Source organism: Loxodonta africana, chromosome 4 (assembly GCF_030014295.1).
Source record: "Loxodonta africana isolate mLoxAfr1 chromosome 4, mLoxAfr1.hap2, whole genome shotgun sequence".
Lineage (NCBI taxonomy): Eukaryota > Metazoa > Chordata > Mammalia > Proboscidea > Elephantidae > Loxodonta > Loxodonta africana.
The window spans coordinates 126,228,948-126,517,305 of NC_087345.1; the positions used below are offsets into that span (position 1 = coordinate 126,228,948).

The 288,358-nt window shown below is 40.1% G+C and overlaps 3 protein-coding genes and 1 long non-coding RNA gene across 8 annotated transcripts; 2 read left to right on the forward strand and 2 right to left on the reverse strand.

Annotated features, from left to right (window-relative positions):
* Nucleotides 1-1,848: 1,848 nt before the first annotated feature.
* Nucleotides 1,849-98,962, forward strand: DUSP16 (dual specificity phosphatase 16). Of its 3 annotated transcripts, XM_023554406.2 has the most exons (8): nucleotides 1,849-2,468; nucleotides 43,300-43,372; nucleotides 48,341-48,933; nucleotides 49,798-49,936; nucleotides 70,387-70,550; nucleotides 82,859-83,018; nucleotides 88,446-88,569; nucleotides 90,778-98,962. In XM_023554406.2, exons 3-8 carry the CDS (start codon nucleotides 48,706-48,708, stop codon nucleotides 91,952-91,954), a joined length of 1,992 nt encoding a protein of 663 aa, XP_023410174.1. In that variant the 5' UTR covers nucleotides 1,849-2,468; nucleotides 43,300-43,372; nucleotides 48,341-48,705; the 3' UTR covers nucleotides 91,955-98,962. The 3 variants fall into 3 exon arrangements, with proteins under 3 accessions (XP_023410174.1, XP_003405703.1, XP_023410181.1); XM_003405655.4 differs by lacking the exon at nucleotides 43,300-43,372; XM_023554413.2 differs by lacking the exons at nucleotides 1,849-2,468; nucleotides 43,300-43,372 and adding an exon at nucleotides 7,274-7,292.
* BORCS5 (BLOC-1 related complex subunit 5) lies at nucleotides 93,581-194,836 on the reverse strand. 2 transcript variants are annotated; one of them, XM_023554399.2, is made up of 4 exons: nucleotides 194,717-194,836; nucleotides 191,384-191,527; nucleotides 130,184-130,341; nucleotides 93,581-105,493 (listed from the first exon to the last, which is right to left on the reverse strand). In XM_023554399.2, coding segments are annotated over exons 1-4 (534 nt in total). In that variant the 5' UTR covers nucleotides 194,718-194,836; the 3' UTR covers nucleotides 93,581-105,262. The 2 variants fall into 2 exon arrangements, with proteins under 2 accessions (XP_023410167.1, XP_003405702.1); XM_003405654.4 differs by lacking the exon at nucleotides 194,717-194,836 and adding an exon at nucleotides 194,321-194,528.
* On the reverse strand, nucleotides 112,054-122,606 carry LOC135231232 (uncharacterized). Its single transcript, XR_010321891.1, has 2 exons — nucleotides 113,725-122,606; nucleotides 112,054-113,159 (listed from the first exon to the last, which is right to left on the reverse strand). It is a non-coding gene; the product is annotated as an uncharacterized LOC135231232 (long non-coding RNA).
* Nucleotides 194,837-201,210: 6,374 nt separating the features above from the next.
* Nucleotides 201,211-222,373, forward strand: MANSC1 (MANSC domain containing 1). Of its 2 annotated transcripts, none has more exons than XM_010594988.3 (4): nucleotides 201,211-201,324; nucleotides 210,712-211,034; nucleotides 214,075-214,215; nucleotides 221,059-222,373. In XM_010594988.3, the coding sequence occupies exons 2-4, from the start codon at nucleotides 210,812-210,814 to the stop codon at nucleotides 221,973-221,975; spliced, it is 1,281 nt and encodes a 426-aa protein (XP_010593290.1). In that variant the 5' UTR covers nucleotides 201,211-201,324; nucleotides 210,712-210,811; the 3' UTR covers nucleotides 221,976-222,373. The 2 variants fall into 2 exon arrangements, with proteins under 2 accessions (XP_010593290.1, XP_003405701.1); XM_003405653.4 differs by having other exon boundaries at nucleotides 201,214-201,324; nucleotides 210,716-211,034.
* The last annotated feature ends 65,985 nt before the right edge of the window (nucleotides 222,374-288,358 follow it).

The following is a 288,358-nucleotide window of genomic DNA, read 5'->3' on the forward strand; positions in this document are numbered from 1 at the left end:
CCGTATGGGGCAGTTCTACTCTGTCCTGTAAGATCACTATGAGTCGGAATCCACTGGAAGGCAGTGGGTTTGCTAACTCTAAGGAAGCTGCAGTAACATCTTCTGGCCACCAGAGGACAGGGAACAGCCGGAGAGATTGCTTTCCTTTGGGAGAAATCTAGAAGAGGTCAAAGGCAGAGGCTCAAAGTCGGCTTTGCATATGTGGCCTTCAGGCTTCTCTTAGTGCCGGGAAGTGCTCAGTTGTCTCTCATCTCCAGATAGGCTCCTATTCCTCCTCTAAGAGATGGCCGAAAGTTCCCAGGCGGCTGAAGTTACCCATAATAAAAACCCGTTGACTTCGAGTGGATTCCGACTCATAGCGACTTCTATACCAAAAAAACCAAACCCGTTGCCGTGGAGTCCATTCCAACTCCCAGCGACCCTTAAAGACGGAGTAGAACTGCCCCATAGAGTTTCCAAGGCTGTAATTTTTACAGAAGCAAACTACCCCATCTTTCACCCTAGGAGCAGCTGGTGGCTTTGAAGAACTGCTGACCTTTCGGTTAGCAGTGAAGGGCTTAACCAGTGCACCACCAGGCTCCTGCCATCCCATAATGCTAAGCTTAAATAATTACCAGTAATAATGAATGTACTTTAGTTGCAGGATTTAAAAACACAAAAGCAGAAACAGCGATGCCTTATCATTCTAACCTACTTAAAAACTGCCTCTTAATTTTTACCAATTAAAAAATAAAAAGTCCCTTTTAGGCAGTGCTTACATGGGTATCCCACAACGAAGATGTGTTTAGGGACCGATGTTCCTGCTCCAATACCTTGCTAAGGGAATAATTTCAGAGCTAGATCATTTCTTCGCACAAACTCTGGCTCATGGAGCAGTCCACTCGCAGTGTGCTTTTCCGTCATTAATCACATCTTTGTTATGTGATATCCACGTGAGTACTTCTCGGCAGAAGCGCTACATGCTCAAAGGCTCAAAGGACACTGCCATAAAGCTCCTATTGTCCTATTCAGTGATTCCAAGTCCTGGGTTGTCACCACCTCTGGTCTCTAGTTTTCCAAGGTGTGTAATGTCGTCTCAAAGCAAAGCTATTTTAATGAATTCAAGTTAAAAAATGCATTAGGTGTGTGGAATTAAATCAAAAGGGACTTTTCACCTCTTAAGAGGCAGTGAATCTTGGTCTCATTTAAAGGTGATTTTACGCTGCCAGATGTAGGAAACAGAAATTTAGGCTGCTCTACAGCATCAAACTTGGCAAAGTAAAATAATTTAGGAACACTCATGTGAGGGCTTTCAACGACAAACATACTGAGAGCTGAATGCCTAGCAACACTGGTGTGATTTCTTAAAGTACCTGTAACTTCTCTTTCGTGAGAGACAGGCAGAACACTGCATTTTGGATTCATCAGGCTATTTATTAAAGAGCGACTGTAATTCTCTCAAATCATTGTTTGCTTTTCTTTACGCTAGCAAGGCAGCTGGAAACAACCCAAGGAAGAGGAAAGGGCTCTGCGTATCCGTGGGGGAAAAACCCTTAAATACCTGTTGGGCGCAGCGCTGAAGGCGCACGCGGCCCGGGAGGAGACTGGGGGCCGGGGGTTCCGGGCCGCGAGCCCGGAGTGGGCGGCGGGCGCACCGGCGGGGAAGGCGGAGGAGGCCGCGGGGCCGCCTCCCCCGGCAGCCCCGGCTCCTCCCAGCGGCGCCTGCGGAACCTGCCTCGGAGTCGCCGAACTCTGGAAGGGAACGTGACCCGACCCCCTCCCCGAGCTGCCGAAATGAGGAGCGGAGCAGTGTTCTGGGCTTGGGCGGCCGCGGGATGGGCGGGCGGGCGCGCGGCTCCGCCCGGCGCCCACCGCCCAGCCCTCGCCTGTCTCCTCCTTTCCCCGGGGCTCCGCTGAGTTCATTCACTGGGATTGGTTTCAAGTGACGCCATCTCTTTATTTTTAAACCAATGACCTCATCCGCGCTTGAAGTTTCCTGACCAGCGACTCTTTCTCTTTTCCCCCAACCCCCCACCACACCCCCCGGCCTTTCCCCCTCTTTCTGTGTATCACTGTTCGGGGGGGTTTAATCAGTTTTTAAACGATTATTAACACCTCTCTCTCCCCCCTCATCTTTTCCCACTCGACCCTCCACCTTTACCTCCCCAAGTTCTTCATCCCTTTCGACTTTTTTTTTCAAGGCTGACGGGGGGGGAGGGTGGAAGAGAAAGAGTGAAGAAAAGTTGCAAACGTTTCCTCTCTTCCTAAGCCTCCCGCCCCCACCCACCCCTCCGAGAAGAAGAAGATAATATAGTGAAAAGAAGAGGACGAGGAGAGAGCGACGGGACGGGACGCGAGCGGGAGCGCAGCCGCCCTCCCGGCTCCGCGGCGGCGCCTCGCAAGTCCGGGAGGCGAGGGGGACCCGAGGGGAGACGTCGTGACAACTTTCGTTTCCCCCAGAGGGAGTCGGGAGGTCGGTGGCCCCAAAAGTAAGTGGCCTTCGGCCGGCTCGCAGGGTATGCAGGCGGGAGGGCGCGGGGCTCGGAGCGCCCGCCCGCACCGGCAGCATGGACACTCCGCGGCGCGCCGGGCTTTGGGGTACCTGGTGCAGTGCTCTCGCCCCGCCGGCTCTGCTTTTCCGGGAGTCCTGGCTACCCTTTCGGAAGGCGGGGTGGGGGGTGGCTGCGGCCCGCAGCCGCGCTAGCGTTTAAAGCGTGTGTGTGGGGGGGAGGATTAGGCCTTGCTGGGGGCCGGCCCGACTGGGAAGGGGGCGGGCGGCCGGAGCGCGGGGTCTGTCCGTGCGCCCCTGGCCGTGCAGCTGCGAGTGGGCTCGGCCCGGGCCCCGCCGAGAGGAGCTTCCGCGGGACGCGCTACCTTCGCGGGCGAAGCTGCTCACTTCCAGGCACGACTGTTACACAACACGCCTGCCAAGTGGGGCCCCGGCCTGACTGTTCCCATTATCCCAAATTCGCCTTTGGTATAAGCGGCGAGGCCACCTTGGTGGTGACGGTGCTGCTTTCTTATACCAAACCAACGGCCCTCGCCCCCCCCCCCAAAAAAAAAAAAACGCAACTCAGTTTTCATACTGGGGCCCCGGTCTTGGTGTTGTGGGGCCCGGTGCGCCAGTGACTTTATTTACACCAGCCATAAAACATGAGAAATAAAAAAGCCCAGGGAGACAACTGAGGGGCTTTTTAAAAATCATGTTTAGTTTAATGTAATAAAACTCCGGGAAAGGGGGATATTTATGCAGAACCTTAAGTTTTTGGATGTTGGGTTTATTTCCTAGAGAAAACCAGTAATTAACTTGATAGAAGTAGATCTAAAAAAAAAAAACAGCATTTAGGATTTCACCAGGATTAGCAAAATGAATGGATACTTTAAAATCATGTAGTTTATTAAACGTCAACTGCAAAGATCCTTGGTGTTTTGAAGCCTTGGGTGTCTCAAATTGTTTGGAGAAAACACACCTCTAAGCAGCCTGTAATGAATAATCAGGTGGAGAGGAAAAACCTGTTGCATAATCTCATTTGCTGTGGGCTTCGCTGTGTTGTCCCCTTGAACCGTGGGGAGGTGAGTTAAAACGTAGGATTTTTAAAACTAAGTTTTTATTTACCCAGTGCTCTGGCTGCCATTTGTGATTTAAAAGATTATAAGAGTAAATACTCTTACAAGTGAACGAAACCTATCAAACCTGTTTAGAAAATGACCAGGTATGTTTCTCTCTCTCTCTCTCTCTGTGACATTTACTACCCGTGACTATTATTTAGGGAACTTAGACTGTCAAAAAAAGTGCTTCTTTATGCCACTGACTGTGGGACTGACTGAGAGCACACTTAGGTGACAACTGTTTACTCAAAGGATTTATTCTATTTCATTTCCATCGAGAGAAGTTTTTATGATTTTAAAACTTAAGGTAAAATTTTAAAAGAAGAAATTTTTTGCCAATTGAGTTCTGAATTATAATTACTTTTTCTTGAGACTCATGTGTACTGATGGACACACAGCTTGGGAGGCCGTAATTAATTGAGGCTTATGGAGTTCTGTATTTGGTGAAGGCAGCCGCATGGAGAAGTAAATTGAAAACCTAAGAATTCATGGCTTTGTGTAGGTATTTTAGTCAAAATGTGACTAGGTACGATGGAAACTTTTTTTTTTTCTTTTTGAAGTGAAGTTGTGGAATTTATTGAGTTTGAGGACTGGGTGGGAGGGTGTATTAAACTTGTTTTTGGTTAGCATTTGTTAACATTTTATGTAAAAAATTGGGTTTAACTATACCAGCCCCAAAGTGGGGCTTTTAGGTAAAATAATTTGCACTTACCAAAGTTCCACATGGGGAAAATATTAGAAGTGAGTCCATTCTTAATTCTGCTGGCAATATGGTTAATAGTAGTGTATGCAAATAAATCAGTTCAAGTACTGTAAACTTATATTCATATGAAAAATGTATAAACTGTGGTAATGATACCTGAAAGAATTTTATTACCTCTGGTATGTCAGTAACTTAAAGTAAAATATATGATTTGGTTTAAAGTTGTATTTATTTTACTTGGGTGTTCCAATGAGACATTGTAGTTTTTTGGAATAGGCATAATTATGGAAGGGGCAGGGATTAGAAGTGCAGAATTCTTCAGTTTTGCTCCTTGAATTCGAGAAGTCCTTGTCCTTTGGTTCAGTTTGGTAAATGTACAATACTCATGTAAAATTGGGAATTGGGGGCCTCTGTTGCCAAGGGCTTAATGGTACTAACACTGAGAAGGCGGCAAGAGAGACAGTCCTGTTAACTCAGTTCTTTTCTCCTATACACTTAAAAATTATTTGAGGCATGGTTGGGAGTGGAGGTGAGGCTGAGATAGGTGCGGAATTTAGGCTGTCGCCAGGGTTGTTGATGTGTTTGTTTTGATGTTATTTTCTATAAATTCCTGTGATGGGAATTTAATAGAGTTTTATTTTGGAATATGGTATTATATACTGATCAAACTGACTTACATCGCTATCCAGTGTTAAGGTTTTTCTATTTTTCAGCCAATTCTTATTTCCTACTAAAAATACTTGGCTGGAATTACCAGTGTAATTTATCCTAAAAACCCAGGTTTTCCTGGAGTATCAGACAAAAATGAGGTTTTCTGTCCTGTTATCTGGACTGAAATTTCACTGGAGATTTAATGTTTTTTTAAAGTGCTTTGAGTTCTCAAGCAAAGATACTTTACATTGAAGAGATGAATTAATATATGGTGAGCTGATTTGGATCAGAATTCCAAGAAAAAGGAGAGAGAAATCAGGGGAAATAGAAACCAGATTCTATGGCAGGTTTTAACAGATTGAAGGAACCTAGTTGAAAAGGATTCGTCACCACAGTTGATGCTTGATTGGCTTCTTTTTAAATTAACTGCATCAAATTTTAAAACCGAGACACACATCCATCATCATAAATGAAAATCTTATGATGTTGGCTTAAACAAACCGTAATTAAGACAGTAAAACTTGCCCAAAGCCTCATGCTATATTCTAAAACCAAAACTCATTTTTTTATTCTTTCTGATTTTCTTGTGGATAATCTGATATTTTTATACATTTCATTAGTCCAGATGATCAAGATTTGGCTGTGTGCAGCCGTGAGGTTATAAAGTTTGGCTGGATTTAAAGAGGCAGGCTCAAGCTTTAAGAGGAGGAAATTGTCAAACACAAACTCATTGAGAAAGGGAGTTAGAAACTTAATCAAATGAATGATTGAAGGAAATAAATAGGAGTGGCTCAAAAACTAGGATCTAAGACAGATTAAAGAGGACAGGTACAAAGAAATAATAAAAGCTTGCCAGGGGTATGATCAGTAAAGGAGGAAGTGGGGTACATTTTGGTATGAAAGGAAAAAGGCATAAAGGGAAAAATATCCACAGGTACCTCAGCAACAAAAAGCTAATGAAACTTCACTTCCTTCCTTGATTGGGGCTAGAAGCCTAATTATAGATATCATGAAGAAGTCACAAGGATTTTTATGACATAAGAAATTTAATCTGGGGAAGGGGAAGAGAATAAATTAAATTACGAGCAGGAAATATAAAGCTTGAAATTGCCAGAGATAAATTTAAAATAGAGGGGAACCCGCTGCGCTTTCATGGCCTATTTTGTGAGGGATATGTAAATTGAAACGATTGAATTGATTTCTGGGTTAACTATATTTTATAAAAATCAAGCAAGCAAAACATTTATTAAAAGTATACAATGTATGTGTGGGTACCAATAATTGGGGACACTGATATATCCCCTTAAGGAGGGCAGGATTCTAAGAACTATATACATACGTAAAGATAAACGATTATCAGCTGCTAAGTGCCAGATTCCTGGCTTTTTTAAGTGCCAGATTCCTGGTATAAAAGAGAAAGATTGGAGGGTTAGGGGAGGTAATCTTCATAGATATAATGGAATTTGACCCTGGCCTTCAAGGATGCTTAACATTTGTATGGAGGAAGGGAAGTGGGGGAGGTTAAAGGGAGAAGTCATTCATTCATCCCTTCCATTCAGCAAATGTATATTTAGCTTGTACTAGACCCTCTTCAAAGCATTGGGCTTACAGTGGACAAATAAGATAGGTAAAGATTTTGCCCTTATGAAACCAATATTCCGGTGGGAGAAGAAGAAATGACAATAAACAAGTAAACAACACATGAAAAAGCTGATGTCAAGTAGTAACAAGACTCCTGAAGACAGTGATGATAAGAGTCAAGGAGATTGTAGAAGGCTAGTTACAGGCCCATTTATTCTGCGAATAACCTATGTTGCCTGTGATAATTCAGAGTAATAATGCTAATGATATAAGTTTTTAATAATTGCATAAGTCCAATTTGAATAGAATCCCTTATATTAATTTCATTTTTAACTGTTTTTTTTTTTTTAAAGAAATCTTTGTGATGTTTTTCTAGATTGAAGTATGAAAGCTTTGAGTTTTTAATTCCTGATTAACAATTTACCTGGAATTTTTTTTTTTTGCTGCCATTTGCTAAGAATTCCATGTTTTTACAGTGAGATTAATATCATAATACAGTTATTTAGGATTGTAATATATTGGGTTATATACTTAGGTTAATTCTCCATTAGGAACAATGATCACAGTAGTTCTGTAAAGGGAAGCAAGATTCTAAGGAGAGTTTGTTTTGATGGTATCATATGAGAGTATACAAAACAAATAATGTACAAACAGCATTAGGTAAACTATTTGGCCTTATTACCAGGTAGGTAAGATAGGGTTTGTTTTTTTTTTTAGGTAAGGATTGACACTTGTCCACATCTCACCCATGTGGTACAGGAACTGAACAGTGAGTTTAAATTACTTTCTGCTCTGTAAAGGTCCATGGGTGGTGCGGACAATTTGCATTCGACTGTTAACCTAAAGGTTGGCAAGTCAGATCTGCCCAGTGGCACCATGGAAGAAGGGCCTGGCGATCTACTTCTATAAAGATTAAAACCAAACCAAAAAACCCTATGGAGCAGTTCTACTCTGTAACACATGGGGTTGCAATGAGCCGGAATTGACTCTACAGCAGTGGGTTTGGTTTGCGCTCGGTATGCTTAATTATGTCTCCTTACAGTTTAGTAATGTCATTGGCAGTTCTGTTTTAAGCTTATAATTTTTAATATTTTATCTACTAATAGTAGAAATCTGAAGCAAAAGTGTCAGTTCTGAAATGAGGAAGACTAGATTCTTATTGTAGTCATCTGACTTCCTGGGTTTTTTTTGTTGTTGTTGGTATTTTGGATACGTTCTTTTATAATGTTAACTAAAAAAAATTATTAGTGAGTATTTCACATTTGGGAGTACATTTACAAAATGCTTGTCATACACTCTTTAAGAGCTATGTTCCTGCTCTTCTCCACTTTTCTTGCAGTTTTAAACTTAAAAAATTCATGGGTGAAACAGGTAAGAGTTTCCAACAAGGGCTTATATTGAGTATGTATGTCTATGAAACCGAACCTCTCAAATTTTTCTATATGAACCTCATATAGAAAAATTTTCATCTGCAATGTATATACTTGAGATAAAGCTGTGAAAAAGAAAAAAAAAATTCAAGAGGTAGGAAGTTCTTAAGTGTTCCTTGAGTTCCTCCTAAATGAAATACTCGGTTTAGAAAAGGATCGTAGATACAAATGCTAGGGGTCTGTGGTGTGTGTGCATAAAAGCTAAAATGACTTGTACTTTTGAAAACTACTTGGAAAAAATAGTAGATTTGTTTTAATATCTGTGTGAGAGGTGGGGCAAACTGCAGTTTATAGAATAGAAATGTACTGTATATTGTAATGATATATAAAAAACCAAACGCTTTGCAGCCCAGTGGATCCAACTCATAGCAACCTTATAGGACAGAGTAGACCTGGCCCATAGGGTTTCCAAGGCGCAGCTGGTCCATTTGAACTGCTGACCTTTTGGTTAGCAGCTGTAGTTCTTAACTACAGTGCCATAGGGCTCCATTTGTAGTGGTATGGCAAGGTAATTACTACTAAATATCTCTGTCCTCCTCCAAGGAGCCCTGGTGATGCAGTGGTTAAGTGCTGCACTGCTAATGGAAAGGTCAGTGGTTTGGAACTCATTATCTGCTCCTCGGGAGAAAGGTGTGGCAGTCTGCTTCCAAAAAGACTATAGCCTTGGAAACCCTCTGGGGCAGTTCTGCTCTGTCCCACAGGGTCACTGTGAGTCAGAATCAACTAGATGACAACAGGTTCTGGTTTTGGTTTGGTTTTATCCTCCCCCTTAAAAGGAGCCCTTGTGGTGCAATGGTTAAAGTGCCCTGCTAACTGAAAGCTTGTCTTTTGGAACCCACCATCTTGCTCTGTGGGAGAAAAGACCTGTCCATCTGTCCTTATAAGGATTACAGCCCAGGAAACCCTATGGGGCAGTTTTACTCTGTCATAGAGTTACTGAGTTGAATTGACTCAGCGACCCACAACAGCAGCAACATTCTCCCCCGTAAAATTAATAGGGAAAGTGGTATAAAGAAATGAATGCTATCTGCTGTTTGTATTGTATAAAAAATTTTTAAATACACAACTCATATCTTAGGATAGTACGTGATAGAGTTGGCTTTTATTAAATGTTTGCTGAAAAAATTGAATTCCCACACCGTTAGTTTTTATTGTGGTTCCATTGTATTTCTAGCATCTTTTCGCTCTAGTTTAGAGCAGTTTTTTGAGCCTTGAATTCAAAGCCTTACCATCTTGAGTGCCTGGCTCTTCTTTGTGCTCACATAAGAACCCGTCCCTGACCTCACCTCTAGTTTGCCTGACCCTGTGACTGACTCTGACCTCATTCTTTCCGAAATGGCAGGTGGTTATTTCCTGTTAACTCCGTCTGGGCACAGTCTAACAGCTGAGCTGTGTCCTTGTCTGGTAACTTCTCAGAATACTGACATGCAAATGTCAGCCTTTCTGGCCTATTTTGTAGTGGTTTGTTGTTATTTGTTGGTTTTTTTTGGTTGGGGGAGAAGCACATTTCTCAAAAAAACAGTTTGAGTTTGTTTTCTCAACTATACATGGTATATAAAGCATGGAATTATTTCCTTTTCATTCCTAGCTTTAGTTAAAAATCTTGTGTTCACTTGAAAATGAATTGGTAAGAATGATATTTTGATATAGAAATCAACTAAAAACTAAAAAAGATTCTTTTGAGACAATCAGGGAATTTGAACATGGAATATTTATATTAGATGATATTAAAAAATCATAACCTTAAAGTTTTTAGTTATAATAATGGTGTTATGGTTGTGTTAAATTCTCATCTATTAAAGATACGTATGGAAGTATTTATAGGGAAATGAGATGATGCCTTGTATTTGTTTTAAAATAGACACAGAAATACACAGTAGGATAAATAAAACAACACTGGCAAAGTTTCGATAATTGTTGAAGCTGAATGATGGGTACATTGGGGTTTGTTGTTATTTTTATTTGTGTGTATTTGGAAATGTCCATAATAATGAGTTAAACTATTAATTGTACCTTTGGAGGAAGGAATTTAATACAGTAAAACTATGTGGCCTGACATTGCAGTTAATTGGCTAATCAGAAATCTCCACTTTGCATTTTCATTAAGTTCTCTTTTTAGCAATGAATTTTTAAGAATAGGGAACATTTTGCAGAAACGTGATCACAAGAAATACAACTCTTAATTTTGAGATTGTGTAATAATATACTTTGTAGTTTAGAAATTGCTTTGACATATTTTGCCTCTTTTAAGCTCAGAACAAGCATGAGTTATTATAGATGAGAGAGGAAACTAAGGCCTGGAGAGACTATTTATCCAGATCCCAGAGCCATTAGGATGTGGTGCTAGAACTGGAACCAAGATCTGTTCTTATTCAGTTGTCTATGCTCTTGTATACGTATAAGTCATCTTTTTATGGTAGTGTAAACTAACAGTTTTTAGAATTTTGGTCTGGTATAAAAAAAAAAAGAAAAGGAAAAAAATTTTTTTTTCTTTTTTTTTATACCTTTACGCCCTTAAAGAATTTGAGAACCCTAAGGATCTTTGTTTATGTGGTCTATACCTATCAATATTTAACATTAAAAATTAGAACTGAGAAATGTTTAAAATATTCGTTAAAAAAACCCAGCAGACTCATTAAATGTTAATACATATATATTTATATATATATTTTCGGTTTTAAAATACTTTTTTCATCAAAGTATGTTATATATTATTTCAAAACAAAAAAAAATTGGTGGGAAAAGTGGCACTGTTTTATATTTTTGCTACTCTTTAATGTATTGCTTAGTGCCCTGGTGGTGCCGTGGTTAAGTGCTTGTCTACTAGCCAAAAGGTTGGCAGTTCGAATCCACCAATGCTCCTTGGAAACACTATGGGGCAGTTCTGCTCTGTCCTATAGGGTTGCTGTGAGTTGGAATTGACTTGACCGCTTTTTTTTTTTAAATGGTAATGTATTGCTTAATAGAAGACAGCTGGATTTTCATGACTGCTTCTATATTCAGTCTTGTTATATGTTGTCCTGGTTGATGTATATGAAGAAAATCCAGCTATACACAGATAAGTAGTTGAAAAAGGGAAGAGTATTTAAAGTCTTTTCATGTAATTCTGGTTTTTCTTTGTTACACAAAGTTTAACAAACAGTAGATTCTTAAAGAGGTTAGTTTTAAAGTTGAATCTTAAACCATGTCAGTGAATTTTTGTGCTCTGTAACATTAAAATATATTGGCTGGTCTATCTTGTGCTTTGAATAGATGTTTGACCTTTGAGTGATTTTGTAACACCATACATTAGTCATTAAAAAATAGTAGTTTACTGAATTCGGCAGCTCTTCCAAATGTTGACACGTTTGATTACACAATCAAATATTACATTAATAATACCATCAGCCTTATCAGAAAAATCTGTAAGAATTGGGAACTGGTCAAGATCATGGTAAATACAGGTTTTCAAAATTTTTAATATTCTCTTGAAAGCTCAAATTTTATCAGTGGTAGCAGATAGTGTCATTTCTTTTCCTTGAAGTGACAGGCTTACCTCACTCATTTTAGAGAAAAGGTCTTCCAGATACCTAAGTCTGCATAATCTTAAGTATAAGAATTGTACTTTTAAGCAAAAATGGTATTTCATGAAAAAAGCAGTTAGTTTAGCTCCCAACTCAGTTGCATAAATGCTTTTCCTCAAGGCAGCCATTATACTTAGTTATACAGCAGAAGTACTTTATTTGTACTGTTCATTTCATCACATGGAATATTAAAAAGACATTTTCTCAAGAGTTGAGATTTAGTAAGGTTAATACCTTTTATTGATGTATCAAGGACATTGTTAAGTGAAACTGAATTTTTAAAAAAAATGACTTATTGCCAGTGAAGAAGAATTACTGAGTTCAGTTTAGTGTTGCTGCCTTGATTCCTGCTAAAGTGCCAGCAATTTTACCCACCCATTGCTTTTGTACCATCACAGCTGATACCAGTACAATTGGTTCAGGTTAAATCATGAGATTCAAAAGAGTCATTGGAAAAGGATATCTTCAATGATTAATTGGTGTGGATACTGGAATAATACAATCAAAGTAGCAAGTCTAGCCACGTCTATAGATTTATTCACTTGGAAAGCAAAATTAAATTCTTAAGGCGAGATACTTACTCGGACTTCATGCTTGCAGCCAGGTACTAAATTTGAAGAGTTACTCATCATTGCCATGATTTCTTTTACTTTTCACCAGTAGGCATTCTGCAGTGTCAACTGTACAAAGCTTTATTAGTTTCTCAGCTATTGTGTGTACTGCTCTGATTAGTGCAATATGATAATCTACCCTGTGTGATGCTTTACTGGCTTTTTCATTTCTAATTTGAAAACAAATTTTTTTTTTTGTGTGTGTGTTTATAGAGTATATCATGTCAGCGTTTAAGACATTCAGTTTCTTTTTCTGTAAACTCAGTGAAGTCATTGAATAATGAGGTTATGGAGATTATAGAAGATTTAACCAAAGATCACTAGTAGGAGCATAGCAGATATACGGAGAACACACTGAGTTAATTTCTGAAAACATGCATATTTATACCATTAACTTGCTAACCTAGAAAATTCTGGAAAATACAATATACATGTACATGTTTCATTAGCTGTCAGAGTAATACGTCATCATCACACAACATGTATCGTCTGGAATCATTATACAGTCATGAGAGAATGAGAGTAGAAAAGGCAAATAAGATCTTAATATGATTAAAAACAGTTTTGACCTTGTGAGTCCCCTGATAGGGTGTCATGGACCTCCCAGAGGTCTCTGGACCACATTGAAAACTGGCGGTATAAATTAGTGCTGTGTCCTAGCATCTTTTTAGAGCAACCTTGACACACATCTATTAATATTTCCATCTTAACTGATTGATTTGTCAGGAAGAAGTGAATATTTTAGTATGTGGTATGAACCATGTGACCCAGAAACCATCATGGGTAGAAGGTCATATAATAACAGAGAGACTAGTGGATAAAGGGTAGACAGAAGAGTGGTTGTTAGCTGCTGTGGAGTTGGCTCTGACTCACAGGGACCTTATGTATAACAGTGAAAAGTTTACTGGTCCTGTGCCATCTTCATGATCAAGGCAGAAGGGAGAAGTGGGTAGAGGCACTTTACAATTTATTAAAAATGAGCAGTTGCTCCTCCTGTCAAGGAAGGATCGAAGTCTATAAAGAACAAACATGATTCTAGTTGTTTTTCTGTATTGATGACATTTATTTTAATAAGTGACGGTAAAGTAATTAAATTGGTCTCTATAGAAGAAAGTAGCCCTGTCACTTTTTAGTTACGTGTAGTATGAGCAGATTGTGAACTTGTAATGGGAATAAGAACAAGCAGGAAAATCATAGCATGTCACAGAAACTTTTTTGAAAATTCAGGACTGCTTTCAGCTATAGTTAAAAGAAAGCCACCAGCAGAGGCTTAAACCATAAACTATGTGTTATTTACTGAAGTAGTTGAAAGAATTTCTGAGGTGTCGGTCCAAGGATTGGTACATCCACTCAGCAATGTCATCAAGGCGCCAGGTTCTTTCCAGCCTTTGACTCTGCTGTCTTTTGCATCTTCACTTATTGTCCTCATGCATATTTCCTCCCTGTCATAAAATGACTGTCCAGCTTCAGGCTACACATCCCTTCAAGGCAGAAGAAGGAAGGGGACAGAGCAAGCAATCCATTCCCTGTCCCTGCCTAACAGAAAACAAAATCTTAAAGTCTTATTTGCTTGTACTGTTTCACAAGACTGCCCCAACTCATAGGAGAGACTGGGGAGATGAATGACTGGCTAAGGGGAATGGGATTACCATGGTTCGTTTAGCATGCATCATGGGTCAGCCTTTAGGGTTAGGCATGTTGCTGCCTAGGACAAAACTGGGATTCTATTAGCAAGTTAGAGGGGAAGAAATGTCTGTTGGGTAACTAGCTAGCTGTGTGTCTGTCACAGGTATGCAGAAAATGAAGCACAAAGAGTGTTCAGTAACTCGTTAAAATAATTTCTGACCATTTCACATTTTATTGGTCAGAAGACAGAAAAAAAAAAAAATTTTAGAACTGGAAATTACCTCAGAGATTATCTAATCTAAAATTCTTGTTTTACAATTGAGGAAACTGAAACCTAATTGCTTCTAAATTATCTCTACAACTAATTGGAACAGAGGTCCATATAATCTTCCCCTAAAATAACAAAGAAAAACGGACATGGCCACGTTTGAGGGGACCATTTAAACAGTCCCTGGACTAAAGGGCAATTATTTTAACAAGTTACTTAACACATTTTATTATCATCTTTATCAAAATGGATTTTGATAGGATTAGAGAGAAGGTAAGAAAACGTATGGTGTTTTAGTCACTTTGACGGCTGGGTAATATCTAATAAAGATCTTGATGGTAAAGAAAGTTAAAGGTAAAATTAGGTTTTGGCTTTTCAGCAGCTACTCACATACTGCTTCTGCCCCAAATTTCCATTGAAGATGGAAAAGTAATCGCATTTTTAATTTAATAGGGAAAGATACACATATGTGTATAATCTATAACCCAGATACCCTCAGGACAATGCTCTAAGAAAATGCTCTCTGTCCCAACAGAGGAAAGCATTTTAGGCACTATTGTTAAAAACCTGGTAGAACATCCCAAGTTAACCTAAAAAGTATTAATTTTATTCTGAACAAAATCTTAAATAACTGTCCCACTGCATTTTACTTATGGATCAGTGTGGGGAGATCTAGAGATAAAAGCTGTCAACTGTAACATTCGAGGGGCCAAAAGACAGCTGCAGTTTGGAGTATATTTTTAAGAATAAAGTCTGTGTATACGTAGGTATTTAACAGCTGCTTTAAATGGCCCTGGTGGTGCAGTGGTTAAGCGCTCAGCTACTAACCGAAAGGTCCGCGGTTCGAACCCACCAGCAGCAGGAGAAAGATGTGGCAGTTTGCTTCCGTAAAGATTAAAAAAACAAACCTGTTGCCGTTGAGTGGATTCTGACTCATAGGAGCCCTGCCTGGAAACCTTATGAGGCAGTTTTACTCTGTCCTATAGAGTTGCTATGAATCGGAATTTACTCGATGGCAGTGAGTTTTGTTTGGTTTTGGTTTTAAACAGTTTAGGGAGCAGTTTGTAATTTCATTGCCACAGAATATCCATGTATCAGTTGGAAACTTTTTCCTTCTACTGAAAGCCTTTTAAGTATGTAATTAGAGCAATTATTTTCATTTTTTATTCCATGAATGACTAAGAGCCTTGTTAATATAAATATTCAGGAAGCTTGACTTTATGACTCTTTGGTTTTATACCCAACAATAAAAACTGTGTACAGTGGAAAACCCCTTTTCCCTTGTCTACCAACAGTCCCAACTGAAAAGACAAAACCCCAAGTGGTTTTTGTTGACAAGTAAATGACTCTGTGGCATGATCTTAGGTGCTGCCGGTGGCCATGTCGTCATAGAAGGTAATTAACATGGTGGTAGTTTAAGGAGACAGTATATTTTGGGGAAATTTCCAAGTGCCAAGTGTTAGGCAGTATGGGATCCACTCGCCAGGAAAAAGTTTTATGGAAGTCCTTAATAAAAATTACTGTGAAATTGATTTTTATTATAGAAATGATCTTCATTCATTCATTAAAATAAACTTCTGAGTCTGATGGGCATTTTTCTGGACAGAAGGTCCAGTCTTTGGGCCAATGGTGTTATTGTTATCAGCACGAACAAGTATTTATTGAGTGACTTCTATGAGTGAGGTACTGGAAAGGATGCAAAGAAGAATAGCATGTGGCCTTGGTTGTCAATGAACTTACTCTTGGTGCTAGCATCTCTTTATTGATGATCTTCTCTTCATGGCTTAAACAAAACACCAGAACAAACTTCTTAGTCTTTTCCGTAGAGGTTCTTCAGTGTGGGGTTCCCACACACCAGCCTTCACTTTCCTAGGCTGAGAGATAAGTCAAGATGAGAAGTGGAGGACAGTCCACCTGAGGGCCCCTCCTGGCCATTCCTCTTCTTTCCTGAGATTACAGCCCTGCTCTGTTTACTAAGAGCGGTGTGCTGGATGGCTGCCTCTGCAGGATGGTTTGGGAGAAGGAACTCAATGTCCTGCAACAGTCGTTGGTACCCTTAGGTTATGAAACCATGAGCGGCTCCGTGGGATAAAGACAGTCTGTTTCCATAGAGATTTATAGCCTTGGATACCATATGGGGTCTCTGTGAGTCGGAATTGACTCGATGGCAGTTGGTTTGGTTTTGGTTTTTAGGTTATGAAAGGTTGAGATTATGAAAAACTAAGGGATCTGTTGCTATTTTCTTTTTAAATATGAATCAGTAGCTTAGAACTATTCATAGATCAGATATGATACAGTGCAGGTATCACTCACCATTACCAATACCTGTTAACCAATTGCCATCAAGTTGATTCCGACTCAGGGCAACTGCATGTGTCTCAGAGCAGAACTGTGCTTCATAGGGTTTTCATTGGCTGCTTTTTTAAGAAGTAGATCACCAGGCCTTTCTTTTGAGGTGCCTCTGGGTAGACTCAAACCTCCAAGCTTTCAGTTAGCAGCCGAGCATGGTAACTGTGTGCACCACCCAGGGACTCCTGTTACCAATGCAGCTTGCCTAACTGGGGCTTTGTACTCCAAAGAGGATTAGGAGGCCTCAGATTTATTCTCTCTTCCTCCTGCTCATTCTCTGTTAAGCCAGGGGAATAGACTAGACGATAACCGAGGTTCCTCCAGCTCTGGAATTCTGAGTTTTGAGAGCATAGGTAGTCCCCCACTTATGATGCTTCAGAATTATGACGGACGAACTGCACTTACCACCATCCATTTTTTTTTTTTTTGTACATTTTATCCTTAGTAATAACTTACTACGTACAGTGTTGTAGCATGTACTTTGCTGAAGCTATCTTTCTTAGATGTAATGTTTCAGCCCCCAAAGACAAATAACGATTGGATTTATAAAGATACTGATAAAAAAGGCAATAATGAAAACTAAAAAAAAAACCAAAAAACAAATTGACTTATATCGGAATGATTTATGATGGATTAGTCTTTGGAACAGAACCTCGTTGTAAGTTGGGGACTACCTGTATTGTCTTTTACCAGCTGACCCCTAGCATCTAAAATTTCCTTGCATCCTTGGTAAGACTGATTTCTAAGGCTGAGAAATCTTTGTTGCCAGCTGATGGCAACTAGGTGGCACTTCACTCAAAGTTCTGTTGGATCTTTGGTTTTTTAACTTTTAATCTTACTCACTTTGATGCTTAGAGTACCGTAACCAGTTAACCAGTTGCTGTCGAGCCGATTTTAATTCATGACACCCCATGTGTGTCATAGTAGAACGGTGCTCCGTAGGGTTTTTTCAGTGGCTGATTCTTTAGAAATAGATAACCAGGCCTTTTTTCCAAGGTGCCTCTGGGTGAACCTCTAGCCTTTTGGTTAGCATCTGAGTGCGTCAACCATTTGCACCACTTCGTAACTATAATATGGTATCACCTCCAAATCCTCCAGGAGGTGATACCTAAAGGTCAGTTCTTTAACTGTTGCTGCATTCAAGTCCTAGTCCTATGGTGGGTATGTCATAGAGTGATATAGCTTGTACTTTGCCCTGGAGATATAGGGCACTTTTTTTTTTTTTTTTTTAAGTCTACTCACAGAGTCATGAAGACATAGAAGCCAAAGTTCATTGGGTGGTGTGTTTGTTGTTTTAAATTCACAGAGCAAACAGAGCAACCAGTCCAAATTGGGTGAGTTTTTATTTCTGTAAGACTAACTATGTTTTTAAGTGTTAAATACCATTTTAAAAAATATTACCAAACTGATTTATATATTCCTCGTCCATGGCTCTCATGTCAGAAGTGATATCGTGATAGTAATTAAAAGAAAAAGTGATATGGATTGTGGTGGTTGAGGTCGAAGGGTACTGTGGACTCTGCTATGATATGCTTAAATTTACTTTTAGATTTCAGGTACTTGATATATTTTTTTGCATGTTATAATTTTAAAATACTTTGTGGATACTATCTGACAAACCGTTGTTAGGGAGCTTATCTTAGTGATATGGAGATACATGTTATCACCATATGGTGCTATGAGATAAAATACTTTAATGTTAACAGTACCCTGTGAGGTAATAAAGTAAACAAACAAAATCCAGTAAACCAAGTATGATTGGGTGAGGAGTATATGTGGTGTCTCACAGTGAGCGAATTGTTAGTAGTGCTTGCAATACTAGTTGCCCTTGAGTCGGTTCTGACTCATGGCCACCCCATGTGTTTCAGAGTAGAACTGCACACCGTAGGATTTTCAGTGGTTGAGTTTTTTGGAAGTAGATCACCAGGTCTTTCTTCTGAGATGCCTCTGGGTAGATAGGAACACCAACCTTTCATTTAGTAGCTGAGTGCGTAACTGCTTGTGCCAATTAGGAACTTCAGTTGAGCCCAAGATACCTTCTACAGCATTGTGTTTATGCTCAGCTATCCAACTCATCCATATCACTTTCTGGCATGCTGTCAGGTCATATGGGACATCCCCAGTCCCTTTTTTTGCCAAAATACTAAATACAGGTAGGTGTGTAAATAGGGGAGGTGATGCAGGGGACCGAGGCAACTTTGGAGAGCTATATTGTGGGAAGCTGCCAAGATGTTCAGACATTTTAGATCATTCTTAACCTAGATTATAGAGTCAACTCAGGGGTTGATAATGCATTTGGTAACATTATGACAATTTCATTGCAAAAGATTATCTAGGCCTTTGGGGTTGCTCCTCATCATCCCTCCGATCATTGGTTGGTCCTTTCATTCTGCAAGAACGCAACCACTAGAACACAGGTAAAGTAAAAAGATAAAGCTAGCCTACACATGGTAGTTTGTAGACCAGAACTCATTAGTGTAATCCTTATTGAAAAGGTATAAGATTTCTCTTCCAAATGATGGCATTTCATAAACATAATATATGGAACTATCAGATGTTTACCTGATATATCCATTTGTTCATTTTGTGGGAAATATAATTTGTTTCTATACTGTAATTTCATTTCTGGTTTCAAAAAAAATGTTATTTTTATTAAGTTTATAATATCAATACTGTTTGCAGTAGAAGTTCTTTTTCCTTTTGGTTGTTTCGGAATCCACATATTAAACATTGGAGCAGTACATGTGGCTCTAGAATTATGATTTGACCACTTTTTCTCTGATCTGCTTTGTATTTGGTAGATTTGCCAGGAAATATGACTGAAACTGTCATACAATTTGGTAGCTTTTAGAATATCATTAGGCGTTATTTATCCATGTCCCCTTTTATGCAATATTGCAGTAACTTAAGATTTGATCATGGTTTGTATAATAATAATTAAGTATGCTCTTCTGCGTAATCGGGGATAGATATATAATTATGAAAAAAGTAGAAACTGTGCAAAGGTAGGAAAATTATATGGCTGTCTCAGTAGATGCAGACAAAGGATTGCTAAAATCTAATACTGTTCATGATAAAAATTCTCAGCAAACAAAGAAACTATAAAAATCATATGGCAAAAGCATACCTGCTAATGAAATATTGAAAGCTTTCCCATTGAAATTGGGAACATGATAAGGATGCCTACCATCACTTCTGTTTGTGATGGTTAAATTTGTGTGTCAGCTTGACAGGGCCATGATTCTCAGTGTTTATATGCGATCACACCCATGATGGGATCTGCTGTGAGTAGCCAGTCAGTCGAAAGGGAGTTTCTTTGGGTGTGTAGCCTGGATCTGAATATAAGTGGATGTTCTGGCTTTGCCCGCTCTGGATCCTGCAGCTGCCTCCCGTTTGTCTGACCTCTGGTTCTTGGGACTTGAGCTAGCACCTTACCTGCTGATTTTGGGATTCATCGATCTTCATAGCCTGTGAGCAAGAGTCCTGCTCTTCAACTTTATGATCTTGGGTTCACCAACCCCTGCAGCTGTGTGAATCAGGAGAATCCTTGTGGTCTTGCCTACTGATCTTGGGGTTTGTTGATCTTACACAGCCTGTGAGTAAGAGCCCTGCTCTCTGACCTGCCAATCTTGGGTTTGCCAGCCCCTGCAGCTCTGTGGATCAGAAGAAGCCTCTATACTGATCCACTGACTTGGGACGTTCCAGCCTCTACAGTTGAGTGAGCTGTTTCCTTGATATTAATCTCTCCATCTGTATGTGTGTGTATACACACACACACACACACACACATTTTAGTGGTTTTGCTTCTCTAGAGAACCCAGCCTAAGACACTACTCAACATTATATTGGAGGTTCTAGCTAGTACAGTAAGGCGATAAAAGTAATACAAGGTAAAGGGATTGGACAGGAAGAAAAAACTGTCCGACATGTTGTGTGACCAAAAGAATCTACAAATAAACTATTTGAATTAAAAAGTAAATTTAGTGGCGAAAGACTGAATGCCTTCCCCCTGAGTTCAGGAACAAGAGAACGGATATCCACTTTCATTACTCCTATCAACATTGTACTGGAGGTTCTAGTCAGTGCAGTAAGGTGAGAAAAAGAAATAAAAGACTTAAGGTTGTAAAGGAAGAAATAAAACAGTCTGTATTTATTGTGACATGTTGTCTACAAAGAACATCCTGAGGAATCTACAAAACAGTTCTAAAACTAAGTGAGTTTAGCAAGCTTGCAGGATACTAGGTTATTATACAAAAAGCAGTTGTATATCTATGTACTAGCAATGGACAATTGAAATAATTAAAAAACAAAAAAAGTAACAATTATAATCACCAAAAAGTCACAAAATATTTCAGAATAAACCTTAACAAAATATATGTAGGATCCTTATACCAAAAACTATAAAACACTGATGAAATCTGAGGTCTTAAAAGCCTGTGAGTGGCCATCGAAGATACACTGCTGGCCTCACCTCATCGGGGCAAGGGAAAATGAAGAAAACTAAAAACACGAGGGAAAGATTAGTCCAAAGGCCCAATGGACCACAACTACCACAGCCTCTACCAGACTGAGTCCAGAACAACTAGATGGTGCCCGGCTACCACCACCGACTACTCTGACAGGGATCATAATCAAGGGTCCTGGACAGAGCTGGAGAAAAATGCAGAATAAAGTTATAACTCAAAAAAGAAAAAAAAAAAAAAAAAGACTGGCCTGACGGAGACTGGAGAAACCCTAGGAGTAAGGCCCCCACACACCCTTTTAGCTCAGTAATGAAGTCACTCCTGAGGTTCACCCTTCAGGCAAAGATTAGATTGGCTTATAAAACAAAGCGAGACTAAAGGGGCCCACCAGCCCAGGGGCAAGGAGTAAAAGGCAGAAGGTGACAGAAAAGCTGGTGATAGGGAACCCAAGGTAGAGAAGGGGAGAGTGTTGACATGTTGTGGGGTTGGTAACCAGTGTCATAAAACAATATGTGTATTAGCTGTTTAATGAGAAGCTAGTTTGTTCTGTAAACCTTCATCTAAAGTACAATAATAGAAAAATAAAACAGAAAAACACTGTTGAAAGACATGGAAGAAAAATAAATAAGTGGAGAGATATATTTATGGATTGGAACACTTAACTATTGTTAGGTCACTTCTTCCCAAACTGATGTGTAGATTCAACACATTCCTAATCCAAAATCCAGCAGAAATCCACAGATTGATCCTAAAACTTTATATGGAAAAGCGAAGGAACTGAAATCACCAAAACAATTCTGAAAAAGATCAAAGTTGGAGGACTCACAAATACCTGATTTAAAAACTTACAGTATAGATTAATGGAACAGAATAGAGGGTCCAGATACAGACCTACAAAAATACGTAAAAGTAATTCAGTGGAGAAAGAACAGTCTTTCTTAAATAGTGCTGAAACGAGTGGACATCCATATGCAAAAAAATGAACCTCAACCCATACCTTTCACTTTATACAAAAATTAACTGAAAATGGAGTATAGATGTAAATGTAAAACATAAGACTATAAAACTTTTAGAAGAAAAATTCTAGTAACTTGGGTTAAGCACAGAGTTCTCAAATGCGACACCAACAGCATGATCCATAAAAGAAAAAAAAAAAGATAAATTGGACTTCATCAAAATGAACAAGTTTTCCTTTGGGAAGGTACTGTTATTAGACTAAAAAGACAAGCCACAGGCTGGGAGAAAATATTTGTAAATCACATATGTAACAAAGGCCTTGTATCCAGATTTTGTAAAGTAGCCATAAAAACTCAACAGTAAGAATGCAAGCTATCCAATAATAATTAAGGACAAAGGATTTGAAGACATTTCACCAAGAATATATAGAGACCAAAAAACAAACAAAAAAAACGCATGAAATGATGCTCATGTCATTAAGGAAATACAAATTTAAACACGATGAGGTACAACTAGACGCATATTTGGATGTCAGAAGAAAAACAGGAAAAACTTAAAGCCCTGATAATACCAAATTCTTGTGGGAAAACAATAAATTGAACTTGCATTCATTGCTGGTGGGGCTGCAAAATGGTACAGTTACTTTGGAAAACAGTTTAGCAGTTTCTTATAAAGTTAAACATACACTTAGCAATCTTGTTGGGTGGCATTGAGTCGATTCCAACTCATAGTGAGTCTGTGTGACAGTAGAAGTTCCCTGTAGGGTTTTTGTAGTCTATAATCTTTACAGAAGCAGATCACCAGGCCTTTCTTCCACAGAGGTGCTAGGTGGGCTCAAACCACCAGCCTTTCAGTTAGCAACCAAGCACTTAACTCTTGTGCCACTATGGCTTCTTATATTTACCATATGACTCATCAGTTCCACTCCTGGGTATTTAAGAGAAATGAAAAATTTATGTTCACACAAATACCTGTATGCAAATGTTTATGCAGCTTTGTACTTAACAACCAAAATCTAGAAACAACTCAAATGTCCTTCAGCTGGTGAATTGATATACAAACTGTGGTACATCTTTATAATGAAATATTACTCAGCAATAAAAAGAAACAAACTATTGATGCATGCACCAACATGGATGAATCTCAAAAGCTATATGCTGAGTGAAAAAAACCCAAAACCCATTGCAGTTGAGTCGATTCCAACTAATAGCAACCCTATAGGACAGAGTAGAACTGTTCCCATAGGGTTTTCAAGGCTGTAAATCTTTACGGAAGTAGACTGCTGCATCTTTCACCTGCCGTATGGTTCTCCTGAGAAGTGGCTAGTGGGTTTGAACCGGTGACCTTTTGGTTGGTAGCTGAGCACTTAATAATCACAGTGCTACCAGGTTTCTTGAGTGAAAGAAGCCACTCCCAAAACGTTACGTACTGTATAATTCCATTTAAGACACATCCTGGAAGAGGCAAAACTGTAAGAATGGTGAACAGATCAATGGTTGCCAGGAGTTGAGGGTGGGGAGAAGGTGTTCATTATAAAGGAGTGTCCTGGAGTAGTATTTTGGGGTGATGAAACTGTTCTGTATCTTGATTGTGGTGATGGTTGCACCATTCCATGCATTTGGTTAAAACTCATAGAACTACACTAAGAAGGGTGAACTTTATGTAAATTAAAAGTAATTAAAAAAAAAAGTAAATTTAGTAAGATTACTATAATTCAAGGTCAGTGTACAAAAATTGATATTTATGCATAACAGTAATAATCACTTAAAAAAATTAGAACATGAAATTTTAAGAAAAGTGACATTTATAATAGTATCAAAAAATATCAGTTGCCTAGGAATAAATATAATGAAAGATGTCCAAGACCTTTACACAAGCTGATTCTAAAATTTAGATGGAGATGCAAACAGCGAGAATAGTCAAGATAATTTTGAAGTAGAACAAAGCTGGAGGATTCATACTACTGGAATGCAGTGTGGAATAAACAGTTCAATGAAATACAGTAGAGCCCAGAAACATATATATAGAGAGTGATCAAAATGCCCCTACACAGCAACAGCAGTGGGGGTAAGAAAGATCTTTTCAATAAATGGTCCTGAGCCAATTGGATATCCTGGTTGAAAAATTTTAATTTTGACCCCTACCTCACATCATCCACAGAAATGAATTTCCGGGTGAATTCTAGATCTAAATGTGAAAGGTTAAAAAAAAAAAAGCAACCACATTAGTCATCAGAGAATGCTGGAAAAAAAATTCCAGTAAAGTATTAATGCTGAAAAGAATAACAAGAAGAAAAAAAAGCCAAACCCGAAAATACCAAGTGCTGGCGAGGTTACACAGCAACTAGAACTCTGATGCACTGATGGTGGGACTGCAAATTGGTACAACTGCCTTGGAAAACTGGTAGTATCTGTTATACTAAAACTATATGTACTCATCATGCCTCTGACCTGGTAAATCTACTCTTGGTGTATACCCAAAAATGTTTACTAAAAACATGCATAAGAAAGTTTATAGCAACACAATTCATAGTAATTTCAAAGTGGAAACAACTCAAATGTCTATCAGTAGAAAAATGGATAAATACATAGTTTTATATTCAGTGGGATACTACATAGAAGTGAACAGGAAGAAACTGTTGCTTTTTTACAACTTGGGCTCAAATATAATGTTGAGCAGAAGTGCCCAGACACAAAAAGTTAAAAAACAGGCAAAACTAATCTATGGTGTAAGAAGTCAGGATAGTGTTTACCTTTGGGGAGGGAGTTTAATGACTGGGAAAGGACATGAGGCCGACTTCTGGGGTGCTGGTGAGTTTCTTTTTCTTGATCAGGATGGTGGTTACATGAGGCTGTTAACTTTGTGAAAATTCTTTGAACTGTGCATTCATGATTTGTATGCTTTTTGATATGTATGTGTCTTAGTCATCTAGTGCTGCTATAACAAAAATACCACAAGTGTTTATTCTCTCACAGTCTAGTAGGTTACAAGTCCAAATTCAGAGGATCAGCTCCAGAGGAAGACTTTCTATGTCTGTTGGCCCTGGAGAAAGGCCCTCGTCATCAGTCTTCCACTGGTATGGGAGCATCTCAGCACGGGAACCTCAGGTCCAAAGAACATGCTGTGCTCCTGGTGCTACTTTCTTGGTGGTATGAGGTCCCCGTCTCTCTCTGCTCGCTTCTTTCTTTTATATCTCAAAAGAGATTGGCTTAAGACACCACCTGATCTTATAAAGACCTCCTTGGTATAATTGCCTCTAACCCATCTTAGTGACAGGATTTACAACATATAGGGAAATCACATCAGAAGATAAAATGGTAGACAATTATACAGATATTTTGGGGGACACAGCCCAATCCATGACAGTATGTTATACTTGAATAAAAAAGTTTATTTTTAAAAGTGTTTTGATTTAACCATAGAAGTGATTGACATCCAGCATTGTACTTTTTCATTAGCAAAGTTTATATTTTCCATGTCATAAGGGAGAAAATTCTTCGTGTATCAACAAATGCAAATAGCTAACTTCAAAATAAACATTGAGAATACGCTTAGGTTCTTTCCTAACTAAATCCTAGGCTTCTTGAGTTTTTTTTTTTTTTTTTGCTTTTGTTGTTTGAAAAAAACCCATTCTTCTTGCATTTCCCTTCCCCCCTTTTTTTCCTTCACAAAGGAATGTATTTTTGAAAATCATTTTATGTCAATATATATAGATGGACATCTGTAGACAGCCATATGGTATAAAACTGCATTGATACAATATTTAGCCAGTTTATCATTCATTCATATTGAGGTTTTTCTTTTTACAATTACGAATATGTCCGTAAACAATATTTCACATATAATATACTTGGGAAAGTATTTCTCTAGAACAAAGTATTGGAAGTAGAATTTTTGGATCTTAGAGTATGGTATTTTATTTTTAACCTTTTGAGAATAATTTTAAACTTAAAAAAGATGAAAGAACAGCATCTCCTATTAACAGTTTGCTTATTTGCATTATCACTTGGTCTCACTTCATGTAAATCAAAACCAAAAGCCAAACCCATTACTGTCGAGTCAATTCTGACTCATAGTGACCCTATAGGACAGAGTAGAACTGCCCCATCGGGTTTCAAGGAGTGGCTGATGGATTTGAACTGCTGACCTTTTGTTTAGCAGCTGAGCTCTTTAACCACTGTGCCACCAGGGTCTCTTCGTATATACAGATGATTTTTTTTTCCGAACCATTTGAGAATAAGTAACACACATCATGGCTCTCCATCCCCCAGGCACTTTTCAGCAGGTCTACAAAGAACAAATACTTCTCCTATTCACAGCATCTCATTTTTATATTTCTATCTAGTCCACCATTTATATTCCAGTTCAGTCAGCTGGCCCAATGATATTATTCGTAGCGTATCCCTCCTCCAATGCAGGACCCAGTTGAGGATCACATATTGAATTTATTTGTCAGTTTTCATTTTAGTTTCTTTTGATCTAGAATAATTCTTGACCTTTGTCTTTTTTTAAAATATATAACTTTTATTTAGATACCATTAACACACTATAAAATTCACCTTTAAAAATAGGATATTCACTTTGAAATGTGACGTCTGGGGTCTTAAATGCTAACAAGCGGCCATCTAAGATGCATCAATTGGTCTCAACCCACCTGGAGCAAAGGAGAATGAAGAACACCAAGGTCACATGATAACTATGAGCCCAAGAGACAGAAAGGGCCACATGAACCAGAGACCTACATCATCCTGAGACCAGAAGAGCTAGTTGGTGCCCGGCCACAATCGATGACTGTGCTGACAGGGAGCACAACAGAGAACCCCTGAGGGAGCAGGAGATCAGTGGGATGCAGACCCCAAATTCTCATGAAAAGACCATACTTAGTGGTCTGACTGAGACTAGAGGAATCCCGGCGGTCATGGTCCCCAAACCTTCTGTTGGCCCAGGACAGGAACCATTCCCGAAGACAACTCATCAGACATGAAAGGGACTGGACAGTGGGTAGGAGAGAGATGCTGATGAAGAGTGAGCTAATTATTAATTATCAGGTGGACACTTGAGACTGTGTTGGCATCTCCTGTCTGGAGCGGGGATGGGAGGATAGAGTGAGTTGGAAGCTGGTAAAATTGTCACGAAAGGAGAGACTGGAAGGGCTGACTCATTAGGGGGAGAGCAAGTGGGAGTACGGAGTAAGATGTATATAAACTTACATGTGACAGTCTGACTTGATTTGTAAACGTTCACTTGAACCTCAATAAAAGTTAATAAAAAAAGGGGATATAACTCAGCCATAAAGTTCATCTTTTTAAAGTATGTTGTCCGTGGTTTTTAATATATTCACTGAATTGTGCTACTGTCACCTAGGTCTAATCCCAGAACATTTTCACCACCCCAAGGAGAATCCCCATACCCAATAACAGCTATTCTGTATGCTCCTCTTCTTCCGGTTCCTTGGCAACCACTAATTTACTATGCATTTGCTTATTTTGGAGCTCTGGTGGTACAGTGGTTAAGCATTTGGCAGCTAAGCAAAAGGTCAGCAGTTTGAATCCACCAGCCACTCCTGGAAACCCTACGGGGCAATTCTGCTCTGTCCTATAGGGTTACTATGAGTTGGAATCGACTTGACAACAGGTTTTTGCTTATTTTGGGCATTTCGTATAAAGAAAATCAAACCAGTTTCTGTTGCGTGGCTTCTGACTCGTGGTGATCCCGTGTATTTCACAGTACAACTGTGCTCCATGGGGTTTTCAACGGCTGTGACTTTTTGGAAGTAGACTGCAGGGTTTTTTTCTGAGGCGCCCCCAAATGGACTTCAACCTCCGATTTTTAGTTAGGAGCTGCGCATGTTAACCATTTGTACCACCCAGGACTCACTGAATTCCAATTTCGGCTTCATAGCTCACGGTAGTACTCTCCAGATATTTCTTTACCATCATTTCTCTCTAGGGTTTGTAGTGGATCACATGTATGCAGAGAAACAGTTGTTAGGAAGAGGTAGACCAGACAGTATTGCCACTCTGAAGTGGCCTATACACTGAAAATCCTTGAGGACGATGTGTCTAGACAGCTAACGTCTCTCTGCCTAGAATGTAATAGATGGACAAACTCTTGAGAATTTATGCCTTTTGCCTACCTTACTGAAACTTCCAGTGAAATGGACTAATTTTAATAATACTTCTTTTACTTTTCCTGCTTACACTTCGTGGGAGGTATTGTTGGGCAGAAATAACATTGGTGTCATCTTGTCAGATAAATACCAGTTTTGTCAGGCCTGTTGTGTGCCATGGAGTCAATTCCAACTCATAGCGACCCTGTAGGACAGAGTAGAACTGCCCCATAGGGTTTCCTGGGCTGTAATCTTTTTAGAAAAGGTGTAAATCAGTGTTGTATCCTGTCACCATACTTATTCAATCTGTATGCTGAGGAAATAATGCGAGAAGCTGGACTATATTAAGAAGAATGCCGCATCAGGATTGAAGGAAGACTCATTAACAACCTGCGATATGCAGATGACACAACTTTGCTTGCTGAAAGTGAAGCAGACTTGAAGCACTTACCAATGAAGATCAAAGACTACAGCCTTCAGTATGGCTTGCACCTCAACATAAAGAAAACAAAAATTCTCACAACTGGACCAACGAGCAACATCACGATACACGGAGAAGATGTTGGAGTTGTAAAGGATTTCATTTTACTTGGATCCACAATCAATACCCATGGAAGCAACAGTCAAGAAATCAAATGACGTATTGCATAGTCATATCTGCTACAAAAGACGTTTTCAAAGTGTTAAAAAGCAAAGATGGCACTAAGGTGAGCCTCACCCAAGCCATAGTCCTTTCAGTTGCCTCATGCATGTGACAGCTGGACAATGAATAAGGAGGACCAAAGAAGAATTGGTGACATTTGAATTATGGTGTTGGTGAAGAACACTGACTCTACCATGGACTGCCAGAAGAATGAACAAATCTGTCTTGGAAGAAGTGCAGCCAGAATGCTCCTCAGAAGTGAGGATGGCGAGACTTCGTCTCATGTACTTTGGACATGTTATCAGGAGGGAGCAGTCCCTGGAGAAGGAAACATACTTGGTAAAGTAGAGGGTCAGCGAAAAAGAGGAAAATCCTCAGTGAGATGGATTGGCACAGTGGCTGCAACAGTGAGGATGGCACAGGACTGGGCAATGTTTTGTTCTTTGTGCGTAGGGTCCGTATGAGTCAGAGCCGACCCTAGAGCACCTAACAACAACGATCTTTACAGGAGCGTATAGCCTTTTTTTCTGTGGAGCCCTGACGGGCTTTAATCACTGACCTTTTGGTTAGCAGCTGGGCACTTACCCTTTGCACCACCAGGGCCTGTTACCTCCCTTTTATTTCTGTTCCCTTTATGTTTGTATTTGTGTTGGGAAGAGGGGCCTGTGTGATATCTGGGTCTGAAGGAAGATGAACTTTGTTCTTCCTCCCTTCCTTCTGCTAAGTCAGTGCCACTTTGAGAATTAGCAGCCAGTTTGCCTTCTGAAGGTGAGTCTGTGCTAAGTGACTGCTAGTAGGAAGCACCCAGCCTTCAAGGACTGGCTGAAAGGAAGTTGCCTCCAAAATTAGAATAATATGGGGCAGTGGTGGTTCAGAGGTAGAATTCTCCCCTTCCGTGCAGGAGGCCCAGATTGAGTTCTTGGTTAATGCGCCTCAGGTGCGGCCACCGTCTGTCTGTTGCTGGAGCCTTGTGTGTTGCCCTGATGCTGAACAGGTTTCAGTGGAGCTTCCAGACGAAGATGGAGTAGGAAAATAGGCCTCGTGGTCTACCATGGAAAAATCAGCCAGTGAGAACTCTATGGACCACAGTGGTCTGATCTGCAGCTGATCATGGGGGCGATGCTGGTCCAGGCAGCATTTTGTTGCATTGTGCGTGGGGTCACCCTGAGCAGGGGCCAGCTTGATGGCAACTAACAACAGCATGCTGGCTTGTGATGTCACCACTCCCTCTGCACTTGCCTTTGCCAGAGGTTACTTGTGACTACAAAGAGGTTGGGTAGCCCCTACTGAGCGGCGGGAGAACATCCCATAAATATGTGTTGATGAGGTTTATCACCTCCTCCTTGTTGACTTTTAGACTTCACCACCAGAAATTCTGTCCTTCCTCCCACTCTTGCAGCACTCATATCACACTGAGCCTTGTCTATATCTGTGTATAAATTTTATCTCCCTTAATGATATTGTCTTGCGTCCTCCAAAGGTCCCTGAGCGAGAGCTTTGAATGAAGGAATGCTCCAGAAATGTTGTATAAGCAAATGGATTATAGGTTAAACCCATGCAGTGAAGCCAGCTGAATGAGCATTTTCTATGTTGAGTGTTCCTTCTGTTATAAATAAAAACTCCTGACCCTGGTTCAATACCCTTTTTTTTTTTTTTTTTAAATAATTACTGGCACAACCTTGAGAAGGGTGGGGAATGTCCTTTGTTTAATGTAATGTAGGAGGCCCAATCTTGGTTTCTGTCATCAGTTTACTTAAATGACGTTTTATGGGATTGGATTAGAGGGAAGAATTCCGAAGGAGTGTATGTAGGGTCGCTGTCAGTCAGAGTTGATTCGTGGCAATAGGTTTTTTTTTGTTTTTTTGGTATGCCCTTGTAATGGTGATTTGCCCTTAGTAATGAGAAATCCCTGGATAAAGATACCTAGTTAAGTTGTACTTACACACAGCTGAACATTGAGCTGTATCTCGTCTTCTCCCAATCTTTTAAAATCTTTTCTTCATACAACTAGGTCTTGAAAACAGGTGAAGAAAGATTGGAAACTAGATTGCTTCAACCATGAGCTCTTTTTTTTTTTTTTACCATAGTGGAGTTCTGTGCCCTGGCATGTCCTTGTGTTATGTTGAGTGTCATAATTGAATTGCTGTTTTTTTTTATTCTTACTGGGATTATAGAAGCTGTAATGTTGAGAACTTGATCTATTACCTGATACTGTATTCAGAACCTCAGATTCGCAGCAGATATTATAAAATACACAGCTCAAATAATAGGTCATTATTGTGTGGGTCACCAAATTTCTTCTTTGCTTCCTCTTAAACTCTCCCTCTTGTATTTTCCAAGTGGCCTGTCCTTTTTGAGCCTTGCTTGAGAGGAGGCGAAGAACCATTTCTACCTGTTTGTGTAAAATATACTGATCCTGGGCCCTACTCCCCAGAGATTCTGATTTGCTTGGTCTGGGGTACATCAAGGGGGCCCTGGTGGTGCAGTGGTTAAGGTGGTCGGCTACTAATCGAAAGGTCAGCAATTTGAAACCACCAGTGGCTCTGCAGGGGAAGATAACGGCAGTCTGCTTTCTGTAGAGATTTACGGTCTTAGAAACTGTTTGGAGTCGCTGTGAGTTGGAAATAACTCGATGGCAGTGGGTTTGGTTTAGGTACATCAGGACAGCCAAAAATTTCCTAAATAATTCTAATGTACAGCCAAGGTTCAGAGCTTCCTCATTAGCCAAAATGCTGCTCCATTAATACTGTACTATGTTATTCCTTTTTTAAGGATGGTTAGTTTCTCAAAGTACTATACTTTTACATACTTTGATTATCCTATTGTGTTTTCACAGTGACCCAGCAGTGACCTGCTTCCAGGGTTCCTCATTCTTCACCAGTTTTCTGGGAAGGCTGTTGCTTAACCATTTTGTTCCCCACTTCATCTGACTATTTCACCTGTAACTTCACAGCAGGTCGGCAATTTGGTGTGGCCACCTCTCTTCAAAGAGATACACATCAAGTGATAAAAAGAGTGCATTATTTCTAATCTTTGCGAATCAGTTGTTTCAGGAGCCTATTAAAAGCCAAAACCAAACCCTTTGCTGTCGAGTTGATTCTGACTCATAGTGACCCTACAGGACAGGGTAGAACTCCTCCATAGGGTTTCCAAGGAGTGGCTGGTGGATTCAAACTGCCAACCTTTTTGTTAGCAGCAGAACGCTTAATCACCATGCCACCAGGACTCTCAGGAACCTGTTAGAATTTGCAGGCATCTGCTAGAATTTGTGAAAACATTTGGTAAGCCCTATAGGGTTGTGGAAAGAACTCTTTCACCACTGACAATTGTGCGGCTTTGGGCAAGTACTTAACATTTTATATTAACCTACCAGCAGGCATTTGCTAGACTAGGTGAAGTCCTACTTCAGCTATAAGATTTGGGTTTTCTCTGGCTAACTTCCCATTCCTCATCTTGCCACTATATTCAGTTGAAATACAGCTTTTGCCATCTTATGTCCCCCAGGGTCAAGACTGAAAAGCAGAGTTAAATGTGACAACTATTTAAATGTGAACATGGAGAGAGGGGTCAAAGGTATCTTGAGGACAGTGTTTTTCAGCCTTGCTTGATTCTAAGAACCTCTTGGAACGTTTGTGAAAAAATAAAAATTCATAGTCCTCACTCAAGATGCATAGAATCAACTGCAGGGGTGGGAACTGGATGGGCCTTTTTATCGAGTTTCCAAGTGATTTTTATGATCAGACAGAAGTAGAGAGTGCTGTAGGAAACTGAACATAGTAGGTACTCAGTAAAGAAACAGATGTCTCTTCTGTGAATCCATTTAATTTTTCTTCCTGGAGTTTTACAAAGTAGCTAGAGTCCACAAGCCCAGAACCCAGAAGAACAAACACTATTTGCAAGAGAAAAAACTGTACATTTACTGCGTTGTACTTAGTTGGCCTTTCAGTCTATTAGTGCTTTGTGATGCATAAATGTGTTGATAGCAAATGATGATAGATTTCTTTTGCATCTCTTTGAGAATCTGTGCAGCAGGGGCTTAAACAGTGGAGCTTTGTGAACATTATTTTGGGGTCTGTGCCATAGACTACATTTTGATAAGATGGCAAAATTAGATATTTTGCTACTTAATCATTGAATTTCTTAATGGACAATCCTATGGTCTGTTTTAGACTAAATTTCACTCATGTCAAGTTTATTGTATTTGTAATGATTTTGTTTTTATATTTGAATTTGTGGTCTTTGGTATTGAAGGTTACATTTAGAATGGGAGCATTGCTCTATACTGAACCATATACAGGATGTGTATGAACGTCCCAAACCTCGTAGCATGGCTGTTACTGGGATATGTAAGTACATTTTTAAAATTTCTTTGATGATTTTTTCACACTGCTACATCACTGTTGGGTGAATCCCATGATACGGTATTCAAACTCATTTTGGTTATGGAGTCATACAAAATAACTAAAGCTAATGCAGCTTCGGTACTTAGGCTTCGACATCTTTCTTCCTCTGAACAGCATGAACATAAGATTTATGACTGATTTAAAAAAAAAACAACAAAAAACTTTAGTGTTCAGTGTTTGTTGCAAACATTTGTACACACACACACACACACATAGACTTAATAGAAAATTTGGACATTACAGAAAAATATAGAGAAGAAAATCACCCGTAATGCCAACATCAGAGCCCACCTCTGTCTACATTCTTTCTCTACTTTGTTCTAGCCTTTCAATATGCTTAATTCTTCTGGTTTGTAAATAGTGACCTGATGAGTAAAACTTGGGCTTGTACTTACTGCTCATTTTGCTTGATATTGGTTCATCTGAAGCAGGGACAGAATAGGGTTTTGAGATATTTTCTGATGTTATCATGGTGCTATCATTTAATAGTTATTTTCATGGTCACTTTCAGTCAGGAAGTCAATTATTTAATGAATATATTTTGTTCCAAGTACACTGTCTTAGATTTAGACCATAGCTAGTCTCTTGGGTCTTTCTTTTCGGGTCAGACTGTATAGTCACTATTCTGGGCTCAGACTAAAGCTGTATGGGCTATAGCTACTCCATCTCCTACTTTCGCCTCATTTCAATCCATGCTACACACAGTTACCAGAGTAAAATTTCTCCAGTAGCTTTCTCATGTTATTTTCAAAAAACTCACAGTGGTTTACATGGCTTTAGGCTTTCAGGATACTTTACCAACTTGTCCCTTCTACCTCACCCACTTTTTTTGTTTTTCAGTGATACAAGCTGTGCTCTAGTCGGGAAACTACACACAACTTCCTTAGCCCTGTGCTGTTGCTCATGAATTCTCTTCATCTGGAATTCTCTTCCATCTTCTCTCTGGCAGTTCATGTCCCTGTTTTCCTTCAAAACCCTCCTTGAAATTTATATTTTCCAGGAAACCTTCCTCTTTCACTTGCTCTACATTACACTAGCATGTGACCTTTTTATGTTTGTCCAGAGGTTATTTTTCAAATGTTTCTAAGCCTTTTTAATCAGCTAATTAATATCAGGGACTTGCCATCTATTTTGTTTTCCCCACAGTGCCCTGTACTGGTTTTAGAAACCTAAATCAGTTTTACTTAACTCAGTACGGACATCGCTATTTTGTTTGTTGCTCATGCGGCATACCCAAACCTGACTGACATGATACATACCCCGAGTTTACAGAGGGGGCAAAGTATAGTACTACCCAAAGATGACAGAATAACCTCTTAAAAAAGAAAGGAACAACAAATTGAAACAATCCTTAAACTTTCATTACAGAGCAAGCGTTTTGTGGGAAATCGTTCTTTTAAAAAAAGTAACCAGTAGTGTTGTGCTGTAAGCTGAAACACAGGGTTTGTAATTATTTAAAGCACCACCCATGTGTCACTTTTTCGTATTGCTGTGGCTTGCGTGTTTCTGTGATGCTGGAAGCTTTGCTGGTATTTTAAAAATACCAGCAGGGTCACCATGGTAGACAGGTTTCAGCGGAGCTTCCTGACTGACAGACTAGGAAGAAAGGCCTAATGATATACTTGCAAAAATTAGCCGATGAAAACTCTGTGGATCGCAACAGAAAATTGTTTGATACAGTTCTGGAAGATGAGCCCCTCCGGGGTTGGAAGGCACTCGTAAATACGCAGTGGCTGCAAGGATGGACTTGAGCATACCAATGATTGTGAAGATGGCGGAGGACCTCCAACATTTTGTTGAGTCATGGCTGACTTGATGGCAACTAATGACAACAATAATAGTTCAAAGTTTTCCACTCTGCCTTTTCGTATTTCTGTTTGACAGTCCCTCTAGATTGGGTTTGTGTTCAAGTGCGAGATAACTAGCAGCTCGCCTGAGGCTGGTGGTGGGCAGAAGGGCAGGACTGAGGCAGCTAAGCCACTGGACTCAGCTTTGGCACCGGCGTCAATTGTAACTTTCTAGTCAGATATTTGAAGAAGATAATCTTATCCATACCAACGGAGCTTGCTTTCTACTTTAAGAATCTGAACATTGTTATAAAATAGTTCAGATCCTCTTAGTTTTCTGAATTAGTGTGAAAACATTGAGAATTTGTGTCTTCCTCTAAGGTTTAGATAGAGGTTTAACCCTTAGTATCTAGATCATCAGGGCAGGGCTAATGAAAATGTGAGGTACTGAATTAATAATCTCTACACAGTATAGTCGTATATGAAATACTAAAGTGGAAAAAATATATATATTTTTTACAGTATATTATAATCAAAAGCTTTTAAAGGTTGATAAAACACCTGAATCCATGGTGACTGTCTCAAAACAGTCTGGAGCAGTTATGATTACTTGTAATACCAACACATCAAAAGCCCCAGCAGTTCCTCCCCCCAAAACAGGAAATTAATAAATGATAAGACCTTAGCCTTAGAAGGGAAGAGACTTGATTATAATCACAAAGAGGGAAATTAAGATGAATATAAAGAGAGAGATGGAGAGAAAGGAAGCCTCTAGGAACAGAGAAGGGCACGGAAACTGCCATTGGATGATATGATGGAGCCAAATTACAGGGAAAAGATAGAATGTGGAAAGGGCAATGTGGAAAAAGCAACCATGGGGTGAGGACGGGGAACCTTCTGACTCCACCTCTGCTGCTCTGCCAGCCTCTGGTCTCCTTACTCTCCTGTGGCGCGGTGATTCTTCGGACCAGGTCCTGATGGTTGCCCCGTGGTACTTTGCTCTGTCCTGGAGCTTTCTGATACCATTAACTCCCAGGGCCCTGAGAGGGGATATGTATGAAGACAGGTGCAGCAACTTATGCTAGCACAGCCTAGGATCCTGGAGTGAGCAGTGATATATCTCCTTTGCCTCCTGGTCCCTGTCTCTTTCCTCTTTCCTTCTTCCTTACCTGGTAAGTAGTGAGGGGGTTCCTGCACACAATGAGGCTGAAGAGAGAAGTAGAAATAATTTACTCAGAGCAGCCCTTGGAAATCCCCAATACAAAAGAAATTTTCTATAACAGTTGCCTTGTTGGTTGTAGAGCCATCATTCAGGCTTTGGTGGTGGTACGTGTCGGGTTGGTTTCAACTCAGTGACCCTATGTACAGGAGAAGGAAACACTACTGGCCCTGCACCATCCTCACAATCCTTGCTATGTTTGAGCCCATTGTTGTAGCCACTGTGTCAGTCCATCTCCTTGAGGGTCTTCCTCTCTATTGCTGACCCTCTACTTTACCAGCATGATGTCCTCCTGGGACTGGTACTTGTTTTGTGTGTTGTGGGATTTAACCTCCTTAATGATCAAATCAGCCCTGGTACTCTGTCCTTGTTAGGGCACTTTACAAAGACCTAAGATATCTTTGGGGGCCGTGGTAGCACAGTGGTTAAGAGCTTGGCTGCTAACCAAAAGGTCAGCAGTTCGAATCTACTAGCCATTCCTTGGAAATCCTGTGGGGCAGCTCTACCCTGTCCTGTAAGGTCCTTGTAAGTCGGAATAGACTCGATGGCAGTGGGTTTGGTTTTTTGATAGGATATCTTTACAGCGATATCTTCATATTCTTAATGAAATAATCCTTAGACTTTCGTCATTATTGAATCTCTCATTTTACAGGTGAGGAAAAAAGAGGCTTGGGGGATGTCAAGTGACTGTTGTTAACACATTTTAGCATCTTAGTAGAGGAGCTGAGATTAGGAACAAGGTCTCTAGAGTTTTTTTTAATACACCATAAAACCTCAGTGGTGGGTTTTGGGTTTGTTTCTAATATCCTAGGATTGGCTTTGGCCTCAAGGGGCAAAGAAACTGAGCAGGCCTAGGATGCAAGTGATTGGTACACAGAGACTGAGAGGAAGAAGCCTGTGGTGGAGTTTTTTGTGATTGTAGAGTTTTTTTTTTTTTAGAGTTTTGTAGCTCTTGCTTTTTCAGTTAGTGGAGCTGAGCAAGGGGCCTGCAGCTACCGCTGGGCCTGGCTGGTGTCCCATTTTTGAGGCCCCAGAGTTATTTTTAGCTCCAGGGCCTTGGAAGCAGGTGTGGTCCGGGCTTGAAGGCCACGCCTGGAATGTGTTCAAGCCTTGTTGTGCGGGTCTGCTTAGGAGCTGAGAATAGTGACAAGGCCCTACATATACTTTGTTAGAGGAATTTCTACTTTTTCAGTGTGGGGAATAAAAAGCCATTCTGTGTTTCATTTACAATGCTTTAAGCAGGTTTATTTTGGAAACTTCATAAATTGAAACATTTTAAGAGTGTCAGGGAATATAATAATAATAATAATAAACTAGCTATAAATCCTTTGTGTACAGAAGAAACCTTTTGTATTTGAGTCATACCCCAACTTACCTATTTTAAAAGTCCAAACTTAGAGTCACAAATGTGTGATTTAAAATTTAATTTTGGTCGTAGTTCTTTTTATCCCCCTGTCATTGTTATCTAGTGCTGCTATAACAGAAATACTACAAGTGATGGTTTTAGCGAAGAGAAATTTAGTCTCTCACAGTTTAGTAGGCTAGAAGTCCAAATTCAGGCCACCAGTTCCAGGGGAAATCTTTCTCTGTCTGTCGGCTCTGGAGGAAGGTCCTTGTCATCAATCTTCTGCTGGTCTAGGAGCTTCTCCACTGAGGGACCCCAGGTCCAAAGGACATGCTATTCTCCTGGCTCTTGTTTGTTGGTGATATGAGGTCCCCATGTCTCTCTGCTTGCCTCTCTCTTTTATATATCAAAAGAGATTGATTTAAAACACAACCTATTCTTGTAGATTGAGTCCTCCCTCATTAACATAACGCCCTCTACTTCTGCCTCATTAACATTATAGAGGTAGGATATATATAACACAGGAAAATGACATCAGATGACACAATGGTGGACAATCACACAATACTGGGAATCATAGCCTGGTCAAGTTGATACATATTTTTGGAGGACACAATTTAAACCATAATACCCCCCTCCAAACATTATAGCTATTTTAAAGAATTCTTTGTAAGTCCTTTTATGAGGCAGAAATTCAGCTCTTACATTGAAGGGTAAATGTAAGTTTTTATGTATTTGTTTATCTTCTTACCCTGCATGCCCGTGCATGCACACAGCAACACAAACACTTTCACTCTTCTATTGATAACCAGGCTGTGTGGCTGGACTGTGGTAGCCATTAGTACCTGGCTCTCTGTGGCTCTTAGTGTATCTCCTGCCATGTTTTTTCCACACTTTCACACTTTCTCCGTGGAAAAAGAAGATAACAAAAATTACTTTTCGTTTAATTACCAAGATAAAACTGTTACTACGTTTTTAATACATCCACTCCGTGTGCTGGTGTGTGTGCATATGCATATGCTTGTTTGAAGCTCTACTTTTTGTGTTGTTTTGTGAGTTGGTTTTATTCTTCTAATATATCATGACCATATTTTGTTGTCCAGAGGTATACTTTTACACTATCATTTTTAGATATTGCATGATATGGTGTTGCAAGATTTATCCTAATTTATAAATTACTCAGCCATTTCTCTTTGCACATTTAGAGCTTTTCCAGTATTTTTCATGCATATGTTTTCACTGAAAGGTGAAGCAATTTCTTGTAAGCCATTTGGAAATTATCTTCAGAAAAATGTGGCTTGGCATTCTAGATTTACTTATTTTAGTGTTAATGGATTTAAAAATAGATAAAATTCCAGAATATTAATAGTATAAGCATGGCCTCAAGTGAAGGTGGTGGGAGGTTCTGTGTTGGTGATTTCTAATTATATTCCATTGCCTGTTCCTAGAACCTTTTGGTACCCTTTGGAAAAATTAAATTATGACACCTCCCCCATCGCATTAGACAGAATTCCAAATTGTCCAGATGTTTACTTTGGTCTTAATGCCTTTGTCAGGAGAGTATACTGTATCTTTCATAAAGTAGAATTTTGTTGTTTTGGGATGGGGTAGGCTAAGAGTGGTACATGGATAAAGATTATAAACTTTCTTTAGTGTTACTATCCTCTCTGATAACGGTAACCTGATTTACAAAGTCTTTGTAAACTATTTACTATACCTTCTAACAAGGAGAGAGCCTTAAAAGTATTTTTTTTTTTTATTTTACTGTAAAGCTCCTTTAAACTACTTCTTTGTTACATAAATCTATTCAAGCGTACATCTTGTTTAACACTGTCTATGATATTTTACTACATTACTGTAAAACCAAGTCTCTCTGATTAGGTACAACCCATTTGTGGGGCTGGAAGAATTGTATTACATTAACATTAAAAGTAATCTTTTCTTGTTGTGATATTTCTTTTCATTTCCACGCCAAGAAATGTGCTAATATAGGAACCACGGTTCTTCCTTTATAGTTTTAAGGAGAAACTGTATTGTTGTATATATTTTTTTCACACTGAAGTTAAAAGTTCAATTGCCTGGCAATCCATCGTTTCTAACAGACACAACCAGAATGAACACCTGCTACGTCTTTTATTGGCATTTTCCCAATTCAACTTTACTCCAGCCAATAGATTCATTGGCCTCAAGCCTTTGACATAGAGAGCTACAGTCTCTTGAGCATCCACATAGCTCACTCTCACCTCCCACAAGACCTTTACTTAAATAATACCGACTCAGGGAGGCCTTCCCTGGCCACCCTATTTAAAATTTTAACCAGCCCCCTGCCCCAACTCATCTTCCTGCCCTGCTTTATTATTATTTTTTTTTCCATAGCTCTCACTACCATCTATCATACAATTTTTTTTTTTCATTTTGATTTTGTTGCTGCTGTTTATTTCGTGTTTCCCATAACTAAATTAGAAGCTCCAAGAAGGCAGGGGGTTTTGCATCTTCACAACAGTGCCTGGTGTGTGGTAGGTAACTATTTGTTAGCTGATTGAATGAGTTATCGTAGACTCTGAGCAAATTAGTTGAGAGTCTGATTAGTCCCTATCTGATCTCTGGTTGGTTGGTTCTGAATCTCTCTTCTGAATGCTTTAATCAGTGTAGAGTTACTTAAGTCAGAGGCTGAGGTATTCTACTCTTCTCCTGCCCCCAGCCCATCTTTATCCTAAATACCCTTCTAAAACATTTTTTCCATCAGCTCTCAGATTAAACCAACCCTTGGCCACATTTTCTCTTGTCCAGTGATTCCATCCAAGGATCCTTCCAAGATCACCTCCATACCCTAGCCCCGTTTCTAGCAGGTAGGGTCCTTAGTTTTCAGAAGCATTAAATATAGAGGAGTAGGGAAGGAAGACTGGGAGAGGGAGAAGTCTAGGATAGGTACATGGTGTTGGAGAGGCAAGGAGAAGGTAGGGAAGGAAGTAGGAGGAGAGCTGAAGTGGATTTGGGAAGGTGAAGCTGATGAAACAGGTGAGTGTAAATAGGAACCAGTATTAAGGAAGGTGGAAACTCTAAATGAGCCAGTACCGAGGATACAGTAGTAGCTCCTAGCAGAAACTGGTGAGTGGTTTTCACAGATAAATGCTTCACTGGAAGTAACGGCGTTATATTTAATCTTGGAAGAACGGCTGCTATTCCAGGCTGTATCTGTGGATCCTTGAGATGTGTGTAAACAGCCTCAACTTCTGATAGGAGTGGGTGCTTTCATTGTTGTCTGTTGGTGACAGGTGGCTGGGCTTTACAGTGCTGATAAGTGTTGCCACCCCCCCCCCCATGTCTAGTACTATCTAGGCAGTTTGGTTTTCAAGCAGTTTATTCCATTATTGTGAGTCCCTTCGTGGTCTAAATGGTTAACACACTCAGCTGCTAACCGAAAGGTTAGAGATTTAAGTCCACCCAAAGGCACCTTGGAAGAAATGACTGGCAATCTGCTTCTGAAAAATCAGCCATTGAAAACCCTATGGAGCCTCCTTTGCCATGAGACCAGAAGAACTGGATGGTGCCCAGCTACCAGTATTGAAAATTTTGATCAAAGATTCTATAGAAGAATCGTGACCAAAAGGGGAAAAATGCAGAACAGAATTTCAAATTGTCATGGAATCCAGAGAATCCACCATGAAGGTCGGACAAACCCCTGAAAATATTACTCAGAGATAATCTTTAAACCTTAAGCCAAAAATATCCCTTGAAGTCTTAAAACGAAATAATAGTGTAGCTTAACTAGTAAAAAATGTCTGCCTTGACCATTAGGCCCTTTTAAGAACTATCTATATGAGATCAAATTGATAGCAGCAACTAGAAAGATTAGATAGGAACCTTAGGGGGCAGTGAATTTATGTTAATGGGAGAGGAACAACTCAGAAAAGAAGGGTGAGAATGATTGTACAACTTGAAAAATGTAATCAGTGTCACTAAATGGTACATGTAGAAACGAATTGGTGTATGTTTTGCTGTGTATATTTTCAACAACAACAAAGAAAACACTATCGAGCATAGATCTGCTGTGACACACATGGGGTCACCATGAGTCTGAATTAACTTGATAGCAACTGGCTTATCTCATAATTACCATCTCATCAGAATATGTGTCCTCAATTTTGAGGTAAGAAAACATGATCAAGAAAGACATTAATAGACAACTAAAGAAACACATTATGCTCATATAGTCTTCATAGCTTTAGTTAGGGCATTTTTTTTGTTTGTTTGTTTTTTTAATTGAAAAACAAAAACACAGACCTCAGAATTTCTCTCAGTATTAACCCATGGCACAGGAGACCGGATTGCTTTAATGACTAGAGTTAAGACGGTCAAAGGCTGAGGTGTTCTGGCTTGCTTCCAGTCATCAGTAGCCTACTTTTTTTCTGTTTGATTTGTTCATGTTTTCTTAGTCATTGAAAATGTATGTTTAAGGCTTTGCTGAAAGACTGTTTGCTGTATCTTGTTGCCTACTTCTTCATTTTTATTTGAGGAAAAAATTTAAGATTGGCTCATAGTTTAATAAAAAGTAAACTTCTCACCTGATTATATCCTTTCTGTAAACTCTCTGAGAATCTGAACTTGTGCTCAAGCCCAACCAAATAAGGCTCAATTGCTCTCCTCACTGAGCAGGACTTTAAAAAAACACCCCATAGCCATAGGATCCTTTCCCTTCCGCTGAGAATTTCTCTTCGTAAAAGGGAAGTGTTTAAAATTGAACCATGCCTTCCCGAGGGATAGCACTTGCCTCATGGAAACTACTTTTCAGACCTGCAGGTGTGTTCATAGAACCTTATCCCTTACCCTGCCTGCTATAAGCTTGGTGGAGTGGGTATTTTAGGGCAGCAGTGCTGATAGTGAATGGACTGTTGCTGTTGGCAGAAAATAACCCGTGTATAAATTTTTTTTTTTTTTATAGAAGGGGGAAAAACTGTGTGTGAGAAAAGTGCTCACCTTTCTTCAGAGTGGGATATATCTAGTGTCAGTATGACTGACCTAAAAGCCAGAATTGTGTTTGCGAAGTTGAACATAACGCCTTTCATCTCAGAAGAGGAAGGAGATGCTTAACAATTATTTAAAAATAACCTTAATTTTTCTTTTTTAATTTTCTAGTTGGACACTAGCATTAAAGGTGAAAAATACTGAAAAAAAATTTTTTTTCCTATTAGCTAATTATTCCAATGGCTAATATTGGTTTTTAGATAGTTGGAATTTATATTGTTACTTTAATTAAAACAGACCCGACTTGTTCATCTTATCGTTAAAATAGTCTTAGACTTACGCTCCTGAGATGTAACTAATTCAGTAGTATACCTTACTCCACTGATACACTGTATTCTTAAAACTAAAACATTGGAGGTAAAGTGACCCTCATAAATAAAACCCTGCTAATTTCTGTTACAAAGTCTTAGATGCATCTCCATATGTAGCTGAATGGAATCTAAAACATAGCACAAATTACATATGAAAACACTAAAACTTAAACTTTGTGAACTACATTATGCCAACTGACTGAGTTGTGCGCTGAGACTAAGCTTTCAAACCTGGAAAACCAGTCTCGGAACATGTTTATGTCTGAGGAGTATCTGTAGTTGTGTCTTCAATGAATATATGTGCCCGCACACACATCTATATTTACACGTACATATAAAAAAAAAAAAATTTTTTTTATAGATACTTCTAGCTAGTCTTACGTATGTATACACTTGTACCTACCTGTATACCTACATTCTGTACCCTTTCATATGTGATCATACATTTGTTTTAAAAACCTTTATTTCTGAATGTGGGGAACTTTGCAGTTATTTGTTTAGTGGCCCTGGTTATGGTTACTAGTCTTCAGTATGGTAAACACTGGCCCACTGACTTTAGGGTATTCTTAAAAAGCTAACTCCCATAATTCTATGAATGTGTGCTGTCACATTTTTAAATCTTTTTTAAGCCATAGTAGTGCATAGTTGATTCTCTCTCTCTCATTAGGATGCCATAAAACCGTTTGCTGGCCTTTCGAGCTCATGATTATGAATTACTCTTCAGTTCTTTGGACACTGAGGTAAACAGCTGGAGTAGTGCTGGGGAAAGGGGGAAGTTGTCGTTTACACTATTTCTACACATTTTATTTAGATGACCAAAAATGCATATGTAGAAGACACGTGTATGTGGATTGAATCACATTCAAATTAAATATTTAAAATATCAAATTGGATTGGAAAAAAAATCAAGATGCAAAAGAGTTTATGTCCTGTGGAACCATTTGAACAAAAAAAGGAGAAAAAAAAATATGTATTTGTATTTCATTCAGTATTCATTTTAAAAAATCTTGGGAAGAAATCAGAAGAAACTATTAACAGTTTGGGGTGGGAGGAGGCTTCTCACGGTATTCATTTTTTTCTTTAAATGTGTTTCTTGGAGTTTCAATATCATGGCAATTTGTAGCAGCTCTGTGGAGGATTGACAATAAACGACAAATTCATAGTGTATACATTTTTTACTTTTAATTTTTAATGATAAAATTTGTTTTAATTTTAAATTAAAATTTATTGTTTTTGATGAAAGTTTACACATCAAAGTAGGTTCCCATGTAACCATTTCTATACGTATTGTTTATTGACATTGGTTACATTTTTTACAATGTGTCAACGCTCTCATTTGTATTCTAGTTGTTCCATTTTCCTTAATCTAGCTTCCCTGTCCCTTCCCTGTTACCTTCTCATCTTTTAATTTTTTTGAACCATGTGAATATATTACCTATTCAAAATTAAAGAAACAGATTAAAACTAAAAATTGCTTAAGTAAATACATAAATAGCAAAGTTAGCCTGTCCTGGGTCTTGCTGTATATTCTTGGGCCTCTGTGGTTCAGCCTAAGAGTTTTTGACTTTATGTGGAAATTTTTGGTAAGGTTAGGTCTGTGGTTTTGTCAACAATAAAATATTATCATCTTTTAAATGCTACTAGACACAAATATTTTAAAAACAAACTGTTACAGACATGTCCTTGATCTCAGGATATTGACATTCTTCTGAACAACAAACGAACAGTGAATGCAGAGACTATTTTAAAATTAGGATTGTGGCCCAGGATGGGGATTTACAGAAATCTCTCCTGTAAATAACGAGGTTTAAGGTCATTGTTACCCCATCTTCTGTGCCCCCTTGGCTGGGCACTGCCTCTCACATAAGCTATTTGGGACTACAGAAGACCAGACCCTGGGCATAAAGGTGTAACAGGAGGGCTCAGGCTGGCCTGGGTACAACACTGAAAGAGGCTGTAACTTTATCCTCATTTCAGTGTCACCCCTTTGCTTCCATTACATCCTCATATTTGAGTCAATTTGACCAGACCTTTTTTTGGTCAGAGAAAGGGGCTTTTTTGTAATCACAATTGGGAGTCTCTGGTGTACTGGATAAGAATGACTATTTTCTGGCCTGTAGAACTGTTTACCATACCCTGTCTTTGGTTTCAGTGATGTGGGCTAATGAGATTTGGCTGAAGAGAAGCAAAGATGAGAACTTTCTAATTCAACTTTTGCATGTTTGCCTTCTTCTCCCTCCCTTTGTCCCTTCATCTGCTAACCCAGATAACTGCTTTGTCCTGTCCCGATTTTATCATTTGAGAGGAGCCAATCAGACTCAGAGACTCAGTGCCATTGTTGGAATCAACTCACTCTTGTTCTTGAATTTCCACTTTCTGTGCCACTCAGGCACCCTCACGGACAAGTCACGTCATTCTTTCTCAGTCCAATTCCATTATGGGAACAGGTTCTTAGGGAAAACACTGTAACACAGTAGTAGGAGCCCTGGTTTGAGAATCATACAATCTGAGTACAGGACCTTAAATTGCTGTAAACTGTGTCACTGAGCAGTCAGGACTTAATCAGTGCTATATCCTTGATGGGTATTTTGCAAAGTTTATTTGTTGATTGACTGGAACAAATTCTCTGTTCCAGTTTCTACAATTGAAAACAGAGATGATTTTGTACCTCATTGCCATAAAGCAATTAAAGGCTTTAATGTAGTGAAGCTCTTTCAGTTTCTTGGAAGACAAGAAATGGATAATGTATTAAATGAGGCCATTTTCTGATTTGTAAAATGCAAGGGGTGGATGAGAGGATTTCTTGGGTGCTTTCTAGCTCTGAAGTGTACCTGGCTCAGTGAGAAAGGAAACAGATTGGTTGCAGCTGGACTATAAACCATTCATCGTCTGGTCAAATCTGAGTCACAGTGACCCCCATGTGTGTCAGAATAAACTGCTCCATAGGGTTTTCAATGACTGATTTTTGGAAGTAAATTATCAGGCCTTTCTTCTGAGGCATCTTTTGGTGGACTCAAGCTTCCGACCTTTGAGTTAGCAGCTGAAAAATAAACCAAAACCAAACCCAAACCTGTTGCTGTCAAGTTGATTCTGACTCATAGTGACCCTATAGGACAGAGTAAAACTACCCCAAAGGATTTCCAAGGAGTGGCCGGTGGATTTGAACTGCCAAACTTTTGGTTAGCAGCCAAGCCCTTAACCACTGCACCATCAGAGCTCCAGCTGGACTATAAACAAACAATCAAACCCATTGCCGCCAAGTTGTTTCTGATCCATAGTGACCCTATAGGACAGAGTAGAACTGACCCCATAGAGTTTCCAAAGAGCGCCTGGCAGATTTGAACTGCCAGCCTTTGGGTTAGCCGCTGTAGCACTTAACCACTACGCCACCAGAGTTTCCAGCTGGACTATAAAACCAAAACCAGACCCGCTGCCGACGAGTCAATTCCGACTCATAGCGACCCTATAGGACAGAGTAGAACTGCCCCATAGAGTTTCCAAGGAGCGCCTGGTGGATTTCAACTGAGGGTTTCCATCTGGACTACAGGAGGATGGAATTGCTCCTGTATTTATCTGCTTGTCGTAGAGATTGCAGATGGAAACCAGCTCTGGTCACCACTGGCATCTTTAGAGAATTTTTCCTCCTTTCTCTATGTGATGTGTAGTAGCTTTTTTACCTAATACAGTTTAGAAAATTTAGATAATTTCGTCCTCACAACAAACTTAGTGAGGAGACAAGGCCAATATTATATTCACATTTTATAGATGAGGAAACGGTGGTTCAGGTTATATGATTTGTCAAAAGTTATATAACAAGTAAATGGCAAAGCCACTTCTCTTTTTATCTTGTTCTCTCTTCTCCAGGCTTCACTTTCTCATTTGTAAGCATAAATTAGGAAGCTGGACCCAGCGATTTTTGAGAGCCCTACCATTCTGATCTAAAGTCAGTTAATCAAATTTTAGAATCTTAAGTTGTTTTTGGGACAAGGAGGATTTTAGTTACTGAAATAGTGTAAAGTGAGTATCTTATGTGTAAATCCCTGAGAGGTAAGAAATACAGTGTAGAACCTCTTGTATCAAATAGCTTACCTTCTAAAAGTTGAATGCAGATAGTGGACATTGACTTTTGTGTAGTAGAGGATTTCATATAGGCAGAGATGGGTCAGGGGGTGATAGGAATCTGAGAGTATTGAAGATGGGAGATGAGATCCAAACTCTGGGCACAAAGCTCCAACCAAGGTTAATTAATTAGGAAATGGTCATCACGAGAGTTTGGCAAGAACAGTGGAGCACTGGGTCCAGTATTAAGGTTTCTATATGTCTGGGTCCCTGGGTGGTGCAAACAGTTAATGTGCACACCTGCTAACCAAAAGGTTGGAGATTTGAGCCAAACCAGATGTACCTCAGAAGAAAAAACCAAGCCAAACCCAATGCCGTCAAGTTGATTCCGACTCATAGTGACCCTATAGGACAGAGTAGAATTGCCCCATAGAGTTTCCAAGGAGCATCTGGCGGATTCGAATTGCTGACCCTTGGGTTAGCAGCCGTAGTACTTAACCACTATGCTGCCAGGGTTTCCACCTCAAAAGAAAGGCCTGGCAATCTACTTCCAAAAAATCAGCCATTGAAAACCCTATCGAGTACAGTTCTACTCTGACGTACATACATGGATTCATTATGAGTTGGAGTTGACTCGAGGACATCTGGTTTTTTTTTTTTTTTTTTTCTTTTAAATGCCTGGGTTGCCAGTCTGGAGTCCCAGGTTAATGTGAGGTTTTCTAAGATTGGAAGTGATTCTCTTAAGAATGAGGCATAAGAAAGTGAGAGGTAAGCAAGGATCATAGCTATGAGACTGTTTTGGTGGAGACTGGCCACAGCAGAAGTCCTCGGCAATTGGCTCGGAAGTTGCTCTCAGTCGTTTCTGCCTCTCCTTCCTTAACCCAAAAAACCCACTGCCATTGAGTCGATTATTCTGGCTCATAGCTACCCCATAGGGTTTCCAAGGCAGTAAATCTTGATGGAAGCAGACTGCCATATCTTTCTCCTGTGGAGCAGCTTGTGGGTTTGAACTGCTGACCTTGTGGTTAGCAGCCGAGCACTTTAACCACTGTACCATCAGAGTTCCTTGCTTCTTCCTTAAAAGGAAGCTGGAATTTATAGAACCCCTGTTTTCTGCCTCTCCTGTCTTCCTTGAGGGCGATTTAAAGGGGATGCTGTTTGTGCCCAGATCCGTATGCGTGAGCGTACTTGGCTGGTCACAGCTATTCTCAAGCCATCAGAAAATATTTTTGTCATTTTAACACAGATTGTTTACCTGGTCTTAGGCTGCTGTTTATGCTATATACAAGAAATAAGCAAATAAAATGGAGGAAAACCACTTGGGATAATAATATTTCAAGCAGCTTTTGACAGCCCTTTTAAATTTTATTCTGCAGTCATTTAGTGCTGGGCCCAGGTGATTATGATTCACAAATATGCCTTGTTTTGTTGTCTTTGAGTGTTTACTTTTTGAGATAAAATCGAATTATCGCTAGCACATTTTTCTGAAGTCATACCTATTTGTCCATTTTGTTTGTTCGAATGAAAGAGTGCATCAAGTATGGAATTAGATTAATGGAGTAAATATTATGAATTATACGTGCTCTCTAATCTGATGCTCTTTCTTCTTTTTTTGACCCTGTGTTTTCTGTCTTTCTCTCTTCGTGTAGGCTTTCAGTCCAGCATAAAGCTGTTGGAGTGAGAGAGCAAAGGTAAAGAATGATGTAATGCAGTGGCAGCCCCAAAGGATCTTTTGTTGTGGAATGGTTATTTCAGTCATCTCTTCATGAATCAAATGTGAGGGGCTGCTTTGTGGAAGGAGTCCTTTGCGAGAGCCCATCAACAGGAAAGTGAAAGAGACATTCACTTGGAGGGTTCTTGCTGAAAATGGGTTTAACTCTCCTTTTGCCAGTCACTATCAGCCTGACCTCATACATTTTTAGTACAATGGAGTGGCTGAGTCTTTGAGCATACCACCATTACATCATCGTGGCAAATTAAAGAAGGAGGTGGGAAAAGAGGACTTATTGTTGTCATGGCCCATGAGATGATTGGGACTCAAATTGTTACTGAGAGGTTGGTGGCTCTGCTGGAAAGTGGAACGGAAAAAGTGCTGCTAATTGATAGCCGGCCTTTTGTGGAATACAATACATCCCACATTTTGGAAGCCATTAATATCAACTGCTCCAAGCTTATGAAGCGCAGGTTGCAACAGGACAAAGTGTTAATTACAGAACTCATCCAGCATTCAGCAAAATATAAGGTAAATGCTTTCTTTTTTTTCTTTTTAAAATAAATGGACACACTGAATGGGAAATGATTTTAAGTAAAACTTCATTTGAGGAAGTTTCAGTTGCTTTTTAAATTTTGGTTCCTCACAGTACCTCAAAATAATTTACTAACTATTTTCACATTTAAGAATATTTCTAAACTATACAGAAGGTTATCTTGCTTTAATTTGTGTAAGAACTATGTTTTCCTATTAAAGCCTTGCCAAAATTGTTTTAATTTACACATTATTTTGTATTATCTGTAAATTTACTGAAAGGCACACAGTTCTTTGCAGGTGCTTTAGAAAGCAAGTAGGAAGTAATTAAATTGTATTAGAGGTGCTTTCTGTGTGTGGGAAACCATTGGTCAAGACTTAAGGATATTATCTTCACGGAGAGTTACTTCTAGGATATCAGAATGTCATCCTCATGATAGATAAGGCTCTTTGTCTGAATAAAAATGAACTCATGTTTTAATTTTATTTATATAGGAAACATTTTTACAGTGTTTTAGTTCAAGGTTTACTATGTTTATCTTGCATATTATTATTATTTTATGGATTTACCATCTTATATCATAAGGATTTAAAACCAAGGAGCTTTGAACCACATTTACACAGAAATAGCATCAGTTTTGTCTTTTAAAAGTTGATTTTTGCAAGTGTCTAAACAGTTCGTTTGCTAGGTTTTTTTAATAAGTTGACCTCATTCTCATTCTTATCCAAATTTTTAACTGACAACAGGAAACAATTATTTACTTCAGCATCAGTAAATGAGTGATCCAGCTCAACCAGTGGTTTATGGGATTATTTTTCTCACCTTCTTTTCTTCCTAACAGTCTCATGTTTGCATTTCAGGTCGATATTGATTGCAGCCAGAAGGTTGTAGTTTACGATCAAAGCTCCCAAGATGTTGCCTCTCTATCTGCAGATTGTTTTCTCACTGTACTTCTGGGTAAACTGGAGAAGAGCTTCAACTCTGTTCACCTGCTTGCAGGTGAGGCTTGTGGTAGAATCCCACTGCGCTATATGTTGTATGAGTAAGGAGCACTTCGCAATGAGCACCAAGTATGAAAGATCATCACTAATCTGTGTTTACTATGTAAAATGATTTATTCTCTAGTTTTTGATTGACATAACTGTTCTATTTAACTTGAGTACTATCATTCTCCCACATTTTTCAGTGTATTTTTGACTTAGGTCAAATGCCTGTTCACTTAGCTACCTACCGTATTTATTAGCTAGAGGTGCCACAGTCCCCATATAGATAGCTCAGGGCCAGTCCTTCTGTCTGGGTCTTTGCCATTCACCTCTGATCTAACAGCACTAATAAATGCCCTATGTTTCAGCTCCTGCTGTTAGTTCCCACCCCCTGTAGCAAGAACCAGACCAGTGTCAAAGCTCTTATTAAACATTTATCATTAAAGTGGACTCCAGAGATAAGGTCACCATTCTTGGATGTTATGAACAATAAAATAAAGACAGAGAATGTGTAGAATGTTTCTCCTAAAATAATCAGGGGGACTATTTAAAAACTTATTCTCTTGAGTATTTTTGTTTATTTTTACAATAAAAAAATTAACTTCTCAACTTGCAGGTGTTAAGCAGCTAAATTATTTTATAAAGTACATGGAAAGTACTAAATATTTTATATTTACCCTTAAGGGCCGGAGAGTGTTGTGGGAGTTCCATCTCATGGAACTCCAGAGTGGAGTTTTCATCCTTTGCTTCTCCCTGTTTTGCAGGCGTTACTAAAGTTCTTTCACTTACAGTGGCTCACAGAGCAGTGAACACAGTTTGACAACGCAGAGTGACCTTTAACACAAAGCTCCTGTGTGAGGCAGATTCTGCTGGAGTGATGGACGAGAGTGCTTTTCGAAGTGCAATCCTAAGAAAAGCAAACCATTGATGGATATTGTCATTTTGACACCTTTAATAATTTGTTTCAAGGATGGTGCAGTGAACAAGATTGGCAGTTCATTGTGAGAAGTGTGAGCATTTCATGTGTAAGAGACTAGAATTAGCCCTATGTTGGTATGTTAACACCTTAAACTGCAAGCTTAGATAAGATCTCCACTGTCTCCTGTTGTCTCATCAGTTTTGTTCCCATTCTATAAGAAGATGATGGTCTCCAGCTACTTTCACGTCATCTATAGCCACAGCAGTGTTTCTTTCTGTGTGATGTTTTCATCAGTATCCTTACGAGACGACTGCTCATCTTGGAATGTAGTTTTTAGAATTCCATAACTGAGAATTATAATAATAGGTTCTGTCTCTGCTGATACTGAGTTATGAAGGCACATTATTTTACTGAGAGTATAACTGCACTAAATATAACACCCGTTGCTGTTAGAGGTCCACTAACCTAATTGAATGAGTTTAGAAGCTTACTTCATACTTGTAACCACTGTGAGGCGCTTTACCTTGGAATCCTATTACTGAGATCAGGGTTCTCATTAAACAAAGTACACCGAGATGTGCTTCCTAGCAAAGTGGTTATCCCACCCCACTCTTGTTTGAGATGCTTTTTCCCTATGCGGCTGTGACTTAACAGCTTAGGCAAGCAGGAATCCTCTTGGAGGAATGAGCTGATTTGAAGTTTCTAGCAGAGATGTTTTAACTACTGGTGGTGCAATGGCTAAGCGCTCAGCTGTTAACTGAAAGGGCAGTGGTCTGAACCCACCTGTGGGCTCCACAGGAGAAAAACCTGGTGATCTACCCCCATAAAGATTATAGCCTAGGAAACCCTACGGGGCAGTTCTCCTACGTCTTAAAGGGTCACTGTGAGTAGGAATCAACGCAACAGCAGCATACCTCCTTTATAAGAGAGCGCTCCTTTGTCAGCTGGGGAAGTTCTTATCAATCATGTAGCCTTGAGAGGGGGCTACTCATTGGGCAGTAAGAACAAACAGGACTCAAACTTATTCTGATCAGCTGGATCAACCCCTAGGGATACTGGGTTTGACACACAAAACCAGAATACTCTGACATCCCCACTTCAGAGAAATGTTTCCTGGGCCTAAATGAAAGTCCACTGCAGCAGCACCACGTGCTACAGTAAATGTATAGATGGCACCATGTCCCTATCCATATCATTAGAATCCTATGTTTCTTTTAGCTTAGGTTCTGGCCCCAGGGTCTGGATTGACTTGTTTGGGAGTTTCTGAGCAGCCAGAGCTCTTTCTGAGATCTAAGACAGTTCTCTCTGGCTGAAAGCCTCCCCTACCATCTGAAAGCCTCTGACCAATAGGAAATTCCATTGGTCAGTGAGTCTGTTCCTCAAAGTAGACAGAAAATTGGGCTAAGTGCTGGGGAAGGTAAGTTGTAGGTAGCCTGCTTCTTTGCCAAGGTCCAGATACTCAGAGGACATGTCAGGGATGTGGGATAGAAGGATGTTTTGACATATGTTTCTTAAGTATATTGCTTGCAGGGAAATGACTGACCCATGGAAAAGCACACTAGCTTCTCACAGGTGTTACAGGAAATTACAAGGTCATTGGAGACTATTTTCAGTACAGACTGCCCGTCTTGTTTTCTGCAGTTAGAGATGTTTGTCAGCCTTGTTGGGATGTTGGGATATGCTGATACGATACTAGAAAGGCAATAATGTGGTTTCTTGGAGTAATTTCTGCTTCATTCTAGCTCTTTCAGCTACCCTGACATTTTTTCAGGAAGAAAGCATCAGGTAGTTTTTAGGGTCATTAGATATGGACGTGAAGAACTATGGCCCAAATTCCACCCACATTCTCCCTGAGAATAATGTTGAAAAAGGGAAACAAGAGAACCCCTCCCCAGAAGCTGATAGCAGCCTCCTAGTAAGCTATTTTCCTTCTCACAAGAGAGACCCAAACTTATATGGAAGACCTAGTTATAAGGACATAAAAATGAAGGATTATTCAAGGAAGGGGATAGGATTTGAGAAAGCCATATTGAAATGCAAAGGCATTTCACTGTGTGGATCATAACAAATTAACGGATAACATTGCAAAGAACGGGAATTCCAGAACATTTAATTGTGTTCATGAAGACCAAATGGCAGTCGTTTGAACAGAACAGAGGGATACTGCCTGGTTTAAAATCAGGAAGGATGTGCATCAGTGTTTTATCATTTCAGCATACATATTCAATGTGTATGCTAAGCAGATAAACTGAGAAGCTGCACAATATGAAGAAGAATGCTGTATCAGGATTGGAGGAAGACTCGTTAACAACCTGTAATATGCGGAAGATAAAACCTTGCTTGCGGATGGTGAAGAGGACTTGAAACACTTACTGATGAAGATAAAGACTTCAGTATGTATTGCATCTCAATATAAAACAAAAATCCTCATAGCTGAATCAATAAATAACATGATAAACGGAGAAAAGATTGAAGTTGTCAAGGATTTCATTTTACTTGAATTCACAATTAACGCCCATGGAGGCAACAGTCAAGAAATCAAACAACATATAATATTGGGAAAATCTGCTGCAAAAGACATCTTTAAAGTGTTAAAAAGCAAAGATGTCACTTGGAGGACTAAGGTTTGCCTGACCCAAGCCATGGTATTTTCAGTTGCCACATATGTATGCAAAAGCTGGACTATGAATAAGGAAGAATGAAAAATTGAGGCCATTGAATTACAGTGTTGGTAAAGACTGTGGAATTTACTGGGGACTGCCAGAAGAACAAACAAATCTGTCTTGGAAGAAGTACAGCCAGATTGCTTCTTAGAAGGGAGGATGGCGAGACTTCATCTTAGGTACTTTGGACATGTTATCAGGAGGGAGAAGTCTCTGGAGAAGGACATCATACTTGGTGATGCAGAGGGTCTTCAAAAAAGATGAAGACCCTCAATGAGATGGATTAACACAGTGGCTTCAACAGTGGGCTCAAGCATAGCAAGGATTGTGAATATGGCACAGGACTGGGCGGTGTTCCATTCTGTTGTAGGTGGCGTTGCTATGAGTACTTGGTAGTACCTAACAACCACAACATATTGGAATGCAGTGGGCTTATTTCTTTAATATGGAACAGTCCTTCTTTGGAATGGGGCTAGCCAGTAAACTTCAGGTTCTACCAAATGAAGAGGATTCTTTCTCTTTACTTTGACTTCAGATGATCAGTGAGACCTGATTCTCAGCCTTCCGACCCTGCAATGGACTCTGCCTTTGCTGGCCACATCTGTGGGCTGACTCGCCAGCAACCTTGACCCCTGTCTGACAAACCTTTCCTTTTTCTAAGCCCAGTCAGTATTCTTAAGAAAATGATTACTTTAATAGTCATCTGCTATTCTGTTACAGGTCTTTCATTACTATCTTAAAATCTTATTTAAATGTTATATTATTATTTGTCTTTTTCATTTGTTGGCCTTAACTGCCCTATTGGATTCTCTTCTTCAAGGCTGAACACTGTGTCTTGTTTATCTTTGTGTTCTTTCTTCACAAGGCTTACTACTTCTTAAGTTTTCAATAAATATATGTAGATTAGTTTACATGTAGGTTTTATACCATTTATATGTCATAGAATTTCTTTTATTAATTTAGAATATAAATGAATTGTATTAAACAGTGATGAGATAACCTGAAAGTGTAGAGAAAATTTGGGAATGTGTTAAAATAAGTGCTTCGCAAAGTTTATTTGTGCAGATAGAGCAAACATAGCTACGGTTGCAAAAGTATTAAATATCAAAATGTTTGCATCCATTTAAATAGATTTAAACATGATACTAAAATCTAATAAAAATACTGCTTCAATTAAACAATGCTAATTTAGCGTGGTCTTTAAATATAGAACTTTGATAAAGAAAAGCTGAAAGCTCTAGAAACCCAGCTCCACTCATAGGAAGATACAAATCCTTGGATCCATGTGAATTGAGGTCATTTCAGGCGGGCTTTTGTAAGAGAGAAATGCTGTAATTCCTTTTTCGCTGGAAAAGAGTATGGATTGTTAATAATTTGAATTGAATCCAACTGTATTGAAATTTTTTCAGAGACGTGTTTGTCATTATTTTAAATACATAAAAAGAATTAAAATTATAGAAAAATATGAACAAAGAGAATAAATTGTATTTTGAACTTCCAGTAGAAAGCCACAAATGTGGAGTGGTAATGAACAATAAATACATAATCTAGAATAGAAATTACAGGAGAAGACTAGAGCAAGAGAGAGGTAGCAGCCCTGCCCTGTACCATGGCTAGGGTTTGTCCCTGCTCTTTGCCCTACAGAAGTAAAATTTAAGACTGAGTGGTAGGGGAGAGTAGGGGATTGGGAGAACCCAAAATTAGAACCATTTTTAGGGTTTGATAATACTGTTGGATGCTATTGCTAAACTTGAAGTAATGGAAGAATTAAAAAAAGGGGGGGGGCAGGGGGGAAGAAAAGGATTAGAAAAGAGAGCTGTTGTTATTGGGTACTATTGAGTTAATTTTTATCTCATAGCCACCCCATGTGACAGAGTAAAACTGCCCCATAGAGTTTTGTTGGCTATAGTCTTTATAGAGGCAGATTGCCAGGCCTTTTTCCCACAGAGCCACTGGATGGGTGTGAACTGCCAACCTCCTGATGAGTAGTCAAGTGCTTAACCATTGTACCACCAGATAAGAGAGCAGGAGGGAAAACTAGCTAGGTTCAAGTGTTAAAGAATGCCCTCAACGCAGGATCCGTGTTCTTCGGAGCTTTCAGCGGCATGTCAGTGCCATCCCGGGCACCCATTCCTTAGGTGGTCTATCATCTGCATTGAGGCAGTCATCAGGTTAAGCTGGAAAGAACAGTGGACTAGAATCCAAAACTGTAGCCTATGTTTTGTGTCTCACTCACTGGCTGGGTGACTTTGGATAAGTCACTTAACCTGAATTACCTTAGTTTTCTTCAGCTCTTAAAAAAGGATAATAATAACTCTTGCTGAGTTGTAAGGGTCATATTGGATAATGCATGTGGAATCTCTATACCAGTAGTCCTTTTTTTTTTTTTTTTAAAGTATTATCATTATGAGGAGCCCTGGCGGTGCAGTGGTTAAGTGCTCAACTGCCAACTGAAAGGTCGGTAGTTCGAACCACCCAGCTGCTCCGCAGGAGAAAGATGTGGCCAGTCTACTTCCATAGAGATTACAGCCTTAGAAACGCTATGAGGCAGTTCCACTCTGTCCTATAGGATTGCTATGAGTTGAAACCAACTCTATCGCAATGGCTTTGGTTTGGTTGGGCTGTTATTATGAATTAACAAGCTAGCCAGTTGGTAACATTGACTTATGGATCAACTTTTTTTGGTCTTCTTAACCTTCAGAAAACTAGATCTCTTTAAAAAATAAACTTGTTTCTTGGCCTTTACTTATTCACTGTGTATCACTTCATTCTACTTGCCCTTGTCTATTATATTTCTAAGAGTGCCAGATTGGAAATAAATAATAGGGTGAAACATTACTGAATTTGGACTTTCATGTCTATGTACAGAAAAGAGAATAAATTGGTTTGTTTCGTGGAAATAAAGATCAACTGACAGATGAAAAATACTGTTTCATTATTTCTTTCTTTATTCCCATTATTACAGTTCTGAGTAAAAGCAAAAGGGATCTACAATAGTTTATTAGTTCTGTAGCACTCATTTCTATGCTGTGATGAGGCACAGGATAACCCTACAGCAAAGAGCCATAAATGAATCATAGAGTTCAGTCCTTTCATTTACAAAGTAGCAGTTGAGTGACTCCTCCAAGTTCTCAGTGTTCTACCGGGAACACTTAGCCCAAGGCCCACATCACAAGAATTTCCAGAGTCTTCTGGAATTTCTTCAGGAGTCCGGATTGGGAATCAAGGGTACTCATTTCAAATCAGGTTTATTCTGAAAGCTTTCTCAGTCTCTTTGTGGATATCAGAGTCATAGTCTTACTTCATATTTTAGGGAATGAAGCAGCCTATAAAACTATAAACTTGTTGTCATAAAGTCAATTCCAACTCACAGTGACCCTATAGGACAGAGTGGAACTACCCATACATAGGGTTTCCAAGGTTGTAAATCCACAGAAGCAAAATACCACATCTTTCTCCGGCAGAACTGCTGGTTGGTTCAGATCGCCAATATTTGGTTAGCAGCTGAGTGCTTAACTACTGTGCCATCACTGCTGCTTTATAAAAATACAGCATATATAAAAAAATTAAAAGCATTAAATGATTATATCGGGGATCGTCAGGTAAAAAGTCTTACTACTCTGTTCTATGCTGAGGTACACCTCTGGATAATGATAAAAAAAAAAAAGGTAGCAGTTATTAAGCACATATTATGTTCTAGGTGCTTTGCTAAGGGCTTTTATAAACATTGGAACCCTGGTGCTCCAGTGGTTAAGAGCTCGGCTGCTAACCAAAAGGTCAACAGTTTGAATCCGCCAGCCACTCCTTGGAAAACCTGTGGGGCAGTTCTTCTCTGTTCTATAGGGTTGCTATGGAGTCGAAATTGACTCGAGTACAACGGGTTTGGTTTCTTTGGTTTTTAATGAAAGTGTAGTAGAACCTTGATCTTCCTGGTTGCAGTTTTTGCTGCCTGTAATATTGTTGTTATCAGTTCTGTTATCCAGCTTGGCATTTCTGCTATTCTTTTGTCTAAAGAAGGGAAATCTTCAATCATCCCATTTAAAATCCTGTAGTATTGGGTAAAAGAGATGAAAACTAATGGATTTCAGTAAAGTATTACAGTTACTCCAGGCGCATTGGGTATTCTTTTGTCTAAAAAGCTATCGTCACTGAAAATAGACTAAAAATAGGTACTGTTTTACCCCCTGGTTGCCATGTATTTGGTGGCTGGGCTTCCAAGCCTCAGTTGGTATGAGATTATCCAAACTGGATCATCTTTTCTCCAGTTGCTGCCTCCCAACGTGGTAAGCCGGTTTATGTCACTTCCCATCACCCAGTGCCTAAGATACGATGCCTGAGGCTATGTCTTTTTTAAAACTTGGGCAGACTAAAGGTAGTCCCTCAGTTCTTGATCCTGATAGTCTATACAAGCCAAACAAGAGCACCATAGATGACAGCGGTGACATCAGTCTTCCCTTACCCCATTTGTGTCTTCTGGAGAAATGCCAGGTCCAGGTGAATTCTTCAGCTTTTTCAGTCAGCCTCTCAGTGTGTAATGGGCACTTCCGTGCTTGGGCCCTGGGCTGGGCTCTGGCCGGCTGGGGGTACTCTAAAAGTATAAGTTGGCCCTGCCCTTGAGAACCTTAAAGTTACATGCCTATAGTGGATGAAACAAGGAGAAGCACATGATATGTGCTAAACTCTGTGATACAGTGATAAGGGATGACTCAGTATAGCCTAGAGAAGTTACAGAAGACTTGAATACAGAAATGGAATTTTAAGGAAACCTTGAAGGATGAGTAAGATTTGAGTGGGGAGGGTCGTTGGCAGTCTAACTAGGAGAAGAAATGTGAATAAAAATGACAGAAATGAACATAGATTTTGGGGGCAGTGAGGAGACCAGACTGGATTTTTTTTGTGTGTGAATGAAGGGAATTAGGAATGGGAAATAAGAGCCGAGAGGGAATGAGATCAAATTGTGCAAGTCGTTTAAACCAGAAAGATGAATTTGACCTTGACTGTGGTGGCTATTGTGAGCCATTGGAGATCTGGCTGCAATGCCAGTCATCCCTCAATTACCAGGTCTTTCTCCTGGCCTCTCAGATTTGTCTGTTCTTCTCTTCTGCTACCAGCTAAATCAAGCATTGTCATCTCTCCCTCAGATGGGTCCAGCAGCCTTTAGCTGATCTCAGATCCTCTCTCATGCTATCCTCCAATTCATTGCTCACACTGTAGCCACAGTTATATTTTTTAATGTAATCCAGATTATATCACTCCCTAGTTTAAAGTGCGTCAGTGCTCTTAGGATAAATTCCAAACTCCTTAACTGACTCACGAGGCCCTGCAGTGACTGGCTCCTGCCCACCTCTCTAACTTCATCTAGTGCCATTTTAAGAATTTCAGCTCTTTCGGCCTTATCTCAGTTCCCCAAAACCTACAGTGTCATGCTCTCTTGGCCTCCAGGGGGACTTTGTCCTCTGCCTTGGGGTCCCCTCTTCTTCCCTTCTCACCTGGGTGTCCTCCTGCTGAATTCGATGCAGTTGTTAAGCCTTCCCTAGCTACCAGGCTTAGTTGGTTTTCTCTCTAATACGCACTTGTATAGCACCCACCTCTTCTTTGACCACCTACTGCAATTAGTTAATTATTTGTCTAATTATTTGGTTAAAGTTTGTCCCATAAAAATGTCAACTCCATGCAGACAGGGCCTCTGTCCTGTCACCATGTGTTCCCATTACCTGGCACTGTGTCCAGCTCACAGTAGATGTTCTTTAAATGTTATTTTTTGAATGAACGTGAATTCCAGTAGTCTCTAGTATTGTTTGGTTGACTGAACAGGTATGTCTTTCTTCCTCACTACTCCATGAAGTCTCTTTGGCCAAAGAGGAGGACTGTTAATACAGTGGACTATACAAAGGTGGTCTTGTGGGAGAGCCAGCTACAGGATAGAGTAAAAAGCTTTGAGCTTCACATAGAAAGGCCTGAGAAATGTGTGGTGATTCACAGACAGTTTACAAATGACTCACATCTGATTCTTAATAGTCATTCTCCAGAAACCAAACTTGGGTTACATTTTCCTCCTGACTCAGGGTTACCAACGATTGATAATCCCATTTTGTTGTGCCCTTTGATGATCACTATAGACACACCTGGCAGTTACTTTATCCTGATTGGGCTATGTGATGGTTAAGATTGGCTGGGCCGTGATTCTCAGTGTTTTGGCAGTCGTATAATATTGTGATCACTTCCCCGTTGAGATCTGATATGTGATCACCCCCATGATGGGATCTGCTGTGAGTAGCCAGTCAGTTGAAAGGGAGTTTCCTTGGGCGTGTGACCTGCATTGAATATAAGCAGACATTCTGGCAAGGCTTGGGGGCTTTTTGCTCGTGCTGGCTCCTGCAGCTGGCTGCTTTTCTCCTGACCCCCTAGTTCTTGGGACTTGAGTTAGCAGCTTACCTGTGGTCTTCCCTGCCGATCTTGGGATTCATTGATCTCTGCAGCCTGTGAGCAAGAGCCCTGCTCTCTGACCTGCCGACCTTGCGTTTGCCAGCCCCTGCAGCTATGTGAACCAGGAGAAACCTCTATTGTGACCCACAGACTTGAGACATTCCAGCCTCTGTAACCGTGTGAGCCATTTATTTCCTTGATATAAATACGTCTCTATATATATTTATATGCTTTACTGGTTTTGCTTCTCTGGAGAACTCAGCCTAAGACAGGGTTTAATATAGTAGGTGTCTAATTGGTTTCCTAACGAATGTGCCCCTGATTCCCTGAGCTATGGAGGTGTTAACTGGACTCTCCAGACCGTGTATGGGTATCAGAGAAGTTGTTTTCTCCTCCTCTCGTGTAAACTCCCTTGGGTATGGCAGAAGCACAGTGAGGATTTAGTGCTGCTCTTGGATGACCAGGCGGTATTCACCAAGTCTACCTTTCTTCTTTTAATAGCAGGAAAATGTTTTCTTGCCCTGTGCCTCCTCTTTCACCCTGAAAATCTTCTGGGGCATTGTGGTCTAGGAATAGGAAGCTGGCATGTGCCCCCACCCATACCAACATAACTTTTGGCTTTGCATGGATTCAGGAAATCCTTTTGAACTCCAAAAATATACAAGACTTATGTCCATCAACACTCTTCATTGTAACAAGGAAGGATTTAATAAACATTTATTGAATTCAAATTACGTGCCAGGCACTGTGCTAAACGCTGAGAGGGATTACAAAGGAATAAAAGACATAATTCTTATCCACCATCAGTTCACGGTGTGTTATAGCTGGAGAAATAAGACTGCCACAGCACATGCACACAAAGATAATCTACAGTTATCAAGGCAATGGTAGATGCTTACTGCCAAAGGATCGGTGTTTTATAGAAGTTCTAAGTTGGTAAGACCATATCTAGTTATGCTGGTCAGGGAAGGTTTTTTTTTTCAATGCAGCAGAATAGAACTGAATCCACCAGAGAGCATCTCACATATTGTGAAACTTCTGTTTCAGTGGTATGTGTAGGTATTCAGAGGGTTTTGCTATAAAATGTATTTTGTTGGTCATGGTCAAAAAATTTTGGAATATACACTGCTGTAGAAGAAGTGTAACTTGTGTTTGCGGTTTGGAAGGAAATGTGAAATAGTTTGGAAGGACTCAAGTAAGTAGTAAAGGCCCAGAGGTGGGAAAGTACAAGGTGTGTTAGAAAAACAATAAGAAGACCAATATGCTTGAGTACCGGTAGGGTGGTAGGTAGGGGAAATTAGGTTGGACAGCAGGTTAGGACTGAATTGTGAAGAGTCTTAACTGTCGAAGAACTTCAGGAGACAGAAAAAAAAAGAACTTGGGGAGGCATTGCATGCGAGAGACCTGGGTTTGATTCCTGGCCAGTACACCTCATGCACAGCCACTACCTGTCTGTCAGAGGAGACCTGTGTGTTGCAATGATGCTGAACAGGTTCCAGTGGCGCTTCTGGATTAAGACGGATTAAGAAGAAAGGCCTGACGATCTATTTCTGAAAACTGGCCATTGGAAATCCTGTGGATCACAATAGTCTGATCTGCAACCAATTGTGGGGATGGCACAGGACCAGGCAGTGTTTTGTTCCATTGTGCGTGGGGTCACCATGAGTTGGGATAGACTGAAGGCCAACTAACAACAACAGCAAAGAACTTTGGATTTTATTTGGTGGATATTTGGGAGCAGAGAATGACATCAAAAACTTTTTTTGAGAATGCTTAATCTGGCAGCAGGGTGGAAAAGGGATGGAAAAAAGGACAAATGGGCCAGAGAGAGCTGTTACTGAATTTATTTAAGCATGAGCTGCAGAGGTCCTGCACTAGGGTGGTGGCAGGAGAATGGAAAGGCTGGGTCAAATAGAAGAGACATGATGGAGGAAAAACCATTGTGGTAGTGTATCAACTGAACGTTGTTGAGATGACCCGGAGGATGCTGCTAATGTGAACAGGGATGCCAGTGAAAAACAAGGAGATTTTGGCTTTGAATGTATTTTAAAACTGTCAATAGGTCTTTCAAGTGAAAATGGCCAAAAGGGGGTTGAAAATATTAAATTGGAGTTTGGGACATCAAGCTTAAAAATACAGGCTTGGAAATCTTTCGTTGTCAGCTGAAAAGGAGCAAATGAGATCTCTTTAATAACTTCTTTTCATGTTGATGGAAGTTGAGTCCTTCTAAATCTTTCCTTCTCAGGAAGTCCCAGGATACTGTTTGCTTGACAATTGTCTTCATATCTCAGAGTCACCAGTGGGCCAGTCAGGGTTGCCTCTCTGAATCTGGCTACCACTCACAGAGCTTGTTAATTTTACTCAGCCGGCTGGTAGATTCGGGCCATATTCCTTTTGGTTATTATGGTTGCATTCTTTAGAACAATGTTTGTTTGAGGACACTTACTAAGAGTCCTGACTGTGTGTGTGTTTTAAGAGGAGGAGTTTCTGGGTATGGTTATGTATTGCCAGTTTGAAAGATTGGTAAAAGTAAAATAGCTGTCACCCTACATCTTCTGAGAGCTCTTTCTTAAATACTACTTCTGGATTTTGCCAATTGAATTGATCTAGATAATGTTAACCTGAGGAATAATAAGGTAATTAGAGTAATAATGTAATAACACATACTGAATCGAAGAAATTAAATTACCATTTGCATTATTTTAGTATTTAGTGATTTGTATCCTAGTACTTTGAAAGTTCTTAATTCATTTGCACACGTGATCATTGTGTTAATCCCAGAATTAGATTAGATAGAACTTCCTACTTCCTGACTGTGCCAGGTGATACAGTTGTTTTATATAGAGCGAGCTTTTTTTGGAGACTTAGGAAACAAGATAATTTATAAGACAAGTTTTATGAGATGTAGGTCACTTGCAGGCTTCCTGAAGGGTCTCCAAAGAAAAATCCCTATCTGTTCACTTCCTCTTGGCCTATGCTTATGCTGCAACCCAGTCACTTCAGACTAAAGCATAAAAGAATTATCCTCAAGAGCAATTAAAATACTTTATTGTGAAATACATGTTTTGAGTACTTTCAATTTTTAACATTTAGGCTGTCTCCTTTGTGTAAGAGTAAAGCAACAGATTTTATTTTCAATATGGAGAATAAGGGAACTGTTCTTTATAGGTACAGGTATACTCAAATCCTTTATATACATTTTTAAGTAAATGAAGGGGTTGCATTATATCACAAAAAGTCTTGTTTTACAAAAGGATTAAACTACATGAGAACTATATTAAAAAACTGTATGAACTACATGAAACTATATAAACTATGTGTAAGTGATTTAATTTATCAAACCTAAATTTACACGTTACCTTTTAGAAGAAAATGCCTTCCATAAATTAGGGCTTTGTATCAATATCGTTTCTGTAGATAGCCATGGACTTCATTCACAATATGGGCAGAGTAGGGAGAGTTGTCTTTAATTCTACCTTCCCACTTTAGGCAGCTCTGTCAGTTGATAAATCTCTAATGACTTCCTATCTATTTGATCTGACTCCTAAGTGGAAAAGTCCTCTGTCTGTCTTTGTGGGGAACCATCTTTAAAGTAATGGAATTAGCATTTATCTGTAGTTTGACTAAAAGATAAGTATCCATTTTTAGAATTTGGACTTAAAAAAAATTTAAGAATGTCATTTAAGTTGTAGTGAAGTACTGCTTTTATTATGTAAATATCCTATTATTTTAAGAAAGAACACTGTGATAAATAACTGGTTGCAAGTTATTCCTAGGAAGAGAAATGAATGACTAATTGGAATTGGTTAGTAGAGTTGTGTCAGGGATTGGATTGTATTCCTTAAAAATACATGTGAACTTTGCTGGTCCATGCTTCCTAGTTAGCCAAAAAATCAAAAATTCATTGCCGTCAAGTCAATTCTGACTCATAGTGACCCTACAGGACAGAGTAGAAATGCACCATATGGTTTCCAAGGAGCAGCTGATGGATTTGGACTGCTGACCTTTTTGGTTAGCAGCCGTAGCTCTTAAGCACTGTGCCGCCAGGGTGTGTAACTGTCCTCCATTTTGCGATCTGATGTAATTATCCTCCATTTTGTGATATGTAACTATCCTCCAGAAATCCTCACAACTGAACCAATAAGCAACACTGTGATAAATGGAGAAAATATTCAGTTGTCAAGGATTTCATTTTACTTGGATCCACAATCAGCACCCATGGAAATAGTAATAAATCAAATGATGTATTGCATTGGGCAGATCTGCTGCAAAAGACCTCTTTAAAGTGTTGAAAAACAAAGATGTCACTTTGAGGACTAAGGTGCACCTGGTGCAAGGCATGATATTTTCAATCACCTCATATGCATGTGAAAGCTGGACTATGAATAAGGAAGACCAAAGAAGAATTGACTTATTTAAATTATGGTGCTGGTGAAAAATACTGAATATATACCACGAACTGCCAGAAGAATGAGTAAGTCTGTCTTCGAAAAAGTACAGCCAGAGTGCTCCATGGAAGCCAGGATGCCGAGACTTCATCTTACATACTTCAAACATGTTATCAGAAGGGACCAGTCTCTGGAGAGGGACATCACGCTTGGTAAGGTAGAGAGTCAGCAAAAAAGAGGAAGACACTTAACGAGATGGATTGGCACAGTGGCGCCAACAGTGGACTCCAGCATAGCAACGATTGTGAGGATAGTGCAGGACCAGGCAGTGTTTCATTGTGTTGTACATAGGGTCGCTATGAATTGGAACCAACTCCACAGCACCTAACAACAACAACAATCCTTCGTTTTATGAGTTGTGAATCTTAAAACCTCTGTGAGGTGGGATTATGGCGGGGTGTATCTTGAGTCGTACCACTCCCTTACTCAAGTTGCATCCTTACTCAAGTAACACCCTTGCTTGAGTCACACCTTTTGTCTTACAAGAGATAAAGGAGAGAGAAGTAAACAAAGAGGAGAAGGACGTCATACCACCAAGAAAGAGGAGCCAGGAGTAGAGTGCTTCCTTTGGACTCATGCTGAGAACCCCCTAGACCCAGGGGAAGGTTGATGCCAAGACTCATGGAGATCGCCAAGGAACGCTGGGCCCACAGATGTTGAAAGGAGACAAGGACTTTCCCCTAGAGCCGACAGAAAAAGCCTTCCCCTAGAGCTGGTGTCCTGAATTTGGACTTCCAGCCTTCTAAACTGAGAATAAGTTTCTGTTTGTTAAAGCCATCCCCTTGTGGTATTTCTGTGACAGCAGCATTAGATAACTAAGGCAAGTTGTTAAACAATATTTTATTTTACTTGACAGATATTTCCCCCCAGAAATGGAATGGTGGCTCACATTGGCTTTTATAGAAAATGGATTTATGATTGGAATTGTAAAGGAGGTGCTCTTAAAGGAAGAAGTATTTCTTGACAGAATTAGAATAAAGTGATATATAAATTTTAAATGCCTTTGAAGCTATACTGCATGTTTTCTCTATCTAAAGTGATATATATGTTTTTATGTATAAACATGCATTCTTTGGTTGGATTTGTGGAAGACTAACAAACAGAAACATGGATTTTAGCACTGCAGTCTGCCAGTCTGTCCATCCAACTTCTGTAGGGGTTAAAGGTTCAAGGTATGTGTCAGCCTGCCTGCTCCCCATTCCCTTTTTTCTACAGGCCAGTTGACTCCGTATGTGTGTCTTTTTCCTAAACAGAAATACTTTTCCTGTAAGGGGGAATAACTGATACAACTGTTCTTAGATTCAGGTCTATGTTAGGGAAGCACACGTAGGTTACTACTACTTTCTATTTTCTGCATTTCCATAATCAGCATAAAATCGAGGGATAGAAGAAACTTAGCAAGGTTGGACGGTGAGTCAAATCCTTGAACAACTTTAAAAAATTTCTTTTAAACTTTTTGAAAAAGCTTATCGGTTTTTCAGTACTGCTTTTCACAGTAAACAAAGGATAATGAACTGATTGTTATGTCTTCTTGTAATGGGCTCTAACTTGGAGTCTGTGAAACAACAGAGTTATGACAAGGGCAGATAAGATTATTCTTTATCTTGCATAAATGAATTGTACTTTTCTCACGTAGCTCCATTTTGTAAGAGATCCCAGCAAAGGAAGAGGGACATTAAAGACGTATTTCGAAACTGAGTTGCTGGTGAGGCCACACATAGTTTTTAAAGGGTTCAGGGAAGCAGGCAGTGTCTCATCTGTTATTAATTAAAGAAATGAGACTGGGGTCACTAGAGTACAACAATGAATGAAAGGTCATTGAATGGAAAAACTGTCAATGAAGGAGGATGTCAACAGAGTGAAACATTGTCATAGATAAAGATCAGGGAAAATGTACTCTTTGGCTGTGGTAGTGATTTCTGGAAGTGTCGGGAGCCATATTTTGGGACATTTTAAGCCAGACTGAGCACAGAAATGAATGCTGTCATTTCAGCCAAACTTGTTAGATATTTTAAAGCTGTTCTGGCTTTGTGCTGGGTATTAGTTGAACAGATTTCTAAAAAACGGTTTCATTTTGTTTTATTATGTGTCATTGTTTTGTGTTTTTTCTTTGCTTCCTTTTTGTTTTGATGGTAAACAGTGGTCTGTCTCATTTATTTCTGTTCTCTGTCTTAGAATTTTCTAGTGCCACATTTGCACTTTTGAGGTCCACTGAAGTTAAGTGATTTAGGATCACTGTTCTTATTAATGATAGAGCTGGACCTTGAGTAGCACAGGCTGACTGGCCAGTTTATGATCATAGAATCAGAATTGTATTCCCTCTGACAGTTTTCCTGTGGAGAATGGCATGAGAGTCCTCAAGGCTTAGCTTCAGCTTCACTATCAATGTGTGATCAATGAACAAAGCAGTGGCCATATTTACATTTCAGTTAGTTCATCTGTAAAGTTGGCTGTTGGATTCATGCGAAGTGCATTTAAAGAGCCTCTTATATATCTGGTTATGTCACCCCTTCCCTTTCCTCACCCTCATTGAAGCTTTTGAACCATAAATCTTGGGGGAAGCAAGTCTTTTCCATCAGTTTGGGGGAAGGCCATGGCATTTTTGGCCTGATATTGAGACCTGGCAGGGCACAGCTGGTGAGGTTAGGACCCCATAGATATCAGCAAGGCTGTGCCTGCATCCAAGGGTGAGTTGACGTTAACTCCATAGTATTTACAGAAGGGGTGTAGCACAACATTGAGAACAGTCTCTGGAGCCGGACTGCCTGGACTCACATCCTGGCTCTGCCAGTTATTATACTATGTATCTCTGAGCCTCCATTTTCTTTTCTGTAAAATGGGAATAATAATAGTTCCTCTCACTGAATAGTTGAGAAGGTTGACTAAATACCTGTAAAGTGCTTAAGAGTAATACTTCGCACATAGTAAATGTTCAGTACCTCCTAGTTATGATTACTTATAAACTTAAAATGGAATTCAAGTGGAGTTCTTTTGGATTGTCTGTTTTGTGTTCTCTGAGTACGTTTACTAGAGCATTATTTTATTGTATTTAAATGAGAAACCGTCCTGTGAACTGTTTTGGAGCCAGAATAGAAAAAACATGAAAATGGTTCTTCAGAGAAACACCAGAACCAAGAAAGATTTAAAAGCAAACAAAAACCCAAACCTTTGGCTGTCGAGTCAATTCTGACTCATGCTGACCCCATATATTACAGAGTAGAGCTGCTCCATAGGGTTTTCTTGGATGTAATCGCCAGGACTTTATTCCATGGTGCTGCTGGATGGGATTGAACTGCCAACCTTTAGATTAACAGTTGAGTGTAAACTGTTTACACCACACAGATAAACTCATACAATTAAATTATAAGCAAAATAGTGCCTGTTGATTGTTATGTTGCATTGGTATAAGATAGACAAACAATGATGAGACTCTAACATTTATTGCTCCAAGAACTATCTTGAGAAAACCTCACCCTAAGTAATTATGTTTTATAATTAGATTGAAAAGGAACAAATCACTAATAGAAAACAGAATGATAAATCCCGAAGGGTGGTATTCACTCATATACGTAACACATATTCCAATATTGGCTGGCCCCTTTTTTGGAGATTGTTTCAGAGTTTTGGGATTGTCTCAGAGTTTCAGGAATTCTAATCAACCCCATTTCAGTCGTTGCGATGGCACTAGTATAGGATTTCCTTAGACATGAGCTACACAAGCTATCGATAAACTTCCATGGTCAAATAAGTTTAGAAAACTTAATTGAATTAAATTAAACCAATTTTTTTGGAGGTACTTTTCAGAGCCTTTAATATTACCAATCTTGCTCCAGGGAGGTATGCTACGTAATATTTTTCTTAGTTTTTGGACCCATATCTCATCTGTCAAATTCTCGCAGAACATGAGTGCTCTGGAGTACACTTTGGGAAATGATACCTTAGAAGCATTGCTTTTTTCACTTTGTGTTTCTGGTGAATCCTAATGAGGTGTCACTAAACAGTTAGCTACAATCAAGGGTGAAGGAAGACCTCACAGATAGGGCTGAGTCTTGAATGTATGATCACTATAATAATTGCTGATACCTACTGAGTGCTTACTGTGTGCTAGGCACAGAGTACTTTTAATTTAAATTAGCTAGTTTAATTCTTCCAACAACTCTATAAGGCAGGTGCAATCATTATCCTCATTTTATAGATGAGGAAACTCAGAGGCAGAGGGATTAAATAACTTGCTCAAGATCAGAAAACTAGAAAGTGGTGGACCCAGAATATGAACTCAAGTACAAGAGCCTATGCTCTTAATTTCTCTGCTATACATTCAGGGGGCTTTTTTGTGTGTGTAATGTATGCTGTAGTATGTATGCGTGCATGCATGGAGGTCATGTTTGGAAATGGTAAGAATGGTAAGAAATAAAACCATGTACAGGCTCAGGTACGGATCCTGGGGGGCTTCATCTGTCTCACCAAGGAATTTGGGATTTATACAGTTAAGACCACCTATTCTGTCAGATTGCGTTAAGAGCTTTAGTAAGCATACAATGCTTATGAGTGAAAATAGTGTAGACACTTACAGAGTCAGGTTGGAGGCTAGGAATACATTTTGCAGGTAGCACAGTTGTCACCCACTTCCTGTCATCATAGCTTGCTATGTAGTGGAACCTGTACTGAGCAGAGATAGTAGGAGTCCAGCTGAATTACACTTGAGATGAACCTAATACAGGAGATGTGTAAAGGATGACTCCCCTCTCTTTTCTCCCTTCACTTCTGCAGTTTTTGTGAGTGTATTTTACGTGCTTCTTTATAAGTTGGGCAGAAAGCTGAGAGAATGTAATTGAAGGAGATAGAGATAAATACTTTATGAATATTAGGGTCTTGTTTAAGGTGTAATTAAAGAGGTATAAATGGGGCTACAGTGTCTTCCAGGAAGACTTAACCTGTTAATTGTGTGTGTGTTTTTTTATATGTGTGTTTTAATTTAATGGTAGTAAAAATACACAAATATTCCCTATAATTCAAATCTCTTTGGTTCCTGAGTTTGGATTTAGTGAGCAGTGAGAGTTTGGATAACAAGGGATTTATCTGAAAAATTATCAGAATGTATTCCATTCTTGAGTTTGGATTTGGATAGCAAGGAATACTTGGATTGGAAAACCTGTTTTTTCTTTTCTCAAACAAGTTGAAAATGCCTGTGTGGCTAGATAGATTTCTCTTCAGTAAGTGGTGGCAAGACTGTGACTTTATGAAGGTCATAGAACAGATCATCATAAGGACGAGGAAGAAATGAGTTCTTCCAATTCTGATTCTTGCCACAAGGCCTTCATGTACCCTAAGCAGTTGGGGTCTGTCAGTACTTCCCAGGAATCAGCACTAATTTTGGGAACCTTGGCTAACTGCCCCAGGGAGTCCCAAGGAACTTGATACGGAGAATATTTGTGAGAGTGGGGGTATACCTTTGAGGGGGAGGAGGGGAGGAACAAACTTGTATAGGAGGAAGATTTAAAGTTAATTCTAGAAAGAATTTTTACCTTGGTCAATTTTACTTCATCTGCTCCCGGGTCACATTTTTTATATTGCCATTTTACTTCTGTGAATAATTGTCTCACCTTGATTACTTGCTACTGACTCTACTGATATTAAATCCTCTTTATGTTTCCTCTTGGCTCCAAAAAAAAAAAAGTCAGACAAGGAATGGGAGATGGGGAGCAGGGAGCAATGTTATAGGATACATGAAGACAAAGAGAGTGTTTGATAAAGAGAAGAATCATTTTAAGTGCCTTCATACCCCGGTTGTAGTCCTGCAAGCCAAGGCTCAGTGCTGGATTACACATTAGACTTTGCAGTCAGCAGCTGTAAACAGGTACACACAAGCAGTGGTATCCACTTGCATCTGTGGGATTTAGTTTTTCTTTTTTAAACAGTTCTGAGTTGAGTGGTTCACAGAAGGCAGATTTTATCTTTGTGCGTGGCCTAATTTTATAGTATATTTGATGACTCCAATGTTTATTCTTAGGTGGGTTTGCTGAGTTCTCCCGTTGTTTCCCTGGCCTCTGTGAAGGAAAATCCACTCTAGTCCCCACCTGCATTTCTCAGCCCTGCCTACCTGTTGCCAACATTGGGCCAACCCGAATTCTTCCCAATCTTTATCTTGGCTGCCAGCGAGATGTCCTCAACAAGGTGGGTGCTTTGAAAATATCCTTCTTTGCAGGGTTTATTGTTAGCAGCTGGAGAAACCGCTGTTGCCCATTAACTGTCACTTCAGACACAGCCCAGCCCCAGAAAGGAAGTACACCCTCTCAGTGTGACTCCGCAGTTAACAGTTGCATCATATTTGGGAGTGTTATTTTGTTTGATGTTATTTATTGCTCACAGGAAACCTATTGTCATATTTGCTCAGTCCTCATGGGTCCAGAAGACCTGGAATAGGACCAGGATTTCTCATGAGTTTAGCCTTATTTTCTTACAGTACTAATTGTTCTAATAATTGGGTACACTCAAGAAGCATGTATACTTTTCTAGGGTAATACTTCCTGAATTATTTCATATTTTAAAAAATGTGTTTATTTGCTGCAGCTCATTAGAAAGACCTGTGAAGAAGGTCCTCCTGATGACTTCAGGGTTGGAGGAGGCAGTAAAGAGATGACGAGGACAAGGGCTAAAGTTAGGAACTGCAGGCCTCCCTTCTCTAAAGCTAGTTGGAGCAGTTTAGTTGAGGAAGAGGGAAGCGCATGGATTTTGCTGGAAAGGACGTGGGTCATACTGAACAAGGTGTGCCTGAAAAGCCAAGGAACACAGTAGATTCAGGCATATAATAGTACAAGCGTAACAACGGTAGTAGAGCCAAGATTGGTCTGACTCCACAGCTTATATACCTTAGCCAGCAGCGCTGTAAAACAGTGCTCTTGTTGCCTGAAAAAGGGAAGTTTCTCTAAAAACATTTAATTTACATCACCGTTGACTGAAAAAAGAATCCAAGATCTGAAGTCAAGTCTTGGTGATCTACTAGTGCTGCTTTTCTGTATGAAGGGCAGGACCTTAATGGTTTCTTGTTGAGCAACTTCTTTCCTGGAAAAATTGGGCTGACTGTAAACTAAGCTTCCAGATTGGCTTTCAGGATGTGGAAAGCAAGGCTTTCCAGGAGGAAAAAAATACCCTATCACTGGGCAGCAATGAGCCATTCTTTTTTTCCTTTTTGGTCCTTAAAACTCCTGCCTCTTCAAAATTTTACCTCAGCACTACGTTCTTAATATGTCTGCTCTTACTGTGAGCTCCGCCTGTTTGAGATTTGGTAGCTGATGCTTCTACTGAGCCTTTCTGGCAGGGTCACAATGCCTTTGAGCATGTGATTATTATTAATTTTCTTTTAGAGATAAGCAAACTGTGTCACAGAAGGCAAAATTAATTTCCTAAAGTCACATGCATCCCTGAGGCAGAGCTGGAGTTGCTTTATTTAATCCCCAGATGGGGGATTGAGGGGAAAAAAAATCCTAGTTAAGGATCTTGCTCCGAATTACTCCAGGAAAATATAAGCAGTCAGTCAGCAGGTGACTCTACAAGTAACAGATCGCTTCTGTTACTGTCAACATGAAATAAATGGCTGCATTCATTTTGCCATATACCTTCTCCAGTTTCAACAAAAATGTTAGTTAACAAATATAGAAGAGCCCACGAAGTGACAGCAGGTAAACCACAACCTGGAGTTGAGGATGGGAAAAAAGGGTTGCTGTCTATTTTGAATTGACTCTGAAACTAAAAGGACATGGTATGTACACAGATGCGCTGAGAGGAAACGTCGGCAGGGCGCAGAATGGGTCAGTGGAGGCGCGTGGGAAACAGCCCTTGGGCAGGAGCTCAGGGAGTGGTCACAGAAGACTCAGAAAGCTGCTTCGGAACAGATGTGCAGACTAGGGGATGGTGAGAAAGCAGAGTGCACTGATAGGCTGGACAGCTTTGCAAGTGGTGAACAGAAATTTATATTTGGCCTCTAGATTCGTTGTTGGCAAGAGCCTCAGTGCTGAAGGGGATTTTAGAGATCATTTAGTCGGCCTCCTTCATTTGATAAATAAGGAAGCCAATATTCCAGGAATGTTAAATGACTTCCCCAAGGTTACCCAGCTGATGAGTTTTAGAGCCAGATTTGCCTCTTACTTCGTAGATTGTATAAACTGACTGACCTTCCTGCTCAACTCCCTGATTTAAACTTTCCAGGGGAAATAATAGGCTTGAAGATACCCAGATATCCAAAGATGAAGATTCTGTACTCTGCCTAATAGTATATTTCTTTTCATTAAAATCCAGAAGCTGAAGTCTTTAAAAACAGCAACCACAAAACTGCTACTTTATTAGTCTTTTTTTTTTTTTTTTTCCTACAGAAGGTGCCACCAAAATAATGTTAAATGCATGTGTCACAGAAATGTCACAGGATCAAATCTTATTTAAAATGCTTGCTATAATCTTTACAGGAGCAGATCGCTGGGTCTTTTCTCCCGTGGAGCCACTGGATGGGTTCAAACCGCTGACCTTTTGATAAGCAGCCGAGTGCTTAACCATTGCGCCACTGGGGCTCCTTATTTAAATGCTAGGCTCTCTATATTATTGTATTTAATCCCCATAATAGAATTAGGAGGTAGGTTGGTGCTGAGATGGTAAGTTACTTACTGAAGATTATATAGCTAGGAAGTCCTTGACTTCATAGCTGGTCAGAGGCAGAGCTCTTACTCAAACCCAAGCTGCTCTGACTTCATGTCCTGTGTTTATATAACACAGGAAATACCCATCTTCTGGAAAATGGAACTCTTTAAAGCAGACAGTTATTAAACACTGACAAATCCAAACATCTATTGGATCACAACTGAATTTTCTTCCCTTGTTCTTTCACAGTATGTTCTATACCAGCACTGTCCAATAGAATTATAGTGTAAGCCACATACATAAAAATTTCCAGTAGCATTATTAAAAAAGTAAAAAGAAACAGGTAACATTAATTTGAAAAACATTTAACACAATAGATCTAAAATATTATCATGTCAACATGTAATCAAATATAAAAAAGTATTGAGATATTTTATAGTCTTTTTTTTTTTTTTGCACTAAATCTTTGGAATACTGTGTGTACTTTAGACTTTTGTACATCTCAGTTTAGCCTGGCACATTTTACAGGCTCAGTAGCCACATGTGGCTTGTGGCTACCATGTTGTACAGTGTAGGTCAGTGTTCTCAGCATGTATGAATTTGTACTTATGTTTTAAAGACGTGGTTCTTCTGTAAAACACCATCCATAGTAGGTCATTGGTAGCAAAAAGAATGCTTTTATTTTCCTTTTTCCTAAAAATTCTACTTTTGTTTTTCACAGTCTGTTCTCTCATCCTCTAGTCTTTGTACCAGACTTGGAACAGGAACAGTTTATTGTATGAAAAATAGTTTGCTCATGCCCCATTCACATCTGAACTGAGTGGGATTTGAGCAAGAATCTCTAGTTACTATGTGAAAAGACAAAAGTTCTTGATTGTTTTTCTCTCTTTTCACTTAAAATTTCTAATAGGGGCTTCTCTATTGTTTCCCACTTAAATTCACAGATGTTTGATGGGATTACCTATTGGGAGTAGTTACTAAGCCAGAACTGTATCTGAGGTGAACCAGTTCCATGTCTTCACTAAAGCAGTTCTCCCGCTGCCCCCTCCTTTCTCACTTCAACCCTTTCATGAACCAGGGCGTATATGTATGCCCGTGTTACATTTTTCTGCCCTTGGAGAAGTTTATTGACAGGCATTTAAGCTACTTTAATACGGTCTGGCGTCATGGCAGATACTGTTGCAACTGCCTAAAAAACAAGGAAGTTGGTCTGCACCACATTTCAGTGTTGAGAGCCATTCATATGAGGGGATGCTTCCTGGAGGAGTGATTATGTGAAACTTTTTTTTTTTTTTTAATTGTGCCTTAGGTGAAAGTTTATAGCTCAAGTTAATTTCTCATACAAAAATTTATAAACATACTGTTTTGTGACATAAGTTACAATCCTACCCTGGGTTCCCTGTGCCCATTCAACCAGTTCCTGTCCCTTCCTGCCTTTTCATCCTGTCTCTGGACAGGAGTCACTCATTTGGTATCATGTATCTGATTGAGCTAAGAAGTACACTTCTCACGTGCATTATTTTTTTGTTTTATAGTCCTGTCTATTCTTTGTCCAAAGAGTGGGCTTCAGGAATAGTTTCACTTCTGGGTTAACAGAGCATCTGGGGACCATAGTTTCAGGGGTTCTTCTAGTCTTCTGTGAGACCATTAAGTCTGGTCTTTTTACGTGAATTTGAGTCCTACTCAGTACTTTTCTCCTGCTCTGTCCGGGACTGTCTGTTGTGTTCCCTGTCAGGATGGTCACTGGTGCTAGCTGGGCACTATCTAGTTCTTCTGGTCTCAGGCTGGTAGAGTGTCTGGTTTATGTGCACCTTCAGTGTGTGAAACTTTTGTGTCTTTTTTTTGGTTTCTGTTCAGTGAGATTAGGCTTGCAGGTATACTTACACTATTTCTTTTGTGTTGTTGGAGAGGTACAGTTACTGATAGAAGGAAATATTCAAGTAAATGAGTTATTGTTTGGGTGGAAACAGTTTGTGATGCTCTTTTCTGGGCCATGGTACCAGTATGGACCACGAGTGTGATGTGCTTCATGGAATATGGTACCAATATGGCCCACTCTAAATCAAACTGGTAACAATTACGTACAGCAAGTGCAATGTTTATTTAGTATTTTGTGTGTAGTTTTGGAAAGTTGAGTAAGATATTTTATGGTTCGAGTATAATCAGGAAGTGTGATACGCCATGTGACTGATAGGTCCCTTTTGTGTGATGTGTTTCATGGAACGTGGGACTGATATGTCTCACTTGTAATTGGCATCCCATTTTTTCAAATAATAAACTACCAACAAACAATGATTCAGCATCCATTCCATTAGTGAAATAACATGGCATTTCACACACAAAAAAAAAAAACCATGAAAGGGTTAACAGTCTGCTGTCAACATTCTTTGTATAGCTTCCTGATTTTAGTCATCTTATGGACAATGATTTATTCATTTATTCATTCAACAAATTACTTACTGAGCCTATACTGTTTGCCAGGCACTGTTGAGGTGCTGGGGCAACATCAGTAATCCAGAGAAAAATTTCTGCCTTCATGAGTTTACATTCTAGAGGGAAAAAACTGACAATAAACACAATACACAGGCAAATTACGTAGGCTAGGTTTAGTAGGTGGTAGTAAGTGCTATAAAAAAATACATAGGGTAAAAGGGGAAAGGAGTACCTGTGGGGGTGTGGATTATAATTAAATAGAGTGATCAAGGTCAGCTTCACTGAGATGAAAACATTTGAACAAACCCTTGAAGGAAGTCAAAGAGTGGGCCCAAAGAGTGAGCCATTTGGCTATCTGGGAGAAGAGTAGTATAGGCAGAAGAAACAGCCAATACAAAGATGAGAGAGAGTGTCTGGTATGAAAAAGGAATAGCCAGGAGACCCTGTGGCAGGAGCATGAGGGAGTATGGAAGGAGAGGAGTCAAAAAGCCAACACGAGCAGATATGTAGACTTTGTAGGCCTTGTAAGAATGTAAGCTTTTACTGTGAGAGAAATGTGAAGCCAGTGAGAAGGTTCTGAGCAGAGGAGTGACATGATCTGACTTACATTTTATTAGGACCACTTTGGCTCTTGCGTTGAGAATAGACAGAACTCCCTTTAGGATGGAAACAAGGAGGCCAGTTAGGATGTTACATGATGGTGAAATGGAATCAAGGTAGTGACAGTGGTAAGAGTGGCTGGATTCTGGCTGTATTTTAAAGGCATAGCCGGTAGGATTTTCTGATGGATTATATGGTGAGGGTGTGTGAAAAAGAGAGACATCAAGGATCCTGGAATATGAAGTTACCATTAACTGACACAGGAAAGCAGGAATTTAATTTTCGACATGTTAAGCTTGAAACATCTGTTGTACATCCAAGTGGAGATGTGGAGTATACAAATGGAATTCAGGGTGAGGTCCCTGAAGGAGGAGGTGTAACTGTGGGAGTCACTAGCATACAGATTGTGTTTTATATTGTAAGAATGAATAAAATTATTTAAGAGGAGAACATAGATGGAGAAAAGAACCAGGGACTGAGCCTTAGGTACTCCCAACATTGAAAGGCTGGAGATTTAGAAGTAATACTGAAGAAAGAGGGAGTGTGGTATCCCAGGAGGCAGTGAACAAAGTGTTTTCCAGGAGAAAGGAGTAATCGAGTGTGCCAGATGCTGCTGTCCATTCAAGTAAGATGAGGGCTAAAAAGTGGCCCTTGGATTAGCAATGTGGGTATCATTGGTGATCTCTGAGCAGTTTTGGTAGAGTTGTGGGGTGAAAGCCTGAGTGGGAAGGTTCAGGAGATAACAGGAGGAGAGGAACTAGGGCTGGCAAGTATAGGCAGCTCTTTCAAGGAATTTGGCACAAAAAGGAACAAAGAAATGGGGTGATAGCTGAATGGAAAAATGGGGGGCAAGAGAAGATATTTTAAAGATGGGAGAGGTAATGGTTTATTTGATTTCTGATGGGAGGAATGATCTAGTAGAGTGGAAAATTGATTGGGGGCATGGAGTGGGGACTGCTAGAGCCATATCCTTGAGTGAATGAGAGGGGATGGGATTTATGTACAAGTAGAAGGATTGGTTTTAGGAGCATGGACAGTTTATCCATAGCAACAGGAGGGAAGTATATATAAGTACATGGGCTGGTAGAAGGGCGAATGTGGTGGTGGAAGTTTATCAACATTTGCTTCTGATTGTTTCAGTTTTCTCAGTGATGTAGAAAACAAGATCATTCATGAGCTGAGAGGGAAGATGTGTAGGGAGTTTGAAGAGAAAGGGGAATGGGTGAAATGGCATCTAGGAGAGAGGGAGAGTGAGTTGACTAGAGAAATAGAATGGTTGCTGAGTAGAATGAATTGAAAGTGAGATTAGGCAGCAGCGCTCTGTGTTTTTGTCTCGCCATGCTCAGCTCCACGGGTACAAATGTGGAGCAAGCGGAGCATTAGCTTTAACTTGCGTTGTGATCCTTCCCAGTGAGTGTAAGGAAGCGATAGTTGGGCAGAGAACTGAGGATGCAGTAGGGGAGTGATTGCAATGATTGACACAGAATCTAAGTTGGGCAGGGGGGGAAGGCAGACATCCTGGCGATGAGGGGCAGAGGAGAAGGGGGTAGGATCGATGGATTGTAGGTCCTGGAAGGGCTGAAGCATTTCAGGAGTAGTGGTAAAAGAGAGTGAGTTGGAAAGAGAGGAAGAGGGATCCAAGAGTAGGTTTCATGAAAATTGAGATTATGGAGGGGTTGTGGTTACCTGTAATGACAGAGACCAAGCTAGGACCATGGGAGTGAGTGGCCGAGGTGAGGAGGAAGATAGGATCATTGGACGGAAGGAGTACAATGAGCTGAGAGGCCAAGGCATTGGACAGACACTTGAAGGCCAGAGAAGAAAGGTTATTTCATGAGTAGAAAGGATTTATTAACAGACTGAGCACAAAGTTGAGCTAAATATTAAACAGCCTAAGGTGACTGCTCTCTAGAAGTTTAAAGATTATGATATTTAATGATGGGACAGAGTAAATATTCAGTTGTATATGTTCACACAACATGCTGAAACAAAACTGAACAAATAACATAAATGTCTCTTTATAACATACTAAGAAGTCATTGACCTCCATCTCTGTGAATAAGAACAAACATTATTTTATAAAACAGCCAGACCCATTCTTCGTAATTGTGGTTCCATCCCAGTTGCAATGTCAAAAAAAAACTTGACGTAAAATGCCCTCTTGGCCACGTGTTTCAAAAAATTTCAAGAAAAAATAAGAAAGCAAGTTAATAGAATAGTTATATGAAACTTCAGTAGAAACCTTTTTAACAAATTTAAGGGATTCCCTGACATTCACCTGTCCCAGCAGGTAAATGCCTGCCTCGTGGCCAGCAGCAGGCAATTCGCTTAGTACTTCTGCTTTCTCCATTTGAACTGTGTGCTTACCAAGCCTCAGCTGGGTTTGTTCTAAAACCTGTTTAGGCCAGTGTAGTCTTTATTATAATTATGTACATTAACTGTTCCATACACTGATGAAATAGGAGTGAGGGAAGAGAATTGTTTTTCTGTGACCTAAGTGAAATGTTTTGGAAAGATTCAGGAAAGACAAATTGCTTTAATTTTTTTTCCTGCAAATTAGGTGGGAGTAAGGCATAATCATAATTGGGGAACAGTCATAATCTGAAAGGATTCTGTACGGACAGTGCTTCCTTCCTGAGTTCTTGCTCTTCTTTAAAGAAATGGATACTGTAAGTGGTAGATGATGCAGTGGGATGTGATTTGTTTAAAACTTTGATCAGTTAACTTACAGTAGCCATGGTCCTGCCTCTGAAGTTAGTGAATGAATGTACGTGATTCTGTTTTAAGTTAAAATGTTTTAAGTATATATTATGTGTCACTTTTAATGATTTCCCCCTTTAACTGACTTTTTTCCATTGGCCCAGTAACTGCTAACCCAGGTGAGGGGGCACTTAAGTATGGCATTTCGTTCAGAAGCCGTATTATATTTAAATTTTACGTGGTGACATTTTTAGGGTTTTTTTTGTTTGCTTTTTTGTTTTTTAACATTAGCCATGTTCTATCAAGTCCCATCTTATTTCAAAAATAATTTCAGATAGCAGTAGATAAGAAATTTAACCAACAATAGGTTTTTTAAGTAAAATTTTTATAAATCATGTTTACTATTAAGGTTATCTAATTTTTCCTCATTTTGTACTTAAAATGTTTTATTCTACAAATAATGAATAGTATCATTCAATTTCAACACATTCATATCTATTTTTTTCTCCTCTTTTTATCAGTTATCTGAAACAAAGCAAATATTTAAATGAATCTTTTAAGGTACTTTGTTTTTTAAGTGAGGAATACTTCTGCAATACAAACATGCTGCACTGTGAGCCTGGGTTTTTGGTGTTTCTTAGACCAGGTCACAATTGCCTCTTTCTCATATTTCCTGCCTGGCCAGTCACAGCCGTGTGGCTGGGGTTTGGTGCATGGCAGGAGGCAGCCTGAGGGCAGAGACGTGCCTGTGGGCAGCCGATCCTCAGGGTAGGTACTGATACGGACATGGCAGAAAGACAAGCATTCGGATGCCTGCGACTGCAGTTGAGGTGACAATAAGGGAAAAAAAGAGAACAAAATATACAACTTGGATACATTTCCTCAAACAACCATCTAGGGCCTCAGTCACTCCCAGAGTCTCCTCAGAGAAATCCTTGAGCAGAGTGGTGCTCTTCTGCTTTCTAATTTGTTGTAGTTAAAAAGGGCCAAAGAGGATGAAATTAAAACTTTACACTCAAATACTTCATTTAGTGGGGAAGGAAAAAGGATATGCATGGGCCAGTGACTTTATTGTTCCATCTGATTGTGTAATAAAGCTCTTTTTAAGTTTAGCAGAATATGGCGATTAAGAGGGCAGACACTGGAGATGGTATACGTGGATATGAATTGTGATGCTGGACCACGTGGCCGCTTTGTGACTATATTAACCTCTCTCAGCCTAAGTTTCCTCATTTGTAAAATGGGGGTAATAATAGCACCCCTGTAAAAGGGCAGCTTGAGGGTTAAATGAGACAGTCTATTTAAATGTTTAAAACAGAACCTGGCATATAAACCCATTGTCGTTGAGTCGATTCCGACTCATAGCGACCCTCTAGTTAATTACACTCTAGATATTAGTATTTTATTATGTTCCATGATATTATTATATTACTAATAGACCGTTATGAGAGGTGCTCAACAAATATTTTTGAGTCAAGTTGATTAAATAAGTGGTCATTTCTACAAAATGTAGGTTATCAAGCTCCTTGTCAGAAGTATACATTGTTACATTCTTTCTATTGGGAAATTGAATTTGACAGTCATCATTTTGACTTGGAACATACTTTGTCCTTAGAACTGCCTGCTGTCTTTTGATTGTCTGCAGTAGATAACACTGTTAGTGCTTGCCCTTTCATCCAGAAACCTTCATGATATCTTCATTATTGAATTGGCTGGAAAGGGATTTACTGCTTCCCTTTACTTTTAATTTAATGAATCTTTGTAGTACTCCTTGTGGAAAGGAAAAGGGGAAGTGGTATATGAAGGAGAAATAAAACGGTTCCTGTCTCCAAGGACTGTTAGTGAGAAAGCCTTGAAAAAAACTGTCTTAACTCCAGTGTCCACCTCTGTTCTTTTTTTTTTTTTAATTTTTATTGTGCTTTAAGTGAAAGTTTATAAATCAAGTCAGTCTCCACCTCTGTTCTTACATGTGAAATACAGAATGCATTTCTATACCCTGTGGCTGGTCAGATGGCACTCAGTGTAGCTTTGGTTCACCCACAGAAAAACAGATGTGACCTTTGCTATGTGTACAAAAGTTTAAAGGTTGTAGTAAACACCTCTGAGATCTTCATAGCCTGATTATTAACTAAACAGAAGCTTATGAGACCATCAGCAGACTTGGGCTGTGGCACAACTGATGAGTGTTGGTCAACCTAAGAAGCCTACCTAGCTCCCAAAGCTGTTTCTTGACTCACCTCAGAGTCATCTCAGAGATGGGAGAGGGTTCCATATACATCCAGATTTTTGTATCCATCTTTATAAAAAACAAAGTGTATTTATTGTGCCAAATGCATTTTGGAGGTGGTGAATGAAGAAATTAGGGTATTGGCCTGTTCCTTAAAGTAGGAAGAAAATTACCAACTGTCTTTCAAGTAATTGGAGAAGATGTGTTGAGATAGTAGCATTCTAAAAAAAGGAATACGTGACCAAGGCTGCTTAGAAGAAGAGAATTACTGTAGGCTTAGAACAGTTCCTGAGAGGCAGCACAGCAATAACTAAATGAAGTGGGTTGTGTAGGCATGCCTGGTAAATGGTGAGTGAGGGTCAGTTGAACAGACAAGTAGTGGGTGCAACTGTGTACCTGGTGCTGGAGGTAGAAAAAAACAAACGAGACCTAGTCCAAGATCTCATTTACTACTTCACTGCCTAATAGGGGAGCCAAGAATGATCAGCTAGTTAAAACACTACAGTAGGTGCCTTCCTCATGGCTTGAACAGAGTACTTTGGAAGGACAGAGAATGGAACGGTTAACTTGTACCAGTTCATAAAAAAAAAAAAGTAGTTAAGGTTAATTTAAATGAAATGAGGAAAGTGAGAAGAAAGTCATCACAAAGAGAAACAGGAACGTTCTAAGCACGGGAAGTGTGTGCACGAAAGCACGTGAGGGCTGGGTATACATGTGAGATTGCAGGATTTAGTGGTTGTATGCATGGGACAGGAGCAGCAAACGAGATATGGTGAAATTAGAAGACTGAATGTGGATAAAGCACTTAGCCCATGTTTTATGTTAAGAAAGATAACTTTAGGAGTTGCTAAGAATATGGTTTGGAGAGAGAAAGACTGCAAATGTCGAGAGTTCCCCAGTTGAGTAGTGACTGGGAATAGAGAGAAGAGGAAGAAGTCAAACCAAAAGGATTTGGCAGCCATTTGGGAAGGGGTCATGAGGAAGAGAAAGGAGACAGTGATCCTGTTTTTAGTTCGAATAGCTGGATGGATGTTGTTACCGTAAGCCAATTCTGGGATTACAGAGAGGAAATGGGAGTTTGGGGCAGAGACGGGAGAAAGGGATTGTGTTTGGTTTCTGATGTTTTGAGTTGGAAGGGCCTGTGGGTCACCCAAATAGAGATATTCAGTAGGTAATTCAAAATATGGGATGTGAATTTAAGAGGATATGTATGTAGGTATATATATGAATGTATATTATTTCAATTTAAGCGTTATCAGCATATAGAGCTGATAATTAAAGCTATGGAAATAGAGTCAGCCTTCAAATAGTATTTGGAGTGAGAAGAATGCCTAGCACTGCGTCTTAGAGAACAACCACCATGTTCTGTGTGGGAAGAAAATGTTTTATTGTGTGTGTATATATTCTGAAGTCATATTGTCATGGTTTTATTTTATATTGTTTGTTTCACTTTTCTAATAGTGAAGATAATGGAGAGTTGACTGTATTAATGAATGATATGTGATCTTCAAGCATACCATTTTAAATAACCTTTTTTGTCCTTAAAAAAATTCTGCTTTACACTTAAGCCTCTAAATGGTATTTTGCTGATTGAATGAACTCTGATTATTTCAAGGAATTTGGTGATTTTTATCATTATGTTAAGTTTTACTCTTTCAAGATGATCATGTTAGTATATTATTAACCAAAAATAAAAAAACACCAAAAAACCATTGCCATCAAGTCAATTCCAACTCATTGTGCCCCTGTAGGACAGAGTAGAACTGCCACATAGAGTTTCCAAGGTGGATTCAAACTGCAGACCTTTTGGTTAGCAGCTGGAGCACTTAACCACTACGCCACCAGGGTTTCCCCGTATATTATTAGTCACTTTAATTGCTCTTTTCCTCCATAGGAGCTGATGCAGCAGAATGGGATTGGTTATGTGTTAAATGCCAGCAATACCTGTCCAAAGCCTGACTTTATCCCCGAGTCTCATTTCCTGCGAGTGCCTGTGAATGATAGCTTTTGTGAGAAAATTTTACCATGGTTGGACAAATCAGTAGATTTCATTGGTAAGTAGCTTAAGTAATATTACAAGTCCTTGGGGTTATAGTCTCATGTATAAGTAAGTGCCTATCTTCCTTTTTATCTTTAGAGAAAAAGAATCCATTAAAGAGATTCCAGAAGCCTGAAAAAAAAAAAAACAAAAAACTGTTGCTTATCTCACTTAGTAGTCAAAGGTGTGTGCCATGTCATCCCTAAGGGACTGGCCTAAAAAACAATCCACCCCACTTTTTCAAATCTCATGAAAGACTTAAAGAAACTTTGGTGGTATTCCTTAGTTTTTGCCTTGCTACTATTCTTTCTCCAGAGACAAGTCAAATTCTATGAAAACAAATTCCATTACATTTAAAGTCTTCATATCACAAGATTTCTAAACCTCAGTCCATGTGCCAGTAACTTCAAGCAGTTTTGGAATTGGATCTAATAAAATACAAAACTCACACACATTTGCTCGTTTCTTTAATGTTGGCTGTGACAGGATCTGATCTGTACCATAAATTGTTCTGTTTACTGGGCCTGTTCAGTTCTGGAGCTTCCCTGACTCCAAGCTACAGTTGCTCTTCTGACATTTGAGGGTTGTAGGATTATGTCTGCTGGTAGTAAATTGGCGAGATTTTTATTGGAATTGTGGCTTTAGCAGAGAGTGGCTGAACAGATGAGGACTCTTGCTAAACCTTGTAATAACAAGCATCATAAGGTGTGACTCCTTTCTTGTTTTTTCCCTAGTCACACAAGTTTGAACACTTTAATCCATATTAAATACTCTGAATTGGTTATTGTAATCTTTTAAAAATAGGAATCAGTACTTTTAAAAAGGTGAGATTATGTAAATTCGCTCCCCACAGTATTTTTCATCTGTGAGAGGAATTTTCTAGATACCGAAGTTGGAACTCTGGTAGTTCAAAAACAGTTCCCTTTTTTCAAGATTTCCAGATTGCTAGGGGTTTCCATCTTAAATTAGGACTCATTCTGTGAAACATCTGAAGATGAATGACTGAGACAATTCACATTAAAATAATTACCAAAAAAATCTCCAAAATGAATACCCCCTACATTGCCCTTCTAGAAAGTAGTCAACATCCATTCAGCTTTTGCCTCTTTAAAAGATAGTAATTATGGTTAATAATTATCTGGTTAATTATGAAAAGGAAGTAATAACTAATAACTCTTGGTTATTAATTAAAAAATTACATGGTTAATAATTACACACTTCCCATTGTGTGTCACATTGTTGCAGAGAACCTCTGGCTCTAATTTCAGCCAAAACTACAATTTCAGAATCTTATTAGAAGAGAAAGTGATTCCTTCAAGTCATAATAATGATTAAGCTTTAGAAGAGTTAGTATAAAAGAGATAATATGAATAACTTTGTCCCCAATTTGTTTCCTTCTTTCATGGGAGATATCATTCTACCATTTTTAATTCATACAAAAGGAACTTCACCGTGTACCAAGTTGGTTAAATACATACACAGACACACATGTCATAATTTATTTGTAATGTCTACAAGTATTTTTATTTATTTAGTAGTATTTTACTTGCCTTGACTGGATTTACAAGGCCACCGCCCGTATCTCATTCAGGCCAAAATATCCAGCCCACTTTTTTTTTTTAAACGGTAAAACTTTACTTAAATTTGTCAACATTTTATATCTTACTTGTTCTCTCTGGGCTGCTTTTTGTCTTGCTCAAGAACATTCTTTAATAGTTCTTTCAGTAAGGAACTGTGGATGATAAACTTCCAGGCCATTCTTTGAATCCAGCCCATATTCACTATAATTGCTAATCTTCTACATGGCATTTTAAGCCAGGTTAGTCATGGCAGAGTGAATATATAAATTTGAAGATGTACCGTTATACCAAGACTTAATGACTTACAGGCTCATAGGTATTTTTTCCTTTCGTTATTTAGATGAAATTTCAATAGCTCTCTGAGTTTGTTGGTAGGTCTCAGGTTTTCATAGTTTTATCTTTATTTTTAGTTAACGTTGGCAGCAGTAGGCAAAGTTTGCCTCTTTGTGTCATGGGACACTCATGAAGTGTCCCCAACCCCAGCTGGCTGGTTATACAGGCTCTTGCTCCCTCCTCGGCCCCTGCCCCACGTCACCCACACCAAACTTCCGACTTTGCTTATAGGCAGTATAGGGCAGTGATTAGGAACATGGACTTTGGAGGTAAACCATCTATATTTGACTCCTGCCTCCCTTGGTTATTAGCCAAGTGATCTGGGGCAAGTTACTTAAAAATTCTCTGTGTCTCAATTTCCTGATGTGGAAACTAAAGTTAATGTACCTACCTACCTTATAGGGATAGCATGAGGATTAAAACAGACAATATATGTAGGCCAACTTGCAAAGTGCCTCACAGTTGGCTCTTTATAATAAATAGTAGCTATTTAAAAAATTATTATCTGGGAAGCCCCTCTTTTTTTTTTTTCTTAGAGCTGTATTCTCTGCCTTCACTTAGGTATAATTTCCTTTTTTTAGCCTTTGCAGCTTCTCATCCTTACTGGCTCCCTTATCCTTTGAAGGGTTGCTATCTTCTTTCCCTTTTTTTAAACCTAGACTTTATCCCTGAATTTCTGTAGTGGCAACCTTCTTTTTTTAATTCCAGTTTTTCACCACCATCTTCTTCTCGTTGTGCCCCTATTCAGGAATCTGCAGTGACTCTTAATTGCCTACATACAAAATGTAGTCCTTGGCCTAACACTCCCAAGACCCTCCAACTCCTGCTCCCCAGCTTTGAAGCCTTCTCCCAAGCAGCTCGAGTGTCCCAGCCACGGCAGGGCGTTCCCTGCGCAGCACGTTCAGTCCCACCAAAGGGCTTTCTGCACACGTTTCCACTCCCCTCTCTGCCAGGGCTGTGTGTGTTAATTCCCTTGCTTTGAGATTCAGTTTAATGATCACTTCTGCCAAGAAATCTGTTCTAATGAACCCCACTCCAATCTAATCACTTTCATTTTGATTTTTAAAATACATCATCGAAAGATTTTAATTGTAAAAACAGTGAAATCACAATGCAGAACATTTGAAAAGCAGAGAAAAGGAAACCTATAATCTCAGCATCCTAACATCTGTTGTCATCATTGTGTTTTATTTCCTTACAACTTTTTTCATATTTTTACGTAGATTGCTTTTTAAAAATAGGTATCAGTCAGCCAGCCAGTATTCACTGGGTGCATATTAAGTGCTCAGTATTAGATTCTTTGGGGGAATGTTAAGAGTCGGTACTGCCTTTCTAGGTTCTTATAGTTTAATTATCTCAATAAAAATGAGAGAATATTACCAACATTTATTTTTCTAAAATTTAAACCCAGCCTACATCAAATAAGGATTTGAAACAGCTTCTAGTAAGAGATTGGATTCAGAGGAAATGCACAGTCACACACATACATATACTCACTAAAATGGGATAAAAGAGTAAGAACCAACTAATGTGGGACTAGGAAAAGTACCATAAGTATGCCAGAAAATCCGAATCGCAGTTACCTTTTGAAATAGAGCAATAGCCTTAGCTTTGAGCTTTTCAGCAGCCAGTGCTAAAGGGGAAACACTGACACCAGCAGAGTCTAAATGCTGTATAAAGAGAACTATGTAGGCACAGAAAGGCATAGGTTTATACGGTATTATCTCGTACCAAACCTGTTGCTATCGAGTGGATTCTGACTCATAGCCACCTTACAGGACAGAGTAGAAATGCCCCATAGGGTTTCCAAGGAGCATCTGGTGAACTTGAACTGCCGACCTTCTGGTTACCAGCCGTAGTTCTTAATCACTACGCCACCAGGGTTTCCTTTACAGTACTTTTTTGTTTGTTTGTTTCAATATTACTTTATATTCATTTTTTCACTGTTTTATTGTTTAGATTCCCTATCTAGAAGGAAAGCTCCTTGATTGTATAATATCCAAAACCCCTGTGGTATTTTGTACATAATGATTGAATTATCTTATACACTAGAAATTTGTAATAACACTGGTGGTGAGGTTGGAGTTGGTTTTAGCCTTATTTTATTTAGCTGCCAGAGCAAGTTCCTGGGTATCTGTTAATTAATTACAAGAATTTTAACATAAGGGGTTTGGTAAATATCTCTTTCCACCATCTGTAATAAGAATGAAAAGGGAAGAATTTAGTCCATAGCAAGAGCTATGGCGAAGCACACATGTGTTTCCAGTTAATGTAGTCCTCAAAACCAAACCCGTTGCTGTCAAGTCAATTCTGTCTCATGGCAACCCCTTGTGTTACATAGTGGAACTGTGCTCGGTAGGCTTTTCAAGGCTGTGATCTTTCAGAATTAGGTCACCAGGCCTTTCTTCTGAGGTGTCTCTGGGTGGATTCGAATCACCAACCTTTTGGTTAGTAGTCAAGTGCTTAACTGTTTGCACCACCCAGGGAACCAAAGTAGTCATAGTACTGGTTAAAATGTTAGCTGCTTCTGAGCTTTGTGGGATAACTTCATCTATACCTACATGTAAGCTTTTTAAGCCCACCAACAGTGAAAAATGTCAGCACTTTTGGATTGAATTTCCTGGGCTCTTTGATTCATACAAAATGTCCATGAATCCTTGAACCATGTTATAGAGAATTAAGTAAGACAGTAACTTCTGGGTATTATGGAAAGGAGAAAGGTTCCTTTGCCCACTAAAGTAACCTGGTAGTCCTGATTCACAGTATACATGGTTTTCTTCTTAAATTTAGCAGATAAAACTGAGCTACTTTGACACTTTATCTCTAAAGAAAAACAGGGAAACTAACATGAATATAGGCTTTATGACTTTTATCGTTTTAAAAGTAGCTTGATCTGGCAACTTTTCAAGTTGCAATATGTTGACATTGTGATTCTTTCTCTTTCCCTCTCCCCTACCTGCCTCCTTTTTAAATAGTAATATGTGTCAAGTGTGTTTAAAATGAAACTAGATGTTTTAAAATGTAATAGTATCTCTTACATAATTAGAAAAAAGTTGAAGTGTCAAACAACAGGAGTAAACAAAGTATTATTAGCTATTATCTTAGGGATGGGATTTTGTATGGTTTTAATTTTCTTTATATTTTTCTGTATTTCTGAAAGCTACTACACTAAGCAGGTAGTATCAGATATCCACAATGAGGGATTTATAGCTAGGAAAAGTTTTTAGGGTAATAAATAATGTAAAAGACAAAAAAAAAAAAACCAACATGGTATAAAGTACTGAAATGGGAGTTAGGGACAACTTGATTATTGACACATTTGGGCCTCAGTTGTCCTATATGTAAATGGAAAGGAAACAATCTTCCCTGCCTCCTCAAAAGAATATTGAAAGAATAAATGTGATATAAGTAGACGAGATTTGTTTTGAGCTTTTCAGCTGAAGGACACTGAGTTAAGTAAATGGAAACAGGATCTCACTGCTGAGCGAAGTTGTCCTTAAATGTGACCCTTCTTGGTTTGACTCCCACAGAGAAAGCAAAAGCCTCCAATGGATGTGTGCTAGTGCACTGTCTGGCTGGGATCTCTCGCTCCGCCACTATTGCCATTGCCTACATCATGAAGAGGATGGATATGTCCTTAGATGAAGCTTACAGGTGAGGACAGGCGCATGTCTTGTGCGGGTTGGCTTTTTCTTTGACCTGAAGCATGAAGGGATAGGAGGGTTGGTAGCCAGGTTACAGCAGGTTGAGATTATACCCTTTATAGGTTATATCCTTTATAGGTTACTGTGGATTTTTTAAATGGCCTTTCAAAGATTAGAGAAGAATGCATGTTTATTATTTAGCATTAATTCTGCCTTAACATCTGCCAAGTTCATCCTCAGCTACTTTTTTAAGTTTAAGGAACAAACAAATCCAGGCAGAGGTCTCTGTCCCATTAGGTGAGCTTAGTCCTTCCCTTAATTGGGGAATGTCATTTGCTTTAATTTACAGATGAGAAAATGCTTGGCTTGTTATATAATCTTTACTTCAAGCCTTGTACCTCTTTCACCGTAAGGAAAAAAATCTAATAATGCAAGTGTAAAGCCAAATGATTATCATACTCCATTCACTAAGTAAAATTTCCCGTATTCTAGAGTTGCCCAGATTTTGCAGTTACTGGCAGTGTATGCAGGAGCTCTGATGGCACAGTGGGGTTAAGTGCTCGGCTGCTAACTGAAAGGTTGGCAGTCTGAACCCACCAGCTGCTCTGTGGGAGAAAGATGTGCCAGTCTGCATCTTAGAAACCCTAAGGGGCAGTTCTACTCTGTCCTCTTGGGTCACTTTCAGTTGGAATCGACTTGACGGCATTGGTTTTTTGTTTTGTTTTGTTTTGGGCAGTGTATGATTTTTTGTCTCCAAGTTCCCTGCATGTCCTGTGGGGTAGATGTACTTAGTTTCCGTGTAACTAAAGGACAGATAAAAAATATAAACACATGGAGCAGGACTGTAATAGCAGTTTGACTTTTTTCTCAAATTGGTTAATTTGAAAGGAGCCTGGAGGAAATGGCACCTCTGTTGTCTGCATGAGCTCCCCGCCCTCAATGCAGGCTCTTCTCCCTGGTGTCCTCCTGTGCCATGTACAGACCAGAAGAAAACGCACCCTTAGATTATGTTAGTAAGTCTTATTATGAGGGACTTAAATTTATATTTGTTGAAGTTGAGCCAGTTATTTCTGGGTTTGTTAATTTGCCGTAGCTTACCTGATTTCCAAAGAGTTTTATTTTTTTATCTCTTTCTTTATTGAAGTGTAAATTTTCAATGTAGTTTCACTCCTGCACCATCTTCTGAAGAGCGTCAGTACATTTTATTGTTGTTGTTCGGTGCCATCCAGTTGGTTCCAATTCATAGCGACCCCATAGGACAGAGTAGAATTGCCCTGTACGGTTTCCAAGGAGCAGCTGGTAGATTTGAACTGCCAACCTTTTGGTTAGCAGCTGAGCTCTTAACCACTACGCCACCACGGTTCCGTCAGTAAGGTTTAGGGACCATTAAGAATTTGTCTACTGTCTCAAGGAAACATATTAGCTATCTGTTGTGTCCTCAATGAAACATATTAGCTATCTATTATTGGTTTTGATCTCTTGATGAATCTTTTTAAATATGGTAGTAACAAAAATGGACCCAGACAGTAGACACCAGGTTTAAATCCTAGCCCCATCATTTAGTACCTGTGTGGTTTTGGGCAAGTCACTTAAGACTCTTTTTATGGATCTGTATGATGGGGATAATTACACCCACCTGACAGGGTAGCTGTGCCGATAGTTGAGATAATATTTAAAGCATTATCAGAGTGCAGTACACAGAGACTGCGGTAGCTGGTTATCCTGTCACCTTGAGTTCAGAGAGAAGAACTCAGAAGTGGCTGCTTTGGAACTCTGACCATATGATATCCTCTATTTTTTTCATTAATTACAAGTGTGAAATATCTTGAGGATATGACTGTGGGGACTTGGAAAGGGCATGATATTGGAAAATTGAAGTTGGAGAGTGGCTATTATGATGGACTCCTGATGGTGGAATCATCTCTTCTCAATTGCAGTGGAAGCTTTGGATTCTTGAAAATGAGGAGGCTAGAGCTAGAGCTTTTGGGGCCTGGCCCCCCTTCTCTAGCATGCTGCAGGGACATTTTTTAAAGCCATCCCAATGTTGAGGCCCTTTGTATTCAACCTTGAGGCATCTCCCTGAACTTCCGAACCAAATATCTTCCAAAGGTATTTGGGAGGGTCTTCCTAGTAATTCCTGATCTCATTTATTCTCAGTATTCTTCAGATAAAGTGTAGTTTGAAAATTCAAGTTTTTGTTTTTTTCTTCTCTTCATAGATTTGTGAAAGAAAAAAGACCTACTATATCTCCAAACTTCAATTTTCTGGGCCAACTCCTGGACTATGAGAAGAAGATTAAGAACCAGACTGGAGCCTCAGGGCCAAAGAGCAAACTCAAGCTGTTGCACCTGGAGAAGCCAAGTGAACCTGCCCCTGCAGTCTCAGAGGGTGGACAGAAAAGCGAGACGTCCCTCAGTCCACCCTGTGCCCACTCTGCTACCTCAGAGGCAGCAGGGCAAAGGCCTGTGCATCCTGCCAGTCTGCCCAGCATACAGCCAGCACTGCTGGAGGACAGTCCACTGGTACAGGCGCTCAACGGGCTCCATCTGTCCTCAGACAAGCTGGAAGACAGCAATAAGCTCAAACGTTCCTTCTCTCTGGATATCAAATCAGTTTCTTACTCAGCTAGTATGGCAGCGTCCTTGCATGGCTTCTCCTCATCAGAGGATGCTTTAGAATACTACAAACCTTCCAGTGCTTTGGATGGGACCAACAAGCTATGCCAGTTCTCCCCAGTTCAGGAAGTATCAGAGCAGACTCCAGAAACCAGCCCAGATAAGGAAGAAGCCAACATCCCCAAGAAGCCCCAGGCGACCAGGCCTTCAGACAGCCAGAGCAAGCGATTGCACTCAGTAAGAACCAGCAATAGTGGTGCCACCCAAAGGTCTGTCTTATCTCCACTGCATCGGAGTGGGAGTGTGGAGGACAACTATCACACCAACTTCCTTTTTGGGCTTTCTACCAGCCAGCAACACCTTGCAAAGTCTGCTGCTGGGCTGGGCCTCAAGGGCTGGCACTCAGATATCTTGGCTCCCCAGACCTCTACTCCTTCCTTGACCAATAGCTGGTATTTTGCCACAGAGTCCTCTCACTTCTACTCTGCCTCAGCCATCTATGGAGGTAATGCCAGTTATTCTGCCTACAGCTGTAGCCAGCTGCCCACTTGCAGTGACCAAGTCTATTCTGTGCGCAGACGGCAGAAGCCAAGTGACAGAGCTGACTCACGGCGGAGCTGGCATGAAGAGAGCCCCTTTGAAAAGCAATTTAAACGCAGAAGCTGCCAGATGGAATTTGGAGAGGGCATCATGTCGGAGAACAGGTCGCGGGAAGAACTAGGGAAAGTGGGCAGTCAGTCTAGCTTTTCAGGCAGTATGGAAATCATTGAAGTTTCCTGAGAAAAAAGACACTTGTGACTTCTATTGACTGATTTTTTTTTTCTCTTCACAAAAAAATATTCCCTGTAAATCTGAAATATATATATGTATATACATATATATTTTTGGAAAATGGAGCTATGGTGTAAAAACAAAAGATGGATCAACACAGTTGTTCCCGCGTAACATCTGCATTTGGGAGATCAGCTAACATTTCTCTCAACAACAGTGGAAGGGCAGATGCTAGATTCCCCCTAGACAGATGAAGAGCAGTTTCATGCAGTGAATTGCATATCCTCTTATAGGAGCAAGTTTTACTTGGTGTTAGAGGACAAAATCCCCTGCCATTTTTGTGTTGTGCTACAAAGAGATCTCAGATACTAGTCTTTGCCCGGTCCCTTCCATAGTGCACCTTAGCGCTGAGACTGAGCCAGCTTGTGGGTCGGGTGGGTAGACCCCGTTAGGGACAGAAACCTATTGGTAAATCCAAAAGAAATGATTGCATCAGAAGCTGATCCACAAATCCCAGCTGACCTGACAGCTGAGTGACACATGCATCATTCTCTGGACAGACCATTAGGGGACTTGCCAAGATCTGCTTTAGAGCAAACCCAGTACCTCAGACAGTCAAGATGGGGCTTTCACCACTACCCATGTCTGGGAGCCCGTTTTTAAGCATTGTGAATAGGTAGGTAGCTAGTCACACTCTTCAGACCAATTCAAACTGTACATGCACAAATTGCCAGTTGGGCCTGGATGGAGGTAATTAAAATGTCTGTTCTCAGCTTTACGAAGAAAGAGAAGGGAAACCATCTAGGATTCAATTTAACAGCCAGGAATCTGGCAACCTAATGATTTAAGTTGAAGTTGGGAGGCTAAATAAGTCTACCTCCCTCTTTATAAATCAAAGGATTATTTAAAATGGGATTGTTAATCCCTTAAATAAATTTGGTTTCAAGCCAAATGTGAATTTGGGTTGGTAGCAGAACAGCAGCACCTTTGAGTTCTCAGCCAAAGTAGATGTTTTCCATTTCTGTTCCATTGCATGGATGCATCTTGTAAAAATGTTAACAATAAGGTGGAATCTTATAGAAAACTACCAAGAGGGAGAAAAACTGTGGGAAGATTAAGGAAGGTAAAGCTGCTGAGGAAACTTACTGAGGAAAGTAAGCAGGACACTGTTACATTCTCAGTGTTGGCTTGTTTTTTCCTCTCCCCTTGGCATGTGATGAGGGTGGTATTTCTATAATTTTCTCAGACTTGCCAATTTACTAATAGGGCTGAGCGAGGGTTCAATAAGCAGGAAATGTTGAGAATAAAACAGCTGGTATAGGAAGGTGACAAGAAGGCTGTTAAATTTTGTTTAGTTGATGGTACAGTGGAAAGCCACAGACAAGCTGTTCTCAAAAACTATCCCCAGCATGTTTTAAGTAGAAGGAGCGTATCCAAATGGAGCAAGACCAAGGTGGTCTCTCAGTCCTTGAGCTACAATCACTGTATGGAATCAATCCTGGCAGCTGGAAATACAAGGTGATTGGAACAAGTAAACAGTGATAGTGTATATCTGCTTTTAAACTTCCTGGCTTGAGTTTTGTCAACTACAATATGGTCCTCTTTTGAAGCCTTAATTTACGTCAGCAGCTGTGTTTTGTTTTTTTTTTTGGGGGGGGGAGTGGTCGTTGTCATTATTTCCTTTACTGTAAGTGTAGCTAGTTGCTGACTCATATCTCAGGTTTTTTGATGTTTGAGAAATGGACAGTCCTTTGACTAGGATGTGACTTAATGTTTCCTGTGGTGACGGCTAAAACCAGCATGGAATGACCTGATTTAAAACTGACTAACTTGATCATGAGAATTACGCGCTTCACAGACATAACTGGCTACGCACAAATAATGTGCTATGATATGGGCATAAAATGAAGGTAGAAAACTGCACAGGGAGTACATTTTTAACACATTGAAAAAATTCTGTTAAATCATCTGAGTTAGTTTTTATATATACATGTGCTAAAATTTTAAATATTTGATGTAATCAGACATTCTCATGGTTTCACACAGTCATTTTTGATGCGTTATTTATACAACACACCAAATGTGTAACAGCTCACTGCTTCCAGAGTCTGGTCACACCTGTCAAACTTTTTAAAGAAATGAAAGCAATAGCTCCAATGTTATGTTTCAGGAGGGTTGGCGGACTTGGTTTCGACAAGAGATCTATCAGCAGGAATCTACCTTTCATCATTTGGGGTTTCTCTTGGCCAAGGTCCCCTTCCTACCTATAACTGTGATGTAGTCGTACACTACGACCTTTAGTTCTTGATTGCTAATGTCAAATAATCAATTCTTGGAATCAAGACTACCCTGCCAAAGGGGCAGCCTCGGGGGCAAGCCTTGATGCTGCTTGGGTGTCAGCGGGCAGCATGGTGGCTGGCCCTCCTCAGCATGCAATCACAGGGGAAGCCCTGGAGTCTACTAGGATGATACAGATGGTGATTTTAAAGAGCAAAACTAGACTTCTATGTGAGAAATGCTGGAAAACAGTGTAGGAGATTTGTAAAGTTAGGTGGAAGGACTGTATAAATGTTTAAGATGAAAATAGTGTTCTTTTGGTGTAAGGCAAGCTGTTGAATGGTAAATTGTGCATTTCTCATTTTGATGTGTCATGTATGTTAATATGATGAAATAAAATCAAAACTGGTACCTGTTTATACATAAATATGAGAAAGGACCTCTCTTTGCAGTTAGAAACTTGGGAACAGTAATGTCCAAGTTGCCAAAGGAGGCAGTCGTGGAACCTGTTCCCCTAGTCTCATGTAAATGAGGATTTAGCCCAAAATAAAGTGGTGGTGTCATCAAATATGTGCCCTATCTCGTTCACATGAAACACTGGAGCATTAGTCAACAGTTTAGTGTCAGCTTCATTCTTAAATTCTATACTGAATGACCGCTACAGGGTAGAAATTTAAAGCACTTCGTAAATATTTTATGACCCCGGAGCACGTAAGTACAGGGTAGAAAGAAAGATCAGATATGCACTCGCACTCTCTAATGTAATATGTAAATGACCTGGCAATCCTGGTAGGAAGAACTAAGGAGGAATAGTTAACCATCCTTGCCATGTACATCCTAATGACCTCTCTGCTTATAAATGACACTGGACATGATGACTTATGTTGATACGTGTGGGCTTTACCTCAGAGAAGCTTAATTTCATCAGTTCATTAATAAAGAATTATGTATTAAAGGAATGAAGTATTTACCTTCAGTGCAAGCAAATGCAGTAATGAATATAAAGAGTATCACAGTTGACTTCATTTAAGTTGGCTGTGAAAGGCTTCTGACTTGAAGTTAGATGTATGAAAATTTAAAAGCAAGAAGGATTGGACTGGGCAAGCTAGTACTAGGAGACAGCCATCTTGGCGCAAGGATCCTGCAGAAGAACAGAGGTGGGAGTGGGACAGAACAGGTGATGTGTTTCAGTGGGAGGCTTTGGATGAGGTGCACAGTGTGGGTTTCAGGAAGGCCTGGGGGTCAAGATAGTTAGCTACTTAAAAGTAGACAAATTTTGGAGCCCTTAAAGACCAGCCTGAGTAGGCTGACTTTAGAAGACTAGATCAGACCAAGGCTTGGACTAGGGAAATAAGGGAAGGTGTGGATTTTTGAGATGTGAAAGAAAGTCAGGCAAAATTGGAGTGCACCCTGGATGTCCAAAGAAAGATACGTGAAGCATATGGCCTGTATGCTGGGAGTAAAAATCCAAAAACTTTCTACCTCAAACCCTTCACTGTTATTTTAAATACTGGTTTTGTTTTTTTATGGCACTAAGCCGGGATGTTTTAAAATTTGTCTAGGTGCTTTTTTCTGAGTATCACCTTCCCTTTTCTATCTGTAAGTGGAAGAGGGAAGTAAGCTATTTCTAGCTTTTGGAATCTCATTCATCCTTGAACAGCATAATTATACTTGGTTGTATCTTTAAAGTATTGTGAAACCAACCGAAAAACTACAGCACAGTCTTAAAGATGTTCACAAGTTGATCGTATTGTTGCAGTTTATATGCATAGACATCAAGTTGCATTTATGTAAAAACAGAAGTTTCACTCCTTTAGTTTCAGCTAGAACCCTAGGATCAGCTGAACGTCCCACAGCAAACACAGAACGTGACCTTGTAGAAGCAGCGTTGCAGGCAAACAAAGATAACTTGGAGAGGGTTGGTTCAACTGTGGTCTTGGTTCTTTCTGGTCAGGGAATTAATCACAGTTTCAAAGACTGGATTAAAAGTACCCCGTTCACAAAAGCTTTTAGCATAAGTCATGTCTTACTAAGTAGCAGTAAGAAGGGACCTTGATTGATGAAGAAAAATTGAGTCATCAGTAAATTCCATCAGGTTTTTGACAACGGTGACCCTGAAAAAAGTCCTAAGAGCAATGGATGCACACCTACACACCACACTGGATACTGGTTATTCTAGTAAGCAACTAAATCTACACATTTCAGGTTTTGATGGAAGCATGTGAATGACGCAGTGATCTGGTTTCCATTCCCCTCTGTAACCATGACATCTGAATGCAAAGTACCTGCCTTGTGTTGTCAGAAGCCTAAGAACTTATTATAAATTAATTTTATACTGCCTGGGTAGAACTAAGGGACTTAAAACCAATTACCCATTTTCTCTTTTTTCCACCATCATGGAGGATATCATAAGGGAAAGTTCACTACTGAGTAAAGCCTTAACAGGCAAGATGGCAGAAGTTTAATCAAAGCATAAGCCAAGAATAAGTTTTTAGGCTTAAGATTTCCTGAGCTGTATGTGCCAAAGATTATGGGATGGACAGGATACAGTCACCAGTCTTCGGATGTCAGAGAATTCCACATTCGTGGAGGTAGCTTTGTCCTTTCAGCTTTTTGATACAGGCAGTAGCTGGCCTTCCGCTCTATAAACTATTGCCTTCTTGGATCGAAGGCGGTATGATTAGGACCAACACTTGCTCCATTTGTTGAAGGTCAAGTAGCAAAATTGTTCGGCAGGATAGAAGGAAACCTGCCTTTCACCCTACTAAATGATAACAGTCCTATTGTGCCATTAATACTACTACCTGGATTTAGTGCTTACGAGCATATAGGATCCCAGTTGAGCCTTACGTCAACTCAAGAGCAGACAGGTAAGGACGGTGCATGGAGACGCCCATCCGCACAGACTTAACGCCAACTCTTCTATTCCCTCCCAGGAGTGGACCTTGGCATCACCTTGGACCCCCAGATCCAAGGGAGTAGAGGTGTGCAAAGGGAGATTTGTCAAGAGATGGGCTTAAAGAATAAAGCAAGCCCTCTTCCTCAGCAACAGTGATTAGGATGACATGTTTGCTGCAAGCTTGCTCACACTCCTTTCTGTGGGTGAAGATCATGCTCTTGATATTTGAGTCTCACTGGAAAAATAAGAATTTTAGTTTAAAGAAAAGGAAACTTACATTGAGTATATACTGTTCCTACACCTCTGTCAGATGCAGCTGTGTCTTTCTAATCTGGTGAGCAGGGACTTCCTCCTCTGAGTGTGTTTGTCTATGGAATGGAGGAAAATGGAGTCTCACACTTCAGGATCCAAGCGGAGCTCCTTTACTCAGGAGTGTCCATGCCACCAGGCATCCTTTCCAAATTAGAACAGTCACTTGTATCCCCATAAAGTATAATTTTACAAGATAGAAGCTACACTTAATATCTTCGCACCATGAACTAATCTTGATATAAGCCATCCTCTAGATCTGGGCATTTTCCATTCTTGAACATTGAATGATTCTATCACATCTTCATCCAAACATTTCCCAAACACCATTTCATAAATCTTGACACTATCCTTCAGAAACACAATAATACAACAGGGAAACTTAATTAGGTCCAATAGGGACAGGCAGTCTAATTATAGCATATTTTAAAACAATCAGTTTTATTCTATGTAAGTGCATACCACAATTTGAAGTGTTGTCTGGGCCAAACAGCTAGGGACCTCTTTGCTGAGTAGATAATAGTTTAAATGAAGAGTGTTGAGTAATACCATACCTCTGGTTCTCTCTCTGACCCAACTTAAAACAGCATCTGGCACGGCTTCAGAGCACATCAAATCCAGCAAGAGATCTTGGCACTGCCACAGACTTCAAGCTGAGGTGTGCAGAGATGGGTAGGCACTGAGACCAGCATTTTATACCAGCCCAGGGACAAGCTGACAGGACCAGAGCATCATGAAAGCTTGGGAATGGGACAAAAACAGATTTCAAGAAGCAAAATGAAACCTACAGTTAACAGAAGCTCTCTGATCACAGGAAGGAGCCTGATCCAGCAGGGGTCAGGGCCACCACACTGGCACCACGAACCGACAGGAAGTTCAGACAAGGCCTGAGCTATGAAGGTCATGGAGGTTACCTCCAAAAGCAGAGGCTGTTTGTGAACAACACGGCTACCTCCTCTGGGCCCTCTGTAGTCCTTAGAGGAATGAAGGTCAGGGTGAGGGAAGGGGAAGCAAAATCGTTCTCTCAAGAAAAGTTTACCCTAGAAAGTCCACAGGACAAAAAATGCTCACTTCTCACTCTCCCACCCCCATCTTTGGTATCAACATTTTGTACATACAGTACTACTGAGTACTATATATTTGAGTCCGGCTGAGGTGAAAACAAATCAGAAAGACAGTTTCCAATTACACTTGAATTTTAATACATGTTTGCTCACAGCTGTCATTTCTGAAGGTTCTTGGTTCTGTCTTGAGCCTTACTAGGGGAAATGGTAAAGCTAAATAAATTCTACCAATCAACACAAAAGAAAAATGGCACATATCAGCTCCCCAGGACCATTAGTCAGTGGAAACAATGTGGTTGTAACACCTATAATGTACGGGTAACAAAGTTACCCTGTGTCTAAGGAAAAAGCAAAGAATGCCCAGAAATTACTACACCAAAAAAGGTATTCATTTCTTTAGTGCACTCCTGTATCTCAGGTCAGAGTATTAAAAAAAAAAAAAAAAAAACTGTTGCCATCGATTCTGACTCATAGCAACCCCACAGTACAGAGTAGAACTGCTCTACAGGGTTTACAAGGAGAAGCCAGTGGATTCAAACGGCTGACCTTTTGATTAGCAGCCTGAGCTCTTAACCACTGCGCCACCAGAGCTCCATCTCAGAATATGTTGTTGTTGTTGTTAGGTGCCGTCTAGTGGGTTCCGACTCATAGCGACCCTATGCACAACAGAACGAAACACTGCCTGGCTCTGTGCCATCCTTACAATCGTTACGCTTGAGCTCACTGTTGCAGCCACTGTGTCAATCCACCTCTTTGAGGGTCTTCCTCTTTTCTGCTGACCCTGTAATCTGCCAAGTATGATGTCCTTCTCCAGGAACAGATCCCTCCTCACAACATGTCCAAAGTATGTAAGACACAGTCTCACCATCCTTGCTTCTAAGGAGCATTCTGGCTGTACTTCTTCTAAGACAGATTTGTTCGTTCTTTTGGCAGTCCATGGTATATTCAATATTCTTTGCCACCACAATTCAAAGGCGTCAATTCTTCTTGGGTCTTCCTTATTCATTGTCCAGCTTTCACATGCATACGATGCGACTGAAAATACCACGACTTGGGTCAGGTGCACCTTAGTCTTCAAGGTGACATCTTTGCTCTTCCACACTTTAAAGAGGTCCTTTGCAGCAGATTTACCCAAAGCAATGCGTCTTTTGATTTCTTGACTGCTGCTCCCATGGCTATTGATTGTGGATTCAAGTAAAATGAAATCCTTGTCAACTTCAATCTTTTCTCCGTTTATCGTGATGTTGCTCATTGGTCCAGTCGTGAGGATTTCTGTTTTCTTTACGTTGAGGTGCAATCCATACTGAAGGCTGTGGTCTTTGATCTTCATTAGTAAGTGCTTCAGGTCCTCTTCACTTTCAGCAAGCAAGGTTGTGTCATCTACAATAACGCAGGTTGTTAATGAGTTTTTCTTCAATCCTGATGCCCCGTTCTTCTTCATATAGTCCAGCTTCTCGTATTATTTGCTCAGCATACAGCCTGGATAGGTATGGTGAAAGAATACAACCCTGACGCACGCCTTTCCTGACTTTAAACAAACCAGTATCCCCTTGTTCTGTCCAAACAACTGCCTCTTGATCTATGTAAAGGTTCCTCATGAGCACAATTACGTGTTCTGGAATTCCCATTCTTTGCAATGTTATCCATAATTTGTTATGATCCACACAGTTGAATGCCTTTGCATAGTCAATAAAACACAGGTAAACATCCTTCTGGTATTCTCTGCCTTCAGCCAGGATCCATCTGACATCAGCAATGGTATCCCTTGTTCCACGTCTTCTTCTGAATCTGGCCTGAATTTCTGGAAGTTCCTTGTCGATATACTGCCACAGCCGTTTTTGAATGATCTTCAGCAAAATTTTGCTTCCGTGTGATATTGATGATATTGTTCTATAATTTCCACATTCGGTTGGATCGCCTTTCTTGAGCATAGGCATAAATATGGATCTCTTCCAGTCAGTTGGCCAGGAAGCTGTCTGCCATATTTCTTGGCATAGACGAGTGAGCACCTCCAGCGCTGCATCCATTTGTTGAAACATCTCAATTGATATTCCGCCAATTCCTGGAGCCTTGTGTTTTGCCAAGGCCTTCAGAGCATTTTTTTTTTTTTTTCAGAGCAGCTTGGACTTCTTCCTTCAGTACCATCGGTTCCTGATCATACGCTACCTCTTGAAATGGTTGAACATTGACTAATTCTTTTTGGTATAATGACTGTGTATTTCTTCCAACTTCTTTTGATGCTTCCTGTGTTGTTTAGTATTTTCCCCACAGAATCCTTCACTATTCCAACTCCAGACTTGAATTTTTTCTTCAGTTCTTTCAGCTTGAGAAACACCGAGCGTGTTCTTCCCTTTTGGTTTTCCATCTCAGAATATGGAGTTGTCAAAACAGATTTCATCAGATATTTGCTCGTGCAGTGAACACTGGGTAGGTACCTAGCTTCAAAGTAAAATTTCATATTCTGAGGAGTTTATCAACTGAGAAGCTGGAGAGACACTATGTATAAAAGTTACCAACAGATAAAACTTTGAGGGAAACAAGACATGGAATCTATAAATTATAAAGGCACTCATGAAATCTATATCTTGCTCTTAACCCCCACAATTTTTTATTGTAAATTTATATGCACATAATACAAGAGGTGAAGTCCAGCTTCTAGCAACCTTCCACTTCAGCTAGTAAAACAAGGATACTGCAGGATGCAGGATAGGGATCTATTTGAGTGTTCATAAATATAGGTTGATAGATTGATAGGCTGATAAACAGAACAGGTTCTTCAGGGGCGGAAGCCACTGGACACCTGTGAAATTTATAAGAAACAAAAAGAACAAAGCTCTCTCAGGAGCTCAGAATTTAAAGTCACAACCAAGACCTAGAGCCACCGCTGTGAGACAACAGGTAAAGATGCTCCTTGTGGTTGCTGAGGAATCCAGTATCAGAATCGCAGAATGAGATCGAGAGCCCATCCAGACCAGCCCTCGCATTCACCAAAGATCATGAGTAGAAATGTCCAGCCAGGGCTCTTTGTCTGCCCCTTACACCCCTTATAGTTCATCTGGTACTAACCAACAAAGAGATGCAGCATAACTCTCTCCTGATATATCCAATCACTCAGATTCTGTCAGGAAGACGTAAAATATTGACGTGGGAAAGGACTGGTAACACTGTTACCAGGCAGGGTTCCATCAGAGCAGAACCACTAGGAAAGATGTAGAATAAGTGCTTAAAGGAATTTGACCTTAAGCGATTTTATATACCAGTACCAGAATGAACCAGTTCGAAGTCCTGAGTCACAGTGCAGGCAGCTGGGAAGGAGTGTGGATATGCAATAGGGGAGGGCAAGGACACCAGAACCTGTAGGCAACAAGCTGGTACCTGCATCTGTTCTTCACCAGAACCCATATTGGCCTGTCCTCATGTCTAAGCCTTCATCCTTGCTCACATAGATGACCTGAAGGAGAAGCTAGTACCCGTAACTGGCCTGGGATTTGGAGAAGCTGAAGGAAGAGATCCGTAGGAGCTGTGGGCCCAGCTGCTGCCCAGGCCAAAGGTGCAGCAGGTGCGTGAAAACCTGTGTGATGCAAGAGGGTCTGACCTACATGACTTTCAGTGAATAAGCATGGTTACTGCTTTACTTCCACTTCCAAATCTCATGCAAATTTCTCTTGTGGCCATCCCTAACCAGAAACAAACAGGGAAGGGAATTCTGGGAAGTACAGTTCAGCTTAGCCAAGCTGACATATTGCAAAACCTCCACACATCACAGACATTAACTAGAATTCTTTCTGAAAGTACTGAATTTGTCTATTGTTCTTACTTCTCTGCTTCTATCTACTTAGGACACAAATCTAAGTTAATACCATGTTTTGTCCAAATTCTTTACACAAAGAAAAAGGGTTGGATGGAGAGCTAGCTGGCTGAGAATTTTTTTAATGCCATGCTTGGTCTACTTTCCTACCATACTCAGACCATTAACTGTTGAAACCCAGTGAGAAAGCCCAGCCCATGTAGTCTTAGTTTGCAGCCCACTGTGTGGTTTTATTTGTAAACCATATTAAGTGCAGTGAAGATAATAGCATCTGAGTCCTGGGCTATTTTTATGGTTCTACAATCAGTCCTTTGTTCTTTGAAGGCTACTGAGATGTTCCTGTGTTCAGGGCTGGGTCCTGATACTCCAGGAACTCAAAACAGGACAATGATGGGGATGCTTAAAAATGCCACTTCCTAAAGGAATACAAATATTCATTGTATTAGTCTTTCAATGTTTTTTGCCAGTTTGAAATAAAAAAGGAAAAAAATAGTAATGATGGTAGGGGGACCTAATCTAGCCATATCAGATATTAAAATGCACTGTGAGATTATAATACTAAAAGCTATTTTTAAAAAGCAGTATGAAATAGCATGGAGAGAACGTTCAGTGGATTAGAATATGATCCAGAACTAGATCCTCAATTACATGGAAATTTAATTGATTTAAGTGATTGAAAAACCAAACCAAACCAAGCCAAACCCAGTGGCGTTGAGCTGATTCCAACTCCTAGCGACCCTATAGGACAGAGTAGAACTGCCCCATAGAGTTTCCAAGGAGCACCTGGCGGATTCAAGCTGCTGACCCTTTGGTTAGCAGCCGTAGCACTTAACCACTACGCCACCAGGGTTTCCAAGTGATTGAAGGGGTATTGCAAATTAGCAGGGGAATGATGTATTCAGTAAATGGTACAGCTTCCCCTCCCGTGACATTTCCTAGAACAACCTCAGCTATGTAATAGGTTTCTAGGTTACAGGACATTTTTCTTGATGTACATTCTCTAATGAATTGCTCTAGAAATGGTTTAAAGCCCAATAAAATCTTGACCATCAGAAGGCATTATAAAGACTTCTTTCACCTATGTGGCCCAATATAGGTTCAAGGCACAGCTCCCCAAGCCCACCTCATTGCTTCTGACCTTTCCCTGGCTCCCTCTGACCACCTGGATCTCCTCAGGCTGGATGACTCTCTCTACCCCCACCTTCCTCCTGCAACCTAAAAGGAAAGGGATCAATTCCCAGAAAAAGGCAGAGATGGGCTCTGAAGGTCACCCTCTGAAAAGGGCAGATGCTCCCTTGGGCCTCTTTCCTTGGCTCTGGTGTCCAACTTGTCTTTCTAGCTCAGAAGGAATGAACAATCTTGACTGTTTTGGTCTTTACAAAGTCCTGTAAGCTGCTGCTAATTTTTCTATATCTGAATTTAAAAAAAATTTTCCATTTAGCTTGGAATGTTCACGCTGCTTCTGTCATCCAGCTATTGCATGTCATACATTTTATTCTAAGAACCCTCCGAGAGTATCTGATGAAAATCCAAGGTTGGAATCAGATAGAGTTTAGTCGAGATATGCTAAATTACACGGGATCAGTTTTAACCTTATGAACACACTGAAGGCTGCTTTTGACGTCTACAAAACATCTGAGTTTTGGAGGAATAAAGGCAGCAAGGCAGCGGCCTATATATCTTGGCCTCAGCAACCTCCCTTCATCCCAGCTCTCAGTCTCAATTCACCTCCCTAGATCAGTTCCCTACATTCCATTTTTTTTTTTTTGGCGTCCAGTCCAATCTTCCTTTAGAGCATCTATGATGTGAAAAGTACTGCACTGAGTGCTTGTGTAGTCACTCAAATTGCTTCATTTCCTAAACTCCCACAGCAATCCAGCAGCGTTTTGAGTGTTTGCTCTTCAGAAAAGAAGGCGGGGGCTATACAGCTATGTTTGTATCTCCAGCACAATGCCTGGCACATCAAATGGCACAATACATGTCTGCTGAATGAGTGCTCTCTCTCTATGGTCAGCTGTCAAAGCCTAAATGTATCACACATTTACTAGACTCCCAACCCAGGGCCGTCGATTCTGACTCATAGCGACCCTATAGGACAGAGTAGAACTGCCCCATAGGGTTTCCAGGGAGCACCTGGCAGATTCGAAATGCCGACCCTTTGTTTAGCAGCCACAGCACTTAACCACTACGCCACCAAAAAAACAAATGCTGGTTAAAAGCTTGCTACAAAAATTGGAGTCCTGCCGGTGTTGATGTAATAAGAAGAAACCTAAAGCTATGTCTGCATTGAGGAATGCAGTTACCCTGGGAGATGAACCAGCTGAGGGAGTGGAAAGAAGTCTTCAGTCTCCTGATGACAACATACAAGGGACACCATCACCTGGCACACAAACGTATTTTTCATCAGGGCAGGAAGCGGGTGCCCTGGATAAAGACCTGCTGTGATGTAACTAGTCAAGGGTGGAATAGTAACAACACACATACTAGGTTAAATTAGTTCTTTATGTTTATTACCTATAGCTGGAGAGGCTAGTGAGTAAAATTTCATGAAGGCATCAAGGCTACACAGAGCTTCTTAAAATAATTCTCCCCTTCTGTCCATGTTTTCTTTCAGCTAGCTAGACTAGATTATACGCTCTCAATTAAAAAAAAAAAAAATTCCCAGTGCTGAGTTCGTAAAGAATTCCTAATGATTCAAATGTTCCAACTTCGGTTATCAGTGAGAATTAGCTTAGTTCATTTCACATAAGGAAAATACATCAAGGAAATTGGTAGGACAAAGTCTGATTTCCAGGCCAGCAGACTGCTTCACGTCCACTTCAGGGAGTACCAAAACCTCCAACCAGCTTCAAATCCTGGTCATATCTCATGACTTTGGTTCCAAATATCCTCAAGGTAGTGGTGATGGTGCCAGGCTTTGTCCCACAGAACAGCAGCCTGGCAGGATGGCAGAAGCAGCTCTATAGCTTGAGCTCTCGGTCTGGTTTCATGCTAAAGGGCTCCAGCCTCTCACTCTCGGGCAGCATGCTGTTGAGCCTTTCCATCAGGGGCACAGTCTGGTCAATGCCCATCTGTATGCGGCGGAGGATGGCAGACATCTCGTTGACCTTCTGGATCTGCTCCGCATATTTGGCATATCTTTTCTGGCGCTCCTGCATGAAGCTAAAGAGGGTTTCTACAAACAGATCCATCTGTAGAAGGGAAAGAAGTGAAATACATTAAATGGAGTTTCATCAAGTCCTCTTGAGAAGATCAGGTGCAGAGCAGGATGTGTTCTTCATTCCCTCCCTCTCCTTCCTGCATGGCTGCAGTCTGACACTCACTCAGGGGGAAAACTGCAGGACAAGGGATGACTCTCCCTGCCAGGGTCAAAAATGCCAACCAAGGTTCAAGTCCACAAAGTGAAACAATGATTGTGAGTCAAATTGTTAGGACTGCTTCCTGTACCCTTTCTTCCCCCATTAAACAAATGTTGGGTGCTGGGCTCCCCTTTTGTGGCCCCTTGGATAAAAACAGGGAGGGAACCTCCAGCTTCTAAGAACCTCCCCCCTCCCTCTGCATGAGTCCCACATCAGTCCCATCCCCCTCTGCTTCCTTGCCAGACCAGGTGAAAAATACAGGCAACTACCAAGACTACCATTTCTATTTCAAAGTTTGTCACGCTACTCCAGCCTTTGCTATAGGTCTTTCCTCCAGGAGCACACTCTTGCCCACCCCAGCATCATGCAAAGTGCTGCTTAGTACACATCACCACAGAACCTCTGAAAATGGTTTTGACAAAAGAGAGAGAGAGAGGGAGAACAAAACCTGCCCCAAGAAAAAATACCCTGTTCTATTTTAATGTTGCGTGAGAGGGATGAGGAGGAGGGGAGGTGTCAGGAAGAACACTAGCACTTGTCTTTCTGTTCTTTCTTCCCTCACTTGTTCTGATGTGCCTAGAGGGGAAAAAAGAGCAGCTGGTGGGAGGCAGGCACGGGGAGGGGGAAAAAAAAATCCATCTGGACGGGAAACTCCAAATAATGTGGAAATAATTTATACCTTCAGAAGGTTCTCTGCAACCCTGTTCGGTCATTCAGCACTCTGGAGGCGGTGAGCCAGTAAATGGCAGTGTTCCCTAACAGTCAGTCCACCATTAAGTCTTTTCAGGATAGGAAATTCAATTCAGCACCTACAGATGCGCCACCTCCTGAGAGACAGTGGGGCGATGCAGGAGCCAGTTGGAATCCTCTGAGAATCAGCACAGCTCATTGAACAGCCTGCTCCAGGATTCAGAGCCTTCTGGGTGATTATGTTTCATTTGGGAAGGGCGTTCCCAGCTCCCACCACTTACTCTACCCCAGGCTAGACAGACACTTGAGGAGTTTATCTGAAATGGCTTCCAAGGCTCTAACTTATCATGTCTAATGCCCTAGGTAATCAATCCATCCCCTGCTCTATCAGTACAGTTTTTACAACCATCTTCGTGAGGTATTCAAATGGCATACACTTCCCTACATGCTTCCGCCTGCTGGGGCGCATGTTTAATGTACCCAGAGCATTTCTGTCCAAAGCCACTTTATGTTTATTGTGCTTATTCCGTATCTTTCAAGAAGTAATTCCATTACAGTCCATGAAAGAAAAAACACCACACAAGAGAAAACTTGAGGTTACATGACCTCCGAGGTCTGATGGCAACAGAACCAGGACTAGAGCCCAGGATCTCCTAAGTCCAGCACCTTCCTATTTGTGTACTTCCTAAGTGAGAGACGTGCACCATTGGTGGTACGTGGTGTGGCACTAAACAACGCAGAATCACACGATGGGAAGTTACTGCTTTTTAAATCTTTTTCTGTCCTTTCTGACTGCTACAAACAAAATCTCAGTGTGGTGCAAGTAAGACTTTAACACTTGAAAAAGTATAATAAAGCTGGGGATGCTTCTTTCTGGTGTCCCTGCCCTTTGTGCCCTAGAGGCAGCACTGCCCCTGACTTCAGTAGCTAATGCAATCCCGAAATCAGGACCTGACTTTTTTGACATTCTGGAACACATCCTTATTCACCTTTCCTATTTCTAGCCATGAAGATTTGAACAGGGAAGCATTTGTATTGCTAAACAGAGGCGTTGTGACATGATCTAAGGTTCCCTTGCTGAATACTTCATAGCCATTCAAAAAGATATACCTTAAAACAGGGTAACCTAGCCTCTTAAGCTGTAGCTAAAGGGCAATGATGAAGCTATTTGTGAAATATTTTTAAAGTTTTTGCTCACTGCTGTCATCCACCTATTCATCTGCCAAAAAAAAACAATGGTTAAGGCTGTGGGCTCTGGAGTCAGATTGCCTAGGTTGAAAAGCCATCCTCTACCTATGCAATTTTAGAAAATTAATTAGAATGGTCTACAAGGGCAAGGATTTTGATATGTTTTACATCCTGCTATATCCCCAGTAAGGAGTCCTGGTCGTACAATGGTTAAGTGCTCTGCTATTAATCAAAAGGTTGCCAATTCCAGAACACGTAATTGTGCTCATGAGGAACCTTTACATAGATCAAGAGGCAGTTGTTCGGACAGAACAAGGGGATACTGATTGGTTTAAAGTCAGGAAAGGTGTGAGTCACAGTTGTATCCTTTCACCATAGCTACTCAATCTGTATGCTGAATCTAAGAAGCTGGACTATATGAAGAAGAACGGGGCATCAGGATTGCAGAAAGACTCATTAACAACCTGTGTTATGCAGATGACACAACCTTGCCTGTTGAAAGTGAAAAGGGCTTGAAGCACTTACTAATGAAGATCAAAGACCACAGCCTTCAGTATGGATTGCACCCCAACATTAAAGAAAACAAAAATCCTCACAACTGGACCAATGAGCAACATCATGATAAACAGAGAGAAGACTGAAGTTGTCAAGGATTTCATTTTACTTGGATCCACAATCAACAGCCATGGGAGCAGCAGTCAAGAAATCAAATGACGTACTGCATTGGGCAAATCTGCTGCAAAGCGCCTCTTTAAAGTGTTGGAAAGCAAAGAGGTCACCTCAAAGACTAAGGTGCACCTGACCCAAGCCATGTTTTTTTCAGTTGCATCATATGCATGTAAAAGCTGAACAATGAGTAAGGAAGACCGAAGAAGAATTGACACCTTTGAATTGTGATGTTGCCGAAGAATACTGAATATACCATGGACTGCCAAAAGAATGAACAAACCTGTCTTAGAAGTACAACCAGAATGTTCCTTAGAAGCAAGGATGGCGAGACTGCGTCTTACATACTTTGGACATGTTGTTAGGAGGGATCAGTCCCTGGAGTAGGATATCATGCTTGGTAAAGTACAGGGTCAGCGGAAAAGAGGAAGACTCTCAAAGAGGTGGACTGACACAGTGGCTGCAATAATGGGCTCAAGCATAGCAACAGTTGTGAGGATGGCAGAACCCGGCAGTGTTCTGTTGTACAGAGGGTCACTATGAGTCGGGACCGACTCAATGGAACCCAACAACAACAATTATCTTTGTGACCTTGAACCAGTTATTCAACCTCTTTGAGCTTCAGCTTCTTCACTCCAAATTGGAGATAATGGTAGTACCTATCTCACAGGGGTGAAGATTAAACAAGACAACGAGTACAAAATACGTAGCACAGCCTCCAGAAAAGAAGAGCTCCATAAATGATAAAATATATGTCAACTGAAATAAAGTGTGTCTCGGGTACTGTGTCTCTTTACATGCAGACTGGAAATGTAGCAAATGAGGGCAAGAAACATGACAACATTTTGAGTATCCAGACACCACGTATCTTTGTTGTAAAGGTGGGAAGCTTATGGTTATACCTCATTGTTACTACATGTAACTATTCTTAAAACTTACACAATCACTTAGGTGACAATTTACCATTGTTTTTTGTTGACCTGTTTTATTTTTGTTCTTAACTTCCACTACTAAAAATCTTACAACAGAGTTACATTATTCATCTCAAAGTTTGCTGACAGAAACATTTCACATCACGTAATAACTGAGTCATTATTTGCCTACAAGTCCTTCTTATGTGTTTTTGATCTATATGTTCAGCCATGAGAATGAGTAACTATCACCACGGTTTGGCACTATCCAAAGTGGTAAGCTATAAACATATAAATGTACATATAGGTGTATATACATATATACATACATACTTAAACATTTTGAAAGCAATCACAAGAGCTTTAATAAATTATATCTTCTCAACAAGACTACGTGGCTTCAAAAATTTTGTTATGTAAAACTTCCTGATAAAATAAGTATTTTAAAATCTTCCAACTATAGACAACTTTGATACTGGGTTGGGTGAATTATCCTACAAAATATGGCACCATACTTAATGTAATATAAAGATAAATTTTTCAAAGAAGTGAGACATACTACAAGGATTTACAGTTTTATGTTAGAAACAATTTATGAAATAACAAATAAGAGCTTTGTAAAGATATTGCACATGGTGAATTTTGAAAACTTAAGTTGTAGATATGTACAGAACAGTCCAAAGCAAGTTTAATAACTTTATCTTGGGTCAAAAGAAAAACGAGTAGGTAAACTGTGTTCCACAGATAACAAAACTCAAGTCTATATGATCAACAAGAAAAAAGACAAGTGCTTACTGTTGCCTTTGCTATTCCTAAGCTACTTAAGTTTAAAAGAAATGTTAAAAAGAAAAAAGATTCTTTAAAGACTTGATCAAGACTGTGTACAAAAAAAAGTTGCTCATTTCTCCCTTTATGAAATAATGTTCAGCTTTTATTGTAGTATCTCTCAGTTGACTTAAGTCTCAAGGTTGATTTTATTTGGTTTCAATAGATGGTTCCTAGACAATGAAGAAAACCAAACAAGGGAAGGATCAGTCCAAAGGATTAATGGACCACAACTACCACAGCCTTCACCAGCCTGAGTCTATCACAACTAGATGGTGTCCGGCTACCACCAACAATAGCTCCAACAGGATCGCAGTAAAGGGTCCTGGACAAGGGTAGAGAAAAATGTAGGACAAAATTCAAACTCTCTCACACACAAAAAAAACAGATTTACTGGTCTGACAGGACTGGAGAAACCCCAAGAACATGGCCCCCAGACACCCTTTTAACTCAGTACTGATGTCACTCTGAGGTTCATCCTTTAGCCAAAGATTAGACAGGCCTATAAAACAAACAGTAACACATGAAGTTCAACCATGTATACGAGACTAAATGGGCACACCAGCCCAGAAGCAAGGAAGAGAAGGCAGGAGGGGACAGGAAAATGGGGAACCCAAGGTTGAGAAGGTGAGAATGTTGACACATTGTGGGTTCAAAAGGAAAAAAAAAAGATACTTTCCTTTCTCTGCATTCGTCCTACATTTAAATTCCTGTTTCCCACAGAAGTCAGTTTAGGAATATGGAGTGGGGAGGAGGCTACGATGGGAAGAGGCACCTAACTAAGAGCTGCCCTGATTCCCTTCTCATAGTTCCAAACTCTCCCCCAGAGCCTTGTTCTACCTTTGGACGGACATCCATCAGTGCCCTAAATGTCATCAACCCATAGTGATATATTATAATTCTGCTCTTCTATTATAAGGTTATTCTTTCATTACTAGCTAAAGAGGAGAATGAATATGACCATTCATCCTGTTTTTAGTTATCCAGATAACGAATTCTGAGGTCAATAACAATCTTCTGAGACTTGACCATGCCCTGAGATGAACGAACATCTGAAGACAGGCATATTACTGATTTTTAGCAGTGCAGGCCCACTCCCCAAATCCTTGACATGGATAATAATTCATAACCATATAAAAGACAGAAGTCAGACAGCTTGAATTTAAATCCTACTAGTTTTGTGACCTTGCACTAATTGCAAACTGAGTTTCAACATCTACTTACTAAAAATGGGGAGAATAACACCTGTCCATCACATTTCACACAGTGCTATGAAGATTATAAATGAGATGAAATTTAAGAGTGATTTAAAAAGTGAACAAAGCTATAAAAATGTAAGACTATACTATTATAACAAATTTCACTGAATGGCCAAATATGCTTGAAGATTCCCCCCCTGCCCCGCCCTGGTACTAAAATAAAACTAAGAAATTCCCAAATTATATGATCACATTCAAACAAAACTGCTGCAATGTTTTACATAAAGCTTTAATAGCCACCCTTCTCATAAGTTTTTGGAGCTTAGAATTACCAATTTTCCTAACTAGAGAGCAGTTAGCTATATAAATTAGTATTGTCCCAAGGGCAAAATCTGCCATTGCAAATGGAGCTCATGTCATTTGTCCAAAGATGATATACGAATGGCCAACAAGCACATGAAAAAATATGTTCAACATCATTAGTCGCTAAAACCCACTGCCGCTGAGTCAATTGGGAAATGCGAATCAAAACCACAGTTAAGATACTATTTCACACTCACTGGGATGACTAACATCAACAGACAGACAGTAAAAAGTGTTGGTGAGGATGTGGGGAAACTTGAGTTCTCACATATTCCTGATACGTAAAATGGCACAGCCACTGTGGAAGACAGTTCGGCAGTTCCTCAAAATATTAAACCGAGTATTTTAGTTATCTAGGGCTGCTCTAACAGAAATACCGTAAGTGGACGACTTTAACAAACAGAAATTTATTTTCTCACAGTTTGGGAGGCTAGAAGTCCAAATTCAGGGTGCCAGATCTAGGGGAAGGCTTTCTCTCTCTGCCGGCTCTAGAGAAAGGTCCTTGTCTCTTTTGAGCTTCTGCTCCTGGGCAATCTTCACGTGGCTTGCCATCTCTCTTCCCCCATCTCTGCTTTTCTGCTTGCTTATTTAATTGCTTTTATATCTCAAAAGAGATTGACTCAAAACACACCCTACACTAATTCTGTCTCATTAACATAACAGAGACAACTCATTCCCAAATGGTATTAAAACCACAGTCCTACCCTGTTGTCCTTGAGTCGGACTCACAGTGACCCTATAGGGCGGAGCAGAACTGACCCACAGGGTTTCCAAGGAGCGGCTGGTAGATGTGAGCTGTCGACCTTTTGTTAGCAGTTGAGCTCTTTAACCACTGCATCACCAGGGCTCCACCACAGGCACAGAGGTTAGGATTTACAACACATATTTCTGGGGGACACAATTCAATGCATAACAGCCCTTGGGTATATACCCAAGAGAACTGAAAACATATGTACACACAAAAATGACGTGCATATCATTTCTATATGATGTTCACAGCCAGAAGTGAAAACAATCCCAATGCCAATCAACTGAAGAATGGATAAACAAAATGTGGTATTATTCATACAACAGAATATCACTGAGCCATAAAAATGAAGTATTGATAAATGCTACAACCTAGATGAACCCTGAAAACATTATGCTAAGTGAAAGAAGTCAGACATAAAAGGTTACATACATATTGTAATTCCATATATATGAGATGTCCAGAATAGGCCAATCAATCCAAAGAGACAAAAAATAGGTAGAAGCTGGAGGAAGGAGAGAGTGGGGAGTGACTGTTAATGAGTAAGGGGTTTCTTTTTTGCGGTAATGAAAATATTCTAGAATTGGATGCTGGTGGTGGTTGTACAACCTTGTGAATGTACTAAAATCCACTGAATTGTAAACTTTAAAGGGGTAGTTTTATGGTATGTGAATTATACCTCAGTTTCCAAAAATAATTAAATAACTAAATATACTCAATTACTTTTACTTCCTTCCTCCACACCTGTGACAGATATCAGAACCCATCATGGCTGCTGCATAAGCCCAACTTGGTCTCGGAACTCTTCTTGACACCGGAGGAATAGTCCAAGGTAAAAAGCTGTGTTCATTCCAATCCTGAATCTTTACATTAGCAACATCATGCATCCAAATAACTTAAACGGCAAGCTGTGGATATGTCAAAACAGTGTTCTCAGTAATCACTTGGAACATTCCTTATTTGTTCTTAAACTGACCCCATATTGGCCACACTCTTAACCTTACTTCCGACTGTAGCATCTTCTTCTGTAAGATTTTTCTTCCACTCTAAGAACGAGGTGCTTCTGTTTAGTTGCCCTAGCTTTCATACATTAGCTACCTCCTGATTTTGTCTTTGACTCATTATTAGCTGTCTCCACTTCAGGGAGTAGAATGCCCTTTTACCACCAATTAAAATTAGGCACATTCTAACCCACCCTCCATCTTCTATCCCTACCATACCTTCATCAGTTGACCCCAAGTAGGAATTCAGATAGTTTATAAAGGTTGGGGTGTGCTAGGCTACTACAAACTATACTCAGGGTCAACTATGAGTTATCTAGCTCCCTGGCCCCCACCAGACCACTATTCCCACAGAGGATTTGGGGGTTCTCTGTGGGAATCTTCTCTCTGTGGGACGCCTCTCTCGTACAATGGACAAATAACGGTCAGATGTTTTCATTAATTACACCGCATGGCACCGATTATCACATACTAGACATTTTGAAGTGACCCCGTTTCTGAAGGCAATAGCTTCCAATGGCAGTTTATAAGAATAAACTCTCATCCGTTATTTTCATATGCACACCTCTGATCTGTAAATCAGACAAAAAGCAAATCTCAGTCCACATGCTCTACCAAAAAGAAAATATGAACTCCATACCAGTGAGACTATTTCTTTTGGTAACCTATGCCCATCATATTAGGATGATTACGTGGGTAGAACACAGTATATAATATTCAGTAATTCCCTAGTGATTTTAATGTGCAGTTATAACTAATATCTACTGAGTATCTATTAAACATCAGGCATTGTACTACGCACTTGACATAAAAAAAAATATGTCATCTTTATTCCTCACAACAATCCTATAAAGGAAAACATTATCATTCTCATACTAGAGATGAAGAATTGGGGATTCAGAGATCACAAATCATGCCCAGGATCATACAACTACAGCAATCAAGCCAGAATTCAAGCCCATGTCTGCTGGACTCCAAATCCATGCTTTTTTTGCCTAAATCTTGGTGTATCTTTTCTAGAGAGCTACTCAAATTCAAATGTCAATTCATTTCGGTTAAATACAGACCATGTGGAGCAATGTGCTCAATAGCTTTTCTAAATCCTTAACAGATTAATTTAAATGGTAACTTTTAGTTTTCAAAAGGAATAGAACACTTATGTTTCTAATTTAACCACCAATATTGATTTTGCTAATAGTGAAAACAGTAACAAATTACCTGACAAAACATGGACATTTACAAAACAAAACTGAGAGGAGTCTAAAGGAATAAATTATTTGTCAGCAGATGAATCTATTTTCACTGGCAAAGTCTGTTTGTATACTTTGTACTCTGACATTTTACCTGAACAAGCATTTCACAATCCTTGACATCATCGGGTGCTTAGAACATAGAATTGTTCCACTGACAGAGTCCTGAGAGATCTTTTAATCTCACTCCCCTCATTTTACAGATGAAGACTGGTCAGAAAGGTAGAGCAGTCTGCCTAGGCTCACAAAGCTGGTACTGACAGAGCCAGAACTGGAACCCAGATCTCCTGGTTCCAAGGTCCACCACACCATGTTACTGTCAGCTGTCTGAATCAACTCTTTCCTGATGATAACAGTTCCTTTTCCATCATTAGTTCTACCTTATCCAACAAATTATAATTGTTGCTGAGAACTGTGACTGAAAACAGTTTTTCAAGACACAATTTCTGTTTATAAGGAAAACAGAAATCTACCGTTACCTGACGTTGCCAAAACCAAATGACAAAATCAAATCAAACAAATATCTCCATACCCATTAGGAACAGGAATCTGCCCAGGTGAGCCTAGATCTGCAGTTAGAAGGTTATCGTCAAAACTGTATGCACTTCTTACTTCCCTCTGGAGTTACGTGAACCTTCACCAGCGCATTATTAGTCTGCCATTTCCTGTTGTGCAATGGACACACAATGGGCAGACTCTTGCCAATGTTTTCATTAATTACACCACAGGCTGAATGGCATCGATTACCACATCTTGGACATTTTGAAGAGATCCTTTCCTTTGTTCAAACGACGTATCTAAATGTCTCAGTAAAGAAACAAATTTTATTTGAGTCATCAAGAGAATCCAGAGACACCAGGGCCTCAGAAATTTGAATTGCATCACTTTGTTTTTATGACTTGCTCAACTTCCCCTTATGCCTTCTTACCCATAATCGTATGTCTAGGCAGGAAGGCAGGGAAGAGATCCCCAAACTTTTAAGCAGTTCCAAAAACATAAACACGTTAAGCCCCTCAAAAATCCAAACCCATTGCGGTCAAGCTGGTTCCAACCCTACAAGACAGAGTAGAACTGCACCATAGGGTTTCCAAGGCTATAATCTTTATGGACATAGACTGCCACATCTTTCTCCCACAGAGTGGCTGGTGGCTTAAAACTGCCAACTTTTTGGTTAGCAGCTGAGTGCTTAGCCACTGCGCCACAGGGCTCCTTAAACACGTTAAAATCGGGCAGATCACCCTTCCTGGCCCCTGGCCCTTGGCCCCAAAAAGGGCTGGAAAGTGGCACTGGAAGGCAGCAAACAGGAAAAGAAAAGATGACCAGAGATAAAAAACACAAGTCTGAGGGAAGAAACCCTAACTCCTCCTTCTTCCTTGAGAGAGTTTCCCTAGACTCCATGGAAGGCAACAGTTTAGGGCACGTAAACATCTTAGAAGACCTTTAGCCTCCTCCTCGAAATGTCTCTGTTCTGCAACAGGCCCAGCATCCAGCTCTTCTCACAGACTGATTAAAGACACCTCTGGGCACGGGGGTGAGGGACGGGGAAGGAGTGGCAGGGAGGAGTGGGGGGTGTACAAAGCCCCTCAGCACTAGTCCCCACTTTGGCCTTCCTGACTATGCCCCTTTGTCAACCTTAATTGCTACTACAGTCCTCTGACACACCAGTAAAAAGCTCTTTTTTCAAAAAAGTGATCAGGAGTGTGGAAAAGATGCCCTGGAAGTTGGCAGAGTTATCACTTTAAAGATGTAAATGTGGGGTCTTCAGGGTTATATTTTTTTAAGTGGCACTGCATGCTATAAGGATTGCTTCTGAAATGTAAAAGTGTACTTGTGAAGCTATTAAAGGAATATTCTAAAGGAATACTGGGTCAGGGAAAGTGACTTTAGTCCAAGGACAGGAACCGGGAAGTAAAATGTTTTTAGATAAAGAATTGAAGGGAAAGCAAAAAGAACAGGAGAAAAAGCATGGGCTCTGGAGTCTGAGTACGGGTTACAGATCTGGGTTTGTGTCCCAGCTCTACCATTACAACACCTCTGAACCTTTAAACAAATTACCTTTTAGGGTCTCACCCCTTTGGGAGCAAGGGAGAACAAAGAAAACTAAAGATATAAGGGAAAGATTAGTCCAAAGGACCTACGTATCACAACTACGATGGCATTCCACCAGACTGGGTCTAGTACAACTAGATGGTGCCCAGCTACCACCACTGACTGCTCTGACAGGAATCACAATAAAGGGTTCCGGACAAAGCTGGAGAAAAATGTAGAACAAAATTCTAACTCAGAAAAAAAGACCAGACTCACTGGCCTGACAGACTGGAGAAACCCCGAAGAGTATGGCCCCCAGAAACCCTTTCTGCTCAGTAATGAAGTCACTCCTGAGTTTATCCTTCAGCCAAAGATTAGACAGGCCCATAAAACAAAACGAGACCAAAGGGGCACACCAGCCCAGGGGCAGGGACTAGGAGGCAGGAGGGAACAGGAGAGCTGGTAATACAGAACCCAAGGTCGAGAAGGGGGTGTTGACGTGTCGTGGGGTTGTTAACCAATGTCATAAAACAATATGTGTACTAAATGTTTAAGGAGAAGCTAGTTTGTTCTGTAAACCTTCATCTAAAGTACAATAAAAAAAAAAAAGGACTGTAATAATGTAAAACAATATTTCCCTATGCTGATCAGAGAATCTTCTGCTAACTGCTTTGCTGTCTGAAGACAATCTATTTTGCAGAAACTTGAATCTTCCAGATCAAGTATTCTATTTATAAGGTTCATCACTTAAGGTAAATTATTAAGCTGACATAATTATAAATTAGTCTCTGGTGAGTCTTTTAAATATCAGCACGCTATCCAGGGCTAGATAATCCTGATTTGGGAATTCTGTTCTTGGAGCAGAAGTACTAACACTGAATTTTCAAACCTTCTGAAAAATGATGTAGAGGGCTTAAAGAACATGGACTTTACGGAAGAACAAATGGTGCCCGGCTACCACCACCGACTGCTCTAACAGATCACAATAGAGGGTCCAAGACAGAGCTGGAGAAAAATGTAGAACAAAACTCAAATTAACAACAACAAAAAAAACCCCCAAGCTTTCTGGTCTGACAGAGACTGGAAGAACCCCCGAGACTATGGCCCTCGGACACCCTGCTAACTCAGAACTGAAGCTGCTCCCCAAGTCCACCTTTCAGCCAAAGATTAGACGGGCCTATAAAACAATAGCACACGTGAGAAACATGTTCCTTAGCTCAATCAAGTACACAAGACCAAATTGGTAACACCTGCCCAAAAGCAAAGACGAGAAGGCAGGAAGGGACAGGAAAACTGGATGAATGGACACGGGGAACTTGGGGTGGAAATGGGGAGAGTGCTGACACATCGTGAGAATTGCAACCAATGTCACAAAATAGTGTGTGTATAAATTTTTGAATGAGAAATTAATTTGTATTGTAAACTTTCCCCTAAAGCACAATAAAATAAAAAAAGAAAATTACCTTCCAGGTCTTTGAACCTCAGTTTCTTTATCTGTCATATGTCAATGATAATGTATGTGAAATGCCTATTCTAGACCTGGTACATGGTAAACATGTAAAAAAAGACAGCTAAAATGCTATTTCTACTACATTAGGGGAGGAGTTGAAGAAGCCATGTCAGTAGGTGGAGTGAATGGAGGCTGAAGAAAATCTGGGAGCCATGCCAGTAATCTGGACCTTTCTTTCCACTACCTAGGATTAAAAGGAAGTAAAGTAAGTGTGACTTAAGTGACATACTGAGTACTTTGAAACCTGGGCTAAGGTGACTAAACAATGTGGAACCGGGGTAAGTACGCACTCTATAATAATCACCTTTATGCAACCAAACTATCCATGAACACAACTTTTTTTTTTGACACGAAGCAGAAAACAGACCTTGAAGGTTGTGTGGAAGTGTTACTTTACAGCTAAAATCCTCCACCCTTGTCTGAAGACAGAAACCATAGGTACCGAACATGGGACGATGATGGATGATAATGTTGATGGCAGCAAGGATAACGATGGTAACGTAACAATTTGCTAGATCTAGCAGTTGATGCCAGAGCCTGGGCTCCTAAACGCAATGCTGGACAACCTCTCCTGACACGTGAGAACCTGTTTCACAGTCAAGAGGCCCATATCACTACGCATGTGGAGAAATGAGGTGACAACTCAATAAATACATCCAGTAAACATTTACTGAGAACCAGGGAGAAGTGAGGAGGGAGATTCCTCCGACCGAGGGAACTGGGAATACTTTATCTATAAAGGCTGTTGGCCTTTGAGCTGTGCTTCAATGGGACTAGAGCAGTCATCAGGCAAAGTTGGGATGACATCTAGCAAGAAGGAGCACTGCCAGAGACACAGAGTATGAGTAGGGACCACAGAGCAGTCTGAGGTTAGTGGATTTTCGAGAACACAACTATGACTAGTATAAGCAGAAAATGCAGGTGAGTGGCTGATTACAGAGAATCTAAGTCTCAGCAAGGTGAAAAAAAGAAGTCTTAAACTTCCAGATGAGGAGGGAAAGAGGCTGAGGTACTTTGGAATACAGGAAAAAAACCATTACTGAAACTATGCTGTAACTATGCTGCTCAAGTTCCTACTTGTATAGAACGCATGATAGCCTGCATTGCCTTCCTGTTGGTCTTGCTGCCTTTGAAATACATGATTTTTACTCCAAAAAATAATCCTTTCATTTGCACAGCTCCTTATAGCCCTGCAGAGCACTTCCCACTCATTATCCCACCTGCTCTGGGCTGCAGATTGGCTGTCCCCTTAACTTTCTACACGGGCAATTTCTAGTAATGGTTCAAGATGGCCTTAGGCAACTGATGAGTGCTCATGTGCACAATGAGAACTGTGGACTGATGCCATGGTGTTGGTTAAGTCTTAAGATATCATAGTTTGTCCGTATGGGCAGGAGAAAGTTAACGGTTGCCTCAAAATTAAGGGACACATCCTGGAGAAATCCTTTGGGAATCCTTGAGACCTAAGAAAATTAGAGATGTTTTTAAAGGGAGTATAGACTTGCAAGTGTTCTCCCAACTAACAACACAGATAGCAAATAAGACTCCAGTTCAGAGTGTCCAGATAAGTATGACAATGAGCAGATTGTTAAAAATGAATAGTTAATTCATTACTAACTATGTTAACATAGTAACACAGTAACTATGGTATTGTGATAGTTATTGGCCAAAAAAATTGATAAATGTTAGGCACAGAGTTATGAGGAGGAGTCTCCTGGCTAGTTCTGTACTAGCCAGGAGATCATTAAATAAGAAGTTCCTTTCTCAGTAAGGCCTTCAAGATTTCCACCCAATGACATTTCATATCCCCTTTCTTGCTTTATTTTTCATCCTTGGCACTTATCACCATCTTACATGCTATATATTTTACTTTTTACCTAATTTATTGCATTTCCTCAGTGGAACATAAGGGCCATGAAGGAGGGATTTTTCTCTGTTTTGTTCAGTGATATATCCTTAACATTTAGAACAGAGCCTGGCACAGAGCTGAGTAAGTTAATAAATGAAGTGGACATGTAGATGCATATGGCTACGAAGTTCTGAAGGGCATACTCTTATCTCAGTGGTTAAAAAAAAATCTACAGGCAGGGACAGAACCTTTATAAGGCTCATGTATTGTGAAGAAAAAAAAAAAAAACAGTATCTCCAATTTGGAAGAAGAAAGAAAATACACGTTCCAGTTATAATAATCTCATCTCTAAAGGGCAAGCACAATTGTCATATTGTTTCCTTCTAATCATTTTTAAGGGTATTTAATATAGTTGAGATCATACTAAATAATACTGTAGTTTTTTCACTCAACATTAGCAGCATGTCTTTTCCTAATATCACTTTGTTTTTCATTGATAGGAGGACTTAAACGAAGTGAAATTTACTACGGAACCTTGCACCAACCCTTCGGAATTTCACAAGAGGCTACAGATGCATTTGAATAATTTAAGTTCAAAGATGACACGGGTGTTCAAAATGTTGCTCAAAATTTAGTACAAACTAGGGCACACATATAGACTACATTTCCCATCCCCCTTTGGAGTTAGTTGTGTCAATATGGCTGAGTTCTAGCCAAAGTGATGTGTGACACTTATAGGTTTGGTCCATAAGAACCTTCCATATGAGCTATTCCATCCTCTTTCCCTTTCAGCCAACTGGATGTTATCATTGATGAGGATTTTGGGTCTGACAGAACCACGAGATGGGAGAAGCTGAATCCCTGAATCACTTGATGGAGAAGAGTCACCTGCTAAAAAGAAACATCCACCTTGAACATGAGCAAGAAATAAACTTCTGTTGTATTTGAGTCATTGCACATTTTTTAGTCTATATATAGCTACAGTCTAGCTTATCATACCTAATACAACTCTCATAGTCTTTATTCTCTCCAGTAAAATGAGAAAGCTTGTCCGTCACTAGGACAAAGATACTGAAATAACCAAAGAATATAATCAGTTGTTCATTTAACAAACATTTATTAAATGCCTGCTGTGTGTCAGGCATTGTTCTAGGCATTGCAGCAATGCTCAAATTTGCTAAAATATCTTGGTTTTCTTCACTGAAAGAGATGTAGGATATGGAATATCCTTTCCCAGCCCTAGTTGCCATTCTATAACCCATGTGTCCTTAATACTGCCTATCTGTTAGCTTATAGGTTGTAGTTACTCTGGCATTCCTCACAAGAGAGGAGGCTACCTGGGCCTCTAACACTGCTCACTCTGGTAGACTGGAAGTGAGCTGGGGAAGGGAGAAGGACAGGGACTCTCACGCTTGGCATATGCAACCAGTCCTAGGAAAGCTGGCAGGGCCAGCTACTCAGGAGCACTTCTAGGGCAGGCAAACTGGGGGGAAATGAAGCTGCTGTTCACACATGCACATGTATCAGTGTCCAGAGTATAAATGGAGCTAAACTTCGGAGCAGTCAAATAACTGGGCTTTGCTTGTGCCTCGCCAAAAAACACAACCATACATTTCCAACAGGCAAGTAATAAACTAGATTCGGCCCTCCTCCAGGGTTTCCGTCTTTTGGCAGGACAGTGTTGGTGTAAAGGAAGTGTGGGGCCAGGCATAAGGAAGCGCTGTACAGCATACCTTACAGCTAGACAAACCCGAATAAGCTCAATCTCCCATCTGTATTTCCTGACAGCCAAGGGACCAGTTGTATTTCTTACTGCAAAGAAAGGTTACCCAAAGGACAAGAAAGGGGAAAACTGTAATTATATTGTAAGATCTCAACCTGAAATTTACAGCAGAGTAACTTGTACGATAGAAAGGAAACACAAAGCTTTCTTGAAATGCCTTGCCTCAGTATGTCAGCAAAAAGAAGCCTAACATCTCAATGCCCTTGTAGTTTTAAAATAAGCACTCCCAACCTATTTTATAATTTGAGGTCAGAAAACAGCAACTGATGCCAGAATGTGTTTAAAAGCAGAACAGGAATCTAACAATTTTGTCATTTAAAGGAGAGTAAGGGAAACCATATCCATTGCTGGTGGGAATGAAAAATGGTACAGCCGTTGTAGAAAACAGTGTGGCGGTTCCTCAAAAAACCAAAACACTACAAGTAGACCCAACAAGGTATGTACCCAAAAGACCTGAAAGCAGAGACTCAAAAAGAGACTTGTACACCAATGTTCATTGCAGCACAACAGCCAAAAGGTGAAACACCTAAATGTCCATCAATAGATGAATGGATAAACAAAATAGGGTACACATATACGATGGGATACTACTCTGCCAGTAGGAGAAATGAAGTCATGATACATGCTACATTACGGATGGAGCCTCAAGACATTATGCTGTGCGAAATAAGCCAATCACAAAAGGACAAATATTGTATGACTTCACTTATATAACAAGACAAGAAAAGCCAAATGTATAGAGACCAAAGTTTATTAGTGGTTATCAGGGGTGGGAAGGAGGAGAAAAAGGGAAGTTAATGGTGATGGAAAAATTGCTTTGATTAAGGGTAGGGCTGAACATCCAATTATTTTAATTGCTGTCAACAAGTTGTACACCTGTAAAAAGTTAAATTGGCAAAAGTTGTGTGATAGATATACTTACAACAATGACAAAAAAAAAAAAAAGAAAACAACTAAACACCTCATGGGATTTGGTTCCTTGATCTGAAAGTGTAGGGTCATGGTTTCATGGAACATCCCAGTAAATTGTCCTAATAAGGTGTTTGGTGCTTCTATCTGCCTCCTAGTTTGTTGTGTAGTGCCTGGGTCTTAAAAGTTTTCAAGCAGCCATCCAAGGCATATCAATTAGTCTCTAGTCACCTGGAGCAACAGAGGAAGAAGGAGAGTCAGGGATAAGACGAGGATGTGGAATGTGTGGCTAATTGCCTCCATAAACAACTGCTTCCTTTGCCATGAGACAAGAAGAACTGGATGGTGCCCGGCTACCATTATGGAATATTTTGATCAAAGATTCTATAGAAGAATCTTGATCAAAAGGGGGAAAATGCAGAACAAAATTTACAATTCTCATGGGCTCTAGGCTTCCTGGAGTCATGGAGGGTGGAGGAACCCCTGTAACTATTGCCCTGAGATAATCTTTAAACCTTAAACCAAAAATATCCCCTGAAATCATCTTAAAACTGAGTAACAGTTTAGCTTAACTAGTAAAACAGTTCTGTCTTGAGCATTATGCTCCTTTAAGAACTATCTATATGGAATCAAATTGACAACAGCAAGTAGAAAGTTCAGATAGGAACCTTAGGGGGCAGAGAGTTTATTAATAAGGGAGGAACAACTCAGAAAAGGAGGATGAGAATGGTTGTACAACTTGAAGATTGTAATCAGTGTCAATAAATTGTATATGTAGAAACTTTTAAATTGGTATATGTTTTGCTGTGTATATTCTCAACAACACCAACATAAAGAAAATTTAGAAAAAGAAAACCAAACAAAAAGGGAGTCGGTTCAGGTGGCAGGCACAAGGTAACAGTCTCACCAGGCCAAAAGTTCATGTTAACCAGGCTTCTGAAGGTGCTCGAGTGAATGCTGATTCCAGTTCAGACACTGATTCTCTGTGCAGCACTATGAGCAAATCATTTAACCCCAACCAGCCTTTCTCTTGTCCTCACGGGAAGAAACACAGCACAGGAAGTCAGGTCAAACACTTGGAAAATGGCCCCAGCTAGGTCTTACACATTACAGTATTGTCGACAAACTCCTGCCCAGCTCTGGGTGCAGGCCCAGGAATGGTGGCTCTCGTGCATTCCTTCAAACACTGACCGAGCGTCTACTGTGTACAAAAGGAATAATTAACAATGAAATGAATGATTTCAAAGAAGTAGATCTTAAATAGCATGGTAACGGGGAAAAGAGGACTGGCAATCAGGAAGACTCATCTCCTAGTACCATTCTAGTCATTAGCAGATTGACCCTGGGCAAGTTCCAGATAAACTCAAATGACCTTGGCTTCCTTATTTGTGCAATGAAACGGCTGAATTAGATAACGCTAGGGTCTCTTTACAAACCTGTGTCATCACATGGCTTTCTAAGGATTACAGTTCTGTTCATCTGAACCTCCCTTCAATGCTTCGTGTTGGATTATGCTAAAACAGCATGCTTATCAACGCATCAAAGAATGAAAAGCACATGGACTACCAGAATCATATCATGAACTGAGACTTAAGGCCTTTATACAAGCACGTAATAACTACAACAAAATAAACCTAGTGGTTCTATCTTCTGAACATATTTACCCACAGACAGCAACTAGAGTGAGGAGGAAACACGATTCCCCTCAAGCAGTGATCCAGGTCAGTGACTAGGGAACCTCCAAAGTCTCAATTCTAACTTCCTGGGGTTGTGTATTTGCCACCTGCCTTCCTCCCTCTCCTCATTCCTCAGGCCCCGGCGAAAGCACACATGTGGGGAGGAAGCCTGTTCCCTTCTGCTCTGCCTGTCTGTGAACCCGAATTTTAATGATAGATGTGACCTACAACTGCCAACTTGAGTCCTTAACTAGAAATGATGAGATATCACAGAAAATCACAGAAATGACAAGTGATGTATTTACAGCCTAGAAGCCAAAGACTATCATTTGCCACCATCAAGTTTTACATTTCTCAAGAATTCCCCAGGCACTAGTTTGCTATCTATCAAGTAGAATAAACAGTTAAATTAAGTACAAAAATTTAAAAAATCACTTATTTCTGGCATGAAAGAAATCATGCAGAGTTTGAAGGAAACTAGAGTGGGCTTAAAACATTAATTCTTTATCATTCTTGGGTTATGAAGAGCAGAGCTTAAAATGAGCCATTATTTAAGCTGCTACTGATACCAAGAAATTTCCTTTGGACCAATTCATTGCAATAAAAGTAGGCTTTCTCCTTTAGTCATTATCTATATTTAAAACAATAACAAAAGCTAACACTAAAAAAAAAAAAAACACTATAGGGCTTACTAAATGACAGGCAGGGTCCTAGGTACCTTACATACAGTAACTCAATTAATCCTCACAAAAACCTTTCTGAGGTGGATACTCTTCTAATCTCTATTTAATAGAAGAGGAAAGTGAGGCTCAGAAGGATTAAGTAACTTGCCCAAGCTCACACAGCTAGTTAGAGGCAGTGCCAGGATTTGAACCCAGGCAATGTGACTCTGGAGTTTGTGTTCAGAACCAACCATTCACAAATACAAGTTTTCCTACCTCAGCTGCACCTTTTTATGACACATAACACTTAAAACTGTAGTACTACCCAATTACCAAAGCCACTCTCAACAAATGATCTTCCCTCTTCTTCACAGAGAATACAGTTCCCTCAGGTGTGACAGATCAGGGGCCTATCCTCTTATAAACGTGCCTGCACCCCCTTTCTCTCCAAACGAATCCCACACTCTCTCCTTCTCAGAAACCTCACTCTAAGAATCCTCTTTTTTTCCTTTATCTTCTATCTCTTCTCTCCTGGCCCTTCCCCCCCAACCTGTAAACATGTTCGAATGTGCCACCTGCAAAAAAAAAAAAAACTACTTTGATCTTTATCTACTTTTAAAACCATAATTCCAGACACTATCTTACTTTGTGACCCTGGGCAAATCACTTACTCTCTCTACAAGGCTTCATTTCTTGCATCTAGATTAATGAGGGCACTGGACCAGAGTTTCTAAGAGCCTTCCAACTCCAACATTCATTCTGTGGTTCCTCATACAGAGAAGACTGCTTGGAACAAGTTTACTAGAAGTCAAGCTAGTGTCCTCATTGTGTCTGGAAGCCCCAATGTTAATTTTCTTCCAAGACTGCTTGTCAAGCTGATCCTTAACCAGCAATGCTTCCCTCTTTCCTGCCGTTCATTTTCCAGATCTTGGTCTTCCTTTAAGATTGAGCTTAAACCTCACCTGTTCCAGGGTATCCCAATCTTTAATTCTTACAGAACTACAGTTATAAAACCACAATTGGGTACTCTCCATCTATACTGCCTATACTGTATCTTCGTTCCTTCATCTAGATTAAACTCTCAGAGAGCAGCTGTGTCATTTTTCTCTGTAACCCCCAAAGGACCTCACACCAAGTAGGTCTTCAATAGTTGCTCAGCAATGCTGGATGGTTGACTGAGGGGTCATCCTATATCCACTAAGGAAACTCATGGTCAATGCATATTATAAGACACTCTGATTATGAAGGAAGCTATCTACATTCTTCTTCTCTCCTTTGACATACACAAATTTGTAAAACATAAACTTTTCATTCAAGACCATCATCCAAATTTAACAACAGGAAAGCTTAGCTAACTCCTTGATCTTATCTGAGCCAGAAATGGGTATAGCCATTTCCCTTTGATCAAACTTAAGTGATCACTCAGAAAACTCACTCGAAGTGATCACAGGCACTGTAATTTTACGGGCTTTTGATTTATCCATTTCTATGCTTCCATTAATACATACCCTCCATGGTTAAGTTCCCCTACTTTTCAACACATATACCATTATGTTACTTCCTCACACTTTTAACCAAATTTCCAGGAAACATCTGGAATAATATCAGAGAGTTTGTGTTTGATCAAAACTACATCCTCTGATTTATTCATTTGGAAGTGACTAATTCCAACCCTGAGGTTTGAAGTGAACATAGATGGATGTGTATGTTTCAGGAGTTTGCTAACATTTAACAACAGAAGCATTAATTCACCAATGAAAACCCTAGAACAGTGTTCACCTCCTCTGACCTAAGAAAGCTACCAAGGTGTTGCTCAGAACTGTGGGCACTGTTCTCTGTTTTGCAACAATCCTGAACAACTACTGACTATTCAAAGAGAATCTCAGAGTTCCTGAAACAGGATTTTAGAATCTGTTGAATTTTTTTTAAATGAATGCTCCTGAACATCAGTTCTCAGCCCTGGCTACATATTAGACTCACCTAGGACATTTTCATAAATACCTGGGCCCAGCTTCCACCACCCTCTTCTCACCCCTCTTTGAGGATTTTGATCCAATTGGTTTGGAGTGAGACCTAGGCATCAGCATTTTCTTAAAAGTATCTCAGCTGTACTTAATGACGTATCATTGCTAAATATTTTAAGTATGATAACAGCATTGTGGTTGTGTTTAGTGGAAAAGCTGATGAAATTCAAACAAGGTCTTAGTTTAGAGTACTGTACCAATGTTAATTTCCTGGTTTTGATCATTGTTCTAAGGTTATGTAAGCTGTTAACTTTAGGTGAAGCTGGATGAGGGGTGTGATGGTCAAGGTTGTGTGTCAACTTGGCTGGACCATGACTCTCAGTGGTTTGGCAGTTATGATATAATTTGGCAGTTACATAATGATGTGATCAACCCCATGATGAGATCTGTTATGAGCAGCCAATCAGTTGAAAGACAGCTCTTTGGGGGTGTGGCCTGCTCCAGTATATAAATGCGTGTTCCGGCCAGGTGCTCACTCCGGATCCTGCATTCAGCTCATCATCATCTGACCTCTGGTACTTGGGACTTGAGCCAGCAGCCTGCCGTCTTACCTGCAATTTGGGATTCGTTAGCCCCTGCAGCCCATGAGCCAGTGGTCTGCCGTCTGACCTATCTTTGGTACATCAGCCCTCGCAGCTACGTGAGTCAGGAGAAGCCTCCAGCCTGATGCCTAACCCACAGACTTGGGACTTGCCAGCCTCTACAACTATGTGAGCCATTTCCTTGAGATAAATCTCTCTCTATATAAATATATATACACTTCACTGGTTTTGCTTCTCTAAAGAACCCAGCCTCAGACAGTGGATATACAGGAACTCTCTATTATTTTTGTAATTTTTCCCTAAATTTAAAATTAATTCAAATTAAAACTTTTTTCTAAAAGAGTCCTTTACTTACAAAATCACCTGCTAAAATATTTATGACTGAAGTGCTATGTCTAGAATTTACTAAAATTAAATCAGTTGGGGGGGCAGCAGGGAGTGAGCAGAGTGGTATGAATGAAACAAGAGCGTTCACAAGTTGACTATAGCAGCTAAGCAATGAGTACATGAAGATTCACTGTATTTGTCTCCTACTTCAGTGTACATGTGAAATAGTGGAGGAAGAAATGTCCAAGGTGATTCTAACATGAAACCAAGGTCAAGAGCCACTTCTCTGGAGTTTGAAAATGTGCTATATGAGGAGCTCTGTCTGGTATTACCAGCTACAAAACACTTTACCTAGCTCTTTAACACTGAGCTAGTCACTTAAATCTTTTTATACCACATTTTCCTAAATTACAAGACATATAGATTAGAGGTCGTTCTAAAAAGACAAGAAGCATCAAAAAGTCATTTACTCTAAAATTGGCTGAGTTAATGTCACAGTTGCATTCTAGCACTGTAGTAAAAAATGGTGCAGTCTTATGCCTACAACAGCATTTCCCAAAGAACATTATAAAAAATACTACTTCCATGAGATGTTTATAGGTGTTACCTAAGGTAAAGGATTTGAGGTCAAATAAGTTTGAAAAGTGCTGCTTTTCTTTACCATAAATTCCTCAGAAATTTTACAGTGACAATGTGTATTGGGACTTTCCAAGCGGTAATGGAATATGCATAAGTTTGACCTTCTTTGTTTTTTACATACGACTAGTTTCATAGACAAGAGCCCTGGTGGCGCCAATGGTTACACCGTTAAGCTTTTCTGACTGCTATGCTAACTGAAAGGATAGAGGTTTGAACTCACCCAGCAGCTCTGGGGAGAAAGATCTGACAATCTGCTTCTGTAAAGATTACAGCCAAAAAAGCCCTATGGGGCAGTTCTACTCTCACATAGGTTCGCCAGGAGTCAAAATCGACTTAATGGTACCCAACAACAACAAGTTTTGTAGAATTTATTTTGGAAAATAGTGCTTTTAGATGAGTGGTTTATAAATCCTAGTTGATGGAAGGTGATATCAGTATCATTTGGTGAGCTTATTAAAATAATGATTCACAAACCACATCCTGGACATGCTGGGAGAAGAGCAGGATGCTGTATTTAAACAAACAAAAGCCCAAGTGTTTCTGACGCAGTCATGTTTGGGAATTAAAGCTCCATAGAGCTGTGATTAAATGTATAAAATTAACACATAAAATCAATGTATAATTACTATAATAAAATACATTTATAAGAGTAGAAAAGCCATGTCAGTGCCAAGCAATATGAAAACTCATATTTAACAGTCTTCCAAATAATAGTATTTAATCCATGAGAGAAGAGCATATGCATACAATACTTTGTAAAAGATAAATACTAAAATGTTGGAGGTGTCAGTAGATTTAAATTGTCAATATAACTGACGAGTACTTTGTACTGTCTACTACCAACTGATCACGAATTTGCAATGATTCTCAGTCCATTACTTGTGTGTTTCCTCATCTCCATTTTCTTCTCTCACTTGAGTCAATGACCAGGGTGGGGCCATGTTGTTAAACAACTCCAGGGGGTGCCAGTCACATAGAACACAATGTGGAGGGTGCCTTGGGAACTGTGCCATGTAGTAGCCCCATTCAATAGTACATTTAAATGCTTATTATTGTGCTATATTCTATAGTTTACTAAGTACTTTCTTTTCTCACAAAAAAGTCCTTCACAAAGTGCATCTTTCCTCACAAAAACTTTGCATGGCAGGTAAACATAATCAATCCCATCCGATCAATAAGAATCACTGAGCCTTTCATGTGCGAACAACAGTGAAGAATATAATAGAGGGAGACATTAAGGCTCCCACTCTCAAAGCATTGCTAACCTAACTGGAGAACAAAATATAAATTATATACAGACACAGCTAAAGCCAATTCTAAGACACAACATTAGCTAGAGCAAATTAGTATGGCAGGACTTTACACATACTAGTAATAGCTCACATTTAGTGAGCGATTTAATCTTCACTCAACCTATTATTAGCCCCATTTTTCAGGTGAGGAAACTAAGACAAAGAGAAATTAAGTAACTTGCCCAAGCAAATAAGTGGTGAATCAGGACTTAAACTTCAGATTAGTGTAGCTCTAGGAACCACTCTTCTCACCATTACATTTTACTGCTAAGAAAGAAAATCTTCCCAAAACAATGAACACACATATCAAGTCTTAGTTAAAAAACGACTACTTCCCATAAAGCTGGGATCGCTGGCTGTACTGCCCAGGAGAAAACAGACTCAGGAGGCACAGGGAATCACAATAATGAGTCAGCAAGGTTACATCCCCCCAGTGTTACCTCTTTGATTCGTTTAACCAAAGCATTCTGATCAAAAGCAACAGCCTCCGCACACTGATGCAGGTGGTCTTGGTATCGCAAGCAGAGCTGCAACACCTGCTGAGAATCCAATTTCTCCAATTTGGTATTTGTTGGGGAAGTCTGACCACTCAACAGCCCTTTAAAGCAGAAAAGAGAAAAAAAAAAAAAAAGAAATCAAATGAAATGGAAATTACTGCTCATAAACTTGTAAATCAAGGAGTAGTTTAATAAGTTCGCTTTTGTTATATGTTAATGACAATCATAGCAATGATCATTTATGGAACATCTATTAAGTGCAAAGCACTTGGCGGAGTCCTTCCTGTACACTACTTGCCATACTCACAGCTGCCCTGGAAAGTAAGGTATTATTAGCCCCATTTTAGAAACGAGGAAGCCACGACACAGGGAGGCTAAGTAGCTTTCCCAAAGTCACATAGCTAGTAACTAGTTTCACCAAGATAGCATTCCTGACTCATCTTTTATGTGACACTATTTAAAGGTATCTGGAATATAAATCTCTCCTAGATTAAAAACTTTGGAAGAGGTATTTACTTAATTTCTTTTAATAAAATGGTCACCTTAAAAAGTAAGAAAAAAGTAATAAACTGTACAAGGAAATTGCTAGGAAGATATGCTGAAATGAAAAAATTTAAAAAGTAAACAGAACATCAGCTAACAAACCAGCAACTCTCATTCTCTACATTTTCTTTCAACATCAGTTTAGTTGTATAACTATTAAACTCCCTTATATTTGCATAAGACATTATATTTTCAAGTCCTTTCACATAAAATTATCTTTTCTTTAAGGTGTGTAGAATAGGATAATTATTGGTATTTACAAAGGAAGGAGTCAAGTAAAGAGGCTAAATGACTTGCCTGAGGTCTCACAGCAAAACCTTGACTAAAACTCAAGCTTTCTGACTTTTGGTCAGGTGCCTTCTGCCAAGCCAATGGTTCTCAAACTCATGTCAGGACCCCTTTACACTTTCAAAAATTATTGAGGATACCCCCTCCCCCCAAGAGCTTTTGTTCATGTAGTTTTATCTATCATTATTCACTTATTAGAAATTACTTGAGACATTTTTAAAACATGCAGTAAATCTTTAAAAATAATAATAAACCCTTTATATGTTTGCATAAAAATATATTTTAAAGAAAATGGAGGTATTTTCTAAGACAAAAAAATGAAAAGAGTGGCATTTGTTTACATTTTTTGGTAAGTTTTCTTAATATCTGGCTTAACAGAAAATAGGTGGATTCTCGTATCTGCTTCTGCATTTAATCTGTGGCTATTTCACATGTCATCTGACCTCTGGAAAACGCCACTGTACACTTGTAAAACGTGAGTATTTGAAAATAATGTCTAAGTATTACTATGGAAACAGTTTTGACCTCAGAGACTCCCTAGCAGGAGACTCCACCAACACACTGTGGGAACCACTATGTTAGGCCATGCTCTGTCTCATACCAGAGCCAATGATACAACACAAGCTGCATGGAAATGAGTATGACAATGGGGCACTTTCTGAGCATAATCAGGATGGACCCACCCACGTGAAAACTGTTCTTCCCACTCCTGTTCCCCAACCACCTCTGTCAGCCTCTCACTGGTTCTGATACGGGGACTAGAACTTAAACCAGCGCTTTTTCTCCCCAAAACAGGCTGTGTGATGAACTAGCCAGTTGGGCTGTCCCACGGAATCCTTGGAAATGCTGGCCAGTGCGCTCAGGTCTCCATCTGGCTGACAGAGAAGAATGCAGGGCTGGAACGTGAGGCACTGCTCTGTTCTCCCACATTGCACTGCCACCACTATGTCCCTCAGCTGTTCCACTGCTGATCCCAATGCAGGAGAGCACCAGTTACTTCAACCACACCTGCCTCCAACAGTATCTTTTGGAGAGTCTGGTATTCGCAGAAATGGGGATTTTTTTTAATTGAAATTTTTATTAAGATCACGTAGATTAACATGCAATCCTAAGAAACGATTTACCCAGTTCCCTGCAATTGGTAATATCTTGCAAAAACTACAGTACAATATCACAACCAGGATATTGACACTGATACAATCCACTGATCTCACTTAGATTTCCTAGTTTACTTGCACTTGAGTATGTGTGTATGCGTGTATGTATTTAGTTCTACGCAATATTTTCACACGTAGATTCACACATCTACCCCATGGTCTGATACTGGAAGTTCCATCACCACAAAGATCTCTTGGTTGCTCTTTTATAAGCACACCTCCCTCCCTCCCATGCCCTTCCCCATTCCTAACCTCTGGCAACCACTAATTTATTTGTCATTTCTAAAATTTGGTTATTTCAAAAATCTTATATAAATGGAATCATACCATATGTAACCTTTCAGGACTGTTTTTTTTCACCCAACATAATACCCTAGAGAGTCATCTAAGTTGTAGCATGTATCAACAGTCTGGTTCCTTTTTATTTGAGTAGTATTCTATGTATCTACGTACTGCAGTTTAACCATTCACCTGTTGGAGGACATCTGTTTTTTTTTTTTTTTTTCCAATTTTTGGCTATTACAGAGTTGCTATGAACAGTCATATATAAGCTTTTGTGTAAACATGTTTTCATTTCTCTGTGATAAATGCCCAAGAGTACAATTGCTGGGTCACATAAGGTAACTGCATGTTTAGATTTATAAGGAACTGCCAAACTGTTTTCCAGAGTGCCTGTACCAAAAAAAAAAAAATGTGGATTTTTCAGGCCACTAAAATCTCCTAACACAATTGTTTGTCAAAGGCAGCTCTACCACTGACAAGGAATACAGTCCCAGGGATGCAGACCTGGAGGAACGTACCAAAAACTTTTTCGGTTGTCATGCAAAGACTGAAGAAGGAAAAGAGGAAGGAGGCACCATGGAAAGATAAATGAATGATTTTGTGCCACCAATAGTGGGCCAGGATGAAACAACAGCCAAAAGTCATAAAAGAAACAAAATATTGATAAATTCAATAACATAAAAATCAGGAATCCTCATGGCAAAATACACCGTAAGTTAAAAAAAAAAACCAAAAAGAGAAAGAGAAGAAAAAAGCCAGGAAAAATATTTGCAGCTCAAATCGCAAAGGGAAAGCTTCTTAATATATAAAGAGCTCCTAGAAGTTATAAAGTAAAAAATGAGTAAGAGAAAGAAAGGATATGAAAAGGCATTTCACATTAAAGGAAATACCAAGGCCTCAATCATAAGAGAAGATGCAGAAACTCACACAAAATAAGAAAAACGGAAATGAAAACTTCACTGCAACCCCATTTTTCATTTACCAAAAAGGTAAAAATCCAGAAGTATGATAAAAATTCTATCGGTGGTGCTGTGAGGGAACAGGCATTGCTGATTAATGGGTAAGTCATTAATAACTCCCTAGAGGGTAATTTGGCATAGTTTTTTTGTTTTTTTTTTGGTATCAAAATTACAAATACATGTATCCTCTGATGCAACAATTTCACCACCAGGAATTTACCAATACATTTAGCACACATGCTAAATAGTGCAGAATGCCTATACGAGATTATTTAATGCAGCACGGGCTGTAATAGCATCAGGCCTGGTCTCAGACTGAATCTGCTACAGGGCCATCCCAAGCTGGCAGAGGACTGAAGCAGAAGGTTCAGAACTCAACCTCAGCTCACAAAACAAAATCCTTAATTTTCCTCTTTAAAAAAAAAAAAGTGGGAGAATTTCAATAAAGCTCACAGGTCTAGAAGGCATACTAAGGTGTTCAAATTAAGTTGCCCAGGCACCTCCAAAGTGAAAGGACTTGGCATTTTAAGTCATCCTTGTAAGGCAAAACCGCCCCCTCCCTGCTAGTTCTCTAAAAACAAAGCCCAGGTACTAGGTCTAACATCAAAATGTGCTTCCTAAATGGTAACACCAGCACCAAATGGATTAGAATGACAACACAGTGTGAAAAATGCAACCAATATCACTGAATAATCTGTATAGAAATTGTTAAATGGGAACCTAATTTTCTGTGTAAACTTTCACCTTAAATACAATATTACTTTTAAAAATTTTAAAAAGTTGCAGGAAAAATAAAAAAGAATGTGCTTCCTTGACTCACAGGAATCTCTGAAAATCTGTCACAAATCCTGTCCCAGACCACAGAATGAGCAAGACAGGGCAGGGAGAGAACAACAAAAAAAAGAAGCTGGGCCACTTTTTCTACTACTGAAGCAACAAAGTTGTCGTATCCTAGGCAAACTCCAGAGGCAGCGAATACAAATTTTTTCCATTACTCTCAGGTGTCAGGAACCCATCTCCCTCATACTGATGGCTGAATTGCACCTGTTGTTGTTAGGTGCCATCGAGTCGATTTCCGACTCATAGCGAACCTATGTACAACAGAACGAAACACTGCCTCATCCTGCACTATTCTCATGATTGTTGTTATGCCTGAGCCCATTCAGCCACTGTGTCAATCCATCTCATCGAAGGTCTTCCTCTTTTTCGATGACCCTCTTCTTTACCAAGCATAGATGGCCTTCTCCGGGAACTGGTCCCTCCTGATAACACGTCTAAATTATGTGAGACAAAAGTCTTGCCATCCTCATTTTAATGAGCATTCTGGCTGTACTTCTTCCAAGACAGCTGTATTCGTTCTTCTGGCAGTCCATGGTTATATTCAATACTCTTTGCCAGCACCATAATTCAAAGGTATCAACTGAATCACACCTAGTCTTCTAATAAACGGGGGTGAGAAGGCAGAAAGCTGGATTCATACAGGGGTGGTGAATTTTTTCATTTTTTGGAGACATAAACTGCCAGCCCACGGCCAAACCCAACCTTTAGAAGAGTTTTATTCTGAACGCACACTGGTTAAGGTTTTTTTCTTTTCTTTTTTTTTTTAATTTTGAGGGCTTTAAATGAGGTGTGTACTCTCCTGCTGTCTGTCGCCACACGGTCTACTCCTCCTGTCCTATGCCCAGCCAGCTTCACTCACTCACATTACCAGCCTGGCCTCTGAGAGCTTCTGCATTTGCACTTGTTTCATTCTTACCTATCAACTTTAATAATTACCTGAACCTTTGAGAACAAAAAAATATATGACCCTTGAAATTACTTTTTGTATAGTTTTGTAAGTGTTCTCTATGGTTAATTTTTCTTGTGAAAAATTTCAAACATTTATAAAAGTAAGAAAAAAATAGGGCAACAAATGTTCCACATACCATCAGATTTACCAACTAACACTGTGTCACGTCTGCTTCGTCTTTCTCTGTATTTTTTCTTTCACTGAGCCATTAAAATTTTGTAGCTATCATGAACTTCATCACTCCTGATACTGTATAATGAAGGACATCCTTCCACATATTTATGGTTTGTTCTCATAATAAATAAAAGAAGTTTATAAATTATGTCTTCCTTACTATTTCTAGGGAACAGGGTCACCGTCTTCAGTTTCCTAGTTCTTTTTTAGCTATGATGCACATGAAGTAGATGTTTACTGAGTTAAAAACCTGACCTAATAGATTCCATATATTAAGGGTTCGGTTTGCAAATGGTAAATACTGCAGATGTTTCCTAAGACCCTGTTGAAACCACTTTGTTTATACAGGTATGGGGAGTGGACTCCAGGGAATGGGTGAGGACCAAGACCGAATATTCTACAAATCCACCAAACTGCCGTCTGTACCTACCTCTTGGTGTAAAGTGTTGAGTGGGAAAATCATCAGGGTTAGAAATTTGGAAACTATTTTGCTGAGCAATCTTCTTCCTTCTGAAATGTCAGGTAGAAAAAAAAAAATAATAAAGACTTTCTAAAAGCACAGTATAGAGCCATATGGGCACTGACCTGGGCTATTACCAAGCTGAATTTTTTTCTTTAAAAGCACAGTATAGAGCCATATGGGCACTGACCTGGGCTATTACCAAGCTGAATTCCTTCACTAAGAGGCTTAGCCATTTCCAGGGCTAGAAATGAATATTAAGAGTAGAGCCCATATATTTAGAAACAGTATAACAAGCCCTATTTCCTGCTACAGAGTCCAGAAAGTAGAATCTATGCAACTTTGACAGAACTTGGTGTGAAGGTAAATTAAGCAGCAGAGTATAAATAAAAGAAATGTCCCCCCGCCCCCCGCAAAAGCTAGTAAGGGATACATATATATATTTTTTTTTACTCTATTGGTCTCAATATGTTTCAAAGACTAAAAAATCACAGAAGCCATGTGTCTCTTTTACTTACTTAAGATAAACTCTAGATCTCAAAAACACTGCCTATTCCTTCCCTTAAAGGAGGATAGGACAGGACTTTATGATTTTTGTCAGTGACCAAGTCCTTCAGGCTATTTAGAAAAAGAGTACTCTCCATGGCTGGCTCCCTTAGGAACTTTTATCCCCAATCTCCCCAGAGCTCCAGTATCATGCAGGAGGAGCCACCTAGAATGGCTATCATCACTGTTATGGTTAAGGAATGTGGTAGAAGAGACTCTCCAAATGCAGACAGGTCCAATGTACCGTGCCAACCCACCACAATGCTTGGTGTGGATAAAAACACTGCTCCCAGCATCTTCCTTCCAACAGTTTCCAATACCTACCATAGGACCAAGAAAGACGGGCCGTTTCATTAAGGCAGCATGGAAAAAGGTGAATTCAGCCTCATAATTTATTAACTGTTTGATTTTGGACAATTTACCTTATGTTTGTGAACCTCAGTTTTCGCACATGTAATGGGGACAACAGCCATCTCCTTCCTAGGGGCTGCCTAGCATAAACATCTTGATAAATATCTGTTCCATTTACTCTTAGAGAGGCAAAAGGGCATTCAAGGCTCCAAGGAAATTGGTGGTAGGTTACGGAAAACACTTCGTCCATCTTGGTTCAGGCACCCATTTGTCCATGGCCAGTGAGCCCAGTTAATGTGCCCAAGAAACAAGAACTGAGGATGTCACAACCAAAAGTAGATACAGCTCTTCCAAAGGTGATCATTACCTACCAATGATCCACCTCAGGGTCTTCAGGGAATCCTGTCCTCTGTTAGGAACTTAGCTTTTCATAATTGCCTCTATTTTTCCAGCCCAAAGAACCATGTAAAATATTCAACTGCTTATTTCCCCTGAACAGCTTCCAGACTCACCGGCTTGTTCTCCAGCTGAACTTACCAGGCCAGGGAATAGATGCAGTGTAGTTAAAATGATAATATAAAAAAAAGGTAGCCTGTGAAGTCAGTTAGACCTAGGGGTTTGAATCCAAGGATTGCCACTTACTATCTGTGCGGTGCTGGGCTAGTCATTTAACGTCCCTGAACACAAATCCCTCATCCATAAAATAGATAATACCTACACTAAAGGAATACTATGAGAATTATATGAGGTTATACCTAGCACAGTATCTGACACAGAGTAGATACTCAATTCATGTTAATTTCCTCAATGTCCCCAAGACGACCAACTGTTACAGCAGCTAAATAAGCAAGGTTTCAAAATCTGGCTGTGTGACTGGCCTACCCTTCAATGCTATGAATATTTGCTAGGCACATACTACTACATACTAATACTATAACCATAAAAACCAAACTCTTTGCCGTCGAGTTGATTCCAACTCATAGCAACCCTACACGACAGAGTAGAACTGCCACATGGGGTTTCCAAGGAGCAGCTGGTAAATTCAAACTGCTGACCGTTTGGTTAACCGCCGTAGCTCTTAACCATGGCACCACCAGAGCTCCACTAGTACTACAGGAAATAACAAGACACGATCCCACCCCTCAAGTAGATTACCAGAAGAAGCAAGAGTTAAATACAAGGCAGGGAGATGTGAATAGGAGCTAAAATAAAAATTCAGGTAGATTGATTTTAATTTTTGCCTAAGCAAAAAGATTCTACCCTATCTTTCTCTAATAAGGAGGCCATGAAAAAAATGTGAGCAATAGGGAGTAAGATGGGGACTAGGAAAGGATAAACCAAGATAAAAATAAGTCTCATTTCCTTTTCTGAGAACTAAGAGAGTTGAATCAGGTCTTCTTCCAAGTTTAAACTTTGAAAATTCCATGTTTCTCAAGGGAGGGGGATGAAGTGTTATTCTATACTGCTATACCATGTTTCTTTTAACACAGGATAAGGACTAATTTAAAAATACTTGCAGAAAGGAACATATTTAAATTATAAGACCCTCATTCTAAATATGAAAATAAAAAAATGTGGTTTAGTTTATTGCAAACATTCACAATTTGGATGAGATGACCTTTCAACAGCTCTTGCTGGATAAAGGCTGAAGGCCCACTTCCTCACTTGTCTGGAAGAATGAATGCCATCCTCTAAGTATAGGGCACTGGGATCCTCCCTGCAACTTGGCAAGCCAGTGTTCACTAAATCCAAATGTTCTCCTCTTGTTGAAACACTGATGCCCCAAAAACCTTAGCTTCCTAGAGAAACTGAGGATGGTTGTTCGGAGCACCAAAAGATTCTTCCCTTTCTGAAAGAGTCTGTTTTAAGGAACTGAATGTGTCCCTTTAAAAATCGGCATTTAACATGCATCTCTACTTACAGTATTTTAAAGTATACACAATTTTTTAGAAATACAGCCTTGGCAAGGCACGCTAAGATTGCTTGAAAGAGAGGTGAGGCTATCTTTAGAGTCAATAGCAATCACATTAGGGACCTGATATTTTCTTTTTGAGGTTTTCAGCAACATGACTCACAGATCCACTTTAAATAAAAACAAATGAAGTACTAAGAAAAACACGCGCAAAAAAAAAAAAAAAAATCCTAAATGCTAATGCTAAGGCTTCTCTGGCTCAGAAGAGTCACCCTTCTTGCAGGTGCTAACTCACAGCTTCCTTGAAACTGCACACTTCAAAGGATAATGGGAAACATAGGTTTGTTTACATTGGAGAAAATACCCTGATCAGATACACAGTTCTCTCTTATTTATAGTTTAAAATACTGACAAGAGATGTAGCTTAAAAACAGATGAACATCAGTTAAATTTGGAAGGTTCAGCTATTCTTGTTGTTGTTGTTGTTGTTAGGTGCCATCGAGTCAGTTTCGACTCATAGCGACCCTATGCACAACAGAACGAAACACTGTCTGGTCCTGAGCCATCCTTACAATTGTTATGCTTGAGCTCATTGTTGCAGCCACTGTGTCAATCGACCTCGCTGAGGGTCTTCCTCTTTTCTGCTGACCCTATACTCTGCCAAGCATGATGTCCTTCTCCAGGGACTGATCCCTCCTGACAATATGCCCAAGATATATAAGACACAGTCTCGCCATCCTTGCCTCTAAGGAGCATTCTGGCCACACTTCTTCCAAGAGGTGGCACATGATCAGGAACCGATGGTACTGAAGGAAGAAGTCCAAGCTGCTCTGAAGGCATTGGCAAAAAACAAGGCTCCAGGAATCGATGGAATATCAATTGAGATGTTTCAACAAACAGCTGCAGCGCTGGAGGTGCTCACTCGTCTATGCCAAGAAATATGGCAGACAGCTTCCTGGCCAACTGACTGGAAGAGATCCATATTTATGCCTATTCCCAAGAAAGATGATCCAACCGTATGTGGAAATTATAGAACAATATCATTAATATCACACGCAAGCAAAATTTTGCTGAAGATCATTCAAAAACGGCTGTAGCAGTATATCAACAGGGAACTGCCAGAAATTCAGGCCAGTTTCAGAAGAGGACGTGGAACCAGGGATACCATTGCTGATATCAGATGGATCCTGGCTGAAAGCAGAGAATACCAGAAGGATGTTTACCTGTGTTTTATTGACTATGCAAAGACATTCGACTGTGTGGATCAGCTATTCTAAGAGATGCCAATTTTTAAGAGTTCACAGAAAACTTTCCAGAGTTCAGAGATGCACAGAATTTAGAGCTAGAAATTTGAGAGATCTTCTGGCTTCACTCTTATTTAGTAGAGGAAGGAAACTGAGGCCCATGGAGAGTAACTAACAAAACAAAGGTCACATAGTTACTGAGTAGCCACACTAGAATTACTTCAAACACTAAGACAACACTGTTAATTTATAACAGCTAATTTCTAATAACGAGATTGATTTTATAAAAAACTGATTAATCTATACATGAAGTCTACTAATAAGAAAAACAACCTCAATTTATATTCAGCTTATATGCCATTAAAAGGAAATATAAATAAAGTATTCCTCCTATAAAGGGAATGTTAATACTCAAGGAGTTGGCAATAAGGCAAACTTGAATTGAGAGAGCCTATTATACCCAGAAGCTGAAGAACCAACAGTCTCTTTTTTTCTACCTGTTCTGCAGCTAGGATACAAACAAGCATGTGACAGAAGTTCCACAAATCTACACACCTACCCTAGACTCTAAATAGGGAGGCAATGTTGCAAAACAGGGACCTTCCATGAGGTACATCCTTGGCAACAGCAGTTTCTGGAAGGCAGTGTTTCGGGGGTAACAGGAGAGGCAGAACCATTGGCAGAGTCCAGTCTCCATGGCCAGCCAGCACTGTTGGTACAGGTGTGTTTAGTGCTTAGTGGTGGCAGTAGCAGTGACCTCAGTGGGTCAGCTGTGACATGATTTTGGGCAATATGCATGGCTAGGTACCCCTATAAGGGGTTCTACAGCTTTTCTAGCAATTCTGTGAGCAATCCACATCCTTTTAGTGAATTGTTTTTTCTGCTTAAATCTGCCAGAGAATGTGACTAATATACTTAACTTCAGTCTCTTTATCAGTAAAAGAGGGGTAATATTATCTACCTTGAAGGTGGTTGAGAGGATTAAATAAGAGATGGAGAAGCTGTTTGTAAACAATAAATCACATATTACTATAATTTACTAAAAATTCAACCATACGGCAGGCACTCTATCAAGCATTTTACATTTCAGGAATAATAAAAACAATAATTAACATTACTGATGCCACTCTTCTTAGCCAAGCACTGTGCTAAGGATGTTATATATTTTATCTCATTTACTGTATTTCTACACGAATAACGTGCACCTTCTACATTTGTTTGCCAACCCCACCCCTTCCCCGAGGTATTTTCCTAAGCGCTGCTATGCCAATTTTTTTCTTACATGTTGCCATAAAAACAAAATAGCATAGTATGCTTACAAAAACACCTTGAGGACAGAGGGCGTGGTTGGCAAACAAACGTAGAAGGTGCGCACTACTGGCATAAAAATACGGTAATAGTCAGGACAACCTTAGGAGGCAGATTCTATCATCCCCCACACAAAGGTAAAGTAATAATAACAACAGCAAATCACAGTGACAGAAATAAGTGCTGGAATTAATAGAAAAAGTGTTATAAATTAATGACTTTTGGTGACAGAAATATTACAGCAATTTGAGGGAGATAAATACAGTAGCCAAACTATGATAGCATTGGGGCTGCCAGTTCCTGAAATCTTAGTGTCCATGATTTGGCAACTTACTTGAATAATTAATTTAGAATATCCTATTTCTCTTAATTTATGCTTTAGACAGCTTTGTTTACTTAAGATTTGGTTATACTTTCGAATCAAAATGTTTTCAATAGCAACATAGCACATTTATAACTAAATCTTTCTCTTTATAGGTTGTATCTCTGAACACGCTCGGGTTAGGGTTCACTTCTAGTTCACTATTTACCACAGTGACCTTTTTGTGTCTTATTATTGACATTCCTGCTCTCTCTCCACTTACCTGGTTAGGTCCTTGAGTGCCTTCTAGGCTTATACAAAGTAGTTCTCCAAAAATGTGTGCCGTTTCATATACTGGGAATGCTCATAGCTGGCTTAAGTTCTGCAAACACAAATGGTGTTCCTTGGGCCTTAGCTAAAGATCCCTAACTTCTAAGGGAAAGGATCAAGTGCCCAGTTACTCCATTCTGTTTCTCCAAAGTTCTGAATTTATATTTCCTACCCAGAGTAAAGATACACATTCTGTTCCTATCTCTCCAAAGAAATGAACTCATGCCTTTCTCTGAAGTAAACTTACGTCACCCATATTTGAAGATATGGGCTCTTCTTGTGCAAGTACTTAATGAGGCCTTATCTGTATATCACTTGACTGCAGCCTTTTGAAAATTCAGCAAGGGCAGTTACACGGAACTACAAGATAAAAGTGATACCAAGGGTCAACAAAGCCAAGGATTAAACTTTGTTCCTTCCCCCTAGCAACTGTAAAAACACACATACAACATATATTCCGTCATCGCTAAGTCAAAATTTGATTGATCTAGGGTAATTAAATCTTATATTCAGCTAGTCCACTATTTGGTTCTCTGACCTCTGGCTTCAAGTTCACTGAGATAACATATCTGAATCCCAACATGATCGTAAACACAAAGATTCCTATTACACAGCTAAGAGAATGGGTTTTCATGTTCCAAGTCCATCAAGCATGTGCGTCACTGACTTTGTCGTGGAAGATACCCAAGTTGTAAAAATTCACACTTTTCTTACTATCCCTAAAGCACACAGCTGTGAAAACATGCTCCTTTATGGAACATGCTTACTGATAATATTCAGAAAAAAAATTACGTAATTATTTGTTAGCCTTTTCTCATTTTGTGTTTCAGTTTCCCCGGAAACAGGATGGTACCCCATAGGGGACTAGAGAGAGATGAGTTATCACAGGAAGGAAACCTTTGCTGTGCCCAGGCCAAAAGGATAGAGTGTCTAAGATTACTAAGGAAAGGCAGGCAATATACCTCCCAACAGAGACACACCCACTACCAACAAGATACACTAACAGAGTAACTCAAAACACAGTTTGAACAAAAACACAACTGATTTTATGATGGATTTAACATCACAGAGTTAGAGAGGTAGACTTGCAGACTGGCAAAATGTAAAGGTTTTCAAATTACACCTGGGTTTACATCCTGGCTCTGCTCTTAACAGCTGTGTGACCTTAGGTAAGACCTTTAACCTCTTCAACCCCATTTATGAGGAAAATATCCATCCTAAAAGGCTGTGCAAGAATTAAGTATGTAAAAAAGGGTGTTATTACTACTATTAATGGAAAAGAATTGTACATACCAAAACTACTACTTATGTACAACTTATAAGAAATAATAAAATATGTAATACCTACTTTTTTTTTTTTTTTACTTACACTTTGGAATTTTTCTCCTCACCAAGTATAAAAATATATGGAAAATTTTTCTACCCTATGTTCATATATATAATTTTTACCATAAAGACTGGATAAAGCTAAACATACCTTGGAAGGAAACAAAGACTTTAATAGTAGGTCAAACACATGATTGTTTTCATGTTAATTATAGTAGAAGCGAATAGATAGATATATGAAGTTAAAATATTGCCAAAATTATTTTTAGGGATCCTTTCATTAAAAAAATTAAAAGATAAGTAAAAGTTGTAGGGATGCAAATAGGTACCCAACACATGAGCAGATTGCCTTGTACGGTAATTGGTGACCTGTTTGAGATTAGCTGTTGCTCAAGTCAAGGCCAGAAGTTTACGTCTATGAGATATTCTGCAAAAGACACTCAATTCAGGAATTCTCTAGGAAGTAGAAGATTGGATAATATAACTTAAAAGTTCCCTCCAACTCTAAGGTTCTATAATCCTTGAACACAATCAGCTCTCTGATGTCTACATTAGGGTAGTGTCTCCCTCTGATATTATCCCTAATGAGAGAAGGGTCTCCAAATTCAAGAGACAGATTTACCACTAACTAAAATATAAGGATGAATTAATGGATTTCGTGATCCTTGTAAGCATGTTTTGCTTTCTTAATGTTTTTTCTCCCTGGATGCTCTACTTATAATCTATTCAATCTAACTCCATATTTACTGACCTCTTCTAGAAATCTATCCCAAAGAAACAAACTGAAAGTTAGATAAAAGATTTATGTACCAAGATTCTTTACTGGAGTATTTATTATTAAAAAATTATTTATTTTTAAATAATATTTTATTGTGTTTTAGGTGAAGGTTTGCACAGCAGTTTAGGTGTCCATTCAACAATTTCTACACAAATTGTTCAGTGACATTGGTTATATTCTTCACAACATGTGAGCACTCTCATCATCTTCCATTGTGGCTGTTCCATTTCCATTAATCTAATTTCACTGTCTCCTAACATTCTCACCTTTGTTTTAAAGTAATTGTTGACTATTTGGTCTCACATAGGTGATTTTTAAAAGAAGCATGGTATTTACGGATGATGTTCACTATTCTGTGAGCCAGTATGTTATTTAGCTAAAAGGTGACCTCAGGGGTTAGTTTCAGTTCAATGCAGTATTATTTTTAATACCAAAAAATGCCCTCCGGTAGGAGAATGCTTCAACTATAACATACTTATACAGGTAAATGTTATGCAGCTATCAAAATGGTGTTTTCAAATAACATTTGACGTTATGGGAAATGTCACTAAATAATTTTTATGTGAAATTGTGATTCTAATTTTGTAACATAAATGTATACCATATATGTACATACTAGAAGGAAGACACAGCAAAATGTTAATGACTAGAGGGTGGAATTAAAATTTTTCTTTTTTGTAACTCTTCCAAATTTTTCTAAAATAATGATATATTCACTTTATGATCAGAAAAAAATAAACATCATTTTAAAAAATAAACATAGGCAAAAAAAATAAATAAAACAACTATGGTATACTTATCTTGGATTTGTAACTCAGAAAGTAAAACAACTCCTTTAAAAGGAGGAAGCCTGGTATAAAAAAATCAAGTTTCCATCTGACCCTACCTTTGAGTTGGTTGCTAAGCACACTGCGGGCTTTAAATTAATCAGTAAACAAGGAACAGCTGGGACAATATCCAATTTTATTGAGGATGTGAAAACAGGAACTCTCACATGTAGCTGGTGAGGACATAAATCAGTAGGATCACTTTGAACAGCAATTTGACAATGTCTAGAAAAGCTGAAGATGCTTGTGCCCTACCAGACAGCAACTTTGTTCTTAGCTACACACCCTAGAGAAAACTCTCATACGTGAGCACAAGAAGACATACACAAGGATGTCCACTGCCAAACTGTTTAACAGTGAAAAAAATTGAAATAACTCAAACATTCGTTAACAAGACAATAGATAAACTGTGAAACATTTATTCAATGAAATACTACATAGTCGTGAAAATAAATGAGGCATATACCAACACAGATAAATCTCAAAAAAAGTCAATAAAAAGGAATGTTACAGAAGTAGATGAAGCATACATATCCACCCGCTGCTGTTGAGTTGATTCCGACTTACAGCAGCCCTATACAGTAAGATGTAAATTACATAAAGTCAAAGCATGTAAAATAATATATTATTTTGAGATACATAAATATGTAGTAAAACCATGAAAAAAAATGCATGAGTATGATGAACACCAAAGTCAGACTAACGATTCCCTGTAGAGAAGGAGGAAGAAGGACTATTATGGAGGGTTACAAAGGGTGCAGAAGAAGCTCGAAGTTCATGTGAAATGTTCTTCTGGGAGAAAAAAAGATCGCAAGCAAATATGGCAAAATATTAAAATCTGGCAAAGTCAGTTAATGAATACACGGATGTTTGTTATATTATTCTTTATATGTTTTCCTGTGTGCTGAGATGTTCCAAATGGAAAAGAAATTTTAGGTAGCAGCCGGCAATCTTAAAATCTTGGCAATTTTAAGTTAGGTTTCAAAACTAACTTTAAAGGCTTGGGAAGCATTAAAAGAAATACTTATATACAATTAAGCTCTGGTGTAAAACCAAGTTTAAGTTAAGCAATGAATGGTAACAAAGGTTTGTGAAATTTGTTTGTGTTTCTCAAAACTTTCCATATGCATATCTTACTTAATGACACTTCATTTGGCTGACTTTTATGCCAACATTAGTTACTGTTTATGCTTACCTTTCACAGTAAAGTTCTGTATTATTTTCAGACGCTACAGATGAATGGAAAAGTAAGACACTTTCAGTCATGACTCAGTGAAGTCTAAGGGAAACTGGCTGTTCAGATCAGGAGCCATAACGAAACTACCAGATAACAGTGCACCTAAACTGCTAAGTACCTAGGAGGACACAGACTCTTTTGAAGGATAGGCTTGAACACTGGAACCTACAAAGGGATAGTAAACACCATACACATAGTTCCTGGCTTACGGCGGCATTCCGTCCCAATGACTTCATTCATCTTAAGTCAGTTTTGACGTAAGTCGAACACCTCATTTTTTTTTAGTTTTCATTATTATTACCTTTTATCATGAGTATCTTCATACATCCGATCTTTGTCTTCGGGGGTTGGAAACACCACATATAAACTTACAGGTATATATACAATACACATATACAACGTACATACAGAAAAAAGTATACCAATCATAAAAATTTATTCTGATGGTGAAGAAGAGTTGCACGATGCTGGCATTTTGTCAGTTGTGATAGAAACTCCACTTGTGGAATGTTTTGGATCATTCGGATTATCCCAGGGAATGGGGATGGTGTTTCAAGTCGAAATATTAGTGAGAATTGTCTGTATGGTCCTTTTGTTTTTTTTCTTCATATATTTCGCAGTTAACACCTCACTGCTTCCCAAACCTGCCTGTTGACTTTAGCAAATCAGTGTTTAGGACCATGTTTTCAAGCAACTGAAGTCCCTGATTTAGTGTGGAAAAAACTCTAGCTAATCCTTTCACTGTAAAATTTTTTGATAACTTCTCTCCCTCTTCTTCCTCATTATTTCTTTCTGCGTCAGCAATTCCTTCCCCTTCAAAATCCCCCGTGTCCCTCTGTTCTCTCATTTCCCCCTACCATACCTCCAAACCTCACTTCCACTCCTGGGCTACAGGCTGGCTGCCTCAGAAAAAGAAGAACCGCCCACAGAACTAGAGATCTAATGCAGATGTGGGGGAACAACTATGGGGTAGGTAAGAAGCCATTTTCCACCTTACCCATTCTTTCTTGGCAATGTCCTTCCCTGCCATTCATTTTTTTTTTTTTTTGCTATACAGTTTTTAAGAAATCCATTCTTAATGAAACTTATACTACATTATAAATGCAAAATTTACCATGGCTTTCCAAGATTTTTATTCAAACAAACAACAACAAAATGAGTGTTGCTTAATAATAATGTAAAGCACATACTGTTCTCAGTTTTGTCCCCCTAGGGGGAGTTTGGAAGAATGAGAGAGCCTTTCTGGCAATCATGGAGACTCGGGGTTCAAGCTGTATGGTCACCTCCCCCCCACCCTTGTTATAAAACACTGGACTATGAACATTCATTTAGCTAGATAACCCCCGTTAATTTCAACAAACAGTTAGCAAATCCTGACATTTCCTGGTTTTTAGCCTTGACCTATATAAAATCAGCCATCAGGTGGCCCAAATTCCCAATACTGCATAGAATTCTCAGATGGGGGAGGCAGGCTATGGCACATATTCCAGACAGTCTGCAGTATTACCTTTTGGTGTTTGGAAATTCTAACTAAAATGTTTAAGTTTGATATCACTATGTTTTAGAGACTTGCTTCGCTCATACTTAATGCAGCACCATACTGAGCCAAAACAGCTACAGGGGCCATTCTTCCTGAAAATGAGTCAAGGCGGTTACACAACCCTCTACAGGGATCAGCGCAGGACAGCCCTCTGAGGCAGTGTGGGAGGAGCACAGTAAACATCTCTCCCCTTCATCAGCTCATGTTCTAACTCAGATTCCTCCTGACAAAACAAACATGGCTTTTATATCATATTAATCCTTTCTGTTGCAAGCAACTCATTCTCACATTCCTTCTCTAGCCTATTTTTCCCCCATAATTCCTTACCCTTTGCCCGTGATCCCTCCTCCCCAACATGTTGTACTATTTGTATGGAAAAAAAAAATTTAAGAGTTGCTTCTTGCCAAGTGTGACATCAGCTCATTCTTATTTCGTGATGTCCAGCAAGAACTTGCTCTCCCAAAACGTTTGCTCAGTTTTGAAGCAACAAGATTACTAACTGCATTTTGTTTTCCCCATCACTTGTTTTTGATGTTATTGGTGTATTTTCTGAAATGAATGACATAACACCTCATTTCTATGGCCCAAGGCACTATACATGTATACAAATATCTTTTTAAACAGCTTCAGGTAAGCAAAGCATTACCTCTAAGTTACGAAGAAGGAAAAATATAACATGAGTTCACTTGATAATTTTAACCTCCCAGAAAAAGGTAACTTTGCTTTCAATAACAAGAAACAGCAATCGATATTAATGAAAATGCAAGCCCTATTGTAGGTAAAGAATTTTTGTTAGTTACAGGAAGAAATGAGTGACCCGTAAAATATTACACCATAATTGACAGACATTACTCTGCTTCATGTTTAACAAGGCACTACTTAAAGAATAATTTGGGAAAGCCAACAATTTTATTTTACACATAAACTAAAATTCAGAATTATTTCCAGTTAGCTTATTGGAAAAACTGCTGCTGGTGTTCGTAAAATGTGTCCAATTATGATAGAACTACTAAATTATGTCAGGTACTAATCCTCTCTCATGAAAGTCTTCTTTAAAACACTTTGCATTCCGTTCCTCTGCTAATTAAAAGGCACAATGGGAAATACTATTATTGCCTAGTTCTCCTTCAGGGAACAACACAGCAGCAAACCTAACTTAATTACCATAACGCAGAAGGTAATTCCAAGTGTGCGTTGTTCCTGGCTGTGAGCGCCAATTCCGTTACATTCCAGTATCTGCCGACCCAGGGGGGCACCAAGGAATCTAATCCACATGCAAGAGGCTAACATTTTCCTGGTTCATTCTCTTGGCTGCTTTGACATTTTGGGGCTTCCAGAGCCATCCCACAAAAGTCAGTTTAGATCCAAAGCACCTAGAAATACTTTAAGAGAGGCGGTTCAAGGCTCAGAAGTCTTAAGGCAGACAACTAACTCTGTTTGGGGGATTCCAAAGTCCTCAGAGACACAGAGTTTCAAAAAAACTAAGAAAGGAACAAGAAAACACATACCTTCCTGGGGAACTGCAAGTATTTAACAAAAACAAGTCCACAAAGTCTATAGAGAAAAAGAAGAAAATCATAGGTTTGACTTTTTTCTTTTTTTTTTTTTAAAACTTAGCTTGAAAAAGACAAAGGAAAGGGCCTTGAAAGTTGTAATTATAGAAAATTGCTCAGGTGACTTCATCCCACCCACATGCTCTTGATTTTCAAAAAGTATGATGAGGGCTTTTTAAGTTAGTGCTCCAGAAAGGCTGCAGCTGTTTCGCACAGATTTCACATGCTCAGTTAACAACGTTATTTTATCAATGTAAAGGTTAATGGCTTCTAAATGAGGGTGGCAATTTCCAACACGAGTACCATAAATTCACATTAGCATTTACTCTCTGTTTAAAGATACAGACCCAGAAGGATGACTTGGTCCTTGGCATTAACAGTAAAATAATAATAAGAGATTTATAATGCTCCCACTCCCACTCAAGACTTTTAGGTTGTCCTTAATCACACCTTACAACTGTGGGGAAAAAAAACTTACATCTGCGGTAAGCACAACAGCACAGACTGCATTCAATGCACCCAGGGCAAAATCAAGTCAGGAAAACAAACTCTAAAAGACACCTGGCTCCTCCCATTTCCTACAACACTCCCCACCCCACCCATAGCACCACCTTCTTCAATATGTCTTCTCCATGGCCAGAAAGAGTGCTATAAGGGTAGAAGGTCAGGAAGTGTTCCCTGGGCAGCACAGAACTGACTCCTACCAGCTGTGGTTCTGCAAGACCAGCTGAAAAAATTAATCTTCCTCTCCAGTTCTGCCATTACTCTGCTCCCCTGGGCAAGCGGCTCTATGGCTATTTTCCCTTTCCTTTATGCCCTATGCCCAATCTGTCAAACCTTGTCCTTTCTTCCTTGAAATCTGCTCTTCCTTCCATTGTCCCTACACGAGTCCAGACTTTCAGCAGCTCATCCCTAGAAAACTACATCAGCCTCCTAACTGGTTTCTCCATCTCTGGTCACTGTCATATCAACCATCCAAAAAGGCTTTCAACATGTTAATACCCTGCTCCTCACTGCAATAAAAAAAACTATAATAGCTTCCTTATGGCATCACCTCCAAATCCCTTTCCCTAGCCTTTAAGTGCCTCCACGATGTGGCCCCAATCTAGTATTCTGATCTTATGCCTTACTTCTCCCCAAGAGGCACCCTTCTCTTTGGTCAAGCAATTATCTCACTGTCCTCATCCCTCCTCACCAACTGTAGCACACTCTGGCCCACAGTACTCATACAGTCGGCCCTTTGTACCTGTGGGTTCTGCATCCACAGATTCAACCAATCATGGATCAAAAATATTCAGGGATGGGGAGAGAGTCCCAAAAAGCAAAACTTCAATTTGCTGCATGCTGAGCACCACACTGAACCCACGTGAAGGAAGTGATGAGTAGGCGTACCCTGCTGTAGCCTCCTGTCATCTCACAGATCCTCAGTCTCTCCCCAGCGCTCGCTGTTTGAGCATTGTTAACGTCGTGTCTCATTCCTTCACTACTTGTGTGCACCCTTTGTTTTTATGAAAAAATGGCCCCTAAAAAGCAATAAAGTAGTCATGGCAATCCCTCAAAGGCTAAGTGTGAGGGATTGAGGAGAGCAGAGGAAGGAGCTGAAGGCTCATAAGGGACAGCTGGCTAGCAATGGAAAGCGCTACAGCCTCAAGAACTTGAAGATCATAGGAGAATTGGCACCGGCTGATGCCCAGGCAGCATCAGCGTCCCCAGAAGACCTCTGGAAACTCATAGAAAAGAAAGGCTACCTTCCAGAGCAAGTCTTCAATTGTGATGAAACAACTATTTATGTAACATTTACATTGTATTTGGAGCCCTGGTGGCGCAGTGGTTAAGAGCTCAGCTGCTAACTAGAGGCTGGCAGTTCAAATCCACCAGTTGCATCGCGGAAACCCTATGGGGAAGTTCTACTCTGTCATACAGAGTTGCTGTGAGTCGGAATCAACTTGATGGCAATGGGTTTTACATTGTATTACGTATTACAAGTAACCTAGAGATGATTTAAAGTGTATGGGAGGATGTGCATAGGTTATATGCAAATACTAGCCATTTTATATAAGGGACTTGAGCATCCGTGGACTTTAGTGTCCGCAAGGGTCCTGGAACCAATCCCCCTCGAATACCAAGGATGACTGTACTGTCTTTCCAGCCTATGAACTCCTTCTGTTAGCCCTCCCAACCCCAGGAAACACATCCCATCAAAATCCTGCCTAGCCTTTTAGATTCAGCTCACTTACTAATTCCTCTCTGCGGTTATTTTCTAAGAGTGTGGCTCACCTCTTCAAGTGTGTAGAAAATAATTTGATCTGTAGAATCTGACAGATCTGAATTTAAATCTAACTCTGTGGAACCTGAGCAAGTTCTCCAACCTCTCTGGGGCTCAGCATTCTAATCAACAAATTGGGGGGGAAGTAGTAACTCTACCTTCACAGGATTCTTTTGGAAACTGAAAAAGATCCCTAGGAGTGCTATAATTCTAAAACCCCAGGCTTTAAGTCAATCATGATGTTCTGTCTTCTCTACTACATTATAAAACTCCTCATGGCCAAGAATTGGGGCACATCCAGGTGCATCTCACTTCTTTAATAGTTTCTTGGCTCCCTGTATAGCCAAGAGAGAGGGAAAAACAAAACAACCTACCAAAACCAAAAACCCACTGCCATCGAGTCGATTCCGACTCATAGCGACCCCACAGGACAGAGTAGAACTGTCCCATAGAGTTTCCAAGGAGCGCCTGGTGGATTTGAACTGCTGACCTTTTGGATAGCAGCCGTAGCACTCAACCACTACACCACCAGGGTTTCCAAAACAACCTAAGGGTCAGCCAAAAAAAAAAATAGTTATTATAAATTTATATATGAATGCCTATGTATTTTAGTAATAGGAAACCCTGCAGACCACCCATAAAGGCCTACTGATATTTATTTTGGTTTCCAAGAAGACAGCAAATTAAAAGGAAGTGGCTGCTACTTGCTTACAGTAAGGGAGATGACAAAAGAACTGTATAAAAGTAAGCATACACATCTGTTATGTATAAAATTATAAACAAAATCAAGTCTAACAACCAAAGCTTCTGTTCTAATTCATGTATTAGGTATTATTTCAGAGATAAAGGAGCCATAATTAAAAAAAAAAATAGACATATGAAGTTAAAATGATGGTATCTAAGTCCAGTTACCATACTTGCTATGGTTAGAAGGATTTTCCGCATAATTACAGCAATTATTTGTTGAACCCGTAATACATATCAAATACATACTGCCCACATAAATAAGCATAAGCCATGCTGCCCACATAAATTCATTCTCCCAATAACTGTGTGAGGCAGGTATCAGTGTCCTTATTTTAAAGATGAGGAAAATGGGGTTCATTTGCCCAGTATCACATGGCCAAAGTGCGACATTTTCCATCCCTGAACAAACTCCAAAGTCTGTGCTCTTTTCCATTATGACACGTTGTACTTCCACACTCAGGTGAATTGCAGGAATTGATTCTAAATCATGAAGGACGATCCTTCCAGTTGTGCATAACCATTTCTAGTAATACAGAGGTCACCACTTTGCACGACAGTTTAGTGGTTACGAGCAGACTTTTGAGACCAGTCAGACCTTGGTTAAGGACAGATGTACAGCCACTTTCTATCCGTGCAACATTGGACAAATCAGTCTCTCTGAACAACAGTTTCCTTATTTATAAGAAGGGACTGAAAGTACTGATGTGACAAGGCTGCTGTGAGGATTAAATGTGTGATGCTGCATGGAAAGTGCTTAGCTCATTGTTTGGCATATAGTAGGTGCTCAATAAACACCACCTTTTAAATTACTAGAGTCTGTTTTAGTAATCTGGCACTGCTATAACAGGAATATCACAAGTGGATGGCCTTAACAAAGAGAAATGTATTCTCTCACAGTCTGGGAGGCTAGAAGTCTGAATTCAGAGCACTGGCTCTAGGAGAAGGCTTTCAATGTCGACTCTGGCGGAAGGTCCTTCTCTCTTACGAGCTTCTGCTCCTAGGCAATCTTCATGTGGCTTGACATCTCTCTTACCCCATCTCCGCTTCTCTCACCTGCTTGTTTAATCTCTTTTATATCTCAAAAGAGATTAACGCAAAACATACCCTACACTAACCCTGCCTCATTAACATAACAAAGACAATGCATTCCCAAAATGAGATTATAATCACAGGCATAGAGGTTAGGACTTATAACACATTTTGGGGGGACACAATTCAATCCATAACAGTCTACGGGTGATACAGCAGTTAACGCACCAGGCTGCTAAGAGAAAGGTTGGCAGCTTCAGCCCACCAAGAAGCACCTTGGGAGAAAGTCCTGGTGACCTACTGTCGGAAATTCAGCCACTGAAAACCCTGTGGAGCACACTTCGACTCGGACACACACAGGGTCGTCATGAGTCGGAGTCGATTCACAGACAACTGGTTTGGTTTTTGTTTTTTAATTATTATCATAGAAAGTCTGTTATATCAAACCGAACACTACCTCTCAATACCTTCTCTGTCTTGGCCTCAGTTTTGATCACTAGGACTTCACAAAATAGACCTAATCCTGCATCTATCTGTCAGCCATTTCATATCAAAACAGTTGTGTTTCTTAAATCATTTCTTCTCCAAACTAAAAACTCATACCTGTTTCAAGTCTTCTTTATATGACAAGGTTTCCAGACAATGATCTTCCGGCCATCCTATTTAGGATATACTCTAGTTTATTTTCTTAAACATGACATCCCAAATACTCTCCCAGGTATGGAGTGTCCAGTCACAAGTACTGTGCCTAAGGCTACTGTTGTTTCCACCTTCTGAACCTGAGATCAATAAAAGCCCCCAATGAATTGCTATTGAGCCAGTTCTCCCACATCTTGTCCTTCCACAACTGACTGTTTTTAATCTAAACGTAGGATTTTACATTTTTGCTTTTAAATGCCATTGTGGTTTCAGCCCATCTTTCCAGTCTGTTGAGATCATTTTGAACCTTGGTTCTGTCATCCAATATGTTAGATAGTCTTTCCAACATTTTATCATTTGAAAATTTGGTTAATATATCTCTACCTCTTTACTTAAGTTCAATCAATAAATCTTAATGAGTATCTAGTATGCCCAGGGTCCTTTGCTAAGTGTGATAGGACCCAAGTCAATTAATACAATGTTGAATAAGGTAGAGGTCAAGGTCAGGACCTTACCATATTTCTTTGGCTTATTTGAAAAACTTAAGTTTGTAAGGAAGAGGCTGGTGGGGGGCACAGTAGTAGTCTATAAATATTTGAAAAGGGAGCAAGCTCTGTAGGTACAAAGGGTTGCAACCAATCAATGGAATGTTAGTGATGCACATTTTGGAATCAACTCCTTTCTTTCAATTGCCCCTCCCTACACCCACTACCTTTTAATGGGACTACCTTTTTCTATCTCAAAGCTTCTGGCACCTCTCCTGTTATTCACAATTCATTAAAGATCACTAGTGATGAGTGCCCTGGACTGGAGGGGCAGATAAAGGAGGGTGGGGAGATGACACTGAGAGGAGGTGGGGGAGGTGGGAGTGAGGGGTGGGAGTAGGGAGTGGACAAAAGTGGGGTAGGGGAGACAAACACCACAAAACAGAATGCGTTTAGATCAGCTACCTGTACTTCCAATCTTTTGATATGGGGTTTTAGCTACTCCTTTGTTCTATCATTTCCAGTTATCCTTCTCCTTGACAGAAAATATGTAAGCAAAAGAGGTATTAAACAGTGCTGCCCTGTCACACATTAAACACAACATCAGCTGGGCCAAGAAGCCCAGTACACCATCTCACTGCTGCTTTTGCTCTGAATATAACTTTTCATATTTCTAGTAAGCCTACACGGCCCTCACCTCAGAAGCCTTACCCTAGCTTTGTATTTCCTGACACTATTTGTTCAAATCCGTGTTATTCTTTTATATCTATCTTTGGTAACATGTTCTCCTTTCTACATTGAGGACATATACTTTTTAAAAAATTCTCTGCCCAGTAACAGCAGTCGTTTCAAATGTTTTACCCTTTTCTTTCTCATCATCATGATTTGTGTAAAGATATATCATATCAATTTAGGGACAGTCACAAAATATAAGATGGTTTGAGATAAACTTATATTCCTGTAGGGTGGACTTATAGAATGTAAACTCTATGAGGACAGAGACTGTATGTTTTCCTATAGGCCTACCTCCTAAACAGTGCCTAGTACATAGTATAAATACTTGCTGAAAAATAAACAATCAAAATCTTAAATTTTAAGAGTTTAGCAGGTTGCAATGAGGGCAACTTTCTGGTCAAATAGAACAAACAGAAGTGGTAAATCAAGGAAGCAATGCCACTAGGCCTAGAGCTCAAGACACATATAAGTCAGAGGAGATGCAGATACAAAGACTGCTAGAGACCTTAATGTCAAGCTGACGAGTTCATACCAGTATCTGGCAGGCAGTTTGGAGCAACCAAACATCTCAGCAGGAATCATAATCTGAGGTAAGCTTAACAAAGATTCTGTGTCGGCCTTGATCATTTTGCTTTTTTAAAGAACTATCTATACGGGATCGTGCTGACAACAGCAACTTGAAAGGTTAGGTACAAACCTTAGTGGAGAAACAATTTGGAAAAGGAGGATGAGAATGGCTGTACAACTTGAAGAATACACTGAAGTTGTACTGAATTGTACTTGTAGAAGTTGTTCAGTTGGTATATGTTCTGCTGTGTATATTTTTAGCGACACAAACAAAAATAATTAAAAAAAGATTCTGGCAGAGACGTGTAATATTAATCAGAATTATAAATGTGCATTAAAAACGTACTTGTATGGGCACAGGAAAAAACTCTGGCCAGGGATAGTTACTTTCTATTTGGATCCATAGCATGTGCCTCAACAGCCTGTGTCCCGTCCCCATGCTGGGATGAGTGAGAGACAGTAAGCGTTACCAAAGCAAAAAATAAATAAATAAGCAGGGATAAAACAAGGGCAAAATAAATAGGCCCCAGAACTGTAGTTTCTTGGCAGAATTTATAGCAAGCTGGAGGAGGACTGGCTTCAAGTTGCTAAAAGAATGGTTTGGCTGTCTAACCAAAGCGAGTTATGCTCATATCTGGGAACACTTTTTTCATTCCCACCTAAAGCTTTTAATGTGTGGGACTGCCTTGATATTATTTCAATCTCTTTCAGTCTATTGGCAGGAAGTGGGAAGTACAGGGGAAAGATAAAGCTTATCTGGCCACAATGTTAACGTTAGCCTTCCCTGGTCCTTGGAAAAGACTCTCAAGTGGCTCTTACCTGTTCTTCTATGTGCTTCCTTATGAGTCCAGTATCCTTTCCTTAATTATGGGCACCTTGTCCTATTTCTCCTTATTGTATTTTTATGGCACATTACCCAATACAGTGGTTTTACTAATATTCTTATCTGCTACTACTCAATGGCCACATCCAAAAAAAAAAAAAAAAACCAGCGGATATCATGATGAGCTTTATTTTCTTCTTTATTTACAGATATTTCTTTACTTCCAGATATTAAGTATCCCCGGCCAGCAGTTCTTTGCTGATTTCATGCACTTTAAATTAGTAGCAGCCATGACACTACCACCCTATCTAGGGTTTGGGACATGTCTTAAAATAGAATTTTTACACCCTCTTCAATGGTTTGATTTTTATCTCTCTGGTCACTGCCACTATACGTTTGAGAAGTGCTATTGACAATATGGTTTAAAGTCTCAGGAAAAAACACCTTGTCTTTTTTTAATAAACGCTGTACCCACTGCCGTCAAGTCAATTTTTAGTCATAGTGACCCTACACGACAGAAGAGAATGACCCCACAGGGTTTCCAGGGCTTTACGGAAACAGACTGCCACATTTTTCTCTTGTGGAACGGCTAGTGGATTCGAACCACTAACCTTTCAGTTAGTAGCTGAATGCTTTAACCACTGTCACCAGGCTCCTTATTAATGCTGTACTAATAATAAATATCCTGCACGTGTCTGTCAGTTTGTCGTACTGTAGAGGCTTGTGTGTTGCTCTGATGCTGGAAGCTATGCCACCAGTGTTCAGATACCAGCAAGGTCACCCATGGAGGACAGGTTTCAGCTGAGCTTCCAGACTAAGACAGACTACAAAGAAGGACCCTGCAGTCTACTTCTAAAAAGAATTAGCCAGTGAAACCCTTATGAATAGCAGCAGAACACTGTCTGATATAGTGCTGGAAGATGACCCCCCCAGGTTGGAAGGCACTCAAAAGATGACTGGGGAAGAGCTGCCTCCTCAAAGTGGAGTAGACCTTAATGAAGTGGATGGAGTAAACCTTTCAGGACCTTCATTTGCTGATGTGGCACGACTCAAAATGAGAAGAAACAGCTGCAAACATCCGTTAATAACTAGAACCTGGAATGTATGAAGTATGAATCTAGGAAAATTGGAAATTGTCAAAAATGAAATGGAATGCATAAACATTGATACCCTAGGCATTATTGAGTATAAACGACTGGTATTGGCCATTTTGAATCAGACCATCGTATAGTCTACTATGCTGGGAATGACAACTTGAAGAGGAATGGTATGCATTCATCGTCGAAAAGAACATTTCAAGATCTATCCTGAAGTACAACGCTGTCAGTGATAGGATAATATCCATATGCCTACAAGGAAGACCAGTTAATACGACTATTATTCAAATTTACGCACCAACCACTAAGGCCAAAGATGAAGAAACTGAAGATTTTTATCAGCTTCTGCAGTCTGAAATTGATCGAACATGCAATCAAGATGCATTGATAATTACTGGCAATTGGAATGTGAAAGTTGGAAACAAAGAAGATGATTGGTAGTTGGAAAATATAGCTTTGGTGATAGAAACAATGCTGGAGATCGAATGACAGAATTTTGCAAGACCAACGACTTCTTCATTGCAAATACCTCTTTTTACCCATATAAACGGCGACTATACACATGGACCTTGCCAGATGGAACACACAGAAATCAAATTGACTACATCTATGGAAACAGACGATGGAAAAGCTCAATATCATCAGTCAGAACAAGGCCAGCGGCCGACTGTGAAACAGACCATCAATTGCTCATATGCAAGTTCAAGCTGAAACTGAAGAAGATCAGAGCAAGTCCATAAGAGCCAAAATACGACCTTGAGTATATTCCACCTGAATTTAGAGACCATCTCAAGAACAGATTAGACATGTTGAACACTAATGACTGAAGATCAGACGAACTGTGGAATGACATCACACATGAAAAAAGCAAGAGGTCATTGAAAAGACAGGAAAGAAAGGAAAGACCAAGATGGATGTCAGAGGAGACTCTGAAACTTGTTCTTGAACTTCGAGCAGCTAAAGCAAAAGAAAGAAATGATGAAGTAAAAGAACTCAACAGAAGATTTCAGAGGATGGCTCAAGAACACAAGGTAAAGTATTATAATGACATGTGCAAAGAGGTGGAGATAGAAAACCAAAGAGGAAGAACATACTCGGTGTTTCTCAAGCAGAGAGAACTGAAGAAAAAATTCAAGCCTCTAGTTGCAACAGTGAAGGATTCTATAGGGAAAATATTAAATGACGCAGGAAGCATCAAAGGAAGGTGAAAAGAATACACAGAGTCATTATACCAAAAAGAATTAGTCAACATTTAACCATCTCAAGCGGTAGCATATGATCAGGAACCGATGCTACTGAAGGAAGAAGTCCAAGTTGCACTGGAGGCACTGGCGAAAAACAAGGCTCCAGGAATTGACAGAATATCAATTGAGAGGTTTCAGCAAACAGATGCAGCACTGGAGGTGTTCACTCACCTATGCCAAGAAATTTGGAAGACAGCTACCTGGCCAACTGACTGGAAGAGATCCACATTTATGCCTATTCCCAAGAAAGGTGATCCAACCGAATGTCGAAATTATCAAACAATACCATTAATATCACATGCGAACAAAATTTTCCTGAAGATCATTCAAAAGCAGCTGCAGCAGTGTATCGACAGGGAACTGCCAGAAATTCAGGCTGGTTTGAGAAGAGGACGTGGAACCAGGGATATCATTTCTGATATCAGATGGATCCTGGCTGAAAGCAGCGAATACCAGATGCAAAGGCATTTGATTGTGTGGATCATAACAAATTATGGATAACATTGAGAAGAATGGGAATTCCAGAACATTTAATTATGCTCATGAGGAACCTGTACAGAGATCAAGAGGCAGTTGTTCGGACAGAGCAAGGAGATACTGAGTAAAGTCAGGAAAGGTGTGCATCAGGGTTTATCCTTTCACCATACCTATTCAATCTGTATATTGAGCAAATAATCCGAGAAGCTGGACTATATGAAGAAGAACGGGGCATCAAGATTGCAGGAAGACTCATTAACAACCTGTGTTATGCAGATGACACAACCTTGCTTGCTGAAAGTGAAGAGTACTTGAAGCACTTAGTAATGAATTTCTAAGACCACAGCCTTCGGTATGGATTACACCTCAACATAAAGAAAACAAAATCCTCACAACTGGACCAATAAACCACATCATGGTAAACAGAGAAAAGACTGAAGTTGTTAAGGATTTCATTTTACTTGGATTCACAATCAACATCCATAGAAGCAGCAGTTAAGATATCAAAAGATGCATTGCATTGGGCAAACTGGCTGCAAAGGACCTCTTTAAAGTGTTGAAAAGCAAAGATGTCACCTTGAAGACTAAGGTGCACCTGACCCAAGTCATGGTATTTTCAATTGGATCATATGTATGTGAAAGCTGGACAATGAATAAGGAAGACCGAAGAAGAACTGACACCTTTGAATTGTGGTGTTGGCGAAGAACGTTGACTATATCATGGACTGCCAAAAGAACGAACAGATCTGTCTTGGAGGAAGTATAATCAGAATGCTCCTCAGAAGCAAGGATGGTGAGACTGCGTCTTACATACTTTGGACATGTTGTCAGAAGGGATCAGTCCCTGGAGATGGACATTATGACTGGTAAAGTACAGGGTCGGGGAACAGAGGAAGACCCTCGGCAAGATGGATTGACACAGTGGCTGCAACAATGGGCTCAAACATAACAATGATTGTAAGGATGGCGCACAATCAGGCAGTGTTTCATTCTGTAGTACATAGGGTCGCTATGAGTTGGAACTAACTGGACAGCACCTAACAACAACAATAATAATAAATATATGTAGCAGTAATACATAAGAGACCATAATAAATAATATTTAATGATGTACATAATAAAACACTGTGCTGGTAAGATACCAAAAGAAGTTTCAATAAATATATTAATCATAAACATTACTACCCTTCACATATATTGGAGCCCTGGTGGCGCAGGTGTTAAGAGCTTAGCTGCGAAGCAAAAGGTCGGCAGTTTGAATCCACAAGCCGCTCCTTGGAAATCCTATGGGGCAGTTCTACTCTGTCCTTAGGGTAGCTATGAGTTGGAATTGACTTGACAATGAGTTTGGTTTTTGGTTTTGGTTTATGATATACAAAATGGCAATCCCTCTTTCCCCAGTAAATACTAAACAGCAATTAAAAACTAAGAAAGTACTTTCAATAGATGGAAGGTGGTCTATGTCTGCTGATTGTGTTATGAGCTCTGCCCTGACAGTCTCATCTAGGTTTGGTCCTGCCAAATATTTGTAATGACTTGGATGAGGCCACTTGCGGTGTGTTAATCATGGGGATCCCAAAAGAGCCTTAACAAGCTAGGAACACAATTTACATCTGACACTGAAATGTGGACAAATATAAGGTCTTACACGGAAGGGCCAGAACACTATCTGGAGAAATACAGGATAGGAGAGAGATGTGGCTTAGTATTAGCACATGTGAAAAAGACTTTAGGGTTTTAGATGATTCAACATGATTCAGCTGCATGTGGCTGCCAAAAACACTACTTCAAACTCAGGCTGTATTAAAAAATACATAGCATGCAGAGCAAGGCAGAGACCCAGCCAGACTCTGAGCCAGTAAGCTCACACCTGGAATACTATGATCAGGTCTAGGTATCACACTCTAAAAAGGGCCAAAATGGAGTATTTTCATGTTTCAGACCAGAAGGCTGGGAGACACAAAATCATATTATAGAAGGAACTGAAATGTTAAGTTAGAGAAGAGATGACATGACAACCATCCTTAAACATCTGAATGATCAAAAAGTGGAGAAAGAACAAATACAGAATATTTACAATTCAATAATAAAGGGATAAACATCCCAATTTTAAAACAGCAAAAAATTTGAATAGGTATTTACTAAAGGACCTGTATGAATGGCTGTGAAAAGCACATGAAAAGATGCTCAACATTATTCGTCATTGGAGAAAAGTAAATTAAAACCACAATGAGATATCACTACACACCTACTTCAGTGGCTATAATCAAAAAGCAATATAATCATATATTGCTAGAGGGAATGTAAACTGGTATATGGCCATGTAGAGAAAAGTTTGGCATTTTCTTAGAAGTAAACATAAACCAAAACCAAACCAGTTGCTGTCTAGTCAGTTCTGACTCATGGCAACCCTATGTGTGTCACAGTAAAACTGTGCTCCATAGCATTTTCAATGGCTGATTTTTCAGAAGTAGATCACCAGGCCTTTCTTCTGAGGTACCCTGGGTAGACTTGAACCTCCAATCTTTCATTAGCAGCCAAACACGTTAACAGTTTGCGCTACCCAGGGACTCCAAAAAGTAAACATAAGCTTACCTTAAACCAAAATCAAACCTGTTGCTGTCAAGTCGATTCCGAGTCATAGTGATCCTATACGAAAGAGTAATTAATTGCTCCTGAAGGTTTCCAAGGAGTGGCTGGTGGATTCAAACTGCTGACCTTTTGGTTAGCAGCTGAGCTCTTAACCACTGCACCAACTGGAATCGACCTGACAGCAATGGGAAGCTTACTTTATGACCTGGCAATTCCACTCCTAAGAAACTACCCAAAATAAATGAAAACATATGTCAACACAAAGACATTTTCACAAAGACTCATGAGCAGCATTATTCACAATAGTCAAAAACTGGAAGTCAGACTCAAAAAAGTATATATTGTATGATTTCATTTACATAAAATGTCCAGAAAAGCAGATCTGTGGTTGCTTAGGGCTTGGTATAGGGATGGAAATTGACTGCAAACTTGAAGATATTTTGGTATGGGCCTCCTAGTCAACTCATGATCTACAGTTAGATCAAACCATCTTCCATACATACTTTTTCTTCTCTAATTCTCCTGCTCCTGCCCTGCTTTGCCACGGAAGAAAGACTTGGTGATCTTTCACAATGACTACAGCCAAGAAAACCCTACAGGGTAGTTCTACTCTGTGAATTATGAATTGCAATTGACTCGACAGCACCTGCATCAACAACCACTCTTCTCTGGGCTGTCATCAGCTTCTGCTTGTCTCTCCTGAATCCAACATAATGTTTTTGCAGTTCATCCATGTTGTAGCATTATCAGTAGTTCTTTTTTTACTGTCGTGAGTAGTATTCCATCATATGGATATATGGCATTTTACCTATCCATTCACCGGTTGGGTTGTTTGCAGTAGACAAAAATATCTTCTCCCTAGGTCTTCTCAAAAATCTAAGTTCACAAATATCTTTATTTTATAAAAATGAAGAAACAGTAACTCGAAGTGATATAACTTGCTCAGGTTTCTCAGCTAATGAATCCAAAGCTGGGATTTACATCTAGGTGCAACTAGCTTCAAAACCCTTTTTTTTTTCTTATGTATTACAAAGAAACCTTCTGAAAGAAGTGTGAACTTAAAAAATTTGAATATATGTAGAGAGACAGAATCAGAGAAATTACAGCAGAGCATTATATACTTATTTTAAACAAGCTAACTTTAAATGATCTGATGTCATTGTTCCTTAATTCCCATGACAAATCTAGGAACACATGCTCAGGTTATTAGAGGCTTATGTCATTACAGGCAGTGGTAGCTCAGTTGTAGAATTATTGCCTTCCATGCAGAAGACCCAGGTTCAATTCCTGGCCGGTGCACCTTGTGCGCAGCCATCACCTGTCAGTGGAGGCTTACATGTTGCTTAAGATGCTGAACAGGTTTCAGTGGAGCTTCCAGACTAAGACGGACTAGGAAGAAAGGCCTCCTTCCAAAGGTCAGGCAGTGAAAATCCTATGAATAACAATGATCATATCTGCAACCAATCATGGGGATGGTGCAGGACCTGGCAGTGTGTTGTTCTGTTGTACGTGGGTTCACCATGAACCCAAGGTCAACTCAATGGCAGCTAACAACATTATAATAGGATTTAGCAAATAAATCGGGCAAGCAGAAACACTTTAGAATTCTCAACTAATTTGTCTTAGGCTAGGTTCTCTAGAGGAGAAAAACCAGTGATGCATGTATATAAATATACATAGAGAGAAATTTATTTCAAGGAAATGGCTCATACAATTGTGGAGGCTGGCAAGCAGGCTGGAGGCTTCTCCTGACTCATTACATGGCTGATGAACCAAAATCTACAGGTCAGGGAGCAGACTGCTGGCTCATGTCCCAAGAACCAGAGATTCGAAAATGAGACGGATGCAAAATCGAGAGAGAGCGAGCAAACTTTCCCAGAACATCCATATATACTGGATGCAGGCCACACCCCCCAGGAAACTCCCCTTCCAACTGACTGGCCGCTCACATTAGATCACAGAATGGAGGATGATTATATAATATCTTAAAACCACCAAGAATCATGACCTAGCCAAGTTGACACATAACATTAACCATCACACCATCCCTTATGATAGGTCAGCAAGGTCTGAATGTCTAAATATGTGCATGCAGGCTTTTTTTATTCTTAACAGCTAATGTACTAAAAAAATCTATAAATATATATATGTACGTATATGTTGTCAGGTACTGTTGAGTCGGTTCCGACTTACAGCAACCCTATGTATAACAGAAACAAACACCATCCAGTCCTGCATCATTCTCACAACCATTGCTATGCTTGAGCCCAATGTTGTAGCCACTGTGTCAATTCATCTCATTGAGGGTCTTCCTCTCCACTGGCCTTCTACTTTACCAAGCATGATGTCCTTCTCCAGGGACTAGTCACTCCTGACAACATGTCCAAAGTACATGAGACAAAGTCTTGTCATCCTTGCTTCTAATGAGTACTCTGGCTGTACTTCCAAGACAGATTGTTTGTTCTTCTGGCAGTCCATGGTATATTCAATACTCTTTGCTAACACCGTAATTCAAAGGCATCAGTTCTTTTCTGGTCTTCCTTATTCATTGATCAGCTTTCGCATACATATGAGGTGAATGAAAATATCATGGCTTGGGTCAAGTACACCTTAGTCCTCAAAGAGACATCTTTGTTTTTTAACACTTTAAAGAGGTCCTTTGCAACAGATTTGCCAAATGTAATACATCGTTTGATTTCCTGACTCATGCTTCCATGGGCGTTGACTGTGAATCCAAGTAAAATGAAATCCTTGACAACTTCAATCTTTTTTCCATGTATCATGATGTTGCTTATTGGTTCAGTTGTGAGGATTTTTGTTTTTTGTTGACATGTAATCCATACTGAAGGCTGTGTGGTCTTTGATCTTCATTAGTAAGTGCTTCAAGTCCTCTTCACTTTCAGCAAGCAAGGCTGTGTCATCTATATAATGCAGGTTGTAAGTCTTCCTCCAATCCTGATGCCCCATTCTTCTTCAAATAGTCCAGTTTCTCCGATTATTTGCTCAGCATATAGATTGAATAAATGTGGTGAAAGCATACAACCGTGACGTACATCTTTCTTGATTTTAAACTATGCGGTATTCACTTGTTCTGTTCAAACACCTGCCTCTTGGTCTCTGTACAGGTTCCTCATGAGCACAATTAAGTGTTCTGGAATTCCCATTCTTTGCAATGTTACCCATAATTTGTTATGATCCACACAGTCAAGTGCCTTTGCATAGTCAATAAAACACAGGTAAACATCTTTCTGGTATTCTCTGCTTTCAGCCAGGATCCACCTAACATCAGCAATCATATCCCTTGTTCCACGTCCTCTTCTGAATCTGTCTTGAATTTCTGGGAGTTCCATCATGTATAGCATGTATGTGTTTGTGTATTTAAAGTATATTTTACTGATAAGTAAAGAAATTGTCAAAGATATAACTATATAAAATCCATGCACTGACTTAGAACCTAATTATATCCACTCCCACATTCCCCCCACACCCTTACACCCTCACACAAGATGTTCCTTCACTGTTTTTTTTAAAGGGTAACCTAATAAGCGAAATAGATTATCAACAAGAATCATTTATTGAGGGTTTACTAAGTGCTAGACACTATTCTGAATTCTTTATATTATTTCTTCTAAATAGGATATTATCAACATGGAGCCCCAGTGGCACAGGGGTTAAGAGATCGGCTGCTAACCAAAAGGTCGGCAGTTCGAATCCTCCTTGGAAACTATGGAATCGACTTGATGGCAACGGGGTTTTTTGTTATTAACGTAGTTTAGAACAAAATCAAGGAATACTGTAATCGTCTTTAATTTACCCCTTTTTAAGTGCTCGTGTTTTATAAATTACAAAGCATTACACAACATATTATTATTCCTTCCCTACCCCAATGTTCTTTGATGTACGCCACCCCCCCCAAAAAAAAACAGTCCAAACTTTAAGTATTATAAGCCTTACATTCTGAGCTCTTGAGTTCTGATGTTTCTGAACATTTTCCTACTTGTAAACCTTGGATCATTTATTACATGTTTCACTTGTTTAAGTGCCACCCTTTTTCATTTCTAACTACCCCTTCTGGAGGCCACCTTCTCAAATCACTGCCCCTGGCTCCTCTGAAATGCTACAGGATTTAATGGCTGCAAAAAAAAAAAAAAAAAAAAAAAAAAATTTTTTTTTTTTTTTCTATTCTTTTAGTATATACACTCTACCCTTTGCTGTGAGCATTTACTTGTGTAGATTCTTGTCTCCCAAATGAGACTTCTTGAGAGAAGTGCTTGTAGCCTATGACATGTCGTACACTATTGCAATGCTAATAACATTCACTGAATACTTAACAAGTGCCAGGCTTTGTGCTGGGCCCTGAGAAATTAAAGATGATTAAGACACAATCCCATTCTTCAGAAATCTGTGGTGTAGTAAACATTTCTTTGAGTACAGTGATAGGTGGACAGTAGGTTTTTCTCTCTTAAAAATTAAGGTCAACAAAAGTTTCCTGAAATTATAATTTTTTTCCTTTTTCTGTGTTGATAAGCATTAAAATAACTAATTACAGATTACTAATGTGTCATGAAATATGTATATTTCCCAACCACCTTGTGCTTGAAGCAAACTGTGACCTGGTTTTATGAGAAATCCAGATGCTACAGAGTAAATTTAATTAACCAAAACTCCTTGCCATCAAGTCAACTCTGACTCATAGTGACTACAGAACAGAGTAGAACTGCCCCGTAGGGTTTCCAAAGCTATGATATGGAAGCAGGCTGTCACACCTTTCCCCCTTGGAGAGGGTGGCGGGTTTGAACCCCTGATCCTTCGGTTAGCAGCCAAGCACTTAACTACTGCACCACTAGGGCTCCTTTGTTAATTCACCAACCCAGAAAAAAACCCAGTGCCGACTCATAGCGAACCTGTAGGACAGAGCAGAACTGCCTCCATAGAATTCACCAAAGGACTTTCAATCAGCTTAACAATTGTTTTAGTCTAGTGACATCTAGTGGCAAAAGCGTAGTTAAAAATAGAATTGCTGTAAATTAAACTACATTTAAAGGGAGGCCATCTTATAAAATTGAAGTTGTCGATGATTTTATTTTACTTGGATTAACAATCAACACCCATGGAAGCAGCAGTGAAGAAATCGATCAATATATTACATTAAGCAAATCTGCTGCAAAGACTTCTTTAAAGTCCTAAAAAGCAAAAATGTCACTTTGATGATTAAGGTGTGCCTGACCCACACCATGGTCTTTTCAATTGCATAATATGCATCCGAAAGTTGGACAACAAAAAAAGGAAGGCAGAAGAACTGTGGTGTTGGGGAAGTACACTGAATATACTGTGGACTATGAGAAGAACAAAGAAATCTGTCTTAGAAAAAATACTAGAGTGTGCCTTAGAAGTAAAACTTCGACTTGCTTTGGACACATCATAAGGAAAGACGAATCACTAGAAAAGAACATCATGTTTGGCAAAGTAGAAGGTCAGCAAACAGGAGGGAAACCCTAAATGAGATGAATTAACACAAGAGATCTAACAATACACTTCAGATATACCAACAATCATAAAGATGGTGCAGGAGCGGGCAATATTTTGTTCTGTTATATGTAAGTTCTCCATGACTTGGAGATAACTCAACAGCTACTAACAACAAAAAATCTATTTAAAAAAATGCAAGATATAAGAATAAACTACAGTATTTATTACATTAATGCTTTAATATTTCTTTGGCCTACATAACTGTTAATTTCTCCCACCGGGATGTTCTTTTTTCCCCTCTCTTGAAGCTGTTAAATATCTTGTTATAACATAAGGCTTACCGAAATAAAGGATACCAATATTTTAATTATAAGTTAATGGAAAAAACCCTTAGCTAAAAGGACTGAATGCAAGCACAGCAACCTCCAATTGTGATGTCTACTCCGAAAGTCTTACAAATCAAAACAGCATTTTTTATCTACATATGCTTAACTGATACTTTCATAGACTAGTAAACATGCTTAGAAACATGTCAATAAACATGTTTAAAAATTTTTGTTGATGATTTTCATCAGCTCATAGAGGCAAATAATTATCTATCCAAACTCATTTTTTAAAATATCACTTTACATTTCACTGGCTTCCTATGAAACTAATTTTGGTGAAAAAAATGTTTGAACATTTTGGAAAACCCGCAGCTGTTTTAAGAGATTCTTTTACAAACCACGGTTTCTTAATGAGTCCACAATTTAATGTACAGGCATTAAATGTGAATCATGGTTTCAATAAAGGAGCTCACCCCAAAATAGTAAAAACCTAGTGACAGATTCCAAAACACTCTTTTGATAACCACATCTGTTCTTTCAAAAATGTTTAAAATTATTTTAGTTGAATGATCTAACAGCTCTGTGATCTCAAGTAGGATTCAAGTTAATTATCTTCCAGCTCAATGTTTTCCAGAGTGTGATCCATGGGCCCATTTTAGAATCACCTGGAATGCTGGTTTAAAATACAGACACCTGGGCCTTACACTTGACCCTACCGAAGCAGAATATCTGAGGCTGGGGCCCTACAGTCAGCATTTTTAATCAAGGTTCTTCAGGTGGATTCTTACACACAACAAAGTTTTGGAAATAATTACTACCAAGAACATGAACTCTTCTAAGTTGTTCTGATTCTAGTCAACCTTTCCTGCCTCCCTCAGACAAAATACGTTGTTCCATCCCTCAGGTTCCTTAAAGAATTACATTTTATCTATAGTACTTACTATGCTGAGTCAGAATTTATCTGTTAACAATATTAGACTGAGCTCTCCATGGGGAGAAATCATGTTTTTGTGTCTTTGTATCCCTAGCCTAAAAATATCATGAACAGCAAGAACTAAATGAATTTGGTTAAACAAATAAATGAATATATGAAACATCACAGTTTAAAAAAAAAAAAGCATGTGACTTCCACTTTGGCGCAGGAATGAAAAACCTTATCTATTACCAATTCCAAATACTGTAAAATTGGCATTAATCTCTCCAATAATCAGCTAAAATTTGGGAAGTGGCAATGGAAACTTTTTAAAATTCTGGAGACACCTTTAAAGTCTCAGCTTTCCTAAATAAACATCTCACTCTGAAATGTTGGTGTGCTTAAAAATGGAAGAATTTATACATGTGATTTTTGGAAAAGTAAAAAAACTGAAAATGACTGACCGAATTTTATACTCTTCAGTCTTAGAATGTCTCTAGGCTGTCACTTAGAGGAAGCTATGGACAAACCAGAAACTTAAAAGGAAATATATACACATCTATACTGTCATATTCCAGGAGTAATCAGTTAGCTCGGGAAGGAAATAATACTGCTCAGAAATATGTGCTCTTGGGTACTAGCAAAAGTAAACCACGTATATTTTGTTTAAATACAGAACATAACACAAACTAAAAGTTTAGAGGAAAAAAAAGAATGAATAACCAGTATACAAACTATCTGCCAGTTAATTACTCCAGCCAGTGCAGGTTTCATACAGCTTCAAATTAAAATCAAAATTTGCCTGCATGCATACAAGTATCCAGACTATGAAAATAAAATCAAAGCAGTACATCCCTAATTTTGATCAGGAATTTTCTGGCATCTTTCAATACTTCCTTGTTTATATAGAAGACTCTTAAAGTCAGGAATACCCTCGCTGACCCTATCTTCTCTGCATGGCTACCTCCTATTCATCCCTCAAAGCCCAGCTCAAATGTTACTTCTTCTGTGAAGCCTGCCTCAAAGTTCCAGGCCAAATTATTGTTTCTCTCCTCCCTGCATGCCTAGTCTTTTGGGCATAAGGCTGGTATTACTCATGATGAGTTATTTGCCTGTCTAAATCACTCGTAAAACTAAAAGCTCCTAAAGAGCAGCAACTGTGTCTTACATTCTTTGTATCACCACTGTCTGGAAAACTACTTGACACTAGGCAGGTATTTATCGATATGTTGCAGAAATGAATGACCGATGTAGTAAACACAGGCTGCTTGTATAGGCTCTTAAGTAAAAAGGAAGGAGTGGTAAAGGACAAAAAATATGGATTAAAATACATTTTTTGGAGGACTTATGCTTCAACTCATGAAAGATTAACTGCTGTTATGCCTTCCAGTCATAAACAACTAGAAAACCAGAGAAAATATATGAAACACTATTTCCAGAAATTATGTAACAGGCAGTGCAGTACTGTGATTCCTGAGAGAAGGGAAACAAATGAGGTGAGCCCAATGATTTTCCCAGCTTATGGTCTAAAGGCAGTTTCCAGGGCTCAAGCCAGAGGGGCATATTCAAAAAGAGCCCAGCAGCCTCACTGAGTGGAAGAAAGGGAAATTGGAGTTTGGGGAGGCCCAAGTATCTAAATTTACACAACAGAATATTGGAGAAGAGGAAGGAAATTTGAAAGGTCCATCAGTGACCTGTGAGAAAATATAAAGAAGGCTAACATAGAAACTGAACTCCCACAAAAGAAGGGGTGGGGACAGGAAAATATTTGAAGAAATAATAGCCAAAGTAGTTTGAAATTTAATAAAAACTATAAATCCACAGATCTACGGAACATATGGAGCATATCTGTATAAAGTCATCATTTCAATATGCATAGGTAAATACAGAAATAAATACAGGTGTAAATTGTTTGTACATAGGTCTACACTCACGTACATACACACACACAAGCAGTCTACTGTCTTACCTACTGATCTTGGATTCATCAGCCTCTGCAGCCCATGACCCAGAGGCCTGCCCTCTGACCTGCCCATCCTGGGTTCGTAAGCCCCTACAGCTAGGTGAGTCAGGAGAAGCTGCCAGCCTGATGTCTGATCCATGGAATTGGGACTTACCAGTCTCTACAACTGCGTGGGCCATTTCATACATCCCTTGACATCCAGTCAATTCCGACTCATAGCGACCCTATAGGACAGAGTAGAAGTACCTCATTGGGTTTCCAAAGAGTGGCTGGTGGATTCAAACTGCTGATCTTTCGGTTAGCAGCTGTATCTCTTAACCACCAGGGCTCCTACACACACACACACACACACACACACACACAGACACACACACAGACACACACACACACGCTTCACCGGTTTTCTTTCTCTAGAGAATCCACTCTAACACATTTGGTATCATGAGTGGTTCTAGAGAAAAGAAAATCATAAAGGTAAGTTTTCCACATTGATTCTCAAGCCTGAATAGTCTTACAGATGCCGATGACTCTGCATCCAGTAGTAAATAGGGTGCTGCTAGTCCATGGCATGAAGTGGTGTAGTGCAATTAATTACTTTTGTGTGTGGCCTTTCTAGCTATGGTCTTATAATTCCCACCCAGGTGATTGGACAGGACTGTGTGATAGGGTAATTGTGGTCCATCAAGGGGACTGGTCAGTTTTCCCTTAAAAGAGCCCATTTCAGAGCAGAGAAGAGGATCCTACCACTACCAAGGAAGAACAGCCAGAAGCAGAGAGCATGTTCTTTGGACCCAGGATCCCTGTGCTGAGAAGCTCCTGGAAGTAGGAGATCAAGAGAGAAAGAGAGAGCTGCAGCCCTGAAGATGGTGAGATGTGGTGGCAGGAGAGACCAGGCAGCAGGAGACGATGTCGTCGGCTTCCTGTCCCATGAAGAGAGGAAGCTGAGCACCTTTGGGGAGAGGCCTAGGGCCAGGGAGAGGTGTGCCTACAAACACGTTTGGGAAGAGGCTGTCCGGATGAGAAAACTGTACCCTGAGTGTTCTTGAGCCTGAATTGTAACTGTTACTTCCCTAATAAACCCCATAATCTTGGGTCTGGTCTGTGAGTTCTACATGGCCCTTGCAATGAATTACCAAACCCAGCGGAGAAGTAGAGAGTGCTGTGTGAGGGACGGTTGGTGTCAGAATTAGTAAAGATGGTAGAGAGAAGAGGTTTGTCTGGCCTCTGCCTCATGGGTCAGCCTTGTGCTGTTGATCTTTGTTCTTCTTCCCCCTTGTGAAGTTAGAGGAGGTCAGACAACTCCTCCAAGCTGTTCTTACAGGTGGCAATATTAATATGCAAAAAATCAGCACCAATAGATCAAGTACTGGTGATAGGTGAGGCTCTGGGTGACTGCATGTTTGATACTTTTCTACAATTTAGTCAAAATGAGAAGTATAGGGAAGCTGGTTGGTTGTTCCTACTTCTGCTAGACAAAGTCGTAAAAGAGAGATAAGCTGAGAGCTTCAGAATCACAGCTTAAACACCACATAAAAGACCTGAAAGTTACCACTTTTGCCCATAAAGAAAGTCTCTTTTTCTGCAGTGACAGAGCTGATACTGCCAAAAGCCAAACCCAGAGTCTTACTGCAAGAGTGGCTGAATTAAAACATTACCTGAATTCCTAACCTCAAATGGTGTCTGAAATTAAAGTGAGGGCATTGATTGAGAAGAAATGGGATCCTGAAACTTGAGCTGGGCACATATGAGCAGATAATCAGGAAGCTGGGAACACTGAGCCCCTAAATCCCATTGAATCACTCCTACCCACAGAGCCAGCCCTCTTGCTCCCATCTGAAGAGATCACTTCATCTTTATCTGCTATAAGCCACTGTTTTAGTCATCTAGTGCTGCTGTAACAGAAATACCACTAGTGGATGGCTTGAACAAAGTGAAATTTATTTTCTCACAGTCTAGTAGGCTACAAGTCCAAATTTAGGGCATCAGCTCCAGGGGAAGTCTTTCTCTCTCTGTCGGCTCTGCAGGAAGGTCCTTGTCATCAATTTTCCTTTGGTCTGGGAGCTTCTCAGTGCAGGAACCTCTGGTTCAAAGTGCTCTGCTCCCAGCACTGTTTTCTTGGTGGTATGAGGTACCTCTCTCTGCTCACTTCTCTCTTTTATATCTCAATAAAGATTGGCTCAAGACACAATCCAATCTTGCAGATGAATCTTGCCTCATTAACATAACTGCCACCTATGCTACCTCATTAACATCACAGAGGTAGGATTTACAACACAGGAAAATTACATCAGATGACAAAATGGTGGATAATCACACAATACTGGGAATCATGGCCTAGCCAAACTGATACACATATTTTTGGGGTACACAATTCAATCCATGACAGCCAGCCTCTCCCGTAAAATCATTATCCCTTCCACCCCCCATCTGATGAGATTAACTCAGTTGTGCCTGAAGAGTCTTTCAGATATTGCCTGAGGAAGCATGTGGGGTGCTGTGTACGGCATCGCCTGAAGTAGATGACTTATAAAACATGATTGAATGCTCCCAGGAACGATGCCACCATCCATTTTTGCTTCTAGACCTATAACTAGACTTAAGTCCCAACGAGCTCCAAAAGGTGAAGTACAAAATGTGACCCAGGCAGAGGTATGCTACACTCCAAAAGAAATGCTTGACTTTTCTAATATATACAAACAGAAACCTGAGGAATATGTGTGGGAATGGCTATTAAGGGTACGGGATAATGGTGCAAGGAACATAAAAGTGGATCAATCTGAGTTTATTGATATGGGCCCACTAAGCACAGATTCTTCAATGTTTCAGCTTGAGAGGTTAGGAGAGGATTTACTAGTTTATTTGGTTGGGTCGCTAAAGCATGGATTATGTAGTAGCCTACACTAAATCAAGTTGAAGTACCAGACCTGCCTTGGTATTCTGTAGAAGAAGGTAGGTATCCAAAGGCTTAGGGAAACTGGCACGTTAGAGTGGAGTTATTAGGTTAGACCCACAGACCTACATTTGGAGTGCCCAGAGGACACACTGTTTACCACAATGATGAGGAGGAACACATTGTGAAGGGAGCCCAGCATCCTTGAAAACTGCTGTGATTGCTATTTTACGTCAGTCAGATCTGACACGGGGAGCTGCCCTAACTGAATTAAGACATCTAACTACGATTCTGGAAACCCTGGTGGCATAGTAGTTACGAGTTCAACTGCTAACCAAAAGACTGGCAGTTAGAATCTACGAGGCACTCCTTGGAAACCCTACGCAGCAGTTCTATGCTGTCCTATAGGGTCGTTATGAGTCAGAATCAACTCGATGGGAATTTTTTTTTTTTTTTTAATTACAATTTCGCTAACTGGACCCCATGGTGGTAGGGGCCAGTGGTAACACTAAATTGACAAAGACAAGGTGGGTGTGGTTACCATAGTGAACAGCAGAGTCAAAGCAGTAATCAGAACAGTCTGACTCATATGGACTTCTGGTGTTGCCTGCTTAGTCGTGGTGTCCTTAAGAGTGAAATAAATGGGAAATCTACTAAATATCTACTTCATCTGTACAAGTGGAAGAATTCTAGGTCAAATGAATGGCAGTCTAACTCAAATTGCCAGAATAGAGAGTCACAGCCCCTCAGTGAATTCCTAGACTTGACCGGTTTACAGACCTATAACCCCTTGAAAGAAGGGCCCCCATTACACTGCCAAAAACTTACACTGTTAATCTTTCTCCCAGCCTTCCCTAAAGGGATCTATGGTCTTTTACGAGTGTGACTGCTCATTGGAGAAAAAGAAATAATCAGACTTTCCAGGGATTACTGGATACTGGCTCTGAACTGACACTAATTCCAGGAGACTCAAAATGTTACTGTGGCCCACCGTTCAGAGTGGTGGCGTATGGAAATCAGATTATTAAGAGTCTTGGCTTAGGTTCGTCTTACAGTGGGTCCAGTGGGTCCCTGAACTCATCCTGTACTGATTTCCCCAGATGCAGAATGCATAACTGGAATAGGTACACTCAGCAACTGGCAGAACCCCCACATCGGATCCCTGACAAGTGGAGTGAGGGATGCTATGATAGGTAAAGCCAAGTAGAAGTGTCCCTACCCAGGAAAATAGTAAACCAAAAGCAATACCGCATTCCTGGAAGGATTACAATTATTATCACCATCAAAGATTTGAAGGATGCAGGGGTGGTGATTCCCACCACAGCCCCATTCAACTCGCCTATTAGACCTGTGCAAAAAACAGATGGACCTTAGAGAATAACAGTGGATTACCGTAACTTTAACCAACCAAGTGATGACTCGAACTGCAGCTGCTGTTCCAGATGTGATTTCACTGCTTCAGCAAATTAATACATCTCCTGGTACCTGGTATGCAGCCACTAATCTAGCCAATGCCTTTTTCTAGATTCTGGTTTTGAAGGACCACCAGAATCAGTTTGCCTTCAACAAGCAAGGCTAGCAATACACCTTCACTGTCCTACTACAAAGGTGTATCAACTCTCCAGCCCTACGTTGTAATTTAGTCTGCAGGGACCTGGGTCCCCTTTCCCTTCCACAAGACATCACACTGGTGACATCACACTGGTGTCATTATCCTGACTGGACCTAGTAAGGAAAAAGTGTCAAAGACTCTGGACTTACTGGTAAACCATTTGCATGCTAGAGAGTAGGAAATTATTCAAACAAAAATCCAGGTGCCTTCCACCTCAGTGAAATTTCTAACGGTCCAGTGGTGTGGGGCACGTCGAGATATTCGTTCTAAAGTGAAGGATAAGTTGTTACATCTATCCCCTACAACCAAAAAGGAGGCACAACACCTGGGGGCCTCTTTGGATTTTGGAGGCAACGTATCTCTCATTCGGGCATGCTACTCAGCCTATTTATCAAGTGACTCGAAAAGCTGCTAGTTTTGAGTGGGATCCAGAACAAGAGAAGGCTCTGCAACATGTTCAGGCTGCTATGCAAGACACTCTGCCACTTGGGCCATATGATCTGGCTGATCCAATGGTGCCTGAAGTGTCAATGGCAGATAGAGTTGCTGTCTGGACTCTGGCAGGCCCCTATTGGTGATCACAGCACAGACCCTTAGAATTTTGGAGTAAAGTCCTGCCATCCTCTGCAGATAACCACTCTCCTTTTGAGAAACACCTTTTGGCTGGCACTGGGCCTTAGTTGAGACTGAATACTTAACCATGGGCCACCAAGTCACCGTGTGACTTGAGTTGCCCACCATGAATTGGGTGTTGTCTGAGTCATACAGTCATGAAGTCGGACGTGCACAGTAGCACTCCATCATTAAACTGAAGTGGTATATATGAGATCGGGCTCAAGTAGGACCTGAAGGCACAAGTAAGCTGCATGAGAATGTGGTCCAAATGCCCACAGTCTCCACTCCTGTCACATTACTTGCCCTCTTCCAATCTGGACCTATGGCCTCATCAGGAGTTCCTTATGATCAGCTGATTGAGGAAGAGAAAACCTGCGCCTGGTTTACAGACGGTTCTGTGTGATATGCAGGCACCAATCAAAAGTGGACAGTGGCAGCACTACAGCCCCTTTCTGGGACCTCCCTGAAGGACAGTGGTGAAGGGAAATCCTCCCAATGGGCAGAACTTCGAGCAGTGCACCTAGTTGTTGACTTTGCTTAGAAGGAGTAATGGCCAGATGTCCAACTGGGCTGTGGCCAATGGTTTGGTCGCACGGTCAGGGACTTTGAAGGAAAACTGATGACAAAGAGATATGGGGAAGAGGTATGTGGACAGACCTCTCTGAATGAGCCAAAGAATGAAGATATATATGTCTCATGTGAATGCTCACAAAAGGGTAATCGAGGCAGAGGCAGGTTTTAACAATCAAATAGATAAGATGATGCGTTTTGTGGAAACCACTCATCTTCTTTCCCCAGCCACTCCTGTCATTGCCCAATGAGCTCGTGAACAAAGCGGCCATGATGACAGGGACGGAGGTTATTCATGGGCTCAGCAACATGGACTTCCACTCACCAAGGCTTGGCTATAGCCACTGCTGAATACACAATCTGTCATCAGCAAAGACCATCACTGAGTCCCTGATACCACACCATTCCTTGAGGTGATCAGTCACCTCAAGGAATAGACACTTATGCTGGATATGGATTTGCCTTCTCTGCCTGCAATGCCTTTGCCAAAACTACCATCCGAGGACTCAAAGAATGCCTTATCCACCGTCATGGTATCCTACACAACATCGTCTCGAATCAAGGGACTCACTTCACAGCAAATGAAGTACACCAATAGGCCCATGCTCATGGAATTCACTGGTATTACCATGTTGCCCATCATCCTGAAACAGCTGGCTTGATAGGATGATGGAATGGCCTTCTAAAGACACAACTACTGCACCAGCTAAGTGGCAACACTTTGCAGTGTCGGGGCAATGTTCTCCAGGAGGCTGTATATGCTTTAAACCAGTGTCCGATATATGGTGCTGTTTATCCCATGGCCAGGATTCACTGTTCCAGGAACGAAAGGGTGGAAATGGGAGTGGCACCACTCACTACTACCCCTAGTGACCCACTTGCAGAATTTTTGTTTCCTGTTCCCACAACCTTATGCTCTACAGGTCTAGGGGTCTTAGTTTCAAAGGGAAGAATGCTCCCCCCTGGAGACACAACATGGATTCCACTGAACTGGAAGTTAAGAATGCCACTTGGGCACTTTGGGCTCCTCATACCTCTATATCAACAGGCAAAGAAGGGTGTCACCATATTGGCTGGTGTAATTGATCCTGACTACTAGGTGGAAATCAGATCGAAGCTGCATACTAGAGGTAAAAAAGGTATTTGAGAATACAGAAGATCCCCTACAATGTCCTGTGATTAAAGTCAATGGAAAACTATAGCAACTCAATTCCGATATGGCTACTAATGGCCCAGACCCATCAGGAATGAAGGTTTGGATCACTCCACCAGGCAGAGACCCATGACCAGCTGAGGTGCTTGCTGAGGGTAAAGGGAATACGGAATGGGTGGTGAAAGAAGGTAGTTCTAAATATCAGTCACAACTATGTGACCAGTTGCAGAAACAAGGTCTGTAATTGTTTTGACTATTTCTTCCTTGTATGTGTGCATCAAATATTTTTGTCTTCTTCACTTATATAAGATGTAAACAGGACTAGTGCATTTTCCATTGTACACGTTATAGCTGTATCGTGTTAGGCACAAGTATGATTTTATAATTGCTTTATTTAGAGATGGTGTATAGTTTAAGGAGATGTACACAGGTGCCAAGTTGACAAGGGGTGGGCTGTGATTGTTAAGGTTGTGTGTCAACTCAGCTGGGCCACGATTTTCAGGGATTTGGCAGTTATGTAATGATGTAGTTTGGCAGTTATATAATGAGATACTCATCCTCCACGATGTGACCTGATGTGATCGACCAATCAGTTGTAAAAGGAGTTTCCTCAGGGATGTGGCCTGAATCCAATATATATGGATGCTCTGGCAAAGCTCACTGCTTTCTCTGCATCCAGCATCTGGTTCATTGTCATATGACCTCTGGTTCTTGAGACTTGAGCCAGCTGCATGCCACATTGCCTGCCAATTTTGGATTTGTTGCCCTCCAAAGCCTTGAACCAGTGGCCTGGCATCTTACCTGCCTATCTTGGGATTCATCAGCCTCCAGAGCCTGTGAGCCAGCAGCCTGCCATCTTACCTGCCAATCTTGGGTTTGTCAGCCCCTGCAGCTACATGAGTCAGGAGAAGCCTCCAGCCTGATACCTGACCCACAGACTTGGTACTTCTCAGCCTCTACAGCTGCGTGAGCCATTTCCTTGAGATAAATCTCTCTTACTCTCGCTCTCTCTCTGTGTATATGTATACACATACACACACATATATACACACACGCTTCACTAGTTTTATTCTCTAGAGAACCCAGCCTAAGGCAGCAACAATTACAGTATAATTAATTCAAGCAAGAAACATCAGTGGATGTTTTAACTGGTCAAAGTGTGTTGAAAAATTAGATTTCACAGAAACTTGTTCTCTCAATAAAATTCTTAATAACACAATAGACAAAAATAACTTTATAATGTAGAAACCGGGCAAAAAAAATGTCGTTACCAGATAAATAAAAACAGTGATTTTGTTTCCAGTTGATATGCACTACAAGAAATGGTAAAAGATGTTTTTCAGACTAAAAGTAAGATATAAAATGGAAACTTGAACTACAGAAAGGGATAGAGAACTCTGGAAATAGTAAATATGTGGATAAATACACATTCTATATATAATTTTTTCTTAACTTTTTTGAAAGATATGATTGCTTAAAACAAAAATTATAGACATAATAGATCAACAAATTATGGTACACACACACAATGCAATACTACTTAATGATGAAGAACAATGATGAATCCGTGAAACACTTCACAACGTGGATTAGTTTGGAGGGCATTATGCTGAGTCATCTTGGTCTTTTCTTTCTTTTTAATGACTGCTTGCTTTCTTCACGTATGATGTCCTTGATGTCAGAAAAGGAAAGAAAAGACCAAGATGATGTCAGAGGAGACTCTGAAACTTGCTCTTGAATATTGAGCAGCTAAAGCAAAAGTGAGAAATAATGAAGTAAAAGAACTCAATGGAAGATTTCAAAGGGAAGCTCGAGAAGACAAACTAAAGTATTATAATGACATGTGCAAAGAGGTAGAGATAGAAAACCAAAAGGGAAGAACACACTCAGCGTTTCTCAAGCTGAAAGAACGGAAGAAAAAAATTCAAGCCTTGAATTGCAATAACGAAGGATTCTATGGGGGAAAATATTAAATGATACAGGAAGCATCAAAAGAAGATGAATATACAGAGTCATTATACCAAAAAGAATTAGTTGACATTCAACCATTTCAAGAGGTAGCATACGATCAGGAACCGATGGTACTGAAGGAAGAAGTCCAAGCTGCACTGAACGCACTGGTGAAAAACAAGACTCCAGGAACTGATGGAATACCAACTGAGGTGTTTCGACAAACGGATGCAGTGCTGGAAGTGCTCAGTTGTCTGTGCCAAGAAATATGGAAGACAGCTTCCTGGCCAACTGGCTGGAAGAGATCCATATTTATGCCTATACCCAAGAAAGTTGATCCAACTGAATGTGGAAATTATAGAGCAATATCATTAATATCACACGCAAGAAAAATTTTCCTGAATATCATTCAAAAGCAGCTGCAGCAGTATATCGACAGGGAACTGCCAGAAATTCAGGACAGATTCAGAAGAGGACATGGAACTAGGGACATCATTACTGATGTCAGGTGTTGGCTGAAAGCAGAGAATACCAGAAGGATGTTTACCTGTGTTTTATTGACTATGCAAAGGCATTCGACTGTGCAGATCATAACAAACTATGGGTAACACTGCGGAGAACGGGAATTCTAGAATGCTTAATTGTGCTCATGAGGAATGTGTACATAGGTCAAGAGACAGTTGTTCAGACAGAACATGGGGATACTGAGTGGTTTAAAGTCAGGAAAAGTTTGCATCAGGGTCGAGTCCTTTCACCGTATGTATTCAATCTGTACGCTGAGAAAATCCAAGAAGCTGGACTATATCAAGAAGAATGGGGCATCAGGATTGGAGGAAGACTCTTTAACAATCTGCATTATGTAGATGACACAACCTTGATTGCTGAAAGTGAAGAGGACTTAAAGCACTTATTAATGAAGATCAAAGACCACAGCCTACTGTATGGATTGCACTTCAACATAAAGAAAACAAAAATCCTCACAACTGGACCAATAAGCAACATTACGATAAATGGAGAAAAGATTGAAGTTGTCAAGGATTTCATTTTACTTAGATCCACAACTAACAGCGATGGAAGCAGCAGTTAAGAAATCAAAAGACGCATCACACTGAGCAAATCTGCTGCAACGGACCTTTTTAAAGTGTTGAAAAGCAAAGATGTCACCTTGAAGACTAGGGTGTGCCTGACCCAAGCCGTGGTTTTTTCAATTGTATCACATGCATGTGAAAGCTGGATGATGAATAAGGAAGACTAAAGAAGAACTGATGCCTCTCAACTGTGGTGCTGGTGTAAGAATACTGAATATACCATGGACTGCCAAAAGAATTAACAAATGTGCCTTAGAAAAAGTACAACCAGAATGCTCCTTAGAAACAAGGATGACGAGAGCACGTCTTACATACTTTGGACATGTTGTCAGGAGGGATCAGTACCTGGAGAAAGACATCATGCTTGGTAAAGTACAGGGTCAGCGGAAAAAAGGAAGACCCTCAAGGAGGTGGACTGACACAGTAGCTGCAACAATGGGCTCAAGCATAATGACGATTGTAAGGATGGCGCAGGACCGGGCAGTGTTTCATTCTGTGGTACACAGGGTTGTTACGAGGCAGAACTGACTCGACAGCACCTAACAACAACAACAACATGCTGAGTCAAACAAGTCAATCACAAAAGGGTAAACATTGTTTAAACCAAAAAAAAAAAAAACCAAACCCAGTGCTGTCGAGTTGATTCCGACTCATAGCGACCCTATAGAACAGAACAGAACTGCCCCATAGAGTTTCCAAGGAGCGCCTGGCGGATTCGAACTGCCGACCCTTGGATTAGCAGCCGTAGCACTTAACCACTACGCCACCAGGGTTTCCAAACATTGTGTAAGACCACTATTATAAAAACCCAAGAAAAGGTTTACACACAGGAAAAAAAAATCTTTGATGGTTATGAGGGAGGGAGCAGATGGAGAGGGGAAATCACTAACTAGACAGTGGACAAGTGTTAACTTTGGTGAAGGGAAAGGTAACAATATAGGGAAAGTCAGCACACCTTGACCAAGGAAAAGCCATAATAGCTTCTTAGAAACATCCAAACACTTTGAAGGACTGAGTTACTGGGCCATGAGCTGGGGACCATGGTCTCAGCAGACATCTAGGTCAAATGGCATAACCTGGTTCATTAAAGAAAATTATCTACATCCTACTGTGGTGAGTAACATCTGGGGTCTTAAAGGCTTGCAAGCAGCCATCTAAGATCCATCTACTAGTCCCATCCCGTCCAGAGCAAATGAGAATGAAGAAATTCAAAGACAAAAGGAAAATATTAGTCCCAAGGACTAATGAACCACAGCCTCCACCCAGCCTGAGCCCAGAAGAACTAGATGGTGCCTGGCTACCACCACTGACTGCTTTGACGGGGATCACAGTAGAGGGTTCCAGACAGAGCAGGAGAAAAATGTAGAAAATTCAAATTCACAGAAAAAGAAAGGCCCAGACTTACTGGTATGACAGAAACTGGAGGAACCCCTGAGACTATGGCCCCCGGACACCCTGCTAACTCAGAAGTGAAGCCACTCCCGAAGTCCACCTCTCAGCCAAAGATTAGACAGGCCTATAAAACAAACAACAACACACATGAGGAACATGTTTCTCAGTTCAATCAAGTATGTGAGACCAAATGGGCAACACCTGCTCAAAAACAAAGACGAGAAGGCAGGAAGGGACAGGAAACCTGGACAAATGGACATGGGGAACCCAGGGTGTAAAGGGAAAGGGGGAGAGTGCTGACACATTGCAGGGATTGTAACCAAAGTCACAAAACAATTTGTGTATAAATTTTTGAATGAAAAACTAATTTGTGCTCTAAACTCTCACCTGAAACATAATAAAAAAATTAAAAAAATGTTCTATTGTGCTTTAAGTGAAAGTTTACAAATCAAGTTGGACTCTCATACAAAAATTTATAAACACCTTGCTACATACTTCTAATTGCTCTCCCCCTAATGAGATGGCACGCTTCTTCCCTCCTCTTTCTTTTCAAATCCATTAGGCCAGCTTCTGGCCCTCTCTACCCTTTCATCTCCCCTTCAGACAGGAGATGCCAACATAGTCTCATGTGTCTACTTGATCCAAGAAGCTCGTTCTTCACCAGTTATCACTGTCTATCCCATAGTCTAGTCCAACCCATTTCTGAAGAGTTAGCTTTAGGAATGGTTCCTGTCTTGGGTTAACAGAAGGTCTGGGGACCATGACCTCTGGGGACATTCTAGTCTCAGTCAGACCACTAAGTCTGGTCTTTTTACAAGAATTTGGGGTCTGCATCCTAATGCTCTCCTGCTCCCTCAGGGGTTCTTTGTTGTTAAAACACAACAAAAGTTTTTTAAATTACAGCTATATTTTTTAAAAATACTATATAAGATTGCTAATGTATGTGGATGTATTTATTATACATGACAACTACAGCACAAAGAAGTGGGGGTGAATGGGAACCATATCATTGAAACGTTCTTACATTTTATGTGAAGTGATACAATATTAACTCTTAGTGAACTATGGTAAGTTAAGGATGTTTATTGTAATTTCTAGGGCAACCACTAAAATCTAATGCAAAGGAGTACAGCTAAAAAGCCAACAGAGAAATTAAAACAGAATACTAAAAAATATTCAATTGATCCAAAAGAACAAAGGAAAGGAACATGAGAGGAACCAAAAGCAGACAGCACACAGCCCTGTGGAAGAATCTGACAGTTCCTCAAAAAGTTACATATAAAATTACCATATGACCCCACAAATTCTATTTCTAGGTATACACTCAAAAGCACTGAAAATAAGGACTCCAACAGAATCTTACATACTAATGTTCATTTCAACATTGTTCACAATAGCCAAAAGGTGGAGACAATCAAAGTGTCCATTAATAGATGAATGAATAAACATAGTGTGATATATCCATATAATGGAATATTATTTGGCCACAAAAAAGAATGGTGTTCTAATATGTGTTACAACATGGATGAATCTTGAAAAATTATGTTAAGTGAAGTAAGACACAAAAAGACAATCACTGTTATGATTCCACTTATATAAAATATCTAGAATAGGCAAACTCATAGAGAAAGATTAGCGCCTACCAGAGGAATGGGGGCTTGGGGGAGTGGAGAGTTATTACTCAATAGGTACAGAGTTTGTTTGGGGTGATGAAAAGGCTTTGAAAATAGTGGTGATGGTTGCACAATATTGTGAATGTAATTAATGTCACTGAAGCATACACTTAAAAGTGGTTAAAATGGAAACTTTTGTGTTATATTTATTTCACAATAAAAAAATATATATATATATTTAAAAGTGGACAGTACAAATAGATAATGAAGAGCAAAAAAACCCCATCAGTTCCTACTCATGGCAATCCCATGTGTGTCAAAGTAGAACTATACTCCATAGGGCTTTCAATGGCAGATTTTTCAGAAGTAGACTGCCAGGCCTTTTCTGAAGCACCTCTGAGTGTATTCGAACTGCCAACACTTCAGTTAGCAGCAAGCCTATTAATCATCGGTACTACCCAAGGACTACAAATTAATTGAATATTCCAATTAAAAGGCAGATTGTAAGACAAAAAAGACCTAACTAGATGCCGTCTACAAAAGATGAACTTTAAAGACACAAATAGATTTTTTAAAAAAAGGAGAAAAAAAGATACTATGTAAACAGTAAATATAAGAAAGCTGAAGTAGCTATATCAACATAAGACAAAATAAACTGCAAGACAGGTGGTAATACATAGATATAAGGACATTTCATAATGATATAAGGGTCAACACAATAATCATTAATGCATGTGTGCCTAATAACAGGCCTCCAAAATACATAAGGCAAAAACTGACAGAATTAAAGAAAGAAATAGACAAGTTCACAATCACAGCTGGAGATTTTAACACCTCTCTTTCAGTGAGTGACAAAATCAATATGAAAAAATCAGTAAAGATATAGAAAATCTGAACACCATCAATCCCACATTGACCTAACTGACATTTATAGAATACTACACCCAATACAGGGTTGCTATGAGTCAGAATCGACTCGATGGCAGTGGGCGGTGGTGGTGGTATACACCCAGTAACTGTAGAATACACTCTTTTTAAGTGTACATATATATTCTTCCAAGATAGAGCATATACTGGGCTACAGAAAACTGAGTAACAGGAAAGGTTCAATGGAAAGTCAGGTGGTTACAAGCTTCTAGAAGGCAGAAAAGGTGTTTTATTTCTCTAATAAAAATAGGGTTCTGTAAGTGTTTGTTGAATAAATAAAATGGAATGAGTGAAAAAAAAAAAAAAAACACATATATACCTAGGTAGAAGAGTGGGCATTGTGAATTTAACAATTTGGTGTTGCTGTTAGGTGCCATCGATCTGACTCACAGTGACTCCATGTGACAGAGTAGAACTGTTCCTTAGGGTTTTCTTAGCTGTGATCTTTATGGGAGCAGATTGCCAGATTCTTCTCCAGTGGAGCTGCCAGATAGGTTCAAACTGCCAACCTTCTGGTTGGAGGCTGAATGCCTAACCACTGCACCACTAGGTTCCTTTAAAGAAAAAATACTTGACTGTATTGACTAGTTCACAGTCGAAGAAAAAGAACAAGAAGTTGAAGCTGATGACACAGAATTAGAATCATCTAGATGTCTATATTTCAAAATACTTAAAGCTGTGAGAACCGTAGGTTCCCCAAAATAGCACTAGGCATGAAGTTAAAAGAAAGGAGGTTTAGTAAGTGGGACAGACACCTATATCAAATATGGAAAAGAAGAGGAAGACGTGGACTGAGAAAAACTTTGGTCATGAAAAGAGATCACTGGTAACCCTCAAGAGAAGCAAATCTTTGTGAAATGATGTATATGAGCCTGACCAGAAGAACCTCAAACAATTGAAGAGCTAGAACGGTTGCAGGGGCAGCCTATGGTAGCTACACAGGCAGCAGAGATAAGAAAAGAGAAAGCATGGAAGCCATGAAGTAGAATCAAAAGAAAGCATTTTTGTGTTTTCTGTTTTAAACTTGAAGCCCTGGTGGTGTAGTGGTTAGCAGCTTGGCTGCTAACCAAAAGGTCAGCAGTTTGAATCCACCAGCCGCTCCCTGGAAACACTATGGGGGAGTTCTATTATGTTCTGTAGGGTCACTATTAGTCGGAATCAACTCGACAGCAATGGGTTTGGTTTTTCTGTTTTGTTTTGTTTTAAACTTGGGAAGATCTGAACATATAAACAGAAAGAAAGAGATCCACTAATATGCAAAGGCATTCAACTGTGTGGATCATAATAAATGATGGATAACATTGTGAAGAACGGGAATTCCAGAACACTTAATTGTGCTCATGAAGAACCTGTACAGAGACCAAGAGGCAGTTGTTCGAACAGAACAAGAGGATACTGCGTAAAGTCAAGAAAGGTATGTGTCAGGGTTGTATCCTTTCACCATACTTATTCACTCTTCATGCTGAGCAAATAATGCAAGAAGCTGCACTATATGAAGAACGTGGCATCAGGATTGGAGGAAGACTCCTAACAACCTGCATTATACGGATGACAAAACCTTTCTTGCTGAAAGTAAAGAGGATTTGAAGCACTTACTGATGGAAGGTCAAAGATTACAGCCTTCAGTATGGATTATACCTCAACATAAAGAAAACAAAAATCCTCACAACTGGACCAATAAGCAACATCATGATAAACAGGGAAAAGATTGAGGTTGTCAAGGATTTCAGTTTACTCGGATCTACAATTAACACCCACGGAAGCAGCAGTCAAGAAATCAAAAGATGCGTTGCTTTGGTAAAAATCTGCTGCAAAAGACCTCTTTAAAGTATTGGAAAAAAAAACACGTCACCTTGAAGACTAAGGTGGCCCTGACCCAAGCCATGGTGCTTTCAATTGCCTCATATGCAATAAAAAGCTGGACGATGAATAAGGAAGACTGAAGTAGAGCTGACACCTTTGAATTGTGATGCTGGGGGAGAATATTGAATATACCATGGACTGCCAAAAGAATGAACAAATCTGTCTTGGAAGAAGTACAACCAGAATGCTCCTTTGAAGCAAGTATGTCAGACTACGCCTGACATACTTGGGACATGTTATCCAGGAGGGGTCGGTCCCTGGAGAAGGATATCATGCTTGGTAAAGTACAGGGTCATTGAAAAAGAGGAAGACCCTTAACATGATGGGGTGACACAATGGCTGCAACAATTGGCTCAAGCATAGCAACGATCGTGAAGATGCTTGGGACCTGGCGGTGTTTCATTCTGTTGTATATGGGGGGTCACTCTGAGTCGGAACCAACTAGACAGCACCTAACGACAACAATCTTGATGCTAGAGAGAAGGAAAGTATAGAAGCCAAGTCCCAGCAAAGGAAAGAAAGAGTGGACTGAAGAGGTATTGTTTCAAAGAAAGGCATAGATGCCTTCTCTGAGGTTCAGTGGAAAGAGACTAGCATGGATGCAGGCACACAGAGATTTACTGCAGTGAAGAAAAAAGGTGAGGCTGCTCTTGAGACATGGCTTCATCTTCTCAACCTGCTGAGCATGACCACTCATCTGATGCTTCCTGCTCTGCTGAGTAAGGTTAACACTTCTCTGATCAACAGTCATGTTTAAAAGGTTAACTGAAGAGCAATTACACACACAAATAAATCTACAAGGTAACCAAGAAGTTACCAACGTTTCAAATGTAGTGTTTATGGGCAAATGTCACACTCCTTGGATCAACTCTAGGCTTAGAGGTTGCTTTAAGACTGCGGCTGTGACAAAGGCCCATTTGCTCTTCCCCGCCTCTGGCACTGCATGTTCAAACGCAGAGGTAAGGTCTAACAGCCAGGAAAGACAGGCTTCCGATAGATGCAAAGCCTTTCTATCTTTACTTGTCTGGCTAATAGGTTTGAGAGTGAGAAGTATGTGAAGAAACTGATTTGAAATCTAGCTCCCTTTTGGTGTCCTTATCAAAGGTTTCTATCACTTTATTCTCCCTCAGTTACAATTCGCAAGCAGCAGTTCTCAATATTCAATGTGATCTGAGAATCTTCACTGCTGTCCCATAAGATTTTACTCCATCCAGAAAAGTCCCAGGCTTCTTAAGTATCAAAATCTACTTCACGTGTATCATGTTCTCAACAATCAAACAGAGAACTCCCCACAAAACTGCTTAGTATCACTTAAGCATACATTTTATACTTTTGATCCTCCTTGTTGGTATAGTGACAGTCCTTTCCTAGGCAGTAAAACAATCTCTTAGGTCAGTAATAAAAATAGCAGATCAGTTGCAAAAAATGTCATATGCCTGTGTGTATGTGAGCATATACTCATCCACCAGTGGTGAATGAAAGAATTATTTTTACAATTTTTACATATGAAATATTTAACAATATTGTACTTCTACTGTGAATATTTCATATCTACAGAATGACATAAAATAGGTGGAAGTCATTAAAAACTATGAGTGGTTGAATTTTAAGTAAGAAATTTATAGACCTTGTTTAACTTCTACGAATCTAATTTATATCAAATCTACTATATTTTGCCTTGTGTCCTGTTGTGGCCATTTTTTGGTACTTTCTTTTCTAATTTTCTATTAAATGTTTCACATTTCCAAATAAATTGCTAATTTAGAGACTGCTATGAAAAAGTAAATTTTGTTTTTTTTATGAAAAAGTCATGTTAAAAAAAAAGGAAGAACAGATATTTGGCATTATATTAAATTATACTGTTATACTTATTGATTAGAAGCCCTGGTGGTGCAGTGGTTAAAGAACTTGGCTACTAATCAAAAGGTCTGTGGGTTGAACCAAACAGCTTTTCCACTAGAGAAAGATGTGGCAGTCTGCTTCCATAAAGACTTACAGCTTTGGAAACCCTACGGGGCAGTTCTACTTTGTCTTACAGGGTTGCTAAGAGTTGGAATCTACTGACAACGGTGTTTTTTGTTTTTTTTTTTAAGTACTTATCCAAAAGGGTTGAGGCCAAAGAATCTGCTTGCTTATTTAAAATGCAAACATTACCTCAGTCATGCGAATAGCCCCAAACTCGCACAGCCCGCTGCCTCTGCAACTCACCCACCAGCAGTAGCATTACATCATATGACATTAAGGAACAATAGTGAACTCTGTGTATTACTGGAATATACTGTTTTCAAAGAATAAACTGTCATTAAGTTGAATAAAAGCTTTCTGAAATCAAACCTGGTGGGTACAACCTTCACTGTGTGGCCCTTTTTACAACTTTGAGAAATAGCCTCATCCTGAAAGCAGTAAAGGGGGAAAAAAGAGATTAGAGTACAAAGGCGACAATGATGAGTGGCCCCCTCAGCGGTCCAGCAGGCAGATGGCAGGGCTTTAAATTACCAGGCAGAACAATGTCAAAGCAGGAGGTTTTGCAACTAAGGCTGCACCTTAAAACCCAAACAACCTCACACCCACCACCCATTTCCTACTAAAATCTGGTGATTACTATAATGGGCTTTGCTAGAACTGGAAACTGAATCTATTCTACGTGCAGAATGGTTCAAACTAGATGTTCTGATGCATCTTGAGATGGGCCATCACTTACAGCCATGTGACCTTAGGCGATTCATTTTAGCTCTCCGAGCCTCAATGTTTTCATCTGAAAAATGGAAAGAATAGTGATTTCTCCACTTTCCTTAGACACACCCCAAATCACATTACTATAACCTGCTTCTCACCAGCTTTCCTCCCTCCGGCACCTTTTCTCAGTGCTCTTAGCAAAGAAGTAGGAAAACAAAGCCAGGGCAACAGAGCTCACTGGTGGCAAAGTCACAATTAAAACCCAGACGTCAATGCAATCAAGTCCAGTATTCTTTTAGCTGTATCACATTAATTATTCACTTTTTGGGTTCCCAGTGATGATTTTAAATCTGAGAACACCAAGCCTTCTCCCAGATGCTTCCCCTATTAATCAGATTATCATAAAATATGAGTTATCTCAAATACCTAAAAAGGAAAAACTAAAATTAGAAAATTATTAAATACACTCAAAGGTCGTTTTGTTGTTGTTTAAGTATTTCCTTAAAATGGGGTAAGACTTGGTCACATAGGCTTCACTCTGGACCAGAAGATAGTTTGGGGGGAGAGATGATAGAGTTAACAGGAAGTAGAAGCATGGAAATGGAGTCCCTGGGTAGGGCCAATAGTTAAGCACTGAATTACTAGGAGAAAGCTGGAGGATGAAACCCACCCAGAGGCGCCTCAGAAGACAGGCCTGGTGATTTGCCTCCGAAAGGTCACAGCCTTGAAAACCCTATGGTGCATGAGTTGGAATCGACTCAACAACAACAAAATAGTACGAAAGCTGTGACTGTTGGACAGAAGTACCAGCAATTCCAGAAGAGATGGGGTACAGAATAAGGGTACAACCTCCAACTTTCTAAGGGTAAAAGCTAAGTCTTTTAGTCTGATTGTACTATGCTTAAAACAAGGATATGTGGAGATGGAAATTTCATTAAGTTGGCTTCGATGGAGTATCACATTATTCTTCAAAATAATAAAACTAATAAGAAGATGGGTAATAGGATATAACGTATTGTTTCATGTAAGAGCCAGAGAGGTTACCAAAGTCAAACCCTGAAGCCCATGGGGAACAGATCGAAAGCTTGTATTTCTTCATCTGTAAAACAGATAAGTATCGGGAAAAATGAGATGATGTATGGATCATATATAAAGGACCATTTGTTTATAGTGTAGAATAGTCTAACTAGTATAGGATTTGAAGTCAGGAAAGAAGGTTCAAGCTCAACCTTTCTATCTGCCAGCTGTCTGATACTGCACAAATCATTCAAACATATTTAATAATGTAAGAATTAAGGGGATGATATGTGTATATGGTGGGGGTACTTTTTCATACAAATAGTTATATAAACGTAGGATGTTTTATATTATGCCAGGTTAAGTAAATCCAAGGCCTTATATCCATTTATATTTCCTAATCTTGAAGGGGAGCTCTAGTGGCAGAGTAGTTAAGAGCTCTGCTGCTAATCAAAAGGTCAGCAGTTCAAATCCACCAACCGCTCCTTGGAAACCCTAAAGGGCAGTTCTACTCTGCCCTACAGGGTTGCTATTAGTCAGAACCGACTCGACAGCAACTTTGTCTTTAATATTGGTGGGGAGGTGACAGAGAGAGCAACGTTTGCTATAGTAGAAACCTCGTTCAGTTAATAGAAAATCATCTCTACTACTGAACGGAAATATGAAAATAATAAAGTTATGGCCTTCATATTAAACAGTTTTTACTCAAAAAAAAAAAAAAATTTTTTTTTTTTTTTTACCTCAATATAGGAAACCCTGGTGGTGTAGTGGTTAAGAACTACAGCTGCTAACCAAAAGGTCAGCACTTTGAATCCATGAGGTGCTCCTTGGAAACCCTATGGGGCAGTTCTACTCTGTTCTATAGGGTTGCTATGAGTCGGAATCAACTCGTCGGCAATGGGTTTGTTTTTTTGGGTTTATCTCAATATATGCTAATCAGGTGGGCTGATAGTTTGTACCAAACCAGACACATTCCCCTCATTCAACACAGTTGCCAGGATTAATTACAATTTCATCAGCGGTCATGGAGATTTTCTCTATGAATCTGAATTAGTCAACCTATTTTTTTTTTTCTTTTTGTATAGTCCAGATCATGGACAAGAATGACATTCCTTTCATGGATAAAGGTAGGGGCCAACTCTGACACTCATTTGTTCACTCAGTCCCTGCTTTTGTATCAGGCTTTATTCCAAGTGCTTGGGATTCAACAGGGAACGAAACACATAAAGTTCCTGCCATCATGGAGCTCACAGTCTAGCAGAGAAATACAGACTGTATACATATAACCTAGTCAGTAGGCCAGTGATGATTAAGTGCTAGAAAGAAAAATAGGCAGGGAAAAGGGTTGCAATTTTAAATAGGGTAGTCAAAGAAGGCTTCACTGAAAAGATGCCAAATACCTAAAGGAGATGAGAGAGTAAGGCACATGGATATCTGGGGAGAGGGTAGTGGGGCTATGCAAAATCTCCAGTTCACATAAGGCAAAATGCAACCCCTTACCTTTCAAAAGTGGCTGGAAGGTTGGAATCTCTTGCAACTTGATGACATCTGGATCGTTGCTGACGTTCCGTGACGCCTGGGAGCCCTGAGCTACGACCACAATATCATCCATCTTGGCTCTATGCTTAGCTGGAGAAGGGGTCACTGAAAATAAAGTTACACTGCTCAGGAGTTGCATGTTAGTTAGCTACCTCTGCCTCGCAAAAATGTTTTCAGTGTAGTCATTAAAAAGAATATTTTTACACAACAAAATGCAAGACATAGTTATCTGGCAGCAGGGGCTGGAGAGGATGAATTATGGGGTACTTCTACTTTCTATAGTATTAAAAAAAACCTCAAACATCACAGGAACATAAAGCATGTACTGCTTTGGCAATTAAAAATATTTTATTATTCAGCCCATAAAAGTCTAACCATGTTGTGTTTTTAATTTTTACTTCATTGATTCTCCAGACATTTGTCTCATTTTACCAATAAGGAGATGAAGGTATAAAAGTTGGCTGACTTGCCCAAGGTCAACAGTGCTGGAAACAGACTTAGGAAAGGCCCATTCCTGTGATGTTGGAGTTGCAAAGCTGTCTATCCACACTACCACAGGCCAGGTATGTCTAATAGATCCTAACCAAAATTCAAAAACCAAACCCGTTGCCATCGAATTGATTCCGTCTGGTAATAACCCTGTAGGACAGAGTAGAACTGCCCCATAGGATCACCAGGGAGCGGCTGATGGATTCGAACTGCTGACTTCTGGTTACCAGCTGAGCTCTTAACCACTGTACCACCAGGGCTCCAATAGATTCTAGTCATGGGAAAAACCCCTGCTACTCAACCCCAGGTGATGAGTCCATTCCTGAGACTTCAGCCCTCTCACTCTCAAAGTTAGAGACATTAGGCCAAGAAGGGCAGAAATAACCACTAGGTCCATTCTAGGCCGAGACAAAATCCAGAAATTTGGAGAACTGCTGGAGAAGCTGGTCAATTTCAGGTCCCGAGAGAGACTGTAGGAGCCCTGCTGGCACAGTGGTGGAAGCGCTCTGCTGCTAACTGAAAGGTCAGCAGATGGGAATAGACCAGCCGCTCTGCTGGAGAAAGATGTGGCAGTCTGCTTCTGTAAAGCCTTGGAAACCCTACGGAGCAGCTCTACTCTGTCCTACAGGGTTGCTATGAGTCTAAATTGACTCGGCGGCCAACTGATTTGAGAGATTGTAATCCATTTGGAGGAAAATGATTCAAACTATAAACGACCCCTGAGAACAAGCATCCTCCTTTTCCCAAATATCTCCCTGATCAGGACAAGAATGAACCTATAAAGCATATTATACTCTAGAAGTTAGTGTTCTCAGGCTCCTCACAGTCATGCCTCAAAGATCCATCCAGAGAGATCACGGAACTGCCCTGCCTCCTGGAGGCTAAGGTCTCCTGTGGCTTAGCATTCACTCTTTCAGAGTCTCTGATATTTTCACTGTTCTCCAAGAAAGACTGATTAATCTCTTCGGGTAATTTACTAAATGTTCTACAAAATCCATGCCAGAAATCTTCCTGAGACAAATTAAGTCTGATTCCCTTTCCCCAGACCAGAGGAATGCTGACTTTAGTTTTTAGCCCCTACCTTTTCGCTATAATGGGGTTACTGTGTGGGTTAAATGTAAATGTATGTAAAGCACCTGGCACAGGAAAATAGGCAAATTCTAACATCCAGAATGAACCTGTACTGTTGGTTGCTGGGAGAGCAAACATATTAAAAAAGACACCACACCTCTTTCCCAAAACATGCTTCTGGCCTGACACAGAGACAAGAAAGCAAGAGGTAGCAATGATTACTGTATTTGTTGTAACAGAAGAATGCAGCAAAGCTAGTAGATGCTGCTCACCATTAAAGGATGTTCCAGTTTAGCCCCCAGACCAGAATGCAGGTCTGAACTAATCCTGAGGAATACCCTTCAGTATGGAAGTCCCTAGATCTTCTAACTTCTACATTTCTGATTTTTAAGAACTGAACAGTTCAATGACAAGGGATACTTTTTAGGTCATATTTAGCCCAATTTGCATTAGTAACCCCAGTTGTTGTCCAGTTGTTCACAGATTTGCAGGTAACCAAAAAAAAAAAAAAAAAAAAAGGGCAAATGGTCCTCAACTAAGCATCAGCTGTTTTATTTACTCAGCACACAATATGTTCCAGGCACAATAATTCTCTCCACCTCAAATACTGAGAAAAACCTAAAGAATAATGTACAGGACAGAACACAGGAAAACACCAGAGCTTGCCAGCTGGGTCGTAGAAAGAAGGCCAATATACCTTCTGAAGGGAAAATTCAGTTTCTGGGGACGAATGCACCCTCTACCCAAGGGTTCAAACTGGTTATACACCAAACACACACCCCTTCTCAAAAGGAACCTCTAAGACCCGTTTTTAAGAAGCCTGTTCTTACAGAGCCTGCTACGATCCATCCACTACATGAGCCAAATCTCAGTATGTCAGTTAAAAAAAAAAAAAAAAAACAAAAAACCCGTTGCCGACTCATAACGATCCTACAGGACAGAGTAGAACTGACCCATAGGGTTTCCAAAGAACGGCTGGTGGATTCGAATCGCCGACCTTATCGGAGCTCTTAACCACTGCCAAAAACTAATGAAGTCCGTCTTTCAAAGATTTTTTTTTTTTTTTCAAAGATTGGGCTGTAGCTGGGAGAAACAAACAATGGGCATGTGCGCCCACACTGGCTCAGCCTGCAGCCAAAGGCACTCACTGCCATGAGGCGCATCAACCCTAGGATAGACGGCGGCTTTTTTTTTTTTTTTTTTTAAAGAAGAAAAACAATGATGAGGGGTTTCTGTGCGTTCCGGTCCACCGCTCCCAGGCCCCAGAAGGCTGGGTGGCAGTCCGCTCCACAAGCAGACAGGGCCGGCTGACGGAGGGTGGGAGGTTAGGACACCGACCTGAGGAGTTCAGATCGTTGGGTCTGCTCTCGGCCTCGGAGCTCTGCTCACTGCCCATGGTGCCGGCAGCGGTGGCAACGGAGGAAAGGCGGGGCGGGCGGTCACCGCTCTGGCTGCGGGGCGACAGGGCAGGGGCCGGGGACCGAGACGGGGAGGCTGGGCAGTGTTGGCGCCGCGGCAGGGACAGTGTGTGAGCGCGACGCGTCCAGCCCACGCACGGGCGCGGGCGGCGGCGGCGGGGGGATGGGGAGGCCCTAAACGGGAACCGACGTGCCAGGAGGTACGGCAGTTACATGCTTCACCCACTCCCTCTCATGAGGAACCGGACGGGAGGAGGAGGGGGACGCCCGCCTACGGCCGCGCCTGCGGCCAGCGGGCGGCGCCGCTTTCACTCACTCGCTCTGCTCCGCAAGCTGCTCCTTCCGGGACGCGGATTGGTGGCGCCAGCTACGCGCGGCCGTCAGTTCCGGGTTAGAAGGCCCCGCCCCCGGCCCGGGGGCGGGGTGGGAACTCTCGCACCGGCGGCTAAGGCGACGCTGCCTTAAAGAGCTCGACGGTCTGAAAGTGGAAGCCGTCGCAAAGGGTACGCCCTTTCCTATGGCAATGATGGGTCACTTTAAGCACCATCCATGTATTAGGCGCTTTATTCCTATCGTGGCAACTTCGCAAAGTTTTACGAATGGGAAACCAGGGTCCGGAGAAGTGCTAGATAGACGGATGATTCGAATCCCCAACTGTCCGGATGGAGAGCCCTTGTTTAAATTCCAAAAGCCGGGAGTATGGTAGGGAATGACCATACAAAAAATGCTAGGAGATGGAGGAGGAAGGAGCTGGAAATGAGAGAAGAATGAAGAAGTAGAGGAGAGAATCCCGATTCACGTGTTAGGGTGTGTCTGTGCATCTTCAAGGAAAAGTAATGCTCCTGTAGTAGATTCTAGGCACTTTCGGAGGACCTTTGCAGTTACTAACAAGCTACTCTGAAACTGAAAGACCAAGAAGGAGTACAAGTAATGCTAGAACGAAACTGCCAGTTTGAGTGGGTCAAGACGGACGTCTAGTAATGGAATGCCATCAAGGCGTTGGCTGGCTCTGGAGTTCTTAGAACTTTGCAACTTATATTATTTGCTTCGTGAAATGTCAAGCATACTCTGAGAAATGCATATACGGTTGCAGCAGTACACACAGTCTAATGCCAGAATTTCAAGCTGTATTCAGAAGAGGCTGTGGAATGAGGGGTATCATTACTGATGTCAGATGAATCTTGGTTGAAACCAGAGAACAGCAGAAAGGTGCATAGCTGTGTTTTATTGACTATGCAAAGGCATTAGACTGTGTGGAAAATAACAAATTATGGCTAACATTGCCAAGAACGAGCCTGTAAATAGACGAAGAAGCAGTTGTTCAAATAGAATAAGGAGATACTGCATGGTTTAAAACCAGGAAAAGTGTGCTCCAGGGTTGTATCCTTTCACCATACTTATTCAATCTGTATGCTGAGCAAATAATACAAGAAGCTGGACTATATGAAGAAAAACTTGGCATCAGGACTGGAGGAAGACTCATTAACAACCTGTGTTATGCAGATGACACAACCTTGCTTGCTGTAAGTGAAGAGGACTTGAGAGTACTTACTGATGAAGATCAAAGATCACAGCCTTCAGTATGGATTGCACCTCAACATAAAGGAAACAAAAATCCTCGCAACTGGGCCAATAAGCAACATCATGATAAACAGAGAAGAGATAGAAGTTGTCAAAGATTTCCTTTTACTGGGATCCATAGTCAATGCCCATGGAAACAGCAGTCAAGAAATCAAACATCATATTGCCTTGGTAAATTTGCAGCAAAAGACCCCTTTAAAGTGTTAAAAGGCAAAGATGTCGCTTTAAAGACTGAGGTGTACCTGACCTAAGCTAGGTATTTTCAGCTGCTTCGTATGTGTATGAAAGCTGGACAGTGAATAAGGAAAACTGAATAAGAATTGATGTCTTTGAATTATGGTATTGGCAAAGAATACCATGGACTCCCAGAAGAACGAACAAAATCTGTCTTGGAAGAAGTACAGCCAGAATGCTTTTTAGAAGTGAGAATGGCAAGATTTAGTCTCAGGCACTTTGGTCATGTTATCAGGAGGGACCAGTCCCTGGAGAAGGGCATCATGCATGGTAAGATACATGTTAGCAAAAAAGAGGAAGACCCTCAACGAGATGGAGTAACACAGTGGCTGCAACAGTGGGCTCAAAGCAATAATGGTAGGGATTGTGCAAGGCTGGGCAGTGTTTCGTTCTGTTGTGCATAGGGTCACTATGAGTTGAAACAGACTCTGGCACCTAATCACAACAACATACATATATATATGTCAAAAAGAAAATCTTGTACTCTGTTGGGAGTGAAAGGAAAGGAGTTTTATTGAGGAATAATATAGCTTGAGATGGGCAGCACTAAGTAAAAATACAAAGCACTCCACTGCTTGTATCCAGTTAGAAGTTTTTATGCATAGAGAACAAAGGAAAGGTAAGGAGTTAACGAAGTCCATCGCGATTCAGCTTCAGTTTTGAAGTCCTTTTAAATGTAAACATCAGTCATTTGGCTAGGGGTGAGTGAGTTTCACTCCCTAGGTGAGTGGTGCCAGCTGATTTGGCTTTACACGTTCTTCCGAGGAACAAATTGTTTACATCCTGACCTTTTGCATCCTGGGAATGTATGTTGATCCTGCCATTCCTGTCCTGAGATGAGTGCCTGTATGTTTGAAAATTTCCATCTGCGTATATATATATATATATATATATATATATATATATACACACACACATCAGAAGGAGTGTAAGGAGTAATTTTGAAAGTAACTTTCAGTACTATATGATAGACATTTTCTCTATTTTACCTTATTTAATTTTCACAACTATGCTGAGGCCCATAAATGGGTAACTTCCTCATAGTCACCAGATAGAAAATGGTGAAACTAGAATTTAGGACTGTCTTTTCAAACCTGGTGCTCTTTACTCAACATTACAGAACAGTGAGGAAAATGTAAATGAAAGTAAATTCAAGGTTCTATAGGATTATGTAGAACCAAACACTGCCTGAGGGATCAGACTAGGCTGCTAAGGTGATTTCTGAGTATAGTCTTGAGGTTTACATAAACCACCAGGCTGATGGGACTAAAAGCCTTCTAAGCCGTAAGCCCTTGGCTCCCCGACTAGATCTACCACCTTGGCAGAGTGGGAGAGAGAGGATGTAAAAAGGGAGGAGAATAACTCGTATTCTAGCTCTTGTACTACATCTTCCACATAAAGTATGTCGTGTTCCGTACTCTGACCTATACTGATGGGATAGTGTTTTTTTTTTTTTTGTATGAACATTTCATTTGAAAGGGATATTCTGTCCATCAACTGATGAATAGAGAAATAAATGTTATACAACCATATAATAGAATATTATTTAACAACAACAATAAAAAAGGAATGAAGTAGTGATACATGCTACAGCATGGATGAACCTTAAAAACATGGCGCCTCAGAAAACAGGCCTGGCAATCTGCTTCTGAAAAGTCACAGCCTAGAAAACCCTGTGGGGCAGTTCTCTGCACACATGGCTTTGCCAGGAGTTGGAATCAACTCGACAGCAACTAACAACAAGACTTGATGATGGTGGTGATGGGGGTGTTGGAGGAGAAATGGGGAGTTACTGCTAGTGAGTACATGGTCTCCTTTTTGGGGTGATGAAAATATTCTAAAATTGTGATTATGGTCACAAAACTGAATGTAGTAAAAACAATTGCATTGTGCACTTTAAATGGGTGAATTGTATGGTAAGTGAACTATATCTCAATAAAGCTGTTATTCAAAACAAGAATATTCTGGGTATAAAATGCCCTTATTTTTTGACTCAACATCTATTGGGAGTCTATAATATACCAGGCACTTGAATGAGGCTAGGGTTAAACCATTGAATAAGACCTAGTCCCTTCCTTTAGGAAGCTTACAGTCTGGTGGCAAGAAAATTAAACAGGCATTTATAATACAAGGATTCTGCCGGGGACGAAGGGGTTAGAGGTAGGAGAAGTCTGAGAATTGCGGCCTTTTATCACCCTTAAAATCTCTTCCACATGAGCAGCAATCTGTGTGGCCTATTTTGCAATAAATAACAATTGAACAGACTTCAAATTTACAAAGCACTTTCATGTATATTGAACCTGTACAACCGACCTATAAAGTAGATAGCGCTTTCCTAATTTACAGAGAGGTGTGGTTCATTTATGGTCACAGAGCTAATGAGTGGTAAAACCAGGGCTCAATTTTTCTAAAACTTATGAGGACCCTGTCCACTCCAAACTGGCTCCTCTTCCCATGTTCTTCATCATATTTCCTAGCATTCCCATCCATCCAGTCTCCAAAGCCAGAAATCTGCCCACCCTCACCCCAGATCCCACCAATCACCAGGTCCTGGAGAACCTCTCCCCTTAATCTCTTCTACCTCCATGTCCAAATCAGGACCTCATTACTTCTTTCATTTCTTGGACCTCAGAGGCCTCCAGCTTCACCTCATTCAACCCATCCTCCACCTTGCTGGCAGAGGATTTTCTAGAATACTAATCGGATCTCTGGACCTGTCACTGCCCTCCTAAAAACTTCTAATAATGTCCATGACTTGGGGGTAAATTTTAGGAAGTGGTTCTGGGTGTGGTTTAGCATACAAGAAGCTTCTTGCTTGGACCCAGCCTCTTGGTGCCAGACAGATGAAATTGTCTGTCGGGCCATGCTGTTTATTCTGTCTGAAACATTCAGCCTTTTCCTGCTCCATCTGGCTAACCAGGCTTCATCCTTCAAGATTTAGCTTACATACTTCCTTCTGGAACCTTTTTCAAACCCCACAGTTCAATTTAGATGCCCCTTCTCTGAGCTTCCTTAGCATGTTCTATCATGACATTTATTCTTTGCGCAACCATTCATTTACTTGTCTGTCTCCCCCACCGAACTCTAAGTATATTGAAGGTAGATCATATGTCTTACTGGTCTTTAACTTCCCTAAACGAGTGCATAACACATGTTTTCTGAATTAAAAAAAAAAAATTTTTTACTTGCCTCTGCATTCTTTTTTTTTTTTTCTGCATAGATGGGACCTCTAACTCTGAGAAGATCAAGAATGTCTTTAGGCAATTAGATAATGATGGACAAGATTTCTGGTTTTAACACTTGGTTCATGTCAACAGAAAAACATTAATCATTCTTTTCACCACTGTCATCAAAAAAAAAAAAATCAATGATAATCAGGTTCATTGCATCACAACACTAAATCTGAAGTTCCTAAGTGGAGACAAGTCTACTTTGTGTCCAGCTCTGGACTACCTGGTATAGGGACTTCTCTATACCTTGGACCCTCAAGTGTATCGTGTGCAGTGATAAAAGGCACATGTACATCAGTCTCTTGAATGGGAAATCTCTGCAATGGGAAATCACTCTGGAGCTTCCTTTTCTTGGTAAACCTTTGAAACCAAGCTCTTGCAACATTATTGTAATGCAAGAGTAGGTCATTCTCTGGATATAGCTAATAGGGTTACTTTCAAATTATGGACAATTGTTTGCAGGCCTTCTCTGTCAACATTTGCCTCCTGTAGCTATTGATTAAAAGTGCGTAGGGTGTAGCTTGGCTGTAACAGGCCTAGAATAATAACACACAATTTCACAGTGCTTTAGGCTTGAAAGCTTTTTCACACCAACTAAACCAGGAACCAGTTGCCCATTGAGTCATCCTACATGACAAGTTGTGTCAGTGGTTTAGTAAGATGGCATTTGTGTGTATATGGGGAGGAAGGAGCCCTGGTGGCACAATGATTAAGAGCTCCACTGCTAACGGAAAGGTCAGCAGTTGGAATCCACCAGCTGCTCTGCAATGGGGAAAGACATGGCAGTCAGCTTCCTAAAATTTGCAGCCTTGGAAACCCTATGGGTCAGTTCTGCTCTGTACTATAGGGTCACCTATGAGTAGGGATCAGCTTGACAGCAATGGGGGAAGAGGGGGAAATTAGTAATTTACAAACCCACTTCTACTACCTAGGTGCCCAGTGTAGTTCTTGTGCATTCATTCGATCAACAAATACCTTTTAGTTAAATGTTTACTGGGCACCCACTATGTACCAAGCACTGTGCCTTAAAGCATCAGAGATATGATTTTAATAACTATAACAGACCTCATTGTTTTCATCATTATTATGCATACCTACAATAAATCCTGTAGAATTCCACATGACTTCCTTGAGACTTGATTTGCACGTATAAATTGCCAACCCTAATTGAGGACCCTTCATGCTTCCAATTTATCCAAACAGGAATCCTAAGTCTCATAAATATGCCCCAAATAGAATGCACGATAAACTCATGAACATCAAGAAAATGCTCTCAGTGGTTGTCTCTGGGGAAGGGAACTAGAGACTAGGACCCAGGAGTGGGAGGCCGATTTATTTTTCACTGTATCCATTTTTGTTCTGTTTGCCTTTTTTACCACGTGCATATGCGCGGGCTCCCGCCTCCAGAAGGCGAGATGGTATAGCTGCAGAACCTCCGCCAACCCCCAGGGTCCCGTCCGCGCCCCCTCCCAGCGTCACGCCCGCGGGTTCGAGGTTTAGGTCAGTGGTGTGGGGGCAGTAGGGAACCTGCCTCTCTCTCGAGGGCTCAGTGCTGGCGCTGGGCGCTTGGAGCCGCCGCGAGGAGGGGCGCGCGGCTCCCTCCCAGGTGCCAAGAGAACCGTACTCGATTTTTCAGGGAAGCAGCTCCGGGTTGCAGGGCTGGGCGGCAGGAATGTCCCCTCCCCTCCGCAAACTTTCGGAGGCTGCAACGGAAACAGGAACTTGCTAACCACAAAACCAACTGGGCCGGTGAAGGAACTGCGGAGCGTCTGCTTCAGCCCTCGCCGAGGCCGTCGCGTGGATTCTCTGGTCCTTCGCCCTAACGCGCTACAGAGGTGTCCTCGCATTCGGAAGGCAACAGAGGTCCTCTCGCCGTCAGGTAAGGGCGACCCCGCCCTCTCTTCCAGGTCGGCCGCTGGCAGCGTCCTCATCTGCTGGAAAGCGGCTCCCTGCCTTTCTTGGGGCCGAGGCTCCTCCACCCATACCTCCACCTCCATCTGGAGGACCAGGCTGGGGGCGGATAAGGGGCTGGCCAGGACCTTTTCATCGCTGCAGTATCCCAGAGGGACTCTCCAGGCAGGCTCAGAAGCATCTGTCATAAATGGCAATGGCTCCGTGTTGTCATTGGAAAGAGAGGCAGAAGAATAGTTCAGTGAACAATATGCATTTCCTGAGAGGAAAGGAAAATTTTCCATCTTATATGGTTTGTCTCATGTATTCATTTTTGAGCCTGCTAATTCTCTAATGGAAACCCTGGTGGCGTAATGGTTAAGTGCTACGGCTGCTAACCAGAGGGTCTGCAGTTCAAATCCACCAGGCGCTCCTCGGAAACTCTATGAGGCAGTTCTACTCTCTCCTCTAGGGTCGCTATGAGTCGGAATTGACTCGACGGCACTGGGTAATTGTCTAATGCTCTGTAGGGTGTATTTGTGTGTGAACAGTTGTAACCACCTTGATAGATTAGATTATGCTGGGAATAAACCCATTTCCAATATTTGACAGTTATGTATAAATACGTTTTAGTGACTCCAGTAAACAGGCATTAAAGCTCAGGTACTTCCTCTTCCTCCCACCTGTATCCTTTTCGCTTTATCATTGACAGAATTCAACTCGACTTTGGACGTTTAAGGCCTAAATAAAAAAAAAAAAAACATATCAAATAATAATGATTAGAAGAACTTATTTACCTAATGTTCGTAGAGTATCTTTAGTGAGGTTAACTTTTGAGTACTTCTAGCAGTCCGGGAGCTATGAAGATGCTGCCTACTGAAAACAGCTCCTGATAGACTCCACATGCCCTCTCATAGTTCAGGTTTCTTTGCAAAAGCCTGAGAAGAGACTATGTCAGAATCCTTTCAAAGTTAAGTATTGGCCCAGTTTTCTCTTTTGTTTCCCTAGGACTAGAAAAGAGACTTAGAAAACATGGGAGCCTAATAAATAATTCATGTCCTCAGATTCTGTTAACTTCAGATACGCAAGGTGTCCGTGAATAGAATTTAGGAAGCCTGTGAACTTGGGTGGAAATTTTTATTATTTAACTAATCACTAACTGAAATGTAGCATGTCCTTCAAGAATGTAGGCAACAAGCCACAGTAGTATTGGCAGTACTTGTGGTTTGCTACTACTAGAAATCACAGGGGGCTCCGGGTGCTATAAAACTGTTAAGCTTAACCTCTAGACAAAATGTTGGTGGTTTGAATTCATCCAGAGATACCTCGGAAGTCAGGCCAGATGATGTCCTCTTCAAAGGGCATAGCGATGCAACTAACAACAGCAACAACAACGACAGAAATTACCAAACCCAAAACCGATTGCCGTTGAGTTGATTCCAACACATAGCAACTCTGTAGGACAGTAGAACTTAACCACTGGGCCACCAGGGCACCTACAGAAATCACAGATAATTTCATATCACATTACTTGTAAATATTAAGAGCTACAGCAGCTAAACAAAAGCTTGGCGGTTTGAATCCACCAGGTGCTCCTTGGACACCCTATGGGGTAGTTCTGCTGTGTCCTGTAGAGTTGCTATGAGTCAGAATTGACTCGACGGCAGTGGGTTTGGTTTTTCGTTTATAGGAGCCCTGGTAGCACAGTGGTAAAGAACTTGGCTGCTAACCAAAAGGTCGGCAGTTCGAATCCAGCTGCTATTCCTTGGCAAACCCTATGGGGCAGTTCTGCTCTGTCCTGTAGGGCCACTATGTGTTGGAATTGACTTGATGGCAACGGGTTTGTGTTTTTTGTTTTGTTTTTGGTGAAAGTTTACACCGGAAATTAGATTCTCATTTAACAATTTCAGTACATATTATTCAGTGACATTAGTTACATTCTTCACAATATATCAGCATTGTCGTTATTTTCATTTTAGTTGTTCTGTTTCCATTAATCTAGCTACCCCATCCTCCCTAGCCTTCTCATCTTTTTTTTTTAGCAATTTTTATTGTGCTTTAAGTGAAAGTTTACAAATCAAGTCAGTCTCTCACATATAAACTTATATACACCTTACTACATTCTCCCATTTACTCTCCCCCTAATGAGTCAGCCCACTCCCTCCTTCCAGTCTCTCCTTTCGTGACCGTTTTGCCAGTTTCTAACCCTCTCTACCCTCCTATTTCCCCTGCGGACAGGAGATGCCAACACAGTCTCAAGTGTCCATCTGATACAAGTAGCTCACTCTTCGTCAGCATCTCTCTCCAACCCATTGTCCAGTCCCTTCCATGTCTGTTGAGTTGTCTTTGGGAATGGTTCCTGTCCTGGGCCAACAGAAGGTTTGGGGACCATGATGGCCGGGATTCTTCTAGTCTCAGTTAGACCATTAAGTCTGGTCTTTTTATGAGAATTTGGGGTCTGCATCCCACTGCTCTCCTGCTCCCTCAGGGGTTCTCTGTTGTGCTCCCTGTCAGGGCAGTCATTGGTTGTGGCCAGGCACCGTCTAGTTCTTCTGGTCTCAGGATGATGTAAGTCTCTAGTTCATGTGGCCCTTTCTGTCTCTTGGGCTCATAGTTATCGTGTGACCTTGGTGTTCTTCATTCTCTTTTGATCCAGGTGGGTTGAGACCAATTGATGCACCTTAGATGGCCGCTTGTTAGCATTTAAGACCCCAGACGCCACACTTCAAAGTGGGATGCAGAATGTTTTCTTAATAGAATTTATTTTGCCAATTGACTTAGAAGTCCCCTTAAGCCCTAGTCCCCAAACCCCCACCCTTGCTGTGCTGACCTTTGCATTCAGTTTATCCCAGAAACCATTTTGCTTTTGGTCCAGTCCAGTTGAGCTGACCTTCCCTGTATTGAATATTGTCCTTCCCTTCATCTAAAGTAGTTCTTATCTACTATCTAATCAGTAAATAACCCTCTCCCACCCTCCTTCCCTCCCCCCTCTCGTAACCACAAAAGAATGTGTTCTTCTCAGTTTATACTATTTCTCAAGATCTTATAATAGTGGTCTTATACAATATTTGTCCTTTTGCATCTGACTAATTTCACTCAGCGTAATGCCTTCCAGGTTCCTTCATGATATGAAATGTTTCACAGACTCCTCACTGTTCTTTATTGATGCGTAGTATTCCATTGTGTGAATATACCGTCATTTATTTAACCATTCATCCATTGAAGGGCACCTTGGTTGCTTCTAGCTTTTTGCTATTGTAAACAGAGGTGCAATAAACATGGGTGTGCATATATCTGTTCGTGTACAGGCTCTTATTTCTCTAGGGTATAGTCCGAGGAGTGGGATTTCTGGGTTGTATGGTAGTTCTATTTCTAACTGTTCAAGAAAACGCCAGATAGATTTCCAAAGTGGTTGTACCATTTGACATTCCCACGAGCAGTGTATAAGAGTTCCAATCTCTCCACAGCCTTTCCAACATTTATTATTTTGTGTTTTTTGGATTAATGCCAGCCTTGTTGGAGTGAGATGGAATCTCATCGTAGTTTTAATTTGCATTTCTCTACTGGCTAATGATTGAGAGCATTTTCTCATGTATCTGTTAGCTGCCTGAATATCTTCTTTAGTGAAGTGCGTGTTCATATCCTTTGCCCAATTTTTGATTGGGTTGTTTGTCTTTTTGTGGTTGAGTTTTTTTTTTTTAACAGGATCGCATAGATTTTAGAGATCAGGCGCTGGTCGGAGATGTCATAGCTGAAAATTTTTTCCCAATCTGTAGGTGGTCTTTTTACTTTTTTGGTGAAGTCTTTAGATGAGCATAGGTGTTTGATTTTTAGGAGCTCCCAGTTATCTGGTTTCTCTTCTGCATTTTTGGTAATGTTTTGTATTCTGTTTATGCCTTGTATTAGGGCTCCTAACGTTGTCCCTATTTTTTCTTCCATGATCTTTATCGTTTTAGTCTTTATGTTTAGGTCTTTGATCCACTTGGAGCTAGTTTTTGTGCTTGGTGTGAGGTATGGGTCCTGTTTCATTTTTTTGCAAATGGATATCCAGTTATGCCAGCACCATTTGTTAAAAAGACTATCTTTTCCCCAATTAACTGACACTGGGCCTTTGTCAAATATCAGCTGCTCATATGTGGATGGATTTATATCTGGGTTCTCAATTCTGTTCCATTGGTCTATGTGTCTGTTGTTGTACCAGTACCAGGCTGTTTTGACTACTGTGGCTGCATAATATGTTCTAAAATCAGGTAGAGTGAGGCCTCCCACTTTGTTCTTCTTTTTCAGTAATGCTTTACTTATCCGGGGCTTCTTTCCCTTCCTTATGAAGTTGGTAATTTGTTTCTCCATCACATTAAAAAATGTCATTGGAATTTGGATCGGAAGTGCATTGTATGTATAGATGGCTTTTGGTAGACTAGACATTTTTACTATGTTAAGTCTTCCTATCCATGAGCAAGGTGTGTTTTTCCACTTACGTAGGTCCCTTTTAGTTTCTTGCACTAGTACTTTGTAGTTTTCTTTGTATAGGTCTTTTACATCTTTGGTAAGATTTATTCCTAAGTATTTTATCTTCTTGGGGGCTACTGTGAATGGTATTGTATTTGGTGATTTCCTCTTCGATGTTCTTTTTGTTGATGTAGAGGAATCAAAGTGATTTTTGTATGTTTATCTTATAAGCTGAGACTCTGTCGAACTCTTCTATTAGTTTCAGTAGTTTTCTGGAGGATTCCTTAGGGTTTTCTGTGTATAAGATCATGTCATCTGCAAATAGAGATAATTTTACTTCTTCCTTGCCAATCCGGATGCCCTTTATTTCTCTGTCTAGCCTAATTGCTCTGGCTAGGACCTCTAGCACAATATTGAATAAGAGCGGTGATAAAGGGCATCCTTGTCTGGTTCCTATTCCCAAGGGAAATGCTTTCAGGCTCTCTCCATTTAGAATGATGTTGGCTGTTGGCTTTGTATAGATGCTCTTTATTATGCTGAGGAATTGTCCTTCAATTCCTATTGTGCTGAGAGTTTTTATCATGAATGGGTGTTGGACTTTGTCAAATGCCTTTTCTGCATCAATTGATAATATCATGTGGCTTTTATCTTTTGTTTTATTTATATGGTGGATTACATTAATGGTTTTTCTAATATTAAACCAACCTTGCATACCTGGTATAAATCCCACTTGGCCGTGGTGGATACTTTTTTTGATATGTTGTTGAATTCTATTGGCTAGAATTTTGTTGAGGATTTTTGCATCTATGTTCATGAGGGATATAGGTCTGTAATTTCCTTTTTTTGTGGTGTCTTTACCTGGTTTTGGTATCAGAGCTATGGTGGCTTAATGGAATGAGTTAGGTAGTATTCCATCCTTTTCTATGCTTTGAAATACCTTTAGTAGTAGTGGTGTTAACTCTTCTCTGAAAGTTTGGTAGAACTCTGCAGTGAGGCCATCCAGGCCAGGGCTTTTTTGTGTGGGGAGTTTTTTGATTACCTTTTCAATGTCTTTTTTTGTTATGGGTCTATTTAGTTGTTCTACTTCTGATTGTGTTAGTTTAGGTAGGTAGTGTTTTTCTAGGAATTCATCCATTTCTTCTAGGTTTGCAAATTTGTTAGAGTACAATTTTTTGTAATAATCTGATATGATTCTTTTAATTTCAGTTGAGTCTGTTGCGATGTGGCCCATCTCGTCTCTTATTCAGGTTATTTGTTTCCTTTCCTGTATTTCTTTAGTCAGTCTGGCCAGTGGTTTATCAATTTTGTTAATTTTTTCCAAGAACCAGCTTTTGGCTTTGTTAATTCTTTCAATTTTCTGTTGCCTAATTTGTTTAGTTCAGCTCTAATTTTTATTATTTATTTTCTTCTGGTGCCTGATGGATTCTTTTGTTGCTCGCTTTCTATTTGTTCAAGTTGTAGGACAGTCTCTGATTTTGGCTCTTTCTTCTTTATGTGTGTGTGCATTTATTGATATAAATTGACCTCTGAGCACTGCTTTTGCTGTGTCCCAGAGGTTTTGATAGGAAGTGTTTTCATTCTCGTTGCATTCTATGAATTTCTTTATTCCCTCCTTAATGTCTTCTATAACCCAGTCTTTTTTGAGCAGGGTATTGTTCAGTTTCCAAGTATTTGATTTCTTTTCCCTGATTTTTCTGTTATTGATTTCCACTTTTATGGCCTTGTGGTCTGAGAAGACGCTTTGTAATATTTCGATGTTTTGGATTCTGCAAAGGTTTGTTTTACGACCTAATATGTGATCTATTCTAGAGAATGTTCCATGTGCACTAGAAAAAAAAGTATACTTTGCAGCTGTGAGGTGTCTATCTCACTTTTCAGTTCTGTTAAAGTTTATTTTATGTATCTTGAAGCCCTGTCATTGGGTGCATAAATATTTAATATGGTTACATGTTCCTGGTAAATTGTTCCTTTAATCATTATGTAGTGTCCTTCTTTATCCTTTGTGGTGGATTTAACTTTAAAGTCTATTTTGTTAGAAATTAATATTGGTACTCCTGCTCTTTTTTGATTGTTGTTTGCTTGATATATTTTTTTCCATCCTTTGAGTTTTGTTTGTTTGTTTTTAATAGGTATTTAAGCACAGTGACTAAGTGCTTGGCTGCTAACAGAAAGGTTAGCGATTTGAATCCGCCAGCTGCTCCCTGGGACAAGGATGTGGCAATCTGCTTCCGTAAAGATTTACAGCCTTGGAAACCCTGTGGGTCAGTTCTACTCTGTCCTATATGGTCACTATGAGTTAGAATCAACTTGAGGACAATGGATTTGGATTTTTTTTGGTAATAGGTGTGTAGTGGCATCTTGTTGTTGTTGTAATTTGCAATCCCTCATGATATATGGGAAACCCTGGTGGCACAGTGGTTAAGAGCTACAGCTGCTAACCAAAAGGTTGGCAGTTCGAATCTACCAGGTGCTCTTTGGAAACTCTATGGGGCAGTTCTGCTCTGTCCTATAGGGTTGCTATGCGTCGGAATTAACTTGACGGCAACGGGTTTGGTTTTTTGGTTTAACGATTTATGGGATCTCTGGTGGCACAGTGGTTAAGAGCATAGCTGCTAACCAAATCCGAATCTACCAGCCACTTCTTGTAAACCCTTTGGGGTGGTTCTACTCTGTCCTATATGTTTGCTATGAGTCAAAATTGATTCAATGGCAGTAGGTTTGGTTTGGTTTAGTTTAATGATATATGATGTTGAGCACCGTTTCATATGCGTATTTACAACCTGTGTATCTCCTTTGGTGAGATGTCTGTTAACATCTTTTGTCAATGTTTTAATTGGGTTGTTTGTTTTCTTACTGTTGAGTTTTAAGTGTCCTTCGTATATTTTGGATACGAATCCTTTATCAGATACATGCTTCACAAATACTTTTCTCCCAGTATCTGGCTTGTCTTTTCTTTCTCTTAACAGTCCCTTTCACAGAGTAGAAGTTTTTAATTTTAATGAGATCTAACTTACCAATTTTTTCTTTCATGGATTGTGATTTGGTATTTAGAAACTCACTGCCAAACTGAAGTTTACCTAGATTTTCTCCTTTGTTATCTTCCAGAAGTTTTATAGTTTTTACATTTTGGTTTATGATCCATTTTGAGTTAGTTTTTGTGAAAGATGTAATGTTGTGTCTGGATTTATTTTTGTGCACGTGGATGTCTAGGTGTTCCAGCACCATTGAAAAGATCATCCTTTCTCCACTGAATTGCCTTTGCTTCTTTGTCAAAGATCAGTTGACTGTATTTGCGTGGGCCTATTTCTGGGCTTTCTATTCTGTTCCATTGATCTATTTGTCTATTCTTTCAGCAATACCACATTGTTTCAATTACTGTAGCTTTCCAGTAAGTCTTGAAGTCAGGTAGTGTCAGTGTTGGCTATTCTGAGTCTTTTGCCTTTCCATATGAACTGTAGGACCATTCATTGATGTCCACAAAATAACTTTCTGAGTCCTGTTTGGGATTACATTGAATCTACAGATCAAATTGGAAAGAACTGAGATCTTAACAATATGGAGTCGTCTTAGCCATGAACATTTATTTGGATCTTAGATTTCTTTCATCCGATTTTAGTAGACACATTTGTGTTTTAAACTGTTTTGATAATTACATATCAATATATCTGGCATCCTTTGTAGTCCTACATATAGGTAGCCCCTGACTTATGACATACTCGAGTTACGATGAACCACACTTACAGGATTGTCTTTTTTTTTTTACATCTTAGTAGTAGTATGTACTACATACAGTGTTGCAGTGCATAATTTGCTGATGTTATCATTCTCATGCCAACCCCTCAAGACAAATAAAGATTAGATTTATGAAGATACTGACAATAAAAGGCAATAATAATGAAAACTTGAAACTTAAAAAACAAAAGTAGGTGTTTGACTTACATCAGAACCAAGTTACAAATGGAGTTGTCTGAAGAGAACCCTCTCGTAAGTCGGGGACTACCTGTATTTCATTTTATGCCTTTTAAAACATTTCTCTCAGAAAAGATCCTAAGCTTCAACAGACTACTAAAGGGGTTCATGACAAAAAAAAAAGTAGAGACATGATGATTCTGTGCTAGGTATCATTCAGTGAACAACTTGTATCCTGGAAATGTGGAGGTGGGTGGGTGAGGATAGTTTCTGGAATTGCTTTGTCGGTTTAACGCTTGTTTTTCCTAGAAGAACCAGCTTACCAACTGAGTCAATGTAATATGTATAGTGTGATTTTTGTGTTTTAGAGATGTCAAAAAGAACAACTGCCCCTAAGCTTTCCCTCAACTGAGCTAGACTATTCCCACTGCTGACTGATTCCAAAAGTTAGATTATCATAGCTTCCTGTCTCTGGCTTGATACTTAAGGAGCAATGAGAAAGATAGTCTCAGCTTTGTCATCTAGAAAATGAGGAAAATAGTAGCTTTTATGCAGAGCTGGTGTAAGGATTTAATAGGGTCATACATGTACATCACTTAGCACAATGCTATCTGTTGTAGCTGAGAAAAGAAATATGCCCAGACCTAATATCCCTGCTTCATCAGTGATTCGAGACTGTGTGTCCTCTCTCCTTTATCTGGCTAGGAGAGGCAAGAAGAGGAAGGATTCTAGAACTCAGAGGCAGGCCTGTTCCTTCATAGACACTTGTCAGCTTTTAAGCATTAATGAGATATTATACATGTTTGTGTTTGTTAATTCTTTGCCAGTTTTTAAATGGAAAGTTGTCTCAAATTTATTGAAAGTGAAACAAATAAAAAACACTTGTTTGTTTCTGTCCTTTTACAAATTGTAAGTGGGTAGTTCTCATTGACTCGAAGGAAATGAAATGTTTCTTCCCCAGATTTGTTATAAGAAATACAATTCACTGATGATTTTCTATTTTTGATTTTTGTTCTAGAAAGAAGTCCCATCACCTGTGCAATCTCCTTGAAACAAACTAAGACCAGAGGGATGATCGTACTTGACCTTTGAAGATCAAGACTAAATTGAAATTAAAAATGTTTTTCAGGGAAGAACGAAGCTCGACTTATACTTTTCTAATCATTTGCTTTCTGACACTGAGGCTGTCCACCAGTCAGAATTGCCCCACGAAGAGTCTAGAAGATGTTGTCATTGACATCCAGTCATCTCTTTCTAAGGGAATCAGAGGCAATGAGCCCATACACACATTAACTCAAGAAGACTGCGTTAATTTTTGCTGTTCCACAAAAAACATATCAGGTAAATAATAGTCTTTTGGCATCTGCTCATTCCACTTGTTTCGTGACAAATAGCTGGTTGACGTAGCTGAATGGTTTATACCAGTTATTCTCAATAAGGTGGGTGGCAAAATCACTGGCGATACCTGCCACAGTAGGGCCAGTGGAACTCAACGGTAGAGTTCTGGCCTTCCATATAGAAGACCTGGGTTCGATTTCTGGCTAATGCACCTCATGAGCAGCCACCACCTATCAGTGGAGGCTAGCATGTTGCTATGATGCTGACCAGGTGTCAGTGGAGCTTCCAGATGAAGGCAGACTGGGAAGAAAGGCCTGACAATCTGCTTCTGAAATCAGCCAGTGAAAACCCTCTGGATCACAACCGTGCGATCCACAAGTGATCAGAGAGATGGTGCGTGATCGGATAACATTTCATACCGTTATAGGTGGGGTTGCCATGAGTTGGAGACCTACTCATTGGCAGCTAACCAAAATGGCAGTAACAGCTTATCCCCAGGTGTGCCCTACCACCCCTAAGCTGAAAGTTACTGATGAGTGTGTGTGTCTATGTATATCCCTCAGGTGACTGGGTAGAAGAAAGATTGAGAACCACTGGTGTTATGTTCTCGGAGGCATTTAGGATATTGAAAATAAAAATCCTTTTTAAATGGGTAGATGCAGTCATCATGGAGTATTGAAATACACTGTGATATTTCAAAGAACATTTATTAACAGGGAAATCAGTTGAGATGTGAAATAAAATTCCAAACTCATAGGAAAATCAGCATTTGATTTTTAAGTAGAAGCACAAAACCTCTACTTCATGTCCCTCCCTAGAGCTGGTGGCACAGGCTGGATTCTGAAGTCACTGACCACTAGACAGTTGCAGCCATGAGGACTCAAAGGGGCATGGGAAGTCACGGAGTCTGGCCCATTCGCCTGACACAGCAGGAAATCAAGGCTCAGAAGTTTGAACAATGTCTTTGCATGTTTCAGAGGCTCTGTGTGGCACAAACTGTTAAGTGCTCGGCAACTAAAGGTTGGCGATTAGAATCCACCCAGAGGTGCCTTGGAAGAAAGGTCTATCAATCTACTTCCAAAAGATCACAGCCATTAAAAACCCTGTGGAGTACAGTTCTGCCCTGACACACATGGGGTCACCATGTGTCAGAGTCAACTTGAAGGCAACTGGTTTTGTTTTGCATTTTTTAGTCTCCAAATCTGTGAACTAAAAAAGGAATTATATGTCTAAGTGAAACAATGATCAGTTTTTAATTTTGTTTGTGATCCTGTCCTAATTCTCAAAACGAAAAAGCTAAATTTATTGAGCACTTAACACCATGCTAGGGGCTGGGTCAGATACAGCAATGAATAAGATGAACAAGGCCTTGCTGTCAAGGAACATAGAAGAATTAAACACTGGACTAGTGACTCTTACTTGACCTATTAGCCAACTAAGTCAGATGTTTACTCTTAGATCTTATTTCTTTTTCTTTATGTAATGGTCCCCTCAAATTGAGCAGTGTGTTTTTGGATACTGTTTATGCAAGTAATTTATGGAAATTACAAAGATTTTATTTAAAATTTTAGCTTTCCTTTAAATGTTGACATCAGCATATGAAATAAACATCACCTGCAAACAGGACTGAATGCTATAAGTTTGAGTATTTCCTGGCATCATAGGAAATCCTGCATTTTCCTCAGTTCCGTCATGGGTTTTTATTTAAAAAAAAAAAAATGAGGCTTTGCTTCTTTATTCTATAAGCAAAAGTACCGTTACTATTTTATTGTAAGCGAAGGTACCTACAGGTCTCTGTTAATGGATCTCAGGCTTTTTTTTGAGCAATGGTTTTAACTGGTTAGGGTTCACAAAGCACTTTTGATCATTTGATCATAGCCCTGGACTCCAGAGAAATGCACATAAACACAAGGGACACAAAATTTTGCATACGGCATGGGGAGTTTATGAACCCTTCTCTTTACCAAAGTGCCAAAAAATAATAGTATTGCAGAATTACCACACTGTTGAAAAAAAGTTAGAGTACCTCTCTTGTTACCTAGGTAGTAGAGAAATGATGAAATAAAACCCCTTCAGAGATGCTATGAAGTCTTATTCCCCATGAGAAGGCAGAGTGGAGGAGCCAGGACTGATCCTTGACGGTTGCCTAACTAGAAGTGGTTGTAAAGGCTGGCAGAGCATGCGATTTTAATAAGCAGCCTATATGTCCCCATAGCCTTCAACCCACCACGGATATACTGATCCCTATTTTAGTTCAAGGGTCACAGCTTAAGATGTGAGACCTTTGTGCCAGATTGAGGCCAAAGCCAACTCTAAGCCATGATGAGTAAAAAAAGTAGAGAGAATAATTTCTACTGGCTAGAATTGAAAAAGAAGTCTGCAATGATAGCTAAGAGTGAAAAGTAAGGAAGGAAAATAAAAAAGCAAAACTGGGAAAGAAGAGGAGGAAAATGGGAAGGAAGAATCAAAAAAATAGTTCTGATAAAAACTACAAGATAAACTTTATATTCCATACAGTAAGATCCTTTATGGAATGACACGTGATATTCATGATGATTAATTTACGCACCCCACCCAAGAAAGCCGGGTTTATCAGTGTCTGAGAAGCCTCTTGGATGCAAGAGATAAATGGGTTGAATTCACTTCTTAAGTCCTAACTCATAAGTCATATCAAGCTTGCAAAGTCATTGTTTCTATATTTATTTTGATGGCTGTTTTGGCAAATCAAAGGCTTATTTCTAAAGAATTAAATGTACTATTTGTAAACTCTTACTTAAAGCACAATAAAAATTAAAAAAAGAATTAAATGTACGATTAAAAATTGGTTTTGCCGAACATTACCGTCATTCAGATTTTAAAACTCAATGTCTTTAACAATTGCTTTAAGTGATTAAATAAAGGAAAAGGAAATGATTCAGCAGTCAGCAAGCAAGTGAACAAAGGTGTTTGTGTTGGACACCAGAGTAAATGAAGCTCTTTCTGCTTGCCCTACTCTTTAGAGAATACTACGTCAAAATAATGCACATGAAACCTCTCTTTGCAGGGGACAAAGCATGTAACCTGATGATCTTCGACACTCGAAAGACAACTAGGCAACCCAACTGCTACCTATTTTTCTGTCCCAGTGAGGAAGCCTGTCCACTGAAACCTGCAAAGGGACTTAAGAGTTACTGGATAATTAGAGGTAATAAAAATGTTACTCTTTTTTTTTGTGATTGGAATTATTTAAGAATGTGGTTTATGTGAAAGACTTATACTTGTATGAGTCCAGATAATACTGCCCAGAGGGGCCACAAATAGAGAGGCATGCCAGAAAATATCATGATTTAAAATTCAATTTATTAAAGCAAATTTTTTTCTAAGTGATAGCGTTTTTTTGTGTCTTGGGTTTTTTGTGTGTGTTTTGATAAGATAAAGAGGCACACAGACCTTTTATGAAAACATTTTTGAAACAACTCTTTAGAACAATTTTGGCAATACTGGAATAAGTTATAGGTCTCCAGGATGACTGTATTGAAAGGGGTAAGACCCGTGTGAATATTAAAACCTCAGTATATTTGCTATGGAAACCCTGTTGGCGTAGTAGTTAAGTGCTACAGCTGCCAACCAAAGGGTCAGCAGTTCAAATCAGCCAGGTGCTCCTTGGAAACTCTATGGGGCAGCTCTACTCTGTCCTATAGGGTCACTGTGAGTCGGAATCGACTTGACGGCACTGGGTTTGGTTTTTTTGTTTTATATTTGGTATGAAGTTATTATTAGTTTACAATCATATTTGCTATGAAACTCAATGGATTTTATTATCTAGACTTGGAGGGACATTCATTCAACAGATACTTACTAACCTTCTACGATGCACCAGATTCAGTGCCAGGCACTGAAAATACAGTCTCCAGGCTCATGGAGCTTACATATTATAGATAAAAGAATTAGTGTAATTATTTGGATATGTCTTGCTGAGATTTTGGCTTGTTAATTTCTCATAGAACAGGATGAAATGCTTTCCTTTTACGTCTTAGAAAGGCTTTGTCATTTTACTCTTAATCGTTAATGTTATTTTACTAGTTTATTTATATTCAACAGATAACAAATATTATCCAGCATCTACTGTGTGCCTGTGATAGGAGCCCTGGGGGCATGGTGGTTAAGTGCTCTGCTGTTAACTGAAAGGTCGGCACTTTGGTACCAGTGGTTACAATCTCGTTTGAGAATGGCTTGTTTTATGTTAATGAGACAGGATTAGTGTAGGGTGTATCTTCAAGCCACATAGAGATCTCCAAGGAACCATGACACAGAAACTTAAGAGACAAGGACCTTTCCCCAGAGCTGACATAGAGAGAAAGGCTTCCCCTAGGACCAGCCCTGAATTCGGACTTCTAGCCTCCTAAACTGTGAAAAAATAATTTTTTCTTTGTTAAAGCCATCTGTTTGTAGTATTTCTGTGACAGCAGCACTAAGTAACTAAGAATTTGGTATTGGAGGAGTGGGGTGCTGCTCTAACAGATACCTAAAATGTTGAAGCCATTGTGGAATTGGGTAATTGGGGAAGGCTGGAAGAGTTTTAAAGTACCTATTAGTAAAAGCCCAGATTGCCTTGAGGAGACAGTTGGTAGAATTATGAACATCAAAGGCAATTCTGGTGAGGGCTCAGAAGACAGTAAGGAGAGCTATAGAGAAAATCTCTGTCGTCTTAGAGAACACATATGGTGCCAGGAACAGAATGTTACTAGAAATGTGGATGTTAAATGTGCTTCTGGTGAGGCTTTAAAAGAAAATGGTGAACATCTGATTGGACATGGGAGGAAGGGTGATGTTTTATGCAGCAGCAAAGAAGAGCTTGTCTGAGTTATGTTCAAATGTTTGGTGAAAGGTAGAACTTGTAAGTGATGAACTTGAATCTGACTGGTGAGATTTCTAAGCAAGATCTTAAAAGGGCTTCCTGGTTTCTCCTTGCTGCTTTTAGTAAAATGCAAGAGGAAGGAGATGGACTTAAAAATGAACTGTGCAAAATGAAAACAGAACTTAAAGATTTGGAAAATTCTGTTGTACAAGCTAGGGACATGTGTCCTATAATCTCCACCAAGGACGTGGCTATACAATCTTGTGTTAAAGAGATTAAGCCTGTGACTGATGGATCTACCCAACTACCATAGCAGAAAACTCATCAGCTTAGACTAAAGGGGACAGAGAAAGAACAAAAAGAAAGAATGTTGTCTGTGTCTTAGAATTCTACAGGCAGGAAACAAGGCCAATGGAGCTACCTCTGTTGTCCTCGAAGAAAAGAAAAGGATCATTCCTGGAGCAGCCTGGAGATCAGCAGAACCGTTGGAAGGAGCTCGGGAAGCAGGGCCTTCCTGGTTTCAAAGATTGAGGCCAGGGTCTCCTGGATATCAAAGGGTGGGGCCGTAGCTTCCTAGGTTTCAAAGAGTCAGATCTTCCCCAGCTCTGTTCAGGAGTGTGGGGCTGTGTTGAGGTGTGCCAGGGGGATGGGACCATTGCCCAAAGCTGAGGAGGCAGGGCTGCCATGCCCAAGGGACAAAAGAATAGGGCCTGCCAGGGCAGAGGTAGTGGGGTCGCCACTCAGTTGGACTAGGAGAATGAGGACACTCAAAGCTGAGAGAGCAGAGTTGCTGCCCCAGTGGGCTTGGGGAGTGAAGCTGAAGCCCAGGGTCTACCGGCTTCCACCCAGATTCCAACACCCAGTGTCTGGAGGGCAGGGCCATTACCCAGATGGTCTCAGAGAACGGAGGATTATTTTCAAGTCTTGAGAGATAATGTAATTTGTCCTGCCGAGTTTTGGACTTGTTTGATGCCTGTTATCACTTCTTTCCCTCCAATGCCTGTTCTACCATTGTACTTTGAAAGCCCATAACTTGTAGTCTAGATTTCACAGATTCTCAGATGAAGAGAAATTTTGCCCCAGGGTAGAATATACCTAAAGTCTCACTCATATTTGATTTAGATGATTCAGAAGATGAGATTTTGGACTTGGAGTTGATTTAAGACTTTTGGGATGATGTGTTGGGGTGAATGTGTTTTGCATGTGGTAAGACATGAATTTTTGGAGACCAAAGGGCGGAATGGGGGCCAAAGGGTGATATTTCTGTTATAACAGCACTAGAGGTGATTCTTAGGTGGGGGCTGGCCATACCAGAAAAACTCACCATAAGTTGGGAGTTAGGGGGCTGGAGGTTGAGTTCAACCACATGAGCAATGATTCGATCAATCATACCAACATAATGAGGCCCCAATTAAAGCTCTGAATGCTGACTCTCCATGAGCTTACTGGTTGGTGAAAGACATTGGTGCTTGAGAGAGTGACATGCCCCTTTTTTGGGATGTGGAAGCTATTTATTGTATCATTAGCTTAAAAAGTGAAGAACTAGAAGTGGCGTAAGTTACCAGTTGTCAGGGAATGGTTGGGTAAATTGTGGTGGATTCGCCTGAGGAAATACAATGCAGATATTAAAAATAAGTTTTGGGTATATAAATAAAAGAAATTTTTACCTAAATTTCAAGTGAAAAATACCCAGTCGTTTTGCAATTATATGAAAACACATTTTTTAACTTCAAGGTATACAGAAATAATAACAGTTGCTAGGATACGATGCTAGAGATATAGTTGAATTTGTTTTCTGTTTTTCACAATACTTCTATAATGTTATTGCTTTATAATGTATATCTAAAAGAGAAAGTATGTGTCAAAGATTCTCTCCAATGGAAATGGGAGAAAAGGGGACTTGGCAGGTGCATAAACCTTTTAAATACAAGTGTGAAGAGAATGAAGTGGAAAAAGAATACGACTGTTCATGTAGTAGCCACCAGGGGGCGCATTAGGCCAGAACAGGTTGCTTGCCATCTACCGTCAAAGTGGGACCAACGCCAGACACAGTGTGCAGCGGACTGTTTATATCTACGGGATGTTTACAGTTGTATTTGTAATTCAGGGTGTTTATTTATTGATCTGCCCGTGTTGATAGATTGAGATCACTCCATTAAAACGAATATCTACCTCCTGTGTTGAGTGAAATTAAATATAGATATCTGTTTGATGATTTGTTCCCAGATGAACCCTATTTCCTATAACTGATTGACTAATACTTACAGACTACAAGTTTGAAAGATGACAGTGGACTCTGTTCATTCGTCAAAACCATTGCAACTTGTTATCTTTTTTTTTTCTTTTTTGGCAGCTTTGTGGTATGTCGTTTCTACTATGGGCTGAAAGAATAGGGGAATTCAGAAATAGGATAAATTGGGAGCCTGTTTGCTCAGCTGGTTTCAAGTAATAGTCTGTCCCTAATTTTTTTACCCAGTGAAGTCACTTGAAAATGAAGCTCAAAGAGGGGTTGAGAGCAGAGGGCTGTTTCCCATTGAAAGCACCACGCCTCAATGGCAAACATCAATGAGTGAAGTAAATGGAGCAGGTGTTGAGGATCCCTGCATGGTTCTGGGATCTTTGCCAAGATGAATCTTATCAAGAAATGGGACTGCGAAACTAAAACCACTCCCAAAGCCAACTCTTCAAACAAAGATTAGACTGGACTATAAGACATAAAATGATACTCATGAAGAGTGTGCTTCTTAGCTCAAGTAGATTAAAAAACCAACCAAATCCATTGCCGTCAAGTCGATTCCTACTCATAGCAACCCTATAGGACAGAGTAGAACTGCCCCAAGTATATACATGAGACTAAATGGACAGCTTCTGTCCGGAGGCAAGAGGAGAAGGCAGAGAAGGACGGGAGCTGTTTGAATGGACATGGGAAATACAGAGTGGAAAGGAGGAGTGTGCTGTCACATTATAGGGAGAGCAACTAGGGTCACATAACAATGTTTGTATAAATTATTCTGTGAGAAACTAACTTGATCTGTAAACTTTCACTTAAAGCACAATAAAAAAGAAAGAAATGGGAGTAGCCCTAGCTTTGCTTTATTTATGAGCCTGTATTCTGGAGAAGGAAAACAGCTGTTTTTGGCCACTTTTGCCAATGGCCTTATTTAAGTTCTGATTTCACACACATCACAGAACATTTACATATTAGTCTTTTTTTTTTAACTTTAAAATGAATTATGTTGATAGCTGCTCTTTTTTCAAATATCTGATTCTTTCTAAAAACAGGTGGTAGTTCTTGTTGTGTGCCATGGGGTTGGTTTTTGACTCATGGTGACCGCGTAACAGAACAGAACTGCTGCATAGGGTTTTCTAGGCTGTAATACATTGTGTGGGTTAAAACTGCCAACGTTTTGGTTAGCAGCTGAGCACTTAATCATTGCGCCACTAGGGCTCCTTTACCTAAAAATGCAGATACTGTTATCACATGGTTACACAATGTCTATGAATGTGATATCACCCTGTAGCAAAAACTCTTCAGCAATATTAGAGGAAAGAGGAACTTCAGGAATCCAAATTCTATTTTAGAGTAGAGTACTGTATCTAGAGCAGGGGTCGGCAGACTTTTTCTGTAAAGGGCCAACTAATAAGTATTTTAGGCTTTTCAGTCCAGTATTTTAGGCTTTGTGAGCCATGTAGTATATCCTGCATAAAAGCAGCCATAGACAATACGTAAGTAAGTGAACATGAATGTGCCCCAATAAAACTTTATTTATGAACACTGAAATTTAAATTTCATGTAACTTTCACATTTCACAAAATATTTGTCTTTTTTTTTTCCAACTATTTAAAAATGTAGAAGTCATTCTTAGGTGACGAGCCATACAAAACTGTGGCAAGTCACTAGATTTGGCCCGAGGGCCATAGTTTGCTGACCCTGGTCCTGGATGGATTAATAAGTGATAGTTCTAAAGGATCTCTTAAAGGTATGGTGCTGAGAGAGTAGGCAAACAGTGTTACAAATCTGAACTTGCTTCTGGGTCTCTTTGTTTAGGAGAGAGAAGAGTAAGGTCTAGGTTAGAAACCAGCAAAGTGGGAAGTCAAGGAAGAGGAGAAGGGGAAAAAGGCCAGAAAGAGTGAGCCAGTAATGCTAGGAAATCCCTCTGCTTCTTTCCTTGTGTTTTCTGCAGTTCTTGTATAAGTGAAATTGTTAGCCAAGTAGCCAAATAATATGGAGCAATTCACATGATCATTCCTGGCACCCGATTAACAAGTTTTTTCTAGTTGAGCTGTAATAAATGGTGCATGCGTCTTAAGAGCAAAATTCTAAATACTCCAGCACGAGAAGGGTCTGAAGCTGGTTCCTCCTCAGCAGGAATCATGAGTATCTGATTTTCTGCTCTTTATCTTAGCAATTTGGCCAAAATGTCTAGCACATCATGATTTTAAAGATTGTTTCTACTGTCCTTGTAACCTGAGACATTGGCTCTATGATTCCAGTTGTTATATCCTGCGGAATCGGGCCTCACACAAGCCTCTTCCTGCCAGTCCAGTTCTTGCTGTTGCAATCTCAGGCTGGTCTTCTTCCCGCCACATCACCCCTGCTCAGCTTTCTTCCCTGGCCTTGACTATGTAACTGTCCTCATCCCCCTAAACCTCTTCCTGTCCATGCTGAGTCCCTCTTTGCCTACCTCCTCGAGCATTCCCACCCTTCCTCAACTTGCCTGATCCTCCTCTACACATTTCTATTCTCTTCTATCCCATCATCCTAGAAATAAATCACATTATTATCTGAGGGAGAAGTAGTGTTATCAGGTTTTGATTGAACAATTTGTGTTTTTCCATTTTGCAAAAGTTTCAGTGAAATACCAAGCATCAACAGTTTGGAGACTTACTGAACAAGCCAATGTGTTTGTAGTTTTTAATCTACCTTAGCATGGAAACGGAGTCCATGTATGGTGCAAACAATTAACATGCTCGGCTGATAACGGAAAGGTTGGTGTTTCAAGTTCACCCAGAGGTGCCTTGGGAGAAAGGCCTGGCAATCTACTTCCAAAAAATTAGCTATTAAGAACCCTGTGGAACACAGTTCTACTCTGACACACATGAGGTCAACGTGAGTCAGAACTGACTCAATGGCAACTGGTTTAGCATGGAAATATTTAAGTCTTCTTTTTATTTTCTTTATGTTTTCAGATTTTGCCCCTTTGACCAGAACTGACTTGCCACATCAAGAGCTAGCCCAAGATTCTCTCTCACATGGCCAGCCTTCACAAGCAGTCACTCCCATACCCTCTCATCTGACAGGTCATTCAAAGCCCACTGGTACCTTCTGGAAAGATGCACTTTCTCAGAAGTTTGGGTCCTCAGATCACTTGGAGAAACTATTCAAGATTGATCAAACGAGTACACAGTTTCCTGTTTACAAAGAAAAAGGCCAGTCGCAGAGTTCAGAGTTTTCCGCAAAACAAAAAATAGTTCATCTGCTGCTTGAAAATGTGACTCCATTCCCAATTACAGCGGCTGCTGTTTCTCCACGTACCGTTACTCCAAAGCCCGCAGTTCTCCAGCCCACCATCCCTTCCGTGATACCTGCTCTAACTTCTCAACCACAGGTGGCCACCACACCTCTGCCTGTTACAACCATTACTTCTAAGCCTACAACCCTTGTTTCTACAAACTTTACTCAAGCTCACCAAGCTAGCATGACTACCACAGCAGTTCCAACTACCACCTTTCAGGCACCTAAAGACTTGAAAGTCACCTCAGAAGTGGTGCCTTCTAGAGAAATCTCTAACCTAACTTTGAACATAGGCGATGCACAGAACTTTGCTACACTTCCTCAATCAAACGTGGATTCCTTTACTACAGATAAAACTGCTACTGAGGAAAATGGGAAGGCCAATCCAGGCAGCTCCTCACAGAGCAACGTTCCACGAAGTCAATATGGCTTTCCCTTTGAAAAGTGGCTCCTCATTGGGACCCTGCTCTTTGGTGTCCTGTTCCTGATGATAGGCCTTGTCCTCTTGGGTAGAATGCTCTCAGAATCCCTCCACAGGAAACGTTACTCACGACTAGATTATTTGATCAATGGGATCTACGTGGACATCTAAGGATGAACCTAGGTGTCTCTTAACTCATTTAGTAACTTGTAGCACAAATACATCCTTTCTGCTAACTCCTGGATCTTAGCAGGAGGCTGCGTTTTGAAGGCAGGAAAATTTCCCCTACTACTTCTTTTTGTTTATTTTTCAGGGACGAGGGGAAAAAGAATTAAATTAGGTAATATGGATGATCTGTCTGTAAATATTAGCTGAAAACAAAGTTCTACCTGAAGTAATAAATTGCGATTGAAAATGAAAAACTCAACTGGCCATATGCAAGGGAAGACGGTTATGATTCCTAGGTTCGTTAATATTTCTGGTTCCAGCAAAAATCAACTGTTGATGACACTGCTTCTAATGGATTCACTTTCCTTTTATATGAATCCCAATAAAACTTATTCCAGATGTGTTTCTTTCCAATTAAATATTTGAATAAGTCTTTTGTTACTCAGTAACGTTCTTGTAGGTGACACATCCAGCTGGATAACTTTCAATTAATTCCCACCAGCAAAATGATTAAATGATGAAAATATGTGCTCCAAACTTAAATGACAAACCCCCTCTTCCCATCAGTGAGCAGAGAGATTCCTTCGAGAGAATTCTAAAAGAATTCTAGCCTACAGGGAGACGGTAAGTCAGTTCTGATAAATAGCCAAATACCTTTTGATTCTGTTCTAGCTAATTGTTTTTTAAAAACAGTAATATAGTATTATATGAGCCCGCTTATTTGAAATCTAGAATAGGCAAATGCGTTGAGACAAAAGCTTATTAGGGTTACCAGGGGCTTCAGAGGGAGGAGGAATGGGGAGTTGTTGCTTAACGGGGCCCTGAGTTTCCGTTTGGGGTTAGAAAAAACTTTTAGAAATAGATGGTGGTGATGGTTGGACAACATGGTGAATGTAATTAATGTCATTGCATTGTATACTTAAAAGTAGTTAAAATGATCAAATAGTCAACAATTACTTAAACAAAGATGACAAGGTAAGGGGGTGGGGAAACTAGATTAGTGGAAATGGAACAACCAGAACAAACAAGAATGTTTATGAATTGTGAAAATTGTAACCAATGTCACTGACCAATTTGTATAGCAGTTGTTGAATGGGAACCTAAACTGCTGTGTAAACCTTCCCTGAAAGCACGATAAAATATTATTAAAAAAAAAAAAAGTATGACCCTAGAAAGGAAATCCTGAGCTTGCCCCTGATAATTTAGTGAAATCAAATGCAGACAAAACAACTAATCTTGTGAATAAAAGCAGTTTAGTTAAAAAAAAAAGTTAAAATACTGACTTTTTGCTGCATATCTTACCACAATAATTTTTTAAATTAGGAATTAAAGTAATATAGACATTTTCTAAACAGGTACCAAGTTTAAAATGTAAAAATAATATCTGTAAATCCTTAGCTAAACTTGACAAGCAGTCAAATTTAGCTTTATTTGCAACGACATTGGCAATTATACATCCAAAACGAAAAACCCACTGCCAACTAGTTGAATTCTGACTCATAGCAATCCTATAGGACAGAGTAGAACTGCCCCGTAGGGTTTCCAAGGCTGTAAATCTTTACGGAAGCAGACTGCCACATCTTTCTCCCGTGGAACGGTGGCTTTGAACTGCTGACCTTTCAGTTAGCACCTGAGCACTTAACCACTGCACCACCAAAATCCAAACCAAACTCGCTGCCGTTGAGTCGGTTCTGACTCATAGCGACCCTGTAGGACAGAGTAGAACTGCCCCATGGGGTTTCCAAGGCTGTAAATCTTTACAGAAGCAGACTGCCGCATCTTTCTCCCACGGAGCAGCTGGTGCGTTCAAACCTCCAACCTTTCGGTTAGCAGCCAAGTGCTTTAACCACTGCGCCACCTGGGATCCTTAATAACCTATAACACTTAAAATTTTTGTTATGTGATTAATATGCTGTAATTTTTATTAATGAAGTTTCTGAGAAATGCTTTCAATAAAGAAAGCTTGCCAGACAAGTTGCAGGTGGGGTAACGAAGTCTAGAAGGCTGCCTCGGATCAGTTTAATATCTTACCTCTCTGGGCTTGAGTTTACTTATCTGCAAAGCAAGAAACTTGGTCCCTTCGGATGTCATCAGGGTTTTTAAATAGAAAAATGGAATTCAGATGAAAAGTTTATACAGTGAGCACTAGAGGGCGGTAGCTGGCTAATAGATAGAATGAAGACAAGTGTAGACAATAACAGAAATAGACTTTTCTCCTCTTTCCTCCTCACCTCTTACTCCCCCCCAACCCATTGTGCTCCCCCTTCCCACTGCTTTACACTAAGCTCATAAAGCATGTTAAGAGGAAAGCTGGTTTATTGGAAATACTACTTTTCATATATTTTCCAACTTAACGGTTTGACACAAATCTCCAAGGGTTTTACATGAGCTTTAAGTAGGTTGAATAAATAAAACCTTGAATCAATTTAATTTCAACATTTATTGAATATTCACATGTAGGCCAGAATCAGATTAGTAACCAGCTGTCTTGGTATTCATTTTCTTTAATAGATTTGGAGAATGGAAATAAGGCTTTCCTGGTTCTCTTGTCACTCTCGGCCCACCTTGCTATGGTCTTTCTTTCAGTGGAGAAATGATGGGAAGACCAGATCAGAGGCTGTAGCAAGCAGTAGTTCAGGTGAGAGATGCCATGGGCTGTGGGGATGTAGACGGTAGGAGAGCAGCTGGATTTAAGACATACTTCTCAGATAGAGCTGCTCTTTGCACTCAGCTCTCTGTGCTTATCACCCTCATCACAGTGGGTGAGACTGCTGCAAGGGACAATCAAGAGGGAAGACACCTGCCTTTAGTGTCTTTTAGATTAACAGTGACTGGCTTACCAACCTCTCAGACAAGGTGTGCTGAATCATGAGCCCCTCCTTTGGTTTGTGAGAAGGGAAGGTGGCAGCCTAGAACAGGTGAGAAGACTAAGAATGTCCCCTTGCTCAAAAATACCCTCTCTCCACGTTTTACCAACAAGATACTCCACTGGCTTATTAAAAACCAAGCTCGTTGCTGTCAGGTTGATTCCGACTCATAGCAAGCCTATAGCACAGTGTAGAACTGCCCCGTAGGGTTCATAAGGAGTGACTGGTGGACTTGAATTACCAATTTTTTGGTTTGCAGCCATAGCTCTTAACCCCTGTGCCACCAGAGCTTATTAAAAAGCTAATTTTAAAACAGCTGATGACTCCTGAAGACCTAAGCCTATGGGTTATTCACTCTGAGATAGGAAACACTGCCATGTTCTTGTTTGTGTATTACTCCTGGCCTGAGTGAGGCTGAATTTGAAATTCTTTGGCTCCCAGACTGTGGTGGGCACTATCAGTTCTCTACTCAAAAGCCATCCCTACCTGCTACTTTTGTTTCATTTGTTATAGGTTGGAAGTGCCAGAGTCTCTTTTTCCCAGCCCCTCTTGTAGTTAGGGATGGGCCTGTGACCCAGTTCGGGCTGAAAGGAAACCTACTGGGGGCTTCCAGGAAAGTTTCCTCCTTGATAAGAGAGGGTTGCACAGGAGGAAAGCCCTTTTTGCGCCCGTCCACTTGTTTCGTGCTTGGAATGCTGGTTGTGTAAGGACTTGATACTGGGAGTTACTGTAGCCTTCCTGCCATGATGAGGAAGAGATTCCTAGCACATCACTAACATGCTGAGAATGGCAGAGCAGGACATGGGAAGAATTTGGTCCTCAACTCTGAAGTGCCTACCCCCAATTTTGTTCTGTGATAATCTATTTTATTTGTGCCACCTTTAGTCAAGTATTCCATTACTAATTAATGATGATAGCAAACACTTATAAGGTACTTACTACGTGCCAGGCACATTTTTATATATAGTACACTTACTCCTCATTTATTGACAATCTCGTTACCCGATACGTCACATTTATGACAATAGTAGAAAATCTACTGTCTGACTATTTTGTACATTAACAATGTACATCTGGTAGTAACGAATGCCGAGGTGCAAGGCAAGAGTAATGCTGGCTGTGATGGTTAAGATTGTATGTCAACTTCGCTGGGCCAGGATTCTCAGCGGTTTGGAAGTTATGTAATATACTTCGGCAGTTATGTAATGACAGTCATCTTCCATTTTGCAATCTGATGTGGTCATCCTACATTTTCACATAATGCCAATTTTCTCATAACAACCTGGTCTTTGGAACTTAATCATGTTGATAAGTGAGGAGTGGGTATAACTCATTTCATTCCTACAACAACCTTATGAAGAATTCTTATCCTTATTTTATAGCTGAGGAAATTGAGGCACAGAGAGGCTTAAGTGATTTGCCTGAAGTCACTGGCCCAGGTAATCTGGCCCCAGAGTTCTCACTCTTTATATTCTTATAATTGGAGTGATACACAATATAACCAAAAAGAAGTTTTCGGTAGATCAGACATATTCTAGATAAAAACCAAAAACCCATTGCCATCGAGTCGATTCCGACTCATAGCGACCCAATAGGACAGAGTAGAACTGCCCCATAGAGTTTCCAGGGATTGCCTGGTGGATTCAAACGGCAAACCTTTTGGTTAGCAGGCATAGCACTTATCCACTACACCACCAGGGTTTCCGTATTCTAGATAACACCCTTTAAATGGTGTTGAACCAAATGATACTTTGAGCCAAAAGCATGGAAATTAAGAGACAGTGGTTTTATTTTGGGGTGAGCTTCCTCTACTTTCTCAGTCACTGAGATCTTGTCTTGTTGGGTCACTGACCACCTGTGCCAAAGTTTATGGTTACTCATTAGTCAGGGGTGCACTGGAGAAGAGGACCCATCCTGTTCCCCTGTGTTCTTTCATCTCTTAATCATGTTACCCTCCACCCAGTCTCCCAATATTTGGATACTTCAAAGTCATACTCTATCCTCTCCCTCAGCTTCCACATCCATTGTTGTTGTTGTTAGGTGCCTTTGAGTTGGTTCTGACTCATAGCAACCCTATGTACAACAGAATACTGCTGTTACCAAATATTATCTATTCTCCCACAAAAATGCTTCTCAAGTTCAGACATTCCCACCGCCACCTCCTGTTTGGTCTCCATGACTTGCTTCTCCTTACTGTACTCCTAGGTCACACATTCTCTCCATATGACCTCAAGTTACTGTAAAAACACAACAGACAACACCCATTATGCACAACTCCAATTAAAACACCTTTGTGCCATCAAAGATACTCCATTGATGTCACCACATCTGGAGCAAGGAAGAATGAAGAAAACCAAAGACACAGGGGAAAGTTAAGTCCAAAGACTAGCGGCCCACAACTGCCACAGCCTCCATCAGACTGAGTCCAGTACAACCAGATGGTACAAGGCTACCACCACCGACTGCTCTGACAGGGATCACAGTAGAAGGTCCTGGACACAGCAGGATAAAAATGTAGAACAAAATTCTAACTCAAAAAAAAAAAAGATCATACTTGCTGCTCTGACAGAGATTCCGAGAGTGTGGCCCCCGGACACAACTCAGTAATGAAGTCACTCCTGAGGTTCACCCTTCAGCCAAAAATTAGACAGGCCGATAAAACAAAACGAAACTAAATGGGCACACCAGCCCAGGGGCAAAGACAAGAAGGCAGGAGGGGACAGGAAAGCTGGTAATGGGAAACCCAAGGCTGAGAAGGAGAGAGTGTTGACATGTCGTAGGGTTGGCAACCAATGTCCAAAATAATATATGTATTGTTTAATGAGAAACTAGTTTGCTCTGTAAATCTCCATCATCTAAAGTACAATGAAAAAACAAGCAGTTTAGGCACAGAGACAAGCAAGTACAAATGAGAAGATAGATGCCACGTGGAGATCACCAAGGGATCTGGAACAGAAGGTGAAAAGACGAGGGCCTTCCCCCCGAGCTGACAGAGAGAAAGCCTTCCCCTAGAGCTGTTGTTGTTAGTTGCTGTCTAGTCCATTCTGACTCATAGTAACCCTATAGGAGAGAGTAAAACTGCTCCATAGAGTTTCCAAGGAGCACCAGGTGGATTTGAACTGGCAACCTTTTGGTTAACAGCCATAGCTCTTAACCACTACACCACCAGGGTATCTGCTCCCCTAGAAAAGGTGCCCTGAATTTGGATTTCCAGCCTCCTGAACTGTGAGAAAATAAATTTCTGTTATTTAAAGCCAAACAAAACAAAACAAAAAACCCACTTCTGTAGCCCCACTGTCACCTATAAGGGTCATTACAAATGGAGAGTGGCATAACAAGACTCCCCACACTCTAGCCCCACCCTAACCACCCTCCCATCTACCATCTCTTCCACAAAACCTGGGCTGTAGTACACAATCCTTTTCACCATCTCTGACATGTGCCAGGCACTTTCATAGGCCATGCTATTCCCTCTGTTTGTGATACTCTTTCCCTTCTTCACCTGGTAAATTTCTACTCATCCTTCAAGACCCAGCCAAACATCACCTCCACCACAGCCTTCCCAAACTCTCCCCCAAACAGGTGTTATTCCTCCATGATTTCTAGTACTGCTCTTGGTTTATATCATTAGAAAAACACTTCCACGGCATCTTTGAATTTATCTGCTTATATATTTCACCACTAGACTTTGTTATCATAAAACCAAAAAACCAAATCCATTGCCATTAAGTCGATTCCAACTCATAGTGACCCTACAGGATAGAGTAGATCTGTCCCGTAGGGTTTCCAAGGCTGGATTTTGCCACGGAGCGACGGTGGGTTCGAGCAGTAGACCTTTTGGTTAGCAGCCAAGTGCTTAACCACTGTACCACCAGGGCTCCTTTTTTTTTTTTTAATCTTAGAGAGCAGCATTTCTCTAATTCCCTCATACATAATAGGGGCACATAGGAGACACTTGATGAATGATCATGACTGGATTTTAAAACCTAGTTACTGAAAGTCATTCCTTTCAGCAATGGGCAGCTATGTGTTTCGGCTGTACCTGCAACAGTTTCTGTATCACGAGGAGAAAATCCAGCAAGATGCCATTTGTATGCATTTTTTAGGAGACTGGGATACAATCCAGGTACACAGCGATGAAGCGTATGCTATTTTTTTTAACAAGGGCCATGTGCTGAAGGATCAGTAGATGCACATTTTAATTTTGTTTATTTCCCTCCTTCAGGTGGCGGTAGACCATTTACCCAGCCTGTAGACGGGGTGAACTAATAGAATGTGGTTTCAGTTGTGCTCTTGTATTTTTAAAAGGTTAATTTTTAATTAAGGTGACTTTTAGAGTACTTTTTAGTCATCTTAAGGCTCAGAATCTAAGTTATCTGTCCCCAAATTATCATATCAGTTAGCAAAAGAGCCAAAAACTAGAACGGAGGGCTCCAGCCTTGTCACCGCACTGTACTGCCACGGGCAGGGGTGTGCCTCTGAAAACAATGCATCTAGTAACACAAACCACCAGACTTTGGGGGGGGAGTGGGGTCCAATTTTGAGTTTCAATCTTGCTGTAATGCGATTTATAATGTTTTTAGTAAACATTTGTTTTCCATCTGATCTCTATGAGAAACATTCATTTACATTTAAATAATAGAAAGTAAAGGCTTGTGTTCTGGTGATTAGATGCAAATATCATCTTTATCAAAGGCCAGCAGAATTACCTAAGCAACTTTATATTTGAAACCACCTTTTTATATGGATAATTTGTCTTTGCAGAAACATTGGCAGTGCCTAGTGATTAGCACTTCATCTTTTTACACATTAGAGTCATTTATTGTTTGCCTTTTACCTGTGGCTAGAGCTTATGCCTATTTGTTTTCAAGGAGCCCTGGTGGCGCAGTGGTTAAGAGCTCAGCTGTTAATTCTGAAAGGTAGGTGGTTTGAACTCACCAGCTGCTTCGCAGGAGAAAAATGTGGCAGTCTGCTTCCATAGAGATTACAGCCTTGGAAACCCTGTGGGGTAGTTCTCTGTTCTGTCCTTTACAGTGTTGTAAAGGAGAGGAGAAATACAGGTCAAAGAGCTGAGGTCTTGCCCAATCTCGACCTCTGCCTCTCTGACCTTGCTGTTTCTGCTGTAACAACTCCTGCTAGCTTCCTTTTCAAGGGATGGCAGAAAGCCCAAAATGCAGCCAGACAAGAATGGTGAAAGTTAGGAGTGGTGCGATCTTTTATAGGTCAGGCCTATGCTGCCTCTCATCCTACTTGCTCATCTTCCCTCAGTACCACTCTCAACCCCTAATCTCCTGAGACCTATGTTCCCTTCCAGCATCCCCTCTGCCTACAGGGGCTTGGCTCCCTTGTGAAATGGGAGACAGGTGGAACTAGAAGGCTCTGCTTGAGCTGCCCATCTCCTCAGAGACTTCACCTGTTCTCACAATCCCTAAAAACCCAGCTTCACTCTCACCAACAAAAGAAAAAAGGAAACCCTTACTCATTTCCAGCTATCACAACCCATACCCGATCACACATGTTTGCAGGTCTTTTAGGCACACTTATGCATAATAAAAGCAGTCCTGGTGGTGCAATGGTTAAGTGCTCTGCTGCTAATCCAAAGAATCAGTGGTTGGAACCCACCAAAAGCTCCACAGGAGAAAAGACTGTTGCTGTAAAGTTTACAGTTTAGGAAGCCCTATGGGGCTGCTCTACTCTGTCATGTAGGGTTGCTATGAGTCGAAACTGACTCGATGGCACACAACAGCAAACAATACATAATAAACTTATTTAAAAAAAGAAAAAAAATGAAGAAACTTGAAAGAATAATGTAATACCAACAGAATCTGGGCTCTCCCAAAGAGAGGTGTTATTTAACTTCATCTGTCAGTTCGTTGTACTGTGGTGCTTTGTGTGTTCCTATGATGCTGGAAGCTATGCCACTGGTATTTCAAATACCAGCAGGGCCACCCATAGTTTCAGACTAAGACAGACTAGGAAGAAAGGCCTGGTGATCTACTGCTGAAAGTTAGCCAATGAAAACCTTATGGATCACAACAGAATATTGTCTGATATGGTGCTGGAAGACGCACTCCTTAGGTTGAAGGCACTCAAAATACACAGAGTAGCTGCAACACTGGACTCAAGCATACCAACAGTTGTAAAGATGGCTGTAGGACCAGGCAACATTTTATTCTGTTGTACATGGGGTCATGATGTGTTGGAGCCGACTTGAAGGCAACAATAACAACAGTATAAGTTGATAAATGAAGGAACGAGGGTGAATAAGTGAATGAGAGGATTCCAGAGACTGGGCAAACAAATAGAACTATACGTGCTGCAACATTTTTTAGCTTCAGCCAGTGTCTCCTAAGAAACCACTAGGGCATTCTACACTGGACTGACCAGGTCACAGGACAAATCCTGGTGCCACACAGCCTCCTTTTTGTATGCCCCAAGGTAGAGAGGAGCAGGGACAGGAGCAATTTTGCAGACAGCATGAAGCTACAAAGACAGTCACCCTTTCCCATCTCCCCCTACCTTTTAGGGATGCGCTGTCATACTCCAGTTTGAGCTTCTAGGCTAAGACATATTAGGAGAAAAGACCTGGTGATCTACTACCAAAAATTAGCCAGTGAAAACCCTATGGATCACAACACAATATTGTCCGATACAGCACTGGAAGATGAGCTGCCTAGGTTGGAAGGCACTCAAAATACACAGTGGCAGCAGTAATGGACTCGTGCATACCAGCGTTCATTAAGATGGCATGGGATTAGTTTTCTTCACAACTTTTTCAGTCAACATCATCAGAAATCTTTAGACTTGGGGAAAAAACAAAAAGTGTCTCATCTTTAAAAAATAAAAATAAAAAAGGAAGCCCCTACAGTAGAGGGACTTTGCCCAGCACTCTTATACCTGCCTCTCCCTTACCCTTTACACGGCTCTGGAAGCTGTCCCCAGCTGCGCTAACGGAACATACCTACCCCTTACCGGATTTATGGCCCCCTACCTCCCCCCTGCAGTGAAGAGGAAAAAGGTACAACTTTGAGAAAAACAAGTATCAAGGATTGATGGTGTGTGCTGAACTTTAAAACGTTAAATTACGGTGAAAATTTTTTGGAAAAGAAACTATTTTCAACATTGTACTCCATAATAAAGTTAATGGAATCCATATGTCGCCTACTAAAACTTACAAAAACAAACTAAAAACAATACTTTAGCGCCTGCCAGGCTGAAATATGATCTACTTCTTAATATTCACTCAACCCAGAGTAAACTGCTCTAAAATGGTAGTGATTCCAAAGTGCAGCCAGAGCTCAGTAGATAAACAACAGACCTCAAACCCAGGGGGTTTATGTTCTAATCCTAGCTCTGTGCAATTCACTTAGTCTCCTGGTTCTTTCTCAATTTTCTAAACTTTAAAAGGGGGATCTCAGTACTTTACAAGGTGTTTATGAGACGTACTAAAACAATTGTACGTTTTTACAAATGTTTAATAACTGATGCCCTTTTCATAATTTGGCTTTATAATATCTTGGTCTTTTGTTATCCATTCAGTGGAGAGGAAATAAGAGAGGAGTCTACTGATTCAGAGCTTGCTATATAGGCAAGGGAGTGAGCCACCATCACTCGCGTTCAGTGGAGACTCGAAGCAGGTAGGAGAGTGGGAAAGTTTTATAGGGGAAAAAGGGAAGGCTTCAGGTATGCTCTGATTGGGGTTTGTTGACATGAGGAAGGTAAACCAGGGCTCATATTTGGCTTTTTCTGGTCCTGAGTTGGAAGTGAGGAAAAGGGGAACAAAAAGCAGGAAATTTGGCAGTTCTTGACCAAGTCCTGACATTTTAAGTCAATTGCTGCAGAGGTTGTGGTTTGGCTTCCTGGATTGGCTGCTGCAAAAGTTGTGGGTCAGAGTTCTATTGTCATATATGGTCTTGTGTATTTGTATATTCAGTCTCTTGGTGGAAAACAAAAGGTGAGAGGGGTCGGGCTACGTGAGGAGACAGCCAGTTGTCTGCCTAGTAGCTTGGGGAGTAACTTGTATTTTTTACACCCTCTAACCACTTTTAGAACCAGGAAATGTAGAAGACAGACTGCAGAACCAACAGACTGTCCTGAATCAATGGGCACACCATGGACTAGCAATCAGGACAGCTGGGATCTAGACATTACTCTGTTATGTGCCCTCAGGGAAAGGGGGCCTGAGACAGTCACAGGACCTCCTGGAACCTCAATTTCCTCATGAATATGCTGAGAATACTATCTAGCCTACCTCATTATTTGGTTTTGAGGATAAGCGACTTAATGTTTGTTAAGAGGACTTTAAACACTACAAAGCAGGTATTTTAGGAGACATTTCAGAAGTGTGATAAGAAAGAATGGGCATAAGCCTTTGAAGTTCCACCTAATAGACTGGAGTCTTGAAAGGTTTCCTCATGGCCTGTAGAGAGACTGCCTGACTTCCTCTCAGATTCACCATCTTTCCCATCGCCACTTCCTCCAAGGCAGACTCCTTCTCATGCCTCTGCCCTTTCATTTTCCACCTGAGGGAATGGGACCAGCAGAAACTTGAGAACGTCTTTAGGTCCTCGCAGGAAACTTCCATCCTTGACTTCTAGCTCTCATTCATTCATTCATTTATTCAAAAAGTATTTAGTGAGTGATTACTAGGTGGTAGGCATAGTTCTAGGAACCTCTGGTGGGATATTGGGTAAGCCCCTCCTTGGAAACCCAGTGGGGGCAGTCCTACTCTGTCTTACAGAGTCGCTATGAGTTGAAATCAACTCATCAGCAGTGGGTTTGGTTTATTTATTTATTTATTAGGCACAGTTCTGGACCCTGAGGATTCAGCAGTAACAAAACAAGAAAGACTTTATTCTCAAGTAGCTTATAGTCAGGGGCAGTGGTGGTTCAGTGGTAGAATTCTCACTTTCCATGTGGGAGACCTAGGTTTGATTCCTGGCCAGTGCGCCTCACGCGCGCAGCCACCACCCGTCTGTTAATGGAGGCTTGCATGTTGCTTTGATGCTGAACAGGTGTCAGTGGAGTTTCCAGACTAATACAGACTGGGAAGAAAGACCTGGTGATCTACTTCTGAAAAATCAGCCAGTGAAAACCCTCTGGATCACAATGGTCCAATTGCATTGTGCATGGGGTTGTCATAAGTCAGGGGCTGACACAATGACAGCTAACAAGAACAACAAGAGAGGAAACAAAAAGAACAATTAGGAGACCCCTATAGTAGAACTGGTTTGGACAAAGGTGAGTACAATGGAAATGGACAGAAGTGGTCAGGCTAATTTTTAAAGGCAGAGCCACAGGCTTTGCTGATAGATTTGATGTAGCAGACTGGCTGGTGAGAGAAAGAGAAAAATTGAGGATGATTTTAGGTTTTTAGCTTGAACAACTAAGTAAATGGTAGTACCATTTACTGAAATGAAGAAGTTGGGGTGGGAGAACAAATTTGGGAAGAGGAAATGTTGAAAGTAGATGCCCATTTGACATCTAAGTGGAGAGGTCAAGTAGGACATAGGGTAGGAGTCTGGAGCTCAAAGGAGTGGTTACTCCCAATGTCCATCACTTCATCCTGCTGAACTACATCCTTTTATTTTATAAGAAACATGACAACTTTGATATTTCTTAAATACTTTCCCTACTAGCCTCCTTCCTCTGACAGCCTTAGTTCACATATTTGCCATTTTTCACCTGGATTTTTGGAACAGTCCCTTGAATGGTTCTACCTCCTCCCATTTTGCAGCCCTCAAGTCCACATTATAACCGTCAGAGATTATCTGTCCATGTCGTCCCCTGCTCAAACTCTTTAGTAACACTCCATGAATGGGAAGGGAACCATGACTGTGCAATTCTTGAACTCAAGTCCTTCCAAGTAGTAAGCAATGAAGCCTTAGTTTACAGACTGCTTACCAGTGTGGATTAGTTATTTCCTGTTTCACAATATCAAACTCGCTTCAGATTATTAAAAAATATAAAATAACCTTAACATAGAGTTAAATTCTCCATCCCATCTCCCACGTTCCTCTCTGACTCCCCACAAGTAACTGTTATCTTTCCCATCCACATTTTAAAAAATATGGAACATATCCCTGATTTGAATCATCCCTGCACAGAGGCTGTGCAAGAATGCTTTGAATTTTAGTTTATGTGCTACCAAAGAGAACACAGCCTTTGTTTCCTAAAAATACGTCTTCCCTTTCCTTTCCTTTACAAGGCTCACCCCTGGTTACTACCTGTCAATCTGAACCAAGCTCAAATTTTCATCCAAAAAGCCTCTGAACCGTATTATAATTTATTGAACACGTACTATGCTTCAGGTACCATGCTAGGGGCTTTACATGTATTTTTTCAAATGTTGTAGCAGACCTGAAAGGGAGGTATTATTACTTCTATTTTATAGAAGAAAAATCAGACTTAGAGAAATTGAATAACTTGTCTAAGGTCACGCAGCTAGTAATTGGCAAATCTGGGGAAAAAACAGGAGACCACATTCTTTCAACTGCATCATTATATTATCCTCATTCAGAGATTCACAATGCACATTTGGTTATTAAGGGCAACTCCAACTGAACTAGAAAGACTGTAAAAATTCTGAATTACCGTATTTTAAAACATGTGGCATAGAAAGAACACATATGAATCAAGTACAAAAGCATTAAAACACCAACAGAAATGATATGAGACACTTGATTCACGGAAGATGATTTAGCTAACAAACAAGTAATTAAGTTCAATATTCTTTGATTCATACAAGCAAAAAAACCAATCCCATTGTCGTTGAGTTGATTCCAACTTGTGGTGATCCTATATCGACCCTATAGGACATAGTAGAGCTGCCTCATAGAGTTTCCAATGGATGGCTGGTGGATTTGAACTGCCCGTCATTTGGTTAGCAGCCGAGTTCTTAACTGCACAATAAACGTTTATCGAGCACCTGTTATGCATGTGCTGGGCACTGTTCCGGAGCCCTGATGCTGTACTGGTTAAGAGCTCAGCTGCTAGCCAAAAGGTCGGCAGTTTGAATCCACCAGTTGCTCCTTGGAAACCTTATGGGGCCATTCTACTCTGTCCTATAGGGTCTGTCCTATAGTTCTACTCTGTCCTATAGGATCAACTATGAGTTGGAATCGACTCAGTGGCAATTGGTTTAGGTGCTGTTCTACACTCTAGACAGGCAATCGGCAGTGAACAAAACCAAAAATCCCTTCTCTCATGGAAGTTATATTATGATGGTGGGGGAGGGGAGAACAGATAAATAAATGGAATAAGTAAAAAATTGATATTTCAGATGATGACAAGTGTATAGAGAAATATTAAGCATGGAAAGGGGTTAGGAAAGGTCTGGGGCTTCAATTTTAAATAGTGAGGGAAGGCCTCATTGAGAAAATGACGTTTAAGAGAAGATTTGAAAGTGGTGATGATCGTCTGTAATCAAATAAATACATATTAAAATAATATTTACTTTTAATTTACCAAACAAATTAAAAAATAATGCTTCCTACTGACAAATGTGTGTGAGATACATTCTCTGATACACTGCTGATTGCCATATAAATTTTCTGGAAAGCAATTTGGCAGTCAAAAACCTTTACATCGGCAGTCATAAAAGCATGATCTGCGGACCCTTGGATTCCTCAAGGTCCTTTCCAGTTGTCTGTAAGGTCAAAACTATTTTCATAATAACGTTAAAAAGTTATTTGCTTTTTCCTCTGTGTTGACATTTGCACTGATGTTGTAAAAACAATGGTGGATAAAACTACCAGCACCTTACCACAAATCAAGGAGGTAGTCATTGTATTCTTCACTGTTACATGCTTACAAAAAAAATAAGACAGTTTCATTTAAGAATGTACTTGGTAAAAGACAGTCTTTTTAACAAAGGGTGCTGGCAAAACTGGATGTCCATCTGCAAAAAAATGAAACAGGATCCATACCTCACACCATACACAGAAACTAACTCAAAATGAATCAAAGACCTAAACATAAAGCCAAAAACTGTGACTTCATAGAAGAAAAAATAGGATCAATGCTAGAGGCCCTAACACACAACATTAACAATATACAAATCACAACCAACAACACGTAAACGCCAGAAGATAAGCTAGATAACTGGGGTCTTCTAAAAATCAAACACTTATACTCATCAAAAGACTTCACCAAAAGAGTAAAAAGAGAGTCTACAGACTGGGAAAAATTTTTGGCTGTTACAAATCAGTCAAAGGTGTAACCTCTACTATCTACAAGAAAATCCGACACCCTTACAACAAAAAGATGAATAATCCAATGAAAAAATGGGCAAAGGAAGTGAACAGACACTTCACCAAAGAAGACATTCAGGTGGCCAACAGACACATGAGGAAATGCTCACGATCTCTAGCCGTTAGAGAAAGGCAAATCAAAACCACAATGAGATACCATATCACCCTGACGTTACTGACACGAATCAATAAAACAGGAAATAACAAATGTTGGAGAGACAGAGGGGAGATCGGAACTCTTATGTGCTGCTGGTGGGAGTGCAAAATGATATAACCATTTTGGAAAATGATATGACGCTTCCTTAGAAAGCTAGAAATAGAAAACCGTATGATCCAGCAATCCCACTCCTAGGAATATATCCTAGAAAAATAAGAGTCATTGCATGAATAGACGTATGCATACCCATGTTCATTGCAGCATTATTCACAATAGCAAAAAGATGGAAACAACCTAGATGCTCACCAATGGATAAATGGATAATCAAAGGAAACAACCTAGATGCCCATCAACAGATTAATGGATAATCAAACTGTGGTACGTACACGCAATGGAGTATTACACAACGGTAAAAACCAAAGATGAATCTGTAAAGCATCTCACAACGTGGATGAATCTGAAGGGCATTATGCTGAGTGAAATAAGTCAATCACAAAAGGACAAATATCGTATGAGATCATTACTCCAAAAACTCATGAAAAGGTTTACAGACAAAAAGAAATAATCTTTGATGGTTACAAGGGAGGGGAGGAGTGGGGATGGAAAAATACTAAATAGACAGTAGATAAGTGGTAACTTTGGTGAAGGATAAGACAGTACACAATACCGGGGAAGCCAGCACAACTTGTACAACGCAAGGTCATGGAAGTTCTATGGACACATCCAAACTCCCTTAGGGAACACATTGCTGGGCTGAGGGCTGTGGGGACCATGGTCTCAGGGAACATCTAGCTTAATTGGCATAATATAGTTTATAAAGAAAATGTTCTACATCCTACTTTGGTGCATAACATCTGGGGTCTTAAAAGCAGCCATCTAGGATACTCCACTGGTCTCACCCCTTTGGGAGCAAGGAAGAATGAAGAAAACTAAAGATACAGGGGAAAGATTGGTCCAAAGGACTAATGGACTGCATCTACCATGGCCTCCACCAGACTGAGTCTAGTACAACTAGATGGTGCCCGGCTACCACCGCTGACTCCTCTGACAGGGATCACAATAGAGGGTCTCAGACAGAGCTGGAGAAAAATGTGGAACAAAATTCTAACTCAAAAAGAAAGACCAGACTTGCTGGCCTGATGGGAACTGGAGAAACCCTGAGAGTATGGCCCCTGGATGCCCTTTCAGCCCAGTAATGAAGTCACTCCTGAGGTTCGCCCTTCAGCCAAAGATTGGACAGGCCCATAAAACAAACTAGACTAAAGGGACACAACAGCCCAGGGTCAAGGACTAGAAGGCAGGAGGGAACAGGAAAGCCAGTAATAGGGAACCCAAGTTTGAGAAGGGAAAGTGTTGACATGTTGTGGAGTTGTTAACCAATGTCAAAAAACAATATGTGTACTGACTAATGAGAAACGAGTTTGTTCTGTAAACTGAAGTACAATAAAGTACAATTAAAAAAAAAGAATGTCCTTAGTGAAGAGGTAAAAATTATTAATTTTACTAAATCTCAACTCTTGAGTGAGAATATGTCTTTTTAATATTCCATGGAATGAAATGAAAAATATGCAAAAAAGCAGCTCTGTTGTTTACCGAAATATGACGATGTAGTCCTTTGTGAGATTATTTGTGCTGTGAACTGACATAGCTGCTTTTTTTATGGAATATAATTATTACATAAAAGAATGACTGACAAACTATGATTATTCTGACCAAAGTGTGATTATTCAGACGTAGAATTTTAGAAACTTGTATCTGCCGTTGTGAGCTTGATTGCCTCTCGATAAAGACTGTTCTGATGAAATTAGTGGTGATATTACACAAAAATGTGTAAACATTTAGAAGATCTACGTAACTCAGTGAACCAATATTTTCTAAATGATTAATGCATGATGTTACAAAATCAAGCATAGTTAAAAGATACATTCAAAATGTAAAAAAAGCTGTGGTGGTTTTTGAAAAAGTTACTCATAGATTGACCAGTTGGCCCAGCTATTCCACTCCTATATGCCCAAAAGAATTAAAAGCAGGGACTGAAATCGATACTTATATACCAATGTTTATTGCGGCATTATTCACAATAGCCAATAGATAGGAATAAGTCAAGTGCCCATCAGCAGATAAATGGATAAATAAAATGTGGTATATACCGACAATGAAATATTGTTCAGCTATAAAGAAAGATAAAGTTATGATACATGGACGAACCTTAAAACATTATGCTGAGTGAAATAATTCAGACACAAAAAGACAAATATTCCATATCTAGAGTATGCATATTACGTAGAGACCAGAGTTTATTGGTGGTTACCAGGGGCAGATGGGAGGGGTATAGGAGAGGTATTGCTTAAGGGGTACTGAGTTTCTATTAAAGGTGATGAAAAAATTTGAAAACGGGTAGTGGTCATGGTTGTACAAGATAGTGAACTTAATTTATGTCACTGAATTCTACATATAAAAATGGCTAAATTGGCAAATGTATTGCTATATATATTTCACCACAATAAAGTTTTTTAAAATAATATTTTATTGTGTTTTTGATGAAAGTTTATACAGTACATTAGGTTCCCATTTGACAATGTCTATACGAATGGTTCAGTGACATTAGTTACATTTTTCACAATGTGCCAGCCTTCTCTTTGTGTTCTGGCTGTTCCCTTTCCAGCACTCTAGTTTCCCTGCTCCCTCCTAAGTTGTTTGGTTATATCCGAGAAGTATCTGTAGTTGTGTCTTCTATGAATACATAAGCCTGTACGCACATACCTCTACTTACACATATTTATAGATACTTCTGTGTACACATAGGTATACACCTGTAACTACTTGTATACCCCTGTAACTACTTAAGAGTAAATGTTGGCCTTTTGGTAGATGTTTTGTTTTAGTAGAGCACCATACTTATGGGTAATATCCTTTGTGTGCCACTCAGGGAATAGTTTTGGCTCGAGGTTTAAAGAATATCCCAGGGTGACAGTATCAGGGAGTCCTCTGGTTTCAACTAGTCCAATTAGTCTGGACTTTTTTAAGAATTTGAGTTGTGTTCTACATTTTTCTCCCATTCAATCCAAGACCATCTATTGCGATCCTGGACTGGTATTTTTAAATGAAGTGATAAATATTTTTTAAATTTCTTGTTTTTTTAATGATGTATTTTATTTTGTTGTTATTGAGAATATACGCAGCAGAACATACACCAGTTCAACAATTTCTACATGTACAATTCAGTGACATTGATTACATTCCTCAAGTTATACAACCATTCCCACCCTCCTTTTTGGAGTTGTTCTGCCCCCGTTAACATAAACTCACTGCCTCCTAAGATTTCTATCTAATCTTTCAAGTTCCTATTGCCAGTTCGATCCCATATAGATAGATCTTAAAACAGCTCCATACTCAAGGCAGACACTCCCTTACTAGTTACATGAAACTATTGTTTGATTTTGAGAAGACTTCAGGGTATATTTTGGTGTAAGGTTTAAAGATTATCTCAGGGCAGTAAGTAGTATCAGGGGTTCATCTAGCTTCCACGGCTCCAGAAATTCTGGATTCTATGAGAATTTGAAATTGTATTCTGCATTTTCCCCCTTTTGATCAGGATTGTTCTATAAAATCTTAGATCAAAATTCTCAGTAATGGTAGCTGTGCACCACCCAGTTCTTCTGGTCTAATGGCAAAGAGGGTAATTGTTCATAGAGGTAATTAGCTCACATTCTATTTCCTCCTCCTATTCCTGACTCTCCTTGTTCCTCTGTTTCTCCAGGCGAATAGAGACCAATTGTTATGTCTTGAATGGCTACTTGAAAGCTTTTTTAAAACCCCAGGCACTGTGCAATGAAATAGGAAGTAGAACAGAAGCGCTTAATACATTATTAGGCCAATTAACAGCAATATCCTATGAAAAAAACCTCCAAACCAAGGAACCAAATCCCATGCGGTGTTTGGTTGTACATCAGCAGCCACAGCAGCTACCCTTTTTGTTGTTGTTGTTGTCATTGTTGTAAATACCTCACACAACTTTTGCCAATTCAACTGTTTATAGGTGTACAACTTATTGACAGCAATTAACAATAATTGGCTGTGCAAACCTACCCTTGATAAATTCGATTTTTCCCTTACCGTAAACCAAAACTCATTAGTACTCCCTAAGCAATAGCCCCACCTCCACACACTTTCTCCTCCCTCTTACCTCTGGTACCAACTAATAAACTTTGGTTTCTATACACTTACCTGATCTTATCTTTTTATATAAGTGAGGTCATACAGTAGTTGTCCTTTTGTGACTGACTTATTTCACTCAGCATAATGTGTTCAAGCTCCATCCATATTGCAGCATATATCAAGACTTTGGAGCCTTGGTAGCACAGTGGTTAAGAGCTATGACTGCTAACCAAAAGGTCGGCAGTTGGAATTCATCAGGTGCTCCTTGGAAACCCTATGGGGCAGTCCTGCTCTGTCCTATAGGGTCACTATGAGTCAGAATCAACTCCATGACAACAGATTTGGTTTGTTTTAACAAGACTTCATTTGTCTTCCTGGCTGAGTAGTATTCCATTGTGTGTATGTACCACATTTTGTTTATCCATTCATCCATTAATGTGATTTAGGTTGTTTCCACCCTTTGGTTATTGTGAATAGTGCTGCAGTGAACACTGGCGTACAAGTGTCTGAGTCTCTGCTTTCAGGTCTTTTGGCATATATCTAGGAGTGAAATTGCTGGGTTATATGATAGTTGTATTTTAGTTTTCTGAAGAATTGAAACACTGTTTTCCACAACAGCTTTACCATTTTGCATTCCCACCAGCAATGGATAAGGGTTCTAATTTTCCCACATCATCACCAACTTTTTTTTTTTTTTAATCTTAACCCTTCTGTTATGGTTGTTGTTAGGTGCCATCAAGTCAGTTTCAATTCATAGTGACCCGCCACAACAGAACAAAACACTGCCTGGTCCCTGTGCTATCCTCACAATCGTTATGCTTGAACCCATTGTTGCAGCCACTGTGTCAATCCACCTCTTTGAGGGTCTTCCTCTTTTTCACTGACCCTCTAATTTAGCAAGTATGATGTCCTTCTCCAGGAACTGGTCCCTCTTGATAACGTGTCTAAAGTATGTGAGATGAAGCCTTGCCATCCTTGATTTTAATGAGCGTTCTGGCTGTACTTCTTCCAAGACAGATTTGTTTATTCTTCTGGCAGCCCATAGTATATTCTTTGCCAACACCATAATTCAAAGGCATCAATTCTTCTTTGGTCTTCCTTATTCTTTGTCCAGCTTTCACATGCTTATGAGGCAATTGAAAATACCATGACTTGAGTCAGGCACACCTTAGTCCTTAAAGTGACATCTTTGCTTTTTAACACTTTAAAGAGGTCTTTGGCAGCAGATTTTCTCAATGCAAGAAAATCAATATGTTGTTTGATTTCTTGACTGCTGGTTCCACAGGCATTGATTGTGGATCCAAGTAAAATGAAATCCTCGACAACTTCAATATTTTCTTCGTTTATTGTGATGGTGCTTATTGGTCCAGTCGTGAGGATTTTTGTTTTCTTTATGTTGAGATGTAATCCATACTGAAGGCTGTGGTCTTTGATCTTCATCAGTAAGTGCTTCAAGTTCTCTTCACTTTCAGCAAGCAAGGTCGTGTCATCTGCATAACACAGGTTATTAATGAGTCTTCCTCCAATCCTGATGCTGTGTTCTTCTTCATATAGTCCAGCTTCTCAGGTTATTTGCTCAGCATACAGATTAAATATGTATGGATTACATATTTAATCCATACATATTTACAGATTAAATATGTATGGTGAAAGGATACAACCCTGATGCACATCTTTCTTAACTTTAAATCACGAAGTATCCTCTTGTTGTGTGTGAATGACTGTCTCTTGGTCTAAGTACAGGTTCCTCATGAAGAAAATTAACTGTTTTGGAATTCCTATTCTTTGCAATGTTATCCATAATTTGTTCTGACTCACACAGTTGAATGCCTTTGAAGTCAAGAAAACCCAGGTAAACATCGTTCTGGTATTCTCTGCTTTCAGCAAGGATCCATTTGACATCAGCAATGATATCCCTGGTTCTACACCCTCTTCTGGATCTGGCTTTGAATTTCTGGCAGCTCCCTTTTTCCCTGCCAATGTACTGTGGCAACTGCTTTTGAATGATCTTCAGTGAAATTTTACTTGTGTGTGATATTAATGATATTGTTTGATAATTTCTGCCTTCTGTTGGATCACCTTTTTTTGGAATGGCTTGAATTTTTTCTTCAGTTCTTTCAGCTTGTGTAATGCCGAGCTTTTTCTTCCCTTTTTGTTTTCTATCTCCAGGTCTTTGCACATTTCATTATAATGCTTTATCTTCTTGAGCCTTTGAAATCTTCTGTTCAGCTCTTTGACTTCATTATTTCTTCCTTTTGCTTAAGCTACTCTGTTTAAGAGCAAGTTTCAGAGTCTCCTCTGACATCCATTTTGATTTTTTCTGTATTTCCTGCCTTTTTAATGACCTCTTGCTTTCTTCATGTATGATGTCCTCGATATCATGCCACAACTCATCTGGTTTTCAGTCATTAGTGTTCAATGTGTCAAATCTATTCTTGAGATGGTATCTAAATTCAGGTGGCATATACTCAAGGTCATACTTTGGCTCTCACGGACTTGTTCTGATTTTCTTCAACTCCAGCTTGAACTTGCATATGAGGAATTGATGGTCTGTTCCACAACCGGCCCCTGGCCTTGTTCTGACTGATGATATTGAGCTTTTCCGTTGTCTCTTTCCACAGATGTAGTCGATTTGGTTCCTGTGTAATCCATCTGGTGAGGTCCACGTGTATAGTTGCTGTTGATGCTGTTGAAAAAAGATATTTGAAATACAGAAGTTGTTGGTCTTGCAAAATCCTATCATGCGATCTCTGGGATTGTTTCAATCACCAAGGCCATATTTTCCAACTACCAGTCCTTCTTCTTTGTTTCCAACTTTCGCATTCCAATCTCCAGTAATCATCAATGCATCTTGCTTGCATGTTTGCTCAATTTCAGACTGCAGAAGTTGGTAAAAATCTTCAATTTCTTCATCTTTGACCTTAGTGGTTGGTGCATAAATTTGAACAATACTTGTATTATCTGGTCTTTTTTGTAGGCATATGGGTATTATCCTATCATTGACAGCATTTGTACTTCAGGATAGATCTTAAATGTTCTTTTTGACGATTAATAAGATGCCATTCCTCTTCAATTTGTCATTCCTGACTTAGTAGAGCATATGATAGTCTAATTCAAAATGGCCAATACCAGTCTATCTCAGCTCACTAATGCATAGGATGGATGTTTATATGTTCCGTTTCATTTTCAATGACTTCTAATTTTCCTAGATTCATACTTCATACATTCCATGTTCTGATTATTACTGGATGTTTACATTTGTTTCTTCTCATTTTGAGCTGCACCACATCAACCGTTGAAGGTCCTAAAGGCTTGACTCCACATCATTAAGGTAGATTCTACACTGAGGAGTCATCTCTTCCCCAGCCATTTTTTGAGTGCCTTTCAACCTGAGGGGCTCATCTTCCAAAACTGTATCAGCTAATGCTCCACTGGTTTTCATTGGTCAGTTTTTCAGAAGTAGACCACTGGGTCCTTCTTCCTAGTCTGGAAGCTCTGCTGAAACCTGTCCACCAAGAGTGCCCCTGCTGGTATTTGAAATATCAGTGGCAGATGGATTGACACAGTGGCTACAACAATGTGCTCAAGCATAGCAACAATTATGAGGATGGCTTGAGACTGGGCAGTGTTTTGTTCTGTTGTGCATAGGGCCGCTATGAGTCGGAACTGACTCAACCATACCTAACAACAGCAACAGTTTTCATATTTGGGCCTTTAATACATTTCGAATTTGTTTTTGTGTAGTGTGTGAGGCATGGATCCTGTTTCATTTTTCTGCATGTGGAACTCCCAATTTTCCCAAAGCCATTTATTGAAGAGACTCTTCTTTCCTCATTGAATGGACTTAGTACCCTTGTCAAAAATTGGTTAGGTATAGATTTGTGGGTTTATTTCTGGACTCTCAATTCTATATCGTTGTTCTATGCATCTATTGTTATACCAGTATTAGCCCATTTTGATTACTATAGCTGTATAATTTTTTTTAATTGTGCTTTAAGTGAAAGTTTACAAATCAAGTCAATCTCTCATACAAAAAGTTACACACACCTTGCTATGTACTCCTAGCTGCTGTCCTCCTAATGAGACAGCACATTCCTCCTCTCCGCCCTGTATTCCCCTTGTCCCTTCAACCAGCTTCTGTCCCGCTCTGCCTTCTCGTCTCCCCTCCAAACAGGAGTTGCCCACATAGTCATATGTGTCTACTTGAGCCAAGAAGCTCACTCCTCGCCAGTATCATTTTCTATCTTACAGTCCAGTCGAATTCCTGTCTGAAGAGTTGGCTTTGGGAATGATTCCAGTCTTGGACTAACAAAAGGTCTGGCCACCATGACCTCCAGGGTCCCTGTAGTCTCAGTCAGACCATTAAATCTTGTCTTTTTATGAGGATTTGAGATCTGCATCCTGCTGCATCTTCTGCTCCATCAGGGATTCTCTGTTGTATTCCCTGTCAGGGCAGTGATCTGTGGTAGACAGGCACCCTCTAGTTTTTCTGGTCTCAGGCTGATGTAGTCTCTGGTTTATGTGGCCCTTTCTGTCTCTCGGGTTCATCTTTACCATATATCTTTGGTGTTCTTCATTCTCCTTTGCTCCAGGTGCGTTGAGACCAATTGATGCATCTTAGATGGCCTCTTGCTAGCGTTTAAGACCCCAGATGCCTCTTACCAAAGTGGGATGCAGAACATTTTCTTAATACATTTTGTTATGCCAGTTGACCTAGATGTCCCCTGAAAAAATGGTCCCCAAACCCCCATCGCTGCTACTATGGCCTTCAAAGCATTTGGTTGTATTCAGGAAACTTCTTTGCTTCTGGTTTAGTACAGTTGTGCTGACCTCTCCTGTATTGTGTCCTGTCTTTCCCTTCACCTAAAATAGTTCTTGTCTGCTGTCTAAGTAGTGAATACTCCTCTCCTTCCCTCCCCACTCCCATAACCATCAAAGAATATTTCCTTCTGTGTTTAAACTTTTTCTTGAATTCTTATAATAGCGGTCTTGTACAATATTTGTCCTTTTGCAACTGACTAATTTCAAAAGTTGTATAATATTTTTTAAAATCAGGAAGTGTGAGTCCACCTACTTTGTTCTTCTCTTGCGACATTGCTTTAGCTATTCAGAGCCTCTTGCCATTCCACATAAAGTTGAGGATTGGTTTTTCCATTTCTGTAAAGAAGCTTGTTGGAATTTTGATCAGGATTGCATTGAATCTCTAGATCGCTTTGGATATTATTGACATCTTAACAGTGTTGGGTCTGCCAATCCTTGAACATGGAACATGTTTCCGTTTATTTAAATCACCTCTACTTTCTTTAAGCAGTGTTTTATAATTTTTCATGGTATTAACCTTTCACATTCCTGGTTAAATTTATTCCTAGGAATTTTATTCTCTTAGATACTATTGTAAATAGAATTGTTTCTCTGATTTCCCTTTCAGATTTCTCATTGCTGGTGTACAGAAAGCCAACTGATTTTTGTTTGTTGACCTTGTACCCTGCAGCTTTGCTGAATTCCTCTGTTAGCACTATAAGCTTTCTTGCAGATTCTTTGAGGGTTTCCATATATAGGATGAGTGAATAGAGAGAACTTTAGTTCTTTTTCAATCTGAGTACTTTTTATTCTATTTCTTGTCTTATTCTGGCTAGGACTTCTAAAACAATATTGAAGAGATGTGGTGAGAGCAGGCAACCTTGTCTTGTTTCTGATTTTAAGGAAAAAGCTCTTAACCTTTCTCTATTAAGTAAATTTTTGGCCATTGGTTTTTCATCTATGCCCTGAATTATATTGAGGAATTTCTCTTCCATTCCAATCTTCTTGAGGGTTTTCATCAAGAAAGGGAGTTAGATTTTATCAAATGCTTTTTCTGCATCCATAGAAATGATCATGTGGTTCTTTTTCCTTTGTTCTATTGATGTGATGTATTACATTGATTGATTTTCTAATGTTGAACCATCCCTGCATAGCTGGAATAAACCCACTTAGTTATAGTGTATGACTCTTTTAACATGCTGTTGAATTCTGTTTTCTAGTATCTATTGAGGATTTTTGCATCTATATTCATAAGGGATATTTGCTTGCAGTTTTCTTCTCTTGTGGTATCATAAATTACTCCCTTTTAATTTCTTTCTTTTTTTTTTTAAAATTATGCTTTAGGTGAAAGTTTACAAAGCAAATTGTTTTCTCATTGAACAATTAATACACAAATTGTTTGCGTTAACACTCTCCCGTTTGCCGTCCTTAGTTCCCATTTTCCATTCATCCAGATTTCCTGTCCCTTCCTGCCTTCTCATCTTTGTTTTTGGGCTGGTGTACCCATTTATTCTCCTATACATGATTGAACTATGAAGCGTGTTCCTCACGTGTGTTATTGTTTGCTTTATAGACTTGCCTAATCTTTGGTTGAAGGGTGAACTTCGAGAGTGGCTTCAGTACTGAGTTAAAAGAGTTTCTGGGGGCCATACTCTTGGGGATTCTCCAGTCTCTGTCAGACCAGTAAATGTGGTCTTTTTTTTTTTTTTTAATTGTGTTTTAGGTGAAAGTTTACAGTGCAAATTAGTTTCTCATTCAAAAATTTATACACAGATTGTTTTGTGACATTGGTTGTAATCACAGCAATGTGTCAGCACTCTCCCACTTTGCTTTCAACCCCAGATTCTCCATGTCCATTCGTCCAGTTTTCTTGTCCTTTTCTGCCTTCTTGTCTTTTTTGGGGGCGGATGTTGCCCATTTGGTCTCATGTACTTGATTGAAATAAGAAGCATTTTCCTCATGTATGTTGTTTTTTTGTGGGCTTGTCTAGTCTTTGGCTGACAGATGGACTTCGGCAGTGGCTTTGGTTTTGGGTTAGCAGGCTGTCCAGGGGCCATAGTCTTGGGGGTTCCTCCAATCTCTGTCAGATCAGTAAGTCTGGTCTTTTTTTGTGAATTTGAATTTTGTTCTACATTTTTCTCCTGCTCTGTCCAGAACCCTGTATTGTGATCTGTGTCAGAACAGTTGGTGGTGGTAGCCAAGTACCATCCAGTTCCTCTGGGCTCAGGCTGGTGGAGGTTCTGGTTCATGTGGTCCACTATTCCTTTGGATTAATCTTTCCCTTTGTCTTTGATTTTCCTCATTCACCTTTGCTCCAGCTGAAATGGGGCCAGTAGATGTATCTTAGATGGCTGCTTGCAACTTTTAAGACCCCAGACGCTACTCATGACAGTCAAATGTAGAACATTGTCTTTATTATGTTATGCCAACTGAGCTAGATGTCCCCTAAAACCATGGTCCTCAGCCCTCTGCCCAGTAACTCAGTCCCCCAAGGAGTCTGGCTGTGTCTGTGAAACCTCTATGACTTTGCCTTTGTCAAGTTGTGCTGACTTCCCCAGTATTGTGCACTGTCTTATCCTTCAGCAAGTGGCCACTTACATACTATCTAGTTCCTCCGTAACCATCAAAGATTGTTTCTTTCTGTGTGTAAACATCTTCTTGAGTTTTTATAATAGGGGCCCCATACAGTATTTGTCCTTTTGTGATTGACTTATTTCACTCAGCATAATGCCCTCCAGATTTATCCATGTTGTAAGATGTTTCGCAGATTCATCATTGTTCTTTATTGTTGCATAGTATTCCATTGTAAGTACCATAGTTTGTTTATCCATTCTTCTGTTGATGGGCACTTAGGCTGTTTTCACCTTTTTGCTATTGTGAATACTGCTGCAGTGAACATGGGTGTGCATAGGTCTATTCACGTGATGGCTTTCATTTCTCTAGGATATATTCCTAGGAGTAGGATTGCTGGATAGTATGGTATTTCTATTTCTACCTTTTTAAGGAAGCGTGATATCAATTTCCATAGAGGTTGTACCATTTCACATTCTCACCAGCAGCACATAAGAGTTCCAATCCCCCATAACCTCTCCAACATTTGTTATTTTATGTGCGTGTGTGTGTTTGTTTTTTTTTTTTTTGGTTTGTGTCAGTAATGTTGGGGTGAGACAGTATCTCATTGCAGTTTTGATGTGCATTTCTCTAATGGCTAGTGATCGTGAGCATTTTCTCATGTGTCTGTTAGCCGCTTGAATGTCTTCTTTGAGGAAATGTCTGTTCATTTTCTTTGCCCATTTTTTAGTTGGATTATTTGCCTTTTTTGTTGTAAATGTGTTGACTTTTCTTATAGATTTTAGAGATTAGACCTTGTCCGATATGTCATAACCAAAGATTTTTTCCTAGACCATAGATTCTCTTTTTACTCTTTTGGTGAAGTCTTTCGATGAGCATAATTGTTTAATTTTTAGAAGATCCCAGTTATCTAGCTTCTCTTTTGGTGTTTGTGTATTGTTAGTTATGGTTTGTATCCTATTTATCCTGTCTATTAGGGCCCCTAGTGTTGGCTCTGTTTTTTCTTCCATGAGCTTCATAATTTTTGGTTTTATATTTAGGTCTGTGATTTATTTTGCATTAGTTTTTGTGTATGGTGTGAGGTATGGGTCTAGTTTCATTTTTTTACAGGTGGACATCTGGTTTTGCCAGCACCATCTGTTAAAGACTGTCTTTTCCCTCATTTAATGGACTTTGGGCCTTTGTCAAACAAATATCAGATAACTGTAGAAGGATGGATTTATATCTGGGTTCTCAATTCTGTTTCACTGGCCAATGTGTCTGTCATTGTACCAGTACCAGGCTGTTTTGACTCCTGTAGCTATATAGTAGGTTCTGAGGTCAGGTAGTGTGAGGTCTCCTACTTTGTTCTTCTTCAATAATGCTTTATTTATCTTGGGCCTCTTTCCTTTCCATATAAAGTTAATGACTAGTTTTTTCATCTCATTAAAGAGTACTGTTGCTATTTGGATAGGGATTGCATTATACTTGTAGATCACTTTGAGTAGGATTGACATTTTTACAATATTTAGCCTACCTATCCATGAGCATGGTATGTTTTTCCATTTATGTAGATCTCTTTTGATTTCTTGCAGTAGTGTTTTGTAGTTTTCTTCGTATACATCTTTTACATCCCTTGGTAGATTTATTTCTAAGTTTTTTTTTTTTTTTAGGGGCTATTATAAATGGTATTGCTTTCCTGGTTTCCTTTTTGTAGTTCTCTTTATTGGTGTTTAGGAATCCAACCAATTTTTGTATGTTTGTCTTATAACTTGCTACTCTGCTGAATCTTTCTATTAGTTCTGGTAGTTTTCTTGTGCAGTCTTGAGGGTTCTGTATGTATAGTATCATATCATCTGTGAATAGGGATAGTTTTACTTCTTCCTTATCAATTTGGATGCACTTTATTTTTTTTTCCTTCTCTTGTTGCTCTAGCTTGGACTTCTAGAACAATGTTAAATAGGAGTGGTGATAGAGGTCATCCTTGTCTTGTACGTGTTCTCAGGGGAAATGTTTTCAGTCTCTCTCCATTGAGAATGATGTTGGCTGTTGGTTTTGTATAGCTGCCCTTTATTATGTTGAGGAATTTCCCTTCTATTCCTATTTCATTGAGAGTTTTTATCAGGAATGGGTGTTGGACTTTAGCAAGTGCCTTTTCTGCTTTGATTGAGATGATCATGTGATTTTTTTTTCTTTTGTTTTATTTATGTGATGGATTATGTTGATTGATTTTCTAATGTTGAGCCATCCTTGAATACCTGGTATGAATTCCACCTGATTGTGGGGTATTATTTTTTTATATGATGCTGAATTAAATTGGCTAGAATTTTGTTGAGAATTTTTGCATCTAAATTCATGAGACATATTGGTCTATAACTTTTTTTTTTTTGTGGTGTCTTTGCTCGTTTTGGTAACAGTGTTATGCTGGCTTCGTAGAATGAATTCAGAAGCATCTCTTCCTTTTCTAAGTCCTGAAATGGTTTGAGTAGTACTGATGTGAGCTCTTCTCTGAGTGTTCAGTAGAATTCTCCAGTGAAACCATCTGGCCAGGACTTTTTCTTTGTTGGGAGTTGCTTTCTTATTACCTTTTCAATCTCTTCTCTTGTTATGTGACTGTTTAGATTTTCAATCTCAGTTTGTTAGTTTAGGTAAGTAGCTAGTTTCTAGAAATTTGTCCATTTCCTCTAGGTTTTCAAATTTGTTAGGGTACAGTTTTTATAGTTAATTTTTTTGGAGAAGGAGCATTTTGCTACAGCAATTGTAGGTATAAAAACCTCTATAAACCAAACCAAACCCACTGCCGTAGAGTCAATTCCAACTCATAGCAACCCTTTAGGACAGAGTAGAACTGCCCCATAGGTTTTCCAAGGCTGTAGATCTTTACAGAAGCAGACTGCCTCATCTTTCTCCTGAAGAGCGGCTGGTGGATTTGAACCACTGACCTTTTGGTTAGCAGCTTAACCACTGTACCACCAGGGCTCTTGCAACCTGCATTAAAAAAAAAATTGCCAACAAGTTGATTCTACTCATAGCAACCCTATAGGACAGAGTAAAACTGCCCCATAGAGTTTCCAAGGAGTGCTTTGTGGATTTGAGCTGCCGACCTTTTGGTTAGCAGCCATAGCACTTAACCACTATGCTACCAGGATTTCCAAAACCAGGATTTCCAAAACCTGTATAGCCACTGCTTAAATATTCAATCATGTATCTGGAGTCAGAAAAGTCTTCTCTCTCATAAACACAGAGCCCAAGATAGGCCAGAAATCCAGCCATGTTAGTGGAAACAGGCAGAGGCCAGTGGCCTGGATATAGGTGCACAGCTAAATCAATTATCTTTGACATAAGCCTTGGAGGAAACGCCAAGACCAAAAGATAGGCCTGAGGGAAAAAGACAGATGAACTCTCACTTCTATAAACCAATGTCACAGTACAGCCGGAGGGTCAGTCCAAGCTGGAGCAGGCAGACAATTCGCAGGTGATTGGAAGACTTCCAAAGAGACAGGTCATTAGCAGTGGTGGAGCTGGGGCAGCCAGGCCTGATCAGAGGCATTGGAATTTTCAAGTAATCTGAAACAGGGAAGCAGAGCATAGAGTCTCCCAATTCAGGGAGCTGTGGGTGAAAGGGGGAAACCCTGTACTTCAGAGATACACCTGAAAGACCTGGCTCAGACATACTCAGTCCAGCCAAGTGACCTGGGACAAGTGACTTCTCTGTGGAGTCTATTTAAAAATGAGGATAACTTCTACCTTACAGTGCTGTGGTGAGAATTAAATAAAAGATGGCAGATGAAATATGCAATACAGTGCTTACTTAGTGGACATAAATAAAAGTTACTAGTTATCATATTTGTTATTATTATTGTTTTTTTTGACTCTCCTAAAATGAGTTCACATGTCTGTCAGTTTGTCATACTGTGGGGGCTTGCGTGTTGCTGTGATGCTGGAAGCTATGCCACTGGTATTCAAATACCAGCAGGGTCTCCTATGGAGGACAGTTTTCAGCTGAGCTTCCAGACTAAGACAGACTAGGAAGAAGGACCTGGCAGAATACTTCTGAAAAGCATTAGCCAGTGAAAACCTTATGAATAGCAGCAGAACACTGTCTGATACAGTGCTGGAAGATGAGCCCCCCAGGTTGGAAGGCACTCAAAAGATGACTGGGGAAGAGCTGCTGCCTCAAAGTGGAGTCAACCTTAATGACGTGGGTGGAGTAAAGCTTTTGGGACCTTCATTCACTGATGTGGCATGATTCAAAATGAGAAGAAACCGCTGCAAATATCCATTAATAATCGGAACCTGGAATGTACAAAGTATGAATCTAGGAAAGCTGGAAATTGTTAAAAATGAAATGGAATGCATAAACCTCAATATCCTAGGCATTAGTGAGCTGAAATGGACTGGTGTTGGCTATTCTGAATTGGACAATGCTGGGAATGACAACTTGAAGAGGAATGGTGTTGCATTCATCGTCAAAAAGAACGTTTCAAGATCTATCCTGAAGTACAATGCTTTCAGTGATAGGATAATATCCACACGCCTACAAGGAAGGCCAGTTAATACGACTATTATTCAAATTTACGCACCAACCACTAGGGCCAAAGGTGAAGAAATAGAAGATTTTCATCAGCTGCAGCAGTCTGAGATTGATCAAACGTGCAATGAAGATGCACTGATAATTACTGGCGATCGGAATGCGAAAGTTGGAAATGAAGAAGGATCAGGAGTCGGAAAATATGGCCTAGGTGATAGAAACAATGCCAGAGATCAAATGATAGAACTTTGCAAGACCAATGACTTCTTCATTGCAAATACCTTCTTTCGCCAACATAAACAGCGACTATACAGATGGACCTCACCAGATGGAACACACAAAAATCAAGTTGACTACATCTGTGGAAAGAAATGATGGAAAAGCTCAATATCATCAGTCAGAACAAGGCCAGGGGCCGACTGTGGAACAGACCATCAATTGCTCATATGCATGTTCAAGCTGAAACTGAAGAAAATCAGAGCAAGTCCACGAGAGCCAAAATATGACCTTGAGTACATCCCACCTGAATTTAGAGACCATCTGAAGAATAGATTTGACACATTGAACACTAGTGACCGGAGACCAGATGAGTTGTGGAATGACATCAAGGACATCATACATGAAGAAAGCAAGAGGTCATTGAAAAGACAGGAAAGAAAGAAAAGACTACGATGGATGTCAGAGGAGACTGAAACTTGCTCTCAAACGCCGAGCAGCTAAAGCAAAAGGAAGAATTGATGAAGTAAAAGAACTGAACAGAAGATTTCAAAGGGCATCTTGAGAAGACAAAGTAAAGTATTATAATGACATGTGCGTTTCTCAAGCTGAAAGAACTGAAGGAAAAATTCAAGCCTCGAGTTGCAATAGTGAAGGATTCTATGGGGAAAATATTAAACGACGCAGGAAGCATCAAAAGAAGATGGAAGGAATACACAGAGTCATTATACCAAAAAGAATTAGTCAATGTTCAACCATTTCAAAAGGTGGTATATGATCAGGAACTGATGGTACTGAAGGAAGAAGTCCAAGCTGCTCTGAAGGCATTGGCGAAAAACAGGGCTCCACGAATTGATGGAATATCAATTGAGATGTTTCAACAAACGGATGCAGCGCTGGAGATGCTCACTCGTCTATGCCAAGAAATATGGCAGACAGCTTCCTAACCAACTGACTGGAAGAGATCCATATTTATGCCTATTCCCAAGAAAGATCATCCAGCCGAATGTGGAAATTATAGAACAATATCATTAAAGTCACAAGCAAGCAAAATTTTACTGAAGATCATTCAAAAACGGCTGCAGCAGTATATTGACAGGGAACTGCCAGAAATTCAGGCCAGTTTCAGAGGAGGACGTGGAGCCAGGGATATCATGGCTGATGTCAGATGGATCCTGGCTGAAAGCAGAGAATACCAGAAGGATGTTTACCTGTGTTTTATTGACTATGCAAAGGCATTCGACTGTGTGGATCATAACAAACTATGGATAACATTGCAAAGAATGGGAATTCTAGAACACTTAATGGTGCTCATGAGGAACCTTTATATAGATCAAGAGGCAGTTGTTTGGACAGAAAAAGAGAATACTGGTTGGTTTAAAGTCAGGAAAGGTGTGCATCAGAGTTGTATCCTTTCACCATACCTATTCAATCTGTATGCTAAGCAAATAATCTGAGGAGCTGGACTATATGAAGAAGAACGGGGCATCAGGATTGGAGGAAGACTCATTAACAACCTGCGTTATGCAGGTGACACAACCTTGCTTGCTCAAAGTGAAGAGGACTTGAAGCACTTACTAATGAAGATCAAAGACCACAGCCTTCAGTATGGATTGCACCTCAACATAAAGAAAACAAAAATCCTCACAACTGACTAGAAGGACCCTGGTGGTCATGGCCCCTGGACCTCCTCTTGGCCCAGGACAGGAACCGTTCCTGAAGCAAACTCTTCAGACATGGATTGGACTGGGCAATGAGTTGGAGAGGGATGCTGGTGAGGAGTGAGCTTCTTGGATGAGGTGGACACTTAAGACTATGTTGGCATCTCCTGCATGGAGGGGAGATGAGAGGGTAGAGGGGGTTAGACGCTGGTGAAATGGACACGAAAAGAGAGAGTGGAGGGAGGGAGCAGACTGTCCCATTGGGGGAGAGTAATTGGGAGTATGTAGCAAGGTGTATATATAAGTTTTTGTGTGAGAGACTGACTTGATTTGTAACCTTTCACTTAAAGCACAATAAAAATTATTAAAAAAAAATCCTCACAACTGGAGCAATGAGCAACATCATGATAAATGGAGAAAACATTGAAGTTGTCAAGGATTTCATTTTACTTGGATCCACAATCAACAGCCATGGAAGCAGCAGTCAAGAAATAAAAAGATGCATTGCATTGGGTAAATCTGCTGCAAAGGACCTCTTTAAAGTATTAAAGAGCAAAGATGTCACCTTGAAGACTAAGGTGCGCCTGACCCAAGCCATGGTATTTCCAATTGCATCATATGCATGTGAAAGCTGGACAATGAATAAGGAAGACCGAAGAAGAATTGACGCCTTTGAATTGTGGAATTGGCAAAGATTATTGAATATACCATGGACTGCCAAAAGAATGAACAAATCTGTCTTAGAAGAAGTACAACCAGAATGCTCCTTAGAAGCAAGGATGGCGAGACTGCGCCTTACATACTTTGGACATGTTGTCAGGAGGGATCAGTCCCTGGAGAAGGACATCATGCTTTGCAGAGTACAGGGTCAGCGGAAAAGAGGAAGACCCTCAACGAGGTGGATTGACACAGTGGCTGCAACAATGAGCTCAAGCATAACAACAATTGTAAGGATGGCTCAGGACTAGGCAGTGTTTCTTTCTGTTGTGCATAGGGTCACTATGAGTTGGAACCAACTCGACGGCACCTAACAACAACAACAACAAAATGAGTTCGGCATATTTAGGTAAGAATCTATGTTCTCCGGGGACATTTTCCCTAATGGGCCAAGCCTACAAATTCATCTATCAAGATTACCCCAGGACATATGTTCTCCCCAAGCCTGCAGGAGCCTGGGTTAAGGAGACCCAAGGCTTCAAACCGGTTCATTCTTTTTTGAACTCCTACGGATAATTTGCATTTGTAATAAGTTCTCAGGAAGTTATACATAAGAATCACCTCGGTCTCATCCCATCTGGAGCAAGAGAGAATGAAGAAATCTGAAGACACGAGGGAAAAATTAGTCCAAAGAACTAATGGGCCACAACTACCACAGCCTTCATCAGACTGCGTCCAGCACAACTAGATGGTGCCCAGCTACGACCGCTGACAGCTCTGACAGGGATGACAATAGAGGGTCCCAAACAGAGCTGGAAAAAAATGTAGAACAAGATTCTAACTCACGAAAAAAGACCAGACTTACTGGCCTGACAGAGACTGGAGGAATTAGAGTGGGAAGAGGGGAACAATCCTTTCTCAGCTTCATATAGTCATAGTGGAACTATCACAGGGCTCTGCTTCCCTGACATGGGGATAGGTACGTGACTCAGAATGGCCAATCAGAATACCCCTTCCCCATGTTGTTTAGTTCACATGACCCAAGATAGCCAATCAGAGTCTTTTCTGATATTCAATATGTGGATGATAAAGGAGAGAGAATGGCAACATAGAGAAAATCTACCTGAAAATGAAACTAAAATGGGGTGGGGGCTATGCAGAACCAAAAGACGATGATTTTAAATCTCAGGTCTAGCTATGCCTAAAGCTAGGTATACTGCTGAACTTCTCAATGTGTGTACCATCATCACCACCTTTTAAAACACTTTTGCTACAGTTAGTTTGAGTTAGATTTCTGTCATTTAAACTCAGAAGAGTCCTGAGTAATATATACATTAAGACTTAGCCGTCTGCTACCACTGCTGTAGCTTACTCTGGAGAACTGAGCTTCTGTATCAGTCACCAGTTTGGCACTCCACCTGTCTGCAGTCAAGAGACCCATCTGAGCTCTAGCTTACTTGGTCAGGATTGGGATATTCTGTCTAGCTCTCCATCTCCCACATCCCTAGCCACTAACGGGGATACTTTGCCAAACAATAAACTACTCACATTCTCCTCTCCCACCCCCCAACCCCCGCCTCCTGCCACAGACCTACTTACTCATCAACTGTACCTGCACCGCCTAGCCCTACTATTACAGAGACCCTTGGACGAATTCTCTGTCTGGGACCTCTAATATACACCACCACCACTGCTGCCACAATGAAATTACTTTTTTCTCCTCAAGGGAAAGAGGACTGGGAGCACTATCCATTATTCTTAAACAAAGCATGCTAAAGCCAGCTTGCTCCTTTGCCAAAGATAGACTACATGTCTGCAGCCAGAGAAGATTACGTGCAATGCCTGCATATGCTCTGCTTAAAGATCCTTGCTTCTCATGTTTCTACACAATAGGGAGAATCACGTCCCTCAGTGTCCCAAGTGAAAGAGAGTTTTGATGGGATATCACCATGGGCCCACAATGTATGCTCTAAGGAAGGTAATAAAATGGGTCAGCCCATCTTTTCTCTTGGAATAATCACCCCAAACATAATGACAGTCTTGGCTACAAGGAGCATATACTCCATTTTCACACCCTTAGGAGACTAGAAACAAGACTTGGAGTTATATCTGTATTGTCATACTTGTCTCACACATTTGCCTGCCTACTTGACCTTCCATCATCAGTCTTAAATTATGGAGTGGTTCTCAACTGAAATGGCACGTTAGAATCTCCTTGGGAGCTTTAAAAAATAAAATTGCTCTCAGGGCCCATCCCTTGAGATTCTGACTCAATTGGCTAGGATGGGGTCAGCACATCAGTATTTTTTATGCTTCCCGGGTGGTTCTACTGTGCAGACAGGGTTGAGGTGTACTGGCCTAGGTCAGGGAGGCCATGGCAATGAGGACCCTGAGACCTCTACCATTGCCAACGAAATCGGTTGCCATCAAGTCAATTCCAAAGCTCATGGAAACCTCTTGTGTGTCAGAATAGAACTGTGTTTCATAGAGTTTTCAATGGCTGATTTTTTTTGGAAGTAGAATGCCAGGCCTTTCTTCTGAGGCACCTCCGGGTGGACTCCAACCTCCAACCTTTTGGTTAGAAGCCAAATATGCAGGGGCCTATCTATGGAAAATAGTACCTATGGCAATTAGTTTTAAATTACTGAATGATCTCTCACAGCTGGTAGTGGAAATTGTGATGGCCAGTAAAGCTGCTGATTAGTACCTCTCCTGAAATGGTGCCCAGGGCATGCGCCCTACCTGCCATCCCTTAGTTACGCCTCTGTGAGCATGTTAACCATTTGCACAAGCTAGGGCCTCCTTCATCAACTGAAAAGACTCTCTTTCCCCTACCCTTTCTCAGTCTTTCTTGCCCTTGAACTGCAGTCTGGCTTATCCATATTATAGATACTTGTATTATAAAGTCAATACAGAAAAAAGACTTCAAATAAAACACCACCAGAGTTGATGAGTCACTTTTAATATATGTATTTTTCTCAGACCTAACTGCAGAATTTGCAGGTGCTGTCCTAAACAGACTCTTAGGAACCCTAGTGACACAGTGGTTAAGTGTTAGCTGCTAACCGAAAGGTTGATGGTTTGAACCCACCAGCCACTCTGCAGGAGAAAGTTATGGCAATCACTTCATAAACATTACAGCCTTGGAAACTCTATGGGGCAATTCTACTCTGTCCTACTGGGTCGCTATGAGTCAGAATTGACTCAACAGCAACAGGTACAATAGGTAAACAGACTACAGTTCCCAAACATGGTATATTTGTGCTACAGAAAGATAATTCTGCCAGGCATGTGAAAAGAAAACTACTGGCAGTAAGCAGCAAAGGTAGTTTGAAGGCTGTTCTTAGGGCATAGTCGAAACACTCTAATAGTAGTACCCCAAACTGGAGAGATATATGAGGCCCAGTTAGAGAAAAATGAGACTTGTAATTCTGCAAAACAATATACTTCTCTAATTTTTGTGCTATCTGGATACCAGAATCTTGATTCAGAAACTCATATAGGGCTCATAGGACCCAGATATTGGATATGTCTATATCTCCAACAAATTACTGAAAAATATTATGAATATCACATGTAAGTAAAATTTTGCTGAAAATCATTCAAAAGTAGTTGCAGCAGTACATCAATGGGGAACTGCCAGAAATTCAAGCTGGATTCAGAAGAGGATGTGGAACGAGGGATATCGTTGCTGAAGTCATATGGATCCTGGCTGAAAGCAGAGAATACCGGAAAAATGTTTACCTGTGCTTTATTGACTATGTAAAGGCATTTGATTGTGTGGAGCATAACCAATTATGGATAACATTGCCAAGAATGGGAATTCCAGAGCACTTAATTGTGCTCATGAGGAACCTGCACATAGATCAAGAGGCAGTTGTTTGAACAGAACCAGGAGATACTACACAGTTTAAAGTCAGGAAAGGTGTGCATCAGGTTTGTATTCTTTCACCATATTTATTCAATCTGTATGCTGAACAAATAATCTGGATTATATGAAGAAGAATGGAGCAGCAAGACTATATGAAGAAGAATAGAGGAAGACTCATTAATAACCTGCCATTTGCAGATGACACAGCCTCGCTTCCTGAAAGTGAAGGGGACTTGAAGCACTTACTGATGAAGATCACAGCATTCAGTATGGATTACAGCTCAACATAAAATATGGATTACACCTCAACACAAAAATCCTCACAACTGAACCAATAAGCAACATCATGATAAATGGAGAAAATACTGAAGTTGTCAAGGATTTTATTTTACTTGTGTCCACAATCAACGCCCATAGGAACAGCAGGAAAGAAATCAAACTATATATTGCATTGGGCAAATCTGCTGCAAAAGACCTCTTTAAAGCGTTAAAAAGCAAAGATGTTACTCTGAGGACTAAGGTACACCTGACCCAAGTCATAGAATTTTCAGTTGCCTCATATGCATGCAAAAGCTGGACAAAGAATAAGGAAGATCGAAGAAGAATTGATGCCTTTGAATTACAGTGTTGGCAATGAATATTGAATATACCACGGACTGCCAAGAGAATGAACAAATCTGTCTTGGAAGAAGAACAGCCAGAATGCTCTGTAAAAGCAAGGATGATGAGACATGTTATCAGGAGGGAGCAGTCCTTGGAGAAGGACATCATGCTTGGTAAAGTAGAGGGTCAGTGAAAAAGAGGAAGACCCTCGGCTAGGTGGATTGACACAGTGGCTGCAACATGGGATCAAACATAGCAATAATTGTGAGGATGGCGCAGGACTGGGCAGTGTTTCATTCTGTTGTATACAGGGTCACTATCAGTTGAAAATGACACGATGGCACCTAACAACAACAACATATCTCCAATAAAACCCTAGTGGTGCAGTGGTTAAGTGCTTGGCTACTAATTGAAAGTTCCACGGTTCAAACCCACTACCCGTTCCATGGGAGAAAGATGTGGCAGTCTGCTTCTGTAAAGATTTACAGCCTTGGAAGCCCTATGGGGCGGTTCTACTGTGTTCTGTAGGGTCGCTATGAGTCAGAATTGACTTGACAGGACAAAACAACAGCATATCTCCAACACATATATTTTAAATCAAGACTTTACAAGATAACAGACAAATGGATTTGTTTGAAAAGACTGAGTCCATGCTCTGAGATGCAAACCATGTGTCGTTTACCCCCACAGAGATTCATGTGTAATAAATTATAACATGATCCTTTCTGGGTAACATCATTAGATATCTCCCTGGCAGCAGCAGCTGGAAATTACTGCATAAATGTTTCATGCTTAGTGATCCATGGGCTACCAAGGCAGAGTGCCGAAAGTATTTAATTCAGTGTCCTGAGGTTAGCCTTACACCTGCTTTCCAGTTCAGTGACAGAAACACCTGTTGTAAAGCCAGTCTAAGTTAATAAAAGCCAGTGATCTCTGGCCGAGCTACACTTTTTGTTGGTGAAATGTAAAGGTACTATTGGGACAGGTTTCCTGATGTCATTCCTCCTTTGAGCATGCATTTATTGAGCAATTTCTCTGTTCCAGACACTTTGCTAGGACCTGGCAATTCAAAGGCAATTAATACACAAATAATTACAACAAAATGTGACAAGCATTACCCTAGAAGCTTGAACAAATTAGTGTGGAGAAACAAAGTTTTTTTTAGGGAAGTTAAGAAATTTTTTAAAAAATAAAGTCATGTTCCCGATGGGTCTAGATAGAATGGCATTCCAGGCAGAAAAAAAATTAGTATGTTCAAAAGGATGTGAGTCAAACACAAAAGGGCAAACGTTATGTGATTCCACTTACATGGAATATCTAGACTAGGCAAATCTAAAATTTATTAGTAGTTACTAGGGGCGGGTGGGAGGGGCAGATAAGAAGGTATTTCGCAAGGGGTACTGAGTTTCTGTTAAGAGTGACGAAAAAACTTGGAAACATAATGGTGATGGTTGTACAACATGGTGAATGTAATTAATGTCACTAAATTGTACCTGTAAAAGTGGTTGAAATGGCCAATGTTTTGTTATAAATATTTCACCACAAATATATAAAAATAAAAACTATATAAAAATATTTTTATATTTTTGATCAAATAATGCCTTCCAAGAACTGTATCCTGAGTGTTCCTGAGCCTGAATTGTAACTGTTACTTCCCTAATAAACTACATAATCCCGAAAAAAAAAAAAAAATAATACCTTCCAAAAAAAAAAAAAGCATGCTAGCTTTGAAAATAGTGAGAAATTCAGTATTACTAAAGCAATGGATATATGGAGATTGAATTGTAGATGAGACTAGTAACGTAGCTTTCTGTGAAGGGATTTGTAAGCCTGGTTTGAAAAGTTTTAATTTTACCCATGAATGCATAAAGTCGTTATTTCCAAGCATGGCATATTTTTGTTAACAAGAACAAAAAAAACCTACCAGCCATGTGACAAAAAACTAGAAGTGAGACTTAGAAAAGGCAGTTTCAAGGCTTTTTCTAGAACAGTGGTTCTCATCCAGAGGGTGGGGCTATGTGTTTGGTCTCCAGGGGTTATTTGGTCAGGTCTGGAGGCCATTTTTGATTGTCACAACAAGGGGCATCAAGTGGATAGAGGCCAGGGATATTGCTGACACCCTATAATTCACAGAACAGCCCTACAGCAAAAAGTTATCCAGCCCCAAATGGCGATAGTGTCAAAGTTGAGAAGCCCTGTCCTAAGGTATAGTGGGCATTTTCTGCTTTGGGTTGTTCAGGATCCATTTCCTCTTTTGCTTTGAAATAGTGTCTTGAGTTTTCATTCAGATGTCCACCCCATCCTCTGTGTAACCCATGTGCTTCAGAGGAGGTTGACCCATTCCACCTCCCATCTCCTAAGATGGGTCCTGATTGGATTAAGCCAATCAGACTGTCCCATTCCCTTAGTGTAATGATTTTGATAGAGGTCATGCCATCATAACAAAGAGCCCATAAATGGTGGTTTAAATAAGATGGAAATTCACTTCTGACTCTCTCACAAAATAGCCAGAGACCCAGGGCTGGCTGGGTAGTTCTGTCCCACAAGGCCATTAAGGAATATGAGCTCTGGGTTCCTCTTACTATATATAGCACCAACTCCTAAGGTATCATCCTCCTTGATAGATGGGTGCTGTTCAGCTCCACGTGCGTCCATGGTCCAGTCTGCAGAAAGAGCAACATGAGAGTTCACTGCCAGCAGTTCTGTGTTTAAGGAGGCAATCTAGAAATTGCACACCACTCTCCCTCCCATCCCGTTGGCCTGAACTTAGTCACATGGCCATGTCCAGCCAAAACAGAAACTGGGAAATGTAGTCTGTCTTCTGCTAAAAGAGTAGAGACTGAGGGATAATTAGTATCTCTGCACAACTACATTAATTCAGTGTTTGGTCCAGGACCATGAGTAAATATAAGCCTGTGAGATATGAAAAATATATTTTCTGGAGGCTTCTGAAAAAGAAGCTAGTAAAATTAAAATCAGTCAAAAAATAAGTGTCCTAGAATTTTTCCTTAACCTTATTAGATCTCTTCCTCCAAACTGCATTTTATTTCTTTCAGCTTCTGCTCTGTCCTGTTTCCATCAGCGAAGATCGCCATTACATTGTCCCTATCAGAATTGAATATTTAACATTCTCTTTGTCTTCTCCTTCTCTCTAGCCCCCATATGTGGTCACTGATGAAGTCTAAGCTATATTTGCAACATCTCTTGCTTCTATCTCTTTTCCATTCTCAGAGCCATCATCCTAGTCTAAGCCCTCAACTGGCCCATTAGTCATGGACTCCAAACTTCTTCTAGCCCTAAACCAGTTGCTGTAGGGTCGATTTCAACTCATGGAGACCTATGTATGTCAGAGCATAACTGCACTCCATAGGGTTTTTGATGGCTGTGACCTTTTCCGATAGGTTACCAGACCTTTGTTCTGAGGCTTCTTTGGGTGAATTCAAACCACCAAACTTTTGATTAGTAGCTGAGCACCTAACTATCTGTGCTACCCAAGAACTTTTCTAGTATTACCAGTCTCTATATTTTCCTATTGCATCTCCTTAGCTATTCATAATAAGCACCTGGCCTACTCTAGGCTGCTTGGCCTTACCCTCTTGAACTCTATTAGGAAAAAACGACAAAGAGAAATTAGTTTTCTCTACATGAAAAAGGAACAGAAATGTTTTTCAGTAATCAACCTAGACAAAAGAAAAAACAAATTAGTTCCCCAACCACCTTCACCACTACCCCAAATGCAACAACAATAACAACTACTAACAATCTCTATATATCATTTACCTAGGTGTGATAGTTAAGGTTGTATATCAACTTGGCTGGGCCATGACTCTCAGTGGCTTGGCACTTATGTAATGATGTATTTGGCAGTTACACAGTGGTGTTGTTTGGCAGCTATGTAATGATGTAACTTGGCAGTTACGTAAGGATGTAGTCATCCTCCCTGATGTGATCAGCCAGTCACTTGTAAGGGGAGTCTCAGGGGTGTGGCCTGCATTCAATATATATATGGACATTCTGGCAAAGCTTGCTTTCATGCTCGGGATCCTGCATCTGGTTCATCATCATCAGACCTGAAGTTCTTGGGACTGAGCCAGCCGCCTGCTGTATTGCCTGCTGATCTTGGGATTCATCAGCCTCCACAGCGTGTGAGCCAGCAGCCTGTCGTCTGACCTGCCGATCTTGCGTTCATTAGCTCCTGCAGCTGTGTGAGCCAGGAGATGCCTCCGGCCTGACGAGTGACCCAGGAACTGGGGACTTGCCAGCCCCTACAACCCTGTGAGCCATTCTCTCTCTCTCTATATATATACATATCTGCTTCACCAGTTTCGCTGCTCTAGAGAACCCAGCCAAAGACGCTAGGGTACAAAATACTCTAGGTATTTGTGGGCTTCGAAATAATTTTTTCTCTTTTTTTTCTGTCCTTTAACATTAGGCTTTAGACATTGTTTAAAAAATGACCCTGCGCGAGAGCAGTTCAATAGCATTTGTAAGCAGATACTCAGAATAGCATCTGTAGATACTAGAGGTATGTTATCAGTCAGGATGCATTAGGGTGCAAGTACAGAATGCCTGAGTAAAATGGCTTAGATCTTGGCTACTCAAATTGTGATTGTTGGATCTACAACATGGGCATCACTTGAAAGTCTGATAGAAATATAGAATCACAGACACTACCTCAGACCTACTAAATCAGGGTGTGCATTTTAACAAGATGACTAGGTGACTCATATGCACATTAAAGTTTGAGAAGCATTAGCTCAGACCAAATAAATAGGGGTTTATTATTTCATGTAACAAGAGGTCTAAGACCAAGCCAAACCCAGTGTTGTCAAGTCAATTCCGACTCACAGTGACCCTACGGGACAGAGTAGAACTGCCCCATAGAGTTTCCAAGGAGCGCCTGGTGGATTCGAACTGCCGACCCTTTGGTTAGCAGCCATAGCGCTTAACCACTACGTCACCAGGGTTTCCATAACAAGAGGTCTAGATATAGGTAATTCTGGAGTTGGTTAATTCAGTTGCAAAACAATGTTGTTGACAACACAGGTACTTTCCAACTTTTTGCTTAGGCATCCCCAATGTATTGGCTTTTGTCCTCAAAACTTTCCCCCTTATTGCCACAAAATGGCTGCTACGACTCTAAGCATTACATCCTCACACAGACTTCATTCAAAATCAAGAAAGGCAGTCTCTCCATGTGCTTCTCTTTTTCTGAAAAAGAAAAATATTTCCCAGAAGCCCCCCAATAGACTTCTCCTTATGTCTCATTGGCCAGAATAGAGTTAGATTTATTTTCAAACTAATCACTGGCAATGAGGAAAGGGATTATAATGATCAGCTTAAATCAATCATAGTTCATCTGCCAGAGCTAAGAATAGACTATCTTCCCTGGGCATATTGCTAATGGGCATCTGAACTAAATTGAGGTTATTAGCAAGAGGCATTAAACTCTATTGGGTAAGTAGCTAACAACGCATGTTACAAGGAAGAAAGTAACATTAGTAAGGAGAAACAAAATGAGTTAACAAAGGGGCAGGGACGTGTGGAAAATGTTCTAAACCTAAAACTTTTTCTTAAAAATCCTGAGAAAGGGGGTCAGAAATATCAAATCTGTGCTATGTAATAAAGTTTGGCAAACAAAGACTCCATCTGGTGATCAAAAAGCTATAAATCCTTATGAACAGTAGAGTGGTGAACGTAGGACAGAAGAGAGATTACAGGAGGTAAAGAGAAACTGAAAGCAGTCAATATAAATATTTTAAGAATTTTGCAAGAAAAAGCATAACAAAACCAGTCGACACGGAGTTTGTTACAAGGGGTAACCCCATGTGTTACAGAATAGAACTGCACTCCATAGGAATTTAAACGCCGTAACCTTTTGGAAGCAGATTGCCAAGACTTTCTTCCCACATGCCTCTGGGTAGACTTGAACTGCCAACCTTTTGGTCAGTAGTCAAGCATGAACTGTGTGTGTTACCCAGGACCTCCTCGCAAGAAAAAAGAGAGAAATAGAGTCGTAGTTAAAGAGTAGCTCAGTCAAGGGAAGGTGGTTTTCCTCCCACACCACCCCACCCCACCTCCCAGTCAGTGAAAGAAACATGAGGGAAGTTGTTAGGAAGGAAAGAGGTAAGTCTTGGATCACAGGGGACCTGGATTGCCTCTGTAAAAGGACAAGCAGGATTGTCTGTTGAGGAGATGTGGACTATATGCTAGGGCAGTGGTGCTCCAGCTGTAGTCCCCAGACCAGCAGCAGCACCTGGGTACCTGTTAGAAATGCAAATTCTTAGGCCACACCCAGACCTACCGAATTGGAATCTCTGTTTAACAAGCCTCCAGGTGATTCTAATGCACGCTCCATTTGCAAATCACTGTGCCAGGGAATTGTTTATATAGTATCTACCATTTATGCATACCTGTGCAGCTAAACTATTTTAAATTAAATTCTGCCGGGAGATGTTTTCCACTTTGTTCTTTATTGCTCACTCCAGCCAGCTACACCTGTGTGGGCTTATGTAGACTCATACTCTGAGACCCTTCTGTTCCTAAGCAGATATATACAACTCCAGACTAGGTGGTCTTTACTACAGCATTTTTGTTTCTATTTTCGATGGACTAATACCTACATTTCTTCTTTTCTTGCCCAAACCCTTCCTGAATTCATAGACAAATGGCCACTGACCATGTTTATTTTTCTGCTTAAGCCCCACTGATGGCTCTCCATTGCTGAAACATAAAGTCTGTACCCTTTAGCATGAAGTGCAAAGCCCTCTGTGATCTGCCTTCTGTCTACTTTTTGAGCCCTCTACCTGCTATCTTGAGGGGAACCTCTACTCCCTGGCAAAAGGTCTGTGGAAAGAAACTGAGAAAAATTATTTTACAGATTTCTTACCCATTTACTCTACTCAAACACATTTATTACTTGCCTACTATATGCCAGGATAGGCCCCTGAATGGCACAAATGGTTTGCGCTCCACTACTAATATAAATGTTGGTGATTTGAACCCACCCAGTAATGCTGCAAAAGAAAGCCCTGGCGATCTGCTTCCTTAAAGAGTACAGCCAAGAAAACCCTGTGGAGAAAGGAGGATATCAAAGACTCAAAGAAGACACTAGTCTACAGGACCAATAACCCACACAAATCATGGCCTCATCTATCCTGAGACCTGAAGAACTAAACTGTTCTGACTAGGGACACAATAAATGGTCCCAGCTAGAATGGGAGAAAAACGTAGAACAAAACTCAAATTTCTAAAAAAGTCCAGACTTACTGGACTGGTAGAGACTAGAGGAACCCCTGGGACTATCGCCCTGATACACCCTTTAAACTTGGAACTAAAGCCACTTCCGGAGGTCACCTTTCAGTCAAGTAACAGATTGGCTTATATCACTCATGAGTATTGTGCTTCTTTAAATAATCATCTATGTGAGACAAAATGGTCCACATTTACCCTAAAGCAAAGATGAGGAGATAAGGGGGAGCAGGGAAGCTATATTAATGGAAACACAACAACCAGAATGGAAATAATGAGAATGCTGACACTGTGAAAAATGTAACCAATGTCACAAAAAATACATATAAAAATTGATAAGGGGAAACCTAATTTACTGTGTAAATCTTCACCGAAAACAAAATAAAGTCATCAGATTTCTCATATTTAAAGTGAGGCAGTTGGAAAACAAACAAACAACCCCATGGAGGAGTTCTATTCTGTAACACATGGGGTCATCATGAGTTGGAGTTGACTTGATGGCAATGGGTATATGCCAGGAGTTCCTGGGTGGTGCAAATGGGATCAGTTGCTAACTGAAATGTTGGAGGTTCGAATCCACCCAAAGGCACCTCAAAAGAAAGGCCTGGCGATCTACTTCTGAAAAATCAGCCATCAAAAACCCTATGGAGCACAGTTCTACTCTGACACACATGGGGTTGCTATGAGTTGGAATTGACTCAGCCGCAACTGTTTTTTTTTTTTTTGGCTATTATACACCAGGAACTCTACTAGAGAGTGAGATTAAAAAAAGATGCTTTACAAAGGAGCATAAAATATCCTGGAGGAGATAGCCAAAGACACAAGTGATTTAGATACAGTGAGGTTAACTGCTGTGACAGAGGTCTGCACAAAGGAAGACATTTAAGTCAGGGAAGATCTCCTGAAGAAATTAGTACCTGCACTTTAAAACACAGTCTTGAATAAACAGTAGACCATAGCTGAGAGAAGGCAGAGGTATGTGCTTCTAACAGAAAGAATAGCATAAGCAAAGAGAGGGAGATTGAAGCAGGACAATAAATGCTGGAAAACAAACAGATTCTCAGAAGTTGGAGTTGGAAAGTGGCAGATTAGGCAGCTGGAGAGGAAGACAGAGGGCGACCAATTGTCCTGCTTTTGCCAGAACTGTCCCAGTTTTAACACTCAAAGTCCCCGGTCCCTCAGTCCTGGGCAAACCAGGATGGGTGGTCATACTAGGATGCAGAAGGTGGTACATGCTATGAAAAGAAACAAGAACTTTATCAGGAAGTATGAGCCATTGACAGTGACAGGGTGTGTTTGGAAAAATATCACAGAGCTGCATTAGCAAGCGCTGGAGCCCTGGTGGCACAGTGGTGAAGCAGTGGCTGCTAACCGAAAGGTTGGCTGTTCAAACCTACCATGTGCTCCACAGGAGAAAGATGTTTCAGTCTAACTACTTCCATAAAGATTAAAATCCACTGCCTCTGAGTCGATTCTGACTCATAGCGACCCTATAGGACAGAGTAGAACTGCCGCATAGGGTTTCCAAAGCTGTAAATCTTTACAGAAGCAGATTGCCACATCTTTCTCCCAAGGAGCGGCTGGTGCGTTTGAACCACCGACCTTTTGGTTAGCAGCAGAGCACTTTCACCACTATTCCACAGGGCTCCTTCCATAAAGATTACAGCCTTGGAAACCCTATGGGGCCGTTCTGTTGTTGTTAGGTGTCGTCAGGTTGGTTCCAACTCATAGTGACCCTATGTACAACAGAATGAAACACTGCCCCATCCTGTGCCATACTCACAATCATTGCCATGTTTGAGCCCATTGTTGCAGCCACTGTGTCAATCCATCTCGTTGAGTGTCTCCCTCATTTTTGCTGACCCTCAACTTTACCAAGGTGATGTTCTTCTCCAAGTCTTGGTCCCTCCTGATAACGTCCAAAGTACATGAGACAAAGTCTCTCCATCCTCACTTCCAAGAAGCATCCTGGCTCTACTTCTTCCAAGGCAGTCCATAGTATATTCAAGATTCTTTGCCAACGCTGTAATTTAAAGGCCTCAGTTCTTCAGTTTTCCTTACTCATTGTCCAGCTTTCGCAAGCACAAGAGGCGATTGAAAACACCATGACTTGGGTCCTCAAAGTGACACCTTTGCTTTTAAACACTTTAAAGAGGTCTTTTGCAGCAGATTTGCCCAATGCAATATGCCATCCTATTGGTTTGCTATGAGTTGGAACTGACTTGATGGCAATGGGCACAAGGGCCAAAGTGGGCCAACCCTATACAAAGTCAAATATTCTGGCTTTTCCCTCCCCACACATATGGGAAATTAAAAATGAAAAAGAAACATTGTTAAAAAGGAAGGATGGGGCAAGATGAGAAGATGAGACAAGATCTGGAGTTCTGTGTTCATTCTTTCCCCTTACTCATACAAGCTCTGTAAGCTTCAGCTTCCACATCATCTGTGAAATGGGATAATACCTACCTCCTTGGTTTGTTTTGATGATCAAACAACAGAGTGCATGTGAAAAAGCTTGGTAACCTATAAAGCCCTATACGAGTATTACTAATAAGACCACTGTCACATTCAAAATGTTTTCAACCACATCAATCTAGAAAGTATAATTTTGGTTATAATTGCATGACATTGCTTCCTGCTTTTCAATAGCACTACGTTGTCATTAACAATTCCTGCATGTCAGCTGTCTTTGAGTTGAGAGTTGCTGGAGAGAGTTGGAAGAGAAGATGTAGGCCATATTTCTCCTCTTCTTCCTCTACACCGTAAACATTTTTAACTAGGTTAAGTGGGGTTAAGAAGAACAAGAGGGGAACATGGGGACAGAAAGGAATGGCAGAGATTTACTCTGGACCCTAAAATATGGTTGTATGGGTTGGTAACAAATTAGATCATGCCCTGCTTATGGCCTTTTAATAATTCTCTTTTACCTATAGGACAAAGCTCACACTTCTTGATCTAATCCCTACTTACCTCTCCACTTCTCTTTGGTCCTCCCCTCTCACGCAGCCTATATTTGAACCACAACAAATTGCTATCCACGGCAGAATTTGTTCTGCTCTCCCAGGTCTCTTACCATGCTGTCCCTTTGCCTAACCTATCTCTTTGCCTGACATAAACCTCTTTGACTTCAAATTTGAGCTCAGAGTCTACCGCCAATGCAAAGTCTACTTTAGCTGCCCCAAGAAGTCAGACATCAGTGAGTCCGTAACACCTTGGGCACTTTTCTAGTATGGAGGAGTGTAAGCAACACCTCAATACCATGTAGCAGATAAGAGAGTTGGGTTTCTGATCACACTCTGGCTTTTATGCCTAGATCTGCCTTTTGCTTCTTTGGGTGAGGTATAAGAGAAGGTATTGGAGTGGATTGGAAACAGCACAAATTCTGGAGCCAGATGGCCTGACTGTGGGACCTGGGACAAGTTACCTAAACCCTTGATCCATCAGTATGCACATATGTAAAACAGGGATGATGATATTAATACTCATTTCATAGGATAGTTATGAGGATAAAATGTAAAAAAAACCCACTGAGAACAGGGCCCGAAACATGCTTGTTAGCTCTTGTTATTAATCTCACAGTTTCTTCTTTTGTGAGAGAGGAATAATGCCCCTCCTCCCCCAAAGAGAGGACATGAGGATCATATGAAATAAACTGGAGTGCCTGTCATATAGGAAAAAAAAAAAAAAAAAAACCCAAACCAAACCAGTTGCCATCAAGTTGATTCCCACTCATGTGCTCCCTAGGATTTTCAATGGCTGTTATCTTTTGGAAGTAGATTGCTAGCCCTTTCTTCCAAAGTGTCTCGGGGTGAATTAAGGATCACCAACTTTTTGGTTAGTAGCTGAGCGCATAACCATTTGTACCACCCAGAAGGCCTATGATAAATCAGTTCCCTGCCCTTTTACCTCTCGCCCTTTGTATTAGAATTATTTATAGTTATTTCCACCACTAAAAACTCATAGCTCCCCAGGGAAAAGACATAGGTTCATCTGTCTTTGCATCCTCAGAATCTGACTCACCGTAGACGCACAAGTAAAAATATAGTAATGGAAAAACTCAAAATAGTCTAAAATACCTCTCAGCAATAGCCTAAAAGACCACAAAATAGGAATGTCAATCCTTAAAAATCTATATCTATATAGTCTCTGTGAAGTTCGTGGTTTATTAATATTTTCTATATTTGATTTTGTGTGAGTGTTTCTTGGTGTCTTTGTTTTTTTCTCCCCAGTCTTCTCTGTTTTCTGTACTCATTTAGGACGGGGTTTCTCAACTACTGACATTTTGGGTGACATAATTCTTTGTTGTGGGGACTGTCTGTGCATTGTAGGAAATTTAGCAACATCCCTGGCCTCTACCTACTAGATGCCAGTAGCAACTCCCATGTCCAGTTTTGACAACCTAACATGTCTGTAGACAGTGGCAGGTAGGGGACAGAGTCCCCCCACCCCTGCCATAGAGTTTCAGTGGTATAGGGAATCCGCTTAAATACTTTCACATAAATTGTGGTAGGACTGTTTTTTTTTTCCCCTTTACCTCCAAGGCAAAAATGTGGTCCATATACCTCAGACTGAATAGGTTCTTCTGGGGAAGAAGGAAGAAGAATTTTTCCTTCCCTGATTGCAGTTTGTTTGTTTGGTTTTTGGTTTTTGACTGCAGTATTCCTTCGCATTTTCACTCTCAGAAATGGTGAATATGAGCAGAGATGGATCCAAAACCAAACCAAACCCAGTGCCGTTGAGTCAATTCCAACTCATAGCGACCTGGATCCTGTTGCTATAAATCATTTTATTGGGACAAGTGGAAAATTTGAATAGGGTCTGAGGGTTAGAAGGCAGTCATATATCAATGTTAATTACCTGATTTTAATAGTTGCATTGCAATTATGTGGGAGAATATCCTTGTTTGTAGAAAATAACACGGAAAAGTATTTGGGGGTGATGGGGCATCTGGTCTACAATTTACTCTCAAATGGTTGAGGACAAAAAGCTTTTTTTTCCACTTTGTGAATGTTTCGAAATAAATACCAGGAGGTGAGAATCACTGGGGACACTTTGGAGGCTGTCACACTTCCCAATAAGTCTTTGGCACATCTGATCCTCTCTTGGCAGTTGGTTCTCAGTGAATCTGAACTAACACATCAGCTTGGTAGACAGAAATAGAGAATGTGTGTGTGTGTCTGTGTCTGTGTGTGTATATATATATGTATTTGTTGTTGTTAGGTGCTGTCTAGTCAGTTCTGACACACAGTGACCCTGTGTACAACAGAATGAAATACTGCACTATCCTGTGCCATCCTCACATTCATTGCTATATTTGAGCCCATTGTTGTAGCCACTGTGTCAATCCATCTCACTGAAGATTTTCCTCTTTTTCACTGACCCTCTACCAAGTGCAATGTTGTTCTCCAGGGACTGGTCTCTCCTGATATGTCCAAAGTACATGAGTTGAAGTCTCACCATTGCCACTTATAAGAAACATTCTGGCTGTACTTATTCGAAGACAGATTTGTTCATTCTTCTAGAAGTCCCTGGTATGTTCAATACTCTTCACCAACACTGTAATTAAAAGGCATCAATTCTTCATTGGTCTCCTTTACTCATTGTCCAGCTTTCCTATGCGTAGAAGACGTTGAAAATGTTACTGGTTTGGGTCAGGCACACCTTAGTCCTCAAAGTAACATCTTTGCTTTTTTAACACTTTAAAGATGTCTTTTGCAGCTGATTTGCCCAGTGGAATATGTTGTTTGATTCCTCGTCTGCTGCTTCCATGGGAGTTGGTTGTGGATCCAAGTAAAATAAAATTCTTGACAACTTCAGTATTTTCTCTGTTTATCGTGATGTTGCTTATTGGCCCAGTTGTTAGGATTTTTGTTCTCTTTATGTCTAGATGCAATCCATGCTGAAGGCTGTAGTCTTTGATTTTCATCAGTAAGTGCTTCAAGTCCTCTTTACTTTCAGCAAGCAAGGTTGTGTCAACTGCATAATGCAGGTTGTTAATGAGTCTTCCTCCAATTCTGATCCCATGTTCTTTATTATATGGTCCAGCTTCTTGAATTATTTGATCAGCATACAGACTAAGTACAGTTAACACACCTGACACACACCTTTCCTGATTTTAAACCTCATAGTATCCCCTTGTTCTGTTTGAACAACTGATCTATGTACATGTTTCTCATAAGTGCAATTAAGTGTTCTGGAATTCCCATTCTTCTCAATGTTATCCATGATTTGTTATGATCCACACAGTAGAATGCCTTTGGGTAGTCAATAAAACACAGGTAAATATCCTTCTGATATTCTCTGCTTTCAGCCAAGATCCATCTGGCATCAACAATGATATCCCTAATTCCACATCCTCTTCAGAATCTGGCTTGAATTTCTGGCAGTTCTCTGTCAATGTGCTGCAGCCACTGTTTTTTGAAATCTCTTCACCAAAATTTTACTTGCTTGTGATATTAATGATATTATTCAATAATTTCCATATTCTGTTGGGTCACCTTTCTTTGGAATGGACACAAATATGGATATTTTCCAGTCGGTCAGCCAGGTAGCTGTCTTCCAAATTTCTTGGCATAGACGAGTGAGTGCTTACAGCACTGCATTCATTTGTTGAAATACCTCAGTTGGTATTCTGTGAATTCCTGGAGCCTTGTTTTTCGCCAATGCCTTTAGTGCAGCTTGGATTTCTTTCTTCAATACCACCGGTTCTTGATCATATGCTACCTCCTGAAATGGTTGAATGTGAACCAATTCTTTTGATACAGTTACATCATGTATTCTATTTTCCTTTGATGCTTCCTGCATCATTCAATATTTTGCCCATAGAGTCCTTCAAAATTGCAACTCAAGGCTTGAATTTTTGCTTCAGTTTTTTCAGCTTGAGAAATGCCGAGGTTTTCTATCTCCAGGTCTTTGCACATTTCATTATGATCCTTTATGTTGTCTTCTTGAGACACTCTTTGAAATCTTCTGTTCAGCTCTTTGACTTCATCATTTCTTCCACTTGCTTTAGCTACTCTGTATTTCAAGAGCAAGTTTCAGAGTCTATTCTGACATCCATTTTGGACTTTCATTTCCTTCCTGTCTCTTTAACGACCTTTTGCTTTCTTTCATGTATGACATCCTTGATATCATCCTACGACTCGCCTGGTCTTCGATCATTAGTGTTCAACGTGTCAAATCTATTCTTGAGATGGTCTCCAAATTCAGGCTGGATATACTCAAGTTCATACTTTGGCCTTGTGGACTTGTTTTAACTTTCTTCAGCTTCAGCTTGAACTTGCATATGAGCAGTTGATGGTCTGTTTAGAAGTCAGCCCCTGGCCTTGTTCTGACCATCTTCTCTTCCCACAGATGTAGTTGATTTGACTCCTGTGTATTCCATCTGGTGAGGTTCACATGTATAAGTCACTGTTTATGTTGGTGAAAAAAGATATTTGCAATGAGGACGTTGTTGGTCTTGCAAAATTCTGTCATGTAATCTCCAGAATTGTTTCTGTCACCAAGGCCATATTTTCCAACTACTGATCCTTCTTTGTTTTCAACTTTCGCATTCCAATGTCCAGTAATTATCAATGCATCCCGATTGCATGTTCGATCAATTTCAGACTGCAGAAGTTGGTAAAAATCTTCAATTTCTTCATCTTTGGTCTTAGTGGTTGGTTCATAAATTTGAATACTAGCTGTATTAACTGGTCTTCCTTGTAGGCGTATGGATATTATCCTATCACTGACATAGTTTTACTTCAGGATAGATCTTAAAATGTTCTTTTTGATGATGAATGCAAAGCTATTCCTCTTCAAGTTGTCATTCCTGGCATAGCAGATCATATGATTGTCTTATTTAAAATGGCCAATACCAGCCTATTTCAGCTCACTAATGCCTAGGATGGATGTTTATGTGTTCCAATACATTTTTGATGACTTTGAATTTTCCTAGACTCATACTTCATACATTCCGTATTCTGATTATTAATGGATGTTTGCAGCTGTTCTCATTTTGAGTCATGCCACAACAGCAAATCAATATCCTGAAGCTTTACTCCAATCACATCATTAAGGTTGACTCTACTCTGAGGAGGCAGCTTTTCCCCAGTCATCTTTTTAGTGCCTTCAAACCTGAGGGGCTCATCTTCTAGCATGGTATCAGACAGTGTTCCACTGCTATTCATAAAGTTTTTACCAGCCAATCTTTTTTGAAAGTAGACCTCCAGTCCTTCTTCCTAGTTTGTCTTAGTCTGGAAGCCCAGCTGAAACCTGTCCACTATGGGTGATCTTGCTGATATTTGAAATATCAGTGTCATAGCTTCTAGCATCACAGCAACACGCAAGCCACTACATATGACAAACTGACAAAAGAGTAGTAGAGCTACATACACAGATACATACATACGTATGTGACTACATATACATATATATGGAAACCCTGGTGGTATAGTGGTTAAGAGCTATGACTGCTAACCAAAAGGTCAGCAGTTCAAATCCAAGGAGCTCCTTGGAAACCCTATGGGGGCAGTTTTACTCTGTTCTATAGGGCTGCTATGAGTCGGAATTGACTCGACGGCAAAGGGTTATGTGTGTATACACATTTATACATGTACATATTCATATTCACAACTATATTTATTTCTATATTTATCCATATATATTGAATATCATGAGTTCATACCAATACATCCAATTCTAATAAAACATCACTGTGTCCGAGAGGCAGGGCCAAGATGGCGGAATAGCCAGATGCCTCTGGAGACCCCTCTTACAACAAAGACTTGAAAAATTAAGTGAAACGATTATATTTATGACAAGCTAGGAGCCCTGAACATCAAAGGCAAAGTCAGAAAATGGACTGAGCGGCACGGGGAGGAGGAGACGGTTCAGAAGTAGAGAGGAATTGCGGGACCTGAATCACTGGGATCCCTCAGGCACCATTTTTGGGAGCAGCTGTGGCAGGCTGGTGACAGCGTTAGGCTGCAGTTTCCGCAGGGAGAAAGAGCCAGCCACACAGCCTACTCACACCTCCGGAACCAGAGAAGAATGGCGCTCTCGGCAAAAGCTAAGTACTTGCATATATTTTAGCATGTCCCCCTGCCCCCAAGCTTGCTTCAGTGGCTGTTGATTTCCCTGGGTCTGAGAAAGGCCAATTTGAGTGCCCTGAGCTATGCTCCCAGAATTGGAGAAAGAATGAATTCACAACAGGGAGAAAAGATAATTGGCCAGCTCAGGACGGAAGTGGCTCCTGTCCAGGTGAAAATGGTCTGTGGACTTTGAATAACTTTCCCCCCTACGTGGACCTGTGTGGGCCTATTTCAGGAGAATATGCCATTGTTGGCAGACTACAACTGTTTAGCCTGGGCGGTGCAGAGGTGGGCGTTTGATATTTGACACCACTTTGCCTATTAAACAGGGTCCTCACCTACCCACATCAGGGGGCTAAGGACTGGTGGCTCCACTCAGGTCTCCTAGCCACCCGCGACAGAGGTCCAGGGATAACTACTGCCTCCCAGTCCTTACAACCAAAAGCATTCGGTACCCATGGTCCATCTGCAGAGCCCACCCACCTGTACGCTCCAGGGAACAGGGACATGCTTTCCTCAGAGACACTTGGGGAAAGGTTCTCAGCCTCCTGCCTTGTTCAGAGCATGACCGCTGCTGCAACCAGATAGGGGTACCTACACCAAACACTCCTGCCCCTCTAAGACTGTAGGACAGAGCCTGTACCACACACTTGATGACCAGCTACCTAGGCACCTAAGCTGAATCCACACAAGAAAAGTGAATGGACTTATAAGCTTATATACCTGATAACAGCTCTAGTCATCTGGCGATAGGACGTCAGAGCTGCAAAGGTGAAAATAATCAAGCTAGCTCACTCAAGCAACCCATCTGGGCATATCAAAACAAAACAAAGCAAGAAACTAGGATACAGTAAGGAAACATAAAATAAACTAATACAATAACTTATAGATGGCTCAAAGACAACAGTAAATATCAAACCACATAAAGAAACAGACCATGATCACTTCAGCAAGCTCTCAAAACAGAGAATCAAAAGGTCTTCTGGACGAAGGTGCCTTCCTGGAATTACCAGAAGCAGGATTCAAAAGATTAATGTACAGAACTCTTCAAGACATCAGGAAGATCAGGCAATATGCAGAACAAGCCAAGGAACACACAGATAAAACAGTTGAAGAAATGAAAAAGGTTATTCAAGAACATAATGAAAAATTTAATAAGCTTCAAGAATCCATAGACAGACAGCAATCAGAAATGCAGAAGATTAACAATAAAATTACAGAATTAGACAACTCCATAGAAAGTCAGAGGAGCAGAATTGAGCAAATGGAAGCCAGAATTGGTGATCTTGAAGATAAAGCACTTGGAACCAGTATATCTGAAGAAAAATCAGATAAAAGAATTTAAAAAAATGAAAAAACCTTAAAAGTCATGTAGGACTCTATCAAGAGAAATAACCTACGAGTGATTGGAGTACCAGAACAGGGAGGGATAACAGAAAATACAGAGAGAATTGTTCAAAATTTGTTGACAGAAAACTTCTCTGATATTGTGAAAGATGAGAAGATATTTATCCAAATGCTCATCAAACTCTGCGTAAGGTAAATCCAAAAAGAAAGTCACCGAGACATATTATAATCAAACTTGCCAAAACCAAAGAGAGAATTTTAAGAGCAGCTAGGGATAAATGAAAAGTCACCTACAAAGGACACTCAATTAGAATAAGCTCAGACTACTTGGCAGAAACCATGCAGGCAAGAAGGCAATGGGATGACTTATATAGAACATTGAAGAAAAAAATTGCCAGCCAAGAATCATATATCTGGCAAAACTGTCTCTCAAATATGAAGGTGAAATTAGGACATGTCCAGATAAATAGAAGTTTAGGGAATTCATAAAAACCAAACCAAAACTACAAGAAATACTAAAGGGAGTTTTGTGGTTAGAAAATCAATAATATCAGGTATCAACCCAAGGCTAGAACACTGGACAGAGCAATCAGATATTAACCTAGACAAGGAAATCACAAAAATAAATCAAGATAAAAAAACGATCAAAACAGGGAAACAGCGATGTCATCACGTAAAAGAAGACAACACTAAAATAATAAAGAGGGACAAAGAAATGTAGTCATAGATCTTTCATATGGAGAGGAAGACAAGGCGATATAAAGAAATAAAAGTTAGGTTTAAACTTAGTAAAATAGGGGTAAATATTAAGGCAACCACAAAGGAGACTAACTATCCTCTCATCAAAATAAAATACAAGAGAAAAATAGAGACTCAACAGAAACAAAATCAACAACAATGAAGAAGAGGAAAAGACAATATATAAAGATAAACTACTCGGCACAAAAAATTAAGTGGGAAAAAGAAACTGTCAACAACACACAAAAAAAGACATCAAAATGACAGCACTAAACTCGTACCTATCCATAATTACGCAGAATGTCAATGGACTAAATACACTGATAGAGAGACACAGAGTGGCAGAATGGATTAAAAAAAACATGATCCATCTATATGCTGCCTACAAGAGACACACCTTAGACTTAGAGACACAAACAAACTAAAACTCAAAGGATGGAAAAAAATATATCAAGCAAACAACAATCAAAAAAAGAGCAATATTAATTTCTGACAAAAGAGACTTTAAAGTTAAATCCACCACAAAGGATAAGGAAAGACACTATGTAATGATAAAAGGGACAATATATTTTTTATACCAGGAGGATATAACCATATTAAATATATATGCACCCAATGACAGTGCTGCAAGATACATAAAACAAACTCTATCACCATTGAAAAGTGAGATAGACAGCTCCACAATTGTTGTAGCAGACTTTAGCACACCACTTTCAGTGAAGGACAGGACATCCAGAAAGAAGCTCAATAAGGACATGGAAGATCTACATGCCACAATCAACCAACTCAACCTTATAGACATATACAGAACACTCCACCCAACAGCATCCGAGTGTCCTTTCTTTTCTAGTACACATGGAACATACTCTAGAATAGACCACATATTAGGTCATAAAACAAGCCTCAACAGAATCCAAAACATTAAAATATTATAAAGCATCTTCTCTGACCATAAGGCCATAAAAGGAGAAATCTAACAGAAAAAGCAGGGAAAAGAAATCAAACCCTTGGAAACTGAACAATACCCTGCTCAAAAAAGACTGGGTTATAGAAGACATTAAGAATGGAATAAAGAAACTCACAGAATTCAATGAGAATGAAAAAACTTCCTATCTGAACATTTGGGACACAGTGAAAGCAGTGCTCAGAGGTCAATTTATATCAATAAATGCACACATACAAAAACAAGAAAGGGCCAAAATCAAATAATTATCCCTACAACTTGAACAAAATACAAAGAGAGCAACAAAAGAAACCCCCAGACACCAGAAGAAAACAAATAATAAAAATTAGAGCAGAACTAAATGAAATAGGAAACAGAAAAACAATTGAAAGAATGAACAAGACCAAAAGCTGGTTCTTTGAAAAAATCAACAAAATTGATAAACCATTGGCCAAACTGACAAAAGAAAAACAGGAGAGGAAGCATATAACCCGAATAAGAAATGAGATGGGAGATATTACAACAGACCCAACTGAAATTAAAAGAATCATATCAGGTTACTATGAAAAATTGTACTCTAACAAATTTGCAAACCTAGAAGAAATGGATGAATTCCTAGAAACACACTACCTACCTAAATTAACACAAACAGAGGTAAAACAACTAAACAGACCCATAACAAAAGATGAGATTGAAAAGGTAATCAAAAAACTCTCAACGAAAAAAAGCCCTAGCTCATATGGCTTCACTGCAGAGTTCTACCAAACTTTCAGCGAAGACTTAACACCACTACTACTAAAGGTATTTCAGAATGTAGAAAAGGATGGAATACTCCCAAACTCATTGTATGAAGCTAGCATATCCCTGATACCAAAACCAGGTAAAGACACCACAAAAAAAGAAAATTACAAACCTATATCCCTTATGAACTTAAATGCAAAAATCCTCAACAAAATTCTAACCAATAGAATTCAACAACGTATCAAAAAAATGATTCACCATGACCAAGTGGGATTCATACCAGGTATGCAGGGTTAGTTCAACATTAGAAAAGCAATTAATGTAATCCATCATATAAATAAAACAAAAGACGAGAACCACAGGATTTTATCAATTGATGCAGAAAAGGCATTTGACAAAGTTCAACACCCATGCATGATAAAAACTCTCAGCAAAATAGGAACAGAAGGAAAATTCCTCAACATAATAAAGGGCATTTATACAAATCCAATAGCGAACATCATCGTAAATGGAGAGAGTCTGAAAGCATTCTCCTTGAGATGGGGAAGCAGACAAGGATGCCCTTTATCACCACTCTTATTCAACATTGTGCTGGAGGTCCTAGCCAGAGCAATTAGGCTAGATAAAGAAATAAAGGACATCCAGATTGGCAAGGAATAAGTAAAAGTATCTCTATTTGCAGATGACATGATCTTATACACAGAAAACCCTAAAGAATCCTCAATAAAACTACTGAAACTAATAGAAGAGTTCAGCAGATTATCAGAATACAAGATAAACATACAAAAATTAGTTGGATTCCTCTACACCAAGAAAAAAAACATTGAAGAGGAAATCACCAAATCAATACCATTTACAGTAGCCCCCAAGAAGATAAAATACTTAGGAATAAATCTTACCAGAGATGTAAAAGACCTATACAAAGAAAACTACAAAACATTTCTGCAAGAAACGAAAAGAGACCTACGTAAGTGGAAAAACATACTTGCTAATGGATAGGAAGACTTAACATTGTAAAAATATCTATTCTACCAAAAGCGATCTATAGACACAATGCAATTCTGATCCAAATTCCAAAAACATTTTTTAATGAGCTGGAGAAACAAATCACCAACTTCATATAGAAGGGAAAGAGGCCTCAGATAAGCAAAGAATTACTGAAAAAGAAGGACAAAGTGGAAGGCCTCACTCTACCTGATTTTAGAACCTATTATACCACCACAGTAGTCAAAACAGCCTGGTACTGGTACAACAACAGATACATAGACCAATGGAAGAGAATTGGGAATCCAAACATAAACCCATCCACATATGAGTAGCTGATATTTTACAAAGGCCCAAAGTCAGTTGAATGGGGAAAAGACAGTCTTTTTAACAAATGGTGCTGGCATAACTGGATATCCATCTGCAAAACAACGAAAGAAGACCCATACCTTATGCCATGCACAAAAATGAACTCAAAATGGATCAGAGACCTAAATATAAAATCTGAAATGATAAAGATTGTGGAAGAAAAAATAGGGGCAACGTTAGGAGCCCTAATACATGGCATAAACAGTATACAAAACATTACTAACAATGCAGAAGAGAAACCAGTTAAATGGGAGCTCCTAAAAATCAAACACCTATGCTCATCCAAAGACTTCACCAAAAGAGTAAAAAAATTACCTACAGACTGGGAAAACATTTTTAGCTATGACATTTCTGATCAGTATCTGACCTCTAAAATCTACATGATACTGCAAAAACTCAACTACAAAAAGACAAATAACCCAATTAAAAAATGGACAAAGGGTATGAACAGACACTTCACTAAAGAAGACATTCAAGTAGCTAACAGATACTTGAGTAAATGCTCACGATCATTAGCCATTAGAGAAATGCAAATCAAAATTACAATGAGATTCCATCTCACCCCAATAAGGCTGGCATTAATCCAAAAAATACAAAATAATAAATGTTGGAGTGGTTGTGGAGAGACTGCAACACTTACACACTGCTGGTAGGAATGGAAAATGGCACAACCACTTTGGAAATCGATTTGGCACTTCTTTAAAAAACTAGAAATAGAACTACCGTAGGATCCTGCAATCCCACTCCTTGGAATATATCTTATAGAAATAAGAGCCTTTACATAAACAGATATATGCACACCCATGTTCATTGCAGCACTGTTTACAATAGCAAAAAGATGGGGAGCAACCAAGGTGCCCATCAACAGATGAATGGATAAATAAATTATGGTATATTCACACAATGGAATATTATGCATTGATAAAGAACGATGATGAATCCGTGAAACATTTCATAACATGGAAGAATCTGGAAGGCATTATGCTGAGTGAAATTAGTCAGCTGCAAAAGGACAAATGTTGTATAAGACCAATGTTGTAAGAACTCGAGATATAGTTCAAACAGAGAATATTCTTTGATGGTTATAAGAGGGGGAAGGGAGGGAGGAAGGAAGAGGGGTTTTCACTAACTAGATAGTAGATAAGAACTATTTTAGGTGAAGGGAAAGACAACACACAATACAGGGGAGGTCAGCACAACTGGACTATACCAAAAGCAAAGAAGTTTCCTGAATAAACTGAATGCTTTAAAGGCCAGCGTAGCAGGTGCAGGGGTTTGGGGACCACGGTTTCAAGGGACTTCCAAGTCAATTGGCCTAATAAAATCTATTAAGAAAACATTCTGCATCCCACTTTGGAGAGTGGCATCTGGGGTCTTAAATGCTAGCAAGTGTCCATCTAACATACATCAATTGGTCTCAATGCACCTGGAGCAAAGGAGAACGAAGAACACCAAAGACACAAGGTAATTATGAGCCCAAGCGGCAGAAAGGGCCACATAAAGCAGAGACTACATTAGCCTGAGACCAGAAGAGCTAGATGGTGCCTGGCTACAACCGATGACTGTCCTGATAGGGAACACAACAGAGAACCCCTAAGGGAGCAGGAGAGCAGTGGGATGCAGACCCCAAATTCTCATAAAAAGACGAGACTTAATGGTCTTACTGAGACTAAAATGATCCCAGAGGTCATAGTCCCCGGACCTTCTGTTAGCCCAAAACAGGAACCACTCCTAAAGCCAACTCTTCAGACAGTGATTGGACTGGACTATTGGATTGACAATGATTAAAGAATGAGCTTCTTGGATCACGTGAGACTGTGTTGGCATCTCGTGTCTGAAGGGGAGATGAGAGGGTAGAGGGGGTCAGAAGCTGGCCAAATGGACATGAAAAGAGAGAGCGGGGGGAAGGATTTTGCTATTTCATTAGGCGGAGAGCAATTAGGAGTATATAGCAAGGTGTTTATAAATTTTATATGAGAGTCTGACTTGATTTGTAAACTTTCACTTAAAGCACACACACACACAAAAAGATTACAGCCCCCCCGCCCCCGCAAAAAAAAATCACTGTGTCTATTTTTCTCTGTTTCTATTTCTAGTTTTCTAGGGTCTAGTTGGTTTGGATATACAGATGACACACAACCTTGCTTGTTGAAAGTGAAGAGGATTTGAAGCTCTTACTCATGAACATCAAAGACGGCAGCCTCCGATACGGATTACCCCTCAACATAAACAACTGGATGAATAAGCAACATAATGATAAATGGAGAAAATATTGAAGTTGTCAAGGATTTCATTTTACTCAGATCCACAACCAACACCCATTTAAGCAGCAGTCAAGAGATCAAACAAATTATTGCATTGGGCAAATATGCTGCAAAAGGCCTCTTTAAAGTGTTAAAAAACAAAGATGTTACTTTGAGTACTAAGATGTGCCTGACCGAAGCCACGGTATTTTCAATCACCTCCTGCTCATGTGAAAGCTGGACAATAAGGAAGACTGAAAAAATTTATGAATTTGAGTTATGGTGGTGGCAAAGAATATTGAATATATCACTCATTGCCAGAAGAACAAACAAAATCTGTCTCAGAGAAGTATAGGCAGAATGCTTCTTAGAAGGTAGGATGGCGAGACTTTATCTCACGTACTTTGGTATGTTATCAGGAGGGACCAGTCCCTGGAGAAGGACATCATGCTTGGTAAAGTACAGTGTCAGTGAAAAAGTGAGATGGTTTGACACAGCGGCTGCAAAAATGGGCTCAAGCATAGCAACAGTTATGAGGATGGCGCAGGACCTGGCAGCGTTTTGTTCTGTTGTATGTACATAGGTTTGCTATGAATCGGAACCATCTGAACGGGACCTAACAACAACAGTTTTCTCTGTTTCCTTATGTGTAACTCCCTTCTCCGACAGTCGGAAACCCAGCTTCAATTATCCTTAGCATATTTACTTATTCGATTAATCCCTTTGCATGTAGCCAAACTTCTAACTGCACCATCATCCCCTCCCCTGCACTGACAATCTCTTTTCCCTGCTCTGGCTTTGATTCCCTATTCCAGGTCACCTTCTGCTGCAGATCTAGTTTTTATTCTGCTTAGGCTAACATAAGTACTTTAATGTGCCTTAATTTCATTTACTGTTCATATTTTAATTCACTTAGGTTTTGCTGGCAGTTTATATAGGTGATGTTTGAAATAATTAAAAATATTATTAGAAACAAAGTCTATTTCTTTTCAAGTTATAATGAATTCCTCTTAGGCATCCTGGGCAATACTCTCATGCTATAGTTAGGAACAAGTATTATTTTTATTTGAGGATGAAAAGATAGTGCCAAGTGGGCCACTCTTCATGATAGCCACCAAATTTATGGTAACTAGTTATAGCAGCGCTCTTTCTGGTGTTAGGGAATCCTATAACATATCCTTCGTCAGCTTCCTCTTCCATTTCCATCGGCAGCTCTTCCAACCCTTCATCATTTTCCTGAAACCATCATATTCTTTCTTACTTCACTCCCAACCGATTAATTTTTGTTTATTAGAGAAACAACGGCAATCAAATGTAAACTCCTTTAAATTCTTGTCTCCACTATCCTCATCCTTTACATCCAAACCTATTTACAAGTTGCCAGGGGCACACTTAGGTTTTGCATCACTTGACGCTTACATGATTGGGGAAGAAGGCATTTTTAAGAAAATGAATGCAAAAATACCTTACTTTTAAACATTTTATAAAAACATATGACTCCATGTTAAGTAATTGTTAGGGTCCTCCCAGGGTCTTTGGAAGAAGCCTGCTGAAGCTGGGATGGAAGGGTCAAAGCTTAAGTAGTCTGTGATAACTATGTTGTGTGCCCTCGAGTCAATTCCAACCCTTAGCGACCCCATTTGGCAGAGTAGAACTGCCCCATAGAGTTTCCTTGGCTGTGATCTTTATGAGAGCAGATCACCAGGTCTTTTCTCTTTTGGAGCGTGGAGTAGCTGGTGGGGTCAAAGGTTGACTTTTGAGTTAGCAGCCAAGCACTTAACCATTGTACCATCAGGGTCCTCTTGATGGCTGTACTCATTCTTTTCTCTTCTGGAAGTGACAATCCTCCTCCTGCCCAAGGCTAATATACGCTTCTGTGCTCCAGGTTCTCTGTGAAGTTTCTGATTCACTTCCATTTCCTCTTTATTGGATCAGTCACTTCAGATTATAAATATGACCATACAGTATTCCTCTCAAAATTTCAAAATTAAAAACAAATAACAAATCAACCCTTACCAAGTCCACTTTCAAATTCTTCCCCCCACCCCAAATTCCTTTACAGCCACCCCAATTGCTCTTTCTTTTAACAACAAAACCCTGGGAAAACCTCTGTCCTTTCTCCCTATTTCCCATTCATTTCTCAATTCAGCTTGGGTTCTGCTGAAACTACTCTGGATAAAGTCACGAATGATGTTCTTTTGTTCACTTTAAGGTTATTAGTGAGTTAAAATGCAGCCATTTTATTTAAAGACAAAAAAAGTAATACTGATCCTCATAGCAGCTCAAAATAATAGAAAAATGTCTGAAGAAGAATTGTAGCATTACGCAGCTGTTAAGTGCATACTACTCCCTTTAAGTGCATTCCCCTGGGTCCACTCCTAACAATTTCATGTGCGCTGCCCATACTTTTTGCTTTGTTCATCTAATCCAAAACAGACATGTATGCACCTATATCAAGGGGCACTGGTGGTGCCATGGTTAAGCGCTCAGCTTTTAACAGAAAGATTGGCAGTTTAAACCCACCCAGGGGCTCTGTGAGAGAAAGATCTGCCAATCTGCTTCTGTAAAGATTACAGCCTAGAAAACCCTAGGGGCAGTTCTACTCTGTCACATGGGGTTACTATGAGTTGGAATTGACTGGGATGGTACCTAACAACAACATATACTCTCCTCACTCTCCTCTCTCTCTTTCTCTCAATCTCTGTCTTTCTCCCTCTCTCTACCCCCTCCCTTCAGTATTTCTTTCTAAATAAAAATTACATCACACTGTGCAAACTAATAAGGAGCCCTGGTAGTGCAGTGGTTAAGTGCTCGACTGATAACCCAAAGGACGGCGGTTCAAAACCAACAGTGGCTCCACAGGAGAAAGATGTGGCTGGCTGTTTCTGTAGAGATTTACAGCCTTAGAAACCCTGTGGGGTCACTATGAGTCGGAATTTACTCCATGGCAGTGGGTATACATATTATTATGTAACTTACTCTTTCAGTTAACAGTGTATCATGGCTACACTTCCAAGTCAATACATATAAATCTGATTATTTTTAACAGCTGCATAATATTCCATAATAAGGATATATCACTGTTAACTATTCCCAAATTGAAGGGCATTTAGGTTCTTTCTGTTAGGTTGAACTATATGTAAAAGTGCCATTTTTGTAGGTTTTTTTTCCCCCAATAATATTGCATTTTTGGTGAAGGTTTACACAGTAGTTTAGGTTCTCATTCAACAATTCTCTACAGGTTGTTCAGTGACATTGATTACATTCTTCACAATACATGAACGTTTTCATTATTTCTGTTCTGATTGTTCCATTTCCATTAATCTAGTTTGCCTACCTACTTACACTGTCATCTTTGTTTCGCGGTAATTGTTGACTGTTCGGTATCATATAGGTGACTTTTCAAAGGAGTACAGTACTTACCAGTGATATTTTTTGAGCCAATTTGTTATTTAGCTACAAGGTGACTGCAGGGGTTAGTTTGGGTTCAAGGTTTGAAGAGTATCTAGGGCTGTCCTCCAATCTCAACCAGTCCAGTAAGTGTGATTTTTTTTTTTTTTATTTTTAGGAATTTGAGGTTCTGTTCCACATTCTTATCCCATTCTATCAGGGTCCATCTATTGTAGCCCTGACTAGAACTGTTTGTAGTGGTAGAAAGGCACCACGTAGTTCTTTTGGTCTCAGGGAAGATGAGGCCGTGGTGTAGGCTTCTTTTTGTTTTCTATTACAATGCTATAGTGTATTTCCTTTTACGTGTATCTTTATAAGCTTTTGTTTCCGTTGATAAATTCCAAGAAGTGAGGATCTCGTGTACAGAGTGTGTAAATTTTGCTGCCAGGTTGCTTTCCTAAAATGTTGGTATTAAGTATTCCACCAGTGACCTTTTGGGAGGTTATAAGTTATAGTCACCTCTTTGGGTACTTCTCTTAGCTGATTGTCCACAGTAGGCTGTATTTGCCATTATTGACCATGCCTTCTTTTCTTTAGTGGCAGCACATTTCAACCAGTTTTCCTCTTGCCTCTTGCCTTTCTGTCTCTTTCACCAGCTTCTTTTCTTTTGCTTAGCTCTAGATACATGTGTATCCTGTGGCTGTGCCCTGGTCCACTTTTCTAGTTACACTAAATGCTCTCCTCAGGTAAGTTCACGGTTTCAACTATAATTTCTACCCTCAGCCCACTGTTTGCTCAAAAGATGATTTCACCTGAACTGGAAAAACATTTCCCTTCCTTAAGACATTTTACTGCCATCTTTCAAAAAATTTTGATCATAACTATTCAAATCTAGAATATGCCCCCTGGATTGTGCAGTGTACAAGCTGCACAATCATCACTGAAGGCTGCATTTCCTATTCTTCTCTTGAGTCCAAAGTTATA

Bases quoted from the DNA above. Each gene is read 5' to 3' on its own strand.
- DUSP16 (XM_023554406.2), top strand. From the start codon at position 48,706: ATGGCCCATGAGATGATTGGGACTCAAATTGTTACTGAGAGGTTGGTG. The intron at 48,934-49,797 runs GTAAATGCTTTC...TTTGCATTTCAG, and splicing joins AGCATTCAGCAAAATATAAG to GTCGATATTGATTGCAGCCA. The intron at 88,570-90,777 runs GTGAGGACAGGC...TTCTCTTCATAG, and splicing joins TCCTTAGATGAAGCTTACAG to ATTTGTGAAAGAAAAAAGAC.
- BORCS5 (XM_003405654.4), bottom strand. From the start codon at position 194,378: ATGGGCAGTGAGCAGAGCTCCGAGGCCGAGAGCAGACCCAACGATCTG. The intron at 191,528-194,320 runs GTCGGTGTCCTA...CTTTATTTTCAG, and splicing joins CAACGATCTGAACTCCTCAG to TGACCCCTTCTCCAGCTAAG. The intron at 130,342-191,383 runs GTAAGGGGTTGC...TCTGCTTTAAAG, and splicing joins CTTCCAGCCACTTTTGAAAG to GGCTGTTGAGTGGTCAGACT.
- MANSC1 (XM_010594988.3), top strand. From the start codon at position 210,812: ATGTTTTTCAGGGAAGAACGAAGCTCGACTTATACTTTTCTAATCATT. The intron at 211,035-214,074 runs GTAAATAATAGT...CTCTCTTTGCAG, and splicing joins TTCCACAAAAAACATATCAG to GGGACAAAGCATGTAACCTG. The intron at 214,216-221,058 runs GTAATAAAAATG...TTATGTTTTCAG, and splicing joins GAGTTACTGGATAATTAGAG to ATTTTGCCCCTTTGACCAGA.